This window comes from Pelobates fuscus, chromosome 9 (assembly GCF_036172605.1).
Source record: "Pelobates fuscus isolate aPelFus1 chromosome 9, aPelFus1.pri, whole genome shotgun sequence".
In the NCBI taxonomy this organism is placed as follows: Eukaryota; Metazoa; Chordata; class Amphibia; order Anura; family Pelobatidae; genus Pelobates; species Pelobates fuscus.
Window position 1 is genome coordinate 115,386,234 of NC_086325.1, and position 288,358 is coordinate 115,674,591.

At 42.0% G+C, this 288,358-nt stretch overlaps 1 protein-coding gene across 3 annotated transcripts; it reads left to right on the forward strand.

The window, feature by feature from the left end:
• The first annotated feature begins 9,802 nt into the window (after positions 1-9,802).
• Positions 9,803-156,569, forward strand: TNC (tenascin C). 3 transcript variants are annotated; one of them, XM_063432313.1, is made up of 24 exons: positions 9,803-9,989; positions 31,435-31,948; positions 35,526-36,932; positions 37,975-38,238; positions 59,137-59,252; positions 61,711-61,864; positions 75,721-75,984; positions 76,425-76,610; positions 76,722-76,811; positions 79,110-79,373; positions 81,900-82,169; positions 90,309-90,581; positions 92,765-93,037; positions 100,744-100,866; positions 105,206-105,349; positions 112,723-112,842; positions 112,954-113,097; positions 113,899-114,029; positions 128,204-128,336; positions 129,263-129,414; positions 142,272-142,368; positions 145,786-145,947; positions 148,387-148,550; positions 155,869-156,569. In XM_063432313.1, exons 2-24 carry the CDS (start codon positions 31,498-31,500, stop codon positions 155,977-155,979), a joined length of 5,493 nt encoding a protein of 1,830 aa, XP_063288383.1. In that variant the 5' UTR covers positions 9,803-9,989; positions 31,435-31,497; the 3' UTR covers positions 155,980-156,569. The 3 variants fall into 3 exon arrangements, with proteins under 3 accessions (XP_063288383.1, XP_063288384.1, XP_063288385.1); XM_063432314.1 differs by lacking the exons at positions 81,900-82,169; positions 90,309-90,581 and having other exon boundaries at positions 9,810-9,989; XM_063432315.1 differs by lacking the exons at positions 81,900-82,169; positions 90,309-90,581; positions 92,765-93,037 and having other exon boundaries at positions 9,816-9,989.
• The last annotated feature ends 131,789 nt before the right edge of the window (positions 156,570-288,358 follow it).

Here is a 288,358-nt window from a genome sequence, read left to right on the forward strand (position 1 = left end):
TGAGCGGTGGGTGGGGGCCCTAAAATTAACAATAGGGGGGACCTATTGTCCCCCCCCGGCCCCCACCCCTGAGCGGTGGGTGGGGGCCCTAAAATTAACAATAGGGGGGACCTATTGTCCCCCCCGGCCCCCAACCCTGAGCGGTGGGTGGGGGCCGTAAAATTAACAATAAGGGGGGGACCTATTGTCCCCCCCCGGCCCCCACCCCTGAGCGGTGGGTGGGGGCCCTAAAATTAACAATAAGGGGGGGACCTATTGTCCCCCCCGGCCCCCACCCCTGAGCGGTGGGTGGGGACCTATTGTCCCCCCCGGCCCCCACCCCTGAGCAGTGGGTGGGGGCCCTAAAATTAACCTATTGTGGGGGCCCTAAATACAAAGGGAGGGGGGGGGTGCCCTTGTTAACCCTCCCCCCCCCCAAAAAAAAATGATCTACCTACCTACCCCCCTCACCCTAAAAATAATGAGAGGGGGGACCTTTAACTAAAACCCTGTAAAAAAAAATAGATAAAAACAACTTACCATTTGATGTTTTCTTTCTTCTACAATCTTCTTTTTTCAGCCCCAAAAAAGGCCAAAAAAAAAACCATAATAACCGCCGCAATTAAAAAAAAAAAAAAAAAAAAAAAAGACCGCACAAAAAAAATAATCCATCTTCACCCATGGAGGGCTCCGCGCAGACTGAGCTCTGCAGGGCGGGGGAAGGCTTATAAAGCCTTGCCACGCCCTGCAATTAGGCTAAGAACACTCTGATTGGCTGGTTTAAGCCAATCAGAGTGCTCTTTGTCATTTTACACAGTGTGGGGAAATTCCAAAGAACTTTCCCACGTGTGCAAAATGACACAGAGCACTGTTATTGGATGGCTTGAAATCCATCCAATCACAGTGCTCTGTGTCATTTTACACAGCGTGGGAAAATTGATCTTTCCCACGCTGTGTAAAATGACACAGAGCACTGTGATTGGATGGATTTCAAGCCATCCAATCACAGTGCTCTGTGTCATTTTACACGCGTGGGAAAGTTCTTTGGAGTTTTCCCACGCTGTGTAAAATGACAAAGAGCACTCTGATTGGCTTAAACCAGCCAATCAGAGTGTTCTTAGCCTAATTGCAGGGCGTGGCAAGGCTTTATAAGCCTTCCCCCGCCCTGCAGAGCTCAGTCTGCGCGGAGCCCTCCATGGGTGAAGATGGATTATTTTTTTGTGCGGTCGTTTTTTTTTGGTTTTGTTTTTTAATTGCGTCGGTTATTATGGTTTTTTTGGGGGGCCTTTTTTGAGGCTGAAAAAAGAAGATTGTAGAAGAAAGAAAACATCAAATGGTAAGTTGTTTTTATCTATTTTTTTTTTACAGGGTTTTAGTTAAAGGTCCCCCTCTCATTATTTTTAGGGTGAGGGGGGTAGGTAGGTAGATCATTTTTTTTGGGGGGGAAGGGTTAACAAGGGCACCCCCCCTTTGTATTTAGGGCTCCCACCCACCGCTCAGGGGTGGGGGCTGGGGGGGGACAATAGGTCCCCCCCTTATTGTTAATTTTAGGGCCCCACCCACCGCTCAGGGGTGGGGGCCGGGGGGGGACAATAGGTCCCCCCTAATTGTTATTTTTAGGGCCCCCACCCGCCGCTCAGGGGTGGGGGCCAGGGGGGGACAATAGGTCCCCCTCTTATTGTGATTTTTAGGACCCCCCCCTTTTTTTTTTTTTAACAGTGAGCAGCCACAGGCTGCTCACTGTTTAATAGACATGCCCCTACTCGCGGTATTGCGAGTAGGGGCACAATTTACTAATACTAAGTAATTTTTACTTAGTATTAGTAAATTAATAGGGGGCGGACCGAACATCGCATATGTTCGCCCGCTGTGGCGAACGCGAACACGCTAAGTTCGCCGGGAACTATTCGCCAGCGAACAGTTCGGTACATCACTATTGCTGGGTTAAAACTACAGACCACTGCAAAAAGTTCACTTCTTAAAGTTACACTTAAGTAACCCAGTAGTGTGGATAATTTACATTTACTTTTAACCCCTTAAGGACACATGACATGTGTGACATGTCATGATTCCCTTTTATTCCAGAAGGTTGGTCCTTAAGGGGTTACATCAAGATACACTCAAAGATACCAGTTTTCTAATACCTGCACACATATAAAACATATCACAAATGCAACTTTTTTTATTCAGTCCTAGGGTCTGCAGCCTGCTAGCAAGGCATGCCAATGTTATCCTGGACAAACAACACTTTTCTTAATGATTAAACTAATAAAAACAGGTATGCAATAGTGATGTACCGAACGGTTCGCTGGCGAATAGATCCTGGCGAAGATTGTGTGTTCGCGTTCGCCACAGCGGGCGAACACATGCACGGTTCGATCCGCCCCATATTCGTCATCATTGAGTAAACTTTGACCCTGTACCTCACAGTCAGCAGACACATTCCAGCCAATCAGGAGCACACCCTCCCTAGCAGACCCTCCCACCTCCTGGACAGCATCCATTTCATTTGGAAGCTGCATACATTTTTTTTTTTTTTTTTTAATTCTTTATTTTTATAGTGCATGGAGGTATAACAAATGAGCATGTGGTACCCCAACGGCATTCCTCATGCTTTTCAAGTAGCAATTGTAACAATAGGGTATATATTAATACCCTAGTCTGCGCGGAACCCTCCATGGGTGAAGATGGATTAATTTTTTTAAGTTCGACGGGTATGATGGCTTTTTATTTGGCCTTTTATTAAGATTTTAGAAAAAAGAAGACGGGTAGTAATTGTATTCTCCCCTCACTATTTAGGGTGAGGGGGGTAGGTAGGGGCTTTTTTATTTGGGTGTGTGGCTAGGGGCTTGGGGACACCTAGTCACCTTTGATGGGGGAGTGGGGATTTCATTTAGGGCCCCCACCCACCGCTCAGGGGTGGGGGCCGGGGGGAGGATAGTAGGTCCCCCCCTTATTGTAACTTAGGGCCCCACCCGCCGCGCAGGGGTGGGGGCCGGGGAGGAGCACAGTAGGTCCCCCCCCATTATTCTTTTATAGGGCCCCCACCCACAGCTCAGGGGTGGGGGCCGGGGGGAGGACAGCAGGTCCCCCCCTCCTATTGTAACTTAGGACCCCCACCCGCCACTCGGGGGCGGGGGGGGGAGGACAGTAGGTCCCCCGCCCCATTATTCTTTTAAAGTGCCCCCACCCGCAGCTCAGGAGCCATGTTACTCTGTATATAGAGGGAGCCATGTTTACACTGTATATAGAGGGAGCCATGTTACTCTGTATATAGAGGGGAGCCATGTTACTCTGTATATAGAGGGAGCCATGTTTACACGGTACATAGAGGGAAGCCATGTTACTCTGTATATAGAGAGGAGCCATGTTTACACTGTATATAGAGGGAGCCATGTTACTCTGTATATAGAGGGAGCCATGTTACACTGTATATAGAGGGGAGCCATGTTATTCTGTATATAGAGGGAGCCATGTTTACACGGTATATAGAGGAAAGCCATGTTACTCTGTATATAGAGGGAGACATGTTACTCTGTATATTGAGGCAGTGGCGTACTAAGGGGGGGCGGTCCGCCCCGGGTGCTACTCACTAGGGGGGTGCCTGGGGCAAACTTTCGCAGGGGCGGCGAAATGCCGCCCTGTGTCTTGTGTAAAGGGACCGGCCGCTAATAAGACTATCTACCCGAGTTTCCCATCCAGCAGCAGCAGGGTCCTCTGTTCTTGCGATCCGCAAGAGGGTTGCCGTGGGTTGCCATAGCAACGCTCTCGCATATCGCGAGAACGTTGCCATAGCAACACTCTTGCGGATCGCGAGAACAGAGGACCCTGCTGCTGCTGGATGGGAAACTCGGGTAGATAGTCTCATTAACGAGCATGGAGAAATCTGGGCCCCTCTAAACTGCCCAGTGATGCTGTGCCACCAGACCACCAATCGAGGAGGACGGAAGGGACAGGTAAGTGGCAGCACTTATTACACACAACACACACACTGCATACACTGCATACACTCTACACACACTGCATACACTCTGCACACACTGCATACACTCTGCACACACTGCATACACTCTACACACACTGCATACACTCTACACACACTGCACACACTCTACACACACTGCATACACTCTACACACACTGCATACACACTACACACTGCATGCTCTCTACACACACTGCATGATCTCTACACACACTGCATGCTCTCTACACACACTGCATGCACTCTACACACACTGCATACACACTACACACACTGCATACACTATACACACACTCTACATACACTGCATGCACTCTACACACACTGCATACACTCTGCACACACTGCATACACTCTACACACACTGCACACACTACACGTACTGCATACACTCTACACACACTGCATACACACTACACACTGCATGCTCTCTACACACACTGCATGCACTCTACACACACTGCATACACACTACACACTGCATGCTCTCTACACACACTGCATGCACTCTACACACACTGCATACACACTACACACACTGCATACACACTACACACTATACACACACTGCATACACACTACACACACTGCATACAATGCACACACACACTGCATACACACACTATACACAAACTGCACACACTCTACACACACTCTACACACACTGCATACACACTACACACACTGCGCACACACACTACATACGCACTACACACACTATACACACACTGCATACACACTACACACACTGCAAACACACTATACACACACTATGCACACTGCATACACACTACAAATACTGCATACACACTACAAATACTGCATACACTCTACACACACTGCATACAAACTACACACACTGCATACATACTACACACATTATACACACACTGCATACACACTACACACACTGCATACACTGCATACACTGCATACACTGCACACACACTGCATACACACTACACACACTATATACACACTGCATACACTATACACACTCTACAGACACTATACACACTCTACACACACTGCATACACTATGCACACTCTATACACACACTGCACACACTATACACACACTGCATACACTTAATACACTATACACACACTGCATACACATACATTTAAAAAAATGCAGTTGTTTTTTACATTTTAAAGTTGGGGACAGGGGTGCCAAATAAAGGATCCGCCCCTGGTGCCAAATGCTCCAGGTACGCCCCTGTATAGAGGGGAGCCATGTTACTCTGTATATAGAGAGGAGCCATGTTTACACTGTATATAGAGGGAGCCATGTTACTCTGTATATAGAGAGGAGCCATGTTTACACTGTATATAGAGGGGAGCCATGTTATTCTGTATATAGAGGGAGCCATGTTTACACGGTATATAGAGGGAGCCATGTTACTCTGTATATAGAGGGGAGTCATGTTACTCTGTATATAGAGAGGAGCCATGTTTACACTGTATATAGAGGGAGCCATGTTACTCTGTATGTAGAGAGGAGCCATGTTTACACTGTATATAGAGGGAGCCATGTTACTCTGTATATAGAGGGAGCCATGTTATTCTGTATATAGAAGGAGCCATGTTTACACGGTATATAGAGGGAAGCCATGTTACTCTGTATATAGAGAGGAGCCATGTTTACACTGTATATAGAGGGAGCCATTTTACTCTGTATATAGAGGGAGCCATGTTACTCTGTATATAGAGGGAGCCATGTTACACTGTATATAGAGGAGAACCATGTTACTCTGTATATAGAGGGAGTCGTGCTTTTCTGTATATAGAGGGAGCCATGTTTACACGGTATATAGAGGGAAGCCATGTTACTCAGTATATAGAGAGAGCCATGTTACTCTGTATATAGAGGGGAGCCATGTAACTCTGTATATAGAGAGGAGCCATGTTTGCACTGTATATAGAGGGAGCCATGTTACTCTGTATATAGAGAGGAGCCATGTTTACACTGTATATAGAGGGGAGCCATGTTACTCTGTATATAGAGGGAGCCATGTTATTCTGTATATAGAGGGAGTCATGTTTACACAGTATATAGAGGGAAGCCATGTTACTCTGTATATAGAGAGGAGCCATGTTTACACTGTATATAGAGGGAGCCATGTTTACATGGTATATAGAGGGAAGCCATGTTATTCTGTATATAGAGGGAAGCCATGTTATTCTGTATATAGAGGGAGCCATGTTACTCTGTATATAGAGGGAGCCATGTCATTCTGTATATAGAGGGAGCCATGTTTACACGGTATATAGAGGGAAGCCATGTTACTCTGTATATAGAGCATAGGCGTGCGCAGCCTATTGCATTAGGGTGTGCACCCTAAAGCACAAGCACACGCGGCGTGTATATATATATATATATATATATATATATATATATATATATGTATAAAAATGGAAAATAATCTTGCACTCCATATAGTAGAAATACTTGCCCGGTGCTTGTCAAGCAAAATGTAGAAAAGTTGAAAATGATAGCACTCCCAGGACTCCAACTTAAGATTTAACTTTTAATAGTTTACAAAATAAAATAAAAATCGACGTTTCAGTCTGCTATTTACAGACTTTCATCAGGACTCCTGATGAAAGGTCCTGATGAAAGTCTGTAAATAGCAGACTGAAACGTCGATTTTTATTTTATTTTGTAAACTATTAAAAGTTAAATCTTAAGTTGGAGTCCTGGGAGTGCTATCATTTTCAACTTTTCTATATATATGTATATGTATGTATGTATATATATATATATATATATATATATATATATATATATATACACACACATATATACACACACACACACACACAAAGCTGTGTGTGTGCTGTGTGAGGGTGCTGTTAGTGTGATGTGTGTGTGAGGGTGCTGGTAGTGTACTATGTGGGTGAGGGTGTTTGTGTGTGCGTGCTTGTGAGGGTGCTGTGAATGTACTGTGTGTCAGGGTGCTGTTTGTGTGTGTGTGCACTTGTGAGGGTGCTGTAAATGTACTGTGTGTGAGGGTGCTGTTTGTGTGTGAGGGTACTGGTAGTGTGCTGTGTGTGTGTTTGTTAGGGTCCTGTTTGTGTTTGTGAGGGTACTGTTAGTGTGATGTGTGAGTGTGAGGGTGCTGTTTGTGTAATGAGTGTGAGAGTGCTGTGTGTTTGTGAGGGTGCTGTGTGTGTTGGTGCTGTGTATGTGTGTGGGTGCTGTGTATGTGTGTGGGTGATGTGTATGTGTGTGGGTGCTGTGTATGTCTGTGGGTGCTGTGTATTTCTGTGGGTGCTGTATGTGTGTAGGTCCTGTGTATGTGTGTAGGTCCTGTGTATGTGTGTAGGTGCTGTATGTGTGTAGGTGCTGTATGTGTGTGGGTGCTGTGTATGTGTGTGGGTGCTGTATGTGTATAGGTGCTGTATGTGTGTGGGTGCTGTATGTGTGTGGGTGCTGTATGTGTGTGGTGCTGTATGTGTGTTGGTGCTGTGTATGTCTGTGGGTGCTGTGTATGTCTGTGGGTGCTGTGTATGTGTGTGTGCTGTGTATGTGTGTGTGTGCTGTGTATGTGTGTGTGTGCTGTGTATGCATGTGTGTGCTGTGTATGTCTGTGGGTGCTGTGTATGTGTGTGGGTGCTGTGTATGTGTGTGTGTGCTTTGTATGTCTATGGGTGCTGTATGTGTGTTGGAGCTGTATGTGTGTTGGTGCTGTGTATGTGTGTGTGTGGGTGATTGTGGGGGGTGGAGGTGCCGGTACATTACTTAATATCCCCCCTCCCTTCTTACTTTATGTAGGGAGGGGGGATCTTTCCTTGCTGCCTTCCCTGGTGGTCCAGTGGAGGTGGGGGCAGATCAGTTATCCCCCCTCCCTTCTTACCTTATGCCTGGGAGGGGGGACCCTGCTGCTGCTGCCATCCATCCCTGGTGGTCCAGTGGAGAGTGAACTCTAGCCCCGCAGGGCTAGAGTTCACTCACGCGAGATCTGAGCGTTGCCGCGGCAACGCTCAGATCTCGCGAGAGGAACCCGGCGGAGCTGCTGGCAAGAGCTCCGCCGGTCCTCTCCTGCCTCCCTCACTGCCTGTGAGCCGGTGAGGGGAGGCTGAGAGCAGAGCCGGCGCTCGGATAGCGCCGGCTCTGCATGAGACGGCAGGGGAGATCCTGAGATCTCCCCTGCCGGTGTCAATACATAGGCGTGCCGCGGGGATTAGGGTGTGCCCAGGCACACCCGGCACACCCCGTGCGCACGCCTATGATATAGAGAGGAGCCATGTTTACACTGTATATAGAGCGAGCCATGCTACTCTGTATATAGAGAGGATAAATGTTTACACTGTATATAGAGGGGAGCCATGTTACTCTGTATATAGAGGGGGCCATGTTACACTGTATATAGAGGGAGCCATGTTACTCGTTATATAGAAGGAGCCATGTTTACTCTGTATATAGAGGGAGCCATGTTTCTATCTGAGGTGGTTAACTATGATTGGCCCTGGCATGTTTGTTAGTCTGGCCTGCATGGTTGTCTGGCATGAATAAAAGTAGCATGTTTCAACTATATTAGTAGTTAGACTAGTTTGCACTAAAACATGTGCAAATGGGGAGTTTGCGGTTGTGCAAATGGACTGTTTGTGGTTGTTTGCAATGCGTTAAACGGGGAGTTTGGTCTGTCACTGTGAAGCGGGCGTAACCCTTACACTACCTGATCGATACAACATCATACATGATGTTTTAAAGCATGTTATTCCAAACAATTTAGGAATGTTAGGTGATTTATGCCCTTTATGGATTAAAACCAGACTCTGCATCAACTATGTAATTTTCCATGGGAGTTTTGCCATGGATCCCCCTCCGGCATGCCACAGTCCAGGTGTTAGTCCCCTTGAAACAACTTTTCCATCACTTTTGTGGCCAGAAAGAGTCCCTGTGGGTTTTAAAAATCGTCTGCCCATTGAAGTCTATGGCGGTTCACCCGGTTCGCCCGTTCGCTAACATTTGCAGAAGTTAGCGTTCGCCGTTCGCGAACCGAAAATTTTATGTTCATGACATCACTAGTATGCAATAGAATAATCCTTTGAAATATTTATGAAAAAACATGTCATAATTTTAATACTTTTTTGGTTCTATAAAGATAGATATAGGTTGCAGATTACAGCACAATCTATTTATTAAGAAAGTATGTTATCTAGATTCTAGAATAACCAATTCAGAGATCATTACTCACTATTCTTTCCGATAGCAGGCACCGCAGGACACTTTTCACGTAGTAAATACTATATAGACAATAAAACCAACTTCAAGACAATTGCAAATTATTTTGACTAAAAGCACAAAGAGACCGATCACAGTTGTATTCAGGCATATTTCACAAGTGGATCACAGCTGTGTTCATTTTTAATATAAAAGCATGTAGCAAAAATGTAGATTGGAGAATTCTCAATGTGACTTCAATTCTGGTAGCCATAAGGATGGGCTGCATTGCTTTAGCTTAAACCGTGCAATGGTTTACACTTGCAAGACAAAAAAGGGAAAGGAAACACTCGCATAAAGAATACTATTGATGTAGATGTAAAGAGAACAAAGAGTAGAACGATGAGGGGGAAAACGTTTAGTGATTTGTGATTTGTTCAGCTAAACAAAATATCATAGGAGTACCACCTCTGCACGGCTGAGTCATTTACATTTCGTAAATGAAGCTGAATTTGCAGTCTGTATCCTTACATGGAAAATTGCGAATACCTTTGTTCATGTCTATGCCACTGGGAAACTTAACTCCAGCCAGAAGCTGTGCCTTTAATTAAGAGCGGAAAGCCTGCCTTCCAGGCATCCCATTACAAAGAAAGCAGAAGTATATAAAGCCTAGGCAAACTGACTGTGCTGAATTCTCCGTGTCTTCATTCCAGACAAGCATCTAACTATTACAAGCAATTGATACATGCACAAAACTTTTCACTAAAATTGAACAAAGAAACTAATTTTCCATGACAATATCCGACTTTTGGATGTTGTGCACAGCTGGATATACATCGCTGCCCAGTGTTCAAGGTAAGGTTTTTTCTTTTGTTTTGTTTTTTCTTCATCACATTCTGTATGAGAGTCTGGATTCATTGATACACATTCATATTCAGATTACAAATATTAACAATCAATAACACAAGCATATAACAATAACTATTTTTTGTTGAGCTTTAAGTTGTTAATATTGTAAATGGCAAATTAATATGTGATATGATAATCTCATCAAATTCATTTGCTTATTAAACCAGCATCAGTTTTAAATATATCATCACATCTCCCATATTCATTTTAAAATTATATGCGCATATTACCAGCTACTGATTTTTAATTAATAGAGTATTAAGAAAGCATCAGGCTGCATCTAATTGAAGATCCTAAAAATCAGTGAGGTTTGTATACAATTTAACATGAGATACAACTGCTTTTTTTTTTTTTTTTTTTTTTTTTTTTTTTAGCAGGTAGGGACATTACAGATTCTTATAATATGATACCCAGAAACAAATGTATCCGTTACATAAACTCGCTTAAGATGTATCTCTTAGAATACTAATGTTTCTATGAATATGTGTGCAACTTGGGATCCCTAGGTAGTGGCTGAAGGAACATGTGGCTCTTTTGTTCTTTATGGTAACAACGATGTTAGCTTCTGTGGATGGGACTGCTTGCCAAATACTCTTGCTAAACCTCATTGAACATGCCAGACCTTGTTTTATTATAATTTATTTCAAGAAATTATTAAAATATAACCTTCCTAGACAGACTGGAAGGAAAGCAAGGGGTATGTTCACTAAACAATCAGTTATGGTAAATAAAAATCAACAAAAACATTTCAGGTTAAGAAAATAGCCCTGCCTAATAATGGAAATTATTTTGAACTAAAATTATTTTGAGCTATTTTTGTCCGTCCAACTGTTCATGTTAGTTCTCAGATATCCACAACATTCAACATACTGTTTAGTGAATAGGTCACCAGGTATAATAGATGATGGGTGCGTTATTATTTAATCCCTTGCTCTCTAAAGGTGGATATTTCACTAAATTACACTTATTCAACTTTCCTCTTTGTGAATTTTTTTGAAGTCTCCCACCTTTATATTTATTTATTTTGCTGCAGGGCTCTTTAGGTGAGAAAACTCAGCGTTGCAGTTCATACTTGTTAAATTCCATATTTAAACACTTTATTTTACCCTCTAACAATACAACAGTGAAATTCATCACTTAAACCACATGAAAATACCTCAGATCTTTGTTAAATGTATTCTGATGTGAGCCCTGACAAGTCTGTTTTGATTTACAAGCATTACTCATTTACATGCACTTCAAATTCCAATCAAATTACTGTCTGAATAACCGCATGAATAAGATATTTTATTACACATTCAATTTCCACATCATCTGGTAGCACCATTGCCATGTCTGTTACAATTTCTCTTAATAAGAGGACCATCTAAAACATGTTCCTATAATATGCCATCTGCCATCATGATAAATTTAACTGTGCACACTTTACAGTGCCAACTTTTGCAAACTGATCTCCAAAATGTACATTCAAATATGATTTATTTCAATAAAAAGCTCACTCAAAATTAATATTAATTATTGATTAATAATAAGGTACTTTTTTTGGTACAAAACATGTCAATCTCAGTCCCCTTTTAACTTGTGTTTCATTAAAAAGTTATTGCTACTGAACTTTTATGTAGACAAAAAGTCTCACCAATGAATGATCTCAAACAGCTGTTCTTTACTTTTTTCAGAATGTTGAATTTTTTTCTATAAAATCTAGAACTATGACAACATAAAATGTCATGGCAGATGGAACACTTTAGTCTGCCAACTGCATACATTAAGCATCTTAGTTCTTATATCTTATTTTGTGGAACATTTTCACTTTAAAGACACAACAGTTTTATTTTGAAAATAGAATGAATCTTTGACACAAGGGTCAAGTGCTTAAGCACTTATATAGAGATATAGCTGTATATAGCTATGGCTTACATTTTTAGAATGCAAGAAAAAACAATCAGTCACATGAAACCTGAACATATGTTAATTCCAAATGCAGTGTGTGAATGTGTGTGGCATAAAATGTGTGACTTACAATTTTAGAATCCAATAAACAATTTCAGGAAACAAAGGGGTCTTTTAAAAAAATGTATGAGTTCCGACATCAACAACATTGTACTTTTTTACCCAAAATGATAAATAGATAAAACAAAATACAAATATTTAACTACATTAAAGGAACACTGTAGGATCAAGAACACAAACGTGTATTCCTGACACTATAGTAATAAAACTATTTAGGTGGCAATCCCCTCCCCCCCCCCCCTTTATTCCCCTTAAAAATGCATTTTGCTCACCTTTATTCCAGCACTGTGCGGGTCCGTTGGCGCTTTTTCAACCCTCGATATGCCTCCTTGGCTGACATCATCAGAATTGATGATCTCAGAAAATCACAATGCTTTCCCATTGGAAAACATTGGATTTGCTGAGGTCATCAATTCTGATGATCTCAGCCAAGGAGGCAGACTGTAGTGGAGCCAAAAGCTGAGGGGTTTGAGCAAGGCTATTTTCTCAATCAGTTACAGGGATATTTGTGAACATTGTGGATTCAGAATGTTCCCTGCAACAGAAAACCCTCACTTTGGACAGTGATCAGTGGACATGCTGGGCAACCAGACACAGAGCAGGTCACAAACTCTTCTTATCATCCTACTAGCTCAGAGGATCATCAGTAGGAGGCAAAGCAAATTCAGACAGGTAAAATATCATAATTTCAGAGGCATTATTCTTGTTTGGTAATTCACTGTCTCCCCCCAAAATGCCTATAGCTTTGAACAAACACTTGACTGCTCAACTCTGCTATCTTGGGGTTATGCTGCTAAGGCTGCTGTTGGAAGTAGTAGACAATAGCAACATGGTCGGTCCAATGTACCTATCTCCCTCACACCATTGTGTTGGCTTCATGAATTTCACCCTTTACTACAAAATGTAGAATGCGTACAGAACAGAACACGCTTATAAAGGAACCATGTTGAAGGCCTTCAACCATGTTAGCAGCTCCATTGGCAACCAGATTGGTGCTTTTAGATCTAACTGAGGTGTGGAGACAGGAAGTGGCATCTGTCAGACCTCAGGTAAGAAGTCAAACTGTTCTGAAGCAATTTCACTCATTACAATTGGGAGTACAAGGCAAATTGGTGTCCGCCTGTTCTTCCACCCAATTTGACACCATTAGTTTGATTGTCTGCTAGATTTTTAATGAAGTGTTCTTGTCTGCCATCACTACAGCATGTAGCAGGATAAATTGATAGCCCTGCTTCCCTATAGATCAACTCTCAGCCTGACATGCAACTCAGCTTTGACCTGCTCCACTGCCACCGCCAAGCTCAGACACTGGGGGCTGCAACCAGAATGCCATCAAGGAGAGAAAGGCACTAGATCTAAATCTAAATCTGTGGTGAAGTGCACCCACTGACCTACAGCCTTAGCCAGCTGCCCCTACACTTATAGAATGCAGGAAAGTCACAGTTATGGGAATATCTTCCTACTGAAGATTAATCTCTAGGGAAGTGCATTTTGCAGAGGAAGAACCTTTGTCATCTCTATAAGGGGCTCCCATTGTATCATGAAAAAGGTGGCTCCCCCTATAGTTACCAATGGGGCAAACTGACAGGTGATTTTGCTAGCTTGCTGTTTTGACATGCACTGGCATGAAATCAACAAAATGTTCAACAGGGGGATGGTGGGCACATCTCTGGGATAATGGGGACCGGGAGTCTGTCTGTCCCTGTCATTTTTGTCGAAGTAGGTTCCACATCCTTCCTGCTCAGGGGTGGGGGCCGGGGGGGACAGTAGGTCCCCCCCTTATTGTTAATTTTAGGGCCCCCACCCACCGCTCAGGGGTGGAGGCCGGGGGGGACACTAGGTCCCCCCCTATTGTTATTTTTAGGGCCCCCACCCACCGCTCAGTGGTCGGGGCCGGGGGGGGACAGTTGGTCCCCCCCCTTATTGTTAAATGTAGGGCCCCCACCCACCTCTCAGGGATGGGGGCCGGGGGGGGACAGTAGGTCCCCCCCTTATTGTTAATTTTAGGGCTCCCCCCCACCGCTCAGGGATGGGGGCCGGGGGGACAATAGGTCCCCCCTTATTGTTATTTTTAGGGCCCCCACCCACCGATCAGGGGTGGGGGTCGGGGGGGACACTTAGTCCCCCCCTATTGTTATTTTAGGGCCCCGTTACAGACCGTTTCAGCAGACAAGGGGTAAAAATCAGTTTAGGCGATAATCCCCTTTTCAAAGACAGGCACAGCTACTGTAAAATCACCAAAACTCACGAATTGGATATAAGTGAATGCACCAAACTCCCAAACTGCATACAAGGGAATAAGGTAGCACTCCAAACTCCTGAACTGGAACCTCACGAATAGCTGCTAGCAGACGAACAGGAAAAGCTCCCAAGCGGCTTACACTCCTGGCAGTCAGTCCCTATCAGCATACAGTGAATCCCCCCAAAGACGAGACAAGGCTCTGTGTTGAGGGTCAAGCAGTGGTCTGTTTATTGAGGGCTACCTGCCCCTGTATTTATGCAGGTCTCCCACCTGGTGGACACTCCCCTAGGGGACCAGATGGAAGACTGTAACAAAACACAGACATGTAGCATTTCAGGACATACAGAAGTAAAACATCCCCACAATGCATCCTGGCTTCCTCCCCTCCGCCCTGGAGAAGTAATTCAATTATCTCCCAGGACAAAGGCAAAACTCCATTACACACGTGGGGACACAAAGACAGACTATCACTTTAAAATACATAAAGACACATTCTATACATAAAACACAGACATGTAACATATCCCCAGATAGCTCAGGTCTGAGTGCACATTATTATGTGAATGGCACTCAGACCACACGAATACAGTTTAATTGCCATGGAGCCAGAGTCTTTAATTACACAAACAGACTTCATGGCATAGCTATCTGGGTTAAAACATTCCTCCAACATAAAATACAGAAGTTACATGCATTTGTTTAATCCATACGAATTAGAACCAGGAGCTGGAGGTTCAGCGGTGACTGCACGTAAAAGTGTCCGGGTTTGGTGCATGAAAGCGCTGCCATGGGAGCTCAAGAACACCGCCACCTAGCGGCTGCTAAGTGTAACAGCGGCCACCCAGTAACAATCAATTAAGCTGCGGTTAACCGCAGCTTCAGGGAGGTAAATGGAAGGAACACTCCAGCTTCTAGGTGGCCAATTAACAGCGCCGGCCGGCTTCCCACGGCTCTGGGGAGGCTGAAAAGAAGCTGTTTGTTCGGTAGATAGAATCTAATGAACGGCTGTGCAGAAAGGGAGAAATAAATCCTTCTTCACAGTAAAATTAACCCTTTAGCTACCGGTCCATAATCCAAAGGCAGCAGGCGGGCAACCAGGCTCCTCCAATGCAATGCGGCGAGATTGGTCTCGTCACAGCCCCCACCCACCGTTCAGGGGTGGGGGCTGGGGGGGGACAATAGGTCCCCCCCTTATTGTTAATTTTAGGGCCGTCGTGTGGGGGCCCTAAATGAAAATCCCCCCACACCCATCAAAGGTGACTAGGGGTCCCAAACCCCTATTCACCTACCCCCCCACCCAAAGAAAAAAGCCCCTACCTACCCCCCTCACTTTAAAAAATAGTGAGGGGGGAATACAATTACTACCCTGTAAAGTAAAATTCAACTTACCATTCGACATCTTCTTTTTTCTAAAATCTTCATTTTCAGCCCCAAAAAAGGCCAAATTAAAAGCCATCATACCCGTCAAACTTAAAAATAAATGAAAAAACCCGAGCGCAAAAAAAAAATTCCCGCCGAAAAAGAAAAAACCTGACACTCAAAAAATTAATCCGGGGGCGGGGCCGGGCCGCCGAGCAGAGCGGTCGCAGGGAAGACCAGCTCCCGCAAACAACGACCCTGTAAGCCTGCCAAACTAGAATTTGCCCACCTAACTTACCCATCACTGCGACCCTCGATGGCAGAAGGCTTTCGGAACCGGGGAGAGGCTTGCTCCCCGAGTTTTAGTCCCCCGGAGGGGAGATCTCAGCTACAACTGGCGGGAACTCTCTTGGCGGTGAGTGAAGTGGACGGCCGCCGCTCCGCTATCCCGCTTTCCGATGCCTGAACGACACGCTACACCAGTGCGGACCCGGCCTCGGTCCCCCCCCCTGTGGGCCGGGGGGGTGATCCCGGCCCTCACCCCAAGGCCGCACGCTGAGACCACGCTGTACCCAGAAGGCCCGAAGCCTGAATCCAAGATGGCGGAGGCAGTGTGTTAAGGAGTCAACTCACGGAGACCGCTGATCCCCGCCGGACAGGCATGCTTGGGGAAAATTCATTGCTTGGGAACGAGGCCTAGTGGGCGTTGTGACGGGGAGAGGCGACCGATCTACAGGCCTGACGTGCACTGACCAGAACTAACATGGAGTTCCAGCCTCGCTGCACACCCCTCATCTCCCCATGCCCCTCCAGCAGCCCCAGGAATGCCACGCATGGCCACAGACCCCAAGATGACCTGCCTCAAGAGATGTGGACGGCACCGGCAGTAACCAAAGCAGCGCATAAGTCTATAGACCAGTGCCAACCAAGACAGGGGTCTCCTGGGAGGTCTACAGCTGGAAAACCACAAGCGGCAAAGGGCCTATCAAACCACCAAGGTAGAACGTGCAATGCAGATCAGACATTTCAGACAGGAGATAAGCAACAATATTGAGCTGGTGATGAATGTCAGAAAGTGTCGATAAGACTGCACATTTTTTGTATGGAAGAAGTATGCGGAAAGTAAAAGTCTAGACACTTTCCTTGGATTTTCCTGCTATGCTGAAACTGTTCCTGATGTCTTGCACTTTTTGTGGAGTCTCCTGCAACTCACTCATCAAAAAAATATTTCTCACCGCTGGAAATACCACACAGCCCAAACGCTCGCATCACAGCATATGCCTATCTTGAACTGAGAACAACTAAACCCATATTGCACTGACTAGCCGTGCAGGTTATTAGTTATTAGTTATTGGATTGCAGCTAAAGCAATGTTTTATGCCTTACAAACTTTAACTATGATTTCACTTTTGTTATGTACAGTTTACACTGAGACACGCTGAATTACAATCTAATGTTCCTAACTGCCACCGTTACGCTCCTTGCAGTGTTTTTCACGCTATTGCCTACATGCGTTAAATTTGAGGAGGAAAGGTTAAATCTTATTAAGCATGCTTAACTCTAATTAAGAAGATAGACACCAGTACTGGATGTTGATATTGCATAGCCTGTAAACTGACAAACACATAATAACTGTAGTAACTTAAGCCTGTTCATATAAAGAATGTGCAATGTCTAATTTAGTTCTACCTAATCTTGTACCATACCTTTCATGATAAGCAAAATAGAAAAATCTTCTTACTCACTATTACGCTGAAAGTATAATTGTTTAATTAAGCTTGTTAAACCTATAAAAATGTGCGAATTTTCATGCCACTACCTAATGTATGTTACTATTGCAATACGCTGTTGTAGCGCCTGATTTTATGCTGTACCTACCCGCACAACAAAAATAAAGAATTAAAAAAAAAAAAAAAAAAAAAAATTAATCCATCTTCACCCATGGAGGGCTCCGCGCAGACTAGGGTATTAACATATACCCTATTGTTACAATTGTTACTTGAAAAGCATGAGGAATGCCGTTGGGGTACCACATGCTCATTTGTTATACCTCCATGCACTACAAAAATGAAGAATTTAAAAAAAAAAAAAAAAAAAAAAAAATTTAAGTAATAAAAAAAAATGTATGCAGCTTACAAATGAATCTAAAATGGATGCTGTCCAGGAGGTGGGAGGATCTGGGAGGGAGGGTCTGCTGTTGAATGGCTGGAATGTGTCTGCTGACTGTGAGGTACAGGGTCAAAGTTTACTCAATGATGAAGAATAGGGAGCGGACCGAACATCGCATATGTTCGCTGTCCGTGGCGAACGCGAACACGCGATGTTCGCCAGGAATTATTCGCCAGCGAACTGTTCGGGACATCTCTAGTACAGAATGTCGGTATCGGTAAGTTATCGACTATCAGCCTGAAAGTTCACAGATTATCGGTATCTGCTCTAAAAAATCTATATCGGTCGATTCCTAGTTGTCAGTGAGTGGATACATTTGTCATTGTATATGTGTATATAGGAGTGTGATGGTGTGTAGTGTACATATATGTGACTGTGCTCCCACAAATTATTTTGCCACCTGGGAACAAAAGAGTGTTTTCTGAGAAGGAAAGGGTATAACATAAAAGTGTAGTTGTGTAATTTAGTCCTTTCTTAAATATCACACAATTTTGCAGTTCTCCTGAATAGATTCACCTTCCAAACTAGATATACTCTTCTCACAGAGACACTAAAGGTGATCTCTCCTGACTGGTACAACACATTCACATTTCTTATATTAACTCCACACTTAAACTTTGCTCAAAGATAACTATGGGGGTTTATGCCTTACCAGAAAATACACTCGGTATCTCTTCACAGAAACTACACATTTCCTCTACTCACAGAGCTTTCTTCCCTTTACTTTGACACCACAGACGCTAACTAAGCAGATTCAAGGATTTCTTTACATTCATTGCTAGACCGTATGCTCATTTGGGCAGGGTCCTCATATGCCTATTATTTCTGTATCATTTTGTAAATGTCTCATTTATTGTTAAATGTCCCCCTTTCATAGTATTGTAAAGCCCTGTGGAATAAGTTGGTGCTATATAAATACCAATAATAATAATAATAATTAATAATAACATAGATGGACTGCACTCAAGCATGATTGACTCTCCCCAAACCAGTATAACTAGTATACTACCTAACACATCTACTAAACAGATGGTCACTCAGCTAATACCATGAACAAATAAACATAAATTAAATATAATGTTAATAAATAACAACTGTTGAAATATTCATTATCTCTACTCACTCCCACTGTCTAGTTCACTCCACCAGTATAAAAGACAATATGCTTCACACACAGTCGATCTTAACTGCAGCATTACACATTGTTTTAAAATTCAGTTTACAATTTGGAATCATATATAATGTTTAAACTAGAATATACAAATATATTTTGGTGTCCTCTAAATAATAATAATAGTAACTTGGAAAGCCCCCCGATTATGACATCACAGCTAGAGGTCTGGTGGCACAGGCAAAGGTGAGTTTAACTTACCTGAACCTGTCCTTTATACGTGCCACCATATTCTTATGGCCGGTACTGTTCTTATCCTTCTACGTTAGCGCCAGGAGCCAACATCACTGCTGTACTCTCGCACATGTGGAGAGTACAGTATTGAGGTCTTCAGAGGATCCCACAAGACCACATGATCCTCCATAGACGGAGTAAATTTCCTAGCTCTGCCCAGTGTCTAGAAGTCTTAGACATAGGAAAAATAGTTCCTACATTGTCTCAATATATCTTTAGACATGGTTGGAATTTCACTGAACTTCCAGTAAAGTCAATAGAGTTTTTCATATAGATGTTCTCGTTATGAAATACTCTTTTTACAGGTGGATGTGAGTGGGGCTTTATACATATATATTGTACACTTTATTAGCTTTATTTTAACATTTCCACTTTACAAACCAGCGGTATTCAATAACACAGTTGTATACATAAATACAAAACAGAAGTACAATAAAGCTTCCTGTGAGTTGTAGCTCAGCTAATTGCCTCACTAAGCTGATAATTGAACTAAAAGGTCACAGAAAACTCTGCTCTGAGCACAACTGAGGCCCTGAACAAAGAGATAGGTAACCTGTTTCCCTTACATACTGTGAAGATAGAAAATTTTTTGGCACATTGATAGAATGTGAAATATGTTATGTTTTAATGGGAAATAATATAAATGCTTTCAGTTCAGACTCCATTAATGAAAGACTCCTGGCTAGTTATTTGCCGGTGTTGGAACACATTAAGGCTGATGTGTAATGTGTGGTTATTTGCACAATAATAAAGAACCTTTAAAAGATAGTATCTTGTTATTTTGTTTTTGTATATTGGTTTTTAAATGTATTAGCTTCCCAATCAATTCAAAAAGAATGGGCACAGAATGGCCATTTCAAATAATAATGTGGAATTGATTACATCAGGCAATTTATTAAACAAAGCAACTATGTATTTTCTGCATTATCTTTGTAAAATAGCTAATTGGAACTCCTTAAATGTTTTTTTCATATATTTAATAAAAAGTTTGCCTGAACTTGTTAGGTCTGATTCATAAGGCATTACACAATTGAAGATTATACTAGTGTAATGTATTATTATTATTATTATTATTATTATTGCCATTTACTAATAATTTTAATTTTAATAATGACAGGAGCCAAGTATTTTGCATTAACTTTCTTTACTAATTCCATAGCAGCAAAGAAAAAACAAGTGAAATAAAGAACCAATCAGAACACAGTCAGAGTGCATATAAGGGAAAGCAAAACCAAGCACTTCCTCTTGACAAATGCAACATCACAAGTCCATAACAAAGTTGTTAACTTTATATGAAAATCCAACTTAAGCCTTAAAAAAAGATTAGGGAAACAAATTCCTCCCATAGACCATGACAACGAGTTAAGCTGAAAGAAAAGAGACTAGTTTCAGTGATATGGAACTGACTGTATGAATATGTAACAGTGAGCTTATGTTATCAGATGTAAAGGTAATTAGAAATATTCTAAACATGCAAGAATGAAATTTCCACTTGCCATAATTAAACTAATGCATGTAATATATACATATATAGTACTACAAACCCCAAGTGTCCTGAGACCCTATAACTTACCATATACCATTGTTGCAAAGAACAACAATGGGGGGGAGAATTTGCCTCCTGTAATTAGAGATGTCCCGAACGGTTTGCTGGTGAATAGTTCCTGGCGAACATCGCGTGTTCGCGTTCGCCACAGATAGCAAACATAAGCGATGTTCGGTCTGCCCCCTATTCTTCATCATTGAGTAAACTTTGACCCTGTACCTCACAGTCAGCAGACACATTCCAGCCAATCAGCAGCAGACCCTCCCTCCCAGACCCTCCCACCTCCTGGACAGCATCCATTTTAGATTCATTCGGAAGCTGCATGCGTTTTTTTTTTATTTATTTTTTATTATTTTTTTTTTATTTTTTTTTTTATTTTTTTTTTAATTCTTTATTTTTGTAGTGCATGGAGGTATAACAAATGAGCATGTGGTACCCCAACGGCATTCCTCATGCTTTTCAAGTAACAATTGTAACAATAGGGTATATGTAAATACCCTAATCTGCGCGGAGCCCTCCATGGGTGAAGATAGATACATTTTTTGAGCGTCGGGTTTTTTCTTTTATTTTTAAGTTCGACGAGTATGATGGCTTTTTATTTGCCCTTTTTTGGGGCTGAAAAATGAAGATTTTAGATAAAAGAAGACGTCGAATGGTAAGTTGAATTTTACTTTACAGGGTCATTTTATTCCCCCCTCACTATTTTTTAGGGTGAGGGGGGTAGGTAGGGGCTTTTTTATTTTGGGGGGGGGGGACTAGGGGCTTGGGGACCCCTAGTCACCTTTGATGGGGGGGGGACAGTAGGTCCCCCCCATGTTACACTGTATATAGACTTTATATATAGAGAGAGCCATGTTACTCTGTATATAGAGAGGAGCCATGTTTACACTGTATATAGAGGGGAGCCATTTTACTCTGTATATAGAGAGGAGCCATGTTTACACTGTATATAGAGGGGAGCCATGTTACTCTGTATATAGAGGGAACCATGTTACTCTGTATATAGAGGGGAGCCATGTTACTCTGTATATAGAGGGAGCCATATTTACACGATATATAGAGGGAAGCCATGTTACTCAGTATATAGAGAGGAGCCATGTTACTCTGTATATAGAGGGAGCCATGTTACTCTGTATATAGAGGGAGCCATGTTTAGACGGTATATAGAGGGGAGCCATGTTACTCTGTATATAGAGATGAGCCATGTTTACACTGTAGATAGAGGGAGCCATGTTACTCTGTATATAGAGGGAGCCATGTTTACTCTGTATATAGAGGGAGCCATGTTACTATCTGAGGTGGTTAACTATGATTGGCCCTGGCATGTTTGTTAGTCTGGCCTGCATGGTTGTCTGGCATGAAGAAAAGTAGCATGTTTCAACTATATTGGTAGTTAGACTAGTTTGCACTAAAACATGGAAGACATCCTAGTATGAATCGTGATGCAATCGGTTAACCAGCGCCACACGTCTCTTAATGTGTGTTCTATCAGGGGGGCCCATATTCGTTTCACGAACAGCCCGGACAGTCTCTGTTCGTGAAACGAAGTATCTGAATGCTAGTGGCTTACGGCTGCTAGCATACGAATTACAATGGCCACATAAGACTATAATACATACATTACATAGCATACAATACAGACAACCTTTATGACAAGTACAGTCCAGTGTTCCAGAAGTGGCTAGGTTTGCCACAATATGCATTATATTTCTATATTTTCAAGTAAACTATCTCCATGCCCAATTGGTTTGTCTGATTCGAGTCCTAAATCGGGTTTCCAGTAACAGCCCAACATTTATCTGAAATTCAAGCCCAACTCTTTTCACCATGCTCAAGTCTACTTACTGTTTTTTGCAGGATTAGATATTCTGTGTTTTGATTTAAGTCTTGATTGCTTATGCATTGTTTACACAATTTGGTATGTTATGCTCTAGAGGGTTTGACTTTCTGAATTATCTTCTGTGTGCTGAACATATTAACGTGAGCAATTTTTTTGTACTAACTCTTGTGGTATGAACCACAGTGAAGTTTACAAAGTTTTTCATTCTGCCAAACTGGAAGTGATATTGCAAAGACATCACTTTCAATTCTTCAAACATAATTCTGGAGATGCAATACATATGTATTCAAATGTGAACACCTATTTTTGAGGCCGCATTTATTGGCAACTTATGACAGACCAAAGTAAAATTTTAAAGCATTGACTATAATACAATGTAAGCAATTTAAGTGTCTGGTTGGGCTTCCACCTTTCCAGTTGTACATCTCCCAATAGTCTTGTATTCAGCAAGATGCTCCTGATTTTGCACTCCTGTCCCCTATATCCTGGGCATGTTCAATAGTGTCCCACATCTGGAAACACCAGAAGCACCAGAGAATTGTCCCTAGAAATCACTGCACAAGCATTGTGTGGAGTAAACTCAGGGCTCTGAGCATATAGCAAAGTACTGTAGAAGTGGTCTGTGTATGCTTACCCTAAGTAGGCTTACCAGAGAAATAACAGTCTTGACAGCATTTTAATGCAGCAAACCCCCATTCTAGATGACCCACCCCATCTACCAAAAATTCATGTCTCTGGGAAGTTGTGAAGTATGCAAATAGTCAATATTTCATCAGCTCATTTACTTTAATTGAATTTAACAATAATGCAGCTCAGTGCAATTCCTCCCACAAATGCCTTTTATGTAATCTTTTACTTGTCTGTTCTGTTTATTGTCAAACTCCATTAGACATGTATCTGATAAGCAGAGAACCACTGTCATAAATTAGATGAATCCCAAATCCTGAACTTTACTTTGAACCTTATATTGATAAACTCTCTTCCAAACTGTATTATTTTATGTTGATTTTTGTAAAATATTTAGAAACAAATACTTAATTTACATCATAATGCAATTAAATGTACATTAGAGTTGGAGAATCAGTATTGGAAGAATTGTAAAACTTTTGAGCCAATCGACAATTCTGTAGAAAAAACTATCTCCATGCAGATACACAATCTAATCCTGAAGCAACCAAAATCCCAATAGCTAATTGCTTTGGAATTAGTGGTTAAGTATTTATCTGTTATAAATTACCATAGTGACAACTACATTAGTATAAGGGAGGTTTATTACATCCAGGATGCTCTCACTCACCATGCCATAAGTGGGGGCAAGTGTGCTAAACATCTAGCAGTAAGTTATTATTATTATGATTATGATATTTATAGAGCACCGTCAAATTTTTCAGTGCTTTACAATGGGTGGACGAACAGACATGTAGTTGTAACCAGACAGTATTAGACTAGTGGCTGCTTCATCTAATAAAAGAATAGTGAATGGGCAGCTAATGCTGACTTCTCACTAATAACATACCGCCATGCCGTGGGGACCTGTGTGCATCAGGTGGGGGGCCTTAATTTAAAGAATGGTGGTTGGAAAGGGCATTATAAAGTCCCAGTGCTCTCACACAATTAAAACGGGGGAAATAGGTTACCCCTGTGAACCCATGTCGGGGCTCTAAGTAAATAAAATGACAGGAAAGACATATTGTTTCTCCATGCCCTCCCTGTGGGCAGCAGATAAGAATATCATTAAAATGAACTGGGCGAACTTAGTGTCACCCTGGCCTCCAACCATGGTCAGCAGTTGGTGGCTTAAATGAATAAACTGGTGGAGATCCGAATGTTCTCCTCAACCCCACCCAAGGGTAGCAAGGGTAAAAAAAAAATCAAATCAAATGTCAATAATGAATTATATTCTGGGTATAATTTAAGAAATTATACAAGTATTGAAGAAATGTAACAGTGTATAATCAGCTAATTTAACTAGTTAATTATTGTCATCCAAATTTGGTCAAAACTGATATTGCTAATGCAGAAGTGTAACTTCCCTGTCCTAGTCCCCCCTAGCCCACCCTAAAAAAAAAAAAAACATTAAGGCTCTTTGCTTGTTTCAGCTTATCAAAAATGTAACACCGAATCAAGGGAGTGCACCAGTAGTTTCCAAATACCATAACCACTAAATTGATTTGGCTAAGGGTGCTTCCAGTTTCCCTATAACAGACAAGAAATAGAGAAAATCAGCCTCACTGTTATAGCATATTGGGCATGGTAATTTGCTGGATATTTGCCTTTCACATGCCAACATTCTACAATTCCAAATTCAGTAAATAGTCCCCACGGTACTGAAGCTACTTTCTTGTGCAGAATGTGTCAATTAGAGAAAAACCTTTTTAAGGATAATCTACAAAAAAGAGTATTAATAAAATAAACATACAACAAATACAGATTCCATTTAAAAAATACTACATTGCCTCATTTGAAACAATAGTGTGTGTATTTAAATTATTTAAACATATATAGTATAGTAGCATAGCACAAATCACTGGGCCCCTAACAATCAGGAAATGATTATCCAAGGAACTTACTAAGCAACTGCTCTAAGACCCCACTCAGACTATGTCTCCCACATCATCTCCTGTGATATAACATTTCATAACACAGCTGTGGTTAAAACACTAACAAAAAAAAATCAAATGCATCTTGTTTTTATTTTTTAAACTATGGCTCTTAAACACAAAGTTGCATGCTGGAAATCATGAACATATGTGATTTCAAAACACACTGCAAATGACTGATAGATAGATATGCTGTTTTAAAATTTACCCTATTGGGTGACCTGATTACAGGTCAAGATCCGTTTTTACAGGCTTGTATCACAGCATGTAACAACATCTTTTATACACTTCAAAAATTCACCGGTGACTAAGATAGAGTTTCACAATTCTCTGCTGTCATGTAGTAGGATCCTAAAAAATTGGCCTTGGGAGTGGGACCCTTATGACGTATATGCCGTTACTGCATCCTGCTCAGATGGTTTGAGTTCATGTTGTGCTTTGGTTTTGCACTTAAAGCAAAGCAGACAGTTAGATCCTTCTAGCCATGTCTCTTTTGCTGCACTGATCCAGCATTTGCTAAGTGTGAAATTGAGCTTGGGGATAGGAAATGATTTCCTTATTTATTGTATTGAGCAAGAACTGTACAGTAGTCATCTAGCTCTCTGCTGTTTTGGAAGGATAACACTACACTAAACTAATTAATATAGGAGGTAAAATACACTATAGAATAGAATAAAAAGAATATGATATAGGAGAGTTGTGTAGAGAAGACTTGGGGGAGGGCAATGGGCAGACAAACAGGGTAGATACAGTGGTGTATCCTGGTTTTGTGCTGCCCTAGGCAGGACAAAACTCAGGTGCCCCCCTCCCACCTGCGCCACCCCCACCCAACCCTTCCCCCGCCTTCTAAATACACACACACACATTCGCTGACAGATATGCATACACTAGCTAACAGACACACACACATTAACAGACACACACACATTAACAGACACACACACTCACAGACACACACACTCACAGACACACACACTCACAGACACAGACACTCACAGACACACACACACACTAACAGACACACACACTAACAGACACACACACACACTAACAGACACACACACACTAACAGACACACACACACACACACACACACTAACAGACACACACACACACTAACAGACACACACACACACACACACACTAACAGACACACACACCCTAACAGACATACACACACTAACAGACACACACACTGACATACATACACACACTAACAGACACGCACACTAACAGACACACACACACTAACAGACATACACACACACTCACATTTTTAACACATTTAAAAAAAAAAATGTAACCCCCCCAGCATCTTTACCTTTGGAAATGCTGGGGGGGGAGGGGGTCCTCTTCCTCCCTGGTGGTCCAGTGGCTGCTGGGCGTGCGGCATTGGCGGGCGGCATGCTGGCGAGGGAGCACTTCCCCTGAGCTGTCTGCTCAGCTCCCTCGCGCGTCGCAGAGTGAGGCTGGGAGCCGGAATATGACGTCATATTCCGGCTCCCAGCCTCACTCTGCGGCGCGTGAGGGAGCTGAGCAGACAGCTCAGTGGAAGTGCTCCCTCGCCGCCCGCCCACCAATGCCACCCGCCCAGCCTAGCAGCCCGCCGGCATGTCTGTTAGCCGCAAGGCTAACAAGACATTTGCCTTGGGCATTTGGGGGCGGCTTTTTTTGCTGCCCCCTGGAAAATGCCGCCCAAGGCAAATGCCTTGTTTGCCTCGCGGCTAATACGCCCCTGGGTAGATACATGGAATGGGGATTGGAAATGATGCAGGTAAGGCCATTGGGAGAGACACAGGAGTAAGCATATTAGAAGGAAACATATATGTAGAGACAGAGGGAGTAGGGGAGGGTATGGGGACAGACTATACGTTCAGGGATCATGGAAAGAGACGGTAGGGGGCATGGAAAATAATACAGTGGTGAAGAGGTAGTTATATAGAATACCATGTTGCTCAATCTATGTCTATATCTATATTACTGTATGCATACCCATATTTGTATATATCAAAGCAAAATATTTAAATATAATAGTATACAAATACGTGAAAATAGATATTGAAAAAAACTGTAAAAAGAAATCAACAACAAAATAAGGACTGTAGTGAATAATTTAATATTGGATCCTTATTTCAATTAAATAAAAATACTTAGCTTGTGCTAGATTAGGTCCCAAAATATGTGTCTCTGATAATGCAGGTAAATCTGAAGGTTTTAAATTATAATTTCATTATGTGAACTTTTGACTTCTTGTTTCTATGTATAACTTTATCTAATCTCACACAGGAACCTGTTTTGCACTAGTAGCCAATTAATAGAGCAAGGGATAAAAACCTTCTAAGGTAAACACACTTTGCTTATATAACTTGCAAAATTAGCACTTCTTTTCAGGAAGTGTGCAGGGAGGAGTTGTATGTCCCAGTTAGGGAAGGTGTGGCTTGAGGTGCTTACATAAATTGGTTTAACTCATAAATGATTAACAGAACTAACCTGAGAACCTGCAAGGGCATTATTTGTGCAAAAAACACACTTAATTTCCCTCAAGTTTTTTTGGTGCTTAGAGTATGCCTTTAAGCTAGTTATGTACCCCAATCTACTATGTGTGAATTCATCTTAATATATTATGTATGCGCTACCTATATGACATAAAATGTATATATAGTTGCAATTTGCTATATTTATCTTGTTATGCACAGGGCTTAATTAGAATCCATCCACGGTTGTGATCTGTGTACGGTATATGTGCAGTAAACTAATTGCAATTAAGATTCCTTAAACAAAAAATTTACAAAGATATTAAAAAGGGTAGCACTTCTGGGTTTTATTTAAAAATGAAAGGTAACATTCATTGTCAGCATTTTGGTTTTAAAACATGGCAAAAACAAATAGAGATAAACAGAAAAAAATACACAAGTCAATGAAGCAGCCACCAATGTGAGCTAGTATAAGTATTAAGGTCAGGAGACTGTGATGGCCACTCCAGAACCGTCAGCTTTTTTCTGCTGTAACCACTGGAGGATCAACTTGGCCTTGTGCTTAGGGTCATTGTCATGCTGGAAAGTCCAAGAACGTCCCATGTGTAGCCTTCATGCAGAAGAATGCAAATTGCCTGCCAGTGTTTTCTGTTAACATGCAATTTTCACAAGATTTCCCATTCCTTTAGAGCTCACATCCCCCAAAAACATCAGTGAGCCACCACCATGCTTCACAGTGAGATGATATTCTTTTCACTGTAAGCCTTGTTGACCCCTCTCCAAACATAGTGCTTATGGTTGTGACCATAAAGCTCTATTTTGGTCTTGTCACTCCAAATTACAGTGTCCCAGAAGCTGTGAGGCATGTCAACGTGTTGTTGACATTTTGTAACCGGACTTTTTTGGGGCATTGGCGCAGCAAAGGCTTCTTTCTGACAACTCAACCATGCAGCTCATTTTTGTTCAAGTATCGTTGTGTTGTGCTCCTTGAAACAACCACACCATCTTTTTCCAGGGCAGCCTGTATGTCTCCTGAGGTTACCTGTGGGTTTTTCTTTGTATCCCGAACAATTCTTCTTGCAGTTGTGGCTGAAATCTTTTTTGGTCTACCTGACCATGGCTTAGTATCAAGAGATCCCAGAATGTTCCACTTAATAAGTAATTAAACAGTGCTGACTGGCATTTTCAAGGCTTTGGATATCTTTTTCCATCTTTAGAAAGTTACATTACCTTTTAACGCAGGTCTTTTGACAGTTCTTTTCTCCTCTCCATGGCTCAGTATCTAGCCTGCTCAGTGCATCACTTGAGAGCTAACAAACTCACTTACTATTTATTCACAGACACTAATTGCAATTTAAAAAGCCACAGATGTGAGAAATTTACCTTTTTTTGCATGATCAGTCATGTTTTCAAAATAAATGCCAACATTTCACAATTTCTGCCAGGGTATGCAAACTTTTGAGCACAACTGTAATTTGCCTCTGATTCAGCACACAGGAGGTCATTTATTTTATATATACTTTTCATGCTGCAATATCTTTTCATGCTTTCACTGGTACTGCACCTCCTTTTACCACATCTAGCTTATTATTATTTATATAGAATAAATTGTGCAGCCTTGTGCAATGCCTTGTGCAATGGGTGGACTAACAGACACATAATTGTAACCAGTAACCAGACGAGTTGGATGCACAGGAACAGAGGTCAATTGTTCAGTTAGCTTACATGCTAGAGGGAGTGGGGTAAAGTGACACAAAAGGTAAGAGGAGTAGTAGAAAAGTAGATTGGTACAATAGTATTCACTAATAACAGTTGCAGTAGAGGAATCAGGATGCGGAAGGGGCTATTAACAGTTTATTTGACATGCTTTCATGAAGAGGTGAGTTTTTAATGATTTTTCTAAGGAGTGGAGACTGCGTGAGCGTCTAAGAAGAAGGGAAGGGAGCTCCAAAGGTGAAGTCTTGAAGGCGAGCATCAGAGTTGGGAGTGCGAACCGAGGATAGATGTAGGTCTTCGGCAGAGCGTAGGCACCTAGACAATACATACTTGTGTATTAGGGAGGATAGATAGGTTGGATCAGCATTATGTAGAGATTTGTAAGGAAGAACAAGAATTTTAAATTGAACCCTATATCTTACGGGAAGCCAATGCAGGAACTTACAGAGGGGTGAGATAGGGAAGGCACAGGAGGACAGAAAGATGAGCCTCACCGCCACATTCATTATAGACTGTAATGGGGCAAGTAAGTTGGGAACATGTAAGACCACTGAGAAGTGGATTGCAGTAGTTAAGGCGAGAGAGGATAATGGACCAGCATCTTAGCAGCATCTGTCTTTAAGTAGGGTGCACGTAATGTTTTTGAGATGGAAGTGGTAAGATTTATCAATTGACTGGACATGAGGCTTGAAGGAGAGTTCGGAGTCAAAGTGAACACCTAGGCAGTTTTGGTAGTGTGTCAGAAAATGATAACCTACATTAAGTTTGTCATTTGTGGTGTTGAAATATGAAATCATTTTTATCTCTAACATTTTTCTCCTTAAAGATTGCAAGCTCTTTAAGGCATCCCTGAGTGACTAAATTAGTGCATACAATGAATGTGATCTTCCATTTTATACTATAATAACAAAATAACAAGGCATTATAGCATATAATGAATGATCTCCAACTTAATAAAATAATCGAAACAGTCAACAGTCACATAGTGTGTGTTAACACTAGTTTTTTTTTCTCTCTCTCTAAAATGTTATGGGTCCCTTGCTCACTGTGCCAAGAGGGGTATTGGTTATACCTCACTGACGAGACCTATCAATGCCATAACGATAATCAGGGGTTGATAAATAGAGATGTCCCGAACAGTTCGCCGGGAACTGTTCGCCGGCGAACACTACAGAAGAAGGGTTGCTTAAACAGTCAGGTGGGGTAATTAAACATATGTTCGCCGGCAAACAGTTCCTGGCGAACTGTTCGGTCCGCCCCCTATTCATCATGGAGGTGGGAGGGACTGGGAGGGAGGGTCTGCTGCTGATTGGCTGGAATGTGTCTGCTGACTGGGAGGTACAGGGCCAAAGTTTACTCAATGATGACGAATAGGGGGCGGACCAAACATCGCATATGTTCGCCCGCCGCGGCGACCGCGACCAAGCTATATTCACTGGCGAACAGTTCCCGGCAAACTGTTCAGGACATCTCTATTGATGAACCTTTTGTTTAGAAGGAGCTGGCCTGTATTTTGTATTTCTATCGCTCTTTTAGGTGGGATTAGTCTGATGTGCAAATGGTTTATGCTCTTTCTGCAAACTGAGCAGAGTCCGAACGCAAGGCAAGATATTTGAGCTGTTGTCCATTCTCAGTATTTTTTTTTTCTCAGATAAAATATATTATTAAATCATAGTAATTGAATATGTTTTTTTGTTTACATGTTACAAGTACTAGTGCCATTTGCTTAACATATCCAGTGTCAATTAACAGTTTTCTTCACATTTTTCTCATTTTTTTTATTTAAAAGAAATACATGGTTTATTTTGATTATGTAAATATTTAACTTTGTACAAAACACAATTTCGAATAACTGTCTAAATATAGTTTTGCATACTACAAATCTAACAATAGCAGCTGATTTTTTTTAAATTTGTGAATCTTGCCCACTATCTAAAATGAGGAACTGCTAATTACCATTTTATCTAAATTGCATGACGGGCAATGATAACAAATGCTCTAAATATCTTTATTTCTTGCTTATTTTTTAGAATAAAGGGTCAGAGGAAAAAGAACCATTATTGTCACGATAAATATCAGAAAAAGACCAAACCATGGGGTTTCTTATACAGATATATATCTGCTTAATTGTTCTTCTCAGTTATGAAGTGAACTGTGGTATCATAAGGAAAGTTATCCGCCACAAGAGAGAGAACAGTTTAAACATCACTCTTCCTGAAGATAACCAGCCAGTTGTTTTTAACCATGTATACAATATTAAGGTTCCAATGGGTTCGCTTTGCTCTGTGGACCTCGATCCTGAAAATGAACTAAAGCCACAAACAGAAATTGATAAAACATATCAGGAGCACACTTTAAATGGTGAAAACCAGATTGTTTTCACACATCGTATAAACATCCCACGAAGAGCATGTGGCTGTGCCTCTGCTCCCGATATCAATGATCTTCTGAGCCGTTTAGAGGAATTAGAAGGACTGGTATCTTCTCTTAGAGAACAATGCACAACTGGTGCAGGATGTTGCTCTGGCCCACAGGATGCACAAGGTAAGCATGTTTTGTATTTGGATTATTTAACTAATTTTTATTTGAATTCACAAAATACAAAGTAGAATGCTATTATTGTTATTATTGTTGTTATACTTTTTTCATAAAGTGCAAAAACATTTCACAGCACTGTACATTATATGGTCAGTGACAAGGAATAGCTTGTTTGGTATCTACACAAACACATAAAATAGAGCAGTATTTAAATAGATTCATTGCTGAGTATAAGCTTTAATTTAAGGGTGTTTATTGGAATTTGTACACTTCAGAATTTGTTCTACTACTGCCATCAATAATCATCTTATCAATACAGTTTAGACAGCTCTATATTACATGACATGCAGAGATAGACCACCAATGGACTAAGTCTCTGCCGGGCAGCCAAATTTCCACATATCCTGGATTTATAACATTACATTATATACAAAACCACTGTAATTCCTATTCAATGGATTGGTTTAATAATGTAAACCACCCTTATTAAAGTTATACTCTGTATTTTTTCCTCTTATGTCATTAAAATCCAATGTGCTAGAGTATAGAGCCAAAACAACAAAACGTATGTCACTTTCCAAATATTTAACAATTGAACTGTATAACTGTGCCGTGAATTTGTTATTTAATAAAAACAAAATATTCCTTAAATTTAATGAAAGTTAGGATTATATTTGTTTTGAAACATATTTTTTTTCTCATGGTAATTAAGTGGAGAGTATTATTAAAGAATACGACAGTTGGCTGATAAACATAACATCATTCAGTAAGCTGAACTTGTCAGCCAATTTTGCAACATTTTACAACCAAAAGAGTTTAAAGTCAACAATATCAGTTGCTATGTGAAACTGTGTACGCACATTGCTGACTAATTACTTAGCTGAAATACTGTTTCCTTAAAATGAAAGGGGCAAACTTGTTTTATTTTGTTTGCTAATGGAAGTTTACAAATCTAATAATGTGATTAGAGAAATAAAAGGAGAATATTAAACATACACTTTATTGTTTCAAATAATATATTTGTGTGCAAGTTCCTCCTATAGCCCCCTTGAAGAACAGTCTATATGTTGGAGATGTGCTGACAATCTTTTTCAGTTGATTGTATTAAGGCAACTTGGCCTTTATCGCTATCTTTTTACCAGCATCCTAGTCATATGAGCTCAGAAGTGGTACTAATTCCTGTTTGGAGGATATAGAGAACTGTAATGTTTAGTGTTAGGCTGTAGATTTCTTGTCTTTATTGATGCATATATAATGGCAGGTGCCCTTGAAGACAAGACAAGGATAGGAATATATAAATATAAAGTAAATATTTAATTACATGCACTAAGGCTTTGATTTATTTAGCTTTAGTTAGAATAGGAAATAATTTAATTTTTTTCAGAAACATTTTTTGAAATGGTTTACATAAAACTGTCTATAGACAGTTATGGTGACTTCTGTAGATAAATCACTTGACGCGTTTTTTCCCTAACATTCTGATTCTGGTTCTAAATCGAATGAAAGGAAAACTGCTCAAATTGTAATTTTGCATCTTTTAAAAGTTCATTACATTTAATTTAAATAGCGTATATTTATTTATTTAACTTTTTAACTTGGTGGAGCAGCTATGTGTGGTCAGACTGTGTTGTTATCTGACCAACTGCTATGCAACCCAACTTGTCTGCTGCTGTGATTGTTCTTTGTGAAATTTAGGTTCAGCAACAGTTGGTCAGATAACAGTAGAGAATGACAAGCAAGGATGGTCAGCCTCATACAAAAGTTCACAAAAAATTGGACACTGATATACTCAGAATATAATTCTAGGATTTTTTACACTAGACCTATGAAATTACTTTTGAAAATGAAATGTGTATGAGAAACACCCAAGAAATAAACATAACCAGCACATTTGGCCGAGGTTTGTGATCAAAAGGTTAACTAAAAATTGTCAAAATGTTCTTTAATTATTAAATATTTTCCCAAATATATGTTCTTGTTTTGTTGTTTTGGTCTGTGCAGAACAATGTTTCAATGTTTAGCTTAAAAACCTTAATGGACTCCATGCAATAATTGCCTTATAACTTTATAACAAAAAATTATAGAACTATTAGACACATGGCCTATTTAAACAATAAGGACTCATTAAGGAATATGTTTGGAGTTTTTTGTTAGGTGCACTAGTGTAGAAATTATTATTAACTAAATTCTGAAAAATTTATCCTTTTGTTTTCAAATTTTTAAATGTTTTTTTCTTGAATAATATTTGTTATAAATACATACAGGTTAACATTAGAGAGCCCTATATATCCTTTATATATAGATTATATATAATATATATAGGAATACTACAGACCCCTAAAAAAACTTCAGCTTGTTTGAAAAGTATGTGCTCCTTTTTCATTTTACAAAAAGTGTAGATTTCAAAAGACATTTACTTTTTTAAATGATCCTTGCTACACTTTCCCAGACAATCGGCCCTGTTACCTCCTGGTTATTTAGTTCAGTAGAGCTAACCTGAAGATGAAGGAAATTACTCAGATCACCTGCCTTGCAAAGACTTCTCATTGAGCTGCATTGTGAAGTCTGTGATTAGTCAGCCACAGAAAGTATGGCCTGGTTTCAGAGGCGAGTGCTTGCACAGGCTTCAGACAAGAACTCTGCAGCTTTGGCAAGCTATTTTTAGATATAACCCCAATAAAATTGGTAGTTTTTAGTAGTATTTATTAAGGTATCCCAATGATTGTGTAACTCACAATACTATATATATATATATACAGATATATATATATGTATATATATATATATATATATATATATATATATATATATATATATATATATATAAACAAAATGGAAAAATCAAGATGCACTCACAGGTCTTCATATATGTGGAAAAAACTGGTGCTTTATTAATCCATATGTAGTATACAAAAAAATCAATCGACGTTTCGACCCTGCTGATTTTTCCATTTTGTTTATATATTTGATGCCAGAGATTCGCACCCAGGCAAGTGATACACATTTTTCATTTTGTAAGGAGAGTGCCAAGATTTCATCTTAATATATATATATATATATATATATATATATATATATATATATATGTATATATATATATATATATATATATATATATATATATAATGCATGCTTGGCAATAACACAAATTACGCTCATAAAACTAACACACTTACCATAGTCCTAAAAATATACTATGGAAAAATAATGTTATCGTGAATTTCATATACCTCTCAAGAAAGTTGACCCACTCTGGACTAAATTAGTATTGTAAAGGGGAATAAGTTTTTAATTAAATTACTTACCTAAATTATAACTATTTGTCTCTGAAATATAACTTGTTTAATTGATTTTTAGTGAAGGAGCACAGGATTATAGTTAGATGCAACAAAACACATAAAATGTGTTGAACTGTTTGGTAGATAAGGTATATTAGAATCGCAAATGGATGTCTACCAACTCAAATATGCACCAACTCATACCAATATAGCAATATAAATGTATTTATTATTATTTGAATTGCACTTTTTTTGTGTGTGGAATTGCATAAATTAATGTATTACATTTGTATTTATTTCTACAGGTGTGTTAGATACAAAACCATACTGTAATGGTCATGGGAACTACAGCACAGAATTATGTAAATGCATTTGTGAGCCTGGATGGACAGGACCTAATTGTACAGATGCCGAATGCCCAGGAAATTGCAACAACAGAGGACTATGCATAGATGGAAAATGTGTTTGCGAAAAGGGCTTCACTGGAGAAGACTGTAGTGAATTATCCTGTCTAGATGATTGTAATGACCAGGGGAAATGTGTCAATGGTGTTTGTATTTGTTTTGATGGTTACAGTGGAGAAGACTGTAGTGAAGAGGTGTGCCCAGTACCCTGCAGTGAGCATGGAAAATGTGTGAATGGACGATGTGTGTGTGAAGAGAATTTCATTGGGGAAGATTGTAGTGAGCCACTTTGCCCAAATAATTGTAACAATCGTGGAAGGTGTGTAGATAATGAGTGTATATGTGATGAGGGTTACACAGGAGATGATTGCAGTGAACTCATCTGTCCCAATGATTGTTATGACCGTGGTCGATGTGTAAATGGAGTATGCTATTGTGAAGAAGGTTTCACTGGAGAAGACTGTGGTGAGTTTGCCTGCCCTAACAACTGCAACAACCATGGTCGCTGTGAGAATGGCCTATGTATTTGTGATGATGGCTTTACTGGAGATGACTGCAGTGAGCTCAGTTGCCCGAATAACTGCAACAATCAAGGACAATGTGTAAATGGACAGTGCATTTGTAAGGAAGGTTACACAGGAGAGTTTTGTGGTAAACTTAGATGCCAAAAAGACTGCAACAATCGAGGAACTTGTGTAAATGGGAAGTGCATTTGTGATCAGAAATTCATAGGAACTGACTGTGGAGATTTGAGATGTCTTAATGATTGTAGCAACAAAGGGCGCTGTGTCAATGGTCAATGTGTATGTGATGAAGGATTCATTGGACAGGACTGCAGCGAGTTAAGGTGCCCCAATGACTGTAACAATAACGGACGGTGTGTAAATGGACAATGCATTTGTGATGAAGGATTTACTGGAAAGGATTGTGGTGAACTAAGGTGTCCCAATGACTGTAGCAATAGAGGACAATGTGTTAATGGACAATGCATTTGCAATGAAGGATTCATGGGCTTGGATTGTAGTGAATTAAGATGCCCTGATGACTGTAATCATAGAGGTACTTGTGTAAATGGCCAATGTATATGTGACAGTTTATTTATGGGAGATGATTGTAGTGAATTACGTTGTCCTGATGATTGTAACAACAGAGGACGCTGTGTTAATGGGTTGTGCATCTGTGATGAAGGATATACAGGTGACAACTGTGCTGAGCTAAGCTGCCTAAATAACTGCAATAACCAAGGCGTCTGTGTAAATGGAGAATGCATCTGCGATGAAGGCTTCATAGGAGATTTCTGCGGTGAAGGTAAATACTGATTCCAAAATCTTTATTGTGAATATGTGGTATATAAAGTTACACAACTGACCACTGTTTATTCTTATACAAACAATGCAATATTTACATTACAAATATCCATGCTTTAGCGTAGACAATTTAATAGATATTAGTTTTAAAAAAATTCCCTGTGGCACCCATGCTAATTATGTGTTCATTTAGAATCAGAAGAGCTAGTGACTCTAGCTTTGGGATTTTTATATAAAAAACATGTTTAGCAGTTATTTTATTATATATTTATACACTGCTATGATAAAAATATACATTTTACTGTTTATGTATTTTCTGCTTTCATGGGATAAATGTAAAGATAACATAAGTGATTGGTGATTTTGAAGAATAAAGTAGTGTTATTCCTTCAATAAGCAAAATAATATTGACTAGTGAGGCAAAAACAGGGTAGAAAAGCTAAATTTTCACATTTCATTTAAATACATAGTTGCTCAGAAGCCCTCATATTCTTTCCATACTGAAACTATTTAGGGTAGTGGTTACCATATATATATATATATATATATATATATATATATATATATATATATATATATATATATATATACAGTATATCCAGTGAAGATAAGAACCAGCAGTGAAGATAAGATCCATCAGCATTAAAATAGCACATTACCTGATGCTAATAGGGTCAATCCAGTTTCTTAACACATGAGAATAAAAGATAACTGATTTAAATACTAGTTATTTTTGTATTTATCTGCATCTTTTTAAACAAATTAAATTAGAAGAGAAGTTTAGCTTGAGGAAGATGTATAAACTAGAATAACAGATGAATAATGTAATTTCTACACAATTAACATGCAATGCACTACACATATTTAGGGCATGCTGTTCTAATGAATAGTCTAAGAATAGGGGTGTACAATTGAAAAGTTCAATTAGAATCCAAACATATCTCGAATAATAAAGTCAAGCTGAATTGTCAAACAGCATTTGTAGCTCTCTGCATAATATATTAAGCTGGCATGTGCAAACTCATATATTTTTTTATTTTCAGTTTCCCCACCTAAAGACTTAAAAGTGACAGATGTGACAACAGAAACTATGAACCTTCAATGGGCCAACAAACTCACAGTCACTGAATATCTTATCACCTATGTTCCAACCAGCTCTGGTGGCTTGGAGCTTGACCTTAGAGTACCAGGGGACCAGACAGCAGCAACTATTAAAGAACTTGAGCCAGGGGTAGAATACTTTGTGCGTGTATATGCCATACTGAAAAACCAGAAGAGTATACCCGTGAGCGCAAGAGTATCAACACGTAAGTACTACTAGTGCATTGGATCTAAGTACTACAATTATATTAAAATTACTAATAAAAGGTGAATGATTTTAATTTTAGGGGGATAGGATGGCTAGAAGGTTGGAGGAGATTTTAAACTAGTAGTAGGGGGGGAGGGTCAAAGCAATCTAGAAAAGGGAGATAGGATAAAAATGAGATGGGCTTTATCTCAGAACAAAGGGGGTGGATATGGGGGAGGGGGAAGCTCAGAACAGAGGAGGTATGTAATATTGATAATTCACAAAAAGTACAAATGACTCATGGTAATATTAAATGTATGCTTACTAATGCAAGGAGCCTATATAACAAAATGGGGGAACTAGAGGCAATAGCATACACTAAACAATACGATATAATAGGCATAACAGAAACATGGTGGGATGAGACACATGACTGGGCAGTTAACTTAAATGGGTACACGTTATTTAGGAGGAATAGGATAAACAAGAAGGGTGGTGGGGTATGTTTGTATGTCAGCCATGAGTTAAAGTCAAATCTTAGGCATGTGGAGTGTGACGAGGAAAATGTAGAAGCTTTATGGGTAGATATCTGCTTTGGGCAAACAAAGGGAAATATGTTATTGGTTGGGCTATGTTATAAACCACCAAATGTAAATATTAATGAGGAAGAACTGCTGCAATTTGGTAAAGCTGCAAATCGGACTAACACATTAATTATTGGAGATTTTAAATTACCCGGACATAAATTGGGATAGAGGGACTAGTACTTCAGCTAGGGGAATCTGTTTTTTGAATGTGTTAAATGACACCTTTATGTCACAACTGGTACAAGCACCAACTAGATAGGATGCTTGTCTGGATCTCGTTATAACAAACAATGTTAATCTTTTAACCAACATTTAAGTAGGGGAGCATTTGGGAAATAGTGATCACAATATGTTACCTTTTGAAATAAACTCAAAAAAGCAAAAGCATGTGGGGTATATTAAAACGTATAATTTAAAAAAAGCCAATTTTAAAAAGATTAGGGAAGCTCTACAACATATCGACTGGCATAAACTCCTTAGTGATAAAAACACTGAGGAAAAATGGAAACTATTCAAAAAATATTAGAAATGTACATTTCACAGTATGTACCGTTGGGTAATAAATATAAAAGAAACAAATTAAAACCAATGTGGCTTAGTAGAGAAGTAAAACAAGAGATTAAAAATAAGAAAAGGGGGGCGGGGTCTGACCGCCAAGCAGCATGGCCGCATGAACCGCGCGCTCCGACCGAGAACCCGCTGAGGGCGACAATCGTGTTACCTTTCCCACGACAACTATACAGATCTAACTCAGCGGAGGACAGGCAACACCCCGGTACACAAAACGGGCGGACTTTGAGCCCGATCAGACAAGCTAAGCCCGACGGTGAATTGCGGCCTACAGTCGGGGGTGAGTGTGGGAGACGCGGCCGATCTCCCGGCTACCAGACCGGCTGGAAATGCCAAAGAGCCTGAACACCCCGTTCCCCCCCCAGCCGGAGGGGGACATCCCGGTACACACAAGCTACAAGCGGAATTTAATCACTAACCAGCCCCTGATGCAAACACATAGCAGAGTCAATGAAGCCAAAATGGCGGCGGCTGACTTAGTAGCAGTACCATACAGCCTGCAAATGCCACTGGAACAGCGCCTGGACGAACTCTTTCGCAGCTTCTGGCAAAAGCTGCAGAGCAGAAGGGATCGTAACCTAGCAGCGTCACAGGGACAAGTGGAGCACAGAAACTCACACCCGGTCAAGCTAAACCACACCGTGGGCGACCAACGGAAACCACCAAGAGCAACCAAAAAGGCAAAGCCAGCAAAGGAAAAGCCAGGTCTGGTTAAACCCAAAGCCCGTGGCCAACTTCCCAGGCTGAGAACCCGGAAGGGGAACATCAAGCCTCTAAAATCACCCACCCAGAAGCATACACATGCGAGGCAAGGGATGACAGTCAGAGCTGGCGAACCGCAACCACAACCTCGATATCCCCAAAATGGCGGTTCGGGAGCCTCTTGGGGAACAGACCCAGATGGAACCAGGCAGAACAATGGCAAAGCATGGAGATCACCCACACTAGCCCAGAGCAGATGGAGTGCGGTAAAGAGGGACTTGGGACTGTGTTGCTACACTCACCCGGTGTCAGGCATAGGCTAAGCAATCTGCCTTTTTGACAAGCCTACTCCATGCCTAAAGAGCAAGGACTAGAATGACATTCGTAAACACTAACTTTTGCTAGAGGTTTATCTCTATCCCCCATGTTCATTTCCCTGCCTCCCTCAATAGATCAGAACGCCCTACATGCTATAATAAACATGTTGGCATGGACTAGGTCCAGGAATACCACTAACACCTGCAATTAGCTGTACATACCCACTTAAAATGAGCCTTAGCACACTACTAAGTCTTAACCCAGCAGGTATGTTACACATACAGATCGGTCTACTGGTCTGGCCAACACCGCTAGACACCCACAATATGTGCCTCTTATGTTTTATATGTTATTGTTTACCTTCCCTACCTATCTAACATGTTTCATATGTTCCAATTACATGTTCAAAAGGGCTAATAGGCACCCTCTATAGACACCGGGAATAACCCGGGCAACTGGCTCCAATACCACCTAACCCCCCCCCAGCCCCAAAAAGCTCCCAGCATATCTCAGCCTCACTACATGGAGCTGGCTTTCAAGCCATACAGATACCTCACCGAAACCCTCTATCTTAACTGACGTGTTTTGTTTGTACACCAGGTTTCGTTGTGTTCACCTTCTTTTTATTGTTTTTCTTTTCTCTTGCAGGCCTACGCAACTCTGGGCCATACTCTCGCCCCCACTACATGCACAGTAACTGACCACACCAGTTGACATACTTACGTTGTTTCCCCACACCTTAACAGCATAGGTACACCAGTCCCAACTAAAGAAAGCAGGCCAGGCAAAAGCCGTACCTTAAGACACACAAGGGACGCCCACTAGGCCCACTACCACTGGCCTACGGTATTAACCACCGAAAGCCACTGCCCACACGGAAACTAACTTGCTTCTAAGATAATAAGCTGTTGTTATACGCTAAGTTTTTTTTTTTTCATGTTCTCATTTTAAAAATGTGCAGTAACTCTTATGCCATGATAATGTTTTCAACTGTTACAATGAAGCTTGATATGGCTGTCGTGGCTACTCAAGTATGATGTAATGCTCGCACAACAAAAATAAAGAATAAAAAAAAAAAAAAAATAAGAAAAGGGCTTTTAAAGCATTTAAATTGGACAAATCAGAGGCATCCTATATAAGATATAAGGAAGCCAATAATACTTACAAAAAGGCAATTAAAGTGGCTAAACTAGAAAATGAGAAATTGATAGCCAAAGAATGCAAAACCAACCACAAATTTTTTTTTCAAATGCATTAATTCTAAAAAAACAAAAAAATGAAAGTGTAGGTACACTGAAAACAGAGATGGGTCTGTTAGTCAATGAAGACCAGGAAAAGGCAGACATTTTAAATAACTATTTTTCTTCAGTATATATTAATGAGGATCCTATGGCAAGAGATATGCATATGATTGCTACAACAAACTTGCAGATAACTTGTGATTGGATAACTCGAGACAAGGTGCTACAGCTATTAAAGAAAATTAATGTAAATAAAGCTCAGGTGCCTGACGGTATCCACCCACGAGTACTTAAGGAGCTAAGTGGGGAAATTTTTCAAGATTCTTTTGTTTCAGGTGTTGTACCAGAGGATTGGAGGAAGGCAGATGTTCCTATATTTAAAAAGGGTTCAAAATCCTTGCCTGGAAATTAAAATCCTGTGAGCTTAACTTCTGTGACTGGGAAATTATTTGAATGGCTATTAAGGGATAATATTCAGGAATTCATTGGGAAGAACTGTGTTATTAGCAATAATAAGCATGGTTTTATGAAACATAGGTCATGTCAAACTAACCTAATTGCATTCTACGAAGAAGTAAGTAGAAAAATAGATCAGGGTGTTGCAGTGGATGTGATCTACTTGGATTTTGCCAAGGCATTTGATACGGTTCCTCACAATAGGTTAGTCTTCAAACTAAAAGAAATTGGTCTAGATGAATATTCTTGTTCTTGGGTAGAACATTGGCTTAAGGATAGAGTACAGCGAGTTGTCATAAATGGTAAATTTTCAAGCTGGACAAAAGTGGTAAGTGGTGTCCCTCAGGGTTCTGTTTTGGGACCGCTTCTATTTAACATATTTATAAATGATATTGAAATGGGCATTGAAAGCCATGTATCAGTGTTTGCAGATGACACAAAACTTTGTAAAGTAATAAAATGTGAGCAGGATATTGCCTTGCTGCAAAGGGATTTGTATAGATTGGGGGACTGGGCACTAAAATGGCAGATGAAATTTTATGTAGAAAAATGCAAAGTTATGCACTTCGGGGTTAAGAATGCACAAGCAATTTACACCCTAAATGGTAGTGAACTAGGGATAACCACACACGAGAAAGATTTGGGATTTTTTTATAGACAACAAATTAGGTAGCAATATGCAATGTCAATCTACCGTTGCTAAGGCCAGTAAGGTTTTGTCATGTATAAATAGGGGCATCAATTCTCGAGATGAAAATATAATTTTGCCTCTTTATAAATCGCTGGTAAGACCACACCTTGAATATGCTGTGCAATTTTGGGCACCTGTTCTAAAGAAAGATATCATGGCACTAGAAAAAGTGCAGAGACGAGCTACAAAATTGATACAAGGAATGGAGCATTTTAGTAATGAAGAAAGGTTCAAAAATTTAAATCTCTTCAGTTTGGAAAAACAGCGCCTGAGAGGGGATATGATAACATTATACAAATATATTCAGGGCCAGAACAAACCATTATCTGTAAATCTATTCATAAACAGGGCTATACATAGGACACGAGGTCACACATTTAGGCTTCAAGAAAGGAGATTTCATCTAAGGCAAAGAAAAGGTTTTTTTACAGTAAGAGCAATAAGGATATGGAATTAATTGCCTGAAGAGGTGGTTTTGTCAGAGGCTATACAGATGTTTAAACTGCAATTGGATGGACTGGGAGGGGACGTGATGACGTGACGCACGCACGCACGTACGCCCTCGTGGACACGGGGTACGAATGGGAGAGGCGAGCGGGTCCGAGATGCGGTGTATTGGAAGGCTTCTACAGACGCCAGTACCAGCGAAGTGGCTATTTAATCTGGTATGTTTGCAGCTCTGCAGCTATCTTCTGGCAGATTGTTGAATCCTTGGAGCGGGCATAGCGGAGTGAACGGCAGTTGTGGAGTCGCTGATCTGGGCCTGCTGAATGTTTCCACCAGGGAAGAATGTTAAGCCTGGTGGAAATCGAATGCTGTTATACCTGGGAAGGAAGAGAGTTATTGTCGAGATTGGCAAGTAATGAGCGACAACTTTGATTTGCCTGATATGGTATAATGGTCTGAACATTGCATATTGCCTAACTGCCTAACTAGTGTTTTCAACACCTCTATTCAAAGTAGAGAGAAAAGGCATCAATTTAAAACGGGTACAGGCGGTTATATGAGGTAATTCCTAACCTGATGACTTAAACCTGCTAAAAGCCTAATCTAAGCCATTAAGGCTATTGTCAAATTACTATCTAATTACTAATTGTAAATCCACATATATTTAAATACAAAAGGACATTTTGGAATGATAATACCTGTTGACTTAAGCTTACTGAAAGCTATATTATCTCCTTTAAAGGGGATTAACAAATCTGAGAGAAATTGACTACAGATACAATTAAGAAAGATTTATCATCAAGACTGGCAAGAAACAAGTAACAATTATAATGTTCCTGACCTAGTATACCAATCTGCATATTGCTTGATTAATGTCTGCAAAATCTCTACTCAAATTAAAGAGATAAGTAATCAACTTAAACCGGGCATAAGCAGATATATGAAGTGATTTTGAACACATTTACTTAAACCGGCAAAAAGCCAAAAGCTCAAGCTATACCATTAAGATTTTTGCCAAACTATTGCCTATTCACCAACTGTAAATTCATATATAACTATATGCAATTAGAAGAAAGTTTGGATTGACAACACTCTACAAGTAAATGATGGCTAAATCATTTAATCCTAGATTGGATTAAGGGAAGGAAAATAAAGGAGGAAGGGAAGAAATAAAAGAAAAAGAAAAGATACTTGACTGCAACATTTGAAATATTTTTTCTCTTGGCTAGACAGAAGTTTTCAAACGTTTTTTTTTTTGTTTGTTTGTTTTTTATTATTATTCAATTACAGCCAGAAGTGGTAGCAATCTATTTCAATATAATCTAACTCCCATTTTTTGATAATAACGATAAAAGAAAGATACAAAGAAACTAAGAGGGAACAACAAAATATGCCTCCAAAAAAGGAAAAAGACAAGCTGACTTCGGTCAGCGCTACCAATACTGAGAGACCTAGAAATGTCAATATTTTCTGTTCACCTAAAGCACAAGACAACTCGACTATTAATAGATTATCACAGGGTGGCAGAAGAGATTCTACTGCCTCTAGTCATGAATACTCACAATTGGTTCCTCATCATGTGACGCAACAGACACTTAATGAAGCTTTGGAAACTTTATATCTCAGAATAAAACAAGATTTTGATGAAAATTCAAGATTACTTAGGTCAGAAATTATGGATCCATCTAAAATCATACAAGAACAAGTATCTACTACTCAGAAATTGCAAAGAAATCTTGAAGATATGAATCTAAAATATAAACAACTGGAAGGAAAACTACAATCTCTAGAAATAAAAGTTGGTGACTTGCAGGATAGATCTAGGAGTAATAATCTTAAAATACGTGGTATTTCAGAAACCATTAAATATGATCAACTAGATCAATTTCTTAGATCTTTCTTTCAGAAAATTATTCCGGAAACACCTTTAGGTGATCTCCCATTCCAAAGGTTTCATAGGCTAAATAGACCGAAGAACCTTCCATCTACTTTACCTAGAGATATTATTGTTTGTTTTTCTAATAATCTTATCAAGAATCAGATCATGCGGACAGTACAGAAAAATGAGATCACTGACTCTGACTTCAAGGATACCAAAATATTTGCAGATTTATCTATATTTACTCGACAGAACAGGAAAAATGTATTAATCAGACTGCAATACTGAGACAAAAATGGAACTCTCCAACGACCTTATTAGTATTCTATCAAGATCAAAGATTTTTTTTTAAAGATGCTACGAAAGCACAAGAAACCATCGACTCCTGGGATCTAAATTAATCTAAAATTGTTAATTATCAATGTTCTATAATAGATATAATAGTCGAGGTTGGAAAGGGAAATTTTCTTTCTCTTTATTCTTTCTCTAGACACATAGGGCTATTTTGATGTTTATTTATAACTTTGAAGAAGGTATTCACATTGTTATATTTTATTTTCTGAACATGAGTTAAATTTTATACATTATATATATTGAAATCGTGGATAATACCCATATTTAATTATAATGATATACACACAATCCACTTTTATTTTGAATTAATAAGAGACATATTGAAGTGATTAATACACAATAGATTAGTTCTTATGGGGATTAATATTAACCCTTGTATGGTTGAATTGTATGGTGAATTGTTGGAATAATGGTAAGGGTAATTGTAAATTAATATTCTACTTAATTCCCTTTTTACTCAATAATATATTCTATTAATACGACATTAGAATCGATCAGAATGAATTTTTTATCTGGGGTTAGGATAATTAATCAATTTGCCGTAGTAAATGAGATTGGGAATTCATAGGCGAGACATTGTTATGACTGTTATGATTAATGGTAGTGGACAGTTGGAGCACTGGGTGCTCGCCGCCATCCGCTCCGACTTGGCTCAGTACTGCTCCCAATCCAAACATAGAAGCGTCTGTATGAACGAGAAATCGTTTAGTTGGATCGGGAGCAGAAAGTACAGGGGAGTTCACAAGTGCCGTTTTTAGCTGCTGAAATGCCTGTTCGCACTCTGGGGCCAAGGTTACTATCTTAGGTAGGTTCTTGCCGGTAAGATCAGTGAGGGGATTGGCGAGGGCGCTGTAATTGGGCACACATTTTTGATAGTACCCTGCGGTACCTAAAAACGCTAAAACCTGGGTCTTGGTGTGGGGGGTTGGCCACTTGGCCACGGCCTCTATCTTAGCCTGCTCGGGTTTCTGCTGACCGCTGCCTACCCGGTGTCCCAAATACTGGACCTCGGCCATCCCTATGTGGCATTTGCTGGGCTTGAGGGTCAATCCGGCTTCCCTAATGCGGTCTAGTACGGCTCCTATGTGGGTCAGATGTTCAGGCCAGGAGCAGCTAAAAATGGCGATATCGTCTAAATATGCACAAGCATACTCCTGAAACCCATCCAGTAGCCGATCCACCATCCTCTGGAAGGTAGCCGGGGCATTTTTCATCCCAAATGGCATGACTCTGAACTGGTACAAGCCAAACGGGGTGACAAACACCGACTTAAGGATGGCATCCTCGGCTAGTGGAATTTGCCAGTACCCTTTGCACAGATCTATTGTGGTGAGGTACTGGCCTCTGGCCATTTTATCTAGGAGCTCGTCTATCCGGGGCGTCGGGTAAGCGTCGGAGGTGGTTTTGTCGTTGAGCCTCCAGTAGTCTACGCAGAAACGGGTCGTTCCATCCTGTTTCGGCACTGGCACTACTGGGAAGGCCCAAGGGCTATCAGAGGGCTCTATCACTCCTAGCTGGAGCATCTCCCCAACCTCCCTATGCATTCTCCCTTTTACGGATTCTGGGATACGATAGGGAGGTTGGCGAAGGGGGGTTTGGTCCAAAGTTTCTACTTTGTGGGTGGCTAAGGGGGTGTATCCGGGTAAGTTAGAGAAGGTGGCCCTTTTCTCCCTAATTAAGTTTTGGACTTGAGTCCGTTCTTGGGCGGTTAACCGCTCCCCCAGCTGTATCTCTCCCAAATCTCCGGTCTGGCCCTCCTGGTCTAAGAGATTGGGGAGAGGTAAGTTGTCAAAATCCTCGGCCGCGTTCGCGCAGATCGCAGTGAACGCAGATCTGTCCGCTCTTGATAGGGCTTGAGCATGTTCACGTGGAGCATGCGTCTAACCCCTGTGCCTGTGACTGGGCCGATCACATAGCTGGTATCGCATATTTGCTCTACCACCTTGTATGGGCCTTGCCAGGAGGCCTGCAGCTTGTCTTTGTGGATGGGTCGTAATATGAGTACCTTTTGTCCCACCTGAAAGCTGCGGTCTCGGGCTCCCCTATCGTACCATCGGTGCTGTCGCTGTTGGGCAGCCTGGAGGTTGTCGCGCACAGTCTGAGTCAGGGCCTCCAAGCGTTCCCTAAATTCCTGCACATATTGGACGATAGGTGTACCATTAATGGTCCCTTCTCCCTCCCAATGTTCCCGGATTAAATCGAGGGGGCCCCTCACTCTCCTCCCAAACAGAAGTTCGAAAGGGGAGAATCCGGTGGACTCTTGGGGTACCTCCCTATAGGCGAACATTAAGTGGGGAAGGAACCTTTCCCAGTCTTTCTGGGTATCCATGAACATCTGGATCATCTGTTTGAGAGTGCCGTTGAAACGTTCACAGAGCCCGTTGGACTGGGGGTGGTATGCGGAGTTCAAAATTTGTTGTACCCCACATAGTTTCCAGAGCTGGTGCATCACTTCGGCGGTAAACTGAGTACCCCTATCCGAAATAATCTCCCGGGGAAATCCCACGGGGGAGAAGATTTGCATTAGGGCATCAGCTACCGTTTCTGCATGCACATTGGTCAGGGCCACTGCCTCAGGGTATCTGGTGGCGTAGTCCACCACTGTTAGCACATATCTCTTACCGCAGGGGCTAGGTTTAGCCAGGGGCCCTATTATATCGACTGCGACCCTGCTAAAGGGTTCTTCAATTATGGGGAGGGATCTTAGCTGGGCCTTGTAACGGTCACCCCTCTTCCCTACCCTTTGGCAGGTATCACAGGTCTGGCAATACCGCCGTACATCTTGGGAGATACCTGGCCAAAAGAAATTCTGGGTTAACCTGTGTTTGGTCCTGCTAATCCCTAAGTGCCCGGACATGGGTATATCGTGCGCGATGCGCAGCAGTTCCAATCTATATTTCCGTGGGACAATTAATTGCTTAATGGGTATGGGGATCGCTCCGGCTATCACTTTCTCGGCTTGGCGGTATAGGAGTCCCTTATCCCAGATGTACCTTTCTCCCTCGAACCCTGCCTGATTTTTGTCTATCCGGTCTTTGTACAGTTTTAAAGAGGGTTCTAGAGCCACTTCTGACCCAAATTCTAAGGGGGACGCCCAGGGGGTGACATTAGGCATGGGGTGTACATTGCTTACCTGAGCCTCAGAGTGGTTAGGTGGTGCTGTGGTGCGAGCCTGTTGTCGAGTTACAACCGGATAAGCCTCTCGTATATTGGATTGGGGAACAAAAGCTGAAGTCAGCTCCCCCAGATCGTTGCCCAAAATAACATCCGCTGGCAAATCCTGCATTAGGCCCACCTCCACATTTCCATTCCCCGCTCCCCAATTCAGGTGTACCTTGGCAGTGGGAATCTTGTAGATTGCTCCCCCTGCTACACGTACTGCCACACATTCCCCGGTGAGGTGACTTTTAGGTACCAGGTGGTTGCGGACCAGCGTTATAGTGGCTCCAGAGTCTCGCAACCCCTGTACCTTTCTGCCCTCCATCTGTACCTCTTGCCTGTGCCCTTGCCGATTGTGAGAGGCGGCTTGGACCGGTTTTACCTCATGCAACGTACCCAGAGGTTCCTCGGTGGAAGCTAGGACCTCGGGTACTTGGTAGGGCTCGGCTTGGGCACAGTGCACCGCTGCTCGTTGGTTGGGTGCCGGGGCATTCCAGCTGGGACGTGGTCGGTTACGGGGGCAATCCTGCTGCATATGCCCCTGTTGGTTGCAGGTGTGGCATCGTATCGGGGGTCGAGCCGGATACCTGGGGGTGTAAATGTTATTATTTACCCCCGGGCGTGCTGGTACTGCTGCTGCATTCTGTGTGAGTGTCCCTGGGTAGTTTTTTAAGTTCTCGGAACTTTAGCCGGTAGGCCTCTGAGGTTATTGCATACCTGGCTAGAATGGCCTGTTTTACCTTGGCATAGTTTGTGCTGTCCTCATCTGGTACGGCACGATATGCCTCTGCAGCGCGACCAGATAGTTTCCCTGCCAGTAGAGGTACCTGATCCTCCACGCTGATATTGTGCAAATGACATAGTCTCTCAAAGTCCTGCAGGTAGTCGTCTACCTCTCCATCGGCTTCTGTATAGCTTTTGAAAGCTTGGTAGGGAATTTTTGGTTTCCCTGGTAGGATCTGAACAGGCGATGTGGCTCCCGTTTGGGGGGGTCATCTGCGACCTTCGAAGCATGATGTAGTCCTGCACATCGTTATAGATCCTGTCAGCCATCTGGTCAGCTAGTGCTGGGGAGAACAAAGCCATCCTGCTCCTGTACTCCCTTTCAAATTCCGTTTGCTGTAGGTGCTGCAGCAGCTGCGGCTCTGTCCCCTTCCATTAGCTCTGCTATGAGTGTAGCCTTTGTCTTGCTGCTGGCTGTTGTTCCTCTTGCCTCCAGCAACTCTTTCAGTATACTTCTCTTTAAGAGCGTGTAATCCGTGTTCATTTAACGGCCGTTCGTGAGTTTCCCTGTGTTCCCAGATTCCGGCTTCCACCGAATGAATAAACTCACGAATTGTTTAGGATTCCGCCGAATGCTGCTTTGCTGGGTAGTTGAAATCCCGTCGCTTGCCACCAATTGTAGCGGAGAGGCAGTATAATCCCCAAGATCTCCGCTGGTAGACAGGAACACAGGCAATAATCAGCATAGGCAGGTACAGCATACAATATTCCAGGTGGCGTAATAGGAATCCTTTCCCTCCCAAGAACTAGACGAGACATAGGCTGGGAGTCAACTGAGTGCTTTATTCCAAGTTCCAGCATTTATGCAGGTCCCCATGCAAGGGGTTTCCATAATGACATAGCAGGGGCATTCCCCACATTTCTCCCATCATGCATTGCATTTCTCCCATCAGGCACTGCTGGACGAGAGGGATACTCCAACTGGAATATACAGTTAAGTGGATTATCCCCTCGTGCAGCAGAACCGACAATTTACATTTAAAATCCATAACTTGGGTAATATTCGGTACATTAACATGGTTGGACGTTCCGTAGATAGCTGGGGTCTGAGCGCACATTTCGTGAAAGTACCGCTCTGATCCCAGCTTAAATAACCGAACGCCGCACGAAATACATATTATACTTATACTTGCTTCAAACTACCGATTGAGCTTAGGAGACCACATTACCAAAAGACCGGGGCTCCCGAACGGCTTGGAAGTCCAGCGGTATTCGTGCCATCGAGTAGCCGATTTTAGTTCCAGGCGCTCGACGACCAAATACCGCTGGACGAACAAAGGATCCAAAATGTCCGACTGCCGCATGGTCGGTAGTCGAACGACGGCCACCCTGAATCCTCTTAAATACCGATTGAAACATTGTTGCAATCCTTAATGGGGGCCACACGACCTCCTGTGTGTGGTCTCCATTCGGTAGTTTGGTGTTGAAATTCACCGTTCGTGAAACGATTACCTGAAGGCTGGCGGTTTTCATGCCGTCAGCATACGAATGCTAGCATTCCCCTGAACCATAATACACATAATACATACACGCTTGGTTCTTTTAAAGGGGTATACACATACATTAACAGTGGTTATACATGAGGGGGCGTGGCCGGCTGCCGAGCGATCAAGACGCAAGTGTGCGGAGCTCCGCTTCAGCAGACAAATAAAGTAAGCACTCACCCGACATCCAGCTCCCAAAATCGGCCACACACTCGCCCCCAGACTAGAGACACTAATGGGGCGCAAAAATAAAAAAAAACGCCAGCCAGAGACACCCAAATTAGCCGATATCCGGCTATCATTTACAAGGCCTAACCCACAGGCAGTCGCCAAGATGGCGGCCGCAATTAGCAGTGCAGAGGAAGACTCCCAGGACGATAGGGAAAGCCTTACCTCACATACAGCAGAGTCTGAGCCCCCATGTCCTGACACAGAATCAGAGGCAGAATCATCCCCTGTCACGAAAAGAGACATCAGGGACCTTTTACAAGAAATGAGAGAAGTGTGGAGGGCAGATATTTTAAACACAGAGAAAGAGGTGGGGGACATCCAACAAAGGCTCACAGCAATGGAAACTAGAGAACAAGCAAAAGACCGCCAGATGCAGAACTCCCAAGACACAATGCAGACCCTCTCCTCACAAGTCCAGAAACTAACCCGGACTGTCACCACTATGGAAGCTCGACACAGAAGGCGGAACATACGCCTCAGAGGGATTCCAGAAAACGTGGAAGGAGAGGCATTAATACCCTATATACATCGCCTACTGTCTTCAATGGGCCTTAAAGGAGGCGCTGACCCTGCCGCAATAATTTCAGCGTTTCGAATCCGGAAAGCAGCAACGGCACCGGAAAATGCGACTAGAGACACTATAGTGGTCACAAAGGACATGGCAACCCGCGCCGCTATCATGTCCCGCTCAAGAGACCTGGGCACTGTGCAAATGGAAGGCAACACGGTGGCCCTCTATGGGGATCTACCATTCGCAGCACTTGCGGAACGGAGGCAACTGGTACCAGTTGCCAAACAACTGCGAGGAGCAGGAGTCAGATACCGTTGGGGAGCAGACGGGTCCCTGGAGGTACCACGGGGAAACCAGACGCTCATCCTGACTTCTATGGACGACCAAAAGGAGTTTATCAATCAGCTGCACCTCCCGGAACCCGGAGGGCCAGACTCCACAGAAGACGACACCGCAGCGCAAAGTACACCCAAAAGCAATCTGGGTCCGAAGAAAACCATGTATATAGCGAAAATGCCCAAGAGACACTCACAAACCTCACCACTAAGTGGCGGCACACATACCCTCGGATCCCGCAGAGCTGACCAGCTGTGGCGCAAGTAGCGCGAGAACAGTCACCACCTGAAACCTCACCTGAGCGTCACCTACTCTTTAATATACCTATTACAGCCCCAACAGACGACTTGTTAATGTAACCGGACATTAAATGTAGATATAGTCAGGCTAATATATGCTACACCACAGCATAGCGAACTTTGAGACGTCACTATAATACTGTGCTACCTACTTCTTATTATTGTTATAATTTTATGTTACCTCATTCTTGTTATTAATCACATATTATGACAAAGTTATATTATGAACATCCAATTCTAATAAAAAACATAAATTGAAAAAAAAAAAAAAAAAAACAGTGGTTATAAATACAGGACAATATATAGTGGCTGTATTTGCCACATTCTCCTTTATATAACTAGAAGGTTTTCTGATATTTATGGATAGATTTGGTTTGTTGTTTTTTTTTTTTTTTTGGGGGGGGGTTTCTTCGGTATGCCTAACAATTGATACATATTACATTTTTGATATTATCTATATTTACTTATAATGAGATGCACACTGCTCACATAATTCACTTTTGAAAGGAGATATTGATTAATACACATTGGTTTAAATTTAGGTTAGGGAAAGACCTCAACTCCTACATAATAAAACTGTAAGATTAATCCTAAGAATTGCCGTATGGGGAATCTGTAATTAATATGTCAGATAGAGTGGTCTATAATTAGGTTTTTTTTTTATTTGTGTGTTTTGTAAAAATAACATTTGGTAGTATTGCATGTACCTTAGATCTGATTTATTGTATTAATTGAAATCTATATTAATGACTTGGTTTGGACCTAGGCTGGGTTTATATATTGTACTGTGACCTCCTTTGCCTCCCTTATGACCTCATTCCTGCAAATACAGGCAGGTTTATCCAAAGGGTTTCTATTATGTTACTCTATTGGAGTACCAATGGGGAAAATGGTTCCCCTATTGGTATAGAATTTTTGTGTTTTTTGTGTGATTTTCTCTTTTTTTTTCCTCTCTTTTTTGTTCTGTTTGTTTGTTTTCTGGCCAATGGAGAAGAGAGCAGAGAACATTAGAGATTATCTTGTCTCATGATGGCACTTAACATTGCTTCATGGAATGTTCAGGGGCTGAACTAACCTCAAAAGAGGGGGGCCGTATATAAATTTCTAAATGAGAATCAAATAGATATTGTGTTTATCCAAGAGACTCATTGGATTAACCCGACAGATAGGTTGTGGAAATTTAAGAAATATCCTTGGGTATTTGCTTCAAATTTAGAGCGGAAAAAAAAGAAAAGAGGTACTGCTATTATTATTTCTAATAGACATATAGTCGAAACTATACCTTTTTCTCCTGATCCAATGGGTAGATATGTTCTTCTAGTGGTTAAAATAGATGGTACAATTTATACCTTGGTAAATATCTATGCCCCTAATCGCAATCCAGAAATACTACTTGATCAAATTATGGAAACATTAGATGAGACAGATAGTGGTAACATATTAATGGGAGGCGATTTCAATAGTGTTATAGATCCAAGAAAAGACAGAAGCCACAAACAATTAGGAAACTCCAATCTATTAAATAGTTATCCATATAATTTAGCAGATTTGATCGCAAAAAATTCTCTTTACGATTGTTGGAGGATATTTAACCCAAGAGAGAGGGACTATACTTTCTTTTCTCATGTCCACCAGACATATTCACGTATTGACATGTTTTTTGTAAAAGCAGGCTTTTTTGATTCAATTGTTAAAGCAAATATTGCTTCTATAATATTATCGGATCACGCCCCTATTTTTTTGAAAATTAAATCTAAAGATAGTTATAGACCCAGGACAAGGTGGAGACTTAATGAAAGCTTATTGAAAGTCGACCATATTAGGGAATCTATTACAATGGAAATAGAGAACTTTTTAAATATTAATAACAATGGAGAAGTCTCGGCTCCTATGGTGTGGTGTACTCTGAAAAGTTTTGTTAGAGGACTACTAATTAAATATGGTTCTGAACTTAAAAGAAAGAAGGGCGTTACTCTTCAAGAACTAAGAACTAAATTGGCAGAGAAAGAATATTTAAATAAAAAATCAACAACTAAAGAACTAATTGAAGAAATAAATAAATTGAAATTATCTATCAAAGATAAAATATATGAATCAGTGAATAAGAACCTTACGTTTCTTAAACAAAGATGGTATCATAATAGTAACAAAATAAATAGAGACCTTTCAAATAAACTTAATAATTATAATAAAGATAAATCTATAAAAAAAAATCATTTCAGGAAATTCCCACTTAATTCTACCAAATGATATTGGATTACAATACTATAGTATTGGATTACTATAGTTCTTTGTATCATTTGGATAAAGTAAAAGCTACTGATTTAGAAATTGACAGCTTCCTAAGTAGTCTCAAACTCCCTAGAATAAAAACTTCAAATTTAGAAAAACGTAATGCTCCAATTATATTAACGGAAATTACTGAGGCAATAAACAACTTAAAATCCAATAAAGCGCCTGGCCCTGATGGGTTCTCGGCAATATTTTACAAAACATTTCTTAATCCTATTTCTTCTATTTTGCTAGAAATGTTTACAAATGTATCCATAGACTCTCCCTTCCCCAAAGAGATGATGATAGCATCAATTATATCTATTCCAAAGCCGACAAGGATCCTACTCTAATTACAAATTATAGACCGATCTCGTTGATTAATACAGATATAAAAAAAAATTCTAGTATACTGTCTAATCAACTTAAAGATACTATAAATGATCTGATCGGAGTGGACCAGTTGGGTTTTGTAAAGGGAAGAAGTACTACTGACAATACTCGTCGGATTTTCAACTTAATATATAGAATAAATGAAAATAGATCGGGCTCGGTGGTTATGGCCCTCGATGCCGAAAAGGCCTTCAACAGGGTCAATTGGAGATTCCTTGACTCTGTCATGGGCCGGTTCGGCATCGTGGGTCAATTTAGGAATACGACTATGACACTATACAAGAACGCTTCAGCAAAAATTAGTAATCCTTTTTTTGACTCAGATATCTTCGAAATCAATAATGGTACTAGGCAAGGCTGCCCTTTGGCCCCTCTATTATATATATTGTCAATTGAACCACTGGCTGCCTTGATTAGGCAAAACATTAATATAGAAGGAGTAGAAATGCGAGATAGAGATGTGAAAATAACTTTATTTGCAGATGATATTATCCTCACTTTAGTCAATCCACAGGTACCAATTGCATATCTTTTAGGAGATATAGCCACATATAGTTATTTTTCTAATTATAAAATTAATATGAAAAAAACTCAAATTCTATCTTATATGTTAAGTGATGCTGAAAAGAAATAATATCTAAACAGTTCTATATAGTTTGGGCTAAGGATGAGATTGACTACTTGGCGATAAAGATTTCTTTTGATATTACTAGTGTAATTCAATCAAATTACGACAACTTATTTAGAAATCTACAACATCAAATTATAAAATGGAAACGACTAGAACCCTCTTGGATTGGAAGATTAAACATGGTTAAAGCATTTTTGATACCGAAACTTCTATATCTTTTCAGGGCAATTCCATTTAGAATTAAGATAGAAACGCTTAACCGGTTTCAAAGTTTATTTTCAAACTATATATGGGCCAATAAACCCCCTAGGATTGCATTTGAAGTATTGCGTAGAAGCTACTCGAAAGGGGGTATAGCTTTCCCGGATGTATCTAGGATCTATGAAGCCTGAAAAGCATCCCAGCTCATAATGTGGATGAATACGGATTAAGATATCTCACCATGGTTTACTATAGAACAAGAAAATAGTCCCAGGCATAAACTGCCTATTCTTGTATGGATAGGCCTATTAAACTAAGTTGCACTGGAGAAAAATATTTTTTCTAATAATATTTTAAATGATATGGTTACAACTTCAAAAATACTTATGAAGAAACTAAACTTGAAATATTGAATATTCTATGATACTCCACTAGAAGTTCTACGACATATATTGACAGATTTAGATATTAAACCCTGGCTCCAACTTGGGATAAGTAAGATTTCAGATCTATGTGAAGGATATAAATTGACTACATTCAACCAACTACAATCAAAGTATAACATACCTATAAGTGATATATTTAAATATCTAAGATTAAAGCACTTTTTAATGTCTAAATTAATATGTAAAGAACATTATATAACCTTCCAAATTACTAATATTCAAAAAAAAAGGGAGCATCGCTAGATTTTCTAGATTATTCGATCTAATGGACCAGGATTCTCAAATCCCTTCCTTTAATAAATGGGAAATTGATATTGGCAAAGTTTTACCCTTCATAGAGTGGACTAGAGGTACTCAATTAGTAAAACAATCTATTCATAACGTATCATTAATAGAAACCCATTTTAAATTAATTTATAGATGGTATCTAGTCCCAGTTAGATTGCATAAGATCGATCCTACCCATAGCAAAATATGTTGGAGATGTGGATTAGAAGATGATACCATATATCATATTTGATGGGAATGTTCTAGACTAACCAATTTAAAACTACAGATGTTTGATTTGATAAAATCTATATGTTATGACATAAATGAAATCAGTCCACAAACGTTTCTATTCAATATCGGTCTTCCTACACAGGATAACAACCTAAGCAGACTTTTGACCCATATATTCTTTGCAGTCAAAATCAACATCGCTAGATGTTGGAAATCCTCTACACCTCCTGATTGGATAGAAATTATGGCTCAAATTGAATTTCAGCATAGAATGGAGACGAGTTATTTTTTTTAACTCGCTTCCCAGGAAAAATGAAACATGTTGGTCCCCCTGGACTTCCAAATATTCTAGTAGTATTTAACTTTATCTTTGGACTGTTCTCTCCTCTCTTCAAAATTGGCGAGAATTTGAATTAAAAATTTTATTTGTATTTGTGTTTTGTAAATATGTTTTATTTTATTTTTTATTTTTTTTATTTTCTTTTCTTCTCTTTTCTTTTTTTTGTTGTTTTAATGTTTATATGTAAATTAAATATTTGAATTTTCCTATATAACTATACGATATGTATTAACTTATTGGCCATTTTGTATATGCATATATATATGATGTCTATACTTATTGTTATACCTTGATCCATTTGGATTGATGATGTTATATGGGATAAACAAGAGTAAAAAAAAATAAAAAAAATAAAAAAAATAAACTGCAATTGGATAAATACTTGCAAAAACATAACTGTGGCGAAACCAATCTCGCCACTGTGAACTGGAGAAGTCTGGTTGCTCGCCTTCTCCCTTTAGACTATGGACCGGACTTGAAAAGGTTTATGTTCCATGCAGAAAGTCTTATTCGTGCTTTCTGCCAGGGTGTTCGGTAGATTTTATCTACCGAACAAACTACCGTCCGAGGGACCACCTAGGAGATGGAGTATGCCGGCAATTGACCGCCCAGAAGCTGCGGTTAACTGCAGCTTAATTGACAAACGCTGGGTGGCCTTTGTTCGTCAAACGAACACGTGGCGGCGGCCATCTTAGCTCCCGAACAGCGGTGTTTTGCCGTTGAGTGTCTGGTACTAAAATCGGACACTCGACTAAGCAAACACCGCTGAGACCTCCAGACTTCCGTGGATTCGTGCTGCAACTACCGAACGAGCCGCCGTTCGGTAGAAAGACTAAGGTTCACATGGGGAATCCAATGAACCCAAGGAAACCCATGGTTGGCAAGGCGTTCGGGACTTTTTAATACACTAACAGAGACCGAACGCAAGGCCAAACCTTATGGAACTATTTTCGGTTACTTTGCCTGTGCGGTCGGTCAATACTTTAAAGTCCCATAACTCCCGAACCCTTTATCCGAATTGGCTGATTTTCACATATGTTGTTCCTCCAGACTAGGGCTATCTGATACTGGATTTGTGGATGTACCCCAAGTATTTAGGGTGCATCCAAGACTTGGGTAAAACTATGTACATGTTAATTGTGTTAACAGATAAGTTAGAGGGAGGAGATGTGTGGGTTGTACCTTGAACTATATTGGTGTACTGTAAGTCCCTCCCTTGCATGGGAGAATCCCATATAAGCCTGTTGTGTGAATAAATCAGTGTTGTTCCTGTTTTAACCCTCAAGCTGAAGTGTCGTCTCATTCTTGGGGGGAATTGGATTGTCTGCTGATTGCCAGGAGTGTAAGCGGATTGCATGCTTTTCCTGTTCAGCTATTCCAGTGTTCGTGTGTTTCCAGTTCGGGAGATTGGGGAATTCAAGTGTGTGCAGTTCGGGAGTTGGAAGATTCGTACAGTTTGCAGTTCGGGAGATTGGTGCTTGCAGTAGCTGCTTGTCAATCTGGAAGGGGATTATCGCCTAAAAGTTTTTTATCCTCTGATGAGCGAAACGGTCCGTTACAATAACATACAGGAATATAATTTCTAATTAGTGGGGTAATAGCTGCTTGATCCAAGGACACATCTGACTGCTATTTTGGGGTCAAGAAGGAATTTATTCCTAGTTTGTTGCAAAATCTTCAGACTAGGTTTTCTTGCCTTCTTTTGGATCAACAGCAAAAGCATATGTGAGGAAGGCTGAACTTGATGGACGCAAGTCTCTTTTCAGCTATGTAACTATGTAACTATATATATGTAACTATGTAACTATGTATCTTCAGTAATTTCTGTAACCAAACTGGCTGATGTGATCCTGCTGAAATACAGCCTCATCCTCTGAATCCTTGTACTGTATAGTTTAATTGAATATAGGTTATCTGATTGATAAAGATTTACAGCATGTATAGTGTAAAAATGAAAAGTTAAAGTGTAAATGAGTACATTTTCTTGTGTGAATATTTTTGTTATCTTATACAGTGAAGTTTTTCCTTTTTATAAACATTTATTCTTACAGTTACTGTAAGTAAAATTCTAAAACATTTTTTTTAGACCTACCAACAACAGATGACTTGAGATTTAAATCTGTGAAAGAGACATTTGTGGAGGTAGAATGGGAGCCTTTAGATATATCTTTTGATGCCTGGAAACTTATCTTCAGACACACAGTAAGTACATTCAAAGCTTATTTGAATAATTTTATCTTGAATGTATAAGATATTTTTTTGCACATTTAAATTTATTTTGTTTTACATCATTAAAATGAGTGATATGCATTGGCCAAACTTAATGCAATATAAAGAAGTTCAAGACAAGGCTAGGGAGACAGAATGTAACAGTATGGCAAGACAAAGGCCAGGGGCAATAGAATGAAGAATAGTCAATGTACAAGCCAAAGAAAACTAATAGAAAACGGTGGTCTCTGAAAAGTAGCAAAAGGAAACCATGACAGGACACAGTACAATAGCAAAAAAAGGGTTATACAGCCATAAGAAGCATGGCTAACTTTGCCCATGTGCTGTCAGAAAGTGCATACGCATCATTGGCGTGATGACGCACTGATGTCTGCATTCCTAACTAGGCCTTAGGAGGTGGAACCATAAAAGGGCTCAGATGTGTAGCAGATGAAATCTGAAAGCACACCAGAAGGAGGCAAGTGGCATCTGGAAATGGAACCCCAGGTAAGTGCATAAGCTACACACGAATGCACCACAGGGAGCACTTCGAGCAGGTACCATGACAAACATGAAGGAATTTGGAACCCACCTTTCTCAGCCTATTCAATGGCAGAGACATACTCTGCTTTACCTCAGCATATTTGGTCAGTTGTTCATTTGGTTTCATATTACCATGTAGATATTACCAGATTTAGTTTCATTCTGTGATAGCAGATGCTGAAGTGGGCTAATTACAGCTAGAAAAGCGTACCTATTGATTAGTTCCCACTCATATCTCATCCAGGTTTTAGCTCACTTGCGCCATTGCAGAGAGAACCTTAATCAGTCACTTGTCAGGCTGTTTTGAGACAACCCAGGATAAGGTAAAAGTGGCTATTAAAATAGATTAAATACTCCCTTACTCATGCCCAAACCTCTATTAATGCCTTCGTTAATCTATTTACTACACTATAAAATGCTGGCCACCTTATGGATCCCCCCAGCGTGCGGCTTTGCTCTCTCAGGCGCTGTTTGCTGATGCTGTGGAGCTGGAATATGATGTCATTCCGGCTCCCACCATCAGTAGACGGCCCGCTAGGCATGAGGGAGCAGAGCAGGGAACTCACAGCTCCCTCGCCGCCTTTGATTCTAACACAGCCGCATGCACAGCTCTCACAGCAGTCCCACTGGACCCCCAATGACAGGTAGGAAGGCTGGGTGAAAATTTTAATATTTTTTAAGTATTATAATAATATTAATAATTAGTGTGTGTGTCTGTGAGTATATGTGTGTGTATGAGTGTATCTGTGAATGTGTGAATGTGTGTGCATGTGAATGTATGAGTGTATTTGAGTGTGAGTGTATGAGTAAGTCTGTGTGTGTCTGTGAGAGTGTGCATGTGAGTGTATGTGTGTGTGTTTGTGAGTGTCTGTCAAATCAGCTAAAGTCTGTTTGTCATTGAGTCTGTGTGTGACTGTCAGTGTTTGAGTGCCTCTCAGTGTGTGTCTGTCAGTTTGCATGTGTTTGTCTGTTAATAAATGAGTGTGTGTCAGATCAGTGAACCTGTGTCTGTCAGTGACGTATGTGTGTTGTCATTGAGTGTATGTGACTGTTAGTATTGGGGGATGTCAAAAACAAGACATCCTCCAAATATAAGCCCTAGCTTGTTGTCGAGGGATGCTTATAATATAAGCCCTTCCCCGAAATAAGCCCTAGTTGAGATCGTCGCTACTTTGCTATTATGTTTCATTGAAGTTTCCCCAAAAATAGACTCATGGGATTCCATGCCTGAACATAGACCTGCTTTCTTGCACATGCTTGCTACCGTTTTTCCCCAAAAATCAAGACGAAAATTAGCCCTAGTGTGTTTTTCGGGGCAAAAATTAATATAAGACCTGGTTTATTTTTTGGATTTATGATATATATATATATATATATATATATATATATATATATATATATATATTATTTATTTTTAATTATTATTATTATTATATTTTTTTCAGCGACACATCAAAATAAACTATGAAATGGAATAATTATAGTTTGGTTTGTTAGTAACATCTTCAAGTGACTTTCGAGTGCCCTCTTTATGTATTAACCAGAGAAAGGAAAGAACATGTATTAACTTGTTGGAAAAGTGAGTGTGTTAGCAAAGAGCCCCTTACAATACCCAAATGCTAAACCCACTATGTTTGTAGATGTTGTTATCAAAGGATACCTTTAAAATGTTTCTCTGTTGAACAATATTATAAAATATTATTAATGACTTTTATTGCAATGTTTACGTTTTATAAGATGCAACTGGATTCTCTAACGTACATAATTTACGGTAATTATAATAGTATTATTTCATTTCTAGAGTAATTAAATGCTGTGTTCCTGCATTTTATATGTTTTACTTTGATGTAGATATTGTAGAAATGTATTTATTATTTATTTATTTACTTGAACTTTTTTTTTATTATAGAAAGAGAAAAATGGAGAAATAAGCACAAGCTTGGAAAGGCCCGTCACCAGTTATGTGCAACATGGACTGGCACCAGGAGAAACATATGAAGTGTCTATACATGTTATTAAAAATAATACACAAGGTCCAGGCTTGTCCAAACTTACCACCACAAGTAAGATATATGTAAACTAATTTGTTTTACCATAGTTATCTTAAAGTGTTATCTTTTTATGTTTGACTGTGGGTCAAAAAATACTATTTTCCTTAAAAAGGGATGCTTGGATACTGTAGGGAGAATCATTGCTTACCAAATGGTGAGTTTCATTTTAAATTGATTTTACTGTGAACACATATAATATAAGATATAATGGAAGTTACAGGAATATTTAACAAGAAATGTATCTTTCCACGTGAAACTCAACCACATGTCTTTGTGACAAAGAGTTTAGTGTTAGAATCATAGACTTGCTTGGAAATGAAAACACAATATCCAGAGCTCCAGTAGAGATGGTAATGAATTATTTAAGACAAGCCAGCTGCCTTGTCACACAGTGTTAAAACGTATTAGTCATGACCTCTTTTTATTGGCACTAGTAACATTCCTTTTGAGCAGACTAAACACTACCATGTCTGCTACCCCATAGTTAAAGTGAATCGCATAAATCAATAACCCTCTAGGATTCTAAGGGAAAACCACAAATAATTGTGCCTTTTAAATGTCATCATGTTCTATAGTAATGGCTTTGGAACTACGTTTTATTTATTTACATGCAACAGGGATAATAATGATGAAATTAATAAACACAAAACACTTGACAGCTGAAATGCTCATCTAATCCCTTTTGCACTTGAAATGTTAATCTTTTGTTAGAGGTTATGCCAATGTAAATGAATGTAAAAGGGATAATTCAACATTTTAGAGCAAAACATAGATGTGCTAATTTATTTCATTTATTACATTTATTATCTCACATTTTTAATAGTTATGTTAGTCATAAGAGATTTTCTGTTAATTCATACAAATAACTGTGGTTTTATTATGATTATGAACTGGTATTATTTATTTCCACACTAAGGATTGTAGTAATATTGTAAAGTGCTGCGGAATAAGTTGTTGCTATATAAATATGAATAATAATAATACTAATAGGAACTCACATTGAATGGTAAGTGATAGAAGATGTGCTTAAATTGAAAGCTGAATTGTAAAATAAAAGCTAGAATATATGGGACTATTGATGAGTTGGATAATTTTTCCCAGTCATCTATTGTGAGCTATATGCTTTAATTATATTTTACATTTCTGGAAATTCAGTGATTGGTCAGCAAAAGCCTAATTATAAGATGTTATAGGAAAATTCTGTTTTTGTGTTCCCTTTGGGCATTTATCAAAGTGCAAGCAGGATACATGGTTTATCACTGGACTCCCACCCAAATTCATGAATACCATAGCTCAGAAAATAGGAATGTTGATGCAAGACATTGGAATGTTATTCATAAAAATCTGTGTGAGGTATTGTTTGAATGATCACATAATTTTCTGCAGGAAGTGCTATATTATTGTATCTCTCTAATGGGTAATATTTCACCAACCGCAATACGTTGTCAAACACAAATTCATCAGTTGGTCTTAATCATCTAGGTTTACCACAGCCTCTGATACTCCTGTGACTTGTTTAGTCACAATCTGTGGAAAATGTGTTTGCTTAGATTCAAGGATAGTACCATCTATCTATATTTAGAGATTTTAGATTATATATTTTAGAGAATCATGGAGATTATATCATATCCATGAATTATGATTTTAAATCAAAACCTAGCTTCAAGCCTCAAACAAGATAGAGTCTTGTTTCACAACTCACAAACACCTGGATAGAGTACATAAAATTGCAGGTAGAGAGTTAAATAGCAAAGGTATGTACTTTATAAACGTATTTAAATATCTTTCATTCACAATTTGTAATGTAATCCAATAAGGCTGACAGACCCCATGAAATGGGGGGTTCATATTTAAGATTCCTGAGCAGGCTTGATATTTATCATAGCAACAATTTTAAAGAGCACACTGAATTTAAAGAGTTTTAGTTTTGTTTTTAAATAAAAACAAACAAACGGTGACCTTGGACCTCTATATGACCTATAGCACTTATTTATTATAGTTATTGAGTAACCACATGCAGATATCCCAAGTCTCCCGGTAGTCTCTACGTATTTGTAGTGTGGCTCCCTGACACCCTCAAGTGTCAAACAATATTCCGGAAATCACACACAATCTGACATACTATATATATCAGATTGTGTGTGATTGATTTCCAGGCTATTATATATGCCATATGACCTCAATAAAGAAAGGGCATTTAGCATATCTTAAGAAACCTCCCCCTTGCCCCCATGAATATTATTTATGAACAGGGACCCTTTAAGACCCTGACCTGCAGTATCTTCCGGCTGAGAGGAAGTGATAAATAGCCTGTTACTTCCTCCCAGCTAAGAAGACAGCCACACCGGAGGGAGGAGTCTGGAGGAAGCTGAAGCACACAGGCAGCAAGGAGGCATAGAAGAGGCTGGTGTGAGCAGTTACATGCTCACTCCCATCAGCCTCAGCCAGGGCAAAAGGTAAGTTAAGGGTGACTGCAGATCAAATTGTTATGCCTTGTGTGTATGTGCTAGTGTGTGTGTCAGTGTATATCTGTGTGTGTGTGTGTTTCTGAGTGTGTGTGTGTGTATGTGCAAGTGTGTGTATCTGAGTGAGTGTATCTGCAGTGTGTGTAGGTATCTAAGTGTGTGTATGTACCAGTGTGTGTATCTGTGTGTATTTTGAATGTGTGTGTGTGTGTATTTGTGTGTCCGTGTGTATCTAAGTGTGTGCATATGTGTGTCAGTATGTGTCTCAGAGTGAGTGTGTATGTTCCAGTGTATGTATCTATATGTATCTAAGTGTGTAAAACAGTGGTGGTGGTGAACCATGCTGAAGTAATACAAAATTAGGAAAGTATATAATTACATACTGTTGATGGAAGAAAATTCTGTACAATATGTCTTAATAAAAAGAACAAAAAAAACATAATAGTGAAATGCAGTTAGATCATATATGTAGATACTATTAGCAATGCCAATGGAACACTCTTCTGGAGCCAATGGAACACACTTTCTAGAGCCAATATAGCTCTATTTCTGTAGGCCTAAACTCCTGGATCTCACCATTGTATCCCTAGATGGGGATTATGCCATCTACACCTACAGATATAGAGCTTTATTGGACCTAGAAAGTGTGAGTGTGTGTATTTGAGTGTGTGTGTATCTGTATGTCAGTGTTTATCTGAGTGTGTGTGTGTCAGTGTCCGTATCTGTGTGTCAAGGTGTGTGCATGAGTCCGTGTGTTAATAGTGTGTGTAAATAGTTGTAATATGTAAATAGTTGTGTTCTGTCATAATAAAATATCATGTCATTGTTCATACATGTGTGTGTCTGTATGCGCAAGTGCGTGTGTGGCAGTGTGCACGTGGGTTGTGCAGTTGCTGGTGAAGCAACGTCCCTAAAATGAGCTTTTGGGACGTCTGCATATGTTTAACAAATTGTGTTATATTTCAATGGTGAAATAACTGCACATTTATGAAACTGGACCACATCTTAATGTCATTGGCTTATGGCATCCATCTTGTATTGCATTCGGTCTTGTTTGTCAGCCTTGGTAGATGAGCATGTTGTTATGCTTGTAAAGAAAGTTGAAGTGGAACACAACTGCAGATTTAATTTGGGAGTACATCTTTAAAAGAAATTCTTGGATAGTTGAGTTTCCTTGTTTATTTATTAGACAGATATTACAGTCCAAAATTAATAGTCAGGAGTAAAATATAGAGTGAAATAATTAATTTTCTGAAATTCCAGAAATGCAATGTTTAGTAGACTGTTCCCAAAATTAGTTGGGGCAGTAATTAACAACTGTTTACTGAATTGAATTGAAACAAGTAGCAACTTCTGCAAACCTATTGTATATCTGTTTGCAATATTACAAAATCCACTGATGTCCACAAACTCTTCATCTCTCGTTCACTAGATTTACTAGCTTTAACAGAAACATGGCTCTCACCCTCTGACACTGCCTCTTTATCCTTTGGTGGTCTTCAACTTACCCACAACCCAAGACACTCTGACTGTAAGGGTGGTGGTGTAGGATTTCTCCTCTCACCTCACTGCTCCTTCAAACCTCTACCCACCCCCCTTCCCTCTTTTTCCCATCATTTGAAATTCATTAAATTCGTCTTTTTCAAACCCTTTTCTGCTAACATTGCCTTTATTTATCTCCCCCCTGTTTCCCCTCTCCTCTTTTTTGACATCTTTGCTGCCTGGCTACCCTACTTCCTCTCTTTTACTATTCCATCCCTAATTCTCGGGGATTTCAATATTCCCATTAACCCACCTTTGATCTCAGCAGCCTCTAAACTACTTTCAATAACTTCCTCCCTCGGGCTATCACAGTGGGCTAATTCTCCCACATAATGTAGCTGGCAATACCCTCAACCTCATTTTCTCTTATGCATGTACAGTATCTAATATCTGAAACACTCCATTTCCCCTCTCTGAGTACCACTTCTTATCATTTTCTCTAAAGTACCACCTCACCCAACAATGTCAGCCTAACCCCCCTCAACTCAGGAGGAACCTTAATTCTATTGATCTCCAGCAGCTGTCAGCTGATATTGATTATTCACAACTGCTATCCATCCCTTCCCTCTCTGGTCCCTCATTGGTCATCCCCACATAGGGGGGCACGCCCCCAACCGTGGCATACTAAATCAACATGCAACCTGCAAAGAGGCTCCCGTTGTGCTGAACATTCCTGGTGGAAGTCTCGCACACAGGCAGACTATCTCCATTATAGATTCATATTGTGTTCATAGAGCGCAGCCCTTGCCCTCGCCAAACAGTCATACTTTTCCTCTCTCATTAGTTCATGCTCCCGCAATCCCAGGCATCTTTTTGACACCTTTAACTCTCTTCTTCGCCCTGCTGTGGCCACCCCTAAACTGACCTTACAGCCGATAGCTTTGCATGCTACTTTACCGACAAGATTGAACAGTTAAGGAAAGAATTCTCCCCACCTTGCCGTTCTCTTTCTCAACCACACTTTAATCATGCCTTTCCTACCCTTCAGACTTTCTCCCCGGCTACTGAACAAGAGGTGGCTGCGCTTTTCCTTTCCTCTCGCCCCACCACTTGCCTGCTCAATACTGTCCCATCTCACCTTACAAGATCTCTCTCCCCTTATCTTGTGCCTTCCTTAACACACATCTTAAACTGCTATCTCTCTTCTGGCATTGTCCCTGCTGACCTTAAACATGCCACTGTAGTACCTATCCTGAAAAAAACATCTCTTGACCCATCCTCCTCCTCTAACTATCGTCCCATATTCCTGCTCGCTTTTTCCTCAAAGGCTTTGGAAAGACTTGTCTTTATCCGTATGTCTCACTTCCTAAATTCCAACTCTCTCCTTGACCCTCTTCAATTTAGCTTCCACCCTCTCCACTCTACTGAGACTGCTCTTATCAAAGTTACTAATGACTTAATTGCAGCTAAATCCAAAGGCCACTACTACATACTAATTCTTCTTGACCTCTCTGCTGCCTTTGACACCATTGACCATGCTCTCCTTCTTCAAACTCTTCAATCACTCGGCCTCTGTGACTCTGTCCTCTCATGATTTCCCTCTCATTTCTCCCAACACTCATTCAGTGTCTCTTTTTCTAATTATACTTCCTCCCCTCGTCCTGCCTCGGTTAGAGTTCCCCAAGGCTCTGTCCTTGGTCCCCTTCTATTTTCTCTTTATACTGCCTCCTTGGCAAACGTATTACCTCATTTGGATTCCACTACCACCTGTACACTGATGATACCCCGATATATCCCTCCTCCCAGGACCACTCTTCTGCCGTCCTGCAATGTGTCACTGCTTGCCTTTCTTTCATCTCAGACTGGATGTACTCCCGCTTTCTGAAACTCAATCTCTCTAAAACTGAGCTCCTCGTCTTTCCTCCTCCTAATACTGATCCTCCTCTTTCACTCTCCCTTAAAGTTGGTGGTATCCACATATATCTATCCTTGCAAGCGCGCTGTCTTGATGTCATAACTGATGTCATAACCTCACCTTTGAGCCTCACATTCAGTATGTTGCCAAATCCTGTAGATTCCATCTTAAAAACATTGCCCGCATCCGCCCCTTTCTTACACAAGATGCTACCAAGGAGCTTGTCCATGAGCTAGTAATTTCTCGCATGGATTATTGTAACCCTCTCCTATTTGATCTTCCCAAAAGCCGTATTGCCCCGTTACAGTCTGTAATGAATGCTGCCGCCAGACTGATTTTCCTCTCTAGTCGTTCCTCTCACACCTCACCCCTCTGTCAGTTCTTACATTGGCTTCCTGTATCCTATAGGAGTCAATTCAAAGTGCTAACCCATACCACACTGAACAATTCTAGCCCCTCTTATATTTCACAGTTCCATAGGTATGCCCCTTGATCTCCCCGCTCTGCCCGTGACCTTCTCCTGTCTGCTGCTTGCACCCGTCCGCCCAACTCACACTTGCAGGACTTTTCGCAGGTGGCTCCCTGCCTATGGAATAGCCTGCCTACCACCATCTGCCTACCCTAGTCTTTAATCATTTAAGAAGTGCCTTAAAACCCATCTCTTTAGGAAAGCTTATGGTCTCCCAGAGTAACATCTACCTCACATACCTGGCTCTTGCTCTCTCCTAAAGGGCAGCACTTTACTCTCTCCTCCAGCTCTGCTTCACTCCCACCTTATTTGATTGCTGTTTCCTGTCCTAATGTGTTTTATACCCCACCGCCAATAGACTGTAAGCTTGTTTGAGCAGGGTCCTCTTCAACCTATCGTTCCTGTAAGTTTTCTTGTAATTGTCCTATTTATAGTTAAATCCCCCCTCTCATAATATTGTAAAGTGCTATGGAATCTGTTGGCGCTATATAAATGGCAATAATAATAATAATAATAAGCAATTAGATACAAGAAACAGTCTTAGCGAGTTAAAGGGGAATTGAAACAATAAAACAGAGTTGCAGGGAAGATTAAATATAGCTTGCATTAAGTAATATAATTACTTGGAATGCTTAGCGTAGTCCAGGCACTTGAGAATGGTAAATGAATAGTCCGAGTACGTGCAGTAGAGAGTTCAGTGTGGTCAGTTAGAAATCAAATCGTTGAAGAGAGTAGCGAAGTAAGTAGAGAAGTCCAGGTCAGGTGTGGAGAGAGCAGCGAGGTCAGTAATCAATCTGGTTCTGTACACAGTAATCGAGAAATATAGTAGCTTCATGTGCAATGATCTGTAGGTAAGAGCGAAATTGTCTAAGGTGTGGTTCCCTTTTGAGGTGTAGTTGATAAGCATCATTAATGTGGGACGGAGTCTGAGGATGAGGGAAAGTAACTCAGAGGAATGGGTTGCAAGTAAGACCTGACATGGTTGCAAGTAAGACCTGACACATTGGAGTAACTAAATGACCTCCATTTGTTTAAATATACATAGGGATTAAGGAGAGAGCACAGGTAACGTTTTTTCTTTGGTTTTTACTATATGAATTAGCTGATGTGTACTAGTTATTGCTGCCCCCAGGAGTAATTGGAGTGAGCGCAGGATTTTTCTTTTTGTATTTGTAAGACCTGACACATGCCTTGGACTTGTGTGTCAAATTTTGCATTATTTTAACAGTTGGGCTCAGAGAAGAAATTGTTAAAATTATTTTGTGGAATGCAATATGGCTGCTATACCAATGGACTTCTCTGGAACAAATCTGAAGTTAATTTACAACATGAACTTGTACATCTGTAGCAAAAATAGTTTTAGACAAGATGATGTTAGAATATTGTGCAAAATGAGTCACCAAATCAAAATAGCTGCAAGCTACCTCTGACCTTTTCAGTGCAGGTCATAAAGCACACAATCGTTATCTATCATTGTGCCCAGTTTCAAGAGTTTTTGTTTAGTGATTTGCTTTTTTATAGGAATTTGAAGAGAAAAAAAAGACATAATAATAATAATAATAATAATAAATATAGATACATACAACAATAAAGGTGGCCAAGTACAAAAGCCTGGTAGAGCTATTGCAGGTAGAGAACTAAATAGCAAAGATAGATAGATAGACATTACTTCTTAATATGCAATATATATGAATGTGATGCATGCATGCTCTTATGCTTGGCCACCTCCACTGATTAATCAGTCATGTGGTTTTGCAGCCATTTTGAATTTGTCACAAATGTGTAAATTAACTATTAAAATAATCACAAAATCGAAAACAGCTTGCTATAAACTCTTTATAAGTGGAGTAGTTTGTCATCTTCAGTATGAAGCTCATATACCACTGGGTCTGGTGGCCATAGATCAAATAAAAAAAAAAAAATTTGTTAAGTAGTTTTGATTTTACAGTTATTTCTCAAATTCACTGTAATATTTGTTAATATTTTAAAATGGCTGTCAAATTACATGACTAATTGACTTTATGATGTGGCCAAGCATAAGAAAATAACGAAATCCACTACTTCCCCATATTAAAATGCTGCTTCAATAAATCTTAAAAGGGACAAGCAAACAGAGTTGAAGGGAGGGCGGGGCCCGACCGCCGTGCTGACCGATCACGGGCTGGAGAGGCTCCTGTAGGAATTGGCCTACTTTGGGGAAAACACCAAGCCTAAAGCCTGACTCAGAACCAAGAGGCCACCTCTCATGTCCGGGTAGTTGCCGGTGCTACTGCGGTCCCCGAGATTGGGAGTTTTGAAGCCCCAGGGGGAGATGCGAGACTTCAGGGTTTGCGGCCTACATGGGCCTGTTTGCGGCCTGCTTTAGAACCTGGCCGCCGCGCAACAGCCCAGTGATGTGTCTCACGGGTCCCTGCTCCCCCCCCATGGACTGGGGGGTTTATCCCGGTCCTCACTGGAGGGAACCACCGCCTAATTCTGACCCTCCGAGCCTGCCCTGCACTGAGCATCCCACGCCTGGGCGCCAAAATGGCATCAACGTGACTGAAGCCAAGAATCGTATCTTCATCTACCTGCAAGCAGCTCTGCCCACTAGACTACAAGCAGCATACACAGAGCGCCAAACCTGCAGACAAGCGTCAGACCCCTAAGAAGCCCCTGCTTACCCACTCATGGATCAAGCCTGGTTCCACGACTGCCTTCCCGGGCGGGAAGCCCCCAAAGTTTAAACCTCGAGAGCCGGGGGCCGGCGGCGTAGTAATCGTTATACTACCCGACCAGAAGCAGACACCAAGCGTCAGGGGGATGGAGGAGCAAACCACCGCAAGCAGACGCTGCAGATCTGACAATAAATACACCCCAGAGGTCCCAGGCTACAAGACCAGATGGAATGGGCGACATAATAAGCAAAGCTCCAGTGGACGTCTCCAACACACATGGGTCACCTGATGGACAGCATGCTTTAGGCTCTGTGGCTACCAACTCTCTGCATAAGGCACAGGTCCTTCCATCTTGACACACTCATGCACCTGCTGACACTTACTATGATTAACCCATCCAGTATCTGCACACTCAACATATATAGCACTAGAACTAAGTGCAGTAACATGTATCTAGACAACCTAAGCAAGCCATAGACTTAAATGGGCAGGCGAATTTTAAAACCCACAGGATCTCTTTCTGGCCACAATAGTGATGGAAAAGTTGTTTCAAGGGGACTAACACCTGGACTGTGGCATGCCGGAGGGGGATCCATGGCAAAACTCCCATGGGAAATTACACAGTTGATGCAGAGTCTGGTTTTAATCCATAAAGGGCATAAATCACCTAAAATTCCTAAATCACAATGGATATGGATTGACACCTGACATATGACATATTGACACCTTGACATATGGATTGACACCTGTCCTCAGAGACCCTGATACACACTGACACAGAGCAGAATAGGGACTGTTTTCCCTACATAGGGTCACTTGGCAGATATGGATTGACACCTGTCCTCAGGGACCCTGATACACACTGACACACAGCAGAATAGGGACTGTTCCTCCTACATAGGGTCACTTGGCAGATATGGATTGACACCTGTCCTCAGAGACCCTGATACACACTGACACAGAGCAAAATAGGGACTGTTCCTCCTACATACGGTCACTTGGCAGATATGGATTGACACCTGTCCTCAGAGACCCTGATACACACTGACACAGAGCAGAATAGGGAATATTCACTAACTGCCAAACATTGTTATACAGGGGAATATTCAGTAAATAAGTATAATGGGGGGAACCTACTGTCCTCCCGCCCCCACCCGTGAGCGGTGGGTGGGGGCCATAAAAATAATGAGGGGGGGACCTACTGTATGATGTTGTATCGATTAGGTAGTGTAAGGGTTAAGCCCGCTTCACAGTGACAGACCAAACTCCCTGTTTAATGCACCGCAAACAACCGCAAACAGTCCATTTGCACAACCGCAAACTCCCCATTTGCACAAGGTTGGATACCAAGCTAGCCATGTCCCGTTCCTTGTCCTCACTGATGTCATTGAAGGTCTCTTCCTTCACCCAGCCACGTACAACACCAAGGGTCCCCGAAAGGTGACGACAAGCCCCCTGGGACGCCTGCTGTGTTTGGTCTTCCACCTCCTCAAAGCCACCTTCCTCCTCTGACTCCTCTTCTTCAGACTCCTCTCTATCAGGGGACGAGTATATGGCATTGATTTTAGGAACCGGGAGATGGAAAAAGATGCTTGGTCGGTCCCCCTACTTCAAATTTGGGGCACTGCGCGTGCAATCTAATGTCCCACCTGATAGGAGTGGTGTCTTAAGTAGTACTATTTCTATCAGTTTAATCCCTGTTATGTGCCTTTTTTTTGGTTTGGTTTTTGAAGCCACAGTGCAGCACCAGAGGCCCGAAAAATTAGGCATGTACACATGCCTGAAAAATTAGGTATTGTTGCAGCCGCTGCTGTAGCAGCGGACAGAAAAATTGATGTTTGTTTCCCAGGCAGAAAGTGCCCTAAAACATTGCAGCTTGAACACTAGTTGGTGGCGGATAAGTCATGCATGTCAACCGGCATTCAGAGCTAAAATACAGCAGCATGTGGACCATTTTTAGCCCAAGGCAGCTCATCTCATCAGGCCTTTTTTAGTCGAATGTATCGCCCACTGTCAATCCCTTAATAAAGGTGAGGTAATCTAGACTTTTTTGACCTAGGCAACTTCTCTTCTCAGTGACAATACCTCCTGCTGCACTTAAGGTCCTTTCTGACAGGACACTTGAAGAGGGGCAGGCCAGAAGTTCTATCGCAAATTGGGATAGCTCAGGCCACAGGTCTAGCCTGCACACCCAGTAGTGAAGGGGTTCATCGCTCCTCAGAGTGTCGATATCTGCAGTTAAGGCAAGGTAGTCTGATACCTGTCGGTCGAGTCGTTCTCTCAGGGTGGATCCCGAAGGGCTGTGGCGATGCGTAGGACTTAAAAAGCTCCTCATGTCCTCCATCAACAACACGTCTGTAAAGCATCCTGTCCTTGCCGGCGTGGTCATGGGAGGAGGAGGATTACTTTTACCTCTTCAACCTGTTAGATTCCCGTTGTCCTGTGACATCACCCTTATACGCTGTGTAAAGCATACTTTTTAATTTATTTTGCAAATGCTGCGTCCTTTCCGACTTGTTGTAATTTGGTAACATTTCATCCACTTTCTGCTTATACCGGGGGTCTAGTAGCGTGGACACCCAGTACAGGTTGTTCTCCTTCAGCCTTTTTGTACGAGGGTCCCTCAACAGGCATGACAGCATGAAAGACCCCATTTGCACAAGGTTGGATGCTGAGCTACTCATTTCCCGTTCCTCCTCCTCAGTGATCTCAATGAAGGTATGTTCTTTTCCCCAGTCACATACAACACTACGGGTACTAGATAGGTGACCCTGGGATGCCTGTTGTGGTTGGTCTTCCTCCTCCTCCTCAAAGCCACATTCCTTCTCTGACTCCTCTTCCTCACAATCCTCTTCCAGCGTTGCCGCAGGTCCAGCAAGCGATGCTGATAAGGCTGTTTCTGGTGGTGATGGTGACCACAACTCTTCCTCTTCCTCTTCACGCTCATCTACGGCCTGATCCAGCACTCTTCGCAGGGCACGCTCCAGGAAGAAAACAAATGGTATGATGTCGCTGATGGTGCCTTCGGTGCGACTGACTAGGTTTGTCACCTCCTCAAAAGGACGCATGAGCCTACAGGCATTGCACATGAGCGTCCAGTAACGTGGCAAAAAAATTCCCAGCTCCCCAGAGGCTGTCCTAGCACCCCGGTCATACAAATATTCATTAACGGCTTTTTCTTGTTGGAGCAGGCGGTCGAACATTAGGAGTGTTGAATTCCAACGTGTCGGGCTGTCGCAAATCAAGCGCCTCACTGGCATGTTGTTTCGCCGCTGAACGTTTTTTCTTTTTAAAGGCACTCTATATGACACCAGATATGAGTGGCAAAGTGCACTTGCAGAGGTTGGCAGAGTACACACTGAAGGCCTGACACCCGCTTTAAGGACACTGACTGCTATTAGCTTACAGTGAAAAACTTTTTTCTTTTTAAAGGCACGCTATTGTGACACCAGATATGAGTGGCAAAGTGCACTTGCAGAGGTTGGCAGAGTACACGCTGAAGGCCTGACACCCAGACGCTTGCAGACAACTAACTGCTATTAGCTTACAGTGAAAAACTTTTTTTTTCTTTTTAAAGGCACGCTATTGTGACACCAGATATGAGTGGCAAAGTGCACTTGCAGAGGTTGGCAGAGTACACGCTGAAGGCCTGACACCCAGACGCTTGCAGACAACTAACTGCTATTCAATCTATTACAGTGAAAATATTTTTTTTTTGTTTTTAAATGTAAGCTTAAGCTATTGTGACACCAGATATGAGTGGTGGCACTGGGCAAGTGGGCACAGTATCCACAGTGAGCCTGACACAGAAGCTGGCAGGCAGGCAACTGCAATTACATTACACAGAAAAAAAAAAGCAGACTGATGTTCTAGCCCTAAAAAGGTTTTTTTGGGGGGTGCTGTCCTTACAGCAGAGATCAGATGAGTCCTTCAGGACTGTAGTGGACATTGAATACCCTAACCTAGCTATCAATTTCCCTATCAAATGAGCAGCAGCTACACTTTCCCTCATCTATCTAAGAATGCAGCTTCAGAATGAATCTAAAATGGATGCTGTACAGGAGGTGGGAGGGTCTGGAAGGGAGGGTCTGCTGCTAATTTGCTGGAATGTGTCTGCTGACCGTGAGGCACAGGGCCAAAGTTTACTCAATGATGACGAATAGTTGGCGGATCGAACCGCGCATGTGTTCACCCGCCGTGGCGAACGCGAACACGCTATGTTCACCAGGAACTATTCGCCGGCTAACAGTTCGGTACATCACTACTGGAGAGCTCTGGGATGTTAGACACAATTGTTGTGACTAGGCATCAATATTGCCCTGTACCACTTGCCTCATCTTCTGGTCTGTAGGATGATGGCATCGTTATGAGAAGACATGTGATGGGGAGGTTCTGATGAATACCCCTCATACCACTCAGCTAATAGGTTCTGCCTTCATGGCTAAACATCATGGGAGTTCCAGTTATACAATGACTGGGTAATTGCCTTTTGGCCAAGCTGGAAAGTTTATAGTTATGCCTACGTGTTTATAGGTCCTATAGGTTCAAAGGGATTTTTTTTTTTATTAATGAGGGACCTGGCAAACAAGCATTGTTTGCCTCAGTGGTTTTTCAAATGTTTGTGTCTTAGACCACAGAACACTATTGAGCAGGTATGGCCCTACAGCCCAAATTATGTAAGCTGGGATCAACTGGGCAGTGTTACCTAAATATTGGAGAAGTGAGGATGAACTTGAAGAAAAATTATATTGACAGATGATTCAGGCCTACCGATTTTCCTTTTTTCCTGCTCACACATGTAGCATGTTTAACCAATAATTTATGAACCCAAAATGCAAACCTAGTAAATCTTGACAATCCTTTTGTTTAATTTGTTGTAGGGTTGGATGCTCCAAGTCAAGTTGATGTGAAAGATATTACTGACTCATCTGCTTTAATAACTTGGGCTAAGCCATTAGCAGAAATTGATGGAGTTTCCCTGTCCTATGGAACAGAGAATGAGCCTAGAACAACAGTGGAATTGTCTGAAGATGAAACCCAATATGCCATAAATGATTTGAAGCCAGACACAGAATATGAGGTGGTACTCATATCACGCCGCGGAGAAATGACAAGTTATCCTGTATCAGAAATATTCACTACAGGTATCTTTGTGTATACATTTGCAAAATACTCCCTATGTCCTTTTCACTGTATACTGATGACCCTGGGTTACAGACATCACAGAAATATGAGCCTCTCCCATATCTTGAAAATGTCAAGATGTGTTCAGTTGCTGTGAATATATTTACATCTATGTCCCACTGAATATTGGGAGCTTTGATACTTTGTAAAACATATTGAAACTTAAAGGGGCTATCTGAGCAGCATAACCAGTACAGCTTATTTAATTGGCTAAGGCAAAAGTATCCAAAAGCTAAAGGACTATCAGTAATTTCCACATTTAATGTTCATTGCTCAATTATTATTGAGCATAATAATGTGTTCTTTTAAATGGTCCAGGTGAAAACCTTTATTCATCACAATCGTTGTGTATCTCTTCTGTATCCCATTTCCTTCTTGATCACTTTATATATCTTCACAGATCTTGACACCCCCAAGAATCTGAAAAAGGTTTCCCAAACAGACAACAGTATCACTTTGGAATGGAAGAACAGCCAAGCTAATATAGATTTTTACAGACTTAAGTTTGCACCTCTGTCAGGAGGTGATCATGAAGAGATTACTGTTCCCAAAAGCAACTTGGCTACATCGAAAGCCACACTTACAGGTTGGTCATATATTATTTGGTTAAAATCATCATTTTTTTTTTTTTATGGATCAAAAACTAACAGTGATTGCATGTGTGTATTTTGATATTTTCTTTTCCTTTAAATTCTAGGTCTAAGGCCTGGAACAGAATATGGAATAGGGTTAACAGCTGTTAAACAGGACAAAGAAAGTTCCCCAGCCACTATCAATGCTGCAACAGGTGAGATAAAACCAAACCAAACAATTTGAACTACATAGAAAGAGGACAGTCATATCACAAGCACTTAATATTTAGGGATGCATTTTTTTGTATTTAGGTATTTTTTTTAGTATATTCCAATTGGAAATGTATTTGACCTCATCTCAATCTAATTTGGCAGTTTTACTTGTAGAGATCAACATGCTTACTTAATTGCCAACATACCAGTGTCTGAATGTGGTGACATGAGTCAATCCGTTCCTATACTCTCTAGCCAACGCTAGCAGTATCAGCTAGAGATTTGCCATTTCACATTCACTTTGGTTGCTATGCTTGGAGAGCAGAAGGACCTCCTGTGGAAGGTCTCTTCTGCTCTCCATTTTACTCAATTTGTTGGCAAACATTCTATGCTGAAAAATTGACTGAGAGGTTAGAAATATACCTATTTTAAATAGTTTTTTCTCACGATCTATACATTTGCTAGCAACAATAATTCCACTAGAACAGATGACATTGTGTGTTCTTTAAGAAGATCATATCTAATAGATATTATGGAAGGTAACCTTTAAGCAAACCAATGCACAGAGAGAGGCAATCTAGATTTTGAGATTATTTTTTAGCTAAACTGCTATTCGGCTGATTTTAATGTGATTGGGTGTTTGGTCAACCTGCAGTTTGGCAAATAAGCTGCTTCTTCTGGGCTGTATCTTAAGTTCAGTGAAGAGGTAGTAAAAAAAAAAAGGATGATTAATGATTAGGGAGTAGCCAGTAATTGTAGACTTTACTCACAGATCAAGTGTCAGGATTACAAGTTGATCCAGCACGTCACACCTAGGACTAAGGATAACGTTTAACCGGACCTTAGAATGGCCGGACTTAACATCTCCAAGAATAGTCAAAATACTTGCCGAGGTCAGGGACACAGAATCAGACACAAAGATGAGGGAAAGCCAAAAGTCAAGGATACCAGATATCAGGGATGTAGAAACATAGTCAAATACCAGAAAATCAAGATCAGGAACCCACTCTCGGATAACTATAGGCATAAAACCACGACAGGGCAGTGAGCAAGAGGAGAATTGGGCTTAAATACCCCTCCTGTGAATCTGATTGGCTGTAACCGACCTTTGACCCGAAAGGCAATTACCAGGTTTCCATGTGCATGATTTATGCTCAGCACATTTGATTGACCATGACCGGCCTTTGACCCCAAAAGTAATTACCCGGTTTTCATGTGCATGATTGCTGCTCAGCACAACTTTTCCTGTCAGGACGGTAATGTTGCTCGGCACAACTTTTCCTGTCAGGACGGTAATGTTGCTCGGCACATCTTTTCCTGTCAGGACAGTAAGTTCATTAACCACATTTTTATGTGCGGATGAATATGTGACATCAAGTGATAACTGACCATTAGAAGGACAAAGGGAAATAGTAAAACAATCTATACTTCCAAGCAGGATTTTTCCAGACACGTTGACTGTTGCAGTGATACTGTGTGTTTAACCTTTGCGTGGGATATACCATTGGTAATTGAATATTAGTTTATTTTTGTATTGGTTTTGGTTGAAGAAGAGAAAAACAAACATTTTCGAAAAGTCACATGTAGTGAATGTATTATTTTACATAGAACTAACTTTTAAGTAACTAAATGTATTCACTCTTCCATTTTACACTACAGAAATATAAGTTAAAAGTGTAGTGTACTGTGTTGAAGTTAAGTATGTTATGGTAATATATATATTATTACAATGCCAAATATATTTGTTAATTACAATACATTGAGGATAGACAAATGAGCAGAACAAATAAATATCATGGGATCAAAATGATTTAAAGATGGACTTAGAAATTGGACCGAACTATAATTTTATTTAGTTTATTATATTATGTATATATTTGATGTACATTGATTGGCCCATTTTCATGCTATTTTTAGTTTGTCTGATATGTTTCCAAATTAGGTTTTCAGTATCAGAATTCTGCAGAAACAAACTGAAATATAGCAGAAATTTGTTTATCCTAATAATTTACTTTGCTTATGTTCTGAAATTTCAACACAGTATGCTGGCTTTTTTTTTTCACAGAAAGACATAGTAATAGATTTACCTTAAGGCAGGAATGCCATGTATATGTCTTAGGTGGAGGCATGCTGTGGATCATTTCATTTTGTAAGCTCTTTTGGAATCTATAAATCAGACTGCATCCTGTACTTGCATAATTGATATTCCAGAAGCACAGAGGAATCTACTTTTTTACTAATACAGATGTGGTTAAATAATTAATGCAGTTGTTGTTAAAGCATTTTGTGATTTCTTTCAGACTTAGATTCTCCCAAGGACTTGGAAATCACCGGAGCCACAGAAACAACAATTAATCTCCAATGGAAAGCACCCATGGCTAAATTTGACCATTATCGGCTCACCTATAAACCTAGCAGTGGGGCTGAGAATGAAGTCAAAATTCAAGGAAATGTCAAATCCTATGTGCTGTCTGGGCTTGAACCTGGCAAGGAATATAGTATTTCACTTGTAGCAGAGAAAGGCAGACAAAAAAGCAAGCCAGCATCTGTGGTGGGCAGTACAGGTATGTAGCACCTTTTTTGTTGATACGGTTGGCATCTTGCGTAGCAATATTGTTATATGAAAAGTTCCATTATATCTGAAGCCATAACTTTAATGTAAATGCCTTCTTTCCCAGCAAGACAGCAATTTCACATTTGCAAAACAAGTTCACAAGTTTGTCATTAAAAATATTAAGAACTTTTTTAATATATACATTTTTCTTCCATAAATTTTTCCTTTTTGGTTTAGGTTTTTACAGATTCTAATAATTATTAGTGCACATGGAATCATGCAGATCATATAGAAGTGATGCAGAACTTCAGAAAGTGCTTAAGCTGCTATTGTATGTTTATTTTGCCTTTCTTTATCTTTAATATATCTCTTTATTACAGATTATTCAACTGATGTGCCAGTTTTACATCGACATTTTTAAAAGTTACTTATATTTATTAACATTTATTTTATTAGTGTGTACATGTAGTAGGATACAATTTCCAGTTCAAGAGAATGTTTTCAAACAAGGACATATTGCCACGACTCTAATGTAAAAAGTTCTACCTTAATTTTCAACACAAAATAGTGATCTAATTAAAGTGAATCATGTAGACAAAGGCAAAAAATCATGTGTATCCTATGAATGCAGCTAGACTAATATATTTCATGCATTCTATTATGTAGATTTCTGAAAGCTAAAACATATAGCCCATCTGGTAGGAATAAGCAATGGATCATTTTAAGTTTTAAATATATTTCCGTCAAATTTGTGACTTACTTTGCTTAATTTTACTAACTGCACTAAATATCATGAAGTTAAATTTGTTCAGATCAATTAACAACAAAAGAACTTTGCTCACATCTGAAAATAAAATTATCGATTAAAATCTCTAAATTACACAAAACATTTAAATAAAATAAGCCAAAAACAAGGTAAACAACCTCTGTCCCCAAATCAAATATGTATACAACAGCAGCTTTCAACACACATGTATTAACCCCTACACAATGCTCCAAAGTAAAATAGTTATACAAACAATGTGAAGCACTGCAAAAATTTCTCTATTAAATATTTAAAAATTGATAGAATAGAAAAAAGGAAAGAAGAATATAGTGTAGTTTATCAAATGCAATTCTAATAATATTGTGTGGTTCGTGGTAAAACACTCACATATACTAGAGCCTTCCCATAGGTGGTAATATTTCAGACCTGAGTGCAATGTAATAAATTATTAAAACTTGGTCGTATATATATTTCACTGTATATATGAATTGCTCTCTGTATATGCCTGGTGTCTATTTAAGAGGTGCTACCTCTTGAAGCACCAGAGAGCCTTGTTTGAGAAGGCTAAAGTATCTGTGCATTTTATCAGGAAGATTATTGTAAATGGATTTGAGATACCACACTATATTATGTTATTTCTTTTTTTTTCTATTTCATGTATTTTGGAATATTTAATGAATATGTATAAAAGGTACAATACATTTTGTGCAGTACTCTTTATTGCTGTGACCATTTGTAATTATTTTAGTTATCTAATATGCTTCTTTTGGGTTTAACTGAATACAGGCAGTATGTCCTGAGCTAGTGAAGTGGTTTAGTGATTTCAGTTTTCCTTTACCATGTTATATTGCAGCTGACTCACTATCCAAAAACAATATTGCTATTTTTCCGTTTCCGTTCCAGAATATGCCTCTGAATATTAGTCCTTAAAAAGTCAGTGAGTCTAGTTAGAATCAGAAGAGTGGAAAAACTATTACAGCTATGAATACCCCCCAACAACTTTTTAAGCAAAGCCGTTCTTTGTATTTGAAAAAATGCCCTTCAAACTATTTTTCCATGGGAATCCCAACTGAATAGCTTTAATACAATGCCTGCATTCAGAATGCACGGAATGTATTCATAAAAGTGTAGATGTATTTATTTCTAAGTCAGTGTAATTTTTCTTCATGTGATGCAGAAAGAAAGAGCAAAGGGAAAACAATGACACATGCAATATGAGGTTTATTCACAGAGTTATGGTGAACTGAAGACTGAATTGCAAAATTTTGAGTTTTTTCCATTTCAGCTATTTTGCCTAAATTTCTATTTTCACTTCACAACTGTCAATCTTCTAATAAGAAAGAATAATAACTCTGTTACCACCAGCATGGTTTTGTGTAAAATGGACAGATCAATTTATTTTTTCAACTGTGATTTATCAATAGTATAATATCTTAACTTTTATATTTTGAAAAAGTGAGAACGTTGCTGTATCATGCAGATAAGATATTTCATTTGTCACTTTTTAGATATAAATTCTAGAACTAGATATTGCAGGTATACAAAACAGTAGAAATAGAGACAACCTTATGTTTACAGTGATATCACTATATTTGTATGCAGGTTTTTATTTATACCAATGTTACATTATTTGTGTGTGACTTATTTCTTTGTTACATTTTTTGCTCTGCAATATATAAGGGTTATGGAATTCAGATTCATGAAGAAAATGTGTTGATATTTTTTTTAAACAAGTAACTATAATTAACTTTAGAATATTCTGATATCTAGAAGTACCTCGAGAGCTTGGCAGTTTATTGATATCTCAAGTGAGCTGGGACTCATTCAAACTTTCATGGATTGCCCCAGATGGCAACTACGAAAAATTTGTTATACTGGTTGAGGACTCAGGAGAAGAAGAACCTAGACATATTGTAGTTCCTGGCGAACTCCGCTCTTTGGAAGTTCCAGGACTGAAACCAAATACAAAATATAACATTACACTTCATGGTGTGATTCAGGAATCTAACACTAAGCCCATCTTTGGTGAAGCAGTTACAGGTACCGTTCATCATTATGGGAATGCTAGCAATTTAATCAAAATTGGATTGCAGTTCCTGCTTCACCGGCATATGCGTGCACATCTTGTCATTTAGAGCTATCACAACTCTGCTCTTTGAGGATTCTCTTTTCACGTGTAGAATCAGTGCTTTTATAGCAGCAATACTTGCTTGTATTTCTTATGAATGCTGCATCAGCTATGCATGTATGTGCTTATTAAGGGATAATAAAATGCAATTTTTTTACTCTATTTACCTTTGGAACATAGCATGAAACTGTTAAGATGTTTGGCAGACTTTGAGATTAATTTGTGTCTGAATTAGGGTTGACCAAGAGTAATGAGGAATTCACAAACTTTGAGGTGATGGATGAGCATGTTTGTTTCAAGTTGTGATTCTAAATTCCACCCATGGCTCCAAAAAAATAGATGATTGATGAGAAACAAAGATGATTGATGGCCAGGGGACAGTCACTACATGTTGATTTTATTCACAGTTCAAGTGAGAAATGAGCAACAGAGTGGAAAAAGGAGGCACAGTAAAAAATATATAATTATATTTTTACACCTTATATATTTAACAAATGTACATGTATATAAATATATTTTGTATTGCTTCTCCAGTTTTTCCTTCTTTTCTGAATTGATCTGTGAACCAAATGGTAGTTAATAAGACTAAAATGTGTTTTGCAGTACACTGATTGGCCCATTTTCATACCTTTTTGGTTTGTCTGATTCAGTTTCCAAACTGGGCTTTCTGCTCTGAATTTCTGTTGAGCCAAACCAGCATATAGCTGAAATTCAGTTTTAGAAAAAATGTGTTGGCCGAGTCTTGTGCACAAGACTAATGGTTGGTTTGGATATAGCTTAGGAATTGTCTAAATGTGTTGTGTTTATCTTATTCTGTGTTTGAAAAGAGATCATTTGCAAGATAGCAAAACATGTTGGTGAGACATGAGGAATAGGAACTGTGCATGTTTGAAAAAAGAGAAACAATTATAATATTTTATTAGTTACAGTGCTTATCTGATGTCAGCACATGTGTAAAGTTTTTCATCCACGCCTTTTAGTTTCCTGCTTTTATCCTTAATGCACTTACATTATTACTTTATATGCAACAATTGAAGATTATGCTAGCGCTAGTGTACTTATAATCTTAATTTTAATAATGACAGGAGGCGAGTATTTTGCATTACTCTCTTTACTAAACTCCACAGCAGTAAAGAAAGTGAAAACATTTAAACCAATCAAAAATGCAATAGGGAGTATGACATTCCCAGTAAATAGGCTCCTCCCCCTCTTTCGGATGCGACATCGTAAACAGAGAAGGAGGTACGTATAAAGTCTGAAACGACCATTAGTAAACAAGAAAACAGTGTAACGATGGGTTTGAAGAAGATCAGTCACAAGAATCAACTGTTGTCGTAACCAAAATCAACCTGTTGACAAAACGAAAAAGGGTCCAACGGGAACTGTGTCATCCAAGGGTTGAGTAGTACTCCAATTAGGATTCTGTAGATGTTCCATGCTTGAGAGACTTTAAACTGAAAGAGAATGTGAAATAGGTTAGGCACCGGTCTCCAAACTGGTTGCGTCAATGAATAACGACCCAAGTGTTACTAGTACCATAAACTTATACATGGAAAGTGATACTTTGATAAACTCTAGATATTACGAGAACAAAGCTTATCTATATGGATGAAAATTCTGATAAAACCTGGATGACAATGATAACAAGGGTACGGAGCAAAACTATGTCTGTATACTACGCTAGAATTCTACATAATATAGAAATCATTAGTTCCCCTCCTCCCCGGGTGGGAAGGGTGGGAAAATACTCGCCTCCTGTCATTATTAAAATTAAGATTATAAGTACACTAGCGCTAGCATAATCTTCAATTTTATCACATGACAGGAGGCTTCCTATTTTGCATTTTTAACGCTGTTGAATGAGTGACATGGCTGCACCGGCATGCGGGCGGAAGTAGAATGTGCGGAACGTAGATTCTCTTGACCAGTCCGCCGACCGCAGAATATCCGTTAGCGAGGCACCCGCCATGAGGGCCGAGGAAGCCGCCGCCCCGCGGACCGAGTGGGCCCCAAAGGAAGCGTCCACGCCTGCGAGGGCCAGAATCCAACGAACCCATCTGGCGAGGGTGGTCGTGGAGATGGGAACGTGAGGTCTAACGTAAGATACGAGGAGTTGGCCTGTGGCTGAGGTCCGGAGTGGTAGAGTAACCTCTACGTACCGTTGTAGGGTGGAGACGACGCAGAGTTGTGGGTCTGAGGTGAAGAAAGGGTAGAAGACCGAGGTGGAGTCCGATTTTGTGCGACGAGACACCTGGAAGGTAACTCCTTCTGGGGAGATAGAGAAAGCGTCGATGTCGAATGCCCGGATGTCCGAAACCCTGCGGAAGGATACTAGGCAAAGCAGCATCGTGAGTTTCGCTGATAATTGTCGGAGAGACAGCTTATCATTGTTTGGCCAGTCTCTCAGTAGTCGGAGAACAACGTCCACGTCCCAGAGACGTGAGTATTTGGGTCCTGGGGGGCGTTGTAGTCGGATGCCTCTTAGGAGTCGACACACCAGTGGATCCCTGCCCACTGGGATCCCTAGAGTGGGGACGTGAGCCGCCGAGATAGCGGAGCGGATTACGTTGATCGATCTGTATGACCGACCTATGGAGAATAGATGTGAGAGGAAATTTAAAACGGTTGGGATAGTGGCTGTAAATGGATCGAGATTCCGTTCCATGCACCAAGTGGACCAGGAATTCCAAGCGGATAGGTAGCTTCTTCTGGTTCCTGGAGCCCATGAGTCCCACAGGAGGTCCCTAGCAGTCTGCGATAGTCCGCCGACCTGCCAGGTACCCCGGAAAGAGTCCAAGCCACCAGGGTGAGACGGTTGTCTAGCATCATTGGGTGAGGGTTGCCTTTTGGATCCGTGAGGATGTAAGGGTGTTGGGGTAGAAGGAGGGGATCCTTGTACGATAATGCCAGGAGGTCCGGAAACCATGGTTGTCCCTTCCATAGGGGGGTGATGAGCACTAGGGAGACTAGTTTGTTTTTGAGGTGGTGGATGGTCCTTGCTATCATGGCAAAAGGAGGGAAGGCGTAGGCCCCCGTGTTCGGCCATGGTTGTAGAAATGCGTCTACTGCTTCGCTCTCCGGGTCTGGGAGCCAGCTGAAGTACCTTTGTGTTTGTCTGTTGTTGCGAGACGCAAACAGATCCAGATGCAATGGACCCCGGCGTTCCATCAATAGGTTGAAAATCCGTGTGTCCAGTTTCCAATCGCTGGTGTCTCGCCAGTGGCGTGAGAACCAGTCCGCTGTGATGTTCGTCTCCCCTGGGAGGTATTCCGCTTTGAGGGAGATGTTGCGGGGTAGACAGAAATCGAAAATTTCCTTTGTTAGCTCCGACAGCATGCGGGATCGGGCACCGCCCAGGCGGTTGATGTAGCGGACTGCAGAGACGTTGTCCATCCGGAGGAGGATGCAGCAGTCCGTCTTGTCCCTTGCTAGGCTGCGGATGGCGAATGATCCCGCCAGAAGTTCTAGGCAATTTATGTGCAGGTTGAGGTCCTGGGATGTCCAGGCGCCTCCTGTTGAAGTGTCTCCGCTTGTCGCGCCCCATCCCCAGAGACTGGCGTCCGATTCCATGACTATATCGGGCGTGTTCCCGAAGATGGCCCGACCGTTCCACGCTTCCATGCTGTCTAGCCACCATCTGAGTTCGTCCCTGACTTCCTCCGTAATGGGGACCGGTTGGTCGTATGAGGGATTGTGTCTGAGGAAGGATGACTTGAGGCGTTGCATCGCCCTGTAGTGGAGTGGGCCCGGGAATATAGCTTGTATGGAGGCTGAGAGGAGTCCCACCAATCGTGCGAGGGCGCGGAGTGGAATGGTGTGGCATCGGATAGCCCTGCGCAGTTCCTTGCGAATGGCTGAGATCTTCGACTGTGGTAGTCGTAGTGTGCTGGTGGTGGAGTCTATTTCGAATCCTAGAAACTGAACTGTTTGAGAAGGATGGATGGCCGACTTTTGGAAATTCACCACGAAACCCAGGGAAGATAGGAAATCCGTGGTATACCGTGTGTGACGTATCAGTCTGGACTTGTCGGAGCAGAACAGTAGGAGGTCGTCCAGGTATATAATGCAACGAATTCCTAGAGTTCGCAGATGTGCGACCACGGGCTTCAGTAGTTTGGTGAAGCACCAAGGAGCCGAGCTGAGGCCGAAGGGAAGGCATGTGAACTGCCAGGGGAGGTCTTGCCAGAGGAAGCGTAGGAATTGACGGCAGGAGTGGTGGACGGGTACGGAGAGATACGCGTCCTTGAGGTCTAACCTTGTGAACCAATCTTTGTCTTGCAATAGGTCCCTCAAGAGATGTATGCCTTCCATCTTGAAGTGCCTGTATGTGACGTATTCGTTGAGTCTTTTCAAGTTGATGACGGGGCGAAATTCCCCTGTTTTCTTCTTCACCAAGAATATGGTGCTGAAGAAACCGTCGAGACCGGAGGCGGGTTCGATTGCCCCTTTCGAGTATAGTTCTAGTAACTCGTTGTGTATGAGGGTGCGATCTTCTATGGAGCAGTTGATGTGAAGTGGAAGGTCCCTTTGACATGGGTGGGCTACAAAGTCGATGATGTAGCCCTGTACCGTCTGTAGGACCCATGCGTCCGCGGAGATGGTCGTCCATTCCTGAAAAAACAGAGAGATACGCCCTGCTGTACACAGTGTGAGAGGGAAATGTGTTAGGTGGTTGCTTACCTGTAGAGAAGCGTGCTCTGCCTCGGGTACGTGGTCCACGACCTCTGTCTGCACCTCGTGTGTAGCTGAATGGTTGGCGATATCCCACCTCCGGGTAGAAAGGTTGGGGCCTTGGGGTGCGGGGGCCTGAAGGCCAAAACCGGCTGGCAGCGCGGCCCCTGTGGCGGCCAGCCCGTCCAAAAACACCTCTGGTGGTGTTTTGTCTGAATACTCTCCTCATCGAGGACTGGGCTTTGTTTAGGGATGTAAACACGTTGACATGTCTGTTGAGATCCTTAAGGAAAGCATCTCCAAATAACTTGCCCTGTGCCAGCGGGCCTAACTCTTTGGTGCCCAATTCCTCCAGTTTTCCGTCAATGCGGAGTAGTGCTGCCTTGCGCCGCTCTGAGGAGAGGGCTACGTTTGTATTACCCACGAAACAAAAGCACCTTTGTGCCCACTCCCGCACATCGTGAGCCCATTCACGCACCATGGTTGTGTCAAATTGGTCTGCCCGAGCCAGGGCGTCGTCGGCCAGGTACATGATTCTGGCCAGTGGTCCCACTGAGTCCAGCAGTTTGTCCTGTATCCCTCTGAAACCCTTTTCTACCCCTTTACGGGGGTCACGGCCACCTCGAGACATAAAGGTGGTCATCACCTGATCAAACTCGGGGGTTTCTGCTACGTGATCGGGTAGCGTTGGTCTAGGGCATTCTGACCGTAGCCGGTTGCGGATGGTCTTGTCTAGGGCTTTACGTAGCCAAAGGTGCATGAATTTTGCAAGGTGGTCTGGGGGTGTCCAGTCCCCTGAGCGTGGGTGGCGTATATTCCTTGGGTCGAAAAGTCTGTGACCCGATGGATCCAATATAGCGTCTTCACCCTCTTGTGGGATTTCCGCGGTGTCGGGATCCATAGTAAGAAACACTATGGGACAGTTTGTTCAGAATATTTTTTTTCTGGGTTTCTTCCTCTAAAAACTAGGTGCGTCTTATGGTGAGGTGCGTCTTATGGAGCGAAAAATACGGTATATTACTTCACTTTAATATGCATATTATTGCACAGGAATAATCTGATACATTTTGTTTAATTTTCTCATTACATTTTTTACAACCATGTTTCATCATTTTTTTGCTTCTCAATTGAATGTATAGTATTTGTAGACAGATCTTTTTCCATACATTTGATATTTTAATTGATTTAAAAAGAGTTGTTTTTTTAAACGGATTACTAGATTTCCAATTTCTAGCAATCAATATTTTAGAGGCCATAAGACATTGTATTGCTAAGCATTTTAGATATATGTTGTTGTTATATTCCATTTAGTGTGTAGCAATGCTATTTCCGGTCCCCACTTCAGATCTCTACTTAATAGGACTTTAAAGTTGAAAGATTTAACCAAAGGGCATGACCACCATATATGAATAAATGATCCAACTGGATTACCACATCTCCAAGGGTTTGGAGCATATTCAGGGAACATCTTACATAGTTTAGTGGGCACCAGATACCACTTATACATAATTTTAAAATGACATTCCATCAAATTTAGACAATGAATATTCTTATGTAGTTGTGTTCATATAGTACACCATTCTACTTCTGATATGTCCAGTTCTAAGTCTTTATTCCATGAGTTTATTATTTTTATTGGCTTATAATTTAATTGATCTATCAGCTGATTGGCTCTAGACATTAGTTTGTTGACCATCTTATATAAAAACATTTCTTCTATATATTTAGAAATTTGTAGGGAACTATTTTTTTTTTTTTTTAAAGTAAAGTTTTCTTTATTTGGATTTTGATATTTTGATGCAATATCCAAAAATGCTTTAATTTGATCTTCTGGAATTATATCTGCTACAGTGATTACATTAGTATTTGGCCAATTTTAAATGACAGCTCTTCCATATTATCTTCTAAAGAGATCAGTCTACATGACTTTGGAATTTTCTGAAGTTTTTTTTATAGTGAAACTGGCCCACAAAAAAAAATGCTCCTAGTTTCCAAAGAGTTCCACAGATAATGCAAAAAGACTGCAACAGTATTTCTTATGTTTTGGGAGCTTAAGCTAGAAGAAAGTACAACTGATGATTCATATAATTAAATGTAGCATACTCTTTCTGGAATTAGATGTCAGTTAATTAAGGTTGTCATTCCACAATTCATAACTGTTTGTGAAAACTGCTCTTTTGGTGATATTAATTTCATGCAGCATTCAGAAAGCAGAAACCCACAGTGCAATTACAACATGCCTCCATTTAAACACAGGGATTTCCTGTTTCACTGTTTTAAGCAATTGTCTCTTATTATTTTTCACAAACGTTTGTGATTACTAGTAATTCACTTGCATTTATTTTTATTAACTAAATAGTACTACAATATACAACTTAAACTCTGCACATCTAATTCTCAATAAAAAAGCATCTACTGTATCTCTACTGCTCTAAAATATCAAAATGGAGGACAACAGAAATAGCAAGGTTCCTACATTTAGACTAGAAATTGTGACCTTTAAAATTAATTCAGCCACCAACCGATAAGATGAAAATATGCAAGTTGCTTATTTTATCCAATTCTAATATTTTCACCTTTAGTACTGAACTACAGTTTTTTGCAGAAGAGATATAGATTGAAATTAGAAGAGTGGTCAAGACTAACAGGGTTATTCACTAAAGTGAGAATTCAAAGTGGATTTCAAAGTTAAGGCCAAAGTAGCCAAACTGAAACCGTCGCTCACTTAGAATATGTTTCCAAATCGACTACTTTGATCAAAAATGTGACATTTACTTAAAATTTTCACTTTAGTAAATAATCCTCTATATCGTTCAGTTTTGGCTATCTAAGAGAAATATCCTATGTGCCATTTTTTAAGTTTTGGAAATGTGATTCTTACAGAAAATCTAGGTCCTAGGAAGAAATTAGGAGTCCTTATTTTCTGATTATAGCTTAAAAAATGATCACTTCCACACCCCAATATTATATATTAAATGTTATATTGCCTCACTTGCAAAGAATATGGTTTGCACAAATGGCTTCTCATTTCCTTCATGGCTGAACTTTGCATGATTTGGCTAAAATCAGGCATGCAAAATATTGCAGCATGCATTTACGCTTGATCACTACTTCAGGGCTGTTACACATAACCTTCTGAATTCTACTGTTTTGTCACTTGCAAACATTAGGGTTTATTCAAGAAACAGTGACTTTTAGTGAATTAATCAAATTGCAAACTTTAGGTAGTCGCTGATTTGGAAAAATACCCAATCAGTTTTAGTCATATCTTGGCTATTTTAGATCATAATTTGCAGTTCGGGTTTAGTGAATATACCCTAATGATGCATATTAATCTAATATATTAATCTAATAAATGTTATGTGTTTTTTTTTGCTCAGAAAACAAACCAGAAGTTGAGAGTTTAGTTGTGTCCAATGCCACTACCAACAGCTTTGATTTGAAATGGGAAGCAACGGAAGATTCTTTTGAGGGATTTGTTGTAGAAGTGGTTGATTCCAACAGGCTACTGGAGCCAATGAAATTTAATATCTCTGGCAATCTCAGGAAAACATCTGTCTCAGGGTTATTACCAAACACTTACTACACCATCTACCTCTATGGCATTACTCATGGTTTGACTGCACAGCCTATTAGTACTTCAGTTACTACAGGTATTAAATTCACAAATCTTCCTAGTTCAAACATTTTCATACAAATCAGCTACATTTATTCTTGAACTAGAGCGTTATCGTTTTATTTTAGTAAAATTAGCTTCAGATTCCTGATTTGTATCTTGGGTAATGCATGAGGTAGAGTGTAATCCTGCAAAACCTTCTCTTCCTGTAAGAATAGTGACGTATTTTAATGCAACCACTTCCTTGGATCCCGGAAGCAGCTAAAGTGTTTAAAGGCAATTTGTAATTGGACATATAAAAAAAAAAAAGGTTTTTACTACTGTGGGAAAGCTGGCTGCTTGTTTAGAAACTGCAAAGCAAATCACAGCTGCAGGTCACTGACTCAGTTCCTCAGAAGCTATTGAGTCAGTGATGTATTACAAACATTTGCTAACTGCCTTGTGTGGAATTGCAGTAAATGGGTAAGTAGTGATGAACTTCTCACCGAGTACAGTGTTCTTCCACGTTACAAACTAACAAAAATTACAACAAATTTTTGTTTAACCATTATTTGTAATTAGCTCAGTATGGAAGCTGGACTGACTATCTCTATTCTGGTGCCAAAATAATTCTGCACCCCAGCTAAGTTTAGGTTATGAGGAGAATTCTGTTTCGTGCACTGTTTTCATTAAAGTCCAATGTTTAGTATCCTGCTAAGGACTAAACCATTTCAGTAAATGGTAAACGCAGTTTAAAAAATAAAAGGCACATCACCTGTATAGTAAACAGTGTACGTATTTGCATATCAATTAGAATGCGCAAAATATGTTTCGAACAACAATGTATGATGATGTCACCAACATAATGATGCAACTCATATTGTGTGCTTGCACACTTATAGTGGCACAGTTCAAGAAGTGCCATGTCCTACTCAACCATCAATTTCAAGGGAAGTAATGATCCACCATAGCTGTGTGAGTGGAAACTTCATGCATTTGAATATGTTGGATGTACAGTTAAATTGCTCTGATGTGGTGACCCACATCCATCAATAATTTGGCAGCCTATTCGCATGACATCATTCTGTTTCTTAAAGTATGTCATGAAAAAAGTTTAATGTAATTTCTTACAATAAATAGATAATGTTTTATTGTGATGATATCTACAGGTTCACTAGATACAAGATATACTAGCACTAAAAATAAATGTGTCTTATTTTTCTAATCCTTCACTTCTAATATTACCATCCCTTCCTGATGTTCTCTTCATGAACAGATTCAGTAGAATAATTTACTAATTTTCAATAACCATCCTTTTTGTAAAAATGTTCCTGACATTGTGTACATTAAATGCCAATGAGGATGTTGAATACCTATTAGTTAGCATTCTACCCTAGTAACAGGGTAGGAATAAGTCAAATGCTACATAGAACAAAAATCGCACTGCTTAGATCAGTTAGATTTGGGATACATATTAGCTCATTAAGACATTAATACCCAAGTTTAATGGGACTTCCATGTTCTTAATAAGTCACAACTTCTAGTTCCATAGGACACACCATTTTTGTGTCCTGATTTTGTATATTAAGCAATTGAAAGGTTGATTAAGTCTTACACCAGATAGACTTGGTGCATAGATGCAATTATTTTCAGTAATTTTCAGGTTGTACAGTACATTGCTATAGTTCAAATGGGTACCATAATGCTTATTGGATGCAGTCATATGAATTTTACAATGCCATGTTTGGCCATATTATAGTCTATCCAATCTATTTGTAAAGTCAGAGGCTAAGATCTTTATGGAAAGAATTTGCTGAATGTTAGTGTACTTCATTGTTGTAGTGGAAAAGCACTGGAATGTTTAGCTATAGGCTATATAGCCTATGTCTTGAGCTAACCTAGTAATTGTGGACACTGTAGGTTAAAAACACCACAGAGCAACAAACTATACATTGATTGTGAGATCATGTGTAGAATTCATTAAAATAATCAATGTGTGTATAATGGAAAATATTAAACTAAATTGTATCTTTTTTTACAGATTTTTTTTTCTAGGTAATGTTAATCAGATGTGATTTCTTCCTTCCTCTCTAACTATGTTTGCTATTACAGTTGTATTTTCTTAATAAGGTCATATTTGCAATGATTTCTGGCTGCACATACTTTCTGAAGATGGAAAACTCTTGAAAACTTTTAACATTTTCTATTTTTCCCATTCTACTTTCATGGTTTTCTTTCCAGAAATGAAACCTGAGGTGGGAAACCTCCAGGTTTCCAGTATTACTCCAGAAGGTTTCCATCTATCTTGGACAGCAGATGATAGCGATTTTGACAACTTTATCATTAAAATAGTGGATGCCATACAGCAATTTGAACCAGTAACTCTAAAAGTACCAGGGGGTGAACGCAAAACCGTTGTAACAGGATTAAGAGATGCAACAGAATATGAAATTGATCTGTATGGTGTTGCCAGTGGTAAACAGTCTGAGACAATAGAAGGAGAAGCAACTACAGGTATTTCAAACTACATTTAAAGAAGGTAGTAGACAGAAATTATACAGAGTTGACTCAACAACTTAAATGAAAAAGATTACAGAAATATTTATATTGGTAGTTTGCATCAGGATGCTACTTTGATAAAGACAGTAGAAGAGAAGCATAATATTCCAAGATTCATATAACTAGATGTATAAATGAATCATTAACAAATGCAATACATTTAAAGAAACATTCCTCTTATCAAATAGTGGCATATTATTAATTTAAAATACAGTTACAGTTAAACATACATTTGGATATATACCTAATAATTATTAATAATAATAATAATAATAATAATAATAATAATAAAGAACTATTGGAGTTGATTTAATGGACTACTACTTTTCTAACTCCTCATCGTCAACCTCTAACTCCTCACATACATATTCCAGGCACCATGACCTCTTCAAATCACTGAAGAGGTCATAGTGCTTGAAGTAACCCTTTAAGAGAAAATGGAGTAGATAGTCAATACAGTTCGTTCTCTCTTTTTTTTCTTTCTTCCTCATATAAATATTTGAAATCTGTTTTTATTTAGGACAATTTACAATTGGATTTGTTCAGTTTAAATAATGAGTACTTTAAAGTTTAATTTAAATTTGATAGTCAAAGTCTCATAATTTTAACATTTTTAAATTTGGTGGTCAGTAAAGTATCGATAGCATTTATTTTTTAACATACATGTGTCTTACTTGTTAAACTTAGGAATTCAGTGGCCCCACTAGAGAGTTATATAGCATGAAAGAGATCTTTACAGGTTCCCTTGAGATCCTTGGGTCTGAAACAGTTTACGAGCAGAAATATGCCTTGAGTTATGGTTGATGGAAAAAACAACAAGGAAGCTGGAAATACAATATAGCACAGTAGATTTTTTATTTTTTTTTAAACTTATATAAGAAAACAATCCAACAGTGCATAAAATAAGAACATTGTTGTGGTATTGGAACGTAGTCAGGCAGTTAAAATGAATAGTAACAATATTTGGAGTTTATTAAAATAAACAAAACAGGGAAGAGAGATTTTGTGGTAGGACAAGACTAGGTGTTAAAAAAAAAAAGAAACATACACGAAACCACACAGAATGTACAGCTTTACCCGCACCAAACTACCCCTCACGCAGTAATGTAGGTGCATACTGTTGCCATACCGCAAATATGATTGAAACTCTATTGCACAGACACCTAGCGCATATATGATCCTCTGACACATAGATACCACTTGTCTTGAACCTATAGGTTTATAAGCAGCGAGCCATAAGGCACAGATCTAGCTAGATACAGAAAAGTGAAGCATGTACTATCCTTGTGTTACTCAAGCCATTAAACCCTGCAAGTAGCATATATACATTAAAGTTTAATATTTGATACCTGTTTACTTCACATCAACTTTAAAAATGTGCAATAACTTTCAACTGTCACATGTTGTAATGTATGTTGACAACCTAAACCTCATGTTATCGCTGTTGAGGCATATTGAGGCATATTGAGGCTGTCTGTTAACTTGTGCACAACAAAAATAAAGAATCTGAAAAAAAAAAGAAACATGAAAATAGCGTCCATGAGAGTCGCTTCACCAGTGGAGCACGGAATCATGAAGGGAACAGAAAAGGGTGCCAAGCATGTCTTGGGGTTGGGGTATCAGTTTAGACTTTAGTTATATATATACTTAAGTTAATTATGGGCCTGTTGGATAGACAGAACATGGTCATTACAGTTTACAGTTAATCATGCATATGTAAGCAGTTTTACACTTTCAAGACATAAGCTTTGGGGCAGTTCTAGAAAGCAAACTGACTGGGCATGTCAGGAAAAGTGCTTCGATGAACATCTGGAATGCTAATTAGCATTAATAGTGACAGCACTTACCTAGATGCTTGAACTTGATTTTCTATAATGCTCATCCATTTTTAGAGTTAAAAGACAGGGGATGTATTGAGGGTTTTGTTTGAAAACATGGAGTGTAAAAGCGAGAGTTTAAGGTAACTATATCCATAGTGACATCTCCAGGCCACCAGGTTAATAAAGTGAGAATTGTTGGGAATTCAAAGTGCATTCAAAGTGCATTACAAAGCTAAATCCAAAATAACCGATCTGGAACTGGAATTTAAAAAGTTAGTTACGCTGCTATTTCAGCTTTAACTTGAATTTCACTTTGAATTCCCAACAATTCTCACTTTAGTGAATAAATCAGCTAGTTTATTTTTTCATTTGATGCTACATACCATGCGAAAACACACTAAGAATTTGGCTTGCTGAGATTAAATATTTACAAGATGTATCTGTATTATTTCAAATTATGTCAGAGATTTACAGTTTGTATTGCGTTCACATTCCCTTTCAAGAGAGTACAGATTAGAACATTTTGAGAATAAAGCTTGGACTAATATTTTTTTTTATTCCTATTTAAACAATGTTGATTAATCATTACGCATACATGTCTCTAAAACACATTATTATTCCTACAAGAGAATTAACTCTAGACAATGTTAAATCACTGGTTAGTCTTCTTAGTTTCTGACAAACTAACATTCTGCAAAGTTACACTATACAGAGAGGGCAAGAGAGAGAGAGAGAGAGAGAGTAGTGAGATTGTCACTTGAAATGATGAACTTATTGTGCATGGAATTCTATGACCAAATACTGAATGTTTATACCATTGGTAAAACAAGGCCAAGGAATTTCTCACCAGCAGAAGCAACAGATGCTGGAAATGCTTTGATTTTGTTGCTATAAATGGGAAAAATTACTTACAGTCGATACAACATAAAGTTAATGGATTCAAATTGATAATATAAACAATTTCTAAGCTTTGTTCTGGAAAAAGATAATAAAATGTCTAGCTAATACACTAATATGGAAAAATAGTGAATTCAGCTTGAAAGAATCTACTAAAGAGCTGGAAAATTTAAGCTTTAGTTGCTATGATTAGTAGAAAACAATCCGAAGTCTGTAATAAGTTTTATACTCATTAGGAACACTAATCTCACAAGAAGGTCTCATCATTTTAGCAGCTCATTATTGATAGGGTATGGGTGATTTTATATCCCATTAAGCTCAGCAACATTTGAAGCTAAAACAAAAATCTAAAAATAACAAAAAATATATTCTGACCATAAATACTGAACCAAACTGGAATGCATGATGTGGTAAATTTTCAAAACTACTGATTATTTTGTGGACAAAAGCCCCAGAGCATATAGCCAACACTTCCCACCGTAATATTATATACTTTGCCCTTTTTGTGGTTGTACAAAATGTTGATGAAGAGATTTTGTGCATGAGTCTAATCTAATTAATAGGTATAGAAAAAACCTCTAAAGGTTCCTTGTAATTTTGTGATGGTTGCCACAATTTAAATCTTTTTCCTGGATTAAGTGGAATTCAACCTCTTTTACGTAAAAGCTGAAAATAGTCATTTCAAAAATGAAAGTATTTTATGTCTAAAGGCAAGGTGTGCATAAACATCCAATTAGCTTAAAGTGTTCTACCACATGGCAAAAAAAGTAGAAGGGCAGATTATACTTGGCATTTCACATGCAACGCAAAAAATATTCTTTCGATTTTCAATACTTTGATGTGGTAATATTTTAATTCATCCTTTTAAAGGAATTAGATCTAAGCTATTAATGTTAAATGCCTCATGCTGTAGGGTTTGTTCTTAAAAAAAGTATTTTATTTAACTGGAAACCAAACAGCACAATTCTGGATTCAATAAACAAAGCTGGAACTATATGTAAATCTGATTATTCTCCTGTGTAAACTACTTGGCCTAAATTTTATAATTCAGTTTGTAATTTACAACCATTCTCTATATAGTGACTAAACCCACTGTATATTTTAGGTCTTATAGGGTTACTCCAATCATCATAAACCCTACAACCTGCTGTTATAATTATGATGCTAGGAGTACCCTGGCACCGCTCCCTTGTAATGTGGAAATACGTTTTGCAATGGTTTGCCTCTTACCTGGGTCCCACAGGGCGGCCAGTCTGCCAAGATGATAGCTTAGCTGCATCTAGTATAAGGTCATGCCAATAGTGCATCTCATTCATTCCATTATCTGAGTGCTCTCAGCCAATAAATAAGCATCTCTGCAAATATATATGCACATAATTTACATTAGCCAACCCCACAACTCTCAGAAACACATTGATCCAAAAAACTTTAGTTTAAAAAATAGTTATTAGAAAGGGTAACATGAGATAATGCAAAACTCCGTAACATTACATAGAACGACATGCAGAGACATATGGGTACAGAGCACACCTTCCACATTTGACATGTCCCAAAACTACAGAGGGAGGAACAGGGAGGGCACAATGAGGTTAGCAGAAGTCAGGGCAGTCAATGCATGAAATGCACAACAATTGCAACATGAGTATAATAGGCAACCTTCATCACAGCAGATGTTGTAGACTACATTTCCCATTATGCTCTCACAGCCATAATGCTGGCAAAGCATCAAGGAGATGTGGCCTCAACATCTGGAGTGCTGAAGGTTGCCCTTACCAGAACAGAGGCACTGGAAAAAATCAAGCTGCAAAAGCTAATATGAGCCTCTCAGTATGGCTGATATCAGGTTACTAAGCAGTTCCATTTATCCTGATGATTGGAACTGCATTTTAGGGATAAATTGCTTACCTGTAAACTGCTGCTACACATACATTTATGAAATAAGAACAGTTCCTAATATGCCTGCTATTTAGGTTTGAGACTGCAACCCAAAAGTGATGTATGCTAATGTGACGGCATCCCACCCCCTCATGCCCGCTCATGCCTTTAAGCCACAGCATCAATCACAGCAAGCCACAGCATCAATTGAGTTAGAACATTTTTGTGCAATTAATAGAAACTGGTATCATTTTACCTCTTTCATGGTTCCTGAATAGACCACGTTGACATAAATGCTCCCGTCTGCCTTCTAAGATTCCAGAAATGTTTCTCTTATTTAGTGTGCCCACATTTATTAGATATAATTTTTAAACTTCAAATTGGGTTCTCTTTGTATATCCTGTATGTATTCATAACACATCATTAAGTATAAATTGCATTCTTAAAAAAATTGCAAATATATTAGTTTAGTTTCTTTCACATAACAAGCATAACTAAAGAAAAGTAATTTAAAATAGATTTACTCAGTCATTAAATGCTTTAAAAGTCTACAATTAACTTAGTAATTCATTAATTACTATTTGGCAGTTACAGGATAAATATTGCAAAAAGTGAATTATATTTTTATACCTTTACACAATTTGGTACACTGAGACTACAATCCTATCTAAAACTCACCCTATTAACCCTAACACTAGCTAAACATATCCTTAGATAAACCAACTCTCACACCCAACTCTAACCCTAATCCTAACACCAGCCATAACTGTAACTCTACAACAACCCTAACCTTTAACCTTACATCTCCCCAAACCATAACCCTGAACATAAACCTTATGTTATTCTTAAACTCATCTATTACCCTAACGACAACCTGAACACTAAGTGTGACACAGAGGGATTGCCTCAGGTAAGATCAGCAGAGTATTCTAGTGAATGCTCTCTACCATTTCCTGCCTTTCCTGATGATCGCATATTCATCATGTACTGATGTCTGGTTCTCCTACATAAGAGCAAGGATTCACCTGCTTGCCCCAAATCTGCAGGACCTTCCTGATCCTAAGGAAATGTAAAGCCTATTCTTTCTAAGACGGCATAGAACATCCTAAGGACACTAAGGGAATTAAAATAGTTTACTTTTCAATACATATCCAATTTTTCTCAGCTTCTGTTCACTTGTACTCTGGCACTCTCTGTAAGAATTCAGAGCTTGAAAAGCCTTTCTTTATATTCGTCACTGCTGACTGCTTCTTTCCAAATCATTCGTACCCTTCTCCTCTATAATGCTGGCTGTCTTCCACTAAACCTTTTAATAAGGCTTGTTTGGGTTTGCTAGCCATTACTAATGGACTTCTTCTGTGGGCTATTTATTCTGTGGAAATCCTCAGTATACTCCAGTCTAGAAAAAAGAAACATTAATCAAAAGGCAGATTAAAGTAAGCCGTCAATATTATAAAATAGAATAAAAAAATAAATAGTTTTTAACTAGAGGCAACAATTGCTTTAAACTGTGTGATATCCTGATTTGTGATCAGTAGCAGACGGATAGGTGGATTTTGGTCCTAAATATGTGGATTATACTGATTTGTTAACAGTCAGTTGATCAACTGAAACTTAAAGAATACAATTTCAGTAGAATGCATTTATTTGGATCAAATGCTCATTTTTTTCATTTTCTAGTGTCTTGTTTTAAATAGAGTTTTCAATATAAGTGGCATTTTTTTGTAAAAAATACTGCCACTACAAGACAGACCACCACTGCTTTCAATGTGGCACAGAGATGCACAGCAATACACTTCACAATATTTTGCAATTTAACTGCACTAAATATTTTTATGAATTTACTCAAGTTATAAAGTAATTTAAACAATGCTTGCTCATACCCATCCTGTAACCGTACAGTCACTGCCTTTTAAACAGACTGGTCAATTTTTTTAAATTTGCAGGACATGATTGAATGGTTAAATATAAGAAATATATTTAATAATTAAATCTTTATCGATATGAGATATTAAGTAAGTAGTGTAAACAAATATGCCAAATCTTTTGAGCTTATTCATCATCTTTAAATAACAGTGTTTATATTGCTTGGAGTGTTCTTTTTAAATATATGTTAAAACATTTGAAATTATGCAATAGCTACCATGTATAATTAGTCTATATTAAAAAGAGGAAGGAATCTGCACTCTAGGGCAAAGCTCTTTGGGCTGGGTGCTTAATCCGGTACAAAATACAAAAAAAAAAAAATAGGTGGAATGGATAGCACTCTAGGATTTTACAAAAATGTATTGTTTACTTTTAGTGATTTGTCAACAATTCAGATTAAAATATAATCTTTCATCAAAATTCAGATGAAATATCATTTTAATCTGAATTGTTGACACATCAATAAAAGTTAAGTTTTATTTTTTATATAGTCCCAGAATGCTATCCATTCCTTCTATTTATATATATTCTTTTAATTCTAATATATATATATATATATATATATATATATATATATATATATATATATATATATATATATATATATATCTATCTATATCTATATCTATATCTATATCTCTATATATATATATCTATATCTATATCTATATAAAGAAAAATATATATATACATATATGTAGTATGATATTGGTATATTGAAAAGGCGTAATGCTTGCTTACAGGTTTTGAAAAGTCTCAGAAGTTCAAAAGTTCAAAGTGTGTTCTATATACTAATTATAAGTAATAGAGTAATACATTACTTTGTTGAAATATATAAAGATTTCTTGTCCCAGATATTTTTATTGGCTTGTGTAGTGAATATAGCTGAAAATAGACTTTGCATGATCATTTTCAAAATATTTATGGTGATCATGTTAAAAGGTACTTTTAAAGAAAAAAAATGATTTTAAGTCTTCTACAAAATATAAAAACAGTAACTAGTAACAATAATTAGGAAGACAAATGCTCACTTCTACAGTAATAGATTTAATGTATAATCAGGCATGTACACATTTTAGAAATTACACTGAAACATGGTTAATCATGTATTCAATATGGCTTTTTTTTTTCCTTTTCCCGCAGCTTTAGGGTCACCTAAAGGTATTGCCTTCTCTGACATCACTGAAAACTCAGCAAAGGTCACCTGGATAGCACCAAAAACCCTTGTCAACAAATTTATGCTCTCGTATGTTCCTGTAAATGGAGGTAATTTTTTTTTAAACTTAGAAAATAAACAAAAAAAAGTAGGCAGATCTCTAAATCCTAATTTTTGGAACTGAGATATTTGACCCGCCTCCCCCCCCCCAGATTATGGTAGTAGAAATTGTCTGGTAGCTCTACTGTACATCACTTCCTTTTTACAGTTAAAATACTAGAGGGAAGCTTCCTCTGTGTAATTAAATATAAAAAGAATGAATTAATAAACGGCATGTACAAAGTTTGGCCATGAAACCTTAGGTTTTTTTTTGTGTCTTTGGCTATTCGAGTGATTTGTTCATGAACAAATCACCCAAATAAGTAGACCAATAGGCAACCTATGGCTGTTCTTTTGGCCTCTTCATAGTGTTGTAAGAAGTAGAGAATGTAACAGCACTCATTATGAAGAATTTACTATTAAAGTTCCTTAGGATCTTAAGCCATTAAACACTAGAGTTGTGCAAAACATTTATTCATATAGTTTGTGCAATTCAGATTAATTTTAATCCTGACCCAAACAAATCAATCCATCTTGGGATTTACCTGGAATTAGTGAGGTCGCCAACATGAAATTTTCCGTTCGCGAACAGCGAACACGAACTTTGGCAAATGTTCGCGAACAGACGAAACCGGGCAAACCGCAATAAACTTCAATAGGCAGGCGAATTTATAAAACCCACAGGGACTCTTTCTGGCCACAATAGTGATGGAAAAGTTGTTTCAAGGGGACTAACACCTGGACTGTGGCATGCCAGAGGGGGATCCATGGCAAAACTCCCATGGAAAATTACATAGTTGATGCAGAGTCTGGTTTTAATCCATAAGGGGCATAAATCACCTAACATTCCTAAATTGTTTGGAATAACGTGCTTTAAAACATCAGGTATGATGTTGTATCGATCAAGTAGTGTAAGGGTTACGCCCGCTTCACAGTGACAGACCAAACTCTCCGTTTAACGCACCGCAAACAACCGCAAACAGTCCAGGAGGCTACAGGACTCACCCACCGAAAAGCATTGGCAACAATACCCGGCAATCTATGGCTCCTGAATAGCATTGGCAACAATCAACGGCAATCTATGGCTCCTGAATAGCAGTTGCAGAGATACAGCACCCACGGACTGGTGATCCTTAAGATGCAGCTAAAGCCACTTCGTCTATAGACAGTCATAACAGTTAACCTTTCCACATCATATACATGTCGCAATGCATAGTCTCTGAGAGCGGTTGATCACGATTCATACTAGGATGTCTTCCATGTTTTATTGCAAACTAGTCTAACTACTAATATAGTTGAAACATGCTACTTTTATTCATGCCAGACAACCATGCAGGCCAGACTAACAAACATGCCAGGGCAAATCATAGTTAACCACCTTAGATAGTAACATGGCTCCCTCTATATACAGAGCAACATGGCTCCCTCTATATACAGAGCAACATGGCTCCCTCTATATACAGAGCAACATGGCTCCCTCTATATACAGAGCAACATGGCTCCCTCTATATACAGAGCAACATGGCTCCCTCTATATACAGAGCAACATGGCTCCCTCTATATACAGAGCAACATGGCTCCCTCTATATACAGAGCAACATGGCTCCCTCTATATACAGAGCAACATGGCTCCCTCTATGTACAGAGTAACATGGTGTAACGGACCGTTTCGCTCACAAGGGGATAAAAACCGTTTAGGCGATAATACCCTTCCAGATAGACCAGCAGCTACTGCAATCACCAATCTCCCAAACTACAAACTGCACGAATTCACCAACTCCCAAACAAGAGTCACACGATTCCTGGAAGCATCCGAACAGGAAAAGCCATACGAACAGCTTACACTCCTGGCAATCGGCATACAGTCAAATTCCCCCCAAGAATGAGACAACACTTCACTTTGAGGGTTAAGCAGGAACAACCGTTTATTAACACAAGTGGCTTATAAAGGATTCTCCCATGCAAGGGAGGGATTTACAGTACACTAATCACACATGCGTTACCTTCCACACATCTCCTCCCCTCAGCATGACACATTACTTCCCCACTTTCTGGATGTACCCCAAATACTTAGAGTGCACTTCTAAATAGGGGATCCCCTGATAGCCCTGATCTGGGTGAGTAACATACTCAAAGATCACCCAGATCGGACCAGGAGTTCAGGAGTTATAACGGTTTAAAGTTATGACCGACCGCACAGGCAACAGTAGCCGAAAATAGTTCCATAAGGTTTGGCGCTGCGGTCGGTCTCCGTTAACGTATTCAAAAGTCCCAAACGGCTTGCCATCCTTGGGTTTCCTTCGGTTCGTTAGATTCCCCATGTGAACATTTGTTTTCTACCGAACGGCGGCTCGTTCGGAAGTTGCGGCACGAATCCACAGAAGTCTGGAGGTCTCAGTGGTGTTTGCTTAGTCGAGTGTCCGATTTTAGTTACAGACACTCGACGGCAAAACGCCGCTGTTCGAGAGTTAAGATGGCCGCCGCCACGTGTTCGTTTGACGAACAAAGGCCACCCCGCGTTTGTCAATTATGCTGCGGTTAACCGCAGCTTCTGGGCGGTCAATTGACGGCACACTCCATCTCCTAGGTGGTCCCTCGTACGGTAGTTTGTTCGGTAGATAAAATCTACCGAACACCCTGGCAGAAAGGCATGAATAAGCCTTTCTGCAGGGAAAATAAACCTTTTTAAAGTCTGGTCCATAGTCCAAAGGGAGCAGGCGAGCAACCAGGCTTCTCCAGTTCACAGTGGCGAGGTTGGTTTCGCCACACATGGCTCCCCTCTATATACAGTGTATAAAAAATAAAAAAATGTATGCAGCTTCCAAATTAATCTAAAATGGATGCTGTCCAGGAGGTGGGAGGGTCTGGGAGGAAGGGTCTGCTGCTGATTGGCTGGAATGTGTCTGCTGACTATGAGGTACAGGGTCAAAGTTTACTCAATGATGAAGAATAGGCGGCGGACCGAACATTGCATATGTTCGCCATCTGTGGCGAACGCGAACACGCGATGTTCGCCAGGAACTATTCGCCAGCGAACCGTTCGGGACATCTCTACCTGGAATATTTATTTAGCCCGATGAGTACACACCCTGATTGTCACATGTATATCCATATACTTCAAACCACATAGATTATAAACTCTTTCTATAATTGTAAATCGCTGCAGAATATGTCAACACTATATAAATGCTAATAATAATGTGTTTGGTGTGGTTATTTAACGCAGGCATTTTATTTTGTTCACTTGTACACATGTAAGGATAAAGTTTCTGTTATATAAAACTGTGAACATAATTAAGAGAATAAATGTTGTTATTGTTATATATATTTTTTGCAACTAATGTTTGAAAAAACTTAAAGGAACGCTATAGGGTCAGAAACACAAACATGTATTTCTGACCCTCTAGTGCAAAACCTACCATTAAGGTGGCTTGCCCCCCCCCCCCCCCCATCCCACTTACAAGCATGAAAACTCACCTTAATTCCAGCGCTGTGCGGGTCCGCTGGCACTGGCCTTGCCCCCTTGGTGACATCATCAGAATTGCAGATTTTTAGCCAATCCTATGCTCTCACATTCAATTAATGCACCCCATGAGGAAAATTCAGCATCCCCAGGCACTGAGCCAGGAAGCACCTCCAGTGGCCATCTGAGGAGTGGCCACTTAGAAGTGTCCCTGGGGGCAATGAAAACACTGACTTGTCTTTGAAAAGGCAGTGTTTGCATAAAAATGCCTGCAGTTGTTCTGGTGACTATTGTGTCCCTTTAATATTTTTCTACTGCATAGTCTGGGTTATTTACTAAAGTGAGAATTCTAGGTGAATGCAAAGTAAGTTAAAATTTAAGGTCAAAACATTCAATCTGAAAAAAAATTAATTCTAGTTCAGCTATGCTTTCAGATCGGCAACTCTGGTCATGAATTTGAAATTCACTTTGAATTATCTTTGAATTGTCACTTTAGTGAATATCCCTGTATATCTGCAATAAAATAGTATTTTAGCAGGTATAGTTCCAAAAATAATTGCATTAGAATTTAAATAGTACACATACTTAAACGAACATGCAACACTTGGCAAATGTTTCTTTGATCAAATCAATCAGTGCCCCTCATGGAGTCGGTGTGCAAAGCATAAGAAAGAAGAAGCACGTATACATGACAAAATCATACTTACCTGCTTTTTTTCAGCCTGCATAGTGATGCAACTGTCTCATTTCATGCTAAAGCTTTTGAATGGGACAGTTATCTCAAAATGATACATGTTCTTTTAATCAGTTGTTAAACATTATTGGTAACTCGGTAGTAATTGGTTAACTATTAAAGAGTGTAAAATATATTGCCATGTTTTAATCAGGCACCAGCAACACTGTGGAGGTGGATGGATCTAGAACTTATACTACTCTAATTAACCTTCATCCTGGGGTGGAGTATATTGTGAACATTGTGTCCATAAGAGAAAATGAAGAAAGTGCACCAGCCTCTGGAGTTCTTACCACAGGTACTATAACTTTCTCATGATGTCAGCAGCAGAATATACTTATACCATATTAACTGTGCTTTACATGCGTTGTGCTGTGTATAGCTGCATTCATACTTTTAACATATTTATTGCAGGGAAATTACAAATTCTGAAAAATAATATGTCCCTTATAAAAATTAAGACAGAATAAACAAAATTGCTCACACATTTTTTCCATACATCTGCTACTAGAATTTGTGATGTGACAATATTTGCTCACATAGTTTTTTGTCTTTGTGATAAGCAAATATGGCGTAATCTTCTAGACTGAGATAAGTACATGTAACAGTATTTAAGACATGCCTGAACTTTGACTCCGATAGTTCTGTGCTATAGAACAGTGTGCAGTATTAAAGAACATACACATTTTTGCCTCTTTTGCTCTGATATTGCCAAGGTTAAAATGCTTTTATTTTAAATATTTTTCAGCACTAAGGATTCTCATTAATAAGGAGATACATTTATCACTATAATAAAATAGCATAATGGATTTAGTGCAAAGCAGATCCATTAGGAGTCAAAACAGTGTATGGCGAAATCTAAATAAATCTATCTGATCCACCTTCATGTTCATGGGTCTATTTCTCCATGGTGCTGGTCAATTGACCTGAGTCCTCCCCGGACTTGAGGCAATATTGGTAGTATTTGGAGCGTATGCCAACCTATATCTTTGTATTATACAAAGCAGACCTATTATGTGCAGAACATAGCTGATACAATAGCTACCAATTAGTTTAATCACAGTCCATCCCTCAGCAGTGTGTCCCACTTATTGAAGGATATACAATGTAGTGAGTTACCAGCAGAAAATCTGGCACATATGTGTATCTCTACCAGTTTTGCATTCCTATTGCAGTGTGCTTTTATCTTTTTTTATTATTATTATTGCCTCCATATTAAATGTGACACTTACAGTGTTGACCTCAACAATCTTCCATGTCTATCTCCTCCAAACTGATGTGGCCATCTTTACTTAAAGGAATAGCACCTCCTCCAGCATACTGTGAAAAATCACCAGGTTCTACTGTTGTGTGTCTAATGATGCATAAACTGTGCATTCTGAGCACTTTGTTTATGGTGTCCCCACATGTAGGACACCAGAGAGCAAATGTGAGATGGACTATAAATTCCAGATTGTACTGTTGAACCTGGTTGGAAAAACGTCTATTCAAATTACACAATCTTTTTTTGTGTTTGTTTGTTTTTGCAATAATTAATTAAGCATGCCTCTCAAATTATGAAACTGTAAGAGAAACTCTTGGACATTTGAATACATTGTGATGAAATCATGTAATGGGGGTTTTATTGCATTCAGTAGCGTGGAGTGCTGAAGGACAGGTATGTAGTTTTTACTGCTGTAGGTCAATTTGAACCTAAGGTCACTACAGTATTATATTCTCCAGAGATTTAATGAGGTGCTAGTACAGACTACTGCTTCTCTGCAAGGCAAAAAACAGGTATGCAACAAAGTGGTAGGTAAGAGTGTAAATGCACTAGGTAAGAGGTGGTAGTGGTAGGTAGGAGGTGTGTACATTTATTATTATTATATATATATGTTATTTGGAAGGAGTTAAAATGCAAATGTATTCCTATACAGTGGTGTTTGTATGATTTTGGCAGCTGTAAGTCATATATAGTTGTTTCTTAAATACCCGTCAGAAATATTATCAACCCCTATTGTCTTCTGATATCTGGTAGCAATTTTAAAATATCCATTTAACAAAAAACTTAATAAGGGTACAGATACAAAACAGACCAGTAGGAAGTGCCTGTCACAGATTGTAAAGGGCTACAATTTCTTTCCACACCTACTCAGGGATACTTATTATCACAGTGTCAGAAATCTATCCGGCAGGGAATGTGAGAAGGGGGTTTCAGTAAATAAGGCTGTAGCTGGAAGTTGTGTTACGTAGTTGCAAAGTAAACTATTGAAAAGGTTGCTAAAAAGACCCAAGTCCATCAAGTTCAACCTTTAAAACATATATTTTTATCCTGTTGATCCAAAAGAAGGGAAAAATACAAAATACATTTTGGGTGATGTGGGCACTCTACAGCGTAATAGGTGCATAATTGGTGCAGGTATTGAGGTCACCCTCTTGTATAACCTCCACAATTTATACAAACAAATTATTTTAATCATTTGGAAAAATACAAACAAACAGAATTTGAATCATTACACCAGAAATAAATGTATTCATTTATTCATTAATTAAAAATAATAGCAACCAAATAATCCTTGGATCAACAACCTTGTATCAACAACCCATATACATTTTAATTATACCATTAAATATTTAGTTTTTCCAAAATAATAAAAAATACAGCCTTTTATACAAATAGCCACATAATTAAATAAGACTATTTGAATAGAGAATTACATAGCTTTACTGTTCTTACTGTAAATAACCTTTTCCTCTTGTAAGTGAAAATGTCTCTCTTCTATCCTCAATGGATGATTTCTTATCTGTTATATAGTACTATGAACGGGTTAGCCACCTAATAGTTTTTACTGACTGTATATATTTGTGTAATTATATCATATCATATTTGAGACACCTTTGTTCTAAATAAAAGAAATGCAGTTTTCTGTCTTTCTCCATAACATGTTTTTCACTCCCCTTGATTTTGTAGCTCACCCCTGCACTTTTTCTGCAAAACCATTCTTTAAAACTGGCATTTACCCGCACTGTGCCCAAAGTGGGGTTTTTACCATTGATTTACAAAAGGGCAAAATTATATTTTGACCACGAGTCAATACCCCTGGATCTGACCATCACAGATAAATCACAGATAAATCATCATACATATATATGCCTTGCTTCCCCAATGTGCTGGGATCATACGTGCAGGGTTAACGTCTTATGTGTCATAATAACTGATTGTACCAGGTAACCAAGTTTCAGTTGGTGCTGGTTGTACAGTAGTGTGAGGCCCAGCCTTGTGAGGGCTGTGGTGACCGACTCGAGATTGCCAGTCTGTCATAAGCCAGGGTGCTAGGAAGAGGTGATTCTTCACCATCTTTTTGAGAAATACTTAAACAATAAAGATTGCAATTATTATTTGTACCCAGGGGTCTTGTACTGGCTTGCTAACTAAGCCGTAAGGCGAAACGATTAGGCTTGGTGTTCTTTGGTGACTTTGGAGGCCCTGCTAGTTGCCAAGTGGCTTGAGAGGCTCTATCTATGCTTGGCGCGAGGGGATTTTGTGTGGCCACCGAACGTTGTGGCAGGATGTTGGCGTCTTGGTGACAGTAACCAGAAAATAGGAAGGGGAGTGACAGGGGAGGCCCTCTCTATGATACAATGCGAGGCGGCTAGCTCACGAGTGGCCCGAGGGGTGTATGCCTCTTAGTGTGAGGCGGGGTGTTGGCCTCGCGGGACCACTAACCGAAGCATAATGCAGAGAAAAAAGGGGGTAATACCTATTGGGCCCTAGAACCCTAATTTCCAGTACAATATTACTATTCCAGGGAAGGTAAGAGATGGATAACTACAAGAGCAGTTGTATGTACCTGGTAGTATGAACCTGACAATCCGTATAGGTTTTTTAGTAGTAACTGTAACCTGAATGGATAAAAGCGTATGGCATAAGGAAATATGTCATAGACCAAGCTTATCTTAATACGTACAGTATATGTGAAAAGTAAAGTGCCGTGATGTATAAATATTAAACATCGTAGCCATATTGGTTAAATATGTATCAATCTTAACCCATTAAGTGCCGTATGTACAAGTGAAAAAGTGGTCTGTCCCCACCTTGTATGTTGTATGTCCCCTTGCTAGGGGAAAGTCTGTTGTGTGAGCAGCGTACTGTGAAAAATGTATGTGAACTATATTACCAATTACGTATCTACATATGCGTCAGCTACTGTGTAATAATATATGTATTTGTACCAGATGTTTGATATAGTACTTGCTATGTGAATTGTTGTATGTCCTATTGAATGGTAGGGGTCAGTGAACATGGTGTTGCAAAATGCAAGTGCACTGGAGATCTGCCGAGTGCCCTATAGGTGGCAGTGTAGTTGGATACTGATTGGTATGTGAAATGTTGTTTGTCTGTTGACCTATAGGGGTCAGTGTTTTTTGTGATTGTAAAACCCCATGAAAATTGTCAATGTGCTTGACAGACCTGTAGGTGGCAGTGTTGTTAGAACCACTGTTGGTCTTGATGTGAAATGTAAATTATTGTGAATTAAACCTGAAGTTGAGCCTGTGCTGGAGTTTAATTTATGGTTTATGGTTATGTTTAAAACAATCTTATGTGTAATTTATATTGGATGGTAAATTGTATTTGTCATGTGAAGACAGTTTTGCTGTTGACCAGTAGGGTTCAGAAATGCTGATTGTATGGTAAAAATACCCTTTAATCCTACCGTTTGACAGATAGGAGTCAGTATAAAAGCGAAAATGCTGTAGTTAGTTTGCTTATGAAGTGAAATAAAGTCTGAGAAGCCTGTAGTATACCGATTGACCGGTAGGGGTCAGCATGCAGGCGAAAATGCTGTGGTTCGTTGGTTTGTACATGAAATGCAATAATGTCTGAGAAGCCTGTAGTACACTGAATGACCGGTAGGGGTCAGTGTGTAGGTGAAAATGCAGTGGTTTATTGTTTTGTACATGAAAAACAAAAAACGTCTAAGAAGCCTGTAGTACACCAAATGACTAATAGGGGTCAGTGTGTAGGTGAAAAATGCGGTGGTTCGTTGGTTTGTACATGAAATGCAATAATGTCTGAAAAGCCTGTAGTACACCAAATGACCGGTAGGGGTCAGTGTGTAGGCAAAAATGCAGTGGTTCGTTGATTTGTACATGAAATGTGATAATGTCTAAGAAGCCTGTAGTACACCAAATGATCGGTAGGGGTCAGTGTGTAGGTGAAAAATGCGGTGGTTCGTTGGTTTGTACATGAAATGCGATAATGTCTAAGAAGCCTGTAGTACACCGAATGACCAGTAGGGGTCAGTGTGTAGGTGCAAATGCAGTGGTTCATTGATTTGTACATGAAATGTGATAATGTCTAAGAAGCCTGTAGTACACCGAATGACCGGTAGGGGTCAGTGTGTAGGTGAAAAATGCGGTGGTTCGTTGGTTTGTACATGAAATGCAATTCTTTCAAAGGGATGAATGTCCCTTTAATGTTATTCTTAACTTTACCCTATTTAGTGTATAAGTTGCTGTGGGTACCTTATTCGAAAATGCATGACTTTGCATTTATCTGTATTGAATCTCATCTGCCACTTGCCTACTAGGTCCTCCAATGTATTCAACTCTTTCTATCAAGAAGTTACATCAGGTTCATATTGTATTATCTTAACAAGTTTTGTGTCATCTGCAAACACAGACACAGGGTGTTCAACGCTTACTTCAAGATCATTAATAAACAAGTTAAAAAAAAGTGAACCCATGACAGACCTCTGAGGCACTCCACTTACCACTTTTGTCGATTTACAACTACTGTCTTCAGTCGACCTTTAAGTCAGTAGTTCTTTCCAAGAAAAAAATTGTAATTTAAACCAACCGAATACAGCTTTAAGAGTAACCTTTTGTGTTGAACTGTATGACATGCCTTAGTAAAATCCAAGTAGATCACATTAAAAGGAAATTCCTGATTTATATTTCTACTAACTTCTTAACAGAATGCAATCAAGTTAATTTGGCTTGACCTGTCTTTCATGAACCCATTTTGGTTCCTAGTAATGATGATGTTCAAAATAAGTTTTGAATATTATCCACTAATATCTCTTTAACTATTTTCCAAACAGCCAACATGAAGCTCACAGGTCTGTAGTTTCTGGACGTTTACCTTTTTAAGATATAGGCACAAGTCTTAGATAGGGAAAAAAAAGATTATAATAATTTAATGCATTGGCTTAATTGGGTGCCCTACCCTTCATTAACTATGATATTTGGAAAGCCTTCTAAAGCCAAAATTGAGCCAAGACTAATGTTACAGTTGTACCTTATCCAGAAATTGGCAGTACTTTTCTATGCCCACGTAATATTTTACAGCTGATGTCAACTGAAGACTGAAGTCTTGGGTTATTTCTAGGCATAATGCTTCTCAAGGGACGTTTAGAGATGTCTCCTCATTTATTTCAACAGCATTAAGGGATGAATTCTTTTAGCAACGTAAGGGTTTACTCTGCTTAATGAATAGCAATTTACCCATAGACTTCAAGAGACTTAAGAGAATCCAGCCCTAAATCTGGAAACTATTTTTAGAAGTAGTCAAAATGCATAAAGAAATTCCATTTAATGTGCTTTCTGTTACTCAATTTCATAGTCATATTTAATTATAATGTTTATTTATTTTAAATCTGTTAAGTCCAAATGCTACATAAATACAGATATAGACTGCAACGGAATGTATCAAGTAGCAATTTAGAATAAATTAAGAACACATTATCAATGGAAGTTTTACATAACTTTATAAGAAGTCATAACTATGACCATTCACACAACTGCTAACTTAGTGTTATGCATTTTAAGCATTATCTGTTAAGCAGCGACAATTTTAAAAAAGATTGGGGTAAATTAGCCTAGAAAAATACAACTTGATGACATATGGACTACTTACCAATAATGTAATACTATTTTTAAATACAATAAAATAAAAAAATATATGTTTTTCCTTTAAAACAGATTTTCTAAAAGTGGGTGGAATAGAAATAACAATATTAGGAAAATAAGAGAGGTGAGGGTGCTGGAATCTTATCTTAAACATTCTCCTGATATTATGGCTTATTTTAACTTGCAAAATTTAAGTTTATCGTCATTATAAGCAGAACTGAACGATGCATGTGTAGCAATTTTGTTTTGTCAAATTGTGGTACTTGTACTACCAATGGAAATGTTGATTAAACTTTTCAAGGATATTGAATGCATTGTGGCCGCAGCGCAAAAAGTTTTTCTTTCTTAAAATCTTATCATATTCCACCCTAAGCCAACTGGAACAATGCAGAAAAGATTGTAGGTATACTTGGTAAAAGATCATGCAGTTAATGCATTTGATGGGAAACAGCTAGAAGTTGTCAATTTACAGTAATATGTCACGCAAACAGTTATCTGCACAGGCACTTCTCACCAAGGCATATTCTGGAGAAACAAAAATGTACAATCAAGTAAAACACAACTTTTTGTTTCTGTTTGCTGAGAAACTAAGTTGTTGTTTTTTTAATGTTTTCTTTTATGTGTAACTATTTGAGTTGTAGAAAACATCTGGGAGCTCAGAAAATGTATCTGTATTTATAATAAAAGGTATGTAGGTCCTCACAGGTCCTCACTAATTGATAATTATTATTAAACCAGTTTGGTTAGAAAACATCTAATTCCAAATGTATCCTTTCATAGGTCTCGATAGCCCTTCTGGTCTAAGAGCCATTAACGTTACGGAGTCAGAAGCATTGGCGGTGTGGCAGCCATCATTGGCTTCTGTCGATAATTATGTTTTATCCTACTCTGCAAAGAATGGTAAGTATGCAGAATAGATTAATATTTTATGAGTTCCATATCACATTCAAGCATTATATGCCAAACTGGATCAATAGTAAAGTTTTCCGTTTGTGTCTTTGCTTTCTCTAGCCCCTGTGGTGACTCAGACTCTGTCAAGTAACACTGTGGAGAATGATATTATTGGCCTGCAACCTGCGACTGAATACACTTTGAAGATGTATGCTGTTAGAGGACAACTTAGGAGCCCAGAAATGTCTACACAATTTACCACAGGTGAAGGAAACAGAACTAGGAGATATGAGAAAAAGAAGATTTATGTATATTTCCCTTACATATTTATATTTATTAGAGCTTTGTATATATTAAAATAATTGAAACAGACACCGAATATATAGCTGATAGATAGACAGACAGACAGACAGATTTGCAATGTCTGTTCTGATTATACCTCAGATAATCATAATGGCCTTCATTGGGCCTCATCAATAAGATGTAGCTGATACCCACTAGGTACAGTGGGTAAGCGGTTATATTTAAATCGCCCCCTCTAAAAGAAGATTACTGAAAAAAGAGTGTTAAATACTGAGACCTCGGCTGGAAATAACTGAGGGGCCACCAACTAGTGTTTATGGTCTCCCTAAGTTAAAAGGGTAACCCAGGCATGAATCCCGTGTTTACTCTACCTACAGGTTATCAGTTACATTTCACTAATGAGGACCAAACAAAAGCCAAAATGATCATCAGGGGTTGCTGTATCGCTCATGCTGGTTGGTATTTTGGATCAGGACTGCCCTTATGGATAGGATCAATGTAGCATGCAAGTGTATGTCACAAATGAGCAAAAACATATTTTGAGACTTTAGTAGAGATTAGTTGAAGGGTAGTATGTTTTTGCCTGTTCTCAGTATTCTCATATTCTCTAGTTTTGCTAATCTGCAATTGTGCCCATCAGGAGGTATTACTGATTCTGGGATAGTTTATAGGGATTTGTTTTGCACTCTTTCATATTAATAGATAAACAAAAGAACTGGTGGATGTTTAGGACTAACCTTTTTCACTGATTATCATATGCAGCTTTGGATGGTCCAAGAGACTTGACTGCAACAGAGATCCAATCTGAATCAGCACTCCTAACATGGAAACCTCCACGATCAATCATCACAGGATTCTTGTTGATTTATGAGGCTGTAGATGGAACAACTAAGGTACAAATGCTGCGCTAGTTACATACAACATGGAGAAATAGCTATAAAAGATAATATTTACATTGTTTGTATACATTTACAATTAATAGTTTTACATATGCAAGTTGACAAAGATGAGGTCATTAGCATGTATACCATGACATTTTTCAACTAAATGAATTAGACTACTCATAAAGGACAAACTCAATATATTCCATATTAAATTCTTAATTATATTATGGTTATTTCAATTAAGCAAATTATATATATTTATTCCCATGATCTGTCCTACATCTTGACAGCACTTAAACAATTGTGTCCCTTATACTTGCAAAAAATGGACCATGCTGGTATAATTTGCTTTTCAGGAATGTCTAATAATAGAATGAGAATAGACTAAAAATGAATAATATGTACACTAATACAAGTTTAGCTTTTCATTTATTTGTACATCTTTTACAACAATATGAGGGGGGAGGTTTATTGTGAATTATTTATTTGCTTAGAAAAAGTAATTACATTGTTGTCACATACAATAGTTGCAACAAACATAGATTCAAACAAATGGGGAAATGCACTGCTTAGTGTTTACAAGGGATCTGAAGACATTTATTAGAATGCACTTTCTATAAACTAACACCAAAATTTTAAAAGCATGTGTACCATGCCCACATAAAATAAGTACTGCTATTAGTGATGTCGCGAACATAAAATTTTCGGTTCGCAAAAGCGAACTTCCGCAAATGTTCGCGAACGGGCGAACCGGGCGAACCGCCATAGACTTCAATGGGCAGGCAAATTTTAAAACCCACAGGGACTCTTTCTGGCCACAATAGTGACGGAAAAGTTGTTTCAAGGGGACTAACACCTGGACTGTGGCATGCGGGAGGGGGATCCATGGCAAAACTCCCATGGAAAATTACATAGTTGATGCAGAGTCTGGTTTTAATCCATAAAGGGCATAAATCACCTAACATTCCTAAATTGTTGGAATAACCTGCTTTAAAACATCAGGTATGATGTTGTATCGATCAGGTAGTGTAAGGGTTACCTCCGCTTCATAGTGACAGACCAAACTCCCCGTTTAATGCACCGCAAACAACCGCAAACAGTCCATTTGCTCAACCGCAAACTCCTCATTTGCACAAGGTTGGATACCAAGCTAGCCATGTCCCGTTCCTTGTCCTCACTGATGTCATTGAAGGTCTCTTCCTCCAGCCAGCCACGTACAACACCAAGGGTCCCCGAAAGGTGACAACAAGCCCCCTGGGACGCCTGCTGTGTTTGGTCTTCCACCTCCTCAAAACCACCTTCTTCAGACTCCTCTCTCTGCGTTGCCTCTCTCTGCGTTATTATAAGGTGTGTTAAGTAGTACTATTCTTATCAGTTTAAACCCTGTTACGTCCCCTATCAGGGGACGTGTATATAAGGCATCGATTTTAGGAAGCGGGAGATGGAAAAACATGCTTGGTCGGTCCTCCTACTTCAAATTTGGGGCACTGCGCGTGCAATCTAATGTGCCACCAGAGAGGAGTAGTGTGTTAAGTAGTACTATTCCTATCAGTTTAATCCCTGTTACGTCCCCTATCAGGGGACGTGTATATAAGGCATCGATTTTAGGAAGCGGGAGATGGAAAAAGATGCTTGGTCGGTCCTCCTACTTCAAATTTGGGGCACTGCGCGTGCAATCTAATGTGCCACCAGATAGGAGTGGTGTGTTAAGTAGTACTATTCTTATCAGTTTAATCCCTGTTAAGTCCCCTATCAGGGGACGTGTATATAAGGCATCGATTTTAGGAAGCAAGAGATGGAAAAAGATGCTTGGTCGGTCCTCCTACTTCAAATTTGGGGCACTGCGTGTGCAATCTAATGTGCCACCAGATAGGAGTGGTGGGTTAAGTAGTACTATTCTTATCAGTTTAATCCCTGTTACGTCCCCTATCAGGGGACGTGTATATAAGGCATCGATTGTAGGAAGCGGGAGATGGAAAAACATGCTTGGTCGGTCCTCCTACTTCAATTTTGGGGCACTGCGCGTGCAATCTAATGTGCCACCAGATAGGAGTGGTGTGTTAAGTAGTCCCCCTCATCAGGCCTTTTTTAGTCGAATGTATCGCCCACTGTCAGTCCCTTCGGGATCCATCCCTCATTCAGCTTAATAAAGGTGAGGTAATCTAGACTTTTTTGACCTAGGCGACTTCTCTTCTCAGTGACAATAACTCCTGCTGCACTGAAGGTCCTTTCTGACAGGACACTTGAAGCGGCGAGGTAGTCTGCTACCTGTTGGTTGAGTCATTCTCTGAGGGTGGACCCCGAAGGGCTGTGGCAATGCGTAGGACTTAAAAAGCTCTGCATGTCCTCCATCAACAACATGTCTGTAAAGCGTCCTGTCCTTGCCGGCGTGGTCGTGGGAGGAGGAGGATTACTTTCACCTCTTCCCCTGTTAGATTCCCATTGTGCTGTGACATCACCCTTATACGCTGTGTAAAGCATACTTTTTAATTGATTTTGGAACTGCTGCATCCTTTCCGACTTGCTGTAATTCGGTAACATTTCAGGCACTTTCTGCTTATACCGGGGGTCTAGTAGCGTGGACACCCAGTGCAGGTTGTTCTCCTTCAGCTTTTTTATACGATGGTCCTTCAACAGGCACGACAGCATGAAAGACCCCATTTGCACAAGGTTGGATGCCGAGCTACTTATGTCCTGTTCCTCCTCCTCAGTGATCTCTCTGAAGGTATGTTCTTCCCCCCAGCCACGTACAACACCACGGGTACCAGACAGGTGACAACGAGCACCCTGGGATGCCTGTTGTGGTTGGTCTTCCTCCTCCTCCTCAAAGCCACATTCCTCCTCTGACTCCTCTTCCTCACAATCCTATTCCAGCGTTGCTGCAGGTCTAGCAAGCGATGCTGATAAGGCTGTTTCTGGTGGTGATGGTGACCACAACTCTTCCTCTTCACGCTCATCTACGGCCTGATCCAGCACTCTTCGCAGGGCACGTTCCAGGAAGAAAACAAATGGTATGATGTTGCTGATGGTGCCTTCGGTGCGACTGACTAGGTTTGTCACGTCCTCAAAAGGACGCATGAGCCTACAGGCATTGCGCATGAGCGTCCAGTAACGTGGCAAACAAATTCCCAGCTCCGCAGAGGCTGTCCTAGCACCCCGGGCATACAAATACTCGTTAATGGCTTTTTCTTGTTGGAGTAGGCGGTCGAACATTAGGAGTTTTGAATTCCAACGTGCCAGGCTGTCGCAAATGAAGCGCCTCAGTGGCATGTTGTTTCGCCGCTGGATATGGGAAAAGTGCGCCATGGCCGTGTAGGAACGCCTGAAATGGCCACACACCTTCCTGGCCTGCTTAAGGACGTCCTGTAACCCTGGGTACTTATGCACAAAGCGTTGTACGATCAGATTACACACATGTGCCATGCACGGCACCTGTGTCAACTTGCCCAAATGCAATGCCGCCAACAAATTTCTTCCGTTGTCACAAACCACTTTGCCGATCTCCAGTTTGTGTGGAGTCAGCCACTGATCCACCTGTGCGTTCAGGGCGGACAGGAGTGCTGGTCCGGTGTGACTTCCTGCTTTCAGGCAAGTCAACCCCAAGATGGCGTGACACTGCCATATCCGGGATGTTGATTGGCGTGCTTTCTGGCTGACCCTGGGTGCCGATGCATGCTGTCTGACTGTGCCTCTAGCTCCTTGCGACGACCTCCCCCTGCTTCCAACTCGTCTCCTCCTCCTCCTCTCTGTCTCCCAATCTGAACTTTCCCCCTGTTCTTCTTCTCTTCTAGCGGGCACCCACGTGACATCCACGGACGCATCGTCCTCATCAACCGCTTCACTTGTATCTGACAACTCAGCAAAGGAAGCAGCAGTGGGTACAACATCATCATCACACCGTACGTGTGTAATGCTGCCTGACTGAGACATATCCCTGTTATCTACATCATCTGGCAATAATGGTTGCGCATCACTAATTTCTTCCAACTGATGTGTAAATAACTCTTCTGACATACCAAGTGAAGCGGCCGTGGTGCTAGTGTTGGTGGTGGCGGCAGGCGGGCAAGTGGTAACTTGAGAGGTGCCCGAAGCTAAGCTGGAGGAGGGTGGTGCATCGAGGTTCCGAGCGGAAGCTGTAGAAGATTGGGTGTCCTGTGTTAGCCAGGCAACTATGTCCTCAGAACTTTTCAAGTTCAGGGTACGTGGCCTCTGAACACTGGGCATTATTCTATGGCCAAAGGGAATCACAGAAGCACGGCCACGATGGCCCCTGCGGGGTGGCCTGCCTCTGCCTGTCATTTTTTTTTCGATTAATGGTACTATGCGTGCAAGCTACTGTGACAACAGATATGAGTGGCACTGGTGTGACACTGTGCCCTAGCAGGCCCTGAAACACACACTCGTGTGGAAACTGACTGCTATTATATTACAGTCCAAAAAGTTTATTTTTTTATTAAATGCAAGCTATTGGGACACCAGATATGATTTAGTGGTGGCACTGGGCAGGCCCTGAAACGCACACTAGTGAAGGAAACTGACTGCTATTATATTACAGTCAAAAAGTTTATTTTTTTTAAATGCAAGCTATTGGGACACCAGATATGAGTGAGTGGTGGCACTGGGCAGGCCCTGAAACGCACACTCGTGAAGGAAACTGAATGCTATTATATTACAGTCCAAAAAGGTTTTTTTTTGTTAAATGCAAGCTATTGTGACACCAGTGAGTGAGTGGTGGCACTGGGCAAGTGGGCACAGTATACGCTGTGAGCCTGACACACACGCTGGCAGACAACTAACTGCTATTCAATCTATTACAGTCAAAATTCTATTTTTTTTTATTTCATTTTTTAAATGTACACTACTGTTACACCAGATATGAGTTCCACTGGTGTGACACTGTGCCCTGGCAGGCCCTGAAATGCACACTCGTGAAGGAAACTGACTGCTATTATATTACAGTCCAAAAAGTTTTTTTTTTGTTAAATGCAAGCTATTGTGACACCAGTGAGTGAGTGGTGGCACTGGGCAAGTGGGCACAGTATACGCTGTGAGCCTGACACACACGCTGGCAGACAACTAACTGCTATTCAATCTATTACAATCAAAATTCTATTTTTTTTTTTTTTTTTTTTTTAAATGTACACTACTGTTACACCAGATATGAGTTGCACTGGCGTGACACTGTGCCCTGGCAGGCCCTGACATGCACACTAGTGAAGGAAACTGACTGCTATTATATTACAGTCAAAAAAGTTTAGTTTTTTTAAATGCAAGCTATTGGGACACCAGTGAGTGAGTGGTGGCACTGGGCAGGCCCTGAAACGCACACTAGTGAAGGAAACTGACTGCTATTATATTACAGTCCAAAAAGTTTTTTTTTGATAAATGCAAGCTATTGTGACATCAGATATGAGTGGTGGCACTGGGCAAGTGGGCACAGTATACGCTGCGAGCCTGACACACACGCTGGCAGACAACTAACTGCTATTCAATCTATTACAGTCAAAATTCTATTATTTTTTTTTAAATGTACACTACTGTTACATCAGATATGAGTTGCACTGGTGTGACACTATGCCCTGGCAGACCCTGAAATGCACACTAGTGAAGGAAACTGACTGCTATTATATTACAGTCCAAAAAGTTGTTTTTTTGTTAAATGCAAGCTATTGTGACACCAGTGAGTGAGTGGTGGCCAGGGCCGGACTGGGATAAAAATTCGGCCCGGGCATTTTTTTATCACAGCGGCCCACTAAGAAGGGGTGGTGCAGAGAGGGTGTGTTTTGTCGTCACTAACGACAAACACGCCCCTTTCTCAAAGTGCAGGCCAGGGCAGACTATGCGCAGAGCTCTGCTAAAGAGCTCTAGCATGAGAAAAAAGCCCTGTATTTGTTCTGCACAGTGCAAGCAAATTTAATAACATGCTTGCACTGTGTTTCCTTGCAACGTGTCTCTGGTGTCTCTATAAATGGATACCAGGAGACAAAAATGCCAGGAAAGAGTATCGTGCTGTGTTTGGAGCCTGCTTGTGGGATTGTGTGTGTGTGTGTATAGAGTGAGCTGATTGTGGTGTGGTATTGTGTAATAAGGTCGGTTTTAGTCGTGTTGTGTTTGTGGTGTAATGTAATGTATATGTGGCTAGGGTCTGTAAAGAATGTGTGTATAGGGGATGTAGCAAGTGTGTGCATACAGGCTATAGTGTGTGTGTGTGTGTGTATATGTGATGTAGTGTTTGTAGAGAGTGTGTGTTTAGGGGTGTAGTATGTGTTTGCTTACAAGGAATCTAGTGTGTGTATAGGGTATCCAGAGTGTGTATGTCAGGAATGTAGTGTGTGTGTGTGCGTGTGTGTATATATATATATATTTGGAAGTATTGTGTGTGTGTGGTGCAGTGTGTTGGGGAGGTTCAGTGTGTATGTGAGGGGTGCAGTATGTGTGTATGATGGATGCTGTGTGTGATGTGTGTGAGGGTGCTGTGTATGATGTGTGTGAGAGTGCTGTGTATGATGTGTTTTGTGATAGTGCTGAGTGTGATGTGTGTGAGTCCTGAGTGTGATGTGTGTGAGAGTGCTGAGTGTGATAGTGCTGTGGATGATGTGTGTGAGTGCTGAGGGTGATGTGTGTGAGGGTGCTGTGTGTGAGGGTGCCGAGTGTGATAGTGCTGTGGATGATGTGTGTGAGTGCTGAGGGTGATGTGTGTGAGAGTGCTGTGTATGATGTGTTTTGTGATAGTGCTGAGTGTGATGTGTGTGTGAGTCCTAAATGTGATGTGTGTGAGAGTGCTGTGTGTGAGAGTGCCGAGTGTGATAGTGCTGTGGATGATGTGCGTGAGTGCTGAGTGTGATGTGTGTGAGAGTGCTGTGTATGATGTGTTTTGTGATAGTGCTGAGTGTGATGTGTGTGTGAGTCCTAAATGTGATGTGTGTGAGAGTGCCGAGTGTGATAGTGCTGTGGATGATGTGTGTGAGTGCTGAGGGTGATGTGTGTGAGAGTGCTGTGTATGATGTGCTTTGTGATAGTGCTGAGTGTGATGTGTGTGTGAGTCCTAAATGTGATGTGTGTGAGAGTGCTGTGTGTGATGTGTTTTGTGATAGTGCTGAGTGTGATGTGTGTGTGAGTCCTAAATGTGATGTGTGTGAGAGTGCCGAGTGTGATAGTGCTGTGGATGATGTGTGTGAGTGCTGAGGGTGATGTGTGTGAGAGTGCTGTGTATGATGTGCTTTGTGATAGTGCTGAGTGTGATGTGTGTGTGAGTCCTAAATGTGATGTGTGTGAGAGTGCCGAGTGTGATAGTGCTGTGGATGATGTGTGTGAGTGCTGAGTGTGATGTGTGAGAGTTCTGTGTGTGAAAGTGCTGTGATGGGAGTGAGAGTGCTGTGTGTGATGGGAGTGAGAGTGCTGTGTGTGATGGGAGTGAGAGTGCTGTGTGTGATGGGAGTGAGAGTGCTGTGTGTGATAGTGATGTGTGTGCTGCGTGTGAATGTTAGAAGGGATTGAGTGTTGGGGGGGTAAAATAAAATAAAAGAGTAGTCATTATGTCCCCCCCTCCCTTCTTACCTTTAGCCTGGGAGGGGGGGACCGGCATGCTGGTGAGTGGGTGGGGGGGACCGGCACTCCGACACCATCCCTGGTGGTCCAGTGGTGAGTGAACTCTAGCCTGAGGGCTAGAGTTCACTCTCGCGAGATCCGGTCGTTGCCATGGCAACGCGCCGGATCTCGCGAGAGGAACCCGGCGGAGCTGCAAGATAGAGCTCCGCCGGGTCCTCTACCTCCCTCCCCAGCCGCATGTCTCTCCAAGGGGGCCGGTGAGGGAGATCTCTGATCTCCCCACCGGCCCTTCATGGCACACAGCGGGCCGGCGCTCGGATAGTGCCGGCCCCGCATAGACCGGCAGGGGAGATCCTGGGACCTTCCCCTGCCGGCCTCGGCCCATGGCCACCGCGGCCCACCGGGCATTTGCCCGGTGTGCCCGATGGCCAGTCCGGGCCTGGTGGTGGCACTGGGCAGGCCCTTAAACGCACACTAGTGAAGGAAACTGACTGCTATTATACTACATTAAAAAAAGGTTGTTTTTTTTTAAATGCAAGCTATTGTGACACCAGTGAGTGAGTGGTGGCACTGGGCAAGTGGGCACAGTATTTGCTGTGAGCCTGACACAGAGGCTGGCTGCCAGGCAGGCAACTGCAATTACATTACACAGAAAAAAAAAAGCAGACTGATGTTCTAGCCCTAAAAAGGGCTTTTTGGGGTGCTGTCCTTACAGCAGAGATCAGATGAGTCCTTCAGGACTGTAGTGGACACTGAATACACTAACTTAGCTATCAATTTCCCTATCAAATCAGCAGCAGCTACACTGTCCCTACTCTCACTAAGAATGCAGCTTCACAATGAATGTAAAATGGATGCTGTCCAGGAGGTGGGAGGGTCTGGGTGGAATGTGTCTGCTGACTGTGAGGTACAGGCCAGGGTCAAATATTTTTTTTATAAAAAAAATGTTTTAAGATGCAATATTTATATTCTTTAGTCTGTGATGTGCAGTGGCACGTCAAGTAGCACAGACAGTTGCTTCTGGTGCAAGCTACTGGTGTGACATGATGTTAAGCTATTATTAATGAAAAAGCGCCAAAAAGTTACATAGCGCTGTACAATAGGTGGACTAACAGACACGTATTTGTAGCCAGACAAATTTGACGTACAGGAACACAGGGATTGAGGGCCCTGCTCAATGAGCTTACATGCTAGAGGGAGTGTGGTATGCTGACTGTGGCGAAAGGGACCTCGCCACTGGTTCTTGGAGGGGCCCGTTTGCCAGCCTCCTGCCCACAGACTATGCCCTGCAGGGAAACCTGTAAAAGACTACCAAACTTGACCGACTGTTAGCACTGATTTCCTTGGAACTGTTTTGGGCATAGGACCCTTTTATGAGGTTTTATGTGTTTTTAAGGTACTTTTTGGGGTTTCAAAGAAATTGCTTCGAGATAATTGGGTTAGATTAGTACAGTTCCTGATTCAGTTATCTCCCAAGCACAGCAAAGGGATTCTATTGTTTGTGTATGGGAGTGTCTCACTGTATGACTCTGTTTTTATTGGTTTGTTCACTTTGTGTCCTTGTGCCCAACAAGATCCACCTAGGTGTCACCCTTGTTGGGAAATTTGCATAAAAGGCCTGTGCCTCCATTAAAATGCTGTTCCTGCTTACCCTTAACATAGAGTCTCATCTCATGTGTGGGGGAAACGGCTGTATCTATCCTGGGGATTGCTATATCACTATACTCACCAGGAATTATAATCACTAGCTCTTATAAGAGCTGTTCCTGCAATGCTCTCAGGGAGTAAGAGAGGTCTGCCCACTGGAAGCTGGATCCTGGTCTCGGGTCCAGGGTGGGTGAAGGACGGCGAGACCCCAACCAAACTGCGGCGGTTTGTGGGGTTTACGGTAGTTATGGTGTTTCAATACAGTGCTTATGGTGCTTGCAAGTACTAGGAAGCAGCAATTGACAGAGGTACCTGGTCAGGGTGCCAGCCGGTCCGTCACAGTGACACATAAGGGAAGAGTAGGGTAGAAAAGTAGGTTGCCAGGATAGTATTCACAGAGGGCTTCTAGTTTTGTTTTTATGACAGTTGCAGGAGAGGAATCAGGGTGCAGGGTAGGAAAGTTGTGACCCTGTGCCTTTTCTTGAACCTAAATGAAAAACAGGGGCAGAAGGACATGCATAACCTTTGCTGCTATCTCTCTTGACAGCTCTTCAGAAGAATGTGAAATCCCTGCAGATAATTCTGGTGCACCTTGTTAGAGATAATGATACTCCCACAAACAAACCCTCCTTGTTGTATCCAGTGGTGAACCTCGATTTCTTGATATGCCTCGTCTTTTAGCCACCATCTCCCTTCACCATCAATTTCAGTTTTTTTCCTTTAATCTAAAAATCTGCAAATTCAGATTCTTCCTCTCAACATCCATGTCACTTCCATTTTAGTCTATGTCTCTTACTTATGGAGTGTACTGCAAATACTACTCACAAAACACAAATCACCTACTTTACAGTTTTACCCCTTAAATCTCATTCATAGCTGTCCTGCGATTTTAAATATATTTGTCTATATATATATATATATATATATATATATATACATATATATATTTGTCTATGTATGCATGCTAATCCTTTTTATATGTTAGAACAGGTTCAGGAAAATGCTGCAATGGAATATAACTTTTTTGTTTGGTCTTCAAATATAAATACATAAGGCTAAAAATAAGTTAATTATTCAAATTAAGGAGATGATCATTTTGAGTCAGAAATCATTTACACTCATTTAAACCATCTGCTATGTGCCCTTAAATTATATTTAACATTATCCCCTGGTATTTAAAATAAACAAGATTGAACTGTGACAGAAAAAACTTGATTCTGTTTTACCCTTTTTTAAATGTCATATTCCCTTAGCACATGTTCTCTCCAGCAAGATTTCTTACAGACACATTGTCAATTTATATACTTCTGTGATATAAAATCAAATCATTTTCTAGAATAGATCATGCAATATCAGTTGTAAACATGAGGGAATTAGTTAACCTAAACCTATTCTAACATATACCATTATATAAAATGTTAGACTAATTCCATTGGTATATCACACTGATCCCACTAACTCCCTCTAAGTATAAAGGGAACCTATACATTGATCCTTTGCACTCTGTGCCTAGAGTTGTATCTGTTACACCTTACTGATAATACTGATGAGGCCCATTATTGGCTGAATGAATGATCCGGGGTTGCTTTATCTCTCGAGCAGATGGAACCTGCTGGCCTTTTAGGTCTAGGCTGGCCTTATAAGTCTAAAATGGCTTTCTCTGTAATGGTGCAGGTGAGCTAAAACCTGTATGAAACCTGAAAAGGAACCCCCTAAAGGGCAAGCTACTCCAGCTGCTTAGTGTTTACATACCTGCCAATCTTTGGCCCTACTGACAAAGGGGTGAAACTGCCTGGCAAAGTGGCAAGCTCCACTATTAAGAGAGCTGTTGTCTGTTCTCATTGTTTTCATATACCTGCCAATCTTCAGGCCTGCCAACAAAGTAGTGAAGCTGCCTGGCAAAGGGGCGAGCTCCCCTATAAAAACAGCTTAGTCGACTCAGCTACAGAATCCAGCAAGCATGGGTAGGAAAACTAAAAAGCAAAAACCCGACATACCTCGGATGGGGATGAACATAGGTGACATGCTCCGCCAAGTACACGAGGCAGCAAGGCCCAAGATGGCCGACTACCCAGACGAATTCACAGAATCCTCGGACGAGGACCCACTGTATGGGGAACCCGAAGCCACACCAAACCGGGAGCTCGCCCCGCAACCCTCACAGAGTCCAGACTCTCAACCGGTCACGATGAGGGCACTGAAAGACCTACTCACAGGCCTCCAAAGGACTCTCCAGGCTGATGTGGCCTCACTCCGCACGGATATTACAGGCCTGGTTGGAAGGTTAGGCACGCTAGAGACCTCCTCCGATGCACAGGCACAGAAGATTTCGACACTGGAAAATATGGTGAGGGACCTTCAGCGCCAGCAAGCAAACACGGAGAAGAGGTTTGCCGCCATGGAAGACCAAAGACGGCGCAAAAACCTTAAAATACGGGGTATACCTGAGGAAATCCCGGAGGCTGAACTTCCGCATGTGGTGAGACGCCTACTGGCAGCGCTACTGACTCCCAAGCACGCCAAGACAGTCAATTTGGATGGTGTGTTCCGCATACCTAAGCCGAGGAAGGCCCCAGCGGAGGCCTCAAGGGACTTGATAATCCGCTTCCAAACCATGAAAGACAAAGCGGCTGTGACTGCGGCCCTCCAAGGTACCTCCCAATACTCCTTCGAGAACATGGGACTTACATTCTACGCGGACGTCTCCGGGAGCACGATGGAGTGGAGAAGAACGCTCCAGCCGCTAACCACTCTCCTCAGAGGCCGCAGCATTCGTTACACATGGCGGACACCACGAACCCTCCTGGCCACACACGGAGGAAATACATACTCAATACGGGAACTGTCTGAGGCGGACTCCTTACTGGAGGCACTCGGCCTCACACGGGACTGTCTGGCACCCCCCGGACGTGAGAAGGACCCAGCGATGCACCGCAGATGGGACCCCGCTAAAGTTATCCCATTTGTCCCACAACGAGGGATAGCCAGTGCTGGTGCGGCATCGGCCACTTAAGACTTGCCCTGGAAACGAGGTGAAACGGGACTATTACCAGCTATCCCAGCAGATCCCCTCACAGTTTGTTTAATTTGCTCCTGACCTTTGTTAATTTGTTTATTTTGCTCTTATCCTTGAAACATACCTTTGATGCGATATCTGTTTCTTACAATACACGCTACATGTTTACCTAGCCCAGAGAAATTACCACACACCCAGAAGGATAGGCTACAGGACCAAAGCTAACCCCCCCCCCCCCCGCCTCTAATCACAACACACAGCTACATAACGTAGGCTCAATACGAGCTTCACCAGAGGGGCGTAAAATTTATTTTAACGATTAGAGCCCATTATCTGTTACGCGTTCCTTTCAAATAGCAGTCCACTGCACCTCACTTTAGTCAGAGGACATACCGAAGTCATAGGGGACACCCTAAGCCGACAAGTCCATAACTTCCCCCGCACTCACTGCAGAACATCGCCTGAACTAGCCACTTATAAAATGGGCTACACAATGAGTAGTCACACAACACATACTGCTTAACACGATGTTCATCATGACACAACAACGTTGAAAGACACAACCAAGGTCACCATCATTGTTTTATATCATATGTGCAATTCTGAGGTCCTGTGAAGCCGGGATAATGTAATCCTACACGTTCACTAATAGTCTATAGTTCAGAAGTTCCTGCTTTGCTTACTACGCCTTTAAACAAAAATGTGCAAGTATCACATGCCATTGTTCACCTTATTTTCTATTTATATGTAACTGTTCGCTGTTGTGGCGCATGACTGTGCTCTGTACCTACCTGCACAACAAAAATAAAGAATTAAAAAAAAAAAAAAAACAGCTTAGTCCCTTAAGGCAGACCGTGGGGGAGTTCATATGGTTTCCTTTGAACAAGGAGGTAACCACTAGCTGGAATTTCCGTTATCCTGGCATTAAGGTTTTTTTTTTATTATTTCTTAAATATGTACACATATCCTTAAGCAGATAACTGTATACAGATTTAGACATGCCTAATACACATAGGCACAAAACCACGCAAACATATGGACTATGTACACTTTATTAGACTACACAAAAATAAACACACAGATATAAGTACTCCCTCTTTTCCCCTGTTGATCTTTACACCTGTATTAGAAGAGAGGTAGGCCCAGATTTGCTGTAAGGCCACCCACACCATGGACTAGAATGGCACCAAATACAAAGACGAAGCTTACTGGAGTACGAACAGTCTTAAAGATCATTCATATAAGTTCCCATGGGCTGATGTGCATACCTCATTTCCATGTGTGCCTCACATGCACATAGCATCACATAGTTCAGAACTAGCTCCTCTTTTTGCCTGCCCTGAGCATGTGGGGCTCACCAAGCAAAATTATTCATGTGGGTTATATTTGCACAGCTAGCCACGCTCTCCATCTGTGTTTGCGGAGCGGTGCGAGAGAGTCCAAAGTAGACTGACACAGATGAGGTTGCTGATGATTTAGGGGAGGCTGAATAATATTCATCCTTCACTGCATTATAGTCCAGTGAAATACCTCTCCCTATGTATATTTCTTTATATCTGAGTATGCTGCTGACAGTGTTTTAATGTGTGTCTGTAATGACTGAATGTATGTCTGAGTCTCTGTATGACTATGTGTCTGAATGATTGTGTGTATGTGTGTCTGTGTAAAATTGTGCAAATATGTCTGTGCTTCTGTATGATGGTGGGTCTGCAGCACTGTCCGTGTAAATGCTTGAGAATGCAGCTGTGACTGTGCTTGCATGTGTGTCTATATAAATAGCAAATAAAAAAAGCCTGTGATATGCTTTGCAGAAATAATCATTTTTCAGTGATGGTCTGGAACCTAACCTGCCATAATAGTGAGGTATGCCTGTACAAAAAATGCAATTTTGTGTCATATACAGGGTTTTTCCCACAAGTTATTTAAGAACTAAATTACATGAATTACAGTTTTTCTTTTCTTCTTACTATAGGAAGTAACTTTGGAGCCAGATTCCACAACATATACATTATCGGACCTAAATCCTTCTTCTCAGTACAGTGTAAAGCTGCAAGCAATACATGGAGCTATTAGGAGCAAATTTATTCAAACCTTATTTACAACAAGTAAGAAACTACAAAATTGCCATAGTCTGTGTTTTTCAGTGTTGCGGATAGCCTCTTATTAATACACAAAATAAATTACAATAACTTTATAGTATTTATAAAATAACAGCTGCTTGTAACTTTACCTGAAATATCGATTAAATTGCTGTATTAAATATCATGGCTATATGAATACAAGAATGAAGCACAATTGTGAACACCCTGACCTAAGTGTGACCTAAAGGTTCCAAATGTCTCAACAGAATGAATGGAAAGTCATTTTCCTTTGAAATAAAACACATGTTTGGAACCATTTATAGAGAGAGAAGAATGCCAAAGTACTTGCATCTGAAAACTAAAGAAGAACTACATAGACATGAAGTGTAGAGGAGTGAGGAGGGTTTTTTTTTCTTGAGACACTTACCTTGTACTGGCGGTTTTTCAGATGTACAATATGTGCTCCCAATTCTGGTTACTTTGTTGTACTGAAATTTAAACCAGACACATTTCTTAGTTAATCCCCCAACCCCCCCAAAAAGAATAAAACAGCAAAAATGTTTTAGCTATTTCCTGGTATTAAGAAAGAAAGAGAAAATATAAAAACAAGTCAAAAGCCTCCTTGTATGGGACAGCTGGAAATATTTAACCTTTTGTATGACATTTTTCTGTGGAATGATAAATCCAAAGATGGAATAAAGTATATGTGACAACATCCAAATTGATTCTTAGACACTTTGCATGTTACATTTATCTTGAGAGTATTTTTTTTCTATTTTAAAACTACTAGAATATTGAATTGTTACAAATTACCTATGCAGAAATCTGCAAACAATCTTTGCTGTCACATTAGCTACAGCAAAGAGCGCAAGATGACTGGAAAGAAATTATTTTCCACTAGTGCTGTGTCTGCTTCTTATTCTTCTTTCACCTTTTCTTTTTCGTTACAGCTGGACTACTTTATCCATATCCTAAGGACTGTTCTCAGGCTCTATTAAATGGAGAGACTGCAACTGGAATGTACACAATTTATGCAAACGGTGATCAATCACTACCCATGGAAGTATACTGTGACATGAGTGTTGATGGAGGTGGATGGATTGTAAGTCTTTTTTGATATACATATGCAATGCTAAATATTCAGTAACTGTGCAACAAATAGAAAAAGAAAAAATATGTATAAGGGGAACAGTCTTTGTTCATTCCGTTTGAAACAAACTGTGATTTGTCTGAATTTTGGACAATTGGTGGGTCAAAAAATTATGTAACCCTGAAGCGCCGTAGGGACATATCATGAACAAATAAAGCAGACGATTGTGCTCTATCTAAGAACGCAATATTGTGTCTGAACCAACTGAATTCAGTTTTGCTAGTAACCTTTTGTGTGGAACTTTATCAAATTCCTTATCAAAATCCAAGTAGATCACATTCACTGGATCACTCTGATCTTTATTTCAACTAACTTCTTCATATAATTCAATTAAATTAGTTTGGCATGACCTGTCTTTCATAGACTCATACATACAAGTAGTCCCAGTATTGAGGTAGTAAATATAAACCTTAAAGGATAAAAATAGAAATAATAGTGCAATATGCCAATGTAAAGAGATACAATAGTGCTATAATATAAAGAACCAGTAGAAGGACCAACTCACACTTTACAGAGTTGCTAAGAGCTCTGCTGATTAGCGCCTGGACGGTATGATCCCCGTCTAAGGATATGGTGGTGGTAACTGGTATCCAAGGCTCCACAGGCGTGTATAAAATAGAAACACAGAGAAAATCCAATAGTGTATTATGTATAAAAAACAGGAAGAGTGCACACACTGGGATTACAAGACAGATGCCCTATATAAGGACGGAACTGCCATTCCCCACTATCTACACTTCTGAAGAAGCCCCTATTCGGGCGAAACGCGTAAAGTGGATCAAGAAGTCTGGACTTTGAATTTTGGACATTGTATTTTTACTGAAGATTTTATATACAAAGGTTTTTTATTTTATTTTACAATAAAGTTGCAGTTTGTTTCCAGCTTTTTGATCTACCTCTCATTCCTGTGCACCTTGGATCCTGCTTATATCCCTTGGTGGGGATTATACCACCACAAGCACTCACCACCAGAGCAAGTTTAGTGCTCTGGAAATTGTAAGTAGGGTATTTACCCCTTGTTTTTTATTCCAATATTTATACATAATACACTATTGGATTTTCTCTGTGTTTCTATTTTATACACGCCTGTGGAGCCTTGGATACCAGTTACCACCACCATATCCTTAGACGGGGATCATACCGTCCAGGCGCTAATCAGCAGAGCTCTTAGCAGCTCTGTAAAGTGTGAGTTGGTCCTTCTACTGGTTCTTTATATTATAGCACTATTGTATCTGTTTACATTGGCATATTACACTATTATTTCTATTTTTATCCTTTAAGGTTTATATTTACTACCTCAATACTGGGACTACTTGTATGTATGTACAATTTTGTTTATACTGTTTTTTATCGTGTGGCGCGGTTTACCACTTTGTTTTCTGCACTTTCTGGGTAATAGCAGGTATTGGGAAGTCCTGCTGGTTTACTGCTGCCGTCCATCCATACATTCTAGAGAGCGCCTACACCTGTGTTGTTTCATAGACTCATGTTGATCCCTAATAATATAATTGTTCAAAATTAATTCTTGAATATTATCCCTTACCAGCCATTCCAATAATTTTCCAGTCACAAATGTTAAGCTCATGGTCTGTGGTTTCTCAATTGAGCTATTAGACCCTTTTTAAATATAGGCATTAAATCTGCTTTTCTCCAATCCTCTGGTACAATTCCTGAAAGAAAGAATCATGACAAATTTAAACAGTGATATGGATACTTCTACAATAAGTTCCCTAAGCAGGTGTGGGTGAATATCATCTGGCCCAGCAGCTTTGTTTACATTAATTTTATTTCATTTGTGAAGCACCTTATCCTGTGTTAAGCAGTCACCTGTTTGCTGTTGCTATTGTAACAGGGATATGCAAATCTACAGCAGTTGATTCTTCTTTCCTATATATTGAAGAAAAATTATTATTTCAAATTTCTGCCTTGTCCTGATTCTTTTTAAATAACTCAATCATCTCATTTACCGATTGACTAAGACTTTTACTCTTTACCTTTTTACCATTAATGTACTTAAAAACTTTTGCCTTAGCGAGACCGTAGTAATATACCAATTACCCCAAAACAAGAATTTATGAGAATGGACAACAGTTTAAGTAGCTTGTCCTTCAGTGTATCTCAGGTCTCACAGCGATCTCTAAAGGAGTATCACAGTCAAGAGCCAAAGAAGGACAAAAAATATTCTATATCTCTCACACAGACGGACATTTTTAGATCTGGACTTCCCCTATGGGTGGGGTCAGTCTAATATGCATATGTAATGCCACAAGTGAGCAAAAAGTTATTTGAGACCTGAGCAGGGATTAACCAAAGGGAATCTACTGGGTTTTTGCCATTCTCTATATTCATGTATCCCTTGGTTTTGCTTTAGTGTGCATTTGCTTATGGTCTCCCTAGGTAAAAAGAATAAAACAGATTCACTCCATGTTCACTGTACCAATAGCTCCCTCACTTATGAATTCTACAGGATAAACTATCTCTGTTTACTGAAGGAATATGACAGTATTTTAGATGTGGACTGCACTTATAACAAATAGGGAAGGTTCTTTCTATAATGGCACATATGAGAAAAAAAAACAAAAACGTGTTTGTGATCTAATCAGGGACAAACTAAAAGGCAAGCTAGTGACTTTTTTCCCAAACTCAGTTTTCCCATTCTTGCTGTTTTTGCTTAAATGCATTTGCTTACAGTCACCCTAAGTTAAAAGGGTAATTCAGATGTGGAACCTATACTCAGTGCGGGATATTAGCAAACCTCACTGATGAGACCAAATGATGTTCAAAATAATAATCTGTGGTCACTCTGTTGCAAATGCAGGGGAAAGAGGTGTGGGTCCAGAACAGATCCTGAGACCCTTAAAATAATCCTTGTTCTTTTTTTTTTCATTTTACAAAAATGCTAATTCCAATTATTTGATGTTTTTTTAAGTCTAAGGTCACAAGTGATAAATCTATATCTGCATTGAGGAAACAGTCTGAAACAAAAAGACTATATTTAGCTGGTTACATAATTCCATACTAAATTAACTATTGACATCCCAGACATAGGGATTAAGAAATGCAAATGGTAATATTATTACATAGCATGTTTACTGCAACTAGGTTACTACCTTCTATGTTTTAATGGTGCAGCTGCTCATGTAATTAATCAGACTTTTCTGGTTAGGTAGACGTTGCTTTATCTCAGTTTGCACTTGCAGTATAATTAGTTTGGTGACATATGGTTTTGTGGCTTGAGAGATGCATCTCCAAAACACTGTGTAATTCTTTAAAAACCATAATAGGGCTCACTATGTCCATAGGATTACAGAGTTTTGACATATGACTTCACAATATTATGCAGACAGACTTATTTAGTTAGGCACATGATGCATTGGCTAAGGGTAATAAGGGTATATTGGGTTGTAAGGTGTTCTGCAAAGGAACTTGGACAGCTCTTATGATCCAGGAAGCTTCTGTATTGTAACATACTAGTTGCTAACAGCAATTAGTGTTCCAGTTCTCTATAGGGACTTATCATTTGCAGAGTATCACTGTATGTGTTCAGTCTCCTAGAAAAAGCATGTATCTGAGCTTTAGGGCTGGTGACAAGACTGTGTGACTAATGACTCACCACAGTGTTTCAACTGAAATACCAGACAGATAAGCAGATAGATCACCCCAAAATAAGACCAGCAAAATAGGACCTACTACAAGTAGTAGCAGAAAAGTGGCAATAATAAAATAATAATAAAAAGTGAAGAAACCGTTCAGAGAAAAATTATTATAGAAGTAGTTTTAAGTGTCAGGTATTAGACAATAAAAGTGTTTATTAATGCTTTTGGAGAGGTGCCAATAAAATGCTCTTCTCTGTTTGATTATAAATAACAAGAAGAAAGTCCTTTAAAAAGAATGGATATGCTGTAAAATGTAGTGATTCACTTATAAATAAATATTTATTTGAAATTACCAATGATGACCACATCATGGTGCTCTAACATTAAAATACAATCACATTTTATAAGAATAAAAATTCTTTTCTGTAAACTTGCACAGCCTATCTTAATGAGGTGGTCAGACTCCATCTGCCTGTACTAAGAAGCACCAAGCTCTCTATGTCAATTTTTTCCCAATAAAACAACAATACACACACACACACCTTTCGCTATACCAAGATTCGAGGGGGAGAGGGTTAGGGGGAACAAACTTTTTCAAGCGCTATGAAGCACAATAACCAGGGTTCAAGAGATGCTTGTCTCCAACCGTCCTTTTATACTACAGAGCCTTATATTTGTATACCTATCGGTCTATCGTTCTTATTTTCCCATAACCTTAAGACCCACATCATGTGTTGTTGCAAGAGTCATGGAGAGAAAGACTGGGGAAGACTCTATGAAACGTATTACGTTTCAGTCATAATTTGGCAATTTTCATTCTGAAGAAGATGGTATTAAGTATGTGTAATAATTTGTTAAGGCCCTTTCCTTTTCTAATTCCCCTTTCCTCCTTCCTCTTGGTTATAAGTCCCTTTCTTAGATGTTTCTACCTTGCCCTAGATTTCCCTATTGCCCTGGCCCTCTATTAACAAAACCTAGGGGGAAAAAAAAGAAAAAGAAAAAAAAAAGAAAATCACACTCCCGCCGAGGGTCAGTCCCGAGTCAGTCTTAAGAACCCGAAGGGCAACACACATCCTTCTAACTACTAATCAGGTTTCTCATAACCACAAGTATCTTAAAGGTGAATGCACAGGGTTCACCCCCAGCCACAGATCCATAGCATATACATCTTAGTGTAAATTAAGAATCATTTCTTCTACCTAATTTTATAATCCATTTCTGCCATTGTTCAATTCTCGGATTAAAGTAGTGTTCTTGTCTTAATATCCCTATTTCCATTTTACAGTTATTCAAGACCTGCTGTTTTATCAGCTCCCAAGTCGGGGAGTCTGGGTTTTTCCAGAATCTTGCAAGAGTAGCTTTAGTTTCAATGAGAATGTGGATTATTAACTCTTTTTTATCCTTTGGAATTATAGGCCAGCCCAAGTGCAATATCATAGAACTACAGGTGTAATCAAGATCTACCTCTATTACTTCCCTGCAGAATTTCGCTACCTTTTGCCACAATGAAGATATAATCGGGCATGACCACCATATATGGACGTAGTCTGCTCTCAATGAAGCGCAACGCCAGCAGAGATATTGAGATCCTGGATATATTTTTGTTAATTTAGTTGGAACATAATGCCATCTATTGATGACTTTATAATGACTTTCCGTTAGGTTTAGGCAATGTGAAGCTTTCAGTACCGCTTTATTGGCCTTAAGCCATTCCTTTCTCGTAATTATAATTTGTAAGTCTCTTTCCCATGCTTTTAGGGCTGGAAATTCAGGGATTGCCTTATACTTACTAAAAAGTTTTAAGCTTTTAGAAACTAAATTTTTATTATGTCTAATGTTTATCAAGTCTACAAAAAGTTGTAATCCCTCGGAAATCTCAGTTATTCTGTGTCTCATTAGAAAATGTTTTATCCTTAAATACGCAAAACTTTCTCTATAAGAAAGCAAAAAAATTTGTTTAATCTCCTCAAAAGGTCTAATTTGTTGCTGTTGGAATAGCTGATCTATTCTATTAATACCTTTGCTTAACCATGGCTCTAGATTTAAATCCTCCATATTACTGGCCAATACGTGCAGTGGTAGATCAATGATAATTTTATCTTCAATCTTGAGTCTTTTTTTCCAGATTCTCCATTGACCCAATAGGTTAGCTAGGATTATACCCATATCATCTTTCTCAAACTTATCTATACTCCAGAATAAAGTCGTTAAGTCCGGAACTGCCGCTTTCCTAGCCTCAATTTTTTCCCATGTTTCACCACAAGAACTCTCTTTCATAGAGGAAATAACATGCGCAAATGAACAAGCTTCATATATGTCCATAATATCAGGGATTCCCATCCCTCCCAATTTAGGCTTTAAATTCAGAATTTTTTTATTAACTCTGGGTTTTTTCCCCAGCCATATATATTTGTCTAAAGCAGCTTGAATCATCATGAGCCATGGTTTAGGCATTTTCAATGGTAACATACGGAATATATAACTCCATCTAGGAACCAAATAAGACTTTACAATGTTAATTCTACCTGTCCATGATATCTCTGCTGTTCTCAAGTCCTTTAGTTGTTTATTAATTTGCATCATTAGAGGTAGAACATTATATTCCATAATCCTAAAAGGATTACTGGAAATCTTAATGCCTAGATAGGTAATACATTTTTTTGCCCATTCGAAACTATATTTCGCTTTAATATATATTTTCTCTTCCTTCTTTATATTTTTGGCAAGAATAGTTGTCTTATCTACATTTAACTTAAAGTTGGAATAGTACCCAAATTCATAAATCGCCTTTAACAATTCGTCTATTGATAATATAGGGTCTGATATAGTGATTAGGACATCATCTGCATAAAGTAAAGTTTTAAGTTCCTCTTGACCTATTGTTATTCCCTTTATTTTCTCATTAGACCTGATGTCACAAATCAAGGGTTCTATATATATCAAATATAGCAGCGGGGACAGAGGACACCCCTGTCTTGTCCCATTTCTTATGTTAAACCACTCAGAGGTTATTCCCCTACCGATTGTTCTTGCCATTGGGGAGCTATACAGGGCCATGATAGCGCTCAGAATCCAGCCTTCGAAACCAAAGGCCTTTAATGCCTCCCAAAGGAAGTCCCATCTGACCCTGTCAAAGGCCTTCTCCGCGTCCAATGACAGGGCCAGCAATGGAGTGCCCGATTCTTGAACGTGTTCCAAAATGTCAATCACTGTCCTTATACTATTATTTGATTGTCTGTCCTTCATAAATCCAACCTGGTCTCCATGGATTATGGACGGGAGTACTCTTTGTAATCTCTTTGCCAAAATACTTGCATATATTTTTATATCGGAATTTAGTAAGGATATAGGACGATAATTCCCCACTGATTCCGTCGATTTATCTGGCTTTTGTATGGGAATTATATTAGCATATAGTAATTCGTTGGGCAAATCTTTTTCTCTAGCTATGCTATTGAAAAGATCTTCAAGGTGTGTTACCAACACGTCCTGGAACTGTTGGTAAAATATATTTGGAAAGCCGTCCGGCCCCGGGGTTTTTTTTTTTTTTAAAGACTCTATTGCATTTATTATTTCTAGTTTTGAAAAGGGTTCATTAATAGAATTCAGTTGTTCCCTTGATAATTTTTTTAGGGTTTTATTTTGAAAGTATGTTTCTGGTTTATAAGGGGGTTCAGGTAGATTATACAATTTTTGGTAAAATGAGTTAAATGCTTTACCTATATTTTCAGGCGTTAATTGGATGCCATCATCTGTAATAATTTTTTGTATTAATTTGTTTAATTTCGCACCTTTAACTCGATTTGTGAGCATTTTATTTGCTCGATTTCCTTTATAGTACCATTTTATTTTTAGATATTCAAGTTTTTTTGAGGTTTGTAAAAGTAGAATTTTATTGATTTTATCTTTTATTAATCCTATTTTCTCACTTATCTCTATATTTGGATTATTTTTGTTAAGTTTTGTTAGTTTATAGAGAGACACATATAATTCTGTCAGGGAAGCTTCTTTTTGTTTTTTCTTGATTGTACCTAATTTAATAAACTGTCCCCTCAGCACGGCCTTATATGTACACCAAACTATGGCATCTGAAGTTCCTTTATTCTTATTCTCCTCAAAAAAATTGTTTGTTAATTCTTTTATGGTATTTATATCTTGAGCCTCCCTAAGAAGGAATTCATTTAGTCTCCAACTATTTCTAATTTTAATATCTGGTGAGATAGTGAGATCAAGTATTACTGGGTTATGATCTGACCAGGTTACGTCATGAATCAGAACCTTTTTAGTCTTGTATGAGACCTCTAACGAACCCAAAAACAGATCTAGTCTAGAATAGGTACAGTGTGCTTTCGAAAAGCAGGTATAGTCTTTTTCTGATGGATGGTTTATCCTCCAAAGATCTAATAATTCATAGTTATTTATCAACATTGAAAATTGCATTGAGGATTTCTTTCCCCTTTTATCTTGCGTTACCCCTGCCAATGAGTTCCTATCCAACGTGCCATCCAGAATACAATTAAAATCTCCTCCTATAATGATTTTACCCTTTTTAATTTTTTCTAATTTACTCAGCACCATTTGTATAAACTGAACTGAATTAGTATTAGGAGCATAGATGTTTACAATAGTGAATTCTTCATCCTGTACTTTACATATGGCTAAGATGAACCTGCCATTTTTATCTATATCCTGGTATGTGACTTGAATATCTAAATCATCTGTCGCTAGTAAAGCTACTCCACATTTCTTTTTATCCTCTAATGATGAGCAGATTTGGATTTTAAAATTTTTGGGGATGAAACGTTTTATATCTTTCCTTAGCCAATGAGTTTCTTGTAGTAATACAACTTTTGCACCTTCCTTTTTAATATATTGATACACCATGGCTCTTTTAGTTGGGTTATTCAGGCCCTGTACATTCAGCGTCATAAACTTAACCATAGTCTAAGCCTTTGAAACTCGAGACCGTACCCCCCGGCGGGAGGGAGAGAAAAAGAAAAGAAAAAGAGGGGGGGGAGGAAAACACATAACAATTACATTCATATGACCTCATGTAAGTCGAACATAAGGCCACACATACCCACATTTTTTGTAAAAAATTCCGTCTCCACTCCCACTTAGTGGAAGACAGAAAATGCATCCCAGAACTCTGGGAATACATCCACAACTCCACAACGAAATATGGAGTTACTTGGGGGAGCATGAGAAAACCCTCCCCGAGAGTGCCGCTGGTGTCCATATATACCCAGCGGGAAGGAGAAGGGAAGAGAGAAAAAAAAAAAAAAAAAAAAAAAAAAAAACTTTTATGTACATATCAATCATAAACCACGTTGTGAAAACTACTTTCAATATAATTCAATTTCCTATAATACATCGTACTTTCCTTATGGTCTAAAAATTACTCTAGACCAATAACATCTCGTGTATTCATCTTACTATTCAATTTACTCCAATAAATGTACTTATATATATATTATCCCATTTCCCTTTGGCCAAAAGTGCCTTTAAGTGTGATTATATCAATTTCTTTATAACAGTTTTATATTACTAAAATCTGTCTTTACAGTCTAAAGTGTTATCCATACAATATCTTGTGGACCAGATAGCCAATTTAACCCTTAAATTTACCCCCAAAAATACAGTAAACACAAAAAAAAAAAAAAGATATGTGTACATTCTCCTACTCTTCACTACTACCTAGTAAGTTTATATTAGTGATTTCAATATTTGTGCTTTAGAGATTATTTTGAAGCAGTGTTCTATCATACAGAGGATTCCTATCAATTTAACTAATCAAATTACACCCAAAAGTGTCCATATCTATCATTATCTGTGGGTAATCTCGTTCTCCTCTGAGAGGATATACTTTCACGTGAGTGTCATTTATATATACCATAACCTATTCCCCTGTTATGTAAAAATTATATAAATTATGTAAACAATTTTCAGTATAGATATTGCAATTTCCCATGTACCAACTGCTAGATTATACGCCTTTATAAGCTGTAAGTAACCCGATCAGATCAATACCTTGTCAGCCATTTACAGTATAGTATATCTGGTTATTATATTTACATCAGAGGAGAGAGAGAAAAAAAATAAAAAAAAAAAAAAAAAAAATTCATCCCTTAGTCGATCCGCTGGCATGTCCAAACTTATTGATTAATTTTGCATGTGGACCTCCTGTAGCCATTTCCTGGCTAAATCTGAGTTGGCAAATACCAGAGTTTTTGCTTCATGAGTGATAATTAATTTTGCTGGGAAAGCCCAGAAGTGTCTAACATCATTTTTCCTTAGTGTCTCCAGAACCGAAGCGAATGATCGCCTTTTCTTCCTCGTTTCATATGATAAGTCTGGGAAAACTTTTATGTTCGCATATTCTTCTTTTTTACTGCCTTGCCTTGAGGTTTTTCTTATTTCTTCTCTAAATAAGTATGAGTTGCAGCAAACCATAATATCTCTGGGAGCTTCCATTGGGAGATTTTTAGGTTTTGGAATTCTATGATATCTCTCTAGAAATTTATAATTATCATCCTTCTGAATGCCCAGTTCCAGGAAGTATGAATCCAAGAATGCTTTTATTTTTTCTTGTGTGATACTCTCCGGGATGTTCCTTAATCTTAAGTTGTTTTGTCTTGATCTGTCTTCAAGATCATTTATCTTTGATTGTAGCTGTTGGATTTTCTGGTTTATTTCTCCCTGTTGCTGCTGTTGGTCTTTAATTAGTGAGTCAATAAGATCCATTTTTCTTTCGACTTGGTTAATTCTGAGGCCTATCTCTTTAATTTCCTTTTTTAAATCCTCATTATTGCTGAGAATTTCTTGTTTTATTGCTAATAGTTGCTGGTCTAGGCAGATTTTTAAAAATTCTGGCGTAACCATCGAGTTTTCCATTTGAGATGTTTCTAATTGGGATATTTTTTTCTCTCCCGCTGTCAAATTAATTTCTTTCACAGAACTCTCTGGGAATGATCTATCTGTTTGGGGGGAAAAGAAATTAGAGAGTCTTTTCTCCGTCTTGTTCTCTTTTCTTTCAACCTTCTCTTTATGTTCTTTATCTTTATCTTTGCCAAGGGACACTTTATTTTCTTGATTTCTTCTGGTTGACATAATCCCAGAGATATCATGCAGCACAGAGAGAAAAAAAAAAAAATCACCAAAAGTATATCAGCTTAATTCCTTGTGTGAGATAGTTAGTCAACGAAAACGTGTTTCTGCAGCTTTAATAACGTTTTGGTTTATGTATCACGTTACGCCCTTAGATAATTGTTTGATTGATTAGAATTAGTTTTTCTTCTCTCTACTTCATCTTCATGGCATTTTTATTCTTGAATTCTTCTAGTTGACGTAATTTTAGTGATATCGTGCAGCACAAAAAAGAACAAAACAAAACAACAAAAAAGAAAAATCACCAAAAATATATCAGCGTGAGTCCGTTTAGTCAATGTAAACGTATTTCTTCAACTTTAGTGACGTTTTGACGTTTTAATTATGTATCACGTTACACCCTTAGATAATTGGTTGATTAAAATTAGTTTTCCTTCTCTCTACTTCATCTTCATAACTCCTTTTTTTATTTTTTCCCTTTTTCCTTTAAGAGTATGCATTCATAGGTGGAGGTTCTTTATATGCACTCTTTACTTTTTCCAAGCTATGGTGTTTAACACTGTTCAGTTTTAGGATAAATTATGGGAAATCATGGGTTTTCCCCCTCCTTCGCTTCCAATACACCGTTTCCCAATTCCTTCTATATTTATGAAGGCATGTAAATGTAAAAAAAAGAAAAGTAAACTAAAATATCACTTTCTCTGTCTTACTTTTCTTCCGCTTTCACTTTCCGTTGAATTATTTTTACCACCCCACGTTTAACTAGACCTGGGGGGAATTACTGCAGCGGGGAAAACAAGAAAAAAATTCCAAGATATTGTATTGCTTTGTCGGGTGCTGAGTGCTGAGTACCAATATGTATAATTGTTGTAATTGGTATAATTCTCACCCGTCTTCCTTAAACTGCATCCGCCAATCAGCCTTAAGTTACAGCCAGCAGCTTAAGCGTGTAGTTATGAGTAAGAAGTCCAATGCTCACAGGTCTCTGCCCCGACCTCAGCAATAATAGGGCGCCTCTATTTCTCCCGCAGTACATGTATCCACTCGGGTCGAAGGCACGACCGGGCTAATCATGAATCCTGGATCATAGATCTCGTGTTTCATTCAAATCTCCTCCGTCCGCCATCCGACTCCCACGGCACTCTCGGCGGGCTTCACTCCCTCCACCCCCCTTACGTAGCGCTCGCGCACACGCGTCCTACGTCATCCCCCCCTGTTCGGGATTCTCTGCGTCACTATGCTTATTGATTGTTTATATTATGCAGTGATGTTAGACACACTTGTGGCCTATGGAATATCAAGCCTTGGTTACAACTGGTAAATAATTCTGTTCTATGCAATACTATTTTGGGGGAAAAATAAATGCCACAAGGTTTTATAACAAACCAAAACCATAGAACATAAAACAATGCGTTTGTAGAATAATACATGTATCTTAATAATAGATTTTTAAGCATTTCAGTAGATCTATCGTAATTATTTGATCATGATTAAAGGATCAGTTTAGGGTTAGGAACCCTGGGCCCCTCATGCCTCCATAAATATAGCAAAATCTTACTGTATTCAAGCCTGAAGCTGTAACTCTGCATGCTGTTTGTCTCAGAAAAACAAACTGTCTGTTGACATCATCAGAAGTGGCCAGGAATGCAGTGTGTAGATGGTGCACTGTGTGTCTAAAGGGGATCTAGTGTGTGTAGGAGTTCCAGAGTGTACAAGGGGATCTATATATTTCTACAGTGTTTAATAAAACATGTTGTGCTTAAGGACTTCTGTGGCTGCAAGGAGCAGGTGTAACATTTAAGAAACCTGAAGGACTTTTATAAAAAAAAATAAACTACTAGATTTATTAAGATGTAACCTTCAGAACATCTGCAGTGTAAACAAGCCGAAAATTTGGTAAAGGAAATGCACCAATAATTACACCTGTCCTCTTCCCCCCCCCCCCCATTCTGTCTCAGAGTCCTGCTGTTTAATGAATTTTATTTTATATATTTAATGTTATTTGCATCTAGTTTTTTTGTACTAATTAAACAAACCTCTCAGATTCTTTTATGATTTTATTATTTGATAATATTTTATTAACTTTGAGATATAATTGGATTGCAGGTGTTCTTGAGAAGAACTGATGGGTCTGAAGAGTTCAACAGAAATTGGAGGACATATGCTGCAGGCTTTGGAAATCCTTCAAATGAATTCTTTTTGGGTAAATCAAAAGCATTGTAAATTGCATACATATGCATACAAAACAGAAATAGAAAAAATTACTGTTGTGCCTAACAATCCAATTTGAGATATGTAGGTGATGTACCACAATAATTATTTTTTTTATTTGCATCTAATTTTGAGGAGTGTAAATGTGTTCAGTCTCATGCAAACTTATTTGGCACCTAGCTATATCCTCAAACAGAGACTTCAACTTTCAGACCTGACAGCATGCTCTTGACTTGAGTCCTAAAATGATGAAATTGTACAGTCAGTGACTAGTATTTTTGAAAAATAGAAATAAATGAGGGATTTGCTTAAAGGAACACTTTAAACACCATAAGCACTATGTACACTGTAATGTTTATGGTGATTTAAGTGCTCTGTCACCACCTTTAATTATAAATATTTATTTAATTATAAATACTTCTTACTTGGAGTCCACTGGGCACCTGCCTCCAATACTTCTACTTAGGAATGGATTATACTGCCTGATTGGCTGAGAGCACCAGGTGTTAACTCTCTACCAATGAGATAAGCCCTTCATTACTGAGCTAAACTGAGACAAATAACTTCCAGCATGCTGTAGTGGATATGGTGCATTGAGTGTTCATTTGAAAGAGTGTTTTATGAATAATAATGGATAATAATAGAGCTTTCAGAAATACTGAATGAACTCTGAAACATGATGTTGGTTTGTGTTCATTTGTATGTTGAGCTAGGAATTCTGGGACAGTTGCTACAAAAATGTTAAATCATTTTGTTCTTGAGATACGTTAGTGTGAGAAGTAAATGGGGGGTTGAGTGGGATTTGACAAATGATATCACAGTCTTGATAAGAAGAGACTGGTTACGGGATGTCTGGGAGAAAAGTTGTATTTTTTTTAGTATGGAACAGAAGTGATTGGGGATGGTGGGGGTCTGGGTGAGGTGTGGCTAGTGATAGTAGGTTTTTGAGAAAACAGATTCTAGGCTAAGGATAATAGGACTCCTTGTGTCTAATATTCTGACTATGGCAATGGAAGACTATTCATATTCCTTTTATTGTAAGGTATGTTTAACATATATTAATATTAAATAATCTCTTCAATAGTTTTTCCTGTATATCAAATTCATTGTTTTATATATATATATATATATATATATATATATATATATATATATATATATATTACACTTGTAATCAAAATTATTTAACCCTCTATTGAAACTCTGGTTTCTTGTCAAATAACCTGCATTATATAATGGGTGCGTCTGGAAAATACATTGGTTGATTGGAACTGCATTATAAACTGTAGCTGCCCTCTGTGTATACACTGTTTGTGTCTGAGTGCACAAGTGTGAGGGTGTGTGTGCATATGTGTTGTGGGGGACCGCCAATATATCGCCGCCACAGATTCCCTTTCCCAAATAATGTAGCTCCAACACTCATCAAAGTAAATATCGTTGGTATCACCTTTTTCTCCACACATTAGTCGAGACTGAATGTTGGGTGTAGATCTGATTAATGCAAGCACTCACAATTTATACATACAGTAAACTCCTCCCCTGTGTCTGAGAAATAATTGAGTCAGGAAACTTACAATTCAATTATCTCCCAGGTACAGAAAAATCTAACAATTTCTAAACACCCCAAAATTACCCCTTAAAACCATGAAAACCCCTCGAGATTCACATTCTCGGATAGCTCTGATCTGAGTGCCTTACATATCCAAAAAGCACTCCGATCAGTTCGGTGGTTTGGAATTTCCATCGAGGTACAGTTTTGACCAGCCAGCTATGAGGTAAATGCCCCAAATAGTTTCAGGAATCGTGGCAACGGCCGGTCTCAGTTTGAGGGTTTTTGTACAAAAACCATGCACAATATGTGAACACACTTTTCAGTGTCGAATGCTCTCCCATTTGGTGGATTATATCTCCCAAATGCCACTCGATGACCATGTACCGCTGCCTGCATTCGGGAGGCAAGATGGCCACCATCCTTTCTGTTGACCACGTGCGTTCGGTACATGAAATGGGAGCCTTGAGGAGCCTTTAAGTGATAGTTTCCAATGTGGTTTCGCACTGGATACTTTGTATTCCCCGTTCTAATTAGATGTCGTGGTGGTCTTTATTCGGGATTTGAACCAGGGAAGTTTCGTATGAACAAACAAACAGGGGACAATGAATACTACCGAACCATGTGATAGGGCATTCCTTCACATGTGTGTTAACATACTTTTTATGTACTGCCAATCAATATTTACTTACTATGGCCAGGAAAATAAGATGGATCTGGTAGCCTAGCCTCACTGCAGGTGTATGTATTTTGTGAAACAGCATAAAAAATTATGAGCAGTGAAATAAGTATAGTGATCTAGAAACCAATGGGGAAAAGAGAGATGGGGTGGTACACTTAGAGTTATACTAAATCAACCCAAATTTCAGTTTAACCCAAACCGTAAAATGTATGTTTTAGTGTTTTAAATTGGTAATAGTACAAATAAAAATGCTTACAAGTTTTGTGTTTTTATTCCATTGAAAAATTGATACACATTTTTTTTCAATTTCTTGTGCAATAAAACAAGGCAATTAATTGACAATAAAAAGTGACTATAATGCCAGAGTTGAAATTCTTTTTACATATATTCTATTTCAATTTTTGCAATTAATTTTAACGGGCAAAAAACAACAGTTGGAAAGGGAATATGACAAAGAAGGAAAAGGGATAAAACTAGGGCAAACACCCCATGTCCAATCAAATATACATTAATCAACGGTAAAAAAGAAAGAAATCCCAAGCTTAAACAACCCTTGAGTGTTTAGCAACATAGCATGACAATCTCAATGACATCACTGATTACATCAGACATGACGTTGCTGATACATAACATTACTTGTGACATCGCCTATCATATCATGTTACAAAAACGAAGGTAGGAGCTTGACAGGTCGAAACATTGCTGCTCTTTTTACTATTCCAATAAACTTGCCTGTGGCCTAAACACCTTGAGTGCCTGGAGATTTTCTTTTGGATCACCTTTCATATCAATGACATCACTTGTGCTATTACTCATAAATACAGATCAAATAAATCATAAACAGAAAAATATATACAACACTATATAGACAATTGTGGGATTTCCTTTAGACAAAAGCTTTATTTTAGTATACCTACAATTAAAATTACATACATTAAATGAAGATTGGAAATTGTGAACCCCGCCTAGTGCCTGGAGTTTGTTCTTTTTGTGGAGGAAGGCTGAGTATTGTGTGTGTGTGGTGGCTGAGTGATGTGTGTATGTGTGCTTGCTGATTGTTAATTTAAGTGTATTCAACTGATTAAGTGCCTAGTTTAAACATGTTAAGCTGTATGAATGTCATCATTTATTAATGTCATATATTAATTAAATTATTTATTAATTTATTTATTATTTAGGATTAGATAATCTACACAAGATAACCTCTCAGGGAATGTATGAATTACGTGTAGATCTTAGAGACAACGATGAAACTGCATATGCAGTTTATGACAAGTTTGTAGTTGGAGATTCCAGAAGTCGATACAGAATGACCGTTGAAGGCTACAGTGGTACCGCAGGTATGCAATTATTTTAGTAAATATCAATATAATGTGCAACATTGTTTGCACTAAGGTACAAATGTGTTTATTTTCCAATTTACAATAAACATTAGTAATACTATGATACAGAGCAGTGTATATGATGAGTACAAGGAGTAGCACAAAATGAAAAACAATGAAAAACAACAAAGAGAAAACACAACAGTGCAATAGTAAAGTAAAATACAATAAAATAAAAAATACACCACACTGCTCTCCCCAAAAGCAAAAAGAAATATAGAACTTGAAATTAATGTGTATATTTCATGAATAGATACAGTGAGGGAAAAAAAGTATTTGATCCTCTGCTAACAAAAAATAAATCCAGAAAAACAAATGTCAAAAAAGTTATAAATTGATTTGCATGTCAATGAGTAAAATAAGTATTTGATCCCCTATCAATCAGCAAGATTTCTGGCTCACAGGTGTCTTTTATACAGGTAACAAGCTGAGATTGGGAGCACTCTCTTAAAGGGAGTGCTCCTAATCTCAGCTCGTTACTTGTATAAAAGACACCTGTCCACAGAAGCAAACCATCAGATTCCAAACTCTCCCTCATGGCCAACACCAAAGAGCTGTCCAATTATGTCAGGGACAAGAGTGTAGACTTATACAAGGCTTGAATGGGCTACAAGACCATTGGCAAGCAGCTTGGTGAGAAGGTGACAACAGTTGGTGCGATTATTTGCAAATGGAAGAAACACAAAATAACTGCCAGTCTCCCTTGGTCTGGTGCTCCATGCAAGATCTCACCACGTGGAGTTTCAATGATCATGAGAACAGTTAGGTATCAGTCCAGAACTACACGGTAAGATCGTGTTAATTAACTCAAGGCAACTGGGGCAAGAGTCACCAAGAAAGCAATTGGTAACACACTACGCCATGAAGGATTGAAATCCTGCAGCGCCCGCAAAGTCCCCCTGCTCAAGAAATTACATGTACAGGCGCGTGTGAAGTTTGCCAATGAACATTTGAATGATTCAGAGAAGAACTGGGTGAAAGTGGTCAAAAAATCTAGCTCTTTGGCATCAACTCAACTCGCCATGTTTAGAGGAGGAGGAATGCTGCCTATGACCCTAAGAACACCATCCCCACCATCAAACATGGAGGTGGAAACATTATGCTTTGGGGTGTTTTTCTGCTAAGGGGACAGGACAACTGCACCGCATCAATGGGCCATGTACACTCAAATCTTTGGTAAAAACCTCCCTACCTCAGCCAGGGCATTGAAAATGGGTTGTGGATGGGTATTCCAGCGTGATAATTACTCCAAACACACAGCCAAGGCACAAGACCCAACATTGTTCCACAGTCTCCCAAGAAAGATCTTTATAGAATTAGATCTCATGTACTTCAAATAAAATCTGCAGTAGAGTGGGCCTTCTGCATTATATCTACTTTAACAGAGTGCTGTAGTAGACAACAAATACTGTCCCTTTGTAGAAAGTTAGTAAATGCCTTTCATGATAGAACCCTAGGAGCTTTCTAAAAATCAATCAATCTGGTGATATATGTATGCCAAATGCAAGGCATAATCATCCATGTGGGAATCAATACCGGCCAGCCACAATTTCTTCTGTCACAGTTCCTCTTCAAGGAAGACTAATCTTGGACCTACCTAAGATTCTTGTGAAGTTTCTTAAGTTCTGCTATAAGGCAGTTAAAAAATATTGTGGTCTGGGTCCCCATGCCCAATTTAGTAAGCAGCTGAGCTATAGCAGCTTTTAGAGACTTCAGGCCATGTACAAAATGCAACTGTAAAAAAATGAGAACTAGTTACAACAAAACTACATTTCACCTTCGACACATAAAATCCCACTTGTAGAGCTTGTACTTCTCAGGCCTACCTATTTTCCATACTCTAAAGTATATAGCAAACTTCCAAGTATATAGCAAACTAAAGGTAACCATTAAAGAGATACTATAGTGCTACGAATACAAAGCCATCACCATTCTCCGTCATGCCACCTCCACACTGTAATGGTTAATTCCAGCTGTAATCTCCCTCGGTGCCAGGTTGGCACTCAGCCTCCTCTGATCTCACACAACAGGGGTTGCTAATGCAAGCGAGTGCATTAGGCCCTCCCATAGGTAAGCAGTGATGCTTAATGCTTAATGCTTTCCTATGGAGATTTTACAGATGGTGGATGTCCTCATGTGGAGCGTGAGGATTTCCCGCATCAGTCAAGCGATCAAAATTCGCCTAACAAGCAGGAAGTGACAGCCACTAGACTTAGTTTTAACCCTGCAATGCAATTATTGCAGTTTAGCAGACAGTGACATTGCACCCAGACCACTTCAATGAAATGAAGTGTTCTCTGTACTTATAGTGTCACTTTAAGAATTGTTAAAAGCTTTTCAGTTCATTAGACTAAACTCTAATTGGTGATAATTATTCTTGATTTCTTGTCACTACAGGAGATTCTATGAGCTACCACAATGGACATCGATTTTCCACATACGACAAAGACAATGATTCTGCTATAACTAACTGTGCTCTGTCCTATAGAGGGGCTTTTTGGTACAAAAATTGTCACAGAGTAAACCTTATGGGAAGATATGGTGACAACAATCACAGTCAGGTAAGAACGTTGTTCATATAAAACGACACCTTTAACTATTTGTGTATTTAGTATATTTAAGAACAACTAAAGAGATTTTACAAAATAATTCTTCTTTAGTCAGTTATCAATTTCATATTTAACATGAAAGGAAAATACCCACTCTTTATTTCAAATAGTAAGTGTGAGGTTGAAAGCGACTCTTGACCAGTTAGAGGCCACTAAATGCTATGTAGAGAAATTGGTTATTCAAATGAGTTTAACCTAACAGAGCCCAGGAAACAAGGCATCTAACGTGTGATCCAGGGGCTGCATATAATTTAATATAGGGCCAAGGATACTGGGCAACTCCAGGGCCCTTTAATGGCCATATAATTTAATGCAGGTTCCAAAAGACTGGACATTGCGTAGATTTTAACTAATTGTGTTACTGCAAAGTTACACCAGTTAATGAATGGCATTTGTGTTATAACACAAAATGGAGAAATAAAGTAAACAGAGTGCAGGTCAGAAGCCCATGAAGGGCTTGTGAGATGCACCACTGTAACCACCTAATAGGGAGCTCCAATAATGGGGTAACCCTCCAAAATATGCAGGAAATAGAAGAGAGTGATGTATAGAATCTTACAAGTGGAAACTAACATCAGGAGAGCTCTACTAGTATATGAAATGAGGAAGAGGGCCCTAACTTTAATCAATCTAAGGATAAAAAGGGATTTGCAAACAAAAAGTATAACCCAGGGGATCCATTATATGGAGTACTAAATTGAATGTAAGTTCCAGTTCCCCTAGTGTCCGACAGACGGGAGGGTAGTGTAAACGAGGTTAGGGAGAGAGAAAAGGCACAGGGTCCATAGAGAAAAAGGTACCAGATAATCTGGTATAAACACATATGAAAAGCCTCAAAGAAAAAATAAATCTCTCAATTCACCCTAAGAGTTACCTCGACACTGTGGTCTGACCACTAGTGTCTACCTGAACCAACTCTCCCTACTAAAGTTATAAATAAATAAGGAAACACCTAAAAATCAATAACCATAGTGGTAACAAAAATTAAAAAGTGCTACCAAGTGTAGTGATTAAAGAAAAAGAAAACGCTCAGGTTCAAAACGCTGTCATCAGGAGCCTGTGAACATGAGCGGCTTAATGTTCCATTTAAATACCTATTGCTGATGAGATATAGCCATCAGCTGTTCAATGTGGGAGGTTCCGATAGGCGAAGTGTCTAGACTATTCTGCAGTCTACCGGAGGCGTGGCATGTCGTCACATATTTTACATATCAAAATCATGCACCATCAATGGGGCAACAATAACTTACACTACTACTCAGCTGCCAACCTGGCCAGCTCCAACAGCACGCGCTGAAGAGTGCCCCGAGTCCCACTGGGAGAAGGGCGCCACACAAATAACTGTTATCATCATTATTATTTTTTTAACCGGGTCTGCCCCGTCCTGTCCTATAGAGTGGAGCCAGGTGGGGCCGAACACATCATCCAGTATGGGCGTTTGTTTCATAACAGGCTGTTACGTGAGCTGTACAGCCAAGAGGGACAGAGTTGGGGCACAATCATGCCTCAGGTGGGCGTGATGGCTCTATGTTAAACGAAAGCCCTGTATACGGTTGGACAGACATATAGTGCAAATGCCAGGTTTTGTTTACATTTGTTTTGATCACAACTTGTACATTTGGCTGCGGTCTTAACCCCTTCAGGACGGAGTCAATAGTACACATTCTGATCAAAACAAAACATAAACAAAAACTGGAATTTGCGCTATATGTCTGTTCAACCGTAATTCACCTCTTTCATATTAAATGCACCCACACTTATTATATATCATTTTGTTCAGGAGAAACAGGGCTTTCATTTCATATCAAACATGTATATATGAAACATAATTTATAATGAATAAAATAAAAAAACTGTGAGAAATTTTACATTTTTTAAAAGAATTGTAGTTCCGCCTCACATTTTAGCTGTAAATGTCATAATACTGTTTGTAATCAGCGATGTCTCACGAGTACAACAGTACCCCCCATTAACGGGTTTTATGGTGTTTTGGAAAGTTACAGGGTCAAATATAGAACATTTAATTTTCAAATTGAAATTTGCCAGATTAGTAATGTTACATTGAGATGGTGTGGTAGCCCAGCAATGAGAATTACCCCAATAATGGCATACCATTTGAAAAAGTAGACAAGCCAAGGTATTAAAAGTGGGGTATGTTTAGTCTTTTTTAGTAGCCACTTAGTCACAAACACTGGCCAAAGTTAGCGTTCATATTTGTTTTTGTGTGAAAAAAGCAAAAAACTATATATTTTTTAAATATTTGGCCAGTGTTTGTGACTAAGTGGCTACTAAGAAAGACTGGACATACCCCACTTGCAATACCTCGGGTTGTCTACTTTTGCAAATGGTATGCTATCATGGGGGTAATTCTCATTCCTGGGCTACCATACGCTCTCAACATAACCAATCTGGCAAATTTCAATGTCACAAAAATGAAATGTAAGCCTTATATGTGACTCTCTAACTTTCCAAAACACCATAAAACCTGCACTTGGGTGGTACTGTTATTCTCGGGAGACTTCACTAAACACAAATATTAGTGTTTTAAAACAGTAAAACATATTACAACAATAATATAGTCCATAAAATGTAAAAAATGCAAAAAACTTAACTTTTACTTAAAATATCATCGTTGTAATACAATTTACCAGTTTGAAACACTAATATTTGAGTTCAGCGAAGTCTCCCAAGTAAAACAGTACCCCCTATGTACAGGTTTTATGGTGTCTTGGAGAGTTACAGGGTCAAATATAGTGCTTGTGAATTAAATTCTCTGCACTTTCTCCCTGTGTTTTCAGGCATGTCAATCACATTTTAATTAATAAAATCACATAATTATGTTAAAAGATTATTTAAATATACATGTAGAATTTTAATATATATGCATTTATAGGTATTTAAATTCTACGTGTATACTAATGTAATCTTTTATGTAATTATATGTATTTATCTATATATATATATATATATATATATATATATATATATATGCGGTTATTTGTATTTTATATATAGATAGATATATATAGAATGTCATTCTAAGTGTATTTTGTTAACAATATATATATATTAATAACAAAATACAGTTAGAATGAAATTACATATGAATATATAATTTATATGAAATTTTGTTTCAATATTTTATTTATTTATTTTATTATTTTATTTATTTATTATTGTAATTATACGTATGTATATATATATATATATATATATATATATATATATACTAATATTAATATCAAAATACACTTTGTATGACGTTACATATATATAATATATATATATATATATATATATATATATATATTATATATATAATATATACATATATTATATATATAAAAATACTTTTAATTTCATTTTACACTTGTCTATTTTTTTTTTTACACTACCTAACAGTAGGGGGACTGTCTGATATTTCAGACAGTCCCCCTGCTGGCAGATCCACAGCCAGCTATAGGGGGCCATGTGATCACTCTTTGAGAGCGATCACATGGCCCCCGGGGGCCTCATTTGCCGGGGAGGGCTGCCTGGGCTGTCAGGCAGCCCTCCAGAAGATGATCGCGGCGGAGGTGAGTACATCTCACCTCCTGGGGGCTTCAGCCATTACGGCGTTCTATGCCGCCGCAACGGCTTTAAAGCCCTTTAAAGCCGGGACGGCATAGAACGCCGTAACAGCGTTAAGGGGTTAAGGGGTTAATGAAGAGAGTATTACAAAAATGCTGAAAAAGAGAATCCCTCATGTAACCCTGCCGGGGATAACGTATTTAGTTTGTAAATCCTCTCTGCAGTAGTTTTCGGTCCCAATTTCCTATACGTGGATTTTGGGGGACTGATTCAATACCCATGAATCTAATTTTAGTAGCAGAATTAGAATGGTGAGTTTTTAGATGTCGTGAAATTGGTGTCTCCAATAGTCTCCTTACGGAGTTAACATGTTCTCTTATGCGAAGCTTGAAGGGGCGAAACGTTTTGTTTTATGTCCTTCAAACCACATGAACATAACATGAGGTACTAGCCCTTCAGTATGGCAGTTAACCCCTTAAGGACACATGACATGTGTGACATGTCATGATTCCCTTTTATTCCAGAAGTTTGGTCCTTAACCCCTTAAGGACCAAACTTCTGGAATAAAAGGGAATCATGACATGTCACACATGTCATGTGTCCTTAAGGGGTTAAGGGGTTAAAGGAAGATTTTGTTAAGAATTCCTCAGAATCACTGCTGTCTGTAAAAGACTTGGTCTGTTTAGAAATATGGGGACATGCACTACAGTGGCCACACTTGTATGTACCTTTGGGTAGATATTGTTTGAGGGGTTATTTAAGGGGGCCAAATAGCTAGGGAGTAGCATGTCTTTCAAATTTCTGCCCCTGTGTGCTGTCACTGAATGGAATGGTGTAATAAACTTCTTAATATGGGGATCAAAAGTGAGTATTGGCCAAAATCTTTTTAATGTAGTTATCATGTTGGACCAGCCTGCATGAAGTCCCCATGGCAGTCCCCCTAATTTGTTGGTATACTTTACCATTAAATAAAAAGACATCATTGGTCAAGATAAATTTAAGGATATCAGAGATAAAGTCTATGTATACTGGTGGGGCATTAATTGTTTTCTAAAGAGTGAATCAAGCACTCTTAATCCCCAATTTGTGGGGGATGGAGCTATATAATGCCTCTACATCCAGGCATAAGATGGCTTCTTCTGGTACCCTTAGGTTCTTTAACCAGTGTAACATTTGTTTTGTGTCTCTGATATATGATGGTAAGTCACAATGGGTGACAAGATTTTATCAAGAAAAATGCTCCCTTTCTTCAAGTTATACTTTTTGTTTGCATAACCCTTTTTATCCTTAGATTGATTAAAGAGACACTCCAGGCACCAAGACCACTTCTGCCCACTGGAGTGGTCTAGGTGCCAACTCCCACCACCCTTAACCCTGCAAGTGTAATTATTGCAGTTTTTATAAACTGCAATAATTACCTTGCAGGGTTAAGTCATTGTCTAGTGGCTGTCTATCAGACAGCCACTAGAGGGACTTCCGTGTTCTTAGAACACAAAAAGTGTTTTAAACAACGCTGAACGCCCTTACACTATGCATGAGGACCTCCAGCAGGGCCGGCGCGTCCATAAGGCGGCACAGGCCCGCCTTAGGGCGCACCGGCTCTGGGGGCGCAAAATTCCAGTGACTGGCAGGAGGGAAGTGCTCCCTCCTGCCTGGTCACCTCCTGGATCCCCGGAGCTGCTGGGAGGCGTGCGGCTGACTGGATTAGGAGGCGGCGAGGGAGCTCTCTGATTTCTCTGACCGGCTCCCTCGCGCGCCTTTTGCTGATGCCGCGGGAGCCGGAATATGACGTCATATTCCGGCTCCCGCGGCATCAGAAAACCGCCTGCGAGGGAGCCGGTCAGAGAGATCAGAGAGCTCCCTCGCCGCCTCCTAATCCAGTCAGCCGCACGCCTCCCAGCAGCCCCACTGGACCACCAATGAAAGACCCACGCCAGCACTCCAGGTAGGGAGGCTGGATGGGAAATTTAAATTTAATTTATTGTTAATTACTTTATTAATTACTGTGTGTGTGCATGTGAGTGTGAGTGTGTATGTGTGTGAGTGAGTGTGTGTGTGTCTGTCAGTGTGTGTGTCTGTCAGTGTGTGTGTAAGTTTGTGTGTGAGTGAGTGTGTCTGTCGGTGTGTGTGAGTGTGTATGTCAGTGTGTATGTGTGTCTGTGAGTTTGTGTGTGTCTGTCAGTGTGTGTGTGTGTGTGTGTGTGAGTGAGAGTGTGTGTGTGTCTGTCAGTATGTGTGTGTCAGTGTGTGTGTAAGTGTGTCTATGAGTTTGTGTGTGAGTGTGTCTGTCGGTGTGAGTATGTCAGTGTGTGTGTGCGCATGTGAGTATGTGTGTCTGTCAGTGTGTGTGTGTTCGAGTATGTGTCTGTGAGTTTGTGTGTGTGTGTGAGTATGTATTTTTCTGCATGCCTGTCTGTATGTATGTATCTGTATGACGGTATGCCTCTGTATGTATGTATGTGTCCGTATGCCTGTATGTCTTGTACGTATGTTTCTGTATGTCTCTGTATGCCTGTATGTAACTGGATGTATGTTTGTCTCTGAATGTCTGTATATATGTCTCTGTATGCATGTATGTAACTGTATGCCTTTATGTCTCTGTATGTGTGTGTCTGTGTGTCTCTGTATGCCTGTATGTCTTTGTATGCATGTTTCTGTATGTATGTATGTGTCTGTATGACGGTATGCCTCTGTATGTATGTATGTGTCTGTATGACGGTATGCCTCTGTATGTATGTATGTGTCTGTATGCCTGTCTATATGTATGTGTCTGTATGACGTTATGTCTCTGTATGCATGCATGTATCTGTATGTGTGTATGTCTTTGTATGCCTGTATGTATGTATGTATGTGTCTGCATGCCTGTATGTTTCTGTATGTATGTTTCTTTATGCCTGTATGTCTGTATGTATGTGCCTGAATGTCTTTGTATGTATGTTTCTGTATGCCTGTCTGTATGTATGTGTCTGTATGACGGTATGCCTCTGTATGCATGCATGTCTTTATATGCCTGCATGTCTCTGTATGCATGTATGTCTCTGCTTGTATGTCTCTGACTGTATGTGTCTGTATGTCTCTGTATGATTATTTCTGTCTTTGTATGACAGTGTACCTGTATGACTTTGACTGTGTGACTGAAAAATGATGCATGTGTGCCTGTGGCTTGGGAGGAAAGACACACAGGTGAAGATGCATTTTTTTTTTTAATGAGGGTTGGGGGCGCCAAAATGCATCTTCGCCTGTGTAACTAAAAATCCTAGCACCGGCCCTGACCTCCAGTGTCGCCAGAATACCCATAGGAAAGCATTGAATAATGCTTTCCTATGGGAGGTCTAATGCGCGTGCGAGGCCATTGCCATGAACGCGCATTAGGTCTCCCCCACTGACGTTGGCGGGTGAGGAGCATGAGTGGACCCAGCGCCGAGGGACATGAAGCATTTTAGACATGAAAAATGGAGCATTCACCAATATAGGAAATACTAGGCTAATCGCTCTAAAATTTATTAAATTTGTTTTGGTGTCTGAAATGTCTTTTAAGATTTTTTTATGTATAGCAAATGTTGTCATTGCTGATTAAAGTTTAATATAAACCTCCCTACTTTTTTATTCTCAATTTAACATCTTGTAAGAAAATGCACTGAAATCGTATAACCCTGTAGTCTTGAAAATTTCGAATACCCAAACTTGTTCTATTTTTCAGGGAGTCAACTGGTTCCACTGGAAGGGACATGAATATTCCATTCAGTTTGCAGAAATGAAATTAAGACCAATCAGTTTTCGAAATCTTGAAGGGAGAAGGAAGAGAGCATAGACCTTTGCTTTACAATAACGAGAAGCTCTAGGAAAGGTGTACATGCTGATGGTGATAACAGTCAGCACATCGGCCCTAACACAAAACTTTGTTCCACTAAAAATAATTGCCCTATGAAAATGACAGTGTCTTAAGAACTTCTTTGCTTGGAGGCCTTGCTTAGATGCATTTGTACACATGTTTCCAGCATATTAACAGCTGCATTTCTGCCAAGCAGCTTTTATTCTCTGTGGCCCAAACAAGACCAAAGACATTCTAATGCAGCTATCTGTGCCTATTTCATCCTCCATGTGTGAGGCAGGCAGAAAGGATGGGTACAAATTTTGATTGAATAAGGGAATTTGTGTACATTGATAGTTTTAGATACTGTCATATTTTAAACCAAGATATTGTATATTATTTTGTAAGTGTTTTTGATGTATTTGGTGCATTAGGAAGGTTTTTTATATAACAATACATTACATTTGTATAATGTATAAAAAAACAACATTTTTTTAATGTAGATGGCGTTTGGTTGGTATGATTAAAATTGAATACAATGTTGGATGATAATCAATAAATATCACTATATCAATATTTAAATTATGAAACCTTTTCCAAAAAGACTGCATTTCATTGTGAATATTACCACTAGATCCTTAGCTTAAATATGATGCAAACAATGAATCATGAGATGAATTAGTGCACCTCCACACAGTCTTAACATGAGGTAGATTCCATAAATCCTGAAGCTAGAAAACAAATACACAACATTTGCATAAATCTAGACCATGTTAACACACACATGCAAAAGAGAGATTATTTAGACATTAAAAAATACTTTTTTTGCATAAGATTTTACTCAAAATGCATATGTTGCACACTTTCTATTTTATACCTCTCAGTTTACTATTTCGGGACTAGTGGGTGGAGTTTATGAGTGGACATCGACAATGATTTGAGCCAAGTTTATAGCAATGTCCACAGTGGGTGGGGTCATCAGAATAGAGACTCTCTCATTTGAAAATGGGGTAGGTCAGCCTGGAAAAGGGGCAGGTCCACCACTTGACAGGCTGCCTGGCCAGCCCCCTGCCATCATGACCAAGCAGGGAGCACTGCTGTTGTACTCCCTACATAGTCCTAGTGCCTGCTGCACAGCATGAGAATTTTCAATTAAACGCTCATGCTGTATTGCCCATGGACAGTTCCCTAGTCTCCTCAGCAAATGCAGGGCACCAGGGAACTAATGTGGAATGGTGAGAGATTTCACCAAAATTGGGACTGGCCTGACAAAAGTGGGACAGTTTTAGAGGCATGCTATTTAAACTTAAACACAGGGGTATTGGGATACAAATGTGTGATACAGTTTACAATGCTAGTAGCACAGAAATGATTATGCATGAAAATTTGATAATTAATTAAAAAAAATATATAGAGATATTCACTAAAGTGTGATATGCCAAGATATCTGAACTGAAAACATAGCTGACATGGAAAATTTATCCGATTCAACTATTTGAACTCAAAGGTGAAATTCTCATTTTCTCTTTTAATTTCTGATAATTCTCTCTTTAGTGAATAACCCTAACAATCTTAACCTTGAGTAGTGAGCTAGCAATTGGGACAAATTACAATTATTTTTATTGGTTTCCTCTAACAATCTAGCACAAGAGAAATTAAATAGCATGATGTATGTGGATCTGAGTAACAGCTAGACATATGAGGTGTATTCACTAAAGAGGGAATTGTCTGGAATTTAGGGTGAAATAACCAAACTGGAAGCATTGTTGACTTGGGAAATGTTGCCAGTTTAGTTATTTTGGCCAGAAATGTTAAATTCCAAACAATTTTCATTTTAGTAAATAACCACAATCTAAAAATACGTGTTCAATTTATTTAGAGCTATGTGTGTGTTTGATTGCTTGATATCTCTTTTTATAGCTAATCAAATAAAACAGGAGCATTTTGTGCTTTTTCTATTTTATTGTTTTGTTAATTTAATAAGATGACGAAAGAATGTGTATGACACATCAGAGATCAATCAAAAGGTCAATTTTATACTATTTTAAACATGAAATATACGATCAACATAGAGACATCTGACAATAAAGCTTTTCCCCACGAGTTTAAGTCATGCATTATTCCATGACTCTTATTTGGAAGAAGATTTCATGCTAGCCAAGGGTTATTATAGAAAATTGGAAAAATAACATGCTATAATTGTTACCCTTTGCTTTTCTTATGTAACATACTGTTTAATTAATTGCAATAAAAAAAAAAAACACTTTTGTGGTGCAGTATGTGGCCTGTATAGCTTCTTTCCTTGTACACGCGGTTTTATAGTAAATAGGAATCCCTTTATATGAAAACATCAATATTTATTCAGGTGCCTGAAGAATGCAATCTTTTATAATATTATTCTTTAAAATATATATATATATTGGGCAGTGAAAGTTGTTTGCAGATATCATTCTAAGCATTCCCCAGGACATACTTGAAAACGAGAGAAATCTCAATGAATCTTTCCTGGTAAAATATTTTATAAATAAATGTATCTTTAGTGGTGCTGCTCTCAAAATTATGGGAAAAAAAGTAATTCAGGATAAATCTTTGAATATATAAAGAATTATACTATCAGAGATAGGCTGTGATATGGGTATTAATGGAACACAGATGCAATAACATCATTTTTGGAGAAAGCATTTAGAGATACACAATCCCTGGGAGTGAATGGCAAACATAACAGGGGAAGAAAACAAAACAAAGCAGAAATGCATAAGGAACAGATTTAAAAAATCAGGGATATATGAGTAAACAAAGGTGTTAGCAGGGAATGCAATAAAAAGTAGTCAGGAATGGACTCGAAGTTTAGGGCAAATAGTGACATTGCAGATTAGAGAGAACAAACCAGGAGATCAAATACCCAGTGAACTGGTTAGAGAAACAAGATAGTCAGGTGGTTAGAATGGTTTCCCTGAATTTGCCCAACAAAGTTGTTTCCAGCAGACTGGTTTTATAATACCGGAATTCTGTCTGTGCCTTGCCAGAAATATTAAATTAAATGATCTGGGCCACACTACAAATACAGTGCAGGAAACCACAGTGTCATCTAGTCCATACAGGAAGAGATATTCAGATATCACTACAGGTTTCACTTTTAGGTGAACAAGCACTCTAAAAAGTGCTTTTTAAGTTAGTGATGCAGCAAGCAAGGATGCACATCCAGAAACCAAGAAGGATGTGTGCTAATCAGCCACAACATTAAAACGACCTACCTAATATTGTGTAGGTCGCTCTCATGCTGTCAGTAAAGCTCGGATTCATCATGGTATGGACTCCACAATACATCTGAATGTGTCTTGTGGTATCTGGCACCAAATATTGGCATTAACAGCAGATAAGTCCTGAAAGTTGCAAAGTGGTGCCTTAATGCATCAGATTTGTTGTTCCAGCTCATCCCAAAGAAGCTTCAATGGATTAAGATCTGGAGAATTTGTAGACCAAGGCCTTGAACTCTTGTTCCTCATGTTCCTTAATCCATTCCTGAACAATTTGTGCAACGTGGCTGCGGGCATTATTCTGAGGCCACTGCCTTCAGGGAACGCCAATGCCATGGAGTGGTGTACGTGGTATGCAACAATCTCTATGTAGGTGGTACGTGTCAAAGTACAAAATGAACCAAATGAATGGCAGGATCCAGGATTTTCCAGCAGCACATTACCCAGAGCATAACACTTACTCCGCTGGCCTTTTTTCTTCCTATAGTGCATCTTGTTGCCATCTCTTCCCAAGGTAAATAATGCATATGCAACCAGCCATTACCCTGATCCAAAAGAATCACAATCACATATGTCGTCCACCTCCAGGAGAAACTAAAACAATTGATGGGACTAGCCCATGAAATTCTCCGGGCTGCTCATACCCGACACAAAACCCCTACAACCAACATACGAAGCCCCAAGAGCTCATGGTAGGACAGTGGGTACTCATGTTAAAGCCCATTTGGCAGAACAAGCTACAGGCTGCCTGGGAAGGACCCTATGAGATTGTAGAAAGTAGGGGGGAAACCACTTGTGTAATTGCCAAAGGAGCCCAAGCTCAAACCTGATGCACATGTCGCACAAACACGCTTAAAATGCACTTAGAATATCCCTGTCATTTGCATGCCATCCCACACTGAGTCAGGGTACCGAGCAATCCCAGACCTGATGGCTGAAACCCGAAATGGGAATGACCTCATGCAGGTTCAACTAGGACCCCAACTTGGCCCTGAGGAGCAGTCCCAAATAAAAGAAGTCATGCAGGAACAACCCCACTTGTTCTCCATGCAGCCTGGCGATACCACGTTAGCCCACCATACGGTCGAGACCCCCGGTCAAGCTCCCCTCTGCCAACCCACCTATAGGGTGCCTTGGCTTCATCTCATGATTCATTGTTTGCATCAGCCCCTCGACCTCTCCCGTAGTGTTAGTGCCTAGAAAGGATGAAACCACTTGGTTCTTTGTCTCAACGAGAAAAAAAGAAAACCACTACTGATGCCTACCCTATGCCCCAAGTGGATCTCTACCCTCGACCTTAGCAGGCCATTCCCAAATTGGCCTTCATCACCCCGTTCGGCTTGTTTCAATTTAAGGTAATGTCGTTAGGGATGAAGAATGCCCCCACTACCTTCCAGACCAACTGCTTGAAGGACTGCAGGATTTTGCATGTGCCTACTTTGACGATATAACCATCTTCAGCGCATTGTGGGGGGGGGGCACTTGCAACACCTTAGTACGGTCTGAGTAGAATTTAACACGCCCCGACAAATGCCATATAGGAAAGGTCCAATACTTGGAACACCGAGTAGGGAGTGGAAAACAGTGCCAAAATAGGCCAAAATAGGTCATTCTCAACTGGCCTGTGCCCCAAACTCGGCAGTTCCCGTAGTACCCGGGAACGGCCGGGTACTACCACAAGTTCATTCACCTTTATAGTGAGACTGTCAAGCCCCTGACAGTTCTGACCAAGAAATCCCTACCCCAGATGGTCCTGTGGTCACCCGAGTGCCAGCTCTTTTTGTCCACCCTTAAAGCTGCCCTAAGAAAAGGCCCTGTCTGTGCTAGCCGCTTCAAACTTTAACAAGCGTTTTCTAGTCCATACAGATGCTTCCATGTATGGACTCAGAGCAGTATTGAGCCAGGTGAATGAGGATGGAGAAGAGCACCCCATAGCCTACCGAAGCTAAACATTGCTAGACCAAGATGTAGGGTATGCAGCTATTGAAAAGGAGTGCCTGGCTTTGGTGTGGGCTCTTAAAAGGTTCTAACCCTACCTCTACCAAAGGGAATTCACTGTCCTCACTGACCGCAACCCCCAAGTTTGGCTAAATCAAGTAGCAGGGGATAATAGACGCCTACTATGCTGGAGTTTAGACCGTCAACCTTTTAATTTCACCAGCCTGGCAAAGACAATCACAATTCTGATGGATTGTCCCGGCAAGGAGATGTATAACCCCACTGCTACTGTCGTCCCTGGGGTTACCTCCAAAAAGAGGAGAGATATGTCATGGGAGATGGGACTCCTTGTACATATTTCCTTAATTAGACTTTGTATCGTCTAATGTTTCCCTGCATTCAAATGGGATTGTTCAAATGGAATTGTTACCGAACAGACTCTGTGTGGTCCTCCTCGTAAACACCTCATAATCACCGACCATCCCTGGCTGTTAACCACAAATGAGCTACCCTGGGTGGCCGCCATTCGCATATACGAACACACGTGCTTTCAGGACTGTCGGCCAATTTGTCTTCCGAACGCAGGCAGCGATACATGGTCGTCGACGGCATGGATTTCTAAGTCAGCTATGAAAGCTCACGAATCCTGCGGAATCTTGTACCCCCGCCCGTTCGACTTCCTGACCAGCTAGGAGAACGTTGTTCGGAAGTAAGAAACTATCGGACAAGGTAAGCATTCATTTCTTAAAAGCCAGGGGATGTGCTCATCGGTGTATGCACAGGAACCTCCAAAAGTCAACCCGGCCAGCCTGACCAATTCCAATTCTCTGGAACTGTTTTGGGCTACCACCTCATGGCTGGTCGGTCAAAACCTTGTTCGAACATAACTCTGTTTTTTCCAAACTGATCTGAGCACTATTTGGATATGTTGTGCGCTCAGATTGGGGTTATTCGGGAATATGATTTTTTTATGTGGTTCCTGTACTGTTTTCATGTATTTTTGTGATATATAAATTTTTTTATGTTTTCTTATTTGAGAAATAATAAAGTTATTTTAATTGCAGCTCAATTATCTCCCAAACACAATGGTTGTGGGAAGGAAACCCCTGTGATTTTGTGTTAGAAACCCCGTGTTAGGGGCACTGTATAAAAAGCCAAGTGTGGCCTAATAACGCTCAAATTGCCTCTTCTACCCAATATGACTGGTCGTGTCCATTATATTGGGGAAACACTACACAGCGGTAACACTATCACCATATTCAGCACATCTGGAACTAGGACTAGTGGTGGATTAAATGAACAACAGCAATAGACTAGCGAACCCGTGACAGTAGTCATAATAAGAAGAATAATAAAATGGTTGCCTAGGGCACACTACAGAGCCAGACATACATAAGCGATTACACAGATGCGACATTATACTTGAACTCCTTTGAGCCTTTGCAGGAATTGTAGCCACGAATCCCAAATAGTTTTATAAATTGAATATCTATGAGTGTGGCATAATCTACACTTTTTGTATACATTCACTTATTGTGGGATCCCCAGGTTGTTATTGACTGTCAGAAAATGTATGGTTAAGAGTGTTTTGGATTTGGGAATTAGGGATTGGCATAAGTAAAACAATAGTGGTTTGGGATCGATTGCGAGATGAATGTCAGTTATGGTATTTACTAACTTTGTTATTCTCTCCCAGTATTTGTGAATGGTTTTGCAATTCCACCATATGTGTGTCAGAGTGCCACTGGCCTGGATACATTGGCAACACCTCTCTGATTGCCTTCTGATGTAATTACTTTCTTTAGTACTATTATTGATAGAGGATTTATGTATTTGTCTAAAAAATATTTTCCATTCACTGGGAGTTATCTCCATGCCAAGGTCCTTAGACCATGAGTTGGTTAAAGGGGGTAGACTATCAATGAGGACTTGGAAAAGGTACATAATAGAGAGAGGTGTTTTTTGTGAATTATATGTGATGTACAATATGATTCAAATGTTGTGATATCCCATTTATTAACTAGCAATTCTGGCACTGAGTTGATAAAATTAGTCAGTTGGTTGTATCTGAATGTTTGCAGAGTAGAGTAGAAGCCTTTAATTCTACCCATTACTTTTTATTACTTGGCATAGATCAATCATCTACTCTGGTTACAAATACAGTCTAAGACCTCCCAGCTGTTTAGGTCTAGTTATGATCTTGTAAGGAATTCTACGGTGTTTAGATGAGAAAATGTTTGTTTTCTTAGAAAAAAGATTTTAGAAAAGTAGTTAGTAAAACTTAGTAAATAAAAAAATGGGGGGAGTGGAAAAAAGGTCAACCTATGCCTGAACCAGAGAGGGGTTACGCCAGTGGAGGAAGGTTGGGGTGTGTTTTGGGATACCCCAGGAAATATTAAAACCAGTGGAGCAGGTCAGTATAGAAGTTATGGTAAACTTTGTGCTATTGTTTTATGTGCAAGCAGGGATGGAAAGGTGAAATTAAATCTTCTCTGTCTGGATAGCCCTAATGTAATATGTACTCTGAGCAAGGGAAGCTGGAAAACAAGAGTTATACAGCTGGGAAACTTAAACACAGATGGGGATGTTCTAGTCTCTGTCTTGAACATGCTTGCATGTGGAAGACATGATGGGTGGTACAGTGTATTTAGTGTTGGGACCAGAATACCCTTGTAATGGTATGTGGTGTGGAATGGGGTGGACATCATCTTGTGACTGTGCTCCCACCCTGCATGGTTGGAAAATGGGAAGAGAAGAGGGATAGAGATGGGACGTCTCCCTACAACTCCCACATAGTTGTGTCTGCTGTGGATGCAGACTGTGTAGGCTCAGCAGCTGCAGTGATGAGTGAACCGAGCATACAGGAGTAGTGGACTATCTGGTCTGAGCTGGGTAGAAAGTCACCCTGAGGTTGCTCTAGTTCTCTATATGAGTGAGTGTGAAGGCAGGGAGAATGTGATGTCTGAAAGGGAAATATATTCAGAAGGGAATCCATAGCAGCTGATTCCACCGCTGTTGTCGGTGAGAGGATGCACAGGGCACAGAATATGAGTGATTGAACCCTTGGAATCCACTAAGTTCCCTGACAGCATGCATATGCATGACTATGATTTAATGGACAATTTAGAGAACATAGTGGTTGAGACCCCCTCTAGCCCATCCTCATCTGGCGGTTTGCCTTTCGCAGGAATTCTGGAAGCATCTGGCTAATCTTTCTTTGACCCAAGACTTTCAAAACACCCTTCCTCTACTGAGTGAGCACCTCTTGCTCACATTGCAGATTTCATTCATTACAAGCTAAACTGCCCTTGGATATTGACATTCAGAATAAGCTCAGGCTCCCATCCCACAGTGCTAGATTAGGTTGCTCTCACTCCCGAGTTCTTCCAATTCTGAATTTCATAACTCTGATTTTCAATATGACCAAATCAATAAACAAGCAAAGCAAGCACTGGGGAAGGAGGAGGGCAAATAAGCAGTCTAATTTGCCATCATTGGGAAACAAACCAAGGTCAGAACAATGATATAGGGGCAATCGGAGGTATTAGGCAGGTCAGAATCATAGAACAGCGGAAAAACCTAAAACTAGCCAAGTTAGGGATACAGATGTACTCAAAATCTAAGGTCAAACTGTGAAAGACTAAAAACTGGAATGCACTAATTGGGAACTGTAAAAGAAACCACGAAAAAGCACAGAACTTGGCTTAAATGGGGTTAGATAGGTCCACGTCATCCCTTTGACCCAAAAAGTGCAGGAATGAGATTGCCTTTGTGATGCAACCAGAAGTGATGTTGTGCATAGTGAGTGTATATAAAGATGTGCCCAAGACTGAGCAGCTTTTATCTTTATTGAAGCGGGCCGCGTGTATGATCAGTGCGAGCAGCTTGCGTAGAGTTCCAAACTGGTGGCACCAATAGGGTACGTTTCACCACACCCCACTGCAATCTCATTAGAGAGGGGGTGTTATACTTCTGTTGCACCCAACTCCAGTCCCTTGGTCCTCCTGCTGCCTTCAGTGATTTGCCCTGCTTGGGATGCTTCCCCAAGCAGGGCAAACCTGCTTCATAATGGACACTGGCTATGTTGCCAGCATGTTGGCATCTAAAAGGAGTGATGTGAGTCACTCCATTTCTATACTCACTGGGCAGTGCTAGCAGCAGTTAACAAGTTACCATAACAACTACAGTGTTGTGGTTGCAATGGGTGCAGAGTAGAAGGACCACTTGAGGGAGGTCTGTTCTACTATCCTTTATCAATCAATTACGTCAATGCTGAAGAATTTATTGACAGGTGGGAGAGAAAAAAATTATTTTTAAATAGGGTTTTCTCCCAACCTATACATTTGCTAGCATAATGAGTAAATGAAATGTCAAGATCTTTAAAAAAGTTGTTTTTTGCAAGACTCTGTGTGTGTCTTCTCAGTCCACTGTGCTGCATCAGTAGTGTTTTGTGTCCAGTGTGCATAGTGTTTCCTTTTAAGTCAAAAACAATAACATTAAAGTTGTAGTAAATTCAATACATTTTAACACAAACATTAAAGGGACACTGTAGGCACCCAGACCACTTCAGCTCATTGAAGTGGTCTCGGTGTCAACTCCCATCATCCATAACCCTGCAAGTTTAATTATTGCAGTTTTTATAAACTTTTTATAAACTGCAATAATTACCTTGCAGGGTTAAGTCCTCCTCTAGTGGCTGTCTACAAGATACCCCAATACAATGTTTTTCCAACAAATTCTGTGCTTCGACAATTATCATCTCCTTATAGAGATACATCCCTCTGGTAACCAGGTATGCCCCAATCGAAGACCTTCTGGAGTTACAAGTGTGAAGGCGTGCTATGCGTGCGTTCGTACGTATGTGGTTGAGTGTGATGACACGTTTCGCCGTCATTATTGCTTCTTCAGATCTGCCCACTCTTGCCTGTCACAGTTTTTTATACACGCCTTAGTGGGCATATTTTTCTTCCTTCCCACCATACAGTCTCGTAATTGAGAAAGCGTCCATATGGATATAATTACAATCTCTCCAAAAGTGCAAATTGGATAATTTAAGCTTTATTAAACATATATATATATATATATATATATATATATATATATATATACACATACATTAAAATTAAAAAAATATATGAAGCATATTACACTATTTATTCCTTTAAAAAAAATGACAATTATAAAATATACATAAAAAATATAAAAAATATATTTAAAAATATTCAAAAGATAACCTACTCTTAGGAGAGAAAGAGAAAAATATAAATACTCAACATACTCAAAAGTCTAGTATCAATATAATAATAAGAACCCCAATAAAAATTCATAAAAAAAAAAAAATTCTATATTTAATCCTTTTGCCATGATTTTTTAACTATTTTAATTTCTAAAAATGTAAGATCTCTTGGGTCTTTATTTTAAAATGTGCAGAGACACTATGTTGTTCATATCCATTAACAATATAATTCACATGTTCATATATACTCTTATTTAGGGGACGAATTGTCCGCCCTACATATTAAAGGTCCACATGGACATATTAAAAGATAAATTACATTTTTACTAAAACATGTGAAAAAATCTTTTATAAAAAAATATTTGTCACTAAATTTAGTTTTAAATTTATTTATACCTTTTAGAGGTACATTTTTACTACATTTGCATCCTGCACATTTATTACAGGAATAAAAACATTTTTTTATCATCTAAAAAATTATAAATGTTCTTTTTTAGAGAGGTTAAAAGTTAAAATGCATTTACAATTAAGTGCTCCTCTAAAGGTGATGAAGGTTTTTTCAGGAATAATTTTAGATAGCTCATTATCCTTTTTTAGAACATGCCAATGTGTATTTACTATTAACCTAATTTTCTTAAAATCTTGGTTGAAATTACAGACTAGAGGTAGTGATTTTTCTTTATTTGTATTAATTTTGGTTAGGTATTTAAATTCCTCCAATAGTTTTGTTGAATAAAAATGTATTACTTCCTCATATGCTTTCTCTAGAAGTTATTTTTTTTCTGGGTACATTTATCCATCAACAACTTGGCTTGTTCTTCAAATTTTTCTTTATCCGTACAGTTCCTCCTAATCCTTTGGAATTGCCCTTTTGGGATATTGTCAATCCAAGGTGTGTAATGGCCACTATTTTTCATGTATATTTTATAATTATATCGTTTTTTTTTTAATTGTGTAATGTGCTTTTTTAAATTTTAATGTATGTGTATATATATGTTTAATAAAGCTTAAATTAGCCAATTTGCACTTTTGGAGAAATTGTAATTATCTCCATATGGACGCTTTCCCAATTACAAGACGGTATTGACGGAAGGAAGAAAAACACACCGCCCAAGGCATGTATAAAAAACTGTGACAGGCAAGAGTGGGCAGATTTGAAGAAGCCATGAATACGGTGAAATGCGTCATCAAGCTCGACCACGCACGAACGCACGCATAGCATGCCTGCAGACTTGTAACTCCGCCTCCCAGAAGTCTTCGATTGCGGCATACCTGGTTACCAGAGAGAAAGAAGCCGGCTTTGCACTTCAGTAACCTGTATGTTCGTACTGCTGCTGAAGGGGGAGTTTGGACAAAGCTGTTGTATGTTTTATGTGCAGTAAATCTGCAAAAGTGGATCGACTGCCTTTGTCTTTTACTGGCCGAAGAGGGAGTGTTATTTGGAGCTGTCACAGTTAGAGCAGGCTCATCTGCTCTACTTTTGTGAGTGTGCATTATATCCATTATATTTTGTAAATAGTGATACAGATTTACTCTATCTGCACTTTATTGCCCTGTTTTTACATTTTGTGATACATTGAGACGAACAACATATGCATTTTAAAGTGAGTGTTTTGTGTGTTTTTACCATTTTTGCACGTTTGCACATTTTATAAGTGACATGGAGTTTTATGCTCTATAATGCAAATTGCACTTCTGCACATTATAACACTTGCTACACTTTAAACCAGGTTTTGTCTTAAAGACACAGCACACCTTTATAGATTTATTGTATTTATTCTGTGTTTTATGAGCTGTTGCACTCATTAGGGTGCTGCTTTTTTCCCATAATTTATTATCACTTCTTTAAGACTCTACCAGAGTGTCAGGACCTGCTCTGTCCTGTTCAGATGTCTGACAATGGCTTCTGGTACCCAGTACTCTTTTTACAATTCTTGTTTAGTTTTTCTTGTTTTTTTTCTTGTTTTCTATTCTATGTCTGATTTTCTTTATGCTGGGTTTTCTGGATTCATTCCTGTATTCCGTTCCTAGATTTCCTCTTGGATTCCTTTAAATGTTTGTTTTTTGTTGCCACACCCGTTCCTTTCCTATTAATCCTTTTTGTTTTAGTTGGTTCCTGCAGGCAGTTGCTCCAAGCCCTCTGCCCCTTTCTTGCAGGTAAGTGCTGTGTGTGATTTATTATTTTTTATGTAGTCATGCATATCTAGGCAGTCTAGGACCCACCGTTAATTGGAGTACTTTGGCGCAGTGGTGGGCTGCATGCATCTTGGCCATTTATGTATGTCTAAATCTCCAATGATTTACATATATAGTACTTAGTTTTGTCTCCTCTTGTTTTGCCTATTATCTCTTGTCTTGCTTTATTTTGTATTCCCAGTCCATGTACAGTCCTGTCCTGTCCTGCCCATGTTCTGTCAATGTTTCCCTTTTGTATTGTGTACGTGTTCTGGGTTCTGCTTTCTATCTGTCTCTGGTTCTGGGTTCTGCTAGTTTTGTCTTGTTTTCTTGTTTGGTGCCTATTCTAGTCTTACCTTGTTTCTAGTACTGGATACATATCAGCAATTCTTCTGCTCCTCGCATCCACTTAAGCTGCATAGGGTCTTGATAAGTGGCAGCACAAACACTGGTGCTCAACACCAGGGGGCGTGTGGTTACCCTACAACAGGCCCTACTTATCCATTTCCACGCTGAAGACTCCTAATCAACTACATCAGGCACAGGGTAGTCGGAGTGTCATGGTCTGGGCCTGCATGAGTGCTGCCAGCACTGGGGAGCTACAGTTCATTGAGGGAACCATGAATGCAAACATGTACTGTGACACACTGAAGCAGAGCATGATTCCCTCCCTTCAGAGACTGGGCCACAGGGCAGTATTCCAACATGATAACAACCCCAAACACACCTCCTAGACAACCACTGCCTTGCCAAATAAGCTAAAGGTAAAGGTGATAGACTGGCCAAGCATGTCTCCAGACCTAAACCCTATTGAGCATCTGTGGGGCATCCTCAAACGGAAAGAAAGAAGGTCGGATAAACTTTTTACAAGAAGAAAAGGGATTATTTTATTGTGGAAACTGTAGAGGATGTAAAATTATAACTAAAAATAATAGGAGAATTTTCAAATTCACCTCTTTTAACACCAAAAAAAGAATATGAGATTAAGCACTTTATTACATGTAATACCGTGTATGTTAAATATATGTTGACCTGTCCCTGCGGACTATAGTATGTAGGGAAAACATCATGTCCACTTAAAATATGAATCAGGGAACATATATATAACATCCCAAAAAAATTCACTAACCACTGTATGTGAAAGCTTTTTAAGGAACAGCACGGTGGAGATCCTAGTAATTTAGAATTCTTTGCAATTGAACATGTTAAGATACATTGGAGGGGGGGGGGGGGGGGAGATAAAGATAATCTCCTTAGTAAGTCCGAAATGAGATGGATCTTCGATCTAGATACACTTACACCTAAGGGTCTTAATGCTGATTGTGAGATCAATTCCAATATCTAGGTTCTTATTAAATGATTTTAATGAATTTTAATGAATTCTCTATTTCATTTCTTTATTCCTTCCGACCATATGTTTATATATTTACAGTTTTAATATTTTTTAAGTATATGTTGTATGTTTATACATATATATATATATATATATATATATATATATAGTTATATATATATTTCTCAAATATTTTTAAAAAATTTCTATTATAATAATTGCTCAAAATCATAATGAATGTATCAAATGTTTTTTTATATTTCTTTCTTTTTTATCTTTTGCCAAGTTGATCCTAATTGATATATATTTTAACCCCCAATTTTCATAGCATACTGCATGGATTTAACCTTTTTCCCATTAATTCTTTTAAATTTTATAGTTGTGAAGTATCTAATTGAATCTTATATTGTATCTATATTGTATGTGAATGCTATTATGCCATATATTAGATACAGACTTTCAGAGAACAGAATAAGACTGCTTGGCATAATTCAGAAGATCCCCTTATGTCACAAATGATGAATGCTGAAGTAAATGAAGCGAAAATGAGGACCCAAGGGTGCCCGATAAAGGTTGCGTCTGGACGCCGAAAAAAAGGGGAGGGGTCAATTACATAACACCAAAATGACGCGAAAATGAGACCTATTTAAAACGGAAACGGATTGAATGGACACACACTTTGAAAAAAGCTTTGGCTGAAACGCATCAGTGTATGGACAGTGTTATTGCTGGTTTTTACTTTGTTTCTGATTTTACCTTGGGTTAATAAACCTTTTTTGGAAAGATCCTGCATCCTGGGTTTTTAAAAAAGGAGCAAGTGAGCTGACAGCATCTGATCTAATACCACCTTTATCAATTCAACATTCTTAGTCTGAGACAGCTTTTACCAAGTGGCTCAGAAATATGTGAGTTTGCTCAATTATTCACAAATTTAAAAATGATCTGTACATTATTACCCAATGTTTGTCTCCTGGTTTATAGCTACAAGATTTTAATTGACCATAGTGGTAGCAAATTTTATTTTATTTATTTTTCTGTGTGTGCTCTCACCATCTTTACTATTTTACTTTACATTTTAGCAGAGTGTAATTTCTTCAGTATTGTCACATGAAAAGGTATAATAACATATTTACAAAAATGTGATGGGTGTACTCACTTTTGTGAGATACTGTACATTATATTCACTCAGTCCTAAAACATCTTTCTTCTAGAAAGAAATCATGAAATGTCTATGGACGTGGTTTAAACACCTTCATGGATTATCAGAATTTTAGCCTCTTCCATACACATGTTCTTTTGGGACCCTCTGTAGTACAGGGCAGTACAGAGACTCAAGAGAGCTTAGCTTATTTGCACAGTTGGATTTTGGATCCCGCATTGTCCACTGTCTCTCTCCCTGGTACTATTCCTGCTTTGTGTGAACCATGGATGCACGATTACATTAGCTGGCTACCAAACGCATTAGCGGTGGATGCCTTCCTCCAAGTTTATGCTTTCCCTGCATTGCTATAATTAGTAGAGTTATTGCACTGTAATAGCTAATAGTTAATCTGCTTTTCTAAAGATTTTTGATCATTTCTGCCATCCAAATTCCTCACAAGCAGCTGTTGCTTTTGAAGAGGATCCATATATGTTCTAGACACCTCACATTGTCTTGTGCAAACTCTGGAGCATTGGGACTATGACAGAGCACTAATTGAAAGAAATTGCCTCTGTGAAGGGACAATATATAATTTATATTAATTTGTTTTAGATGTTTGCAAAGAGGAGAGTTATGATTCTGATATAGTTTTTTTTTTTTTTTTTTTTTTTATTAATTGCAATAAATCAAATACCTGTAAAAAAAAAAATATGAATCTATAAAGCCAATGGAGCTTGCATGGCAGAAAAAGCCCTTGTAAAGACAGCCCTAAACTGTACAATCTCAGTCAAAGCACTCAGTCAAAGCACTCTTTCTATTTATTTTTAAAGCACTCTAATTGGTCGACTAGTACACCATTTAATTAGATTGTTCTGACAGACAAGTCTATCTTCTCTAAAGAGCAGCGTGGGAGTATTTCTGTGCCTGTTCAACCGTGTCTTTTATAAGTGACTGGGCAGTAATCCTTTTTAATGAAGGTAAGCAGTCACAGTTTTGTACGTATGCACCAAAACAAGCCTAGGGGGTGGGGCATACAGAGGGTTTAAAGCCTTCTTTATATTAATGTGGGATCATAATTAGCACCACAGGCTTCTTTTCTCTTTTTTCAATTTCTTTTTAGAGAAAAAAAAATGTCAACCAAAAACAGTTGATAATATTTGACTGTTTTTTGACAATATAATTAAATTGAGGCCAAAGACTTTTAAATTAAGATATGCAAGGGGGCATGGCTTGAACGCTGAAGCGGATGGTCGCACTGCACTAGAGCTCCACTTCCAGACTGGCCCAAAAGCGACTTCTGGACAATCCGGACTTACTAGTGGCTGATACCTACCTCCGGATCATGGCCCAGCAGAAGGGTAAGAAGCATACAGAACGGGGCTTCTTTGCAGCCCAGCTCCAAACAAGGCCTCAGGCCTCCACAAGGCTGACCAAGATGGTGGCGGAGACAATACACTTACCCTGCAAGTGTCGCCTTATCCAGGAAACATGCCGTTTACGCAACACATATTGAGGGCATGCTTGGAGGAAATGTTGGATAAGTTGTTAAAGAACATCCAAACTGCAAAGATGTGCAAAGAGCTGCAAAAATACATGCAAGACTTGGGGTAAAGAATGGCGCACATTGAGCACCGCATGGGAGAGTATGCAGAAGCTCATAATGATATGGCTGAACACGTCCAGAACAGAAACAGCTTATGGAATCCAACCTCAAAATAGCTGACCTGGAAGACCGCTCCCACTGACAGAATCTATGAATCTGTGGCATCCTGGAGGCGGTGAAGCTAACAGATATACCTGAATTTCTCACAGGGTACTTTAAATGCCTGCTGCCAGATATGCCGACGGAGATGCTGTTCCTGGACAGGGCACACCGTGTGGCAAAGCTGAAATTCTTACCAGCAGAGGCTACAAGAGACACCCTAACACATTCATTGTTACCATGTGAAAGAAACCATCATGAGAGAGACCAGAAGGATCTGCCACCCAAGTACACCTCACTACAAATCTTTCTGGACCTCTCTGTCCAAACGCTGCAAAGGAGACTGGCATTCAAGGACATAACTGACCCCCTTAGAGATCATAAAATCTTGTACAACTGAGGACACCCAATCCGATTAATCATCCAACGCAATGGGACATTCACCCACACACTCACCTCGGACAACGGAATGAAAACCCTCAGAGCCTGTGGTATGCAAGTCCAAAAGCCAACAGAGAAAGCCTTGACAATGCCATGTCTCTCTCCGGAATGGAAGAGGGCGAAGCCTTAAACATCAAAGTTTGCTTTAGAACATTTTAATATACAAGAACTAATCTCATTAATCAGATAATCAGATTAATTCTTGCATTTAAAAATGTTCTAAATGTTCTTATCAATGTGTCCATCTTTTATATAGGTCTTTCCATAATTTTTTGCTATTTTAGAAAATGGATGTATGCATTTATTTTCCTATTATGTTTATTTATTTCCCCTTTTCTCCTATGTCTTCTTACCTTGCCTGTAATTTGGACTATGTATATTTTTTTATCAATTTATATTCGTAGTCTTAGTTCATAGTCTAGAACGGACTTTCAAATATGCCTGTTTGTGGATTTCCGGTCCCAACGTTACTATGCTGATAACGTCATGACGTCACGATGCAAGGGTGCACCAATATGTATGCACCGGAATGAGACCCATCAGAAAAAGCGCCAAGACTTCATTTATAAATGAAATAACGGAGGAAGACAGGAGTATCCACTTTTGAGAAAGGCTATTCCCCGAAACGCGTCAAGTGGCAAGTGACCAGTGGACTTTCCTTGTTTTTAATTTTTTTATGCTTTTTTAATAAAATTTGTTTTTACCACCCTGATCCTGCATCCTTGATTTTTATGGTGGATTGTTGAAAACACAGCCTGGAGATAGCCTGATTGCTACAAGGATCAACTGTACCTGTTATATCCTTTGTTTGAAGCCTTTAGTCTGAGCCAGCTTTTATAAGTGTCTCGGCACCACATGAGTTGGACCAGTAATATTAGTTTTTACTGTAAAGTGTAACAGTATTACCTTATGGTCTCTTCTTTTATTTAGGTTTTAGGATTGTATTCATCCATATTTGTGGTAACTTTGAATATTTTTTGAGTGCTCTCACTATTCCATTTTTCACATTTTGCACTTTGTGTGTTGTTACATTACTGTTGTCCCCTGTTATAAAAGATTTATTCGGTCCCATACTTTTGGTGCTTTGGACACTGTTCTGACGAATTTACAATCCTCGTATGGTCCAGCCCGAACCCGCTATGTACACCTAGAGGTGGCCGCCATTTCGGGACTTTTGCACGTGGTCGCGGCCATCTTACCTACAATCAGCGGTGGTCGCCCAGAATCATCTGGAACCAAAAACGGAGACCCACCTAGGCGAACACCGCTGAGACCTCCAGGATCACAGAACTCAGTGTTGGACATACCGAACTATTCACCGTTCAGTAAAGCACTTGCCCTGCACCTGGGGATTACAGCGACCCCAGGAAGGACTACGGAAGACAAAGGGTTGTGGGGTTTTTACCGTCCGAACGAAGACCGACCGCAAGGCCTAAACGTATGGAACTATTTTCGGCTGAAAAGTCCGTGCGGTCGGTCTAAACTTTAGGAGCCCCTAACTCCCGAACCGCTCATTCGATCCGACCAGTTTTTGGATATGTTGGCCTCCAGAACAAGATCTATCTAGCGATGCAGGGTGTATGGGTGTACCCCCTGGTTTTGGGGTACATCCAGAATGTGGACAAAAGTATGTGTAATATAATTGTGTTACTTGGTTATCTGAGGGGAGGGGACATGTGGGTTGAACCCAATATATGATTGGGTATTTTATGCCTCCCCTTGGGAGTGTCCTCTTTGTATGTATTGCCAATAAAAAGCAGGCTGGGCATCCCAGTTCTCAGTTCTCATTTTGACCCTCAATTCGCAGCCTCGACTCGTTTTGTGAGGGGGGAAAGAATATCCTAGCTGCACCATAGCTAGGGGGAGATTCTACACTTACAGGTCTCTACCGAGTATCGCTCCATTCTACTCTTCAAGCCGGGAACCAGGACATCCAAGCGATCAACCCTCCTGCTAGACAGGGGGCAATCGTAACAATTGGTGGCAGCGGCGGGATCATCCTGGAATTCCTAGAAGAAGTACAGAACGGATGGAGAGGAACTACGACAAATTGAAACGCACCACGTTAAAGGACTTACTGGAGAGCCGAGGGGGACACGCGAACAGCCGCCCAAAGAGAGAGCTAATCGCGGAACTAACAGAAATGGACCAGAGCCTTACCATGGCCGAAGCCACTGCCACTTGCACCGATGAGAAAACCCGGTTGGTCCGGGAGAGGCTGCCCCTGTATGGGCCAAACCCCTCCCTGGAACTCATACGGCAATTGATGGCCGAGGCTGAGGCAGATGTCGAAAAGGCCAGAGCCCACGAACACAAAATGAAACTCGCCGGCCGAACCCCCCCGGAGACAACGGAAATCCCAAAAATTCCTTTTGCAGCATTTAAGCCGTTTGTGGAGAGTGAAATGGGGGTTGACGAGTTCTTGGCCGATTTTGAACGGCAATGTGCACTGCACCAAATCCCCACAACAGCTTGGCCCAAGATACTAGCCGGGAAACTGGCGGGTCGAGCTATGGAAGCTTTTCGGACTCTCAGCCCCGAGGAAGCGGAACAATATCAGACGGTAAAAGACACCCTACTTAAGAGATATGCCGTAACCCCCGACACTTATCGCAGACAATTCCGCAACACCAGTAAGAAAGTAAATGACACCCATGCTGAATGGGCTCACCGCATGCGGAGGGCGGCTACCCACTGGATGAATGGGTGCCGTGCCGTTACCGCAACCGAAGTGTTAGAACTGTTTTTACTAGAGCATTTTTATGACGGGTTGGCCCCAAAGGACAGAGAGTGGGTAAAGGATCGGCGTCCGAGCGATCTCAATGCGGCAGCCCGACTAGCTGACGAACATCGGGACGCTCAAGTTCACGAATACTCCCACTCTCGAATAGCCACCCGGCCCGAACTCCGGGAAAACCCTAGACCAAACCCCCGACCCGAGTTTCGTACCCCAGTGCCGGCCGGACCTACTCGATATGCCGGGCCACCCAGCCAGTACCCCCAAGAGCGTACACGCCCCACTTGCCACAAATGCAAGCAGCCGGGGCACTTCATTTCCAACTGCCCCCTAAACAACAACCTCCCGGGTAACAACCGCCCCGCCCGTGCTTTTTGTGTAGACCAAGCAAATACTATGGAAGAGTATCTGGGACCATTACATGAAGCTAACCCTGTGTATGCCGCAACCGACAACCGACAGCACCATCGACAGGAGGTACTGTTGGAAGGCCGCCCGGCACAAGGATTGAGAGACACAGGGGCCACCATCACCCTAGTCCAGGGGAAGCTCGTACCACCACATAAACGCTCCACAGACACGGTGGCAGTCCGAGTGGCTGGAGGGGACATATACAAATTACCCACAGCAAAAGTACATCTTGATTGGGGTGCGGGAAAAGGACTTGTGAGGGTGGGGATCATGGACAGTTTACCCGCTGAGGTCTTACTGGGCAACGACCTGGGCCCTATGACTTCGGCATTTGCCCCCTCCTATAACTCAGAGGCATATCCGGTTACCACCCGGTCCCAGGCAGGACGGGCTCGAGAGGCTTCACCGGTGCGGGAGACTCAGGTAAGACCGATCCCGACTGTACCTACCTTCCCCGACCCATTACCCTGGGATACCCCTACCGCCTTCGAGACTGAGACTAAAACTGACCCCACTCTCCAGAAATACAGAGAGCGGGCCGACACTGGGACGGGGGGATCCGACCAAGAGATATTTGTATGGGAACGGGGGAGACTATACCGACAGACGGAAAAGAAAGGGAACCGTAGGAGGCAGTTAGTAATCCCTCACAAATATCGACGAGATATCCTCCGGATAGGCCACGACATCCCCCTAGCCGGACATTTGGCCGTAACCCGGACCCTTAAACGTATCACCCATACCTTCTTTTGGCCAGGGGTACATACCGATGTGCGTACGTACTGTAATACGTGCGAAGTGTGCCAGAGGGTCGGCAAAAGAGGAGACCACCCCAAGGTACACCTCATAAACATGCCCCTCATCGAAGAACCGTTCAGTAGAGTGGCCATTGACCTGATAGGACCCCTCACCACTCCCAGCCCCTCCGGGAAACGGTATATCCTCACTATTGTGGATTACGCTACCCGCTACCCGGAGGCGGTGGCACTATCTAATATCCAAGCAGACACGGTAGCCAATGCGCTGGTCCAAGTCTTCTCTCGTGTAGGATTTCCCCGAGAAATCCTGTCCGACCGGGGCACCCAGTTCACGGCGGAACTAACGCAACAACTATGGCAGGTCTGTAAAATCAAATCCCTACTCAGTTCCCCATATCACCCCCAAACCAACGGACTATGCGAAAGGTTTAACGGGACCCTTAAGCAAATGTTAAAGACGTTTACCCAGGAATATAGGGACTGGGAACGTTTCTTGCCACACCTCCTATTCGCTTATCGGGAGGTGCCGCAGGAAACTACCGGATTCTCCCCGTTCGAACTGCTGTATGGGCGCAAGGTCCGGGGCCCCCTAGACCTGATCCGAGAGCATTGGGAGGGGGAGACGGAGAACACCGGAGTCCCCATCATACCATATGTCCTAGAACTTAGGGACCGCATGGAGCAGCTAGTCAGGTCGGTCCGGGCTAACCTCCAGGCGGCCCAAAGGCGACAAAAGGTCTGGTATGATAGGGGAGCACGGAAAAGGAGCTTTGAGATAGGGCAAAAAGTAATGGTTCTGAAACCCGTTAAAACAGACAAATTACAGGCAGCCTGGCAAGGCCCCTACCAAATAATAGAAAAGAAAGGAGATACCACGTACGTGATTGCCAGCTGCCACGACCCAAGCTTAAAGAAACTGTTCCATATTAACATGTTGAAAGCATATCTCCAACGCCCCGAAGATGTGCTGGCCATATGTAGTCCCGCAGCCGAAGACCCCGATAATTTACCCATTCCCGACTTACTTACCCAGGACCAACCGGCCGATATAGTGGGCCAGGTACAGATAGGCGAGCGGCTTAACCCAGTAGAGAGGGAGCAATTGCAGCAATTGCTCCGAGAAAAACAAGCAATGTTCTCCCAAAAGCCAGGGTTCACCAACCTAACCACCCACCAGGTAGATACCCCTGGACAGCAACCCTTGAGACAGGCCCCCTACCGCATCCCCGAGGCGGTCAGAGCGGGTATGAAACAAGAAATCACGGAAATGCTGAACCTAGGAGTCATTGAGTCCTCCGATAGTCCCTGGGCATCCCCGGTAGTACTCGTACCCAAAAAGGACGGTACTACCAGATTCTGTGTGGACTATCGGAAACTTAATGATAAAACCGTGACCGACGCCTACCCCATGCCCAGGGTAGACGAGTTACTGGATCGCATAGCCCAGGGGAACTACCTAACCACCATTGACCTGTGTAAAGGTTACTGGCAGATTCCCCTGGCCAGGGAGGCTATCCCCAAGTCGGCATTCGTCACCCCGTTTGGCCTATATCACTTCAAGGTTATGCCATTCGGGATGAAGAATGCCCCGGCCACGTTCCAGCGCTTGGTGGATAGACTCCTTGATGGCTTCCAGGGTTTCGCCTGTGCTTACCTGGACGACATAGCGATCCATAGCGCGTCCTGGGAGGAACACCTAACCCATGTAGGGATGGTCTTAGATCAGATTCGGGCCGCCGGCTTGACTCTGAAACCAGAGAAGTGCCATTTTGGCATGGCTGAAGTGCAGTATCTGGGGCATAGGGTGGGATGCGGGAAACAACGACCAGAACCTGCCAAGGTAGAGGCAGTTGCCAATTGGCCCACCCCCACCACCAAGACACAAGTACTAGCCTTCTTAGGTACCGCAGGATACTATCGGAAGTTTGTGCCTGACTATAGTGCCATTGCCAAACCCCTGACAGACTTGACAAAGAAAAACCTTCCTCGACAGGTCCTGTGGTCTCCCCACTGTGAAATAGCGTTTCAAACCTTAAAAACTGCTCTTGTGAATGCTCCCGTGTTGGCCGCCCCAGCCCCTAACAAACGTTTTATCGTCCACACAGACGCTTCCATGTTCGGGCTGGGAGCCGTCCTCAGCCAAGTAGGCGACGACGGAGGGGAACACCCTATTGCCTACATCAGTCGTAAGCTCCTGCCACGCGAAGTTAGCTATGCCGCCGTGGAAAAGGAGTGCTTGGCACTGGTGTGGGCACTAAAGAAACTGACTCCTTATCTGTACGGGCAAGAATTCACTCTGGTAACGGACCACAATCCCTTGGTATGGTTAAACCGGGTCTCTGGAGATAATGGCCGGTTGTTACGATGGAGCTTGGCTCTACAACCCTTCAATTTTACCATCACTTATCGACCCGGGAAACAGAATGGCAATGCCGATGGATTGTCCAGGCAAACCGATATCAGCCCAGCCTAACCAGAAGTCTGGACAGCCTTAGTCTACCCCGAAAAGGGGTCAGACGGTGTCTGCCAGAGTGTTCCACAAGGAGGGAGCACTGTTACATTACTGTTGTCCCCTGTTATAAAAGATTTATTCGGTCCCATACTTTTGGTGCTTTGGACACTGTTCTGACGAATTTACAATCCTCGTATGGTCCAGCCCGAACCCGCTATGTACACCTAGAGGTGGCCGCCATTTCGGGACTTTTGCACGTGGTCGCGGCCATCTTACCTACAATCAGCGGTGGTCGCCCAGAATCATCTGGAACCAAAAACGGAGACCCACCTAGGCGAACACCGCTGAGACCTCCAGGATCACAGAACTCAGTGTTGGACATACCGAACTATTCACCGTTCAGTAAAGCACTTGCCCTGCACCTGGGGATTACAGCGACCCCAGGAAGGACTACGGAAGACAAAGGGTTGTGGGGTTTTTACCGTCCGAACGAAGACCGACCGCAAGGCCTAAACGTATGGAACTATTTTCGGCTGAAAAGTCCGTGCGGTCGGTCTAAACTTTAGGAGCCCCTAACTCCCGAACCGCTCATTCGATCCGACCAGTTTTTGGATATGTTGGCCTCCAGAACAAGATCTATCTAGCGATGCAGGGTGTATGGGTGTACCCCCTGGTTTTGGGGTACATCCAGAATGTGGACAAAAGTATGTGTAATATAATTGTGTTACTTGGTTATCTGAGGGGAGGGGACATGTGGGTTGAACCCAATATATGATTGGGTATTTTATGCCTCCCCTTGGGAGTGTCCTCTTTGTATGTATTGCCAATAAAAAGCAGGCTGGGCATCCCAGTTCTCAGTTCTCATTTTGACCCTCAATTCGCAGCCTCGACTCGTTTTGTGAGGGGGGAAAGAATATCCTAGCTGCACCATAGCTAGGGGGAGATTCTACACTTACAGGTCTCTACCGAGTATCGCTCCATTCTACTCTTCAAGCCGGGAACCAGGACATCCAAGCGATCAACCCTCCTGCTAGACAGGGGGCAATCGTAACATGTGTGTAGAGTAATAGTAGCACCATCTTTTACCTTTTCAAACTACTATTTATATAGATTACTTAACATATTTGGGAATTAAGATTACGAGAAAACCCTCATAGCTCTTCCAGGCCAACTGCACCTGACTACTCAAAGAATTTGCAAACATGATTAAAACCGCATATAGCCGCATAGCAGCTATAAAAATGATGCTACTACCCAAACTTTTCTACCTGTTTAGAACGATTCAGATTAACTTGCCTCCTACCTATCTAAAGTCACTTGCAGGAATAATTCTGAAATTCATATGGCAGAATAAAAACGTTAGAGTATCAACCAGACTTCTGCAAACTGAATGAGGGAGGTTTAGAGTTACCATACCTGGAGTATTATTACAAGGCAGCATTGTTGAATACACTGCTGGCCCTACACAGCAAACCCCCACATCCACAATTGAAAAGTACTGGCTGAGACTCACCGCACCACATATAATATTTTGGATAGACCGTAAACACAAACCAAGCACCAATGACTACTTACCAACCACTTGGTTGCTTATCAGCACTTGGGCCGGGGTGCGGATATCACTGACCAATTACCCCAAAATACCAATGGCGACACCTCTCCAAGCCATTAATCCCATGATCCCAACATTCAACTCCAAACCTTGGGTAGACGGAGATATAACCCACGTCATGCAATTGTATCAAGGGGGATGCCTCAAAGCATTCCCGCACTTACAAGAGCAATACAACCTCCCCTCCAACCTTCTATTCCCATAACTTCAGATAAACTCACTATTAACAGATAATGTGCCCACACTGTCTACACAAACAGAAATCGTCAATATCTCAGACTTCGAAACCACCTGTCTGACACCCAAATCATTAAAAAAAAAAAAAAACACTGTCCAGATGCTACAACCTACTGCTCCATAGTCATTCATCACCACATGAGCCATACAGGGAATTGTGGAACAGGGAGGTGAAATATGAGATTAGTACATCTCAATGTACAAGTGCTGGAGGTGTGAAAAGGAAGTGGGGTCAATGATCCACATCTGGGGGATATGCCCCATCATCAGACCTTTCTGGAACAGAGTGACCAGGCCTATATAAGGCATCCTACAAACACATGTGGCTCCACAGCCAGAGATATACCTACTATACATTCTGCCAGACAGACTACCCAAAACTCACCGAGCGCTTCTTTACCACATACTAATCTCAGCAAACCTCCCTTAGCTAGACTATGGAAGGCCAAATCACCTCCAGACTTCACCCATCTCATAAACCAAATCACATTAAACTGGTCATACAAGACTATGTACCAACATCAATTTGTGCCTAAACCAGTACTAAAAGAAGCCAAAGAGCTATGGGACAAGTTTGTTCAGGACGGCACACAAACTAAGACATAACAAGTTTAAAAAAAAAATTAAAAAAAAAAAAAACATAATCCCACGAAAGAATAAAAAGCACCAAGTCTGACACTTGGGGGACGCAGTGGCAACAGAAGAGGCAGCGATGGCATGATAACCAACGGGCCGGGCCCTGGAGATGTGAGCCAATACCCATGCACACCCAACTTTACTCCCCCCCTTTCTGGTGACCACCCCCAGGCTTTACCCCTCTACCCTACCTAACCTAACTCTACCCTACCTAACCTCTTGGGACAACTCTTTCTCCCTTCCTTCTTAACTCTGAACTAGGTAAAATGGTGAAAACTTCTTGGTTCATGTATGATAAAGATAAACGCATAATCTTTAACCAACATAGTGGAAAATTATTTATTTGGAATATTATTTGAGTGGGAAGAATCAACCACATCAAACAAAAACCAGTGGAGTGCTAAATATGTAAACTTACCCTAAAATAAGGGAATAAAATGCAACCGAATATCTTTTAGGGTATACAGGATCTCTGGAGATTTCTCTGCTATTTCTGGCCTCCGCACTATCAGCAGTCTCTTCCATCCAAATAGCAGGTGGCAGAGGTGACCTCTCCTCTCTCAGCAGCCGGCTCTGTATCATTAAGGGCGCTGCCCGCTGCTGCTGTGAATAATAAAGAGTTTCCTGTTTTCTGAAAAACATTTTATTCCCTTATTTTAGGGTAAGTGTACATATTTAGCGCTGCACTGTTTTTTGTTTGATATGGTTGGTTCTTTCCACTCAAATAATATTCCACTATCTGGTCTGCATGTTACTGTGTTAAGTTAAAGGTACTAACACGAGTGTCGAGCTGCTTTTTGAATTTTTTATGTAAATTTACTTTAAGCGTCTTATATTGACACAGCACATTTGGTTTATTTCTTTAACCAACATGCTTACTCCAGCATCAATACCAAATATATGTATAGGTACAGTGATGTCAGTGTTAAACATCAAATTGTATGTTGATCTATCAGATGAACCAATAAAAACTGTCAAATAAAAAAAATAGATATGCAATACTACAGTTCAAAATGACTTAATATTTAGGAGATATGATAAATACAGTACATTTCCACTTAAAAGCAAAGATGGCAGGATTATAAAAACTCTTTAAAGCCTTAAAAACCCAAACTCCTTTAATTGTTTATCTACTTGGAGCTAATGTCCATTTTTAAAATGGACACTAAGAAAGTAGATGATGCCTAAAAATGCCATACACATCTTTAGGCAAGTTTAGTAAAATGGTTATTCATTGGGAATACTTTTTGGTGGTGACTACATGGACAGGGCAAAGCAGAGTCAGGTCATGGAGGACACAGAGAAAGAAATGTACAAGTATTATGAGTGTTATGAATGATATATATATATATATATATATATATATATATATATATATATATTTGTAGTCAGGGCAATATAGCCGTATACAGCTATCTAGCATATAATAACCATAACATCAATGAGTTGGAACCAGTCGGTTGTGGTGTGCCGGAACCGACAAAGCAGTAGGCCTGTAATAAAAGTGGGCCTACCTTAGAGGGTGTTTATGAATAGAGGGAGTGGTGGGTGGGGTGACTCGCCAGACCAGCAACGGTAAGGTGGGAGTGGATTGGCAGCCCTTTTAAAGGGAATTCAAGCCTCTCCCACAACTACAGGCCAAGCCTTCAAATTTGTAGTCGGGGCAATATAGCCGTATACAGAAATCTAGCATATAATAACCATAACATCAATGAGTTGGAACCAGTCGGTTGTGGTGTGCCGGAACCGACAAAGCAGTAGGCCTGCAATAAAAGTGGGCAAAATAAAATACCATAAGACGTAATACGGTAACCAATTTCTTTCTTTATTTAGATAAGTCACAGAAAGCTTGTCTTAATTCTTTAACGGGATTAGGTATGTAGAGTGTGTAAGCTGAGGATTTCCAGCGTCCCATTGTCTTGATAATGTGAGTGGGTATGTGATTAGCAGATGCTGTAGATGCTGCCCCGATTCGGAAAAAATGACCTGAGAAATTATTGGAGTTTAGGCCGATCCTAGTCAATAGTAGACGTACATAAAGCATAAACTTTGTTGTAGTCAGAATGTTTCAATGCAGTTCGAGCAAAGGTTGTAGAGGTTGTTTGTGGAGTGAAAGAAGATAAGCGTCAAAAACTTGTACGGGGCACCATTTATTATGAGTAGGATACAAGGGGATTTTAATAGTATGACCTACGGTGCTTGTTTTTGATTTTTTTTTTTAAAACATTCTTTATTTTTCATTTTACGGAAATATTTTGCAACCGTGCTATACACATTTATCGTATGATGTAACATGTTTGACAATGTTCTGTGATTGGCCATGTGGCATAGCCGGTTCCATCTTTACAGCTGCATTGGTTACGTATTGTCTGGTTGCACAAAACTGAATCCATAATGAACAGCGAAACGTAAATAAAACATAAATACATACAGAAAAATACATTCAAGTATAACTTAGAGATAACCGTTGGTCTCAGTGGTTGGGTGTTATGCTCACGGGAAGTTTGAGTGTTTCTGTTCTGGGGTTTTGGGTATCTGCTGGGGTCTGCTGTGGGTTAGCCCCTTTTACCTCTGTTTGTTGTGCTATTGGGTTCCCCCTCCTGGTCTCCTTGCTATGCTATGTTCCCGTTGGCCGTTTACAGGGGCTGTAGCATTGCGAGGCTCGGTTACATTAGCGCCGGCTCGCTCAGCCACGGGTCCCATATTTTGTGAAAGTGGCGTGAGGTTTCGTGAACCAGGGCTGATAGTCTGTCCATTTCAATGGCTTCCCTGGTTTTACGGATGATTGTGGATATTGTGGGGTCCTCCGGGGTACCCCAGAGTTCTGCTATCGCCCTCCTTGTTGCCAATGCTGTTCTGTTCGCTAGTTTGTTTTGGGCTCTAGTTAACGGTTCCCAGGGTTTGGATAGGAGCCATATCCATGGGTCTAAGGGGATGTCTGTGTGGAGTAAGTCGGAGACCAGGCGGGCCACCTCTGCCCACAGCGGAGCTAGTTTTGGGCATTGCCACCATTGGTGTATGTATGTCCCTCTCTGCCCACACTGTTTCCAGCATAGGTCCGTGTCAGTCTTACCCATGCGGTGTAGTCTTGTGGGAGTGAGATACCATCTTAGTAAAGTTTTATAGGCCTGTTCTTTGTGGTTGACACAGATAGAGATAGATGCCATATTTCCTGCCAGTCAGTCGGGTCCCCCGGTGGCCCCAGGTCCCTCTCCCAAGCCGCCACATATGCCATCGCTCCTGGGGAGTGAGTAGAGATGAGTAAGTTATAGTTGTCTGTGATCTGGCCCTTACGGGCTGGGTTATGTATGCATGCTCGTTCGAATGTTGTGCATCTGGTGGTGGCTGCTGTCACGTTTTCTGGAAGTTCCAGGAAGCTCCTTAGTTGGATGTATCTAAAGAAATCATGTGTGTTGTATGGTGTGTGTTGTTGTGGTAGGTCTTTGTATTGTATTAGTTTTCCTCCTTCGAAGAAGTGGTGCATTCTATAAAGGTTGTTGTGTTCATAGTGTGCAAAATCTTTTGGGTTCATTCCTGGGCTGAATGTTTTATTGCGCAGTATGGGTGTCAGTGGAGACGGGTTGTTAGTGATAGGGAATTTACGGGTAAGTTTGTCCCAAATGCTTATCGAGTTGGATAGTGTTGGGGGTGTGGGCGGTGGTGTGGGCCGGGAGTTACGTGGGACCCAAAGGTACAATGAGGGGTGGTCGAAGCCGAATTTGTCATGTTCTATGTCTACCCAGCATTTGTCCCCGGTGGGGTGTGTAGGTGTTGGATCTGTGTGATTTGCGCCGCGTGGTAATAGTGGTGTAGATGGGGTAAGCCCAGGCCTCCTATTCTGTTGGGGATGTACATGGTCGCCCTTTTCACTCTCGGTCTTTTGTTTGACCAGATGAACTTGTCGATATGCGTCTGTAAGTATTTGAAGTCGGAGTTGGGGATGGGGATGGGGAGGGTTTGAAAAAGATAGAGCAGTCTTGGTAGAAGATTCATCTTTACCGAGGCTAGGCTTCCCAGCCACGATAAAGACAAGTCCCCCCATCTCTGCAGGTCCTCCGTGAGTTTTTGTATCATCGGTGAATAGTTTAATGCATATGTGCGCTCTAATTCCTCTGGTAGTGTGGTCCCCAGGTACGAGATGTGTGAGGCATTGTATTTGAAAGCATATGTGTTCCGTAGCGTCTGTCTATGGTTTTCTGCTATTGTCAGCATAAGTGCTTCAGTTTTGTCCAAATTTAATTTGTACCCTGATACCTCTGAGTAGTCGTCTATGAGTTTGAGAAGTGGTGGGAGTACGTTCTGCGGGTCTGTGAGTGACAGCATCAGATCGTCGGCATATGCCGCCGCTTTGTACGTTTGTGTGCGTATTTTGATGCCTGTGATCTGGGGTGTGTTGCGGATTAGATGCAGTAATGGTTCAAGTGATATGGCAAATAGGATGGGGGATAGGGGACAGCCCTGCCTCGTGCCATTGTAGATGGAGAACGAGGGGGGGTTCGTGTTTGGTATTATTAGGTTGGCAGTAGGGTTAGAGTAGATCATTCGCAGGGCATCTTGGAATGGTTTGGGGAATCTAAGTTTCTCCAGGGTGGCAAAGAGGAATGGCCATAGTAGCCTATCAAATGCCTTTTCGGCGTCTAGGGATAGGAGTAGCGTCGGGATGGAGCGTTGTTTGGCCACCCAGATCAGGTCTAGCATCCTCCTGGTATTGTCACTAGCTTGACGAGTGGGGATGAAGCCCACCTGGTCAGGGTGGATTATTGATGTGATATATGGCAGCAGCCTGTTGGAGAGTATTTTCGTGAATATTTTGATGTCTACGTTCAGTAGATATATTGGCCGATAATGGCCTGGGTCTGAGAGGGGTTTGTTGGGTTTGGGTAGGAGGCAAATGTTGGCTTGCACCATGTCTTTGGGGAGCGGGTTTCCCTGCAGTAGGGAGTTGTATAGTTGTACTAGGTGGGGCAGGAGAGTGTCCTGGAATGTTTTGTAATATATGCCCGAATATCCATCTGGTCCCGGGCTTTTGTTGGGTTTGGTGGCCCCTATTGCAGTTGCTACTTCCTGCTCTGTGATCTCCATGGAGAGTTGGGTGATCGCGCTATCTGATAGGGTGGGCAGGTGGGTTTGGTCTAGAAAGGTTCGGATGCGGTCCTGTAGGTTGGCGGTCCGTTGCCTATGTTGAGGGGAGTGGTCATACAGGCCTGCAAAGTAGTGTCGGAATGTCTCTGCAATTTTGGTGGGCATCTCTGTGTCATGGCCCGATGGCGTGCGTATGCGTGTTATCTGTTTGGCCTGGATGTGCCTGCGCAGTCTGCGGGCCAGGAGGGTGTCTGCTTTATTGGACTTTTCATAGAACTTTTGTTTTGTCCATTGGAGGGCTCTGGTGGCGTCCACTGCCATTGCATTTTTGAGGGCCTGTCGTTGGTGTTGGAGTTGTGTAGCGAGGTCCGGGGTGGGGGTGACTTTATGTAGGGATTCAAGGTCCCTGATGGTCGCTAGTGTTTTCTCTATGTGGGCGAGGCGTCTTTTTTTGTGTGCTGTGGCTAAGCTAATGAGGGTGCCCCTGATCACCGTTTTGTGAGCAGACCATATTATTGCGTTGGATTGTACTGTATCCTTATTTGTGGCAAAGTAGTGTTTGAGTTCCGTTGCGATGTGCTGTACGGTTTGTGGGTCGTGGAGTAGTGTCGGGTTACGTCTCCAGGACCAGGTTCTGGAGATCGGTGGGGGCTGGAACGTGATCGTTATCTCGGCGTGGTCGGACCACGTTATGTTGCCTAGGGAGGTCATTGTTATGAGCGGGAGTAATGACGGGGAAACCAGGAAATAGTCGATACGCGAGTACGTTTGATGTGGGTGGGACTAAAAGGTGTAGTCTAGTGTGGTGGGGTGTTGCAGTCTCCAAACGTCTATCAGTTTGGTTGTGGAAATAAAATCTGCCAGGAGTTTGTCATTCCTGGTCGGTGCAGGAGTCTGTGGTGGCCGTTTGAGTCTGTCTACCTGTGGCTCGATTGTGGCATTGAAATCCCCGCCTATAATCTGGTGGTGGCTTGGGTGTAGGCTAAGATGCGCCTGTAGAGTAGGCCAAAATCCCGGGTCCGGGGTTGTGGGGCCATAGACTGAGGTGATCGCATACTTGGTTGGGCCCATCGTGCCTACCACCGTGAAGAAGTGGCCGTTGGGGTCCCTGTGTGTGGTGGCAATCTGGAGGGGGCAGGTTTTCCTTAGGAGAATCGCTACTCCATTGTGTTTGCCTGAGTTAGAGTTGGCTAAGTAGCAAGCCCGGAAATGGCGGCTCAGGAGAGGGAACGGGCGTGTGTCTGCATAGTGTGTCTCCTGTAATAGGAGTATATCCGCTTTGCTGCGGTTTGCCCATCTCATGAGTCGGTGACGTTTGGCGGGGTTATTCAGCCCTTTACAGTTAATTGGGATGCACGTCAGGTTAGCTGTCATGGATGTGTGGCAGGGCATGCTTTATTATTACCTCCCCCCAGTGGTGGGCGGTATCCCGTGTGTCTGTATATCCTGTCCGTCAGGTTACCTCGTAGTGGGACCAATTCAAACCATTGAACTAAGTTTAACATATAAAACATATAAAACATATAAAACCATATAACACTTAAAAGATAGATGCCTGGTCTTAGGGCTTGTGCCAGGCCAAATGGTGTGGGGTATGAGGAGTCTTCCCGCCCTGGGTGGGTCTCATGACCCCCGTACTGTACTGCATTGCATGGTGTGGTCTCATTGTGCTTCCCGCTTCGGGCATAAGTGGGCTGTAATCGGTGCCCTGGGGTGGGTTCTCTCTGGGCCCTATTCTATCGGGTCTAGTGGATATGTGCTAGCGGGCCAGCGTAGCTGCTTTGGGTTTGGCGTTTCCTGGGAGAACCTCTAGGGGGTCTCTGTCTCCTTTTGTGGTGATCTACAGTGGAGCCTACCTCCCCGTTGCCTCCCCCCCCCTTCCTATCCTGTGTATCCCTCCCCTCTTTTTCCCCCCTTCTTTTCTGCGAGTGTCCTGGTCCCATACCCTTCCCCCCCCCTTTTTCCCCGGTTTTAGGCCCTTTTCAGCGCCTAGTGTTGGCGTCCCCATAGCTAATTTGCGTCCCCTCAAACCTTAATAAACCATGTAATATCAAAAAACGTAATCAAAAGGATATAATGGTGTGCATTCCAGCACTCAAAGGTTGACCAAAAGTTTTGAAGTCCCTTCAAGTCTCTTGGGTTAGTCTCTGTCTGTGAGTGGTTGAGTCCATAGTGATCTGGTCCCATGCTGTTCAGGTGTCCCGGTCGCGAGTCTGCACCGCTGTCTGCTGCTGGCGCTTGGGTGGTCGGTTCCGGGGCGTCTGAAGTTTTTCCCAGAGTGGCGTTCTTTGAGGTCTGACGTTGTCCGCTGGATTTCTGGGTTGCGCTTGTGCTTCGGGCAGGCTGATGCCCAGTGCGGCAGCAAAGGGCGCCATTTTGAAGGTGTCTTGAAGGACGTGGGTGCTATCATGTTTGTGGACTAGTAGCTTGAATGGATGTCCCCACCGATATGGTATGTTTGCTTGTGCCAATGCGCTGGTGAGGGGTTTGAGCTCCCTGCGTTTCATTAATGTAATGGGTGAGACATCTTGGTAAAACTAAAGAGTGATGGCGTCAAATTTTGGCGGGGTTTTGCGTGTGGCCACCATGATGGCTTCTTTAAAGGTAAAGTAGTGAAGGCGTACTATGACGTCTCGGGGCGCCATTTGGTTTTGGCTAGGAGGTTTGAGGGCTCTGTGCGCACGATCCATGGCTAGGTCTTGTGGCGTTGCCTCTGGGAGGATTGTAAGGAACAGTTCGCGCAGCGTGGAGAGCAGCATATCAGGTGTAACTGTTTCAGGGACTGCTCCCAGGTCTGCTAGTTCTGTTTTGAATAGTTGTAGCTGTTTTCCCAGCTCAGCAGTGTTTGCATGTCCCTCTTGGTGAGTGGAGTGGAGGGTGAGCCTACTGCCTCATTGTGATCGGAGTCTGAGGCAGAGTCTTCCCGCCGTTGTGAGGAAGATGGCGTCTGGCCTCGTGGTTACCGGAACAGAGAGGCAACAGACGGTGTCTGTTCCTGCTTTTTCCGACCCCCTCCCATGTTCGCGGGCGGCTGTGGGGGTTCTGGGATGCGTGTTGTGGCTCTGGGGGTCCGTGCACCGATTGCGGCTGATTTGGTAGCTGTTTAGGTGAGCCCGTCGGCGGGAGCTAGCGCGCTATGCGGCCATTTCAGTACCCGGTCAGGCTCCGCCCCCCCCGTTTTTGATTGTTTTAAAATTAGTAGGTAATGGTCATTATGTTTTTGCAAGTCCATAGTTCTTAGGTAGTTGGGGGTTGTAATGGTCCTAGTCGTGAATTCATTGGGTCGGAGGAACCCATAAAAGTCTAAATATATAGCTGTCTTTATTACGGTATTAGTTATGGGCTCGAAAGGAGAAGAATCGAATAAATGTATTAATGAATGGAATATGTTGTTGTCTATGGGTAGTCTTTGTGAGGGGACATGTGCGTCCAATTTTTTAATGCCTTTAAGTACTGTCTTAATTTGATATGAGAACAGGAAACCTGTAGCGTTGGGTTGTTGGATGAGCATGTGGTGTTGAATGCCAGTAAGGTACAGTTTTATAGTGTTAAATGATAGTTTAAGGTTGATGTGGCAAAAGGAAGTGAAACCCAATATTGATTCTAATGTGAACATGTCGTGGATGTGGAATTCAGTGATGAATTTCTTGAATACGTGAAAAGCTCTATCGTATGTGTTCCTATTGTTTACTGAAAGTGCGAGGTGAGAAATGTGACGTGCGTGATCTAACAAAGCTTTTAATCCATTATCATGTCTCGGAAAAGTGGGGCAGGAGTTGCCAGTCTGGAAGCGGTGGATAGTGTCGTGAAGAAATCCTGAAAACGAAATCGAGACAAGTGATCAGCACTGGTGTTTGTGCACCCCGGAACGTGAATACATGTGATAAAGAATTGACAGGTGGCCGCTACCCATGTGAGTCATCTTAGGAGTCTCATAATTACCAGGGATGCTGACTGGCCTTTATTGACAATATGGCATGTAGCCATATTATTCGAGTAGCACCTAACCGTGTGACCGGACCAATGTGGTCCCCAGGCAATGGCCGCTGCCACGATTGGGTACAGCTCAAATAAAGTTGAGGTCTTGGTGAATTTGGGTAGTGATTTGACCTTGGTCGGCCATGGTCCCCAAAGCCATAGATCTCCCCAGATGGCTGCAAAACCTGTGTTTGCTGCAGCATCTGTCCACAGTGTAGGGGCAAGTGCAACACCTTTGCCATAGGTAGTGTCTGATGCTTGCCAGGGTACGCTCAATATTGTCCTGAGGGAGGCTAGCATGCATATGTACAGTGTCTAGTTGTATCCCCAAAAATTGCATGTTGGTGTCGGGCCACAATGTCTTGTGTGGGGAAACTGGGATATTGAGGGATTCAAATAAAGCCAACATGTGTTTCAAATTACTTGGGGGGAGTGTGTTGTTCTCAATCGTGAGGAAATCATCTAGATAGTGAATAACCAAAGGACATTTACACACATTAAGTAATAACCAACACAAAGCCTCTGCATGGTCGATAGTGGCGTAATGTAGTGAAAATTCTTCAGAAGGTATGAGTGAATTTAGGCTGGGGACTGTGGAGGAATGTGGTGCAGATAAATCAATGATCAGTCTAGGTTTGAGTGAGTTTTTTCCCATGACAACCCCAATGGGATTGGTTCTCCAAGATGTGAAGGGTGGTGAAAGAAATGGGCTCAACAAGAACCCTTGGTTTACCTCGGTCATGATAAGTTTGTGTACCAACTGTGGGCCATCTAATGTGTGCCTGTAGGTAAATGTATCAACCCGGTGTGAAATCCCTCAGTCAGTCCTGTTATAAGGTAGTCACTGAAATGTCGTAATGGGTGTAGTTGTAGAAAAGTGGTGAATAATCTGAGGTTCATGCACATGAGATATGGTTTAGGAAATGCTTTATTTGGGCACATTGTCTTGGAATGGGCCCTGAAACAGTGTGAACATACATGCAATAACCTGCAAGAGCTGAACCCTCAATTGCCCGTGTTAAAATTATTGCAAACTTGGGATTTGCCTAAAAAGACAATATCCCTGCCCAGTTTGTCTTTTAAACCTCTAGTAGGTCTTTGGAAGTTAGAAGCCGGTTGGTTTTGTTCAATTTCAGCCGAATTCGGGCATAAATTGGTGCTATGTGTTGCTGATGCGCACACTGCACAAGTTGGGGGTCTGAGGCCTGCAAAGTGCCTGCAGAATAGCTCCATGTCCAATTTATTCCAATTTATGCTTAAATTGAACTGAGCCAGAGCCGCAGCCACCTTTGCAGAGAAGGAACGGTGGTAATCGTAAAAGGCGGTACCACCGTATTTGTGCCCCAAATCCAGCATCCAGCATCAAATCCAGCATCTACTTCTGAGCAGTAGACATCTCTATAAATCCCAAACCCCAGTACGAATTCAGGGATGGTCAATTTTTTATTCAGCCGGGGGTCTCTAGCCCTTAGTACTACAGAAATATCACCATATGCAAAGGTCCTGTTCTCTAGGACATCCTGGGAGGCAATGAGCAATGAGACCAGGTTAACATCCTTGCCTTCCAGAATGTCCTTTTTAATGTGAGATGGGACCATATGCGAGGGATCAATTGATTCTATAACCACAGTAGATTCAAAGGTATTACCGGGCATAGTATTAGTGAGAGGATGACTGGTGACTGTTTTATTGGTAGTGGACTGATTAGCACCACCAGCCTCCAATTCATCCAGCCTGTCACTTATTGTGTCAATGGATGCCATTAGAGAAGTCATCATGGCATGAAAAGCTGGTAATTGAGTCCCACTAGGGCCTTCCCCTGCCTCGGAGTTGTCGGTGGTAGTATTGAGTAATCTAAACAACTCCGCCTTCCTAGCTGTAGCTGGGAAAGGGATGCAGCGTCTTCTGAGTTCTGCTGTGAGACGTAGGATGGTCCATGATTTAAGGGATGCAGGGCTATTCACATCAGTACCAGGAACAGGGGTACCAGGCCTAGCGGGTGTGCTGGGTAGTGAAAGTTCCTCAGGAATATCAGGAGTTTGTGACATAACTGAAAATATAAAAGTGGTTTATCAGTCATATGTAATGAATTTGGGTGGGTACGGGTGGGCTAGCTAAATACCAAGTGGTGAGCGTGACAGACGAGTCCCTGCTAGTTGCCAAGTGGCCTGAGAGGCACTATCCATACGTGGGCCCGAGGGGAAGTTGAGGCCACCAAACGTTACATAGTTACATAGTTACATAGCTGAAAAGAGACTTGCGTCCATCAAGTTCAGCCTTCCTCACATATGTTTTTTGCTGTTGATCCAAAAGAAGGCAAAAAAAACCCCAGTTTGAAGCACTTCCAATTTTGCAACAAGCTAGGAAAAAAATTCCTTCTTGACCCCAGAATGGCAGTCAGATTTATCCTTGGATCAAGCCCCGTTGTGGCGGGGTGTTGGCCTCTCGGTGTTAATTAAAGCATAAGAAAGAATGGGAGTGACAGGTGAGGCCCTCTCTTTGCAATGATGTGAGGCGGCTAGCTATGATTTGGCCCGAGGGGCGTAGTACCTCCAATATGAGGATGGGGATGTTGGCCTCACGGGACCACTAGCCTATGGATTAAGACCAGAAAAAAATTCCTAATTGGGCCACGTAACCTAGGACCAGTACCACTTAAAACATAGAAAGTAATGGGTTCTGGCGTAGTACCTGATATGTGAGTCAGGCCGAGCTGTCAATGAAGAGGTAAACAGTGACTGTAATAGTATCGAGGTGTTGACCTGTGGGCATAAGATGATATATAAACTTCTGAATGTAAGGTAGTAGTTTGGCCAGATCGTGGGCCCTAAAAAAAACAGAACCTACCCAACACTCTGCAGAGGGGATTTAACCGAAAGAAGGTGACGGCTTCCGTGCTTGTTAAAGCTACCGTCCAATGAATAATAACCTAGAAGAGTAAATTACACACTTAACTAATTTCATATGTATTATTGGCCTTTACATGAATCATAATTAAATTCCAACCAACCTAGAAAGTAAATATAATAGACACGGGTGTCAGAAATCACAATTCCTAGTACGAATCGCTGGTAAGAACCGGTTGGAAAAGGTCAGGAAAATCAGGACACCATATCCAGGTTTAAACATTTATATTCGCTTTAGTAGAATTCTATAAGTGACTGTAATAACGTTTGTAACCAGTAGGGGCAAAATTCCACTGAAGTACTGGTTGAAATTTGTGCTTATTTTGTGAGTTGTTGTAATGAACAAATGAACTAGGTAGAGTATTGAGACATACGAATGGATTCATCCTAATTGTAAATATGAAACATCTGCGAGTGGCTAAGGGAATTTAGCCGAATGGCATACTGTATGAAAACGAAAAAGTACCGAATGCAGGTTGAAACAAACGCCCAACTTACGTTTTTTATGCGGTGGTTAAGTAAACGAACGGGCTGTGAGGGCGCCGGCTACGGGAAGGAGAGCCAGGGAAGCACCGGACCAGGAGACCACGAGGAAAACAGGTAAGAAAATCCAAGATTGCGATCTGAACCGGAAGTAAAACGTTTCAGACTCGCCAGACCAGCAACGGTAAGGTGGGAGTGGATTGGCAGCCCTTTTAAAGGGAATTCAAGCCCCTCCCACAACTACAGGCCAAGCCTTTAAATATATAGCGTGTTTTATCTGTCCATATTTCCCAAGAAATAGTATTGTAAGAGGGTGATAATTTTGTCAATATTGAAGGCATTGATCTAATACTTTAGTGATATGAGAATCTAGTTATTCCTCAGATGCATATCATCATTGTATGTTGTAATGTGCAATTTCATTGTGCTACAATACTAAGTGCTAATAATAAAAATAGTTTGTTTAGGAGATCTATTTATCAAAATAACTTCTGTTTTTGAAGAATCTGCCTACGCTGTCAATAACAGTTGTATGTCTGTGAAATGGAAACTTTCACTTGTTTGCTCCTTCTTCCTTTCCAAACAGCATCACTTGGTTTTGTTAACATTTAAGCTTCCTGTTTCTTGTGAGAGAGCATGACCGAATGTCTTGCCCAGTCAACAGTGGAAAACTTGTTTATTTGTCATCAACAATGCTTATTTTTTCCAAGAAATATATGCAAATAATCATTGTAAATCTCACTTTCTTAAAATAACTTTTTGTTTTCTATATGTTTTTCTATATGTAGGTGCCATTTTTTTTATCACACAAGAGCAAACATTTTGACCACATATGTTGTGCTGTTATAAGTGAAACCTATTTATATAAAAAATCCCAATCTGGTTCTGAAATTAGTATGTATTCAGAAGACATGTCATTGATGTTCTTAAGAGAAGTGAGGGATATTATTTGGTTCAGTTTTCTTACACTTTCTTGTTACAGTTTTAATAAAAAATAATGTCAGTTTGTAATATATATATTTTTGGAATATATATTTTTAAGTAAAAATATGTTTGCGTAAGAAATTACACAATTCTTTGGCCAAATACAACATATAAACATAGGCCTTTTACACAATATACTACAATGCATTTAGCTTTTCATGTAGCTTTTTGTTTGTTATACTTGTGGTCGGTTAATTTAGTGACCGTGAATTACCTTGAGATTGGTTTAAGTCGGTGTGGTGTGCCGAAACCGAGGTAGGGGTAGGCCTTTAACCCCTTAAGGACACATGACGTGTGTGACATGTCATAATTCCATTTATTCCAGAAGTTTGGTCCTTAAGGGGTTAAAAAAGAGGGCAAAAAGAGATGCTGGAAAACACACTTTATCAATAACATGATTATACAAGATTCTTAAATGCTTGCCTTAACTCTTTCTCTGGTTGCGGAATGTATCTGTGATATATAGCAGATTTCCAACGTTTTAATATCTTAATCATGTGTACTGGCGTATTGATACTGGATGCTGCTGACGCGGCCCCTATTCTGAACGAATGCCGAGGCAGGGTCCCAACCTAAATTATTGCACAGTGTTCTAATGTAGAACATGAATTTAGTAGTAGTTAGGGAACTGTCTAGTAGTGTAAAAAGCGGGGCACAGCTGGGATTGTCTTTAATCTGAACTAGGTAAGTGTCTAAGATTTTTACCGGGCACCAGTTATTCTCAGTAGGCTATAAAAGTATTTCTAATGGATGGCCTAATTGTCTGGTTTTTGAATGACGGAGTGATAGGAGGTAGTGGTCGTTTACCTTTCTTAAGTCTTCCCTGATGAGACATGATTGACTTTCTGATTGAGTCATCGTGAATTCTCTAGGTCTTAGGAATCCATAGAAGGCTAAATACATAGAGGTTTTTATGACCAGGTTTGTGAGGGGTTCAAATGGCAGCGCGTCCAGTAAGTCTGATAGCGGTCGGAATTTTCCCCATCTATAGGTAAACGTTTATTTGCAGTGTGATGATCCAATTTATTTATACCGTTTAATATATTCTTTACTGGGTAAGCATTAAGTAAAGGAGAATGGTTTGGAATGGCTGTCAGAACATGGTGCTGAATGCCTGATAAGGTAGAGTTTGATGGTGTTGTATGAAGGTTTAAGATGAAGGTGGAAAAAAGCAGCAAATCCGACCATGGTTTGAATTGAATGGTCGTGGACATTAAATTCTACTGAGAACCTCTGGAAAATGACCATGGCTCTATCGTATGTTCTCTTAGTGTTAGCAGACATGGCTACTTGTGCAAATTTGTTGCCGTGCGCCAATAGCCGGGCTAGTCCAGGATTAGTTTATTGAAATCCGGAGTTTGGGTCGGGTATTTGTTGGCAGTTGGGTGAAGGGGAAGAATTCCTGCAATTTACAACGGGACAAAGCGTCAGCGGCGGAGTTGGAGTAGCCTGGAATGTATTCACAAAAAAGGAAGAACTGAAAGGTGGCAGCTAACCAAGTCAGGCTGCGAACTAACTTCATAATGATCAATGAAGACAACCGACCCTTATTAATTATGTTGCAGGCTGCCATATTGTCAGTATAACACTTAACTGCCATGCCTGACCAGGATTTACCCCATGTGAATGCAGCCGCCACTATCGGGTACATTTTGAATAAGGCTGATGTTTCGCGAAAGGAAGGTAAACTGAGTGTCTCTTTCTGCCAGCAATCTCTTAACCAGTTGTTTTTGTAGATTGCTGCAAACCCAGTATTGGCGGCTGCATCTGTCCAAAAGACTGGGGATTGGTCAGATATTGGTGGAACGAACATGGAAATCCCATTCCAGTGCTCTAACAATTCCTTCCACATGACCAGGTCTGCCCTTGCTGGAGGATCTAAGTGACCAATATCCCCATCGGGCAGACATGGTAATAAGGACAACAATCTAGAAATAAATGATCTCCCCTGAGGAATAATGCGCATAGCGAAGTTTAACCCCTTAAGGACACATGACATTTGTGGCATGTCATGATTCCCTTTTATTCCAGAAGTTTGGTCCTTAAGGGGTTAAAGAACCTAGCAATGATTGTAGGTCTTTCAGAGTACATGTTCCCAGCTGGAGAAACCTGTTCACATCTTGCCCACAAGCTTATCCTCGGGGAGACTTGACTGCATGGTACCAGAATCCAGTGTGATACCTAGGAAGTCGAGTCTGGTGGTGGGTTCAGTTGTCTTGTCTTGTGACATAGGAACGCCTAGAGTTGAAAACAGTGCAATAGTGCTCTTTAGACTAGTAGGAGTGCAGTTGCTATTTTCCAGCAGACATATCAATGATCAGATGGTTTTTATTAGAGAATTTGCTGGTGGCTATCCTGATCGTATTTGTGCGCTAGGAGGTGAAGGGTGGGGGAGGAAATGGGGCTTATCATGAAACCTTTTTGAATTTCTTTGCTGATTAGATTGTCTACTGTATGTGTTTCGTGCCTGGCTGAGAGGAGATTGGGACATTCTAAGGTGCCTACGGGGAGTGACACCAACCCAGTGTGGAACCCTTCAGAGAAACCGTGTAGTATGTATTCCACCTAATGAGGGGACGAGTGTGACTTTAAGTAGTATGCCAGATTACTTATATTCACCTTGGTTAGTCATTGCTTTGGGTTCAACTTAGATGGGCACATTGTCCTAAAGCAAATGGAGCACACGTGTAGTAATCTGCAGGCACTACAGCTACACACACCTGCATTAAAATTATTGCAGATTTGTGCTTTGCCTAAATAGATAATGGGACAGCCGAGCTTATCTTTTAAACCGCGTTGATCAGGCTTGCTAGCTCCTCCTGAGATATTAGAATAGGAGGGATCAGCCTCTGAGGGGCACAGATTGGTGGTTACATAGTTACATAGTTACATAGTTAGATAGCTGAAAAGAGACTTGCGTCCATCAAGTTCAGCCTTCCTCACACCTGTTTTTTGCTGTTGATCCAAAAGGCAAAAAAAAAAAAAAAACCCCAGTTTGAAGCACAATTTTGCAACAAGCTAGGACAAAAAATTCCTTCTTGACCCCAGAATGGCAGTCAGATTTATCCTTGAATCAAGCACATATTACCCTACATTGAAAGATTATATCCTTGAATATTCTGTCTTTGCAAGTATGCATCTAGTAGCTGTTTGAACATCTGTATGGACTCTGATAAAACCACTTCTTCAGGCATAGAATTCCACATCCTGATTGTTCTTACAGTAAAAAAACCTTTCCTTTGCCTTAGACGAAATCTTCTTTCTTCCAGTCTAAACGCATGGCCTCGTGTCCTATGTAAAGTCCGGTGTGTGAATAGATTTCCACACAATGGTTTGTATTGGCCCCGAATATATTTGTATAATGTTATCATATCCCCTCTCAGGCGACGGTTTTCTAAACTAAATAGGTTTAAATTTGTTAACCTTTCTTCATAGCTGATATGTTCCATTCCTTTTATATTTTGTAGCCCGCCTCTGCACTTTTTCTAGTGCCATGATATCCTTCTTTAGAACAGGTGCCCAAAATTGCACAGCATATTCAATATGTGGTCTTACCAGTGATTTATAGAGAGGCAAAATGATATTCTCGTCCCGAGAATGAATGCCCTTTTTCATGCATGACAATACCTTACTGGCCTTGGCCACTGCTGATTGACATTGCACATTGTTGCATAGTTTGTTGTCTATAACAATTCCCAAGTCCTTTTCGTGTGTTGTTATCCCTAATTCACTTCCATTAAGGGTATACGTTGCTTGTGTATTCTTTACGCCGAAGTGCATAACTTTGCATTTTTCAACATTAAATTTCATCTGCCATTTGAGTGCCCAGTCCTCCAGTCTATCTAAATCCTTCTGCAGCAAAGTAATATCTTGCTCACATTGTATTATTTTACAAAGTTTTGTGTCATCTGCAAACACTGAAACATGACTTTCAATGCGGTCTTCAAGATCATTTATAAAAATGTTAAATAGAAGGGGTCCCAGAACAGACCCCTGAGGGACACCACTTGCCACCTCTGTCCAGCTTGAAAATTTACCATTAACGACAACTCTTTGTATTCTGTTTTTAAGCCAATGTTCTACCCAAGAACAAGCATTTTCATCGAGACCGATTTCCTTGAGTTTGAACACTAATCTTTTGTGTGGAACTGTATCAAATGCCTTGGCAATGCCTTGGCAATCAAATGCCTTGGTGGTATGAGAGGTGAAAGAGCAGACTGCACAAGACGGGGGAACAAGCCTGCAAAATGTCTGTAAAAGAGTTCCGTGTCCAACAGGCTCCAGTCAGTGCGGATGTTAAATTGGGCCAGGGTTGCAGCTGCTTTTGCCGACACAGACTTGTGGAAATCGTAGAACATAAAACCCCCGTACTTGTGGCCTAAGTCTACCACTTTGTGTAGATATAAATCTAGTTCCTCTTGACGCTGTGGATAAACAGAGCACACAACATCCCTGTAGATACCGAAGGCTAGGACAAACTCGGGTATGGTGAGTTTTTTATTGAGTCGTGGGTCTCTAGCCTTCATAACGACAGCAAAATCACCATAATTGTATGTTCTGTTTTCCACAACGTCTTGAGAGGCTATTAGTAATGAGACCAGATTCACATCTTTCCCATCTAAAATATCCTTACGCAGGCCGGAGGGACCATGTGTGCTGGGGTAATTACGTGGGTAGTGGGGAGGGGGTGAAAGGTAAGGCTGGGGGCCAACCCTGTAAGTTGGCGGGTGTGAGTGCTTGTGAAGACCCCACTGGAGGAGGATCTATGCGAGCTGGGCTGGCCTTTTCCAATTTGGTCAGTCTATCATTAATGGACTGAAGAGACGACAGGATGGTGTTTAGTGTCCCTTGTATGTCTGGGCTGTGCCCCTGTGAGCTTTTACCCAGCCCAGGATCCTCAGGATGTGCTGTGAGCAACTTGAAGAGTTCGGCTTTTCTTGCAGTAGCTGGGAAAGGGATTCCCCTGCGGCGCAATTTGGCCGAGATCCTGGGGATAGTCCAAGATCTTAAAGACCCTGGCGTGGATGGTTCTTGGAACTCCCTGGGGGTACCAGGTCTAACAGGGGTGTTAGGCCTAGCGGGTGTGCTAGGGGGAGATGACTCTTCACCTATGTTGGCTTCTTGGGACATGCAGCAAGAAAGAACAACACAGTAACAATGATCTGATTAATGAAAATACTGCTGAGCTTAAGTAGAACTGGCTGGCTAACTAGTGCCGAAGCGAAAAGCTCTCTACCCCATGACAGGTGAGGCCCTGCTAGTTGCTAAGTGGCAGGTGAGAGGCTCTATCTATGATTTGGGCGTGGGGCTCGAGCCACTAGCGCGGTGGCGGGGTGTTGGCCTCTCAGTGACAGTAAAATATTCAAAACGTGTGGCCGTGACAGGTGAAGGCCCTGACTATAAACCCGATAGGTGGGTGAGTGCGAGGCTCTAACTATGATTTCACCTGAGGGGTTTGGGGAGTTTGCCTCATGGGATTGGCTACTTGTACGACTAAGACCAGCGCCTAGCCCTAAACAGCCAGTTCTCTGACCCTATACGGGGGCTTGATGAAGGGGTAATGCAATGTACCTAGCGAAAACCCAAGTTGCGGTTTCTGTGAAAAATGGCTTTCTATGAGACCTATAACATAAAAAAAGGAGAGAGAAGAAGAAAGGGGAAGGAGTGGGGGGTGAGAAGAGTGAGAATATAAAAAGAGGGAGAGGGAAAACAGAAAAGAAGGAGAGGGGAAAAAAATAAGTATAATAATAAGTTTGGATTGGGTGTAGTGAAGTTTCCGTAATATTGCTAATAGAAACATAACCATAGGCTCCGAGTGTGCTGAAGAGACCAAGGATAGCTACTATATTCCTCTAAAAAAGGAGATCCATGAAGATGTCTTGCTACTAAAGCGTGGTAGTATTTGATGGAAGGAGAAGGGTGAATGAACGAGAGGTACTTGTCAAAAACAGGATGCTTAATTACAGATAGTGAGTTCGGATAAACGTTTAACGAGTTGTCGAGTGGAGCCGTGGCCTGACAAGGCAAGGCGGGAAAATCAAGCCCCCGTACCCTAATAACCCCAACATGGAAAATGCGTGGCCTTGTAGAGGCAGTAAAATGAAATGTGAAACGAAAATATATATTTGTACCTGAATGAAACAGGAGACAATGATGAACCAATAACTGGCTTATTGTTGAATACCGTACTGAAAACCTGACATCGAGGCCAAGAAAAGAAAGGAGAGGATATCCATAAGGAGATATCTAAATATTAACCCCTCCTCTTAATTAATTGTAACCATATAAGAAATACCTAATTATATAGATTAAGTAATAAATAATAGGCTATAGTATAGCAATTGTAATAGGTGACTTAAATTGTAATATAAATGCGTAAAACATGAAAAAAATTTAATAGAGATTATCAATTGCAATGTTTGTCAATTGAACAGTCTGAACCAACCAGCAATAATGTCACGATCTATGGATGTGATTCATAATGGACTTTAAAATATATTCTGCATAGTTAGTATTAACCCTCAGTGTTCTGCCATTCCCATTAAACTAACAACTAGAATAGTGGTTGCCCGAATTGAAATGTAGTGATTCCCAAATTGAAATGTAGTGATTCATTAAACTAACCGAACTGCCCAGTAATTCCACAAATTGAAATGTTGAAGGAACTAACAAAACCCTGGTATAGCAGGTGTAAAGAGCGTTTGACTGTTTGAGCATTTGAGTGTTTGACTGTTTGGGCTTTCAAGTGATTGTTCGTCTAAAAAAAAAAAAGTGAAACAAAAATTGAAAAATGTTGAACGGCAGAAATAGTCCGAACGCGACTATTTTGCCGATTACCTGCCGTTCATTTGTTTGGCTGTTTGTTTGCACGAACAGAGGATGCTTACTGGCGGCAGACCGGAGAGGACGCCGGGACCGGAAGAGCAGCGGTCGAGAACCGGAAGTTTGCCTATCACGGAGAGGCGAGCAGACCAGAGTGATCAGCGTACATGACGGCAAATGTAAGAAGGGGGAGTACCATTATATAGGAACCCTACCTCCTCCCACAAATTCAGGCCTGCGGCCTTAAAACTTATCAATGGTTTGGATGGTTCCACTGCTGCTTACGCTCATAAGGTGAGATGAAAAGAGAAAAAATAGACCTTCCCCTAGGTGTGCAATCTTAAAGGGATCCTATAGTGCAGGAAAACAAAGCCTTAGATTTCTATGGTTCCTCCCTCCCTCACATCCCCCTCCTTCAGCGCTGAAGGGGTTAAAACCCCTTCAGTCACTTACTTGAATCTAGCGACAATGTCCCTAGGCGCTGGGACAGGCTCCACCCATGCTCCTCCCCCACCAACATCAATGCTTTCCTATGGGGAAAACATCTGATGCTGGAAGTCCTTATGTAGAGCATGAGGACATCCAGCGTCAGATAACAGACCACAAGTCCGTTTCAATTCCGGAAGCCCTCTAGTGGCTGTCTGATAGACAGCCACTGAGGGCAAACTTAATGCTAGAATGTAAACATTGCAATTCTCTGGAACTGCAATGTTTTACATTGCAGCATTAAGTGAAAAAGGGACACAGCACCTAGACCATTTCAATGAGCTGACGTGATCTAGGTCCCTACAGTGTCCCTTCAAAGATTGGTTTGGACCAGCACTAATAAACGTGTTTAACTGCAGCAATTGAAAAAGCTTAACTGTGGCTTTAGCCTATGAATGTGAGCTACCCTAGCAGCAAAGGGGTCAATTTTTGAAGCAAAGATTTTTATATTGAAAGTAATATTAATATAAATTAAGCATTTAGTTTCCAAAGACATTAGAGATCTACAACAATATACAATATAACAAAATATAACATTTACAATATGATACGTCTAAATAATACGTAATCAACAGCATAGAAGTTTTTTTTTTTATTCACCACATTAATTATGTATTTTTCTTTCAAATTTAAACCTCATTTTAGTTTTGTACTGTGATTGGTAAATGCATGAACTTACAGTAGACCTTTTTTAAATTACATCTTGCTTCAAGTGATTTTTGTATGACTTTATTGCTCCATTCTAAACAGCTGCATTTCATTCTGTAATAACAATCAGTATGCTTCTGTGATGAAATGTGTTAGATAACAGCAACTGTTTCTAATTATTTGTGTGTTACCCCTTTCATTTTTTTTAAAGACATAAAATAAATAGGAATTTCGGGGGCGGAGTTTAACCAGCTTGCTGAACGGACGCGTGTCTGCTGGGCTCCCACAGTCAAAACCGATTAATCGCGGCTAATTGCCGATCCAACCTCCTAACCAAGCAACGCTACACGACCGGTACTCAGCGTGCTCTGCCGACTCTTTTGATACCTCTTACGAGGGAATCGGTGCATGGGGGCCGACCACGGCCGGCGGGTGATGGACCTGGGGAGAGACGGCCACTTTCCCCGCCTCTCACTCGCAGCCCTGACAGCATGATACTCCCTCCCTCCCCCCCTGGACCGGTGGGGGTGATCCCTGTCCATTCCTGGGCGACAGCCCAGTTAAGCAGAAGACAAGAGATGCACAGACAACCTGCAGTACCAGAGTGGAGAACATTGGCGGACGCCACGTGCACTCCGAGCCACAGAGAGGGAGAACCCAATATATTGGCACGGCTAGACCGCACATTTGCAACCTTCTGGCTTAAACTGGCACACAGACTGAAACAAGCGGAGACCCAAAGAAGTTCTGTGGAGGACATCAGGAGGAAAAAGAGGGAGGCACTCAGAAGAAGAGTCAGAGCAGGCAAGTTGGTTAAGGAAAGAAAAGAGGGAAAGACAATAGATCAAATGGGAATATTTCATCTAAGTGGGAATTTTTTATCGAATAATCAAATTTATATTTTAAGAAAAGGACTCAAGTTTGCTCCAATGGCTAAATTTGAGTTCTATATAGATTTTAAAAAAATTAAAAGAAATCTTTGTCTAAAAAAATATTTAATCAACAACCCACAACAGATAGAAAGAAATGGCTATTCTACAGATGAATTTAAACACACCACTACTTTCAGACCAAAATCAACATTTGTTTTCTAGAGAATATATCTTAGATGAAATGATAGCTTTTGAGAAGACAGTGATGCAAGAGATTGACAAAATAAACAATGTCAAATACCATCAAAACATCAGTATAGCATAGAAAAGGGCCCCATTTAAAGGATACCATAAATATGCTCCAAATTTTGGAAAAACATAATGGAAAAGGGGAGATTTTTAGTCACTTGTGATGTGGCTGCCCTGTATAGTAATATACCACATATTTTATGTTGCAGAGCCACAGAATAATTTTTTTTTAAAGTCAGATTTTTATCCTGAAGAGCAATGTAATTTTATTATAGAAGGGATTAAACTAATTTTAGAAAACAATAATTTTTTGTTTTTTTAAAGATTTATACCTCCAGAAGAAGGGTAATGCTATGGGGACCAAGTTTGTGCCCAGTGATGCAAATCTTTTTATGGCTAATTGGGAGGAAGAGTTCATCCTCTCAAAGTCAAAGTGGGCGCAACACTTGGTCACCTACAGACGGTACATAGACAACATATTTTTTATCTGGAGAGGAAATGAAGACCTATGCTCTTTTTAGAATAGCTGAACAATAACATATGGGGCATTTCCTTATTTTCCTTATCTTCTACTTGGAATTTTCAAAAAAATTATTTTCTTGACCTTACTATTTATATTGAAGGAGATAAACTCAACACTAAAACATTAAAAAAAAAAAAAAAAAGTAGATATGAACAGCTCCATAAGAACTGATAGCTGCCATCACTAATCTTGGCTTAGGGGAATCTCCAAAAGCCAGTTCTTGATGATATTTAGAAATTGTAGTGATGTAAAAGAAGCAAAAATACAGATCAATAAACTGAAGAATGATTTTTTTAGGTAAAAGGATATAAAGAAGAGGATTTAGATAGATGGGAAAACCAAGCACTACTTTCAGATAGAGACTAATTAAATATAAAGAAAAAACGAGACCCAACATTTTCAATTGGCTTTTCTTTGTGATTTTAACAATTCCAGTCACAAAATAAAACAGATTTTTAATACTTTTTGGCCTATATTAAATAGAGACACCATTTTAAATAAGATCCTCTCAAATAAACCTCAATTAATTTTTAGAGGAGCGAACAAAATAGTTAAGTGGCTATCCCACCCCTAGTATAATAAATAAATATTTATTGAATAATAAAGAAGGCTTTTTCAAATGTGGTACCTGTCTTACCTGCAGGAGGACTGCAAGCAAAAAGGAGCATATTAGTGAATTCTGGACCCCAGATGGGAAGAAAAAATTCCCAATCTGAGGACTAGCAACATGTTACTCCAAAAACGTCATATATCTGCTCATTTCTAACTGTGGTCTATATTATGTAGGGAGAACAACAAGACCTGACCACATTACAACAAGACCTTACCACTCCAACTGTGCTCCATTTAACTGTGTAAGAGCCATTCACTTTCCTTTCTTTTGTGTATCTGCCCACATTAGATGGGAAGAACATATACACAACATCAAGAATGGGCAAGAAAATCATAGTGTTTCCCTACATTAAAGAATTTCACAATAAAGATCTTCATGATCTCCAATTCCTTGTGATTGAACTAGTCACAAGTGATTAGAGAGGAGGTGATTTTAATAGAAAGATAGGGAAAAAAGAGATAGGATGGATTTTTAATTTAAATTATATGGCTCCTTTTAGACTCAATTCAGATTTTGAATTGTGTCATTTTTAAAAAAACAAATTTCTAGCATAAACAAAATATGAATACCGCACTCAAACAAATGGCAATAAACCTGATTGCTAATCCTGTGTTAGATTTCATAATATTTATTGTGATGATTTTAGATAAATTCATAAAGATAGTGGTATTTCATCATAGTAACACTTATTTCATCCTATATATACAAGCTATTTACACATATATACACACAGAATCCTCCTTTGTTTGACGTAAAGTTCAAAGTCTGTATATCTATACACACTAATTGGTGATCCAAAGCATAGAGTAAATAGAAAAACAAATATGGAAAAAATCATGTGAAAAAATGACAAAAACGGAAAAACATCCAATCAAGAAAAATTTGAAAAAAAGGGAAGAAAAAAAAGAAAAAGAAAAAGAAAAGAAAAAATGAAAAAATGAAAAAAAGAAAAATGCAAAATACTACAGTCCTGATCAATTGCAGTCCAGTATATAGTGCACTATATATACCCCACTATCTGTGGGTAGATCTCACCAATGTAGTATTTTCCTTAAGTTGTATCATGTAGGAAGATCCTGCAGTCTGTAAGAGATGGTGTGATGGGAGGGGATGAAAGTAGTTCATGTTGTTTGTAGACACAATCACCTCAATATATCAGCAGGTAGCTGGACAATCTTTAAGTGGTAAGTAAGCCGAATCGTTGGACAATCCTATAATTGGGTTGCGCGCTCGGGACATACGTGTCCCTTCGATGGCCCCAGTATACTCCGTGCTGCCAAAAGATAAATGTATGAGTTTAAATATCCTAAATGTTGGCGGCTAAACTCTGCCGCGTCCACTCCGTGGTCCTACTTCCGCATTCTGACGTCAGCGTGCGTTTCTAGCATACATGCTTATATGTCTTTTCTCTCTCCTCTCTTTAAATAACCTTTTTATACATTTCCCTCTTCCTTGTTCTTCCCCTTTTTTCTCCTAAGGGTCTTATTGATATACCATTTTTCTAATATTTTATGTATTTTAGCCCAAATATATGTTTTCTTATAAGATATATCCATATTTTAAGTATTAACATTTTTTATTATTATTATCTTGGCCTTTATAAGGACATTATTTATATGTATTTATGTTTTTTTGGACACTTCTCATGCTTATCTGTGCCATTCTATGAGTGTGCACTCAGATATGACCAATTTGGGACATAAATATTTTTTAATTTCGGCAAAAAATGGCGGCTGCAACATGCGTTCCAGAGTGGAACACAAGGAAATAGACATTGACTGAAACCAGAAGTGACATTGCGCCAAAAACAGAAATGACACTATGGCCCTTTTAAACCCGAAAAAGAGGCTTGGAACACACTACACATATAAAGGACACCAAAAGGAGGCTTGAAACACATACCAGAACCGGAAGTAAAGCCCACATGGAGGATATAAAAAGAAATCTGGGGGGCCGAGCCGACTGAGCAACTGAGAGGACGCATTTCTCGGAGCTCCGTCTCTGACTTATATAAAATCAGAGATTTATGGTGGAAATCGAGCCCAAAACCTCCCCACACACCACCCAAACACGGGCTGAAAGAACATGGGCAGGAAATCTAAGAAGGCAAAAGCCAAAAAAAGCCCCCACGGGAGGGACATTGGTGAGATGCTTCGGCTCTCGCAACAGGCCGCGTGGCCCAAAATGGCGCAGCAAGATGACCTCTCCTCCTACTCATCGGAGGATTTCACCTCCGAAATCCTGGAAGGTGCATCCTACAGGCCACCACCGGACAACAGACAGGTACCCCCAAAACCCGGGGACCCAGTCACTGCCGAACAAATCAAGACTATGCTGGCGGAACTCCGCAAAGATTTGGCGGCTGACATGGCCCACTATAGAAAGGCCATTGAAGGCGCCACGACAAAAATCACACAGCTAGAGGCCAGCTCAAGCACCCAAGACACGAGGCTTCATGGGCTCGAACAGACAGTCACAGACCTGGTCAAATGGCAAACCGCTACCAATGACAGGCTTGATGCCATAGAGGACCAAAGGAGACGATACAATTTAAAGCTGAGGGGGATACCGGAGTCGGTAGGCCTGGATGACTTACCCCACTACATCAGGCGCCTACTCGAAGTCCTACTACCGCCGAAGCGTGTCAAAACCATAAAAATCGATGGCATGTTTAGGCTGCCGAAATCACCCCGAGCACCGCCAGCGGCAACGCCGGACCTCATACTGCGGTTCCAAACCCTGTCTGACAAGAACTCGCTCGCGACGGCACTGCGGGGTAAAACCCCCCTTATGTTTGAAGGGGCATCTCTGACAGCATTCCCAGATCTGACCAGGAACACAATAGCCTGGCGAAAAGCCCTACAACCCCTCTTGCACCAGCTTCGGGCCAAGGACATCCCATACAGATGGGGCACTCCTCGTGCCGTATCATTCACCCTCAACGGGACCACATATAAGGCGCAAGACAAACAGGAGCTGGAAACTCACCTAAAAGCCACAGGTATTCTTCAAGCAGCACCTGCGTCCAGACGGAGCATAGCCCAACTGAACCCAGATACCATCCGGGACTTTACCCCACGGAACCCCGCCAGGGCCTCCCCAGGAGGATCCCCCACTTGATGAAACACCAACGAGCCAACCAATAGTGACTTTCCTTTGCTTTACATTCCACCATCCATGCAGACGGAACGTCTCATACAGTCAGAGACTCAATACCAGCAGAACCACCAAAATCTCTTTATAATGTTGTCTATTAATGTTTTTTTTTTTTTTTTTTTTATTGGTTCCTTTGATAATTTCTTTAGCATTCTCTTCTGTGTTTTCTATAATGCTCACACATAGTGAACCCAATAATGCTACCTCCGTACAACCCGCAACACCTAGTGGCTGACACAATTAGACTGAGCAAACTGCCATGACACACCACGAATACTCACACAGGGCGGCAGAAGCCCGCCTAGCAACGCCATCACCAGCCCGCATTAGACTACGACATCCTCACCCCCCCCCCCCCTGCCGACACACTGCGGACCACTTAGAGAGCGACTATCTCGAACAAAGGCAAAGGGGGTAGCCCTCAAGGGCAGACACATAGAGGGCAACACCGCGCACACTTCACCCTCACAAAGGGCACTAATGATACCAACACGGATTTTTCTTCGTTAGAGTTAACCTTACATTATAAAACTGTGCAATGTTATAACAGCCATATATGTTATAAATGTCACTTGACGCGATGAATATGGACCGCTGTGGCCAAGAATGCATCATTGTTACCTTATGCACGCAAAAAATAAAGAATTGAAAAAGAAAAAAGAAATCTGACATACAGGGACAAATTAGATAAACTGAGGAAGCCTTGTTAAGGTGAAATGCGTTTTTGTCATTCATTTTATGTTTCTGTGTTTTACTAATATTTGTTACTTTTAATATATATCTTTGTAACCATTGGATTCAATAACATATTTCCTATATCTACATTTGGACCTGAGTAGAACATTTACTTTGGAACCAAAGGGTGGTGTCCCCCTCAAAATTAGCGCGCACTGATATTCAAATAGAGCCTATTGAAAGGCTCTGGAACACATGAGTGGTTCTTTTATATATACATATTTTCAAACTGCTGATACATATTGCACTAGATCCTGCTGTATAAATATATATAGTGTTTTAGGGTGAAGGGGCCACCAGTAAAACGAGGGAAGGAGTCCCCCAAGAGGCTCCAAGGCACATAACCCAGAGCCAGGCATATCGGTGAGTGGGAGTCTTAAGGGACTTAAGGGAAAAAAAGTTTGCCCTTCATGAAAGTAAATAAATAGTAGTGATGTACCGTAAATAAATAGTAGTGATGTATTCGCTGGCGAATAGTTCCCGGCGAACATAGCGTGTTCACGTTCGCCACGGCGGGCGAACACATGCGCGGTTCGAACCGCCCCCTATTCGGCATCATTGAGTAAACTTTGACCCTGTGCCTCACGGTCAGCAGACACATTCCAGCAAATTAGCAGCTGACCCTCCCTTCCAGACCCTCCACCTTCTGGACAGCATCCATTTTAGAATCATTCTGAAGCTGCATTCTTAGATAGAGGAGGGAAAGTGTAGCTGCTGCTCATTTGATAGGGAAATTGATAGCTAGGCTAGGGTATTCAGTGTCCACTACAGTCCTGAAGGACTCATCTGATCTCTGCTGTAAGGACAGCACCCCCCAAAAAAATTTTTACGGCTAGAACATCAGTCTGCTTTTTTTTTTTTGTGTAATGTAATTGCAGTTGCCTGCCTGCCAGCTTCTGTGTCAGGCTCACAGTGGATACTGTGCCCACTTGCCCAGTGCCACCACTCATATCTGGTGTCACAATAGCTTAAGCTTGACATTTAAAAACAATTTTTTTTTCACTGTAATAGATTGAATAGCAGTTAGTTGTCTGCCAGCTTCTGTGTCAGGCTCACAATGGATACTGTGCCCACTTGCCCAGTGCCACCACTCATATCTGGTGTCACAATAGCTTAAGCTTGACATTTAAAAACAAAAACAAATTTTCACTGTAATAGATTGAATAGCAGTTAGTTGTCTGCCAGCTTCTGTGTCAGGCTCACAGTGGATACTGTGCCCACTTGCCCAGTGCCACCACTCATATCTGGTGTCACAATAGTTTAAGCTTGCATTTAAAAACAAAACATTTTTTTTTCACTGTAATAGATTGAATAACAGTTAGTTGTCTGCAAGCGTCTGTGTGTCAGGCCTTCAGCGTGTACTCTGCCAACCTCTGCCAGTGCACTTTGCCACTCATATCTGGTGTGACTATAGCGTGCCTTTAAAAAGAAAAAAAGTTTTTCACTGTAAGCTAATAGCAGTCAGTGTCCTTTAAGCTGGTGTGTCAGGCCTTCAGCGTGTACTCTGCCAACCTCTGCCAGTCCACTTTGCCGCTCATATCTGGTGTGACAATAGCGTGCCTTTAAAAAGAAAAAAAAATTTCACTGTAAGCTAATAGCAGTCAGTGTCCTTCAAGCGAGTGTCAGGCCTTCAGCGTGTACTCTGCCAACCTCTACCAGTCCACTTTGCCACTCATATCTGGTGTGACAATAGCGTGCCTATAGAAAGAAAAAAAGTTTTTCACTGTAAGCTAATAGCAGTCAGTGTCCTTAAAGCGGGTGTCAGACCTTCAGCGTGTACTGTGCCAACCTCTGCCAGTCCACTTTGCCACTCATATCAGGTGTGACAATAGCGTGCTTTTAAAAAGAAAAAAGTTTTTCCACTGTAATAGATTGAATAGCAGTTAGTTGTCTGCCAGCTTCTGTGTCGGGCTCACAGTGGATACTGTGCCCACTTGCCCAGTGCCACCACTCATATCTGGTGTCACAATAGCGTGCATTTAAAAACAAAAAACTTTTTTCACTGTTATAGATTGAATAGCAGTTAGTTGTCTTCAAGCGGGTATCAGACCTTCAGCGTGTACTCTGCCAACCTATGCAAGTGCACTTTGCAACTCATATCTGGTGTGACTATAGCGTGCCTTTAAAAAGAAAAAACGTTTTTCACTGTAAGCTAATAGCAGTCAGTGTCCTTCAGGCTGGTGTGTCAGGCCTTCAGCGTGTACTCTGCCAACCTCTGCCAGTCCACTTTGCCACTCATATCAGGTGTGACAATAGCGTGCCTTTAAAAAGAAAAACATTTTTCACTTTAAGCTAATAGCAGTCAGTGTCCTTAAAGCTGGTGTCAGACCTTCAGCGTGTACTCTGCCAACCTCTGCCAGTCCACTTTGCCATTCATATCTGGTGTCACAATAGCGTGCATTTAAAAACAAAAAACTTTTTTCACTGTTATAGATTGAATAGCAGTTAGTTGTCTTCAAGCGGGTGTGTCAGGCTTACAGCGTGTACTCTGCCAACCTCTGCCACTGCACAGTGCCACTCATATCTGGTCTCACAGTATCTAGCACGCATAGTACCACTAATCCCCCAAAAAATGACAGGCAGAGGCAGGCCACCCCGCAGGGGCCATCGTGGTCGTGGTGCTGTGATTCCCTTTGGCCCTAGAATCTAGCCCAGTTTTCAGAGGCCACGTACCCTGAACTTGAAAAGTTCTGAGGACATAGTTGACTGGCTAACACAGGACACCCAATCTTCTACAGCTTCTGCTCGGAACCTTGACGCAATATCCTCCTCCAGCTTAGCTTCGGGCACCTCTCAAGATACCACTCACCCTCCTGCCGCCACCACAAACACTAACACTACAGCCGCTTCACTTTATCTGTCAGAAGAGTTATTTACACATCCGTTTGAAGAAATGAGTGATGCGCAACCATTATTGCCAGAGGATGTAGATAACAGGGGTATGTCTCAGGCAGGCAGCATTACACACATGGACGTACGGTGTGATGATTATGATGTTGTACCCGCTGCTGCTTCCTTTGCTGAGTTGTCAGATACAAGTGAAGCGGTTGATGATGACGATGCGTCCATGGATGTCAGGTGGGTGCCCGCTCGGCAAGAAGAAGAACAGGGCGAAAGTTCAGATGGGGAGACAGAGAGGAGGAGGAGACGAGTTGGAAGCAGGGGGAGGTCATCGCAAGGAGCTAGTCGCACAGTCAGACAGCATGCATCGGCACCCGGGGTCAGCCCGACAGCACGCCAATCAACGCATGCTGTTGCCACCACCAGAATGCTGTCATTGCAGAGCTCAGCAGTGTGGCATTTTTTTTGTGTGTCTGCCTCTGACAACAGCAATGCCATTTGCAGCCTGTGCCAAAAGAAACTGAGTCGTGGGAAGTCCAACACCCACCTAGCCTGCTTTGCGAAGGCACATGATCGCACATCACAAACGCCTTTGGGATCAACACATGAGTACAAGCAGCACACAAACTCAAAGCCGCCATCCTCCTCCTGGTCCAGCATCTTCAGCCACGTCAACCACTGCTGTCCTCCTTGCCCCCTCTCAACCATCCGCCACTCCGTCTCTCGCCTTGTGCAGTTCCTGCTCATCTGCCCACAGTCAGGTGTCTGTCAAGGACATGTTTGAGCGTAAGAAGCCAATGTCAGAAAGTCACCCCCTTGCCCAGCGTCTGACAGCTGGCTTGTCTGAACTATTAGCCCGCCAGCTTTTACCATACAAGCTGGTGGAGTCTGAGGCATTCAAAAAATTTGTAGCTATTGGGACACCGCAGTGGAAGGTACCCGGACGAAATTTCTTTTCACAAAAGGCAATCCCCAACCTGTACTCGATTGTGCACGTAGTAATGGCATGTCTGGTACACAGTGTTGGGGCAAAGGTCCATCTGACCACTGATACCTGGTCTGCAAAGCATGGTCAGGGCAGGTATATCACCTACACTGCGCATTGGGTAAACCTGCTGATGGCTGCCAAGCATGGAATGCGTGGCTCTGCAGAGGAGTTGGTGACACCGCCACGACTTGCAGGCAGGCCTGCTGCCACCTCCTCTACTCTTCCTACTCCATCCTCTTCCATAACCTCCTCGGCTGAGAACTCTTCTGCTGCTGCGTCTTGCTCCACATCAACGCCCCCCCCCCACATCCCGGATACGGCAGTGTCACGCCGTCTTGGGTTTGACTTGCTTGAAAGCAGAGAGTCACGACGCACAAGCACTCCTGTCCGCCCTGAATGCACAGGTGGAAAAGTGGCTGACTCCGCAGCAACTGGATATCGGTAAAGTGGTCTGTGACAACGGAACAAATTTGTTGGCAGCATTGAAGTTGGGCAAGTTGACACATGTGCCGTGCATGGCACATGTGTGTAATCTGATCGTACAACACTTTGTGCATAAGTACACAGGCTTACAGGACCTCCTGAAGCAGGCCAGGAAGGTTTGTGGCCATTTCAGGCGTTCCTACACGGCCATGGCGCACTTTGCAGATATCCAGCGGTGAAACAACATGCCAGTGAGGTGCTTGATTTGCGACAGCCCGACACGTTGGAATTAAACACTCCTAATGTTCGACCGCCTGCTCCAACAAGAAAAAGCTGTTAATGAATATTTGTATGACCGGGGTGCTAGGACAGCCTCTGGGGAGCTGGGAATTTTTTTGCCACATTACTGGACGCTCATGTGCAATGCCTGTAGGCTCATGCGTCCTTTTGAGGAGGTGACAAACCTAGTCAGTCGCACCGAAGGCACCATCAGCGACATCATACCATTTGTTTTCTTCCTGGAGCATGCCCTGCGAAGAGTGCTGGATCAGGCCATAGATGAGCGTGAAGAGGAAGAGTTGTGGTCACCATCACCACCAGAAACAGCCTTATCAGCATCGCTTGCTGGACCTGCGGCAACGCTGGAAGAGGATTGTGAGGAAGAGGAGTCAGAGGAGGAATGTGGCTTTGAGGAGGAGGAGGAAGACCAACCACAACAGGCATCCCAGGGTGCTCATTGTCACCTATCTGGTACCCGTGGTGTTGTACGTGGCTGGGGGGGAAGAACGTACCTTCATTGAGATCACTGAGGAGGAGGAACTGGAAATGAGTAGCTCGGCATCCAACCTTGTGCAAATGGGGTATTTCATGCTATCGTGCCTTTTGAGGGAACCTCGTATAAAAAGGCTGAAGGAGAACGACCTGTGCTGGGTGTCCACGCTACTAGATCCCCGGTATAAGCAGAAAGTGGCAGAAATGTTTCCGAATTACAACAAGTCGAAAGGATGCAGCATTTGCAAAATAAATTAAAAAGTATGCTTTACACAGCGTATAAGGGTGATGTCACAGCACAATGGGAATCTAACAGGGGAAGAGTCGAAAGTCATCCTCCTCCTCCCCCCACGACCACGCTGGCAAGGACAGGATGCTATAAAGACGTGTTGTTGATGGAGGACATGCAGAGCTTTTTAAGTCCTACGCATCGCCACAGCCCTTCGGGATCCACCCTCAGAGAATGACTCGACCGACAGGTAGCAGACTACCTCGCCTTAACTGCAAATATCGACACTCGATGAACCCCTTGACTACTGGGTGTGCAGGCTTGACCTGTGGCCTGAGCTATCCCAATTTGTGATATAACTTCTGGCCTGCCCCGCTTCAAGTGTCCTGTCAGAAAGGACCTTCAGTGCAGCAGGAGGTATTTTCACTGAGAAGAGAAGTCGCCTAGGTCAAAAAAGTCTAGATTACCTCACCTTTATTAAGATGAATGAGGGATGGATCTCGAAGGGACTGACAGTGGGCGATACATTCGACTAAAAAAGGCCTGATGAGATGAGCTGCCTTGGGCTAAAAATGGTCCACACGCTGCTGTATTTTAGCTCTGAATGCCAGTTGACTTGCGTGACTTAACCGCCACCAACTAGGGTTCAAGTTGCCATGTTTTAGGGCACTTTCTGCCTGGGAAACAAACATCATTTTTTTATGGCGCTGCTACAGCAGCGGCTGCAACAATACCTAATTTTTCAGGCATGTGTACATGCCTAATTTTTCGGTGCTGCACTGTGGCTTCAAAAACCAAACCAAAAAAAAGGCACATAACAGGGATTAAACTGATAGGAATAGTACAACTTAACACACCACTCCTATCTGGTGGCACATTAGATTGCACGCGCAATGCCCCAAATTTGAAGTAGGAGGACCGACCAAGCATCTTTTTCCATCTCCCGGTTCCTAAAATCGATGCCATATACATGTCCCCTGATAGGGCGCCAGCTCGTTATTCTCTTGGGCGCCAGCTCGTTATTCTCTTTTTCACTTTACTGCACTATGGACACTTAGACCCACTCTTTGTCTGGCACACTGTTATTCCTAGCCAGCATCTGTGATGGGAAATCAGGCAGTCATCTAAACGTTTAGATTGAGCTTTAGCTTAGAACACCCTTGAAGGTGTTTAAGAAGATTAGGGCTAGTTTAGAGGATTCTTCTTAGACCTCTCTGGGTCTTTATAGCCCTTCTACCTATCCAGCATTTCTGGAAACTAGCTAAGAGAAAGGGTGTCTGTGTGTCTGTGATACATTTAATTTTATATCACCTTATTGACACTTTATCACTCCGGTCTCCATACTCTCTGCCTATACCCATTTAGAGGGAATTTCCTTGCCCCTGCCAATATTATATAATAGGTAATAGTATTACCATTATTACACAATTAGGTATCTGAGGACAGGTGTCAATCCATATCTGCCAAGTGACCCTATGTAGGGGAAACAGTCCCTATTCTGCTCTGTGTCAGTGTGTATCAGGGATCATTAGGATAGGTGTCAATCCATATCTGCCAAGTGACCCTATGTAGGGGGAACAGTCTCTATTCTGCTCTGTGTCAGTGTGTATCATGGTCTCTGAGGACAGGTGTCAATCCATATCTGCCAAGTGACCCTATGTAGGGGGAACAGTCTCTATTCTGCTCAGTGTCAGTGTGTATCAGGGGCTCTAAGGACAGGTGTAAATCCATATGTCAAGGTGTCAATATGTCATATGTCAGGTGTCAATCCATATCCATTGTGATTTAGGAATGTTAGGTGATTTATGCCCTTCATGAATTAAAACCAGACGCTGCATCAACTGTGTAATTTTCCATGGGAGTTTTGCCATGGATCCCCCTCCGTCATGCCACAGTCCAGGTGTTAGTCCCCTTGAAACAACTTTTCCATCACTTTTGTGGCCAGAAAGAGTCCCTGTGGGTTTTAAAATTTGCCTGCCCATTGAAGTCAATGGCTGTTCGCCCGGTTCGCCGGTTCGCGAACGTTTGCGGAAGTTTCCGTTCGCCGTTCGTGAACCGAAAATGTCGTGTTCGCGACATCACTAATAAACAGTCTTCACTATTATTTTTTTTTTTTTTTTTTCATATTTCTCTTCTTTCAGGTATATTCCATCTAAAGAAGCCATATTGCTGCTAAATATTTTTTTATGCTCATTAATAGACTAAGTGAAGTACTATTCTTGTTTTTACAATTGTAACTTTAGAGTGCACAATATTAAATAAATTATTCACTAAGCACTTTTAAAGTATTTTCTGAAAAAACACATTTAGATTGATTATATTGAACTCACAAAAAATTATGTTTCTGATTGCATGAGCACTTTGTATCACCAATTGGATTTGTCTTGAGAAATAAGTTGAAAAGTAAATGTTCTCAAATCACTTTCTTGACCATTATTCATGGCAGCATTTACTCATGGGTTAGCTCCTCCCCTCACAGCAATAAGGACAGGAAATATAAATTTGAAACTGGTATAAATAGATCCTCCCCCTTCCCATCATGCAGTCTTTTTTCCTGTCCTTCACAGCAGTTTGGAAAGAGTCTGCTTATGCAGGCCTAGATTTTTTTCTTTTATGCTCACCAGGCAATATTTTTTAGGCCCTGCCGGGGTTCACCCTCTAAGCCCTGAAGACCCAGCAAAACACACTGATGATGATGAAGTGGCTAGCCTGGGTACCCCCTTTAGTGACCGGGGGTCGGACCCAACCTCTCCCTGAAGGGATGAAAATGGTCCACTGCATGCCAGGGTTCAGCCTCTTATCCCTGAAGACCCAGCAACAGGCCAGCTTGGATACCCCCTCAGGGATGTATGTGATATACTGCCTACATAAAGCCAGGCCAGGGTTCAGCCTTCATCCCTGAAGACCCAGCAAACAGCATATCAGTAAGAGTTGCCAGCCTGTGTTCCTACTTCAACAAACAGGGGTCTGTCCTATCTCTTTCGGAAGTGATGACAGTAGTCCACTGCATACATGAGGCCTAGCCGAGTCTAAACCTTTATCCCTGAAGACCCAGCAAACAGCGCATGTGTAAGAGTTGCCAGCCTGGGTACCTCCTTCAGCAATCAGGAGTCTAACCTATCTCTCTCCCTGAGGGGATGACAGTGGTCCACTGCATACAGACTTTCTATGCATTCCACCTTGTATGGTGATGATGAACGGCATATGGGGTACAGATGGAAGCCTATAGTTTAAACAATAGTTTAGGCTGTCAGTTGTTCAAATCCCCATCTTGCCGCTGAAACACAGGCCTGCAACGGTTCAGGTAAGTGCATTAGTAAGTTAGATTAAAACTAGTATAGGCACCTGGGTCTCTGTTCTTTCAGTCCCTCCCAGCTGCTTACATTAGGCTTCCTTCTAACAAATAGGTCACATTTAGGAGATTTGTGTGGTGAGCATTTAGGTAAGTTTATACAAGGATGTTTGGTGCAAAAGAGTGCTGATAAAGAAGGATGCATTGTGCAAAGGAGTGCTGATAATGCAAGGATGCATTGTGCAAAAGAGTGCTGATAATGCAAGGAGACATTGTGCAAAAGAGTGCTGATAATGCAAGGAGACTTTGTTAAAAAGAGTGCTAATAATGGATATTCTGGCTGAATAAAGTCTGCTGGAATTCAACAGTCCTGAAAACAGAGAAATATCCAAGGCTTTTGCAGACAGTGGTAGAATATACTGCACAGAAGACCACTGGGCCTCGGTATCTGTACATGAACTGGTGGTGGTACAGCATCAGTATGTTTCCACCATATGCTCTAATGTATGAATTGGTATGAAGTCTCAGTGTGTGTCCAGTATATGCTCTATGTATGAGTTACTATGAGGACACGGCATCAGTATTTGTATCCACTATATGCTCTATGTAAGAGTTACTGTGAAGACATCACCTCAGTATATGTATCCACTATATGCTCTATGTATAAGTTACTATGAGGACACAGCCTCAGTATATGTATCCACTATACGCTCTATGTATGAGTTACCGTGAGGACACAACCTCAGTATATGTATCCACTATATGCTGTATGCATGAGTTACTCTGAGGACACAGTCTCAGTATATGTACCCACTATAGGCTCTATGTATGAGTTACAATGAGGACACTGCCTCAGTATTTGTACCCACTATGTGCTCTATGTATAAGTTACTGTGAGGACACAGCCTCAGTATATGTACCCACTATAGGCTGTATATATGAGTTACTATGAGGACACTGCCTCAGTATATGTATCCACTAGATGCTCTGTGTATGAGTTACTATGAGGACACAGCCTCAGTATATATATCTACTACATTGTCTATGTATGAGTTGATCGGGAGACTTGGCCTCAGTGTGTGTTCTTTATATGCTCTGAGCAGGGCCGGACTGGGAACAGAAAGCAGCCCTGGAAAAAAAATATTTCAGCCCTATAATTCATTGTGTCATATAGTATGCTTGTATTGTTTATATGTATGCACTTTGAAGAAGACTTTTGTCTTACCTGCAGCCCCTCGCTCTAGATGATCCATGGGTGTTACAGTGCTATAACCACCACCCTCCAGGACGCTCCCTGTCCGTTGTGACTGGCTCTGCTTGGGGACAATTCTTTAAGCAGGGAAACACTCCATGTCAATATCAGCATATCGGCATCAGTGTGTCAATTGTATAATTTCAGAAAATATATATGTTAAAAGAATGTCCCACATTAATAAATCACACTAGTTCAATGGCACACACACAGCTCACTGACACAAAAGAGCTCACTACAGACAAGCTCACCGATAAACACAAAAGCTCTCTGACACATGCACAAGCTCACTACAGACAAGCTTACTGCCGTACACAAATTCACTGACATTCACTCAAGCACACTAGTGACAAACTCAGTGACAAACACAACCTAACTACAGACAAGCTCAACACACACACAACCTCTCTGACCAACACAAGCTTGATAATGATAAACACAGAAGTGCTCTGACCCACACAAGCTTACTGACTCACAGAAGCTCTCTGATACACACACAATCACACTACAAGCTCACTGATACACAAGCACACTACAAGCTTACTGACAAACACACAAGCACACCACAAGCTCACTGATGCACACTACAAGCTCACTGATATACACAAGCACACTACAAGCTCACTGATACACACAAGTACACCCAAGCTCACTGATGCACACTACAAGCTCACTGATACACACAAGCACACCACAAGCTCACTGATACACACACAAGCTCACTGATACACACACAAGCACACTACAAGCTCACTGATACACAAGCACACTACAAGCTCACTGACAAACACACAAGCACACCACAAGATCACTGATGCACACTACAAGCTCACTGATATACACAAGCACACTACAAGCTCACTGATACACACCAGCACACCACAAGCTCACTGATACACACACAAGCTCACTGATACACACGCAAGCACACTACAAGCTCACGGATATACACACAAGCACACCACAAGCTCACTGACACACACAAGCTCACTGATACACACACAAGCATACTACAAGCTCACTGATACACAAGCACACTACAAGCTCACTGACAAACACACAAGCACACCACAAGCTCACTGATGCACACTACAATCTCACTGACAAACACACAAGCACACCACAAGCTCACTGATGCACACTACAATCTCACTGATATACACAAGCACACCACAAGCTCACTGATGCACACTACAAGCTCACTGATACACACACAAGCACACCACAAGCTCACTGACAAACACACAAGCTCGCAATACACAAGCACACTACAAGCACACCACAAGCTCACTGATGCACACTAGAAGCTCACTGATATGCACAAGCACACTACAAGCTCACTGATGCACACTAGAAGCTCACTGATATACACAAGCACACTACAAGCTCACTGATACACACCACAAGCTCACTGATATACACAAGCACACCACAAGCTCACTGATGCACACTACAAGCTCACTGATACACATACAAGCACACCACAAGCTCACTGATGCACACTACAAGCTCACTGATATACACAAGCTCACTGATACACACCACAAGCTCACTGACATACACAAGCACACCACAAGCTCACTGATATACACAAGCTCACTGATACACACACAAGCACACCACAAGCTCACTGATGCACACTAGAAGCTCACTGATATACACAAGCACACTACAAGCTCACTGATACACACTACAAGCTCACTGATACACACACAAGCACACCACAAGCTCACTGATACACACCATAAGCTCGCTGACATACACAAGCACACCACAAGCTCACTGATATACACAAGCTCACTGATACACACACAAGCACACCACAAGCTCACTGATACACACCACAAGCTCACTGACATACACAAGCACACCACAATCTCACTGATATTGATGCACACTAGAAGCTCACTGATATACACAAGCACACTACAAGCTCACTGATGCACACTACAAGCTCACTGATACACACACAAGCACACCACAAGCTCACTAATACACACAAGCACACTACAAGCTCACTGATACACACCACAAGCTCACCACAAGCTCACTGATACACACACAAGAACACCACAAGCTCACTGATGCACACTACAAGCTCACTGATACACACTCTCTCTCACTCTCTCACACTCTCACACTCTCTCACACTCTCTCTCTCTCTCACACTCTCACTCTCACTCTCTCTCAGTATCAATCATACAATTACCTGTCACTAGCAGTGTGGATCCTGTTCAGGTTCTTCCTGTGTGAAAGTTCACCAGGCTGAGGCTGGTGGGCGGAGCTCCAATGCAGGGGCTGGATCCTACCAGACAGGCCGTGCAGAGGAGCTGGCAATGTGGGAGAGACTCTCTCTCCTCCTTGCTGCAGCTGGCTGCCACCTCTGTCTGTGTAGCAGCCACTTCGGTAATTATCTGCCCCAGCCTCACACAAAACCTCACAGGAGGGAAAAATAAATGTATCAAATGCGGCCCCAAGTCCACCAGCCCACAGGGAAATTCCCCGGTATCCCGGTGGGCCAGTCCGGCCCTGGCTCTGAGTTGCTGTGAAAACACAGCCTCAGTATATGTCATCTACATGCTCTATATGTAAGGTGGTGTGAAGACATTGCTTCAGTGTATCTGTTCACTTTATGCTTGATGTATTAGTGGAAACACAATATATGTGAATGATATAAGACACATCCTCTATGAGTCCACTCTAATAATGGTTCTATGTGTGGGTTGTGAGTCACAACCTCAGTATATGTGAGTGGTATAATATGTGCATGAAGTTTTGTTAAAACACAGCCTCAATTTATCTCACTTACCGTATATACTCGAGTATAATTTTTGTGCTGAAAAACACCAACTCGGCTTATACTCGAGTCACTGTCTGTATTATGGCAATTTACATTGCCATAATACAGACAGGGGGCTGTGTGCGGTTACTTACCTCTCCTGCAGCTCCTGTCAGCTCTCTCCTCCTCCGCGGCGGTCCGTTCAGCACCTCTGTCAGCTCCCAGTGTAAGTCTCGCGAGAGCCGCGGGGTCATAGTGCGGCTCTCGCGGACTTACAGTGTGAGCTGACAGAAGAGCTGCACGGACCGGCGTGGAGGAGAAGGGAGCTGACAGGAGCTGCAGGAGAGGTAAGTGCTCTCTGCCAGCCCCCCTCCCCCCCCCCACTGAACTGCCAATGCCACTGAACCACCAGGGAAGGAGAGCCCCCCCTCCCTGCCATGTATCAAGCAGGGAGGAAGGACGAAAAAAAATCTAATTAATAATAATAATAAAATAATAATAAAAAATAATAATAAAAATAAATAAATAATAATGGAACAAATAATAATAATAATAAAAAAAAATATTAAAAATGCCCACCCCCCACCAAGGCTCTGCATCACAATCTGCATCACACACACACACACTGCACTCATACACACACACACTGCATTCACACACACACACACACTGCACTCCTACACACACTGCATTCATACACACACTGCACTCATACACACACACTGCACTCATACACACACACTGCATTCATACACACACTGCACTCATACATACACACTGCACACACGGCACTCATACACACACTGCACTCATACACACACACTGCATTCACACTGCATTCACGCTGTAATAGCGCGACCGGGCCCGTTTAAAAAAAAAAATGCAGCCAGAAGCAAGTGCTGCTGGGAGGAAGTGACGTCCGGTCACTTCCTCCCAGTTTACTCCGCGCGGGAAGGAGGAGAGAAAGGCCGCGAGGAGAGGCAGCCGACTCACATCATCCCCAGCCACCCTCCTTGTAAGGAAGAGAGGAGGGTGGCTGAAAATGAGGTGTATGTGTGTATGCCAGTGTGTGTGTGTATGTCAGTGTATGTGTGTGTGTATGCCAGTGTATGTGTATGCCAGTGTATGTCAGTGTATGTCAGTGTATGTATGTATGTCAGTGTATGTGTGTATACCAGTGTATGTGTATGCCAGTGTGTGTGTATGCCAGTGTATGTGTGTGTATGCCAGTGTATGTGTATGCCAGTGTATGTCAGTGTATGTGTATGTCAGTGTATGTGTATGTCAGTGTATGTATGTATGTCAGTGTATGTGTGTATGTCAGTGTATGTGTGTATGCCAGTGTATTTGTATGCCAGTGTATGTCAGTGTATGTCAGTGTATGTGTATGCCAGTGTATGTATGTATGCCAGTGTATGTGTATGTCAGTGTATGTATGTATGTCAGTGTATGTATGTATGTCAGTGTATGTATGTATGCCAGTGTATGTGTATGCCAGTGTATGTGTATGCCAGTGTATGTGTATGCCAGTGTATGTCAGTGTATGTGTATGCCAGTGTATGTATGTATGCCAGTGTATGTGTATGTCAGTGTATGTATGTATGCCAGTGTGTGTATGCCAGAGTATGTGTATGCCAGAGTATGTGTATGTCAGTGTATGTGTGTATGTCAGTGTATGTGTATGTCAGTGTATGTATGTATGTCAGTGTATGTATGTATGTCAGTGTATGTATGTATGCCAGTGTATGTGTATGCCAGTGTATGTGTATGCCTGTGTATGTGTATGCCAGTGTATGTGTATGCCAGTGTATGTCAGTGTATGTGTATGCCAGTGTATGTATGTATGCCAGTGTATGTGTATGTCAGTGTATGTATGTATGCCAGAGTATGTGTATGCCAGAGTATGTGTATGTCAGTGTATGTGTGTATGTCAGTGTATGTGTATGTCAGTGTATGTACGATTGCCAGTGTATGTGTGTATGCCAGTGTATGTGTGTGTGCCAGTGTATGTGTGTATGCCAGTGTATTTGTATGCCAGTGTATGTCAGTGTATGTGTATGTCAGTGTATGTATGTATGCCAGTGTATGCATGTATGCCAGTGTATGTGTATGCCAGTGTATGTGTATGCCAGTGTATGTATGTATGCCAGTGTATGTGTATGTCAGTGTATGTATGTATGTCAGTGTATGTATGTATGTCAGTGTATGTATGTAAGCTTGTAGTGTGCTTGTGTATCAGTGAGCTTGTAGTGTGATTGTGTGTGTATCAGAGAGCTTCTGTGAGTCAGTAAGCTTGTGTGGGTCAGAGCACTTCTGTGTTTATCATTATCAAGCTTGTGTTGGTCAGAGAGGTTGTGTGTGTGTTGAGCTTGTCTGTAGTTAGGTTGTGTTTGTCACTGAGTTTGTCACTAGTGTGCTTGAGTGAATGTCAGTGAATTTGTGTACGGCAGTAAGCTTGTCTGTAGTGAGCTTGTGCATGTGTCAGAGAGCTTTTGTGTTTATCGGTGAGCTTGTCTGTAGTGAGCTCTTTTGTGTCAGTGAGCTGTGTGTGTGCCATTGAACTAGTGTGATTTATTAATGTGGGACATTCTTTTAACATATATATTTTCTGAAATTATACAATTGACACACTGATGCCGATATGCTGATATTGACATGGAGTGTTTCCCTGCTTAAAGAATTGTCCCCAAGCAGAGCCAGTCACAACGGACAGGGAGCGTCCTGGAGGGTGGTGGTTATAGCACTGTAACACCCATGGATCATCTAGAGCGAGGGGCTGCAGGTAAGACAAAAGTCTTCTTCAAAGTGCATACATATAAACAATACAAGCATACTATATGACACAATGAATTATAGGGCTGAAATATTTTTTTTCCAGGGCTGCTTTCTGTTCCCAGTCCGGCCCTGCTCAGAGCATATAAAGAACACACACTGAGGCCAAGTCTCCCGATCAACTCATACATAGACAATGTAGTAGATATATATACTGAGGCTGTGTCCTCATAGTAACTCATACACAGAGCATCTAGTGGATACATATACTGAGGCAGTGTCCTCATAGTAACTCATATATACAGCCTATAGTGGGTACATATACTGAGGCTGTGTCCTCACAGTAACTTATACATAGAGCACATAGTGGGTACAAATACTGAGGCAGTGTCCTCATTGTAACTCATACATAGAGCCTATAGTGGGTACATATACTGAGACTGTGTCCTCAGAGTAACTCATGCATACAGCATATAGTGGATACATATACTGAGGTTGTGTCCTCACGGTAACTCATACATAGAGCGTATAGTGGATACATATACTGAGGCTGTGTCCTCATAGTAACTTATACATAGAGCATATAGTGGATACATATACTGAGGTGATGTCTTCACAGTAACTCTTACATAGAGCATATAGTGGATACAAATACTGATGCCGTGTCCTCATAGTAACTCATACATAGAGCATATACTGGACACACACTGAGACTTCATACCAATTCATACATTAGAGCATATGGTGGAAACATACTGATGCTGTACCACCACCAGTTCATGTACAGATACCGAGGCCCAGTGGTCTTCTGTGCAGTATATTCTACCACTGTCTGCAAAAGCCTTGGATATTTCTCTGTTTTCAGGACTGTTGAATTCCAGCAGACTTTATTCAGCCAGAATATCCATTATTAGCACTCTTTTTAACAAAGTCTCCTTGCATTATCAGCACTCTTTTGCACAATGTCTCCTTGCATTATCAGCACTCTTTTGCACAATGCATCCTTGCATTATCAGCACTCCTTTGCACAATGCATCCTTCTTTACATACATACACACAATCTCACTGATATTGATGCACACTAGAAGCTCACTGATATACACAAGCACACTACAAGCTCACTGATGCACACTACAAGCTCACTGATACACACACAAGCACACCACAAGCTCACTAATACACACAAGCACACTACAAGCTCACTGATACACACCACAAGCTCACCACAAGCTCACTGATACACACACAAGAACACCACAAGCTCACTGATGCACACTACAAGCTCACTGATACACACTCTCTCTCACTCTCTCACACTCTCACACTCTCTCACACTCTCTCTCTCTCTCACACTCTCACTCTCACTCTCTCTCAGTATCAATCATACAATTACCTGTCACTAGCAGTGTGGATCCTGTTCAGGTTCTTCCTGTGTGAAAGTTCACCAGGCTGAGGCTGGTGGGCGGAGCTCCAATGCAGGGGCTGGATCCTACCAGACAGGCCGTGCAGAGGAGCTGGCAATGTGGGAGAGACTCTCTCTCCTCCTTGCTGCAGCTGGCTGCCACCTCTGTCTGTGTAGCAGCCACTTCGGTAATTATCTGCCCCAGCCTCACACAAAACCTCACAGGAGGGAAAAATAAATGTATCAAATGCGGCCCCAAGTCCACCAGCCCACAGGGAAATTCCCCGGTATCCCGGTGGGCCAGTCCGGCCCTGGCTCTGAGTTGCTGTGAAAACACAGCCTCAGTATATGTCATCTACATGCTCTATATGTAAGGTGGTGTGAAGACATTGCTTCAGTGTATCTGTTCACTTTATGCTTGATGTATTAGTGGAAACACAATATATGTGAATGATATAAGACACATCCTCTATGAGTCCACTCTAATAATGGTTCTATGTGTGGGTTGTGAGTCACAACCTCAGTATATGTGAGTGGTATAATATGTGCATGAAGTTTTGTTAAAACACAGCCTCAATTTATCTCACTTACCGTATATACTCGAGTATAATTTTTGTGCTGAAAAACACCAACTCGGCTTATACTCGAGTCACTGTCTGTATTATGGCAATTTACATTGCCATAATACAGACAGGGGGCTGTGTGCGGTTACTTACCTCTCCTGCAGCTCCTGTCAGCTCTCTCCTCCTCCGCGGCGGTCCGTTCAGCACCTCTGTCAGCTCCCAGTGTAAGTCTCGCGAGAGCCGCGGGGTCATAGTGCGGCTCTCGCGGACTTACAGTGTGAGCTGACAGAAGAGCTGCACGGACCGGCGTGGAGGAGAAGGGAGCTGACAGGAGCTGCAGGAGAGGTAAGTGCTCTCTGCCAGCCCCCCTCCCCCCCCCCACTGAACTGCCAATGCCACTGAACCACCAGGGAAGGAGAGCCCCCCCTCCCTGCCATGTATCAAGCAGGGAGGAAGGACGAAAAAAAATCTAATTAATAATAATAATAAAATAATAATAAAAAATAATAATAAAAATAAATAAATAATAATGGAACAAATAATAATAATAATAAAAAAAAATATTAAAAATGCCCACCCCCCACCAAGGCTCTGCATCACAATCTGCATCACACACACACACACTGCACTCATACACACACACACTGCATTCACACACACACACACACTGCACTCCTACACACACTGCATTCATACACACACTGCACTCATACACACACACTGCACTCATACACACACACTGCATTCATACACACACTGCACTCATACATACACACTGCACACACGGCACTCATACACACACTGCACTCATACACACACACTGCATTCACACTGCATTCACGCTGTAATAGCGCGACCGGGCCCGTTTAAAAAAAAAAAATGCAGCCAGAAGCAAGTGCTGCTGGGAGGAAGTGACGTCCGGTCACTTCCTCCCAGTTTACTCCGCGCGGGAAGGAGGAGAGAAAGGCCGCGAGGAGAGGCAGCCGACTCACATCATCCCCAGCCACCCTCCTTGTAAGGAAGAGAGGAGGGTGGCTGAAAATGAGGTGTATGTGTGTATGCCAGTGTGTGTGTGTATGTCAGTGTATGTGTGTGTGTATGCCAGTGTATGTGTATGCCAGTGTATGTCAGTGTATGTCAGTGTATGTATGTATGTATGTCAGTGTATGTGTGTATACCAGTGTATGTGTATGCCAGTGTGTGTGTATGCCAGTGTATGTGTGTGTATGCCAGTGTATGTGTATGCCAGTGTATGTCAGTGTATGTGTATGTCAGTGTATGTGTATGTCAGTGTATGTATGTATGTCAGTGTATGTGTGTATGTCAGTGTATGTGTGTATGCCAGTGTATTTGTATGCCAGTGTATGTCAGTGTATGTCAGTGTATGTGTATGCCAGTGTATGTATGTATGCCAGTGTATGTGTATGTCAGTGTATGTATGTATGTCAGTGTATGTATGTATGCCAGTGTATGTGTATGCCAGTGTATGTGTATGCCAGTGTATGTGTATGCCAGTGTATGTCAGTGTATGTGTATGCCAGTGTATGTATGTATGCCAGTGTATGTGTATGTCAGTGTATGTATGTATGCCAGTGTGTGTATGCCAGAGTATGTGTATGCCAGAGTATGTGTATGTCAGTGTATGTGTGTATGTCAGTGTATGTGTATGTCAGTGTATGTATGTATGTCAGTGTATGTATGTATGTCAGTGTATGTATGTATGCCAGTGTATGTGTATGCCAGTGTATGTGTATGCCTGTGTATGTGTATGCCAGTGTATGTGTATGCCAGTGTATGTCAGTGTATGTGTATGCCAGTGTATGTATGTATGCCAGTGTATGTGTATGTCAGTGTATGTATGTATGCCAGAGTATGTGTATGCCAGAGTATGTGTATGTCAGTGTATGTGTGTATGTCAGTGTATGTGTATGTCAGTGTATGTATGATTGCCAGTGTATGTGTGTATGCCAGTGTATGTGTGTGTGCCAGTGTATGTGTGTATGCCAGTGTATTTGTATGCCAGTGTATGTCAGTGTATGTGTATGTCAGTGTATGTATGTATGCCAGTGTATGCATGTATGCCAGTGTATGTGTATGCCAGTGTATGTGTATGCCAGTGTATGTATGTATGCCAGTGTATGTGTATGTCAGTGTATGTATGTATGTCAGTGTATGTATGTATGTCAGTGTATGTATGTATGCCAGTGTATGTGTATGCCAGTGTATGTGTATGCCAGTGTATGTCAGTGTATGTGTATGCCAGTGTATGTATGTATGCCAGTGTATGTGTATGTCAGTGTATGTATGTATGCCAGTGTGTGTATGCCAGAGTATGTGTATGCCAGAGTATGTGTATGTCAGTGTATGTGTGTATGTCAGTGTATGTGTATGTCAGTGTATGTATGTATGTCAGTGTATGTATGTCAGTGTATGTATGTATGCCAGTGTATGTGTATGCCAGTGTATGTGTATGCCTGTGTATGTGTATGCCAGTGTATGTGTATGCCAGTGTATGTCAGTGTATGTGTATGCCAGTGTATGTATGTATGCCAGTGTATGTGTATGTCAGTGTATGTATGTATGCCAGAGTATGTGTATGCCAGAGAATGTGTATGTCAGTGTATGTGTGTATGTCAGTGTATGTGTATGTCAGTGTATGTATGATTGCCAGTGTATGTGTGTATGCCAGTGTATGTGTGTGTGCCAGTGTATGTGTGTATGCCAGTGTATTTGTATGCCAGTGTATGTCAGTGTATGTGTATGTCAGTGTATGTATGTATGCCAGTGTATGCATGTATGCCAGTGTATGTGTATGCCAGTGTATGTGTATGTCAGTGTATGTATGTATGTCAGTGTATGTATGTATGTATGTATGTCAGTGTATGTATGTATGCCAGTGTATGTGTATGTCAGTGTATGTATGTATGCCAGTGTATGTGTATGCCTGTGTAAGTGTATGCCAGTGTATGTGTATGTCAGTGTATGTGTATGCCAGTGTATGTATGTATGCCAGTGTGTGTATGCCAGAGTATGTGTATGCCAGAGTATGTGTATGCCAGAGTATGTGTATGTCAGTGTATGTGTGTATGCCAGTGTATGTGTATGCCAGTGTATGTGTGTATACCAGTGTATGTGTGTGTATGCCAGTGTATGTGTATGTATGTGTATGCCAGTGTATGTGTATGCCAGTGTATGTGTGTATGCCAGTGTATGTGTATGCCAGTGTGTGTATGCCAGTGTGTGTGTATGTCAGTGTATGTGTATGTCAGTGTATGTGTATGTCAGTGTATGTATGCCAGTGTATGTGTGTATGCCGGTGTATGTGTGTATGCCGGTGTATGTGTGTATGATTGCCAGTGTATGTATGTATGCCAGTGTATGTGTGTATGCCAGTGTGTATGTATGCCAGTGTATGTGTGTATGCCTACGTATGTATGCCTACGTATCTATGCCTGCGTGTGTATGCCTGCGTGTGTATGCCTGCGTGTGTATGCCAGTGTATGTGTATGCCAGTGTATGTCAGTGTATATGTGTATGCCAGTGTATGTCAGTGTATGTGTATGCCAGTGTGTATGTGTGCCAGTGTGTGTATGCCATTGTGTGTATGCCAGTGTTTGTGCACTGTGTGTATGCCAGTGTGTATGCATGTGTGTATGTCTGTTTCAGTATTTGTATCTGTTAGTGGGTGTGTGTATTCCTGTGGGCAGGATTTGGAGGCGGGCCCTGTGGGTGGGCTTGAAGGGGGGCCCAGACCTTGAGCTGTGTTAGGGGCCCCAAAATTTCTGATGACGGCCCTGGCTATGTATGATTGCTATTTGAACAGACTCGGTATATGTAACTGATATATCTGGGCATAAGGTGCTGTTAGAAACATCCACAATGTATTTGATTCATATAATCTGTATGCAGGTTGGTAGTATTAGATAACCCCAATTTATACACAGCATTGGTAGATTTCATAAATACAAATGATCTAAAGTCTGTTTTGCTCTGAAATGTAACACTGCCCAATTCTAGCAAATACAAATGCATTGTTGTACTGGGTAAGTAACTATTGCCTACTGTGGATTTTTGTATTTCAATTTTTTAAATGAAGTAGATAAGGAATCTTACTGCTTTTGGCTTTGTATTAGATTCCCTCTCCCACAGGTGTTTCAGGATAAGCAATTAACACATTTTATCACTTCAGATAGATTGCAGGTATTACTGAACCTGTCTGAGTACCTCTCCCAGGACAGAAGGAGACCTGTTTTTCCCAAATGGAGCATGGTAAAGTTTAACAGAATCAATGCTTTTTTGTGTGCACACCTATGCAATTATATATGAGACCATTCTACAAAAGTTTTTCTATTGCCAGGTATCCTCTCCTCTCTGATCAAGATAGGAAATGTTTTTTCAATTTGGTGGCAATGTTTATATTCAGTATTCTCTTTTATCCCTTGGGGACCTGAAAGTTTGGCAATACCTTTTAGTATATGTCAGGGGTGGCATGCTTTTGGTTCTTAATGTGTTAATGATCAGAAACTTCTGACAGATTCCCCTGTTGTGAAGGGGAACATTCTAATTTCCTTTCTGCAATAAAGGTATTATTTTAGGCTCATATGCTCCAGGTAACTTTGATACTGTGTATTGCAAGTATTTGAGGTCTTTCCAGTCCCCAGACCATTCTACCAAGTTTACTATTTCAGGTAAAATTCACCTGCTACCAGAACAATAATGGAAATCCCTGAACAGGTAGTTCCATCCCTGACCTCTCTTCTGATATTCATGGGGATTCTTCTAGGTGTCCTTATATCTGGAAATACAACCAATGTGTGTCTTTAAGTGGTTGATTCATCCTGCATAATATAATGTAATGCAGCTTGTTGATGACAAACATTTGACTGATATGTTTTACATGGTACCTGTACCTAGATCGGTATAAGTTATGGTCACTCCTAACATTGCATTGATTTAATACTTGTGGATTATATGTTTGGATTGGTGTTGATATCTTGCAGATATAACAAGCTGCTTATTATCACCATAGACTCTGCCATAAGTACTTCATCACTATCTGAAGATAAGGTAAGAGTAAGTATGCGTTTTTGTTCTCATAAGGATAACTGAATATCTTCTACTATCCTGCTTATTATGAGTCTGTTGTCACAATGTATAATGTGCCTCTGGTTACCACCTTCCCATCAGTATCTTATAAATTTGATTATACTGTTTGGCATAATCTGTACTATTTACAAATGTAGGTACTGACGTGATTGGCCTCATTATAATTTAATAGTTGCCACAAATTCTACGGTTCATACCAATATTTATTTTTTTCCTCAACTAATCTGTGTATGATTCTTCTTGCCTTTGCCTAGTAATGTTATTGGTTTATTCCTCTACTGTGACTGATCATTCCTGTATCAATTCATCCACGGTGTGAGGTATTGTTGTGAGTCTGATTTTTTACAACATAGGGTCATTGTTGCAGTGTTTAATAACAGACTCTTATTTCTCTACTAGGCTCTGCCTCTTTCTGACAAGCAGATATTGATTTTGTTCCTGTATCTTCAGGTAAGTAGTTCACCAGGCAAGAGGAAGCAGTGTGAATCATATTTAATAAATACATCCTGTAAGTAGTAGGATTCTCAGTGTAATTCTCCCCGTGTTTAATAGCATGGTGTGTCCGTTCTCATCAAACATTATCTGCTTGTTCCAGTATGATGTCTGGAAGTTATGCCTTTGTCGAGGTACTGATTTGATGATGTCATCAATTTGGTTTTAAATTTTATATCAGAATGACATTATCCTTCTCTAGCTTATGCTATCATGGCCTTAATTCCTATCTGACTCTATATCTATTCAGGATATTTCAGATATTGATTGCCAGGAGGTTGTTGAAGGTAGCCTCTAGGGAAAATTAACTTGTCTGAGCAGATTTTATGACAATATCCTATTAATTCTTGTTTTGGCTTTGTAAAGATGTATACAGCTCAATAAATTCAAAGTTCTATTTCCTGTCCTTTCTGCTGTGAGGGGAGGAGCTGACCCATGAGTAAATGCTGTCACTAATAATTATCAGGAAAAGAAAATTACGGTAAGTATGAAACATTTTTCCTTTTTCTGTAACCTAAAGGGAAACACCAGTGCCAGGAAAACAATCAATTTTCCTGGCACTGCAGGTCCCCTCTCCCTCCCACCCCCCAATCCCAGGTTGCTGAAGGGGTGAAAACCCCTCCAGTAACTTACCAGAGGCAGCGACGATGTCCCACATCGCTGCTTCCCCTCTGCTGCTCCTCCTAGTGATTGCGTCGGCCGGTGGGCGAGACTGATCCCGCCCACCGGCCGAGGAGACCTAATGCGCATGCATTTCAATGCTTTCCTATGGGAGAAATGAGCGATGCTGGAGGTCCTCACACAGCGTGAGGACGTCCAGCGTTATCTAGCACAGGTTTCCTGTGCCATGATCCAGGAAGTGCCCTCTAGTGGCTGTCTAGTAGACAGCCACTAGAGGTGGAGTTAACCCTACAAGGTAATTATTGCAGTTTATAAAAAACTGAAATAGTTACGCTTGCAGGGTTAAGAGTAGTGGGAGTTGGCATCTGGGAGGGTAGTAGGAGTTGCCTGGAGTGTCCCTTTAAAGTGCTACACTATTATCTTTCATTTTTTTAAAGTAATTAACTTTACTTTTTAAATTTAATGGATTGCTACAAAGTCCCATTGTATTACAGAGGATAAAAGAGAGGGCAGGTGTGTTGAAATCTACTGTCAGTCTAAGAAAAACCTTTTGAAGAATAACAGATCTGTGATGGATAGGTGTCAAATGCATTATGAAATCAGTTAACCCCTTATACAAAGTGGTAGTTGGACTTCCTGACAAGAATTCCTTGTGGTTTTACAACAAAATCTAGATGATAACTCGTAGAGAAGGTACACCCACTTGATTTCATTTACCACTTTAATTACATAAAGAAAGTTTAAAGAAGCTTTTCCTTTAAAAATTGAAGATAGCCAGAGACAAGGTTCTTAAATAAGAGATCTGGAGCAATAAGCAAGGAGTTTTTGGCTATTTGATCACTAACCAAAAGCTGGACATATCTAACTTTCTATATCTCTTCCAACTAATTCTGGAACTCTGAAAATCTATCACTTGTCTTTTCCAACTAAAACTCTAAAAATCTGGAATAATCAGAACTCTGATAACTTAGTATTTCCACAGTTCTCTACTAATACTTGCATACACCATTCATGGAATATATCTTCAAGCCTAAATAATTTCTACCAAGAAAGCTGGTAAATATGCTGGTTGCATTTAATTTAATTAAAATTAATACATTTTTACTAAAAGCAGAAATATACCTGGATAAAAACTAGTCAGATTTCAAATATTATGAAATCATAATTAGCTAAGGTAATATAGGGTTCCAAATTCCATTCTCACTGGTGGAATAAATAAACAATATATTTACTGGTAACTTGCCAAGTATTGCATATCAAGATATTATCCAGAGATATTGACGTATCTGAATTTATGGATAGTCAATCTCTAATCAGTAAAGTTAATATTCTGCAATGTCAAATTTTGATTAGAATTATTCTTTTGACTTACTGGATGGAATGAATAGTTAATTAAACTGATCTGGTATGAGAAATATTGTATTTGTCAATTGCAATAGTAAAGGTATTTTCCCTGTAAGAATTGTAGCAAGCAGTGAGTGAGTTATTTTAAACTGAGAGACATTTTTTTTTTTACGCTGTAAGCTGCGCTGCTGTGAGATGCTAGGTTCTGTGTTAAATGACTAGCTAATTTCAAAGTGAAGTTTTCTGCAGTGAATCTTGCTGAAATTTGCATCTATGTGGATATGTTGCTCTTGAACTATCTGTAATTGATTCAAAACTGTTGCCATATCTACACCTATGCTATACCTAAATATTCACTGATTATTATGCATGTTACATATTATTATTATTATCATTAATTATCTGTCACAATAAATTATATATTTATAATTAGTTTGTGATTAATGTGTGAAATACAAATTCTCGAATAAACGTACTCCAGGGTCTATAAGAGTTAAATTTGTGGGTACCTCTTCGCTTTAAATCAATATTTGATATTTTTTTTATGAAATATTATTTTTAATATTTAGCACCCCATAAATATCCTCACAATTTCCTTCATTACAAATGATGTTTAACTTAGAATTGCTTAACTCCTGCAATGTTAATAGCTTGTTAGACCTTGCATGAGCCTTCTCTATGTGATTAAAGTATAATTTACAGAGCAGGAGATAAAAAAACAACTTTTAAAGTAAGCTACATCTGATTGAAAAGGAAACCATTTTGTTTTCATGCAGTCTGTCAGTCACAGCCTGGGGAGGTGTGGCTAGGGCTGCATAAATAGAAACAAAAGGGATTTGATTCCTAAATGGCAGAGAATTGAGCAGTGAGACTGCAGGGGCATGATCTATACACAAAACACGCTTCATTGAGCTAAAGTTGCTTTGGTGAATATAGTGTCTCTTTAAGAAGACGTGGCTGCATCAGCATAGTTTTATGAAACATAGGTCATGTCAAACTAACCTACTTGCATTCTACGAAGAAGTAAATAGAAGCATAGATCAGGGTGCTGCAGTGGATATGATCTACTTGGATTTTGCCAAGGCATTTGATACAATTCCACACAATAATAATAATAATAACAAAGTATTTAACCAGGAAAGGTACATTCAGATTACTCTGGTTTCCAAGTACGTCCTGGGGATTACTTTAGCCCAACATCCAGGGGTTGTTACTATCACCCAATTTAATGGTACTTGTTAAGACACTCACCGCCTGGAGAGTGAAGCCGCCGTTTAGTCGATAATCCCCTTTCTCCAGAAATGCAATTCCAGTATAACCGATCATAAAACTCCCGAACGGAGCATACGAATGCGGTAACTCCCGATCAGCAATCCATCCGAAATCCTTCCACAGCTAGAAATAAACGAAAAAGCTGTCCCAATAGTCAATCCCTCCACAAACGAGACAAAGCTCCGTCTTGAAGGTCAAGCAGTAATCTGTTTAATGGGGGCTACCTGCCCAGTATTTATGCAGGTCTCCACCAGGTAGACACTCCCCTAGGGGACCTGGTGGAAGACTGTAAAATATATTAAACAGTAGCCAATCACAGTGGCTATAACACAAGCCCTTCCCATTTTACCCATAATACATCTGTTCCTATCCTGGAGATAATTAGGGAGAAACCTAATTAACTCCGAGGATAGGAACCATCGCCATTTTAAAACCAAACACAAAAAAATGCAATAAAATACATAAAATCAGAAGTACCGAATATATAGTGTTCGTGCAACGTATCCCCAGATAGCCTGAATCTGAGGGCATATTCCTACCGAATAGCGCTCAGGTCCGATGTACACAGTCCAATCGCCATGGAGTCAAAGTCTCTCATAAGTCCTTCGGTATACGAATGACTCCATGGGACGGCTATCTGGGTAAGTTCATACGAATGAAAGAAACTCCCGAACGGACCAGTGTTCGTATGCCTCCAAGGGAATAGAAGGGGAGACGGCCGTCTCCAGCGGTGTTCGGTAGATAAAGAGTCAGTTTTTAGATCCATGGGTTTTGCACCGAACACCGCTGATTCGCCTCGTGTCCAAAATGGCCGCCGCCTCGTGTTCGGCATACGAACGACGACCACCCGTACGAATGGAATGGAGAGGTGTTTGCGGTTAACCACAACGTTCTAATTTGTGGTCAAGGTGTTAATGGGCCGCACACTCCTCTCCTGGGTGGCCGATGTTCGGTAGTTTCAATCGGTACTTTAGAAAACGTACGAACAACAGCATACGGACAGGAAATCCACGAATCCAATGCAAACAGACGAACCAGCAATACAGGTCTATGCAGCAGGGTTCGTTACACGGCTCCCCCCTTGTGGAACACTCCGGCAGACCCGGCTTGGCCCTTTAGCGGGTCAACTTGGGGATGACCGGACTAGGAGGTAGCAAGAACGTCGGTTTGCCGTGATAACCCATCTGCATTCCCATTCTGCTTACCGGGTCGGTAGCTGATGGTGAAGTTATATGGTTGTAATGCTAAACTCCACCGCAGCAGTCTACCATTGTCTCCTGAGACCCGGTTAAGCCAGACAAGGGGATTGTGGTCCGTGATAAGGAAAAATTCCTGTCCATACAAATAGGGACTCAATTTTTTCAATGCCCAGACCAGGGCCAAACATTCTTTCTCCACTGCCGCATAACTCACTTCCCGGGGTAACAGGTTTCGACTGAGATATGCGACAGGGTGTTCTCCTCCATCCTCCCCGACCTGGCTTAGCACAGCCCCCAGTCCATACATGGAAGCATTTGTATGGACGAGAAAACGTTTATTAGGAAGTGGGGCAGCCAGGACAGGGGCATTCACGAGAGCCTGCTTAAGTGCTTGAAACGCAGCTTCACAAGCTGGAGACCACAGGACCTGCTTAGGGAGGTTTTTCTTAGTCAGGTCTGTCAGGGGTTTAGCTATAGAGCTGTAGTCGGGGACAAAGCGTCTGTAATACCCTGCTGTCCCTAGGAAGGCCAATACCTGGGTCTTAGTGATAAGTGTGGGCCAGTTCGCTACTGCCTCTATCTTGGCTGGCTCTGGTCTCTGGCTCCCACACCCCACCCTGTGACCCAAGTATTGTACCTCAGCCATGCCTAGATGACACTTTTCTGGCTTCAGTGTTAGGCCAGCGGCCCGAATTTTATCCAGTACTACCCCTACGTGCACCAGGTGTTCCTCCCAGGACTCACTGTAGATCGCAATATCATCCAGGTATGCACAAGCAAATTCCTGGAAGCCATCAAGGAGCCTGTCCACCATCCGTTGGAAGGTAGCTGGGGCATTCTTCATCCCAAACGGCATAACCTTAAATTGGTATAAGCCAAATGGGGTGACGAAGGCCGACTTGGGGATAGCGTCCTTGGCCAGGGGAATCTGCCAGTAGCCCTTACACAGGTCTATGGTGGTCAGATAGCGTCCCCTGGCAATGCGGTCTAATAATTCGTCTACCCGTGGCATCGGGTAAGCGTCAGTGGTGGTCCGCTCGTTGAGCCTCCTGTAGTCCACACAGAACCGGGTGGTCCCATCTTTCTTCGGCACCAGGACTACAGGTGAGGCCCAAGGGCTATCGGAGTGCTCGATGACCCCAAGCTGGGTCATCTCCTCTATCTCCTTCCGCATTCCTTCTCGGACTGCTTCAGGGATACGGTAAGGGGGCTGTCGTAAGGGGTTCTGTCCAGGGGTCTCTACTTTATCTACAGCTAGGGTAGGGTTCTTGGGAGAACGTCGCCTGCTTCTCCCACAGAAGCTGTTTCGCCTGTCCCTTCTCTGCGGGGCTTAACCTGTCCCCTAGCTGTACGAGGTCAGTCAGATCCGTCTGGGCACCTCTTGCTAATAAGTCGGGTAAGGGTAAGCTTTCGGTATCGTCTGCAGCGGGGGCACATACTGCAGCTACATCCTCAGGTCGTTCCTGATACTCCTTTAGCATGTTCACATGAAAGGATCGCTGGATCCTGTCATCTGAACAGCTGGCTATAAGGTAGGTAGTATCACACACCTGAGCTAACACTTTATACGGGCCCTGCCAAGATGCCTGCATCTTGTTCGCCTTCACAGGTTTGAGCACTAGTACCTTCTGCCCAACCTGGAATACTCGCTGCCGGGCACCCCGATCGTACCATTCCTTCTGTCTCCCCTGGGCCACCTGGAGGTTCTCTCTTACCATCAGAGACAGTTTCTCCATGCGGTCCCGAAGTTCCAGAACATATGGCACTATGGGGGTCCCTTCCTGCTCCGTCTCCCCCTCCCAGTGGCCTCTAATTAGATCTAGGGGTCCGCGGACCCTTCTCCGATAAAGCAGCTCAAAGGGGGAGAACCCAGTAGATTCCTGGGGCACCTCTCTGTAAGCAAACAACAGATGAGGCAGGAATCGCTCCCAGTCTCGGCAAGTGTCAGAAAAGGTCCTCAGCATCTGTTTGAGGGTGCCATTAAATCGCTCGCAGAGACCGTTAGTCTGTGGATGGTATGGGGAACTAAGTATCGGTTTAATGCCGCATACCCTCCACAGCTGCTGGGTGAGCACAGCGGTAAATTGGGTTCCCTGGTCAGAGAGGATCTCTTTAGGGAACCCGACCCTGGTAAAAATCCTAACCAGGGCGTCAGCAACTGTCTCTGCCTCTATGTTAGACAGCGCTACTGCCTCTGGATAGCGAGTGGCATAGTCCACCACGGTGAGAATGTATTTCTTACCAGATGGACTAGCCCTGGCCAGTGGACCCACAATGTCAACGGCTATGCGGGCAAAGGGCTCCCCAATAATAGGCATTGACATAAGCCTACCTTTTGGGTGGTCCCCCCGCTTCCCTACCCGTTGACAAGTGTCACACGTGCTACAATATATCCGCACAGCCTGGTTAATCCCTGGCCAAAAAAAATTCTGCATAATCCTATGGTCTGTGCGGCGGGACCCTAGATGTCCGGCTAGCGGAACATCATGCCCTATCCGCAGAATCTCCCGCCGGTATTTCGCGGGCACTACCAGCTGTCGATTCGGCGGAGGGGCAACACTTTTCTGGGACGGCTTAGGGATCCGATATAACCTGTCCCCCACCCACTCATACCGCTCCCCCTCTGCTCCTTCTTCTCCAGTGTCTGCTCTGCCCCTATACCTCTGGAGAGATGGATCTGTCTGGGTTTCCCTCCCGAACTCCTCTGGGGAATCCCAACTAGCTAACGTCTGCCCTGGGGTGTCAGTCGGGGAATCGGTTCTTACCTGGGTCTCAGCAGCAGGTGGGCCGGTTCCAGCAGCACGGGTCTGAGCACGGGTAGTCACTGGATTGGCTTCGCCAGGTCCCATAGTAGCATAGGCAGAAATCAGAGGGGCCAAATCATTTCCCAGCAAAACATCGGCAGGCAAGTCCTTCATAACCCCCACATTCCCATGTCCAGCTCCCACTCCCCAGTCCAAATGAACCCGGGCAACAGGCAGGCGGAACACGGCGCCTCCTGCCACCCTTACTGCTACAGTATTCCCGGTATGTTGGTGTTCCGAAACCAGGTTCTTTTGGAGCAGGGTCATAGTAGCTCCGGTGTCTCTTAGACCAGTGACCTCTTTCCCATTCAACTTAACGGTCTGCCTGTGGTGTTGGCGGTTGTCCTGCTGAGCTGCTTGTACTGGGTCTGCTTCGTGAAGGAAACCCCAAAACTCCTCCTGCTCAAGGCAGTGAGCAGAAGGCTGAGGTGGCTGCTGGGCTCCGCCGGCTGGGTTTCTCCAGGACTGTGCTTGGTTGGCACTGTTTAAGGGGCATTCTGGTCTTTTATGTCCCATCTGCTTGCATCCATAGCACTGGATCTGGTTGGAATAACCCCGTTTGTTGAATCGGGCTGACTGCCCATGGTTGGTTGCTGGCGGCATAGCGGGGGTACGTTGTGCTGGAGGGTGATATATGTTGGTGGTTGGAGGTGCTGCCGGTTTGTATTCCACTCGGGCAGGGACCTTGGCTGCTGTCTGATTGAGCTTATGGGCATCAGTGTATTCGTCAGCCAGACGAGCAGCTTCATGGAAGGTAGCGGGTTTACGGTCCCTGACCCACTCACGAACTCCTGCAGGTAACTTGTCAAAGCAGTGTTCTAGCAGGAACACTTGCAGCACCTCTTCCCCAGTTACCGCTCGGCACCCTGTCATCCAGTGGGCTGCCGTGCGGTGTACCCGGCATGCCCATTCCACATAGGAATCACCAGCCTGTTTATTATTGTCCCGGAATCGCCTCCGGTACGCCTCAGGCGTAACAGCGTACCGGGCCAAAAGGGCATCTTTTACTGCCCGGTAGCTAGTGAGTTCCTCCTCTGGGATGGCCCGAAAAGCTTCACTGGCCCGGCCGGATAATTTCCCAGAGAGGATAGGAACCCATTCTTCTGCGGGCACCTGGTGTAAAGCACACTGTCGCTCAAAGTCCGCCAGGAACCCGTCTATCTCTCCTTCAGTCTCAATAAAATTTCTAAAAGCAGCAAATGGTACCTTTTTCTTCCCATTATTATTATGGGGTACCTCTGCTGCTGCAGCTCCTCTTCTCTGGAGCGCCTGTTTTGCTGCCACTGCGGCTTGTACTTGCACCACAATATCCGCTGCAGGGTTGGGGCCAAAGTGTCCCAGCCTTATCTGAACTGCCCGGTTAAACGCTATCTCCTTGGGTGTTAAGTCCAGCAGGCCCGGCACATTAGCTATCTCCATCCCCTGTGCCGTATCCATCTCTACCAATATAGCAATAATCTCTCTTTTCTTGAGATTGCTCGCTGATCGTCCTCTGCGCTCCAAAATGTCTTTAAGGGTAGCACGCCTTAACTCCTCATATTGCATTTCCAATCTGGGGTGTGTAGCTGGCCTTCAGGGCGGTGGGATTCATCCCGTCGCTTGCCACCAATTGTTAAGACACTCACCGCCTGGAGAGTGAAGCCGCCGTTTAGTCGATAATCCCCTTTCTCCAGAAATGCAATTCCAGTATAACCGATCATAAAACTCCCGAACGGAGCATACGAATGCGGTAACTCCCGATCAGCAATCCATCCGAAATCCTTCCACAGCTAGAAATAAACGAAAACGCTGTCCCAATAGTCAATCCCTCCACAAACGAGACAAAGCTCCGTCTTGAAGGTCAAGCAGTAATCTGTTTAATGGGGGCTACCTGCCCAGTATTTATGCAGGTCTCCACCAGGTAGACACTCCCCTAGGGGACCTGGTGGAAGACTGTAAAATATATTAAACAGTAGCCAATCACAGTGGCTATAACACAAGCCCTTCCCATTTTACCCATAATACATCTGTTCCTATCCTGGAGATAATTAGGGAGAAACCTAACTAACTCCGAGGATAGGAACCATCGCCATTTTAAAACCAAACACAAAAAAATGCAATAAAATACATAAAATCAGAAGTACCGAATATATAGTGTTCGTGCAACGTATCCCCAGATAGCCTGAATCTGAGGGCATATTCCTACCGAATAGCGCTCAGGTCCGATGTACACAGTCCAATCGCCATGGAGTCAAAGTCTCTCATAAGTCCTTCGGTATACGAATGACTCCATGGGACGGCTATCTGGGTAGGTTCATACGAATGAAAGAAACTCCCGAACGGACCAGTGTTCGTATGCCTCCAAGGGAATAGAAGGGGAGACGGCCGTCTCCAGCGGTGTTCGGTAGATAAAGAGTCCGTTTTTAGATCTATGGGTTTTGCACCGAACACCGCTGATTCGCCTCGTGTCCAAAATGGCCGCCGCCTCGTGTTCGGCATACGAACGACGACCACCCGTACGAATGGAATGGAGAGGTGTTTGCGGTTAACCACAACGTTCTAATTTGTGGTCAAGGTGTTAATGGGCCGCACACTCCTCTCCTGGGTGGCCGATGTTCGGTAGTTTCAATCGGTACTTTAGAAAACGTACGAACAACAGCATACGGACAGGAAATCCACGAATCCAATGCAAACAGACGAACCAGCAATACAGGTCTATGCAGCAGGGTTCGTCACAGTACTCATTTTATCTACCTCGGAAGGATGAAGGGCTGAGTCAACCCTGCCGGGATTTGAACCTGCGACCCAAGGGTTAGAAGAGAAAGAAATTAGTCTAGGAGAAAATCCTTGTTCTCGGTTAACAGAGATTTTTAATGGTAAATGTTCAAGCTGGACAGAGGTGGCAAATGGTGTCCCTCATGGTTCTTTTCTGGGACCCCTTCTATTTAATATGTTTGTAAATAATCTTAAAGCATCGAAAGTCATGTTTCAGTGTTTGCTGTTGCAGATTATAAAGTAATACAATGTGAGCAAGATATTACTTTGCTGCAGATAGATTTAGAAAGACTGGGGGACTGGGCACTCAAATTGCAGATTAAATTTAATGTAGAAAAATGCAATACAAAAAGTTATGCACTTCGGGGTAAAGAATGAACAAGCAACATATACTCTAAATTGAAGTGAATTACGCATAACAACACACAAGAAGGATTTGGGAATTGTTATAGACAACAAACTAGGCAACAATGTGCAATGTCAATCAGCAGTGGCTAAGGCCAGTAAGGTATTGTCATATATAAAAAAGGGCATTCATTCTCTGGATGAGAATATAATTTTGCCTTTTTTATATATCACTGGTAAGACCACATCTTGAATATGCTGTGCAATTTTAGACACCTGTTCTAAAGAAGGATATTATGGTACTATAAAAAGTGCAGAGGCATGCTACAAAATTAATAAAAGGAATGGAACATTTTAGCTATGGAGAAAGGTTAACACATTTAAACCTCTTTAGTTTAGAAAAGCATCGCCTCAGAGTGGATATGATAACATTATGCAAATGTATTTGGGACCAATACAAACTATTGTCTGAAAATCTATTCACAAACAGGACTATACATAGGACAAGACGTCACGCATTTAGACTGGAGGAAAGGAGATTTAGTCCAAGGCAAATTTTTTTTACAGTAAGAACAATAAGAATATGGAATTCTCTGCCTCAAGTGTTGTATTTATAATTGTCTGGACAGACATGTTGATTAGTAGGGTAAAAGGTTATCGATCCAAGGAGATATTTGACTGACATTCTGGGGTCAAGAAGCCATTTTTTCCTAGTTTGCTGCACAATTGGAAGTGCCTCAGACTGGGTTTTTCACCTTCGTTTGGATCATCCGCAAAAATTAAATGTGAGAAAGGTTGAACTTGATGGATGCATGCCTCTTTTCAGCTATGTACCTATGTATTATAAGAGTGAGGAGTGGTAGGTAGGGTTATTTAATTTCTCTGAGAAGTGGCTAAGGGAATAGGGACCCCAAGCAACCCAGTGGAAGGAAATATGCCAATGCCAATATCTGAATGGGATAGATAATGGCATTTCCATTGTTCAATTGTATACTTTTTAAAGCCCCTACCCGCTCTCCATGGGTGGGAATTGGGGGGGGGGAGGGAAGGGAGGCATTAGGTCTCTCCAGAATATTATAATACTGAAGATAGGTGGAGATGAAGTGTAACCTTGAGTATGATAATTGGGGCTTCCACCCACCACCAATGACTTGGGGTAGCAGAGTATACTAGGTCACACCTTTTATTGAATTGGCCCCACCTACTCAATTGTGTCTAGGGTGTTTTGGGGGAAAAAACATGGTAATCCCTAAATCCTGGATTGGTAGGGGGTATTTGAGGACTCGGTTGGGAACCCCTGTTCTAAGGTAATAGCAAATAATAACTTTATTAGTAACAGAGAATCAGTAACATACAAAACACACCAAGTGCCCCCGCCCCCCAACACAAAAGTGAGGTGAATTAAATAGTCAAGATGAACACTACTTAATGCAGTTAAAAAGAATGGGGAGTCACGGGTTAAACTGGGATTAAACTGGGATGTCTACAGCAAAGCTTAAGTCGCTAAGTGGTAGTCTAAATAAACTTTATAGACAACAAATCAGAATATAGTGGAAAATATCACCGCTCGAAAACTATTTGAAAAAGGGACTAAAGGTCCGGAATATTCCTGTATCAAATTCTGAGAATGCTGAGTTTGTTAAGGAATGGGAGTCTGCGGCTGGGGCATGTTCTAAATAATTTATGGAGATAATCTGTAAGTTTTAGAAAGAGAGAAATTTACTGAAACTAATCTAGACTTAGGTGAAGAAATTGAGAAGGTTAACCAGTTCCATAGTGACTGTAAATTTGGCCACTTGGAAATTAGATTGAAACATAACCTTGAAAAGTTCCAACTATCCATAAAGACTAGGAAATATCAAAAGTTTATTCGCGACTCTAGAGACTACCAGACAGGGAATGTCTATAAACCTTTTACCCATCAAACCCGATTAAATTCAGAGAAGAATATGACGTCAGATTATGACTCCTCAGATACGGAGTATGGGAACCAACAGATTATATTACAGCCCCAGCCTCAGATTCCCAAGTCATCGGGTTCTAATAATCCTAAAGGGATCCTTAAGAAGGGAGTTCATTTTCTAGCCCTAGGATCACAAGAGGATTATCCAACACACAATACCCATTACCAAACAAGAAATATGAGAGGAAAAGGGAAGGGGAGGAGACAACACAAACTTAAAAACCTGCAATCTTTAGGGTTATATGAGGGCTTTTCTTTATCCCCTTCATTTGATTACTCTTGATCTGGATTTACCTGTTCTGGCACTTGAATGACATTTCTCTGAGATGAATTTTGGTCTCTAACATTCATGTGGACCAGTTTCCCTATCTCTTCTTATTTATCCATTTGATTCAAATGCTGGAGCCAAGTGTACATAGATGGCTTCTTTGGTCCATCCAAATATATTTAGTTTTTCCTTCTTTCATCATTACTTTGGGTCTTTCCATACACTCCTTCAAATTAACAACTTGATGTAATTTGTGGGATGTTACGCAGTGTATGTATGTTGGACTCCATTAAGCACTATATACATTATGTGATTTGTTTCTTTGGAACTATTGTTACTTGTTTATTGTGCATTTGGTTTGTTCTGGATTTAACATTAGGTCCTATTACTAAGTAAGTTGATGTATGAGAATTTTCATTTAGTGGATCAACACCTACTGGGACTCCATTTAGCACCATATACATCATGTGACTTGTTTCTTTGGATCTCTTGTTACTTTTTTATTGAACAACTAGGTTTCTATGGGAGTTAAATTTTAGGTCTCATTACTTAGTAAGTTGACATTTGAGAATTCTTAATTTAGTAGATCAACCCCTACTCCTGACTTTACATGTACACAACCTAAGATCCTTAATTTTAGCCATTGCTTTAGCCTTATGAGTGGGAGTGATCCACTTACCTTTATAAGCAAGTGCACCTCAGTTGGTGGTTTGCTCTTGAGAAAGGTGTACTTCAAACGCTGAAATGCACGTTGAGCTGCATTTCATTGATTTTATTTTTCACTTCTTAGCAGTGGCGTACATACCAGGGTCGCAGGGGTCGCGGCTGCGACCGGGCCCGGCCCACCAGGGGGCCCGGCCGCCCCTGCGACCCGGTATGTATGTCACTTGGCCAGCCTCTTCTCCTGGGGGGCCCAGGAGCCGGCCACCTCCGGGCCCCCCGAGGCTGGCCCTGCTGTCACCCGGCTGGCCGGTCCTGCGGGCGCGCGAGGGAGCACTCTCCCCTGAGTGCTTCCTCTTCAGCTCCCTCGCGCACCGCAATGATACCGGAGCCGGAAGATGACGTCATCTTCCGGCGCCGGTATCAGTAAGCGGCGCGCAAGGGAGCTGAAGAGGAAGCACTCAGGGGAGAGTGCTCCCTCGCGCGCCCGCCTGCCCGCCGGGTGACCGGCCCCCCAGGAGCCCAGCAGCACCACTGGACCCCAGGGAATCCCCTCAGCACTCCAAAAGGTAAGGCTGAGGGGATAAAAAAAAAAAATGTGTGTGTGTGTGTGTGTTAGTGTGTGTGTGTTAGTGTTACTGTGAGTGTTAGTGTGTGTTTTACTGTGAGTGTTAGTGTTAGTGTGTGTGTTAGTGTTAGTGTGTGTTTTACTGTGAGTGTTAGTGTTACACACTAACACTCACACTAACACACACACTAACACTCGCAGTAACACTAACACACACACTAGCACTCAGTGTGTTAGTGTTACTGTGAGTGTTAGTGTGTGTTAGTGTGTGTGTTACTGTGAGTGTTAGCGTGTGTTAGTGTGTGTTTTACTGTGAGTGTTAGTGTTAGTGTGTGTGTTAGTGTTACTGTGAGTGTTAGTGTGTGTTTTACTGTGATTGTTAGTGTGTGTGTTAGGGTTAGTGTGTGTGTTAGTGTGTGTGTGTTAGTATTACTGTGAGTGTTAGTGTGTGTGTTAGTGTTAGTGTGTGTTTTACTGTGTGTGTTAGTGTTACACACTAACACTCACAGTAACACTAACACACACATTAACACTCGCAGTAACACTAACACACACACTAACACTCAGTGTGTTAGTGTTACTTTGAGTGTTAGTGTGTGTTAGTGTGTGTGTTAGTGTGTGTGTTACTGTGAGTGTTACTGTGAGTGTTAGCGTGTGTGTTAGTGTGTGTTTTACTGTGAGTGTTAGTGTGTGTTAGTGTGTGTGTTAGTGTGTGTTACTGTGTGTGTTAGTGTGTGTTTTACTGTGAGTGTTAGTGTGTGTGTTACTGTGAGTGTTAGCGTGTGTGTTACTGTGTGTGTTAGTGTGTGTTTTACTGTGAGTGTTAGTGTGTGTGTTAGTGTTAGTGTGTGTGTTAGTGTTAGTGTGTGTGTTAGTGTTAGTGTGTGTGTTACTGTGAGTGTTAGCGTGTGTGTTAGTGTTACTGTGAGTGTTACTGTGTGTTAGTGTGAGTGTCAGTGAGTGTGTTACTGTGTGTCTGTTACTGAGTGTGTTTGTATTAGTGAGTCTGTTTGATGTCTGTTAGTGAGTGTATGTTTTGTAAGTGAGTGTGCATGTATGTCTGTCGCTGAGTGTGTCTCTGTCAGTAAATGTGTGTGTCTGTTAGCTAGTGTGTATGCATGTGTTAGGTAGTGTGTATGCGTCTGTTCGTGAGAGTGTGTATGTGCGTGTCTTCAGCACTTACCTTTCTCCAGTGCCGGACTCCCTTGGCGCTGGGGATCCCTCCGCCTCTCAGCTCCGAATGCGCATGCACAGCAAGAGCCATGCGCGCATTCAAACCGCCCATAGGAAAGCATTACTCAATGCTTTTCTATGGACGTTCAGTGTCTGAGAATCGCGGAAGCTGCTCTAGCGGCTGTCAGTGAGACAGCCACTAGAGGCTGGATTAACCCTCAGTGAAACATAGCAGTTTCTCTGAAACTGCTATGCTTTCAGCTGCAGGGTTAAAACTAGAGGGACCTGACACCCAGACAACTTCATTGAGCTGATGTGATCTGGGTGTCTGTACTGGTCCTTTAAGTGTGTGTGCATCTGCATGCACTGGTGTACATACCGCGGTCGCAGGGGTCGCAGCCCTGCAACCCCTGCGACCAGGTGCCCGCCGCCATGTGTTGCGGCCCCGGCCCGCGCAGAGTAAGCGTGCGGGGGGGGGGGGGGCACGGATCAATTTTCGCACCGGGGCCCCATAGGTCATGTGTACGCCACTGCTTCTTAGGATGGGGTTAGTTGGCAGTAGGGACGTACAATGGGCCTTAATTATATTCTCATGATTTGCCTTTTCTAACTTTAAGTATAATTCTGTGCCTGCTATTTCCATATGTGATAATTGTTTTGACAACACTTGAGGGGGCTAGACCTACTATATACACTTTATCTAATTAAGAATTACAGGCACTCTTAGGAACTAGTGATGTCGCGAACATAAAATTTTCGGTTCGCGAACGGCGAACGCGAACTTCCGCAAACGTTCGCGAACGGCGAACTGGGCGAACCGCCATAGACTTCAATGGGCAGGCGAATTTTAAAACCCACAGGGACTCTTTCTGGCCACAATAGTGATGGAAAAGTTGTTTCAAGGGGACGAACACCTGGACTGTGGCATGCCGGAGGGGGATCCATGGCAAAACTACCATGGAAAATTACACAGTTGATGCAGAGTCTGGTTTTAATCCATAAAGGGCATAAATCACCTAACATTCCTAAATCACAATGGATATGGATTGACACCTGACATATGACATATTGACACCTTGACATATGGATTGACACCTGTCCTCAGAGACCCTGATACACACTGACACAGAGCAGAATAGGGACTGTTCCCCCTACATAGGGTCACTTGGCAGATATGGATTGACACCTATCCTAAGGATCCCTGATACACACTGACACAGAGCAAAATAGGGACTGTCCCCCCTACATAGGGTCACTTGGCAGATATGGATTGACACTTGTCCTCAGGGACCCTGATACACACTGACACAGAGCAGAATAGGGACTGTTCCTCCTTCATAGGGTCACATGGCAGATATGGATTGACACCTTTCACAATGATCCCTGATACACACTGACACAGAGCAGAAAAGGGACTGTTCCTTCTACATAGGGTCACTTGGCAGATATGGATTGACACCTATCCTAATGATCCCTGATACACAATGACACAGCGCAGAATAGGGACTGTTCCCCCTACATAGGGTCACTTGGCAGATATGGATTGACACCTATCCTAATGATCCCTGATACACACTGACACAGAGCAGAATAGGGACTGTTCCCCCTACATTGGGTCACTTGGCAGATATGGATTGACACCTGTCCTCAGGGACCCTGATACACACTGACACAGAGCAGAAAAGGGACTGTTCCCCCTATATAGGGTCACTTGGCAGATATGGATTGACACCTATCCTAAGGATCCCTGATACACACTGACACAGAGCAGAATAGGGACTGTTCCCCCTACAGAAAGTGCCCTAAAACATTACAGCTTGAACCCTAGTTGGTGGCGGATAAGTCACGCACGTCAACCGGCATTCAGAGCTAAAATACAGCAGCGTGTGGACCATTTTTAGCCCAAGGCAGCTCATCTCATCAGGCCTTTTTTAGTCGAATGTATCGCCCACTGTCAGTCCCTTCGGGATCCATCCCTCATTCATCTTAATAAAGGTGAGGTAATCTAGACTTTTTTGACCTAGGCGACTTCTCTTCTCAGTAGTGATGTACCGAACTGTCCGCCGGCGAACAGTTCCTGGCGAAATTAGCGTGTTCGCGTTCGCCGCGGCGGGCGGACACATGCGCAGTTCGATCCGCCCGCTATTCGTCATCATTGGGCAAACTTTGACCCTGTGCCTCTCGGTCAGCAGACACATTACAGCCAATCAGCAGCACTCCCTCCCTTCCACACCCTCCAACCTCCCTCCCAGCATCCATTTTCGATTCATTCGGAAGATGCATGCTTAGTGAGAGGAGGGAAAGTTTAGCTGCTGCTGATTACATAGGGAAATTGATAGCTAGGCTAGGGTATTCAGTGTCCACTACAATCCTGAAGGACTCATCTGATCTCTGCTGTAAGGACAGCACCCCAAAAAGCCCTTTTTAGGGCTATAACATCAGGCTGCTTTTTTTTTTTTTCCTGTGTAATGTAATTGCAGGTACCTGCCTGCCAGCTTCTGTGTGAGGTTCACATTGGATACTGTGAATACTTGCCCAGTGCCACCACTCATATCTGTTTTAACAATAGGTTAAGCTTTACATTTAAAATAAATATTTTTTTTTCAATGTAATAGAAGAGCAGTTGCCTGCCTGCCAGCTTCTGTGTCAGGATGGATGCCTTGCCCATTTGCACAGTCAGTGCCACCACTCATATCTGTTTTAACAATTGGTTAAGCTTTAGATTTAAAATAAATAATTTGTTTTCACTGTAATAGAAGAGCAGTTGCCTGCCTGCCAGCTTCTGTGTCAGGTTGGATGCCTTGCCCATTTGCACAGTCAGTGCCACCACACATATCTGTTTTAACATTTGGTTAAGCTTTAGATTTTAAAGAAATTTTTTTTTTCACTGTAATAGAAGAGCAGTTGCCTGCCTGCCAGCTTCTGTGTGAGGTTCACATTGGATACTGTGCCCACTTGCCCAGTGCCACCACTCATATCTGTTTTAACAATTGGTTAAGCTTTAGATTTAAAATAAATATTTTTTTTTCACTGTAATAGAAGAGCAGTTGCCTGCCTGCCAGCTTCTGTGTCAGGTTGGATGCCTTGCCCATTTGCACAGTCAGTGCCACCACTCATATCTGTTTTAACAATTGGTTAAGCTTTAGATTTTAAAGAAATAATTTTTTTTTCACTGTAATAGAAGATCAGTTAGTTGTCTGCAAGCGTCTGGGTGTCAGGCCTACTTCAGCGTGTGCTCTGCAGACCTGTGCCAGTGTGCTTTGACAGTTGCCAAACATATCTGGTGTCTCTTTAGCGTGCTTTTACAAAGAAAAAAGGTTTCCAGTGTAAGCTAATAGCAGACAGTCAGTGTCCTTCAAGCGGCTCTGTCAGGCCTTCCTTCAGCGTGTGCCCTGCACAACCCTGCCAGCGTACTTTGACAGTTGCCACTCATATCTGGTGTCTCTATAGCGTGCTTTTACAACCAAAATTTTGTTTCCACTGTAATAGAAGAGCAGTTGCCTGCCTGCCAGCTTCTGTGTGAGGTTCACATTGGATACTGTGCCTACTTGCCCAGTGCCACCACTCATATCTGTTTTAACAATTGGTTAAGCTTTACATTTAAAATAAATATTTTTTTTCACTATAATAGAAGAGCAGTTGCCTGCCTGCCAGCTTCTGTGTCAGGTTGGATGCCTTGCCCATTTGCACAGTCAGTGCCACCACTCATATCTGTTTTAACAATTGGTTAAGCTTTAGATTTTAAATAAATATTTTTTTTCACTGTAATAGAAGAGCAGTTGCCTGCCTGCCAGCTTCTGTGTGAGGTTCAAATTGGATACTGTGCCCACTTGCCCAGTGCCACCACTCATATCTGTTTTAACAATTGGTTAAGCTTTAGATTTAAAATAAATATTTTTTTTTCACTGTAATAGAAGAGCAGTTGCCTGCCTGCCAGCTTCTGTGTCAGGTTGGATGCCTTGCCCATTTGCACAGTCAGTGCCACCACTCATATCTGTTTTAACAATTGGTTAAGCTTTAGATTTTAAATAAATAATTTTTTTCACTGTAATAGAAGAGCAGTTGCCTGCCTGCCAGCTTCTGTGTGAGGTTCACATTGGATACTGTGCCCACTTGCCCAGTGCCACCACTCATATCTGTTTTAACAATTGGTTAAGCTTTACATTTAAAATACATTTTTTTTTCACTGTAATAGAAGAGCAGTTGCCTGCCTGCCAGCTTCTGTGTGAGGTTCACTTTGGATACTGTGCCCACTTGCCCAGTGCCACCACTCATATCTGTTTTAACAATTGGTTAAGCTTTAGATTTAAAATAAATAATTTGTTTTCACTGTAATAGAAGAGCAGTTGCCTGCCTGCCAGCTTCTGTGTCAGGTTGGATGCCTTGCCCATTTGCACAGTCAGTGCCACCACTCATATCTGTTTTAACAATAGCTTAAGCTTTAGATTTTAAAGAAATCATTTTTTTTCACTGTAATAGAAGATCAGTTAGTTGTCTGCAAGCGTCTGGGTGTCAGGCCTACTTCAGCGTGTGCTCTGCAGACCTGTGCCAGCGTGCTTTGACAGTTGCCAATCATATCTGGTGCCTCTTTAGCGTGCTTTTACAAAGAAAAAAGGTTTCCAGTGTAAGCTAATAGCAGACAGTCAGTGTCCTTCAAGCGGCTCTGTCAGGCCTTCCTTCAGCGTGTGCCCTGCACAACCCTGCCAGCGTACTTTGACAGTTGCCACTCATATCTGGTGTCTCTATAGCGTGCTTTTACAACCAAAATTTTGTTTCCACTGTAATAGAAGAGCAGTTGCCTGCCTGCCAGCTTCTGTGTGAGGTTCACATTGGATACTGTGCCTACTTGCCCAGTGCCACCACTCATATCTGTTTTAACAATTGGTTAAGCTTTAGATTTTAAAGAAATCATTTTTTTTCACTGTAATAGAAGATCAGTTAGTTGTCTGCAAGCGTCTGTGTGCAAGCGTCTTTTCACTGTAATAGAAGAGCAGTTGCCTGCCTGCCAGCTTCTGTGTCAGGTTGGATGCCTTGCCCATTTGCACAGTCAGTGCCACCACTCATATCTGTTTTAACAATAGCTTAAGCTTTAGATTTTAAAGAAATCATTTTTTTTCACTGTAATAGAAGATCAGTTAGTTGTCTGCAAGCGTCTGGGTGTCAGGCCTACTTCAGCGTGTGCTCTGCAGACCTGTGCCATCGTGCTTTGACAGTTGCCCATCATATCTGGTGTCTCTATAGCGTGCTTTTAAAACCAAAATTTGTTTTTCACTGTTATAGATTGAATAGCAGTTACTTGTCTTCAAGCGGCTCTGTCAGTCCTTCCTTCAGCGTGTGCTCTGCAGAACTGTTCCAGTGCACATTGCCAATCATATCTGGTGTCTCTATAGCGTGCTTTCACTGTTATAGATTGAATAGCAGTTACTTGTCTTCAAGCGGGTGTCTTAGGCCTACAGTGTGTGCTCTGCAGAACTGTTACAGTTCACATTGCCAATCATATCTGGTCTCACAGTAGCTTGCACGCATAGTACCACTAATCCCCCAAAAAATGACAGGCAGAGGCAGGCCACCCCGCAGGGGCCGTCGTGGTCGTGGTGCTGTGATTCCCTTTTGCCCTAGAATAATGCCCAGTTTTCAGAAGCCACGTACCCTGAACTTGAAAAGTTCTGAGGACATAGTTGACTGGCTAACACAGGACACCCAATCTTGTACAGCCTCCGCTCGGAACCTTGACGCACCATCCTCCTCCAGCTTAGCTTCAGGCACCTCTCAAGATAGCACTCACCCACCTGCCGCCACCACCAAAACTAGCACCACAGTCGCTTTACTTGATATGTCAGAGGAGTTATTCACACACCCGTTTGAAGAAATGAGTGATGCGCAACCATTATTGCTAGAGGATGTAGATAACAGGGATATGTCTCAGGCAGGCAGCATTAAACACATGGAGGTACGGTGTGATGATGATGATGTTGTACCCGCTGCTGCTTCCTTTGCTGAGTTGTCAGATACAAGCGAAGCGGTTGATGATGACGATGCGTCCATGGATGTCACGTGGGTGCCTTCTCGGCAAGAAGAAGAACAGGGCGAAAGTTCAGATGGTGAGAGAGAGAGGAGGAGGAGACGAGTTGGAAGCAGGGGGGGGGGGGTCGTCGCAAGGAGCTAGTGGCACAGTCAGACAGCATGCATCGGCACCCGGGGTCAGCCAGACAGCACGCCAATCAACGCATGCTGTGTCCACCACCAGAATGCCGTCATTGCAGAGCTCAGCAGTGTGGCATTTTTTTTTTGTGTGTCTGCCTCTGACAACAGCGATGCCATTTGCAACCTGTGCCAAAGGAAACTGAGTCGTGGGAGGTCCAACACCCACCTAGGTACAACTGCTTTGCGTAGGCACATGATCTCACATCACAAACGCCTATGGGATCAACACATGAGTACAAGCAGCACGCCTACTCTAAGCCGACATCCTCCTCCTGGTCCAGCATCTTCAGCCACGTCAACCACTGCTGTCCTTCTTGCCCCCTCTCAACCATCCGCCACTCCGTCTCCCGCCTTGAGCAGTTCCCGCTCATCTGCCCACAGTCATGTGTCTGTCAAGGACATGTTTGAGCGTAAGAAGCCAATGTCACCAATGTCTGAAGCCAATGTCACCAATGTCTGACAATGTCTGACAGCAGAAGCCAATGTCTGACAGCTGGCTTGTCCGAACTATTAGCCCGCCAGCTTTTACCATACAATCTGGTTGAGTCTGAGGCGTTAAAAAAATTTGTAGCTATTGGGACACCGCAGTGGAAGGTACCCGGCCGGAATTTCTTTTCACAAAAGGCAATCCCCAACTTGTACTCGATTGTGCAAAAGGAAGTCATGGCATGTCTGGCACACAGTGTTGGGGCAAGGGTCCATCTGACCACTGATACCTGGTCTGCAAAGCATGGTCAGGGCAGGTATATCACCTACACTGCGCATTGGGTAAACCTGCTGACGGCTGACAAGCAAGGAATGCGTGGCATTGCAGAGGAGTTGGTGACACCGCCACGAATTGCAGGCAGTCCTGCTGCCACCTCCTCTACTCCTCCTACTCCATCCTCTTCCATAACCTCCTCGGCTGAGACCTCTTGTGCCGCTGCTTCTTGCTCCACATCAACGGCACCCCCACAGCTCCCCAGGTACTATTCCACATCCCGGATACAGCAGTGTCACGCCGTCTTGGGTTTGACTTGCTTGAAAGCAGAGAGTCACACCGGACAAGCACTCCTGTCCGCCCTGAACGCACAGGTGGAAAAGTGGCTGACCCCGTAGCAACTGGATATCGGCAAAGTGGTGTGTGACAACGGAAAAAATTTGATAGTGGCATTGAAGTTGGGCAAGTTGACACATGTGCCGTGCATGGCACATGTGTGTAATCTGATCGTACAACGCTTTGTGCATAAGTACACAGGCTTACAGGACGTCCTGAAGCAGGCCAGGAAGGTGTGTGGCCATTTCAGGCGTTCCTACACGGCCATGGCTCACTTTGCCGATATCCAGCGGCGAAACAACATGCCAGTGAGGCGCTTGATTTGCGACAGCCCTACACGTTGGAATTCAACACTCCTAATGTTCGACCGCCTGCTCCAACAAGAAAAAGCTGTTAATGAATATTTGTATGACCGGGGTGCTAGGACAGCCTCTGGGGAGCTGGGAATTTTTTTGCCACGTTACTGGATGCTCATGCGCAATGCCTGTAGGCTCATGCGTCCTTTTGAGGAGGTGACAAACCTAGTCAGTCGCAACGAAGGCACCATCAGCGACATCATACCATTTGTTTTCTTCATGGAGCGTGCCCTGTGAAGAGTGCTGGATCAGGCTGTAGATGAGCGTGAAAAGGAAGAGGAAGAGTTGTGGTCACCATCACCACCAGAAACAGCCTTATCAGCATCGCTTGCTGGACCTGCGGCAACGCTGGAAGAGGATTGTGAGGAAGAGGAGTCAGAGGAGGATTGTAGCTTTGAGGAGGAGGAGGAGGAGCAAGACCAAACACAACAGGCATCCCAGGGTGCTCGTTGTCACCTATCTGGTACCCGTGGTGTTGTACGTGGCTGGGGGGAAGAACATACCTTCAATGACATCAGGGAGGAGGAGGAACGGGAAATGAGTAGCTCGGCATCCAACCTTGTGCAAATGGGGTCTCTCATGCTGTCGTGCCTGTTGAGGAACCCTTGTATAAAAAGGCTGAAGGAGAACGACCTGTACTGGGTGTCCACGCTACTAGACCCCCGGTATAAGCAGAAAGTGGCGGTAATGTTACCGAATTACAACAAGTCGGAAAGGATGCAGCATTTGCAAAATAAATTAAAAAGTATGCTTTACACAGCGTATAAGGGTGATGTCACAGCACAACGGGAATCTAACAGGGGGAGAGGTGGAAGTCATCCTCCTCCTCCTCCTCCTCCCACGACCACACCGGCAAAGACAGGACGCTTTAAAGACGTGTTGTTGATGGAGGACATGCGGACCTTTTTAAGTCCTATGCATCGCCACAGCCCTTCGGGATCCACCCTCAGAGAGCGACTCGACCGACAGGTAGCAGACTACCTCGCCTTAACTGCAGATATCGACACTCTGAGGAGCGATGAACCCCTTGACTACTGGGTGTGCAGGCTTGACCTGTGGCCTGAGCTATCCCAATTTGCAATAGAACTTCTGTCCTGCCCCGCTTCAAGTGTCCTGTCAGAAAGGACCTTCAGTGCAGCAGGAGGTATTGTCACTGAGAAGAGAATTCTCCTAGGTCAAAAAAGTCTAGATTACCTCACCTTTATTAAGATGAATGAGGGATGGATCCCGAAGGGACTGTTACTGGGCGATACATTCGCTTAAAAAAGGCCTGATGAGATGAGCTGCCTTGGGCTAAAAATGGTCCACACGCTGCTGTATTTTAGCTCTGAATGACGTTTGACTTGCGTGACTTATCCGCCACCAACTAGGGTTCAAGCCGCCATGTTTTAGGGCACTTTCTGCCTGTGAAACAAACATCAATTTTTCTGGCCGCTGCTATAGCAGCGGCTGCAACAATACCAAATTTTTCAGGCATGTGTACATGCCTAATTTTTAGGCCCACTGGTGCAGCACTGTGGCTTCAAAAACCAAACCAAAAATTAAAATCCTCCAAGATAGCACCAATATACCAGTGGTCTAAGCATCTTCCCACCTTGGCCTAAAAAGGGGAGGTGATTCAACAATTAAAAATCTCTGCCATTTACACGTCCACTTATAGGAGACGCGGAAGGTATTAAACTGATATGAACAATACTCCACTCCTATCAGTAGGTCCGTCCCATTGTGATTTATGCCCCCCACCCACCGCGCAGGGATGGGGGCCGGGGGGGAGGAAAGTAGGCCCCCCCATTGTGATTTATGCCCCCCACCCACCGCGCAGGGGTGGGGGCCGAGGGGGGGAGGACAGTAGGTCACCCCATTGTGATTTATGGCCCCCACCCACCGCGCAGGGGTTGGGGAGGACAGTAGCTCCCCCCAGTGTGTATCAGGGGCTTTGAGGACAGGTGTCAATCCATACCTGCCAAGTGACCCTATGTAGGGGGAACAGTCTCTATTCTGCTCTGTGTCAGTGTGTATCATGGTCTCTGTGGATGGGGAACAGTCTCTATTCTGCTCTGTGTCAGTGTGTATCATGGTCTCTGTGGACAGGGAACAGTCCCTATTCTGCTCTGTGTCAGTGTGTATCATGGTCTCTGTGGACGGGGAACAGTCTCTATTCTGCTCTGTGTCAGTGTGTAGAATGGACTCTGTGGACAGGGAACAGCCCCTATTCTGCTCTGTGTCAGTGTGTATCAGGGGTTTTGAGGACAGGTGTCAATCCATATCTGCCAAGTGACCCTATGTAGGGGTAACAGTCCCTATTCTGCTCTGTGTCAGTGTGTATCATGGTCTCTGTGGACGGTGAACAGTCTCTATTCTGTTCTGTGTCAGTGTGTATCATGGTCTCTGTGGACAGGGAACAGTCCCTATTCTGCTCTGTGTCAGTGTGTATCATGGTCTCTGTGGACGGGGAACAGTCTCTATTCTGCTCTGTGTCAGTGTGTATCATGGACTCTGTGGACAGGGAACAGTCCCTATTCTGCTCTGTGTCAGTGTGTATCAGGGGTTTTGAGGACAGGTGTCAATCCATATCTGCCAAGTGACCCTATGTAGGGGGAACAGTCCCTATTCTGCTCTGTGTCAGTGTGTATCAGGGGTTTTGAGGACAGGTGTCAATCCATATCTGCCAAGTGACCCTATGTAGGGGTAACAGTCCCTATTCTTCTCTGTGTCAGTGTGTATCATGGTCTCTGTGGACGGTGAACAGTCACTATTCTGCTCTGTGTCAGTGTGTATCATGGTCTCTGTGGACAGGGAACAGTCTCTATTCTGCTCTGTGTCAGTGTGTATCAGGGGTTTTGAGGACAGGTGTCAATCAATATCTGCCAAGTGACCCTATGTAGGGGGAACAGTCCCTATTCTGCTCTGTGTCAGTGTGTATCAGGGGTTTTGAGGACAGGTGTCAATCCATATCTGCCAAGTGACCCTATGTAGGGGGAACAGTCTCTATTCTGCTCTGTGTCAGTGTGTATCAGGGCTGGGCTTTGAGGACAGGTGTCAATGTTAGGTGATTTCTGCCCTTTATGGATTAAAAGCAGACTCTGCATCAACTGTGCAATTTTCCATGGGAGTTTTGCCATGGATCCCCCTCTGGCATGCCACAGTCCAGGTGTTAGTCCCCTTGAAACAACTTTTCCATCACTATTGTGGCCAGAAAGAGTCCCTGTTGTTTTTAAAATTCGCCTGCCCATTGAAGTCAATGGCGGTTCGCGCGGTTCGCCGGTTCGCGAAAATTTGCGGAAGTTCGAATTTCGGGTTCGCGACAACACTACTTCTCAGTGACAATGCCTCCTGCTGCACTGAAGGTCCTTTCTGACAGGACACTTGAAGCGGGGCAGGACAGAAGTTCTATCGCAAATTGGGATAGCTCAGGCCACAGGTCAAGCCTGCACACCCAGTAGTCAAGGGGTTCATTGCTCCTCAGAGTGTCGATATCTGCAGTTAAGGCGAGGTAGTCTGCTACCTGTCGGTCGAGTCGTTCTCTGAGGGTGGATCCTGAAGGGCTGTGGCGATGCGTAGGACTTAAAAAGCTCCGCATGTCCTCCATCAACAACACGTCTTTAAAGCGTCCTGTCCTTGCCGGCGTGGTCGTGGGAGGAGGAGGATGACTTTCACCTCATCCCCTGTTAGATTCCCATTGTGCTGTGACATCACCCTTATACGCTGTGTAAAGCATACTTTTTAATTTATTTTGCAATTGCTGCATCCTTTCCTACTTGTTGTAATTCGGTAACATTTCCGCCACTTTCTGCTTATACCGGGGGTCTAGTAGCGTGGACACCCAGTACAGGTTGTTCTCCTTCAGCCTTTTAATCAGAGGGTCCCTCAACAGGCACGACAGCATGAAAGACCCCATTTGCACAAGGTTGGATGCCGAGCTACTCATTTCCCGTTCCTCCTCCTCAGTGATCTCAATGAAGGTATGTTCTTCCCCCCAGCCACGTACAACACCACGGGTACCAGGTAGGTGACAACAAGCACCCTGGGATGCCTGTTGTGGTTGGTCTTCCTCCTCTTCCTCAAAACCCCATCCTCTTCCTCCCCACATCCTCTTCTAGCATTGCCGCAGGTCCAGCAAGCGATGCTGATAAGGCTGTTTCTGGTGGTGATGGTGACCACAACTCTTCCTATTTTCTTCCTCTTCACGCTCTTCATCTCCTCCTCTTCATCTTTGGCTTGATCCAGCACTCTTCGCAGGGCCCGCTCCAGGAAGAAAACAAATGGTATGATGTCGCTGATGGTGCCTTCGGTGCGACTGACTAGACTTTGTCACCTCCTCAAAAGGACGCATGAGCCTACAGGCATTGTGCATGAGCGTCCAGTAACGTGGCAAAAAAATTCCCAGCTCCCAAGAGGCTGTCCTAGCACCCCGGTCATACAAATATTCTTTAACGGCTTTTTCTTGTTGGAGCAGGCGGTCGAAAATTAGGAGTGTTGAATTCCAACGCTTCGGGCTGTCGCAAATCAAGCGCCTCACTGGCATGTTGTTTCGCCGCTGGATATCTGCAAAGTGTGCCATGGCCGTGTAGTAACGCCTGAAATGGCCACACAACTTCCTGGCCTGCTTCAGGAGGTCCTGTAAGCCTGTGTACTTATGCACAAAGCGTTGTACGATCAGATTACACACATGTGCCATGCACGGCACATGTGTCAACTTGCCCAACTTCAATGCCGCCAACAAATTTGTTCCGTTGTCACAAACCACTTTGCCGATATCCAGTTGCTGCGGAGTCAGCCACTTTTCCACCTGTGCGTTCAGGGCGGACAGGAGTGCTTGTCCGGTGTCACTCTCTGCTTTCAAGCAAGTCAAACCCAAGACAGCGTGACACTGCCATATCCGGGATGTGGAATAGTACCTGGAGAGCTGGGAGGGGGTGCCATTGATGTGGAGCAAGACGTAGCAGCAGAAGAGGACTCAGCCGAGGAGGTTATGGAAGAGGATGGAGTAGAAGGAGTAGAGGAGGTGGCAGCAGGCTTGCCTACAAGTCGTGGCGGTGTCAGCAACTCCTCTGCAGAGCCACGCATTCCATGCTTGGCAGCCGTCAGCAGGTTTACCCAGTGCGCAGTGTAGGTGATAGACCTGCCCTGACCATGCTTTGCAGGCCAGGTATCAGTGGTCAGATGGACCTTTGCCCCAACACTGTGTGCCAGACATGCCATTACTTCCTTTTGCACAATCGAGTACAGGTTGGGGATTGCCTTTTGTGCAAAGAAATTTTGTCCGGGTATCTTCCACTGCGGTATCCCAATAGTCACACATTTTTTGAACTCCTCAGACTCCACCAGCTTGTATGGTAAAAGCTGGCGGGCTAATAGTTCAGACAAGCCAGCTGTCAGATGCTGGGCAAGGGGGTGACTTTCTGACATTGGCTTCTTACGCTCAAACATGTCCTTGACAGACACCTGACAGTGGGCAGATGAGCGGGAACTGCTCAAGGCGAGAGATGGAGTGGCGGATGGTTGAGAGGGGGCAAGGAGGACAGCAGTGGTTGACGTGGCTGAAGATGCGGCTTTGAGTTTGTGCGCTGCTTGTACTCATGTGTTGATCCCATAGGCGTTTGTGATGTGAGATCATGTGCCTACGCAAAGCAGTTGTACCTAGGAGAGTGTTGGACCTCCCACGACCCAGTTTCCTTTGGCACAGGTTGCAAATGGCATCGCTGTTGTCAGAGGCAGACACACAAAAAAAATTCCACACTGCTGAGCTCTGCAATGACGGCATTCTGGTGGTGGACACAGCATGCGTTGATTGGCGTGCTGTCGGGCTGACCCCGGGTGCCGATGCATGCTGTCTGACTGTGCGACTAGCTCCTTGCGATGACCTCCCCCTGCTTCCAACTTATCTCCTCCTCCTCCTCTCTGTCTCCCATCTGAACTTTCGCCCTGTTCTTCTTCTTGCCGAGCGGGCACCCACCTGACATCCATGGACGCATCGTCATCATCAACCGCTTCACTTGTATCTGACAACTCAGCAAAGGAAGCAGCAGCGGGTACAACATCATAATCATCACACCGTACGTCCATGTGTGTAATGCTGCCTGCCTGAAACATATCCCTGTTATCTACATCCTCTGGCAATAATGGTTGCGCATCACTCATTTCTTCAAACGGATGTGTAAATAACTCTTCTGACAGATAAAGTGAAGCGGCTGTGGTGCTAGTGTTGGTGGTGGCAGCAGGAGGGTGAGTGGTATCTTGAGAGGTGCCCGAAGCTAAGCTGGAGGAGGATGGTGCATCAAGGTTCCGAGCGGAAGCTGTAGAAGATTGGGTGTCCTGTGTTAGCCAGTCAACTATGTCCTCAGAACTTTTCAAGTTCAGGGTACGTGGCCACTGAAAACTGGGCATTATTCTAGGGCAAAAGGGAATCACAGCACCATGACCACGATGGCCCCTGCTGGGTGGCCTGCCTCTGCCTGTCATTTTTTGGGGGATTAGTGGTACTATGCGTGCAAGCTACTGTGAGACCAGATATGATTGGCAATGTGAACTGTAACAGTTCTGCAGAGCACACACTGTAGGCCTAAGACACCCGCTTGAAGACAAGTAACTGCTATTCAATCTATAACAGTGAAAAATAAATTTTGGTTTTAAAAGCACGCTATAGAGACACCAGATATGATTGGCAATGTGCACTGGAACAGTTCTGCAGAGCACACGCTGAAGGAAGGACTGACAGAGCCGCTTGAAGACAAGTAACTGCTATTCAATCTATAACAGTGAAAAACAAATTTTGGTTTTAAAAGCACGCTATAGAGACACCAGATATGATTGGCAACTGTCAAAGCACGATGGCACAGGTCTGCAGAGCACACGCTGAAGTAGGCCTGACACCCAGACGCTTGCAGACAACTAACTGATCTTCTATTACAGTGAAAAAAAATGATTTCTTTAAAATCTAAAGCTTAAGCTATTGTTAAAACAGATATGAGTGGTGGCACTGACTGTGCAAATGGGCAAGGCATCCAACCTGACACAGAAGCTGGCAGGCAGGCAACTGCTCTTCTATTACAGTGAAAAGACGCTTGCACACAGACGCTTGCAGACAACTAACTGCTATTCAATCTATAACAGTGAAAAAAGTTTTTTTGTTTTTAAATGCATGCTATTGTGACACCAGACATGAGTGGTGGCACTGGGCAAGTGGGCACAGTATCCACTGTGAGCTTGACACACAGACGCTTGCAGACAACTAACTGCTATTCAATCTATAACGGTGAAAAACGTTTTTTGTTTTTAAATGCACGCTATTGTGCCACCAGATATGAGTGGCACTGTGCACACTGGCAGAGTACACGCTGTTGGCCTGACACAGACGCTTGCAGACAACTAACTGCTAATCTACTACAGTGAAAACATTTTTTTTGTTTTTAAATGCAAGCTTAAAGGAACACTATAGTCAACTAAATTACTTTAGCTAAATAAAGCAGCTTTAGTGTATAGATCATTCCCCTGCAATTTCACTGCTCAATTCACTGTCATTTAGGAGTTAAATCACTTTGTTTCTGTTTATGCAGCCCTAGCCACACCTCCCCTGGCTATGATTGACAGAGCCTGCATGAAAAAAAAACAGGTTTCACTTTCAAACATATGTAATTTACCTTAGATAATTGTATCTCAATCTCTAAATTGAACTTTAATCACATACAGGAGGCTATTGCAGGGTCTAGCAAGCTATTAACATAGCAGGGGATAAGAACATCTTAATTAAACAGAACTTGCAATAAAGAAAGCCTAAATAGGACTCTCTTTACAGGAAGTGTTTATGGAAGGCTGTGCAAGTCACATGCAGGGAGGTGTGACTAGGGTTCATAAACAAAGGGATTTAACTCCTAATTGGCAGGGGATTGAGCAGTGAGGCTGCAGGGGCATGTTCTATACACCAAAACTGCTTCATTAAGCTAAAGTTGTTCAGGTGACTATAGTGTCTCTTTAAGCTATTGTGACACCATATATGAGTGGTGGCACTGGGCAAGTGGGCACAGTATCCACTGTGAGCCTGACACAGAAGCTGGCAGGCAGGCAACTGCTATTACATTACACAGAAAAAAAAGCAGACTGATGTTCTAGCCCTAAAAAGGGCTTTTTGGGGAGCTGTCCTTACAGCAGAGATCAGATGAGTCATTCAGGACTGTAGTGGACACTGAATACCCTAGCCTAGCTATCAATTTCCCTATCAAATGAGCAGCAGCTACACTTTCCTTCCTCTATCTAAGAATGCAGCTTCAGAATGAATCTAAAATGGATGCTGTACAGGAGGTGGGAGTGTCTGGAAGGGAGGGTCAGCTGCTAATTTGCTGGAATGTGTCTGCTGACCGTGAGGCACAGGGTCAAAGTTTATTCAATGATGACGAATAGGGGGCGGATCGAACACGCATGTGTTCGCCCGCTGTGGCAAACGCGAACACGCTATGTTCGCCAGGAACTATTCGCCGGCGAACAGTTCGGTACATCACTATTGGAGATCCTGGAAGATTGGTCTCTCCAAGTAATGAAAGGAAAACAGCAAAGTATCCAGTTAAGAAGCAGCCCAAATAGAATGTACAAAACTGTATTTAATAACTCACATAAAAGTTGAAAGGTATCAGCAGAAAAGTAATCCTACGCGTTTCATCCCGTTCAGGGACTTCATCAGCTACAATCCAATATTAAAACCATTATAACGTGCTTAATCCCACCTACCCACACAAGTCCTTAAATATCTTCCTTCCTGCTTGTAAACTTCTTCCGATAGGCTCTTTGGACTCCATTCAGGTGTTCTTGATCCTCACCCCTTTACTTCTGTGTTTCGGCTTGCGGTTCACATATGCGTTCCACTATTAGGTGACTGGATCTTCCGGTAGTGTGAAGCTGCGTTCCATTTGCATTTCATTCTTTAGATAAATCAGCTCCAAAATTACTCAAAGTCCATAATTTGAGCGGCATATAAATTGTGGAAAAGAGGGGTGGTGTAAGGATATATTGCACACAGGTAGCCACACTGTCTGCTCTGGTCCCTCTGCAATCTCCAGGCAACGTAAGGTGTGGCTGCACACTCCACTCTGCTAGCTCCTACCCCCTTTCCATCCACATCTCCCCCCTTTCCATCCATGTCTCCCCCCTGTCGTGGATCAATTCAAGTGTTTTATCATTTTGTATATCTGCCCCTGTCCAAATTGTTAAATTAATGCGTGCACGCTTTCTCAAAGTAATTTCACACCAGACACAAGTTTCAGGTTAATGAAAAACTTGAGGAAAGTTTTAATCCAGGGGGCTGGTATGCCCCTTATAGAGCAAGAATACATCATATGCATAATTATAGATAAGAGAGAAAATACATCAATAATTGGTTAGGTGTTAAGTGGTTCATCTTATGTACATCCTACCTGGTGTGATGTCAATGGGATTCATCATGGGATTCTCCTCCGCATTCCAGCGCCATATTGTTAATTGAGGTGTTTAGTCGATGGGAGGGGTAACTCCCTAGCGGCCATTTTAAGTAACTTATGAATAATACTGATTATAGTTATGCAGAGTAAATAGGCATTTTACTAAAGTTAACATTCTGTCCACAACACCCCCTTCCATCCATGTCTCCCCCCCTTCCATCCATGTCTCCCCCTTCCATCCATGTCTCCCCCCTTCCATCCATGTCTCCCCCCCTTCCATCCATGTCTCTCCCCCTTTCCACCCATGTCTCTCCCCCTTTCCACCCATGTCTCTCACCCTTTCCATCCATCTCTCTCTCCCCCTTTCCATCCATATCTCTCTCCCCCTTTCCATCCATATCTCCCATCCCCCTTCCATCCATATCTCCCATCCCCCTTCCATCCATATCTCCCATCCCCCTTCCATCTATATCTGCCATCCATGTCTCCCTCTTCCCTCTTCCATCCATGTGTCCCCCCACCACGTCTCCCGCTCCCTTCCATTCATATCTCTCCTCCACATCTCTCCCCACATGTCTTCCTCCCTACCATTCCATTCATGCCTCTCTCCTCCATCCTTTCCCCCCCTTCCATTCATATACCCCTTCCCACTTTCCATTTATATCTCCCTCCCCCACCTTTCATTCATATCTCCCTCCCCCACCTTTCATTCATATCTCCCTCTCCACCTTTCATTCATATCTCCCTCCCCCACCTTTCATTCATATCTCCCTCCCCCACCTTTCATTCATATTTCACTCCCTCACCTTCTGACTAGTGATGTCGCGAACATAAAATTTCCGGTTTGCGAACCGCGAACGTGAACTTCCGCAAATGTTCGCGAACCGGCGAACCGTGCGAACCGCCATAGACCTCAATAGGCAGGCGAATTTTAAAACCCACAGGGACTCTTTCTGGCCACAATAGTGGTTGAAGGGGGGGGGAGACCTACTCTCCTTCCACCACCCCTGGGCGGCGGGTGGGGGCCCTAAAATTAATAAGGGAAGACCTACTGTCCCCCCCGGCCCCCACCCCTGAGCGGCGGGTGGGGGCCCTAAAATTAACAATAAGGGGGGGCCCTACTGTCCGCCCCCCCGGCCCCCACCCCTGAGCGGTGGGTGGGGGCCCTAAATACAAAGGCTTTTTAGTTAAAGGTCCCCCCTCATTATTTTTAGGGTGAGGGGGGTAGGTAGGGAGATAAAAAAAATTTGCGCGGAGGAGGGGTGACTAGGGTCTCCCCTCTTTGTATTTAGGGCCCCCACCCACCGCTCAGGGGCGGGGGCCGGGGGCGGACAGTAGGTCCCCCCCTTATTGTTAATTTTAGGGCCCCCACCCACCGCTCAGGGGTGGGGGCCGAGGGGGGACAGTAGGTCCCCCCCTTATTGTTAATTTTAAGGCCCCCACCCAACGCTCAGGGTGGGGGCCGGGGGGGACAGTAGGTCCCCCCCATATTGTTAATTTTAGGGCCCCCACCTGCCGCTCAGGGGTGGAGGCCGGCGGGAAGGACAATAGGTCCCCCCCTATTGGTATTTAGGGCCCCACCCGCTCAGGGAGGGGGGACCCTTTTTTTTTTTTTTTTTTTAACAGTGAGCAGCCACAGGCACAATTTACTAATGCTAAGTAATTTTTACTTAGTATTAGTAAATTTGGCCACAAAAAAAATAGGGGGCGGACCGAACATCGCATATGTTCGCCACCCATGGCGAACGCGAACACGCTATGTTCGCCAGGAACTATTCGCCAGCAAACCGTTCGGGACATCACTACTTCTGACAAGTGATTTTTGCTCCCCCTTCAACTGGCCCCTGATTGGCTGTGCCACAAACAACGTGGACGGCGTGTTTGACATCCTTGGTTTACAGGATTATCTTAGTATCACAAAAAAAAGCTGACAAATGTGGTGCAGATGTGGGTCTCAATACTTTCTATGAAGACATCAGAAAGCTTAGTGATGGAGATACAAACAGGTGTCATTATAATAGATCTTGTTGATAAGCTGTTACCTAACCCCCTACCTCCACCCCCACTCCCTTATGCCAATATAATGTTTTGTTTAAATCTAAACAATAAAGAAGGTGTCTAACATATTAGCAGTAGTATGAGCATCTATGAGTACCTCAATTGCCCGAGTCCCAGCTCTAAGGTCGGTTTTCAAGAGGGTGGTCTAGCAGGGAACGAAAAGCAGAAGGGACTGGGGAAAGATTAGAGGGTGAAGGGAGATGGCAAGGAATGGAGTCAGGTAAGGAGTAGAAAGAGAAGATTGGGCCATGTTAGAGAAGGAGGTTGCCACCCCAAGATGTGCCAGCATAGACTAGTGATAGAGAGGGAGTCTTAATCAGGGCAAAGTGGTATAGGGGGAGTCCAAGCTTCAGGGACAGAGCAGAGAGGGTTTAGTCCTTGAACACCAGAGGGAGAGCAACAGGCTCCGGGGCTTCCTCTGAAATGCATGGATGCAGCGTGGAGACATATTCTGTGGAGGAGGTGGCCAGGTAGATGCACATTAGACTTGTGCACAGTGTTTGATTCAGCCACACAATTTTTCCTACATTTTGTTTGGGATGTCCAATGCATTCACGTGACTGGCTCAGCAGAGAAGAACAAAAAGTGCATATTAGTGTGCTGCAATGCAAAAATGGCTGCAATATTTTGCCTAGCCTAATGACTAGGCAATATCAGTCATTTTTGTGATGCCAATTCAGAGTTGTCAGCTTGTCAGAATTATATCGCTATTTCTTTACAAAAAATATATTAAGAGAGAGTACTTTTAAATGATTTAATGATGGTTGGTTGATTATACTTTTGCAATCTTGCATTAATGAATAATGACGAGTGGCTTCAGCAGTCATTTTAAGCTGAAACAAGTAAATATGTAATTAGGGATTATTCTAGCCTCGGTGAGGGAATAATCTAAATTTTATTAAAGACAGGAGGCGAATATTTGCTTTACCTTCTTTACTGAAACCTCCAGCAGCAAAGAAACAGTTAACAGAACTTTTCAAAACAACCAATCACAGAACAAAACAACAGTAGTATAAAACCCTTAAGCAGGCTCTTCCACTTCCTCTTTCTTTGATGAGGTCGAGCAGGAGAGCAAGGAAACCAACGAATCCACCTTGTAGCAGACACATCCAGAGAAGCAATCGTCAAGCCCAGAGAGAAAATAGATTACACTGCAAGAAAAAGGAAAACATTGTGAAAGTAAACTGTCATGGCAAGATGTCATATCCATAAAATATCACTTGCACATCATAATACCTGATGAATAAAGAAAGTCTACAGTTCTTATGAAGACCTAGTATCTAGTATGTACCTAAACTAAAAGGCATTGACGAAACATAATTACAACACAAACATGATGAATAAAAATGCACACAGACAATCATCACCGAATAATAGAAATAACCTTTATTATGTAAAACAATGCATTCACAAAACATAACAATATCCCCAAATAATTATAAGACCCAAATCCAGGGAGGGAACGTAAGAAAAGGGGGGGGAAATATTCGCCTCCTGTCTTTAATAAAATTTAGATTATTCCCTCACCGAGACTAGAATAATCCCTAATTTTATGGCAGGACAGGAGGCTTCATATTTGCAATTTTAACGTCCAAATAGTAGAACCAGAAGCAATATGACATAGAGGACCGAAATAAAAGGAGAATAGAAAAACCCATTCCCTAAACCAAGCAGCGGTGTAGAGAAAAAGCAGAAACAGTTCAAAACGGCCGTACGCAGAAATCAACAGCTGTCCATGAGTAGACGGAGGAAAGAACCAGTTCTTGGATCTACATGGTCATGAACAACCTGTCAACAGGGCCGTGGCCTATCCGGAGAATAGGGGTACAACACAGAGGACGAATAGAAATGAAATATGTGTGGAGCAGAAACCGATGTACTGAACGGCAAGAAGGAAGAAGACACTACGTCGATACCATGACGTCAGAACGCCATGAAATACAAGATGTACTGGGGAAAACCGTAAGCGGAAAAACTGGCGCAGGGCAAGTCCTTGTCATCAGGTCATTCCTCAAGTAAATGCAGAACGCACGATACCACTAGACTTGAGGAATAGCGAGAGATAGGGCTCCCGTAAGGTATACTCCTCTTGGTAGACTGCAGACCAAGAGATCCTTACCAATGCCAGAATCTTGAGAAAACGCACATGAGTCGTCCTCTAGCTGACATAGGACGTGAATGGCCCCATACGATCCTACCCTGAGAGGGCAACTCAGCCAGACAATGGGGACAGCCATAGGGACCCAAACATCTCTCCAGACACCAGTCATGGCAGGCTACCCCTGTGGATCCCACACAGGACTTGAAGAGACAGGGAGTCGTAGATTGCCTTCCCATGGCAAACTCCAGCAGAAGGGGAAAACATGGAGGACTCCTCCGAAGTGGTGTGGCCAGGCGAAATGACACTCCCAGGAATTCGGTCTGAAGCAAAGCCCGAAGTATCCTGGAGGTAAACAGGATGCGTACGCCCCGAAGGAGACCAAGCTTGGAAAACGCGTCCCTCGTCTTGCTGAGGGTCCGGCAGCCAGCTGGAGAACCACTCCGTATGGCAGTTCGCACCGAATTTAATCATGCCAGTACTCGAGACCCCGGAGGGTGAGGCAACCAATCAGTGGGGTCTCTCCATGGTCGGGTGAAGCCGTCCGCCACATTAGTGTCTCGTCCCGCAGACATTGTCACAAATGACGAATACTTGTCCAGACGCTATAGATAGCGATCCGACTGCAGTCCAAAGTGGGCAACCAGTGATAAGTCCAGGCCGGAAGGTAGCGAGCAGTACTACTTCCCCTGGGAAAGCTGTAAACATTGAACAAACCTGCAGGTAGTTCCATGCAGTTGGCGTGAAGAGGTTCCTCCTTTGGACTCCAGAGTCCAGGCCGAAGTTGGTTGGGGTCCGAAACTCTTAGGTAGGCCAGGTCCCCCTATGTCGGAGTCATCAATTAAGTTTTAGATGATCTTTTTCCGAAGGTCACATGATTCAGTCATACCAGGCCAAAGACCTGAGAAAGCGTCAAGTTGGAGCGGCTGATAGTACCGGATCCTGGAGGTATGGCCTCGATGGCGAATAACAACTGGTCAATCGACCAGGTTGGGCCCCTAAGTGTGACCCGCAGGTTGCGTAGCATATGCCTGGCATTCTCCTTGAAGACGGACATCTTGGTCCTCGGGAGGCGGAGCACCGCCTGGATCGAATATTCTATGAAAGACCAGAAACTGGGTTGACTGGGAGTGAGTCAGATTCAATATGGCCATGTTGATGGCAAAATCCATGTGGGTTTCTCTCATGTCCAGTTGAGGGAGAGAACCAATCATCCACGCCGAGCAGCTCTCTGAGGGGATGAGTGCCCTCCGTCTGATTCTCCTTAGTAGTACAAAGAGTGGCAAGTTTATTGCTAGGGTAGAGAACCTAGTCACATTGCATCAGACATCATAGGAAGCTGCAGTGTGAGCTGTGAGAGTGCCTGGGGCAGATCCTGCTATCCAGGATCTGTTACATATGCAGCATGTGAGACAGGCACAGTAAGTAGGGGGATAGCTGAAATATTGGGCTATCTCCCCTTATATAGGGAGAGGGAAGGCTGGCCACATGGCCAGCAGGTAGCAGGGCAGCTCGGTGGGTGAGACCGGGCTGTTTGCGACGCACGAAGCCCATGCGGCTCCGAAAAAATGGCTGCCGCGGCTCCAACAAAATGGCCGCCACGGCCACAAAAGGACTAGAGTGGCCTACCGTGTGGTGCGCGCGCGGCACTGCCATGGCTGAAAAAGTTGCTCAGCAAGCGGCCAGGGGCCGCGGGGAGCAGGTGGGGAATAAGGGAGAAAGGGTATGGGCGACAGAGCCCAGCAGGGGAACCCAGGGAGGGGAAACAGAGTACAGGCAGAGTCAAAGCATCAAAGCAGGCACACCCATTCCCCATACAGCAGAGTGAGAAAAACTGCATAAAGTAACCCAGAATAACAATAAATCAATGTTAACAAATGGTAAAGCAGCTACATAGCATGGAGTGGTATAGGAAATAACACAGAATAAACTGCCCAGATAAACCCAGCAATAGACTGCCTAGATAAACACAGCAGACAAACTGTTAAAATAAATTCAGCAAGAAACCTGTCTAAATAAATCCAGCAATTAAGCTGCCTAAACAACCTATTAAATAGACTGATTAACCAGACTATTCAAATAAACAAGCAGCATGTAGGAGAAAAAAACAACCCAGAGCAGAGACAACTCTGAGTTGGTGAGTGCTCACCTGGAGGCAGCAGCAAAGAAAGAGGAAGTGGAAGAGCCTGCTTAAGGGTTTTATACTACTGTTGTTTTGTTCTGATTGGTTGTTTTGAAAAGTTCTGTTAACTGTTTCTTTGCTGCTGGAGGTTTCAGTAAAGAAGGTAAAGCAAATATGAAGCCTCCTGTCCTGCCATAAAATTGACAAACCAGAACAAAACTTTCCCACACATCCAATCTCTAGTGTGGTGCTCTTACAACAATATGGCTATATGCTGTAACCAAATCACCATATTTGTCTGCTAAAATATGTGATTTTAAGTATCTTTGTAACATTAATTTACACTTATTTTATTTTTATTTTTTCTGCGCCGTTCCTAATCTGTATTTTAGATATATTTTGGTCTGTACAGCAACACCACTGCTGAGAAATGCTTGTTCCGGATGTTCTCAGCTTCCATTTTTACTGTGTATTCTTTGAATCCAGACCAGATTCATTTTGGGTTGAGCAGCACCCCACCCCTCCATTCTAAGTGCCTCTTAAGAGGTGACTACTGGAAAGCATAAATTTGAGGAGAGTGTTTGGAAGCAGTTTAAGCAGTAAGTATCGCAGTTAGCATGGTTTTCTCCCATACTAAAATTAGCTTAGGACCCACTGATATGGGGGTACTGTGATGTAATTGTGGGCTTTATGGCCATATGGTGTAACCAAACCCAAATTTTAACATTTCAGAGGCGCTACTCTTTTTTTTTTTTTTTATTGCTTGTTGACTTACTTTCTGAGCTTTAACTTATACCACAGATGCTAACCTCTGCTGTGTTGGGGTTAGGCTGCCATTTCTACACCTGTGAGTAGTACTATATGTTAGGTTCTATCTGCAAATCTTTCTCAACCAGCAGACCTCTCTGTAGCTGCAAATCATAGGCCATAGTAATACGTTTGCCCCTCTAGTGTGCCAGGCTGTTTATCTGAGGGCCACTTTCCTCTTAATCTAAATGATCACACATGGAAGCTAGAATTTGATCAGGGCAATTACCAATTAATTTGCGAATATGAGCTTTGAGTAGATCTTTCAGTTTCTGGACCACTGCTGCTTCATCAGTAATGAACTCCTTCTTGTTTATAAAGTTGGCAAACAAGATGATAATGTGTCACAAACAATGAACTGTGGCTCAATGTTTCTGTAACATCCCTAGAAGGATTAAGAAGTGCTACTTGCTGCCTTATTATTGTCCAATCCTCACACCAAAGTGAGCAGTCAATGGTAATGGAGTGCTGGGAATATAGACTATGCTGTTCCAAAATGCTTTCCAGCATGCCTAAGTAGAATTCCACCACATTGTAGATGGTGTGTGGAAAGCCCTCTTTTCTCTTGCTCCTGCCTCAAGAGTTGGCTAACCGTCACACTACAATTGAAATGCTCATCAATCCACATAGCCTTGTCTCGTTATTGGCGGGAGCTGTTATAATCACACTGGGGATTGCTATGCCCTGCATACTCCCCTGAGCTTGAATCACTTAGCTCTTTTAAGAGCTGTCCCTGTTATGCTCTCCTTGGAGGAGAGGTCTTCCCCACACAGTCCTGGATGCTGGAGGTTCATACAGGGTGGAGGGAAGAGGTCTTTCCCACACGGTCCTGGAGGACAGAAGCTGATCCAGGGTGGAAGGAAGACGGCGAGACTCCAGTCAAGCTACGGCGGTTGCGGAGTCTGCGGTGGTTGTGGTGTCTGGTGCGGTGCTTGTGATCCTCGGCGCAAGCTAGGAAGCATCCATTAACGGAAAGTTCTGTTACACTGACCATGTCCCCTTAACCCTGCAATCTAACACATTGCAGTTTCTTCTTGATAAAATCTATTATACTAGCCAGTGGTGCATGGTTCAAGAGTGGCCAAAAGCTAGATCCGCACCTCTCCTACAACTTCCACAATGCTTTGTCTGCTGGGGATCTTCCATTTACTATTCTTGTGTGTGTGAGCAATATCTGTCTGTTTGGATATAAGCATTTTTATGTATGGAGTATGGAATTCAGGGTTGTATTTGTATTCAGTGCCAGCATTGGAATTCAGGGGTGTATTTGTGTGCAGTGTTGGCGTTGGAATGCATGGCTGTATTTGTGTGTAGTGCCACCATTGGAATGCAGGGGTGCATTTGTGTGCAGTGTTGGCGTTGGAATGTTGGTATGTATGTATTGCAACACACACAGATACACACACTCAGATACACACAGACACACAGGTACACATGCAGAAGTGTAATTGTGTGCAATGTTGGCATTGAAATAAATAGGTGTATATGTGTTTATTATTAGCCTAGGAATGCAGCGTTGTGTTTATTATGCAGTGTTGGCGTTGGAATGCTGGGATGTATGCATTGCCACACATACTGATACACACTTGCACACACTGATATAGATGTACGTACACACATTTTCAAACACACAGATATACAAGAACACAGACACACATTTGCACATACAGGGAGTGAAGAATTATTAGGCGAGTAGTATTTTTGAGGATTAATTTTATTATTGAACAACAACCATGTTCTCAATGAACCCAAAAAACTCATTAATATCAAAGCTGAATATATTTGGAAGTAGTTTTTAGTTTGTTTTTAGATTTAGCTATTTTAGGGGGATATCTGTGTGTGCAGGTGACTATTACTGTGCATAATTATTAGGCAACTTAACAAAAAACAAATATATACCCATTTCAATTATTTATTTTTACCAGTGAAACCAATATAACATCTCAACATTCACAAATATACATTTCTGACATTCAAAAACAAAACAAAAACAAATCAGTGACCAATATAGCCACCTTTCTTTGCAAGGACACTCAAAAGCCTGCCATCCATGGATTCTGTCAGTGTTTTGATCTGTTCACCATCAACATTGCGTGCAGAGGGGGCGTGGTTTGCAGCCGAGCGAGCTGGACGTGTCCGGGTAGAGCTCTGCTGCGACCGCGGTGCCAATAGCTCATATTAGCGGAGACAGAACTCTAAAAATACTCTACGGGTTGGGGGAACCAAGATGGACAAAAGAGCCCCACGAAAACAGACAAAAAAAGGTAACGGAGACGGTTTCTGTACCTGATAAGTTCGCGGCCTCTCGCGCCATGCGATTGAGCACGCAAGATGGCGGACGAGAAGGCCCGGGCACACCCCGTTCGCCATCGAGCCCAGCGAGCGGAGGGGCTGTGGGGTCTCCGGAATCCGACATCAGCCAGATCTTGGTTAAACTGGCTGAAGTTCGCAGTTATTTAGCCACGGAGATTGTCCGCACCACGACCGAAGTTAAGGCCGAGATCCAAGCTTTGGGGGTAAGGACAGCGGCCCTTGAGCAGCGGGTGGAGTCCACTGTCGTGGCCCACAATGCAGCCGCAGCCCAGATTAATCACTTAACCTCCCAACTATCATTTGCACACTCTGCAATAGATGATCTAGGGAATCGATCGCGGCGCAATAATGTCCGCCTCCGGGGGGTTGCCGGAACAGGCAGGGGAAGGAGCCCTAAGTGAGGTGGTATTGGGTATTTTCAAGCCACTTCTCCCCGGTATCCCGGATCATCTCTGGCATATTGAACGGGCGCATAGAGCGCTCCGTGCTAAAAGGGCTGATGACCGGCGCCCCAGAGATGTGATCATTAAGTTCCTGTCATTTCAGACGAAAGAGGCCTTGATGCGGTATGGCAGGGACCATCCGATAACTCATAATGGGGTAGACCTTGCTCTCTACCAGGACTTGACCCCTCAAACCCTGCAGAGACGGCGGGAATGGCCCCCTATTACCGAACTGTTGCAGCATCACTCTGTTAAGTATGTCTGGGGGCATCCCTTTCGGTTGCTGGCCTTCAAAGATGGGCGTACAAAAGTTTTGTTTCCGGACGGCGATCCAGCGAGGTTCTTGAGTGAGCTGGGGATCCGAACCCCCGATGACTTCGTGATCCCGACGGTGCAGGCGGAGGTTCTGAATGCTCTTCCCCGCGAATGGTACTCGACAGAGGATTGAGGTGATTTGCTGCCCCAGTCTCCAATTCCAGGCGGCTAGTTGATATCCCGGATGGTAAGGCCTTGCGGGTGGGATGCATTGTTTGGGAGGGGGATGTTGGGCCCCACATTGGGTTTTTTTTTCTCCCCCTTTTTTATTGGGGGATCCGGCATCCGGGATCTCAGGTGAGGCCTTCTTGGGCCTATGGGGTGCTCTTTTTCACGGGTGGGTCCGCTGATGTTGGGGAGGGTTAGGGTTGTTTGTTTTTCCCGATCCTGGCCTTGATTTCTTTTTTGCTGTGTGAACATGGCCTCTTATTTGCCCACTGTATGATGAGCCCCACCGCTCAACTTTTGCGTTTTGCGATGAATCTCAGGGGATTGTGGACTATTGTGTACTTTGTTTATGTTATGGCCGGGATACGGGATCGGGAGGGGGCGGCGGGCGGCGGGTGTTGCTCAAGGTGGTTATCTTTTTTTTGGTACGTTTTTATTGATCTGTCTCGCACATATATTTTTCTTGAGTTATGTTGCGTTTTTGGTGTATTACTAAGGGAGGGATATATGGCTGAAGGAGGCTGGGTCCCTTGTCACCGAGATCCTTTAGGAGGCCTTCTCGGGGGGGTGGGCTGCCTTTGATGCAGGCGGGATTTTTGATACTGGGGAGTGATGGGGATCCTCGTTCCCCCCAATCCTGGCCTTGTGACCACTTTAACAGGCTGGATAGGCCCCCTCTTTGCCCACAGTTTTGACAAGCTCTGCCACCCGATTTTTATCATTTTTCTTTGCTGAGCTGTTGGGGGCTGGGGTCAAATGTATATTATTGCTTTGTAAAGGAGGGTAGGCGGGATCGCTGTGGGGCGGCGGGCTGCGGGTACGGTATATGAGTGTCTCATCTTTTACTGCATAATACTACGTGCATTTCTGTGCTGGGCTGGGGTTTGTCCCCCCCCCCCCGATGTGGGGTTCGTGGGCTGACCTTTGGGGTGAATACTACCAATGCCAGTGTTTTTGAGTCCCCCTTTTTGTAAGTCCGTCATCCCAGTCTTTAAAGCCCTGACGGGTTTTCAAGTGAGCTATTATCTTCCCGAGCCCCAAGTTATATTTAACCTTTTTGGTATAACTTATTTTTGTTTCGGGGGCCCATTGATTCGGGAGGGTTTGCTTGGGGGCGGGGGTGGGGGTGGTGACTGCTCCGTCCGGTAATCCGGATTTGGAAGATCTATCTCTCCGCTTAGCTATATTGAAGTACACGATATGCATACCTTCGCCCGTTCTCTGCCCTCCATTTTCGGTCCCCCCGCAAACTACATAGGTATCCATATCTATGTACCCCTAAAGGTAGCCCTATACTCAGATAGCATTTCTCGCAATCTCTATGTGGGGAACCGGAATGGAACAAATGACTATATGGATCATTTACTCTAGGGCTCATACATAGTTATTCGTATAAATGATGATGATTGTTCTGCATACCCAATGATGAGTGAATAGGCTTCCTACAGTTGACACGTTTGGCCTCCCCTTAACTATAGACACTGCCAGAGGCCGGGGGGAGGAGACGCTGTCTCAATATTTTCCCCCGGTTGCCTGGATCGGCGCCTCTTTGAGTTGGGTCGTGAATTCGGGCCCCACCCAGAGGCGACCTAACTGTAACCCCCCTGCAGTTCTTGAGCAGTTTTTATACTTCCCACTGATTACGAGTTACCGTTCTGTCTCCATATTGGTTGTGCCTGGCACCCTTGGGGTGCTCATCTTGATTGGTCTATGTTCATGCCGATCTGGGGTCCATTTGGTGCCCTAGAGGGGCGTCAACATATACCCCGTATTGTCCTGGCAACAGGTAAGACCAGGCAAAAGTTCTTTTCACTGTTACTCTCTTTAATCTTTCTTCTCTCACCCTATTCTATTTTCCCTACTTTAGTCCTCCCCCTACCCCGTTATCCTGATTATACCCTATTGGGAGGGGTTGTCGTGGTGCCCATTACGCAGCTATTATGTCGACCCTTAGCGGGTTTGACTGATAGAATTGGCTTGCCCTTTGACTCACCGACATGCCGCTAAAGATACTATCTTTAAACGTTAAAGGACTTAATGCTCCAAGTAAAAGACGCCTTATGTTTAGGGAACTCAAGCGCCTCAATCCCGACATAGCATTCCTGCAGGAGACGCACATACCAAAGGCCGCGAAGTTTGCCTTAAGAGACCACACGTTTAGAACAGTGTACGAGGCGAGGGCTTTAAACAAAAGAAATGGTGTAGCGGTACTTGTACATCATAGGTGCCCCCTCCGGATAGGGACTGTGACAGCGGATCCGGCGGGACGTTTCTTAGTGATTTCGGGGAGTATGTACTCCCATACGATCCACCTCCTTAACATTTATGCTCCCAATGACCCCACTGCTGAATTTTGGGACGATATGACCCAAATTGTTAATGACCTACCGCATGGCATGATTGCTGTGGGAGGGGATCTTAACGCCACCCCATGTCCAGCTGTAGACCGGAGCCAGGGGGGCGGGTTGCCGAGATCACACAGGAGGGGGGGACAGGATAAGTTGCTTCATTCATTCATCCAACGCACCGGCCTATTGGACATCTGGAGAGCTCACCATCCTGACAATCGCGACTATACTTTTTACTCTGCTCCTCACGGTACGTACTCTAGGATTGACTTATTCCTGGTTAATTCACATTTGGCGGCAAAAATTTCGGGATCCACGATCGGATCTATCACGTGGTCGGACCATGCTGAGATCACGTTATCATTAGACAATTTGTGCACAGCATCTCCGTGGTCCTGGAAGTTAAATACTTCTCTGCTACAAGATCCGGTCGTGGTGGAGACGATCCGCACGGAACTGACCGATTATTTCGATAGGAATGTGGCCCCTGACATCCGCCCGGCTACAGTGTGGGCCGCTCATAAAGCGGTTATACGGGGCATATTTATCCGCGAAGCCACCTTAAAGAAGAAGCGCAAAACGCAGTTACTGTTGTCTCTCTTAGGAGCTTTGGGCAAGGCGGAGGAGAGACATAAAACTGCCCCATCCGCCGACACATTGGCGGATGTACAGAAGCTGCGTACCTCAGTGCGTGAGACACTTATCGACGATACGGCCAGAGCAATGGTATGGTCCAGGAGGACGTACTACGAGAAGTCCAATAAAATGGACACGCTGCTGGCCCGATCACTCCGCCCGAGACAGGGTCATTCCCATGTCACTAGAATCAAAGACACCGCGGGTGCGTACCGCACAGATCCCACTGACATCGCTAAAGTTTTCTCGGATTACTACGCAGCATTATATAATCACTCCGGGAAGGGCGGCAGTGACCAACAACGCCGTGAGACCGACGAAACCAGGAAATTCTTGGAGCCCCTGGCGCTGCCTAAGTTGGGTTCCGGGGACGCCGCTATTCTGGGAGCGCAAATCACAGCTGATGAAATAGACGCAGCAATTTCTGCCTTGAAAGGCAATAGGGCCCCAGGACCGGATGGATTCGAGGGGGGGTATTACAAAACTTTTCGGGAAACGTTAACACCTCACCTGGAGACGTTGTTTAATGATCTCATGGAGGGGGGGATGCCGGACAAGGACATGTCGCTGGCCGACATAGTCCTTTTGCCGAAACCAGGCAGAGACGACTCGATTCCCGAAAGCTTCCGTCCGATCTCGCTGATAAATCACGATTCTAAAATATTAGCTAAGATATTAGCGACCCGCCTGAACCCCTATCTTAAGCACTTAATCCATCCGGACCAAGTAGGTTTTATACCCGGCAGACAGTTGTATGAAAATACTCGGCGCAATATTGATCTTATATGGAGGCAGGCGACTAAGGGGATCCCAACCTTGATCCTCTCGCTTGACGCGGAAAAGGCCTTCGATAGAGTTAAATGGCCCTATCTATTTGAGGTCCTTCGGCACTTTGGCCTACCGGAATCCTATGTCACTGCAATTAAGGCTCTGTATACAGATGTTCAAGCTCGGGTTCGGATAGCGGGAGCGAAGGCGCTTCCATTCGCCTTGGGCAATGGAACCAGACAGGGCTGCCCTCTGTCTCCACTGCTCTTCGCCCTATCGCTAGAACCCCTGTTACAGAAGGTACGTAACACCCCCGATATTCGGGGAGTATCAATAGGGGACAAGCGATACGTGGTTTCCGCTTTTGCAGACGACGTTCTATTGACTCTGACACGTCCGTCGGAGTCAATGGACGCGCTAGCGGCGGTGCTGGATTCCTACGGTAGCTTAGCAGGTTATAAGGTGAACCTGCCTAAATCGAGCGCGCTCCCTATCTGTATGTGCAGCTCTGACGTTTCCTACGTAGGGACTGTGCATGATATTTATATATATATAAATTGAGAAACACCATATTAAATACCTAGGGATTCACCTGACAGCGGATCCTGCTCAGCTTTTCAGACAAAATTACACCCCGTTGATCCGCTCTTTGATTTCAGACATGGAACACTGGCAGGATAAACCAATTTCATGGATTGGTAGGATCCATGCAGTTAAAATGAATGTGCTCCCCAGGATCCAATTTTTATTCCAAGCCCTCCCGGTTAAACTGACTAAGTCCGACTTGGGTGCACTCCAACAGGCGGTGGGGAGGTTTATATGGCAGAACAGGAAACACCGGGTGTCCCGCAATATCTTGTACAGAGCGCGGTCGAGGGGAGGCCTGGGATTGCCCAATTTTTATTTTTATTATCTGGCGGCCCAGCTCACGCAAGTAGCATATTGGCATTCTCCCCCGGAGGAGAGAAGGTGGGTGGATTTAGAATCATCTCTCTTGGGACCTGACCTCCCTCAGTTCTATATATGGGTCCCTCGGGACCACAGACCGACGACACAGATTGCTTGTCCAGCCATAGCGAACTCGGTGAAAATATGGGACGCTATATCGATTAAATACGGGCTATCCTCCCAGGAGTCCCCGCTGACCCCCTATCTGAGGAACAAGGCCTTCACCCCAGGACTAGAAGCTAGGGACTTTAAAGGGATAGAGGGCACGGGCGTTCAGCGCCTATGTCAACTCTATGAGGGCGGTACACTACTTAGGTTTGAAGAATTGCAAACTAGAGCTGTTCTGCGCCCGTCAGATTTCTTTAGGTACGTTCAACTTAGGGACTATGCACAGACGAATAAACTATGTGCGCTGAAACCGCTTACTTTCTTTGAAACCATATGCCTTGAGGAAAGGTTCCCAGGAGGCCTTATCACTAACTTGTACGCGCACTTGAGTACATCCACCTCAGAATGGGGAGAGCTTACCTACATAGCCCAATGGGAAGCTGATCTAGGTGAAGAACTAGAAGGGGTGGATTGGCAGGAGATTTGGGAGGCAGCGGCGACTTTCTGCATTTGTGTATCCATGCAGGAACAAGCTTATAAAACCATGTTCAGGTGGTACACCACCCCGGTGAAGCTTTGTAGAATGCATAGGTTATCTTCCGACGAGTGCTGGAGAGGTTGCGGACAAAAGGGAACCTATTTGCACATGTGGTGGGAATGTCCTGTAGCCCAGACTTTTTGGAGGCAAGTAACGGGGGTATTGAAGAATATCTTTGGCAGGGAGATAAAACTGGACCCCTGGGTGTTCCTCCTGGCCAGGCCGCTCGAGGACTGGACCAAGACTGAACAGAAGCTGGTTCACAAGGTGAACCTAGCGGCAAGGAGGGCCCTCGCACAAGTTTGGCTTCAAGCCTCAGCCCCCTCGCTTCAGGTTTTACTGCAAAAGATTAAAGACAATTTCCTCATGGATAAACTTACTGCCAGGGTCAGGGGCACGAATGCGAAATTTGAGAAAATCTGGACACCTTGGATAGATAGCGGCATGGGCGATTGAGTGTCGCGGGAAATGGGCTGGAGTAGCTGCTCCGCTCCCTCGGTGCAACTCCCAGGGTTCGAATGTTCACCGAATATTCGTTGGATTTTCTCCCCTTTGAAAGGGTTATGGGGGTCTCCACTTAGAGGCCTCCAGGCCGTGGAAGTCTACCTGGGAGTTGGCTTGCTCCGGATTGAGATCACAGCAGCTAAACATAGGACTTAAAGACGTGACTTTATAATCTGGAATTAGGGGTACCGTGACTTTACCGCCCCTCCCATATCTCCCCTCCTCTTTTCCTTCCCCCCCCCCCTCCCCTTCCACACATGACCCCTATCCCTGAACTCTATCCTATCCCCTCTTTCTTATATCTTTCTCATGCTTCCCTTTTCTCTCTCTTTTCATTTTTTTTACCTTTTCTCTCTCTTTTCATCTGAATGGCTTCATATTATACTACAGCACGGAATGCTTATAGCTGCGTGTCATCATACCGCTGGGTGCCCCTGATACCGGGGATGGAGGGGGATCTCAGATAGCGTGAACGTTATGACACTATGTATGTGTATTTTTTGATACTTGATCCTCAATTTCAGTCGTGTTAGCCATTTTAGATCTCTTTGGATTTTACATATATTAAAAATTGGAAGATCACCATCTGCATATCTGGACACTTTAGAGACGATTTACCAATGATGCCATTGATGCAGCCGCACTTGCGGGTTTTTACCCTACATGATGGAAGCTTTATGTATCTAAGCTTGTGAATTTGTCCAATATGCGATGTTTACATTGACTTTGTTTGTATTGATGGTGTTCATCCTTGTTATAAATAAAGAATTAAAAAAAAAAAAAAACATTGCGTGCAGAAGCAACCACAGCCTCCCAGACACTGTTCAGAGAGGTGTACTGTTTTCCCTCCTTGTAAATCTCACATTTGATGATGGACCACAGGTTCTCAATGGGGTTCAGATCAGGTGAACAAGGAGGCCATGTCATTAGATTTTCTTCTTTTATACCCTTTCTTGCCAGCCACGCTGTGGAGTACTTGGACGCGTGTGATGGAGCATTGTCCTGCATGAAAATAATGTTTTTCTTGAAGGATGCAGACTTCTTCCTGTACCACTGCTTGAAGAAGGTGTCTTCCAGAAACTGGCAGTAGGACTGGGAGTTGAGCTTGACTCCATCCTCAACCCGAAAAGGCCCCACAAGCTCATCTTTGATGATACCAGCCCAAACCAGTACTCCACCTCCACCTTGCTGGCGTCTGAGTCGGACTGGAGCTCTCTGCCCTTTACCAATCCAGCCACGGGCCCATCCATCTGGCCCATCAAGACTCACTCTCATTTCATCAGTCCATAAAACCTTAGAAAAATCAGTCTTGAGATATTTCTTGGCCCAGTCTTGACGTTTCAGCTTGTGTGTCTTGTTCAGTGGTGGTCGTCTTTCAGCCTTTCTTACCTTGGCCATGTCTCTGAGTATTGCACACCTTGTGCTTTTGGGCACTCCAGTGATGTTGCAGCTCTGAAATATGGCGAAACTGGTGGCAAGTGGCATCTTGGCAGCTGCACGCTTGACTTTTCTCAGTTCATGGGCAGTTATTTTGCGCCTTGGTGTTTCCACACGCTTCTTGCGACCCTGTTGACTATTTTGAATGAAACGCTTGATTGTTTGATGATCACGCTTCAGAAGCTTTGCAATTTTAAGAGTGCTGCATCCCTCTGCAAGATATCTCACTATTTTTGACTTTTCTGAGCCTGTCAAGTCCTTCTTTTGACCCATTTTGCCAAAGGAAAGGAAGTTGCCTAATAATTATGCACACCTGATATAGGGTGTTGATGTCATTAGACCACACCCCTTCTCATTACAGAGATGCACATCACCTAATATGCTTAATTGGTAGTAGGCTTTCGAGCCTATACAGCTTGGAGTAAGACAACATGCATAAAGAGGATGATGTGGTCACAATACTCATTTGCCTAATAATTCTGCACTCCCTGTACAAAGACACACAGGTACACTTACACACTGGAACACAGATAAACATAGATAGGCTGAGGTACACATACACACTAACACACACTCATCATTGATGGAAGTCAGCTGCTAAATTTACCAGTGTACCAGTCAATGCAGTTGGCAGCACCAGCCCTCAATAACATGTTTAATTACATTACACCCTCCCCTGGTGCCAGAGTATTTAAGTAGTACTAACTCAATCAAAGTAGCAGGCTATATTGAATAAATTAAACTTACAAACAACATAACTTGACAACCTAAATCACAGATTTTAGAACATAACATTTGCATTGTATTAGTCCCTTAACCCCTTAACGCCGCTACGGTGTTCTATGCCATCCCCATTTAAATGGCCTTTACAGCTGTTGTGGTGGCATAGAATGCCGCAATGGCTTTCTGCCCCAGGAGCTCGGCGGTGTTTACCTCCGCCGCGATCCTCTTCGGGAGGACAGCCCAGGCAGCCCTCCCCGGGCAAATCAGGCCCCCTATAGCTGGCTGTGGATCTGCCAGCAGGGGGACTGCCTGGGCTGTCAGACAGTCCCCCATGCTGGTTCAAAGTATTAAAAATAAAAAAAATAAACATGTTAAAATAAATTACAAGTATTTATATATATATATATGTAAAGGCTTGGCCTGTAGTTGTGGGAGGGGCTTGAATTCCCTTAAAAGGGCTGCCAATCCCCTCCCACCTTACCGTGGACAGTCTGGCGAGTCACTTCCGGTTCCCAGAGCGGTTGAAACTTCCGGTTCTCAGAGTGGAGGCAGCAGTTCCAGAGTGGCAGCAGCACAGCAGCTACTCCTGACAGCTGGCGTTCCTCCTTCACGGCGGTGTACGACGGATGGTGAGTAAGCAGGCCGTTATCATTGTACCGGCCTGTAGACCACACACAGCCTGACCCGCCGGGGTCCTCGGCTGCGGGACAGGGGCTGCGGCACGGGGGATTGTGGGATTTCCCCACCGGAGAGCCTTGCACGTTTTCAGCCAGTTCCCCCTCCCCTCTCGATAGGAGCCGGTTCTCTGCATCGGCGGAACCGGCTCCTTAATCTCTTACCCCCACACGCAACGAGCTTGGGGGGCCCGGTACCGCGGGCCGGTACACTGTTGCGCCCCAGGCTCCTCAGTCTGAGGCTTTATAAACTTGCGCTAACATTTTGCTTGGGGTAGTGGGAAGGCAGGGGATGTCAGGAGCAGTGATTGCCATATTAAATGTTCCAACACCTACAAACTGCGGAGCTGATTGTTTTTAATACATTGGATTTATTGTTTTATCCCACGGTCACGTTTACACAGATTGAAATGTAAAGACAACATACCAAAAGCAGTGCAAGTGGTCAGGCAGAGATGCTTGTGATGGGTTTAAAGTTCTTTTTTTTTTTTTTTATGTTTATCCTGCAGAGAAATCTGCATTTTCCTGAGGGGCTTGTTTTCCATCAAAACTATTGTCCATTGCTGCAAGATAGGATACAATGTAATTAATGATTAATTAAAGGGACCCTATGCGTACTGGTCTGTAATACACACAGCCGACACTGTGTTCCGGCTGGTTGCCATGGTGATGTATGGAACACACGTGGGGTTATTACAGGGAGTCTTGCAGTCTCCGGGTTTTATAGGCGTGCTAGAACCATGATACAATTTAACACTTGTTGCATCATATTTTTAAAGTTTCCATGTTTAGCCTTATAGGTGATCCTGCCTCATACATTGAACCCTCTGGTCACAGCTGTTCACAATTAGTATGCTACACAAGTCATATTATGGAATGCTGCTCTTGTCCTTACTTTCAGTCCCTCTAACCGATAACACCCTTGTACTTCTAGTGGCATAAGAGCAACCAGAATATTTTCTTATAGAATATATGTTGATATCTGGCAAATGTTTCCCTTCATTGCTCTGCCTCACTAATATACCATAGCTCTAGGGGTTGAATCTTGTTTATTATTCCATAAATTATAATTTTGGCTCACTATTATGGTAGGGCGTTTGATCACACTTAGAACCAGGGTTTAATTGTAACGACCTGCTGTTAAGAATTGCCCCCTGCTTTCAATATGTAGTAGGCCCCATTCACATGGTTGGTATATTACTCTGTCTACATAAATGCAGAGTTCTGTCCTAGGTATCACACTCAGGTTTCAGAGACGTCGGGGCATTACTCCCTCCATAGGAGTCCTTGGTCTGTCAGCTGGTATATAAATTTTCTGTTATGTGATATTCGTTATTATGTTCCTGCAAATTCATTGCAGGATATTAATTTTAAGTTTGTGACGTCATTGATGAATGCGTGGTCTTCTTGGGTTGATGTTGTGGTTTAGATTGTACTCATTGTGTGTTCTATTATTAAGCATTGACATCTCGTTGTAGGTGTCTTGGTCGTGCAGTTCTGTGGCTGTACAAGAAATGCATTTCCTTCACCTACTTTTTATTATTTTTCATGACTTCTCTATAGGTTCTAGAAGGTTTTGTTTACTGTTCAGGCCCGCGTTCTGGGCCACTCACATAAACTACACGCACGAATACTCAAATCCCCTTATCGTTTTACGAGGTTACAGCACGTATCTTATACCTCCCTCGCTCCTATTTTTTCTGCTGGTAATCTAGTCCTGTCTCAACTGTATCAGGCACATTTTCACATCCCTGTACGTTCTATTTAGGGTAGTACTGGCTTTTGAGAATTAGGTTGCCCAACTAGGTTCTGTTTTCCGGTCTTAATCCATATGTTAGTGGTCCCGCGAGGCCATCACCCATCCTCCTACTCGAAGGTATACGTCCCTCGGCCCAAATCATAGGTAGCCGCCTCGCATGGTTGCATAGGGAGGGCCTCCCATGTCACTCCCATTCTATCTTATGCTTTAGTTGCCACCGAGAGGCCGACACCCTGCCACAACGTTCGGTGGCCTCAAAATATCCCCTCGGGCCAACGCATAGTTAGCGCCTCTCACGCCGCTTGGCATTTAGTAGGGACTCATCTGTCACGTTGAGGTAGCTTAATTCTTCGCCACTTGGCTTTTAGCTAGCCTGCCAGTACCAGGTCCTTTTTTCTCACTTATAATACTCAGGTTACATATGCACGGGTACTCAATCCCCTTATCGTTTTACTAGGTTACAGCACGTATCTAATACCTCCCTCGCTCCTATTTTCCTGCTGGTAATCCCACAAGGTATGTTTTTCTGGCCTTCTACGCCTTACGTTAGTGGTCCCGCGAGGCCAACACCCATCCTCAATTCGGAGGTACGGCATCCCCTCGGGCCCATGCATAGCTAGCCGCCTCGCTTGGTTGCATAGGGAGGGCCTCACTTGTCACTCCCTTTCTGTCTTATGCTTTTACAAGTCACAGAGAGGCCATCACCCCGCCATAATGCCAATGGCCACGTACCCCACACGAGCCAAATCATAGATAGAGCCTCTCAAAGCCACTTGGCTACTAGCAGGGCCTCACCTGTCACGTTGCTTAGTAATTCTTCGCCGCTTGGCATTAGTAACAATATAAAAATAATAGAATAAATAAGTTTCTGTTAGATGTCACAGTTCCGGAGGGGCTGGTGGTTGCTGGTTCAGATGCCGTGGCATGCTCTGGTTTGACGGCCTTCGGAGGGAATGTATGGCGTTGCGCGTCATGACCCATAGGCATTAAGTCCCGATCCAGCTTCTCCTATACTCCAAACTTGTTTCATATGATATCCGTTCATGAAAGCTGCCATAGCCTGGAGACCAATATGGTCCAGTCACACTGTCAGACATTATTCACATACACCTAACCATTGTACATAGGGGCCGGTCTTCATCTCTGGTCTTAAGGAGACTATTAAGGGAAAACACATGAATAGCTGCTTGCTAATTTTTCTCTTGTATTCACATGCCGGGTTTCACAAACGTCTCAGCGGACCACATTCATCGGTTTCGTTTCGGGGCCTAAGCCAGACACTACTCACCTCTTCCGGGATAGCTTACCGGCCCGCCATTCCGAGACATGCTCATCGAATAAGGTATGGTTTAACCTTGCACATCACATTTCTCACCTTACACTTTCAGTCGACAAAGGTAAAGGGTGTTCACATATTTCACTAAGGCTGTAGGAGGGTTCAAGCTATTGACATGTTTGCTATGGAATCTGTTTTGGGGTTCACTTCTTTTGCCACCTTAAACTCATATAATCATTTAACACAATTAAACGGGATCTTATGGATATCCAACACCACATGCTCCTACAACACCCCAACAATACAGGATTCCTTTTATATTATCTCATAAAGACCTACTGAAAGGAATTCATATCCAAACACCTGTGCCATATCAAAGGCTACTCATCCACACAACATATTCATTCACTATCCAACTATAGATTCAGCTCCTGCGGAACACATGACCATACAACAATAAAACAGCCAAACCTCTAGCATACTATGGGTTCTTACATCCCATGACTTTACCACTAACAACCACAGACACCATAGACCATTAGGACCTATCTTTACATCAGTCTATGCCTAGCCCTATAGCACATACGGTCAACATACCCCTATTACCTACTCTAAACTATGGGACCCGGGAAAGTTCTGGATACTTATTGCACCACTTTACAGATACAACCACTCCAGCCATTTTCAGAACTTCATGGCTCCCATTCATACAGCATCTTAAGGTATGCTTTGTGTTCACTTAATGTTAACTAGGCTCGGCATAATACAAACCTTTCATCAGGACACTCCTACCCCATTGGGGCAGCATTCTCAGCTTCCTTCAACCATATTCTAGCTCATGTCATCGGGACTATGGGATGCTGGACGTGCTCCACCTATACTCTTTACAGCCCGAACCAGTGGAAGAGGTAATACAAGCTTTTGTGACTTATCCGAATAAACGATTGTTGTTATATGATAAATTGGTATGGTATTTTCTTTTTGCCCACTTTTATTACAGGCCTACTGCTCTGTCGGTTCCGGCACACCACAACCGACTGGTGTAATTTGAATATGTCTATTGGTTAAATATACTAGGTTACACTATCATTACGGCTAGATTGCCCTGACCACAAATGTAAAGGCTTGGCCTGTAGTTGTGGGAGGGGCTTGAATTCCCTTAAAAGGGCTGCCAATCCCCTCCCACCTTACCGTGGACAGTCTGGCGAGTCACCCCTCCCACCGCTCCCTCTATTCATATCACCCTCTAAGGTGGGCCCACTTTTATTACAGGCCTACTGCTCTGTCGGTTCTGGCACACCACAACCGACTGGTGTAATTTGAATATGTCTATTGGTTAACTATACTAGGTTACACTATCATTACGGCTAGATTGCCCCGACCACAAATATATATATATATATATATATATATATATTATATATTTTTTTATAGTTTTTTTCTTTTTTGTGCATATCAGATCATATTTCGGTATTACAGTAATACAAAATTGTCAACATTGCATTACATCAGTGTAGAAGTAACAGTAAAAAAAAAAACAGTATTATACATCGCAACAGTACACAATCCCATCTTTACGTTATCAGTAACAATAGTGTGTGGTTATGATGGTGTTCCTCATAATTATTCAACAAGTCATGATGGTGTTCCTCATAATTATTCAGGTATATAATTGATTGATGTCCCTTGTTTCTCGTGTGAAAAAGGGTTTTATTGTAGTTTGTATGTAAAGATTTTCTTGGGAGTCATTCTGTCCCAAACCTGTTAAGGCATGGTGAGTTAGCCATGAGGGTTAAGAAAGTGGACTTGTGATCCGGTCCCCATTTTCCCCCCATCCCCTCTCCTTGTC

Bases quoted from the DNA above. Each gene is read 5' to 3' on its own strand.
- TNC (XM_063432313.1), top strand. From the start codon at position 31,498: ATGGGGTTTCTTATACAGATATATATCTGCTTAATTGTTCTTCTCAGT. The intron at 114,030-128,203 runs GTACAAATGCTG...TTCTTACTATAG, and splicing joins CTGTAGATGGAACAACTAAG to GAAGTAACTTTGGAGCCAGA. The intron at 145,948-148,386 runs GTATGCAATTAT...TTGTCACTACAG, and splicing joins AGGCTACAGTGGTACCGCAG to GAGATTCTATGAGCTACCAC.